We start from the raw sequence: 288,358 nt of genomic DNA, 5'->3' as shown, positions 1-288,358 counted from the left end.
AAGAGCGCGCACTATCTTGCTGGGACGAAGCATCATCCATTGAACAGTTTCTGGTAAGCAGGACTCAACAAGTGGCTCCAAAAATTCAGCAAACTCTTCCTTAGTTCTACCTTTGAGCTTTCGAGGGCCATGAGCTTGCTCTCAAGTAAATCATAAAGTTCAGCTAAATCTCATTTAATCCGACCAGCAGCATTTTTCGTTACTATGGAAAATGGATCCCGTACATAAATCTGAACCAAACCATCATTAAATCAAACCATCTTTAAAACTTTCGTTTTCAATCTTCTGAGCTATATCTGGGCGACTAATATCTGTAACCTAAATGCGATTTTATTCTAAATCTGCACCCTAAATACGACTGAGCTATTTCTGTACCCTAAACGCGACTTTCGTTTTGCTTTCAAAATTTTGGTATCCGTACTTAACGAAAAATAAAATCGCGGACTCTATGTTCTCGAGATTCAATATATTGCAACCCACTAGGTTACAAAGTGCACGTTACAGTTGAAATAATCGGAGCACGGATCATTCAATGTCGAGATCTTTTTCGATATTTCACACAAGTGGAAATGTTACATTACTCTAATTTATACATAGACATAAAAAGGGATTTCCCCGTTTTGTTCGCAGAAAAGAAAAAAATGATAATAATGAAAACTAATCGAGTCACAAGCCTCTCTCCTTCTGTCGAATCCTCCGAGCAGATCATCCGTAATTATGGCAAAGCACACGAGAGCTATCTGCCTAAAGGGAGGGATGCCTTCGTGGAGGACTTTCTAAGGGAAACTGGCTCGTATGCACGTTACACATGGGGAAAACCACGAAAACGCCCATGCAGCCAGCCCGTTCGCGGGATTTGAACCTTTAAATTTGCATCCGAGTTTTTATTTTAAATTAACTTTACGAAACACTCGTTGAAGTAGCACTCGTTCATAGTAATCTCATTCCTAAATATTTTATTTCTAAATCTTTGCTTCTGTCAAATTTTTCCTATTCACCACTGCATCGATATTGAAGGTAGCTTTTCTTATTTGTTTCCGCTCGACCACAATGTTTAGTGACTGAATTTCACTGACAGTTTTAGTTGAAATGGGAAGGAATAAAAATAATGCTTTAAAACTGCAATACGAGAGGAGGAAACTGGAAAGTGTAATAGTACTAGCTATTTCACTTTGTAAGAAAATTTTATCCCGGAATAAAACTACATCAATTTTCTACACAATTCCTGCTCGCTCTGCCACTTAGAATTTTGCATAAAAAATTCAGGTTTGCTGAATTATGCAATAAATAACTGCACCGGGATCCTGAATTTGGGAATAGTAAAGCATTCTTAAAGAAATTTAGTAGGAGTTTCATCTGTAAATTCAATGTCAGCGAAAATGTCAAAAATACGCTAGTAAACGGAAGTAGGCCGTTTGCAACACATCTCCCAAGGAATCTTTCACTGTTTATTCGGCTTCCCTCTTTCATGTAATTTTATTCAGACTTATGTTCATCCCATCATCTCTAATCTACACAGTTTAATTTTTCAGCGTCAATAAGCAAGGAAGAACAAGCACGGAGTCTAAATCGTGGGAGTGGAGAGTTCAAAATTAAGCAACTTTTATAGCAATTTATTGTCTGCCTTCTTCCTTTTCGCCATCGACACAACAGCTGGTTCACTGGGTTACGTGCTCATTAGCCTTCTTAATCCCCGTAAATGGAACAATAAAAAACTGGAGCTTGGTGCAATGTCCTCCGGGAAAGAAAGTTTCGCAATAAAACGTTCAAATTGCTGAATTTTTTACTTCATGAAGCCGGTCTGGTTTACCCATATTTTTGAGAAAAATTTCCTTAGATAAGAATTTCGGAAGTTTCTTATAAGTTCACACATGTAACACTAAAAGGAGAAATGTCGGCACTCACCTTTCCAAAAAGTTCGGATATATGTTACATAAAATTAGTAATCACGGAAAAACATTTTCTCCACACCAAGACATTACAAAACCACCGCTTTACATCTAAGAAGCAATGCAGTTTCATTCAAAAAAGTAAAACAATTAAACTTAGAAACTAAATGTATCCTGAGCAAGAAAGAGACAAACTTTTATACCGTATAGGCGGACGAGAAAACTGGTATGCAATAAGCGGGCAATACTTTCTATATATAGAGTACAAGATTTGTTTATTTAATATTAAAATACAATGCGTCTACGCTGTCTTCAGAAATTCCCTGTGTTGCCATCTACGGCTTTATATTCTTCGACTACAGATATTCACGGACACTTTACTTAAATTACCGTATTGGGTTTGGGGTGAGCATGGATATAATAACTATAAAAATATGCATTCTCAGAAATAAAAGCAATGCAATTGTAGAGCCATATACTAAGGCAAAAGTTTTGTTATTAACTGCAAAGGAAAATTAAATATTTATATTAAAATATCAAACGTGTGGATGTTGATGTAAACAGCGGCATAAAATCTTGTTTATAAAAACCTATAATATTGATAATTTCCTATAACGGAACACTACTAATATAGTAGTGTCGTTTCGATGACATCGATTTATTGCATCATCATCTAGTTTCTGATAAAGTTCAGTTGAAGTGGAAAAATTAGAACACCATGAAATGAAAAAGAACAATGCCTGGTTTCCTATTTGTGAATTTCGATATGAGAAATGAAAATTAAATGTTAATTTTATCGGAGTCAGAGAAATGTTTAGCATTTTCTTAAATTCTTGACACTTCATTCGATCTTATCAAATCTATTTCAAAAAATTTTAATGAAATAATATAAGTTCCCATACAAAAGTTTTAAAAAAGATCATTAAAGGAAAAATAATTAAAAACATGCATTTTCGACTGGTAAGCAATCTCTTTCTTTCATGATTCGGCTTATTATGAAAAATGAAAACAAATTTAAACTATTTAACAGTACCTTAATAAACGTAAAAATTTAAAATATCGACTTAGTAGCCTAAACGATAAAATGAATTTAACAAATATTAATTCTCCTTTTCTACAAACATTTATAAAATAGCATCTCTGAAGGCTACTAATTTTTCCAAGAGCACTCGATACGTATAATTCTAATGTTGATCTTTGCAAGGCCCCTCTCTAAATGCGCTGTGGCTCTAAAAATATTTATTAAGTATTACGAAACCCATATTAATTTGGATATCAGACTTGCAAGTCAAGAAATACTCTTGTGAAACTGAAAGAGCCCTTTCCTGAAGAAACACTTTCATACCAAAAATCTTTTCGTATATTTCCGAAATTACTTAACTTATTGGTAAAATGTTTGCGAGTCGTTTGACACAAGGGACTGTTTAAATGATTAAATGCATTCTAGCACTGTTTACGAATTCTGCTTGTACAGATTGGATATTATACATACAACAATAGCTAATAACAGTTAATAAAGGAAATTTACCATTTCAAATATAAAAGTCAAAACATTCTCAACCTCGCCTGTAGCCTAATCACCTCCTCCGTAATTACACGTAATTTGGTGTCATCTCTTTTTGCGATTGAATCATTCTCTTTTTGCGATTGAATTCTCTACAATAGCTTTTTTTTTGCTAATTTTGCAGTTGTTTCGCATATTGTACTTATTACCCCAAAATGGACGTTTATCTTGAACGGGATATCAGTCTCGAAACGACAGTTTGATTCGAAACATTTAAATGCGCTGTATCAGTTTTCAGATCATTCCCACCAAATATTATCGCACTGTATTTTATTTAAAGGAATTCAATAAGAAGAATCTGCGTGGATGTATGTAGGTTTTCCGCACTGTGAAGAAACAACTGTTCCGATAACCATCAGATTTAGAGTAGCGCTGCCCTTCACCCCAGCAAGGCCCCATGGAAAGCCGAATTTGGAATTATTACCTATTTCATATTTTGTAAAACAAATTTTTTATTAACAAACTCAGCGAGCAGTGGCAACACTGTACCGAATAAAACATTTTTATTTCCAGCACGCGAGACCGTTTATCGGATATTCTAAATTTATGCTGCTGTGAAATATATTGTAATTTTGTAGTTGAATCCAATTTTAGGTGGTTTAAGGGGCAAAAAGTATCATATTTAATAAATAAAGTAAACGCACAGAGTGTTAATATTAAGAAGGCAAAATAAGTTTTTAAAGCCATCTTAGTAAGAAAACTGAGCGTTGAGGTGATTAGCTGAAAAACGACTGAATAGAAAAAAAAAAAAAATATATATATATATATATATATGTATATATATATATATATATATATATATATATATATATGCCACCAGTTAAGACTGCATCGCGATTTTTAAACGCATGTTTTTTTATTTTTTTTTTTGCAATTTAAAAGTAAGGTATTTCTATTAAAAAAAATTAGCTAAATATTAAGCTAGCCCAAAGGCTGCAGAGAAATTATTAACGCGAAGTTCACTGAATCATATACGAGGAGGACAAGTACTATTGCCAAGAATATACAACAATAACGACAGACTGCTATCGTAGAATTCGAACTGGTAATGTGTCCTTCAGCAAGCCGTACACGTTCTAATCTAAAACCTCCCTTAATACTACCTTTTTCTACCTCATTTAAATACGCACGAACTAAGGTTTACATTTTGACAGGGAAGAGGTAAGAGAGAACTCACAGATGCGTAACCATAAAATACCTGGTAAATTAAAATGAATAAATATTTTACAACTTTCATCTATTTTACCGAATCCCATGTCGACAAAGTGACTATATCTAACAGATTATGTTCTATCGTTTACAGATTAGGTCAAAAGTTTTCTTTGATGTAGAAAAAATTAGCTCTTGATTTAATGATTGACTTCAGTTTTTTCTTCTTTCCGAGAATCTGACAATTTCCATTTTCAGACAGCCATTTGGGTTCAGAATTACATTGGATTGCCCATGCCACCAGATCTGTAATAAAAGTTTCCCGGAAAATTACGTTTGTTTCAACGATATTATATCTTGCCAATTTATATACATCCAGCTTCATTTATTTCACGCTCTGATATAACTTCCGAGAAGTGAGTATCTAACTGCTACTGTTGATTTAGGTCATATTTTGAGCTTGCTTTATTTCATGCTCTAAAGCCAATATACCAAAATATGAAAATGATGGAAGATTTTTCATCACCCAGTCCAATTAAACCAGTTATTACATTTTCTGTAAATGGTTACAAAGAAGTTATCTTTCGATTCTTGTCCTTCATTCGCTCGTTGCTTTCTACATTTCTTTAACTCATACAGATATTAATTTAAAGTGACCGCAACATATATTAAAAAATCGAGCGCATACGTCAATGAATATTTTGAACGATACTTTTATATATTAACGTGTAATCTTAAAATATGGGCAGACAATGACCAATGTTTAGAAGAAAAAAATAAATGTAAAAGCCAGCCGTATTTACACGTAAATCATGTAAGAACCTGCCAAAAAGTACTAGCGGTATTTTTTAACAATGATCACTGTCTTTTCCACGCCGTTGTGGAAGGTACGGCGGTTTCAGAGCCAAACATTAAAACAGTTTTCGAGTTTTAGTGAATATTTAGTTGTCATGCAATTACCAAAACCGTTAGGTTTGTTAGGTAAACATTTAAATTTTCTTTCTTTGCAGTCAAAGTGAAATGGGCCAAATGTTATGCATACAGTTTTATTCTCTTATTAAGTTGCTTTCCATTGACATTAGCGGAATGATTGCTGAGGATATGTTTTGGATGCCAAGTTCTTGCTATTGCAAATCGAGCCCTTCAAATACGCCATGGAAACATTTCATTGCAATGGACATCTAAGTGTAAACAAGCCAACCACTGTACTGTTTCGAAAACTCGTTTTACAATTTGTGTTTGCAGGCTCTCAGTAATGTATTGTTGCGTGCGTACGAGTTCGTTATGAAATGAATGCACAAGTCCGATGAAAAATGAACAAAAATTTATTATTATCACAACAAAAATGCTTACATTTTCTCAAATTATCATTCAGTATTACAATATCTCACAGTAGTTATCTTTTAACTACTCAAATGTCCAGTAGAACGTAATTCAAAACAGCTAAAGAACGCTAATCCGCGAATTCGCTACAATCAACAAGAGTAGTTTTCTAAACAACAACAAACTTAGCAACTACTGCGAACTGAGATGTTTGCCTCCTTTTATAAGATTTTAAAATCACGCGCTAGAATTTTCCAGTACTTTCTCGAAATCAAAAAGAGATATTTATTTATTTAATGCACGCGCTCTTGTATTTTCAATTTTCCTGCTTAGCTTTCTTTTAATATTCGTCACGCGCTGCACTGCGCGAGAAATAAAACCATTTAATTTATAATTGAACTAACATTAGCTTTTTAAATACCAAATTCGTAACACTGCCCCCTTCCCAAGGACTGCACGTCCCGGGCAGTACAATCCCTGAACAGGAAGCTAAACTTACAACTGTGGCATACATGCATTAATAAGCATTACATTACAATAATGAACAACATGAACAATAAATGCAATAAATAAAACAAATCAAATGCTATCAAATACAAATCAAATACTAAATGCAAATCAAATACTAAATACAAATCAAATCAAATATACATTTAAAAACAAAAAGGACCATGGTCTTATACTACTTACAATTATTTACATTACGTACTATGGCCATAGTAATGAGCTAACCTGTCGTAATGAACGACTTTAGAGTTCGAAGGTTTTTTAGGTTTAGAGTTCGAAGACTTACGAATCCGAACCACGATGTCATTCAGCCTATTTAGGACTGTGTACGGGCCATCCCAAGGTGACTGTAATTTCGGACAAAGTCCTTTCCGTCGAGTCGGATTCCACAACCACACCTTGTCTCCTTCGTGGAATTGATGTTCAATAGCTCTTGTGTCGTAGCGGGTCTTAATCTTCTCTGTCGCCAATTTGACTCTCTCTCGTGCAAAGTTGTGCATCACTTCAAACCGGGCCTGGAGATCTTGAATATATTCCTCAGACGATGAAGGAGAATCCGGAGGGCGTCCAAACAATAGATCACAAGGCAGACGAAGGTCACGACCGAAGACCATCTGTGATGGGGAATAGCCGGTAGTCTCGTGAACAGCACTGCGGTAAGCCAGTAAAAAGAGTGGTAATTTCTTGTCCCAGTCCTGCTGGCTTCTGGAAACCACTAATGAGAGGTTATTAAGGATGGTTCGATTGAACCTCTCTACCATGCCGTCCGACTGGGGATGTAATGGCGTCGTTTGGGTTTTGTCAATGCCGAGTAGTTTGCATAGTTCTTTGATTACTACCGAGGTAAAATTCCTTCCCTGATCGGAATGTAACTGAAGAGGCACCCCGAACCTGGAAATCCAGTGCTGTATCATCACCTCAGCTACTGTAACAGCCTCTTAATCAGGAATAGGATACGCTTCAGGCCACTTGGTGAAGTAATCAATGACAACGAGTATGTATTTGTTACCATCAGCAGTTCGTGGCAGAGGTCCCACGTCTTCCCATCATCCGACTCGAATTTCCGGTATAAGACGCCGTTTCGAATGTGAAGTGAATCCCAGAGTGCCCAGTATTGTTTTGTTGTAGGACTACAGATAGAAATGTCCTGCCATGTAGGTTTTCTGTTTGATGACTCTATTAAATCAAGTATGGGTTTAATGTCACGGTCTTCCAGCTGGTCTTTCCTGACTTCATCATCACTCCACGGGTCTCGATCAGCCGATGTTGATGTTGTAATTTGTCTTGCGACCGGAGTCAGCAGCTCGTATTTCGCTTCCACCCTGGAACAATATCGGCAGCTTTCTGGCAAAGGTCTTCTAGACAGGGCGTCGGCGTTCCCGTGTGATGATCCCTTTCGATGACGGATAGTGATGTCATATTCTTGCAGTCTCTGTATCCACCTGGCTATTTGACCCTCAAGATTCTTAAAATTTAAAAGCCAGGCTAATGATGCATGGTCCGTGCGGAGGAGGAATTTTCTGCCGTATAGATAATGATGGAAATGTTCTACAGCTTTGACTATGGCGAGCAACTCTTTCCTGGTGACACAGTAATTCCTCTCCGGTTTAGACCAGCACTTGCTCCAGTACGCTACTACACGTTCTTGGCCGTCTATTTCTTAGGACAAAACCGCACCGACACTGTCATTGCTCGCGTCCGTGTCGAGAATAAATGGTCTGTCGAGCTGAGGATACGTCAGGATTGGAGCAGATGTTAAAGCTTCCTTTAAGTTGTTAAATGCATCCTCGCATTCTTTTGTCCACAAGAACGTTTGCTTGCTCTCTGTCAGCTTGTGAAGGGGTCTTGCGATGGAAGAAAAGTCCTTCACGAATCTCCTATAGTAGGTGCAAAGCCCTAGGAAGCTTCTCAGCTGATGGACATTTTCGGGACGTGCCCTGGATTTAACCGCTGATATCTTTTCAGGATCCGTGCGTACACCTTCTGCAGAGATGACATGTCCCAGATAAGTCACTTCCTTTCGGAACAATTTGCATTTAGCGGGGCTCAGCTTCAGATTGGCTTTTTTCAGTTTCTGAAGCACCTTCCTAAAATTTTCTAAATGTTCTTCAAAACTCTTTCCGACGATGATGATGTCGTCCAGGTATATCAGGCAGGCTTCGTAGGAAAGGCCTTTCAAAACAGTCTCCATAAGACGTTCGAATGTTGCCGGCGCATTACACAGTCCAAACGGCATCGCCTTGAATTGCCAAAGCCCTTGTCCCGTAGTAAATGCCGTCTTTTCTCGGTCATCAGGGTGTATTTCTACCTGCCAATACCCACTCTTTAAATCAAGTGTTGAGAACCACTTGCTTCCAGAAAGAGTGTCCAAAATGTCGTCAATTCTAGGAAGAGGGTAACTGTCTTTCTTCGTAACCTCATTCAACCGGCGATAGTCAACGCAAAATCTTGTTGAGCCGTCTTTCTTTCTGACAAGAACGATGGGAGATGCCCATGGACTTGCTGAAGGCTCGATAACATCGCTTTCTTCCATATCCTTTAAAAGTGTTCGTACCTCTTCCTGTTTAGCAAACGGTAGGCGTCTTGGATGTTGCTTGATCGGGTGATGATCGCCTGTATCGATTCTATGTTGCGTCAAACTAGTTCGACCCACGTCAGAAGACGAGCGGGAGAAAACAACTTGAAGATCTTTAATGACGCGATCGGCAGCATTCTTCTCTTCATCGTTTAATTGCGCATTCTGCAATAACTCCGATGTAATGCTCTCTGAGGACACGGGTTCTGGGATGTTGCTCTTTCTTTCAACGCTGGTTACTGGAGTACATGCTGCAACCACGTCGCCTTTCTTAATAACTCTCGCCTTCTCAGTTACATTGGCAACTCTCACAGGAATAACCATTCTCGATAAGTCGACGAGTGTTGAGGCTACTAGTACTCCTTTCGGGGTATTAGAGTTATTGGGATATTCTATGATGCCGTAGCGAAAATCTCTGTTTTCGGCTATAGATCCAGGGAGTAAAATTTCTGTTCTTGCCGGTATTGTGATATTGTCTTGTGCTATGATTCTGTGGACAGATTTAACTTCTTCATTATTAATTCCAAATAACGTTATGTCCTCAGACGCAGAATGCAATTCATTATTTTTAAAGTCCAAGGAAAAATTATATTTCCTTAAAAAGTCTAATCCGGGTATGCAAGGATCTGTAACGTCTGCTACATATGCTATGTGATGGTAAGCGGCACTTCCAAACCTGATATTAACGTTCACTTTCCCCGCGATATCGATCTTCTCACCGGACACAGTCTGGAGGGTAACGCAGGGCGGCGTCCAGATAAGTTTGCTTCCCAATTGTTGAGCCAAATCTTTTCGGATGATGGTAACGTTGGCTCCTGTATCTATTGTCATATTGCAGGGAACTCCATTAATATGTCCTATTACAAAAAGTCCATTACTGTCGCCTCTCACTGCAGAAATCTGAAGCGCTTTAAACTGGGGCTTTTCATTATCTGGCAACCTCCGCCCCACGAGATGGCCACTAATTAGTTTCCCTGCTGCTTGCTAGGAGCGGTCTTAACATCCGTGCCCTGGGGTGTTCTGAAGTTTCGTCGTATGTGTCCTTCAGCACCGCAGTTCCAGCACTTAACGGTCGGTTTCTTATCACCAATATTCCGTCTCAAGGCGTTGAGTTGTCTAGTTAAATCGTCTAGACGAGCAGTGACTTGATTCTCTGGCTGCTGGACTTGAGCAGCTCTCACGGGGTGGCGGTCTCGACGAGTGGCTTGCTGGGCTGCCTCGAATTTCATGGCGTACACTAAAGCACTTTTCAAATCTTTAACATCCGCCATTCGTAGAGCCTTCTGTATTTCGGGATCCCGGATGCCATCGATAAAGTACTGCAGGGACAGGATTTCCCTCGTTTCTCTCGGGCACTCCGTAAAGGCGAGGTGGGACAGCTTTTCAACATCTGTGGCGAGTTCCTGGAGTGATTCGGTGGGCTTCTGTTGACGGGATTTTAATTGAAGCCTGCTGCAGTCTTTTAAACATTTCTCGCCAAAGCGCAGTTCCAATGCGCCGGATAAAGCTTCGAAGTCAAGTCTTTGGTTTTCTGGAAGCGTCTGCAGGATATCCGCTGCGTCTGCTCTCAGAGAAGCGGCGAGATGGCAGGCCTTAGTTTGGGAATCCCATCCATTCGCATCCTAAACGATAGAAAATTGTGTTTTATACACTTGCCAGGATGTATTCCCATCATATGTGGATATCTTCAGAGATGGACGAGCAGGCATCGGTAAGAATTTAAAACCCTCAGAATTGCTTCTTTCGTTCGCTATGCTCTTCTTTAAAGTGTCAACTTCTTTCGCAACGGCTGAAACCCTATCATCAATTTGTTGCTCGACGGCAGAAACTCGCTCTTCTATATGGTCTTTTACAGAAGGAACTCTTTCTTCTATTTCTTCTTTCACCGAAGAAACTCTTTCTTCAATTTGACCTTTTACGGAAGAAACCTTTTCTTCAATTTGCCCAACTTTATTTTCAACCACATCTATTCTGCCTTCCATAGCATCGAATTTGGTTTCCATTATGCAGGCAATTTCTCTTTTCATTTCGTATTGACTCTTTTCAATCTTTACTTGTACGGCTTTTATTTCGTCTTTAAAAGTTAATTGACCAGCTTGAATGGCCTTTATCTCTTCCTTAACGGATTCTTGTCCCGCTTCAATCCTTTCCTGATTAGATTTCATATCTTCTTTCAACGAGGTAAAGGCTGAGATCAACTGCCTTAATTGCTCTTCCATCGCTCTTGTTATTGGCATTCAAATCCCACTTCTGACACCAAAAATTGTTGCGTGCGTACGAGTTCGTTATGAAATGAATGCACAAGTCCGATGAAAAATGAACAAAAATTTATTATTATCACAACAAAAATGCTTACATTTTCTCAAATTATCATGCAGTATTACAATATCTCACAGTAGTTATCTTTTAACTACTCAAATGTCCAATAGAACGTAATTCAAAACAGCTAAAGAACGCTAATCCGCGAATTCGCTACAATCAACAAGAGCAGTTTTCTAAACAACAACAAACTAAGCAAGCAACTACTACGAACTGAGACGTTTTCCTCCTTTTATAAGATTTTAAAATCACGCGCTAGAATTTTCCAGTACTTTCTCGAAATCAAAAAGAGATATTTATTTATTTAATGCACGCCATCTTGTATTTTCAATTTTCCTGCTTAGCTTTCTTTTAATATTCGTCACGCCCTGCACTGCGCGAGAAATAAAACCATTTAATTTATAATTGAAGTAACATTAGCTTTTTAAATACCAAATTCGTAACAGTATCTTTGCTAACATTTCTACATAGAATTTATTCTATTTTGACATATTTATAGATTTTTGAACTAATAAATTGTCTTCGCCGCAAAAGTTCTCAGTTTAGTTACCAACTTTCTGTCTTTGTCTAGCAATTATTGCCTTAACGTCTTTATTTGGGAGCATATTTTATTTAGTTTTTTATTATTACCTCATATCTATTTTTCATTTCGTATACATGTAAATATGCTACTTCACAAAAATGTAAATATGTTAGTCAGTTTATAAAAAAAAATTATGCTTGAAAATTCGTTGCTATGTATTTTTATGCCGCGATGTTTCGATAAATTTTGGCTATAGTATTAGACGATCGCGTTTAGAATATACATGATTTGCTGAAAGAAAGAAATCAACTATAACTTAAGGCACATTTTTCTTTTTGTCACTTTTCTTTCCTGTATACCTTTTACTTTGAACATCGCTATAATCCCTACATATATCACACTCTACCTGGAACTCTATTACGGAACAGATAAGAGCAAAGAAACATTTATTTCCTCTCAACATTAGTGTAAAACTAAAGTACCAAAGTATAATACTTTGGTCAATTTACTGACTTGAGAAAATGTCAGCATAATCGACCTTGCCTATAACGATCTCACCTTAGTTGAGCAGTCTCGCGACATATTTATATAAATATTCAAAAAGGATGCTTCAATGTCATAAATGCTACCTTCGAACCATATATACCAAAATCATTCCAAAACTTTGACGAATAATTTCATATACTGATCATGATTTTAATATAATTACATCACTTTACCATCATGATTATAACGTAAATCCTACGATAATCGTAATCCTGCTTTATTTCGCCTACTCACCACAAAAAACTTGAAAATATTTTCCGCTTAGCGGTTTTCTGGCATGGAGATAGGAAAGCCGGTTTCCACAACCTTCGTATTCGTCCTCGAATCTTAGGATTCTAGCTTCGGTGCTCGACAAGTGTTTAGTCTGTCTGTGCCACACAGGCAATTCTGGTGTTTGGTTTGATTTAGTTGATTATAACGAAGCACACTTGCGCTATCTGCCTAGGATGAAGGATGCCTTCGTGGAGAACATTCTAAGGGAATCTGGCTAATATACACGTTACACATAGGAAAAACTCCGAAACCTCCCATGCAGTCAACCTATTCGCCTAGAATCGAAACCAGTTTGAAACTACCAGTGCTCAGCGATTTTACCCCTCCGCCACTGTTGGGCGACAACTGCTGTCGAGCCGAAATTCTTCTAGAGAGCGTGATCTTAGGTCTTGGGAATGTGGGAGAAAGTTGTAGAGTGCGTGGATAAAAATCAACGCGCGAAAATGTTGCAACTAGTCGTGCATCCTTGACACGGAGGAAGAAACAAACCTCCTTCGACAGTTTTTTAAACGATCTGCGGGTGAAAATGAGCAGAGCATGACGAAAAAAGCGAAGACCAGAGACAAAAATTAAGCGCTTCCGTAGGCACTTCACTTTTTCTTTTAATTATGTTTTTATAGAATATGTATTTGTTATTTATAAATAATTGTTTCTTCTTGTTTTTGAATAAGAAAATACATATTTCTTATTCGAAAACACTTAACAAAAACAACTGAGGTCGTGATTTGAGAGCTGGCACAGATTAATGGCATTTCGAATTATTTCAATGGGGAAAATTGCTTTGAGATACGAGCAAGGTTACGAAACGAATTAAACTCGTATGTCGAGGTACCACTGTACGTAATTATATAATAGTTAGCAAGCAGATAGTAATAAATAATTTTTAAAGTCTGATGCTATCAATATATAAATTATGTTGACTAGTATAATTAATTTAGAATTATGCGCCTACATATAATAAGATGATGTATGTTACTACAGATACGTATTAATATATACATATATAAGTCTGTGCATATATATGAAATCATAATTCGATTTAAACCAGTTAACAGTTAGAATTACTGAACAACCATGAAAGATTCCTCAAGAATGAAATATGGTGTAACAATGAACACTTAGTTTAGAAATTAGATTCTATTGTATATTGTTGTAAAAGCCATTGTAAGAGTGAAAATTCTTCATTCTGCCTTAATGCGATTTTTTGCGTTTAATGCGTTGTTTGGAGATTTTATGATCCCGAATTATATTGATGTGATATATTAATACTGCATTTGTAGACATACGTTTTCTGAGAAACGAGTCAAGGCGACTGATTTTTTGTAAAAATTTGGATTTATCCTTATTTTATTGACGTGCACCAGCACTGAATTGAGAATGGCTTGTGCTATGCTTCGATGGATGAAAAAGCGTTTGTAAGTAATGAATATTATGAAAGTTTCAGCATATTTAAATGAGTAGTATTAAAAGTATATATTTACTAATACCATATATTAATACTTTATGGTAAATTTTTCATTATAAATCTCATCATAGTTTCATTTCTCATTCTATTGCATTTCTATAGCGGAACCTAAATTTTTTGGTTTACATATTGTAGATTGCATCAGTTTTGCCGCGCAATTTATTCCTCGGTATGTTACTTGTAGTGTTATTAGAAATTCCATTATTTCTGTCTTTTTTCTGCAATTGGTAGAATCTGATTAGGAAATTTATGTTTTTCTTTCAAGATGTATATGAAATTGGTTATATCAAGTGTTAAATAAACGTTGTTATTCGGGCAATAGCGTTAGCTTTATCCAGATTGATAAATGCATTTTTTATTTCTTAAAATCTCAAGACATAAAGACACACTCGGATAGGACAGGACAGGACAGGAACAAGTACAGGGGGCACCACGCCATCGCCATTGACAAAAATGGTATAGCCCCCATGTACTAGCTCTCTGGACACAGGGGACCTGATTACAGTAAACATAGGACATAGCACTAACAACGTTTAGGACATAGCGCAACTTACTGTTACAACATACTTCAACACATAGGACATAGCATTATCATAATATTACAGATTATTTACAATGCAAGAAGTTATGTTCATACTGTAAGGATCTTAAGTTTTACTAACGTTTATTTTATTTTAAATCTTTACTATCACTTCTTATTTTCTACTTCCGGCCAGAATTATAAGCGTGAAGGAGTTTATGCAAAGTTGTCTGGCGAACGCCAAGTATTTAAGTGTGGCCTTTTTGCCAAGCAGAGGAGAGGAAGCCGTGAGTTCGAAGCAGGCCGCTTACCTTAGAAGTTACGCAGTTGCTACTTTGCCTTCCAGGCCAGAGGTTTTAATCCTCTTGATAAATTAAACGTATTGTAGTGTTCACAGTCTCTGTGCTACATACGCTTTCTGTTATTATAAGGCCAATCTTATTCTAAAGTTAAATTAGAGTTTAGTTTTATTTTGATATCTTTTAAGTTAGACCCCGAGTGGAGGGTCATTGTATTCCGAAGTACGGAAGTCATTGTATATAAAGAAAAAAATAAAGGGTTTTGTATACCCTTCGTCTGTATCCTGTCCACTTACTACAATTAGTGAACATAGCTTTAGTAAGCTCTCTGTTCTAGTCAGGTCATTGTATGTTTCCGAAGAAGGTAAGAAGAAACATTGAACCTGATAATACGACATAGCATTATCATACTATTACACACTCGGATAGTAGATTCACTCACTTTACGTTTTTTAAGGGTTATATATATATACATTTAGGGCGTGTTCAAAACAACCATTGACGGGTAGTCTTGGCGTAATTCGGATTCATACCAAGATTATCCATTTCTCAAGGCAATAATTTTTGTTATTTTTGCTAAACCGTTTACGAAAATATAATTTTCCGAATGCTGAACTCTTATGCATGAAAAGGCAGATTTTAAGATATTTGTTTTGCAATTTGATGCAAAATTCGTATTTTTAAAACACTGATGTATATGTTCTTATTTTAAAACTCTGCCAGTATATAACATTAAATACCATTCTTGTGTTATCACCATTTATACATGCCGCTTGCTGTACAGCCTGCTGAATACATTTTACTTTCTAGCTATCTACAATTACATCGTGTTGTTTCGGTATGAATAGGGGCGAAGTTTTCATTACTTAGATACATTTAAAGATAATTAATTAAATTTTTCTGATTTTGATATCTATAATAGATAGACAGGATTACTGATAAAAAATTTAAGAAAATAGTAAATGAAGAAGTAAATAGAAAAATTTCGTTCAGGTATTGTGAGATACCAATATAAACTTCATACATTTTACTAGGGGGCTGTTGCCAAAGCAAAATCTTTACTATATATGTCTACCAGTTCTATGTATACAGTGTGTTGCTCAAAGTAAACTTCCTGCATTGTGAAGAGTACTTAATGCGTTCTTGCGAAGCTTGTTTTCTCGTACAAGTTCTGCCTCTTCGAACCGAAATTGTTCGTAATCTGCAGCGTCTTGAGTTGTTTATGCAGGTTCTTGAGCTGTTCTGTTATTTCCTGTCGAATCTTACGGTGACGCGGAGAGTCTTGTATCCTTCGTTTACTTGCAACGTATCTTCATCGCGCAACTTATCTTCATCGCTTCTCTTCATCGCGCATATTCTGTTGACGTTCCACTTATCTAATGGGCCTCCGTTTCGCTTCGGCTTCCCTTTCCGAAGCACGCAGTGTTTCTTGGTTTTCTGAATGTCTTTTGTGTGTTCTTCTAGTTTCTGATACAGTTTGAGCACGCGAAGTTTCTTGAGTTGCTGCTTGTCTGCTGGAACTCCTATTCGTTTCTTCTTCACTTTCTTGAATGTGTAAGCTTTCTTGTCACTATGCTTGCCTGCTGAGTTTCTAGTTGTATCTTCATTCATTTTTGAAGCTCGCAAGTTTTCTTGTACTTGCCTGCTGAGTTTCCCAGTGTTTCTTACTTCATTTTTATGTAGCTCGCTGTAACATTTGTGCTGTCTTCTTGCGTTCAGGCATTTTAGTAAATTAAAAAAAAAATTATGTAACTGTAGTAAAGTAACATTGCATCTAAATTACGTTAAATACCTACAGAAGTTTAAACTTCTACTCAGAAAGGAACTATACAATAAAAGAAATTAAATTTTTATAAATAAAATTAGAATAGCATAAACTGCATAGAAACATTTCATTATGAAGAAAATGTATTCATTCTTTCCAAGCAACCAGCGATTCGTAAATAAATTTTTCTTGCCAACTCAGGAAACAAAGACCTTTGACACTTCAGGTAATACATTAGAGTTTATGATTTAAATTTATTTCAATATAACAAAATTTCAAAATCTCAATAAAGGAATTAACGTAGCGATAGCATATCGTGTCACGTATCCAAAGGTGAAACATAAAAGTTGCCAAAAGCAGCTATTCATTTAAAATACTGATATTAACGAAAGATTTTCGACATACAATGACGTGATATTCAGTTTCCTTTAAAAACATTAAGCTTCATTTAAACAAAAGGAAATTAAATTCAGACATTTTTCCTAGCTTTCAAGCTTTTATTGTATTTTAAAATCTTCTTTTTGTCACAGTTGCGCAAGTTTTTCTCGGCGTCATTAGGAGCCGTAGGTCGAAATCATTTAAGAATCATTCCTGTAAATAATGATCATATGATAAATTGCAATACATATTCGATTGTTTTATTGAGAATTTGAGTACAATTCTTTATACATCAGCTATTATGCCCCTTTATGTAACGACAAAGATTATTTTCAATGATTATCCGATGAGAATAATTCTTTACAATGATTATTCGATGACAATGATTATTTGCAACGAATATTAAAAGCTGATGACTATGATTACTTAAATAGAATATGCATGTCATTCGATGATAGCGATTATTTCCAAAGAATCTTCGATCATGTCACTATTGTATATCGCTATACCCCTGGGTTTGGGGCCGGTTGGGAATTGTACTACGGCCCTGTAATTAAGCGTTTTAAATGACGTCAAAAAGTCACTGATCCAGATATTTTACTAGTAACTGCTGTGTATTGTGATCGAAACCGTTATTTAAATCTTCTGAATAAAATTTGGGATAATTCATTTTACATCAGAGAATAAAGCAATTTGTAACACGAATTTCAACAAAACTACATGCATCGAATAACAAGAATTATATAAACGGAAGTATCAGTACAACAAATCGCTCTTTGCAGCTCCGCTTTAGTCCGACACTTGTTTTTCAGCTATCGTATCTACCCATTTGAAGATACCATGTGAAGAATACTTTTTTTAAGTGTGTAAATTAATTACATGTATGTTATGTATATATATGGAGATATTTTTTGAATTAGGAAAGCACCAACTTCTTTTAACGAAAACAACCGAGACATTATCTCCAGTCCAATTTAATTTTTCATCTAAATCATTTCTTAATTACAAAAGTTAATATTAATTTTCTTTGCAAAGGAGACTAGGTGTTGCTGGAAACAAATGAAATACCAAACATTATTAAATTTATTGAAGTCAACAGCAGAAAACTGTTAAACATTTAATAGATCACTTCAATGAAATGTAGTTGCATTTAAACGTATTAAATTGTTTTCAGCAGATGTAATAATCAGGAACATAGGAAGATCCGAAGAGATATTGTGCGTTTAAATACTTTTTTTGTTTTCGCTAATTTTTTTATACATTTCAGTTAACGTGTAAATCTGTGTTTTGAACGCATGGCCCGTTAAGTGAAGAAGTCTGTAGGAAGGCAATTTTTAATCCTGTGCGGAAATTGTCCAAATGAATGATCAGTCATCGACTCAGCATACGCAGCCATCAGGTTGAGATCCCAAACATTGATTAATTGCGCTCGACTGGAAATATCATCAGCATGGTCAACAGAAGCCACCGTTTAAAAAATTTTCTTGTTCTTAAATATATGCTTATTCACTTTTGTAATATGATTAGATACTTATAATCACAGTTCCTTCACTTTCAATAATATATTTCATAAATTGTTGAAGTGCAGACACACACTTCATATTGTAGAAACACGTTTCTCTGGAATTTTTGATGCAAATCCTGGTTATTTTTTCTAAGAAGGGAAAGTAAGGGAGAGTGCCATTTATAAAGCTTAAATTTTGCTAGATTTGCAGGTTTTTCGCGCTCGCATTTTACGTGCTTCTTAAGAATCTCTGGTAATAAAATGGGAACTTTCCATGACTTGTTGCCAATCTAATTGGAGAAAAAAATTTATTCTTTATAGGGATACTTGCGGGAGGTAACCGTCGAGCAATCTTCTTGTATCTGTCTCGTCCCATCCTGTTTGTTATTTTATTAAAACGTGTTTGGAAAATTTTTTCCTGATTGCATGGTTTGATTTGAGATGATAGATGTCAATCAGACCTTTTAATATGGCATCCTGAGCTGTTGGTGCCAGCAGCTTCATTTCCTATTATACCTGTATATTCTCATAATGGAATTTAGGTTAATAAGAGGAATATTCATTTCCATATTTATTGTTTTTAAAAGATTTTGAATAAGTAAAGATATTTTCTTCGTGGAACATTGAGCGTTTAAAAATCTTTGACAATCTGTAAAAATGCTCGCAAACTGTAACTTACTACTTTTGACAAAAAACGTATAAGTAATCATTTATTAAATTAATGAATTCAAACATATGAACATATATATTTAATAAAATAAAAATATTTCAGCGCAAATAATTATCGACGTATATTTGAAGAAGAAGAAGGAGAAGCAGGATTATACTTCAGCGATCAACTACTAGAAGAATTGGATCCCCAATGTTTAAGATTGCAATACGTGTCGGAAACGTAAGTCTTTTCGGAAAAAATAATAAAACAAAACATAATGTTTCAGGTCCAGTTTAATTATACCTTTAATAATTTTTTGACAAAAACGCTGGTCTGGAAAATAATACGTTTTCAGATTTATAATGCTTAATGTTTTTTTCATTCTTTCATTACAAAAATAGATTATAAATGTTTAAGATGGAAAATCCTATTGTGAAGAATTCAAATTTATTGTCATACCTTTTGATTATGAGGAAACGTTATTGCATTAACTAATGAAATATCTAAACAGAAAGCTAATATACAAAATACACGTGTTTAAACGGCCAGTTTGTAAAATTTGTGAATGAGAAGTTGTTATGAAGTTAGTTGTTGAATGTCAAATAGTTGATATAATTAGAGTAACAAAGACAAAAAGGACTTTATGTTTATAAATAATAATATATATGTATGTAAAACAAATTACGTAAACACTGAAATCCATCCTATACTCTATTCGGAACAAATCTAATATAAATTGTTCTCTTCATCTGTTTCTGTTAGACTATATATTTCTAGATTTACAGAGATTTAGAATATTATTTAGCTCGAGTTTTGAGAATGTACTCATCAAACATAATAAAAATTTCCAGATTCCAACTTTTCATTGTAATTATTTTTTTAATATATAATATTAAATAATTTTGAATTAATAGAAAATTAAAAAATAAAAATTAATTAATTAAAATATATTTATGTAGATATATATATCCCCATCACATGATTTACATAAAGATGATGACCTAGCTAAGTGGGAATTTAAATTTCCTGAATCAAATATTTCTCTTACTAAGCCACAATGTTGTCGAACTATGCACATTTTTTTCTATCTCTGTCACCGCTGACACGACGTCGTGCTACTTTCTTCCTATTCCAACAGTATGAGAAATATAAATATTCTAGAAATAGGTAGGTTTAGAATTTCAAATGAATTGGAGCCGCAAATATGAATTGAAATAAATCTGAATATTTTATCTTATTCATCTGCCAAATTTGCTCTGTATTATAGATCAATATGTGCGATCAGAATTCCTAACATTAATTCACACACACACACATATACATATATATCTATATATATACATTTATCGTATATATGTTATGGTGAAACGCCGAAATCTGGAGAATGTCGACTTTCACCGGTGAATGTCAACATTCACATAGTCGCTTGTTGTATGTCCGAAATATTTTCCAAATACTCTTATTTCTGACTTACACCGGTAAATGTCAACATTCACCATCTACTAATGGTGAATGTTGAACACATAAGAATATTATATTTTCTCCGTAATTCGGTCACGAAAAAACGCACTTAAATTAAGAACTTAAGAATATAAGAACTTAAAACACACTGTACATTCAAAATGCGAAAGGAAAATAATAGAAGTTTAAAACTTACAAAATTACGTGATTCAAATCTTATTTATTGCAAAAACTTAAACTCTTATGACACTTTCAATTGCACAAGAGGCCCTTGCTTTTACGACAGCATTTATTTGTGGAACACTTCCTTTTGCAATGACAGCGTGTACATATACTCCTCTCTTTTCAACCTACACCAGAACACATCCGTGAGTGTCGACATACACCGGTGAGGGTCCGAATGTACAAGAATGTAATGCAATATTCGATCTTTCACCGACGTATTTGGTGAATGTTGACATTCTCCGGTGAAAGTCGACATTCTCCAATTTCGGTCTTTCACGGTAACATATATATATATATATATATATATAAAGATTTTTTATATATATATATATATGATTTTCCTTTTACAATTGAAATTTTATTCTTCATGATGATTTAACTCTAGTCCCCGTTAAAACATTATTAACATTTTGCTTTCAAATTACTTCAAAACATCTTTCGAAATATAACTTACCAGTATGGATTCACTCTTTTAAAATAATTCTACTTTAATTAAACTTAGGAGATAATATAATCAATTAATCAATATTGTTTAGGAAATAAATTATTATTAACTAACTATGCAGCAATTGCGCAAGTAATAGTAACTTGTTTTCGCACTTAATGAATTTAAGATCATACAACATTTGATATGCTAAATAGCAGCTATTAGCGCTATTTATCTCTTGCCTAATGTACCCACTTTATATATTACCTCCATTCTTCTTTTTTAATATTTCAATTTTTAAAATTTATAAAGTTCTTATACAAAACCTTTACTGTATTGAAGGTTAGCAGCCTCCTTACTTTTATATCTTGCTAGTTTATCTCAAATTGAAATCATTAAATGTCATTCCACGAGATGAAAAACTTGAAAATTTAACGCCATGCCTGCTACAGATAAACCCAAAAAACAATTTTTATAAAAAACATTTAACTGTATTTACATGATTACATGCGGCACTTGACATATAAAATATATAGGACAGACTAAAAACAATCTTAACTTTCGAATCAATAACCATAGAGCTCAAATCAAAAAATTCAACGCACAAAAAATAGCATTAAAATAAGTACACCATCACAACTCAATACAGCAGAATTAGAGCACTTTAAACACCATGACTTCAACTCTATTCAACTTCAGATACTAGATATAATACCCAATCACAAAACACGAATTTTTTAGGAATCTCTCTATATACTAAAACAACGTTCACTTTATCCATATGGACTTAACACTTATATACATAGTCATAGAGATACTTCTAAGAAGTCTATTTTCAGCCAATTTAAGCACTACAGCAACAAAACGCAGAGAGAAATAAGAGGAAGCAAAATAAAAAATAATGCAAGATTTTTATCCACTTTGGATACATTTGCATTGAAAAAACAATTGAAATGTTTTTTTGACTCAGACAACTTTCCCAAGAAACTTTTCAACTGTTACACTCCTGTACTAATAAATTCCTTATCAAACTAAAAAAATTCATTCAAGAAAGCTACGATGATATACAAATCATTAAAGACATGATTCTCCATTTTAGTCTTTTCGGACTCTCTAATAGTCTCACTCAACGCAAAATTTATTTTAAAGTCAATTTTCTACATCCGCAGTTTGACAATATTCATTTCTCAAGAATAATCAGAGATTGTAAAGATTACTTCCCCGCAGTTTACACATTACCTATGGTTGCATTTAAATATCAAAGGACCTTAAGCAACTTGCTGACTAACCACCATGAAATAGATGAAACAGCAGAATGACATTGTAAGACACCAATTTACAGCAATTACGTGAATTCTCATCACCAGCACATAATTACTGGCAACCTGAATATCATATAAAACCATCAACTTAAAACACTAATGAGTTATGGTACAAAATTTAGACCAGTCAGAAACATGACTACAAATTTCTGTTACAAGACTTTCGAAAACACTATCAACAAAGTTATAGTTAAAGCAAGCTATCAACTGAATTTACCCATAGATACCTTCTAAAAATGGAAAGCTAAAATTCTTCAACGCATATCCACCGAAATCAGTCACTTCAAGTTTAAAAGTACACTGAATTGGTCACAAATTACATCAGATATTAAAACATTAAAACAGCTTTTTACTATTACAAAATAGATAAAGCAACTAATAACTTATTATATGAAAACAATTCTACGCAGAAATTATTCATAAAGAACTTCTCAACGCAACTACTTATCAATTAGCCAACCTTACAGAAACATCTATAATAAACAGGTTTAAAACTTTTCATAAGAAACTCAATATTACTTTCAATGCAAACTACAACAGATTTACTAATCTTTAGGCGATTCCCAATTTCCATAAAACACAATTAAAATTCAATTAAAATTCAGATTTATTGCTAATGGAACTAATAAATTACAAGAAAAATGTAGACTATTATTTTTTAATTCAACTTAATAAAATCTGTAAATTTATTTTCAATGATTGTAAGACTAATCATAACAATCCTGGATCATTCATAATAACACTCCTGTCATTAATACCATTCAAACCATTAACATCCAAAACATTAATTGCTATGACTTTGAAAACTTATATACCTCACTTCCTCTAGAAGAAATCTATACCAGTCTACTTGATCTAACTAAACTCTTCCCTGATATGCTCAATATCATGACTCTTGACAAATGGGAAACCTACCTAAAATGCACACTTTTTCATAACTACATCAAGTTTCAAAATCAAATTTTTAAACAAGTCAGAGGATTGCCAATGGGCTTACATTCCAGCACCTCGATCTGTAATATCTTTTTATTTGTCAAAGAATTTAACTTCCAAAAAAATCTACAACTACAAGATTTAAATTACTACAAACACACCTACAGATATATTGATGACCTTATTACAATTAATAATTTTGATAAAATTGAACACTCCGAGATTTATCCGAATTGTCTTACACTTAATAAAACTAATAATTCACAAAATAGCATAGACTTTCTAGATCTTCAAATCATTAACTACAAAAAAATTTTACTTTTTGACAAAACAAGAAACTTCAATTTCAATACTAAGAAATTAATAAATTGGAACTCCAACATATCCAAAAAAGTAATTAACAATAGTATAATTAATCAAATACAACGAATTAAAATTATATGCACAGATACAATAGATTTACAACGCGAAATTTTGCTCCTTATTAAAATTCTCAAAAATAATCTAATACCCATTCAATTTATCAACCATTGCCTTAAAAGAGCAGGCGTTAAATACTCACTCTAAATCATGTAACTGATAGGGATATGATAATTTGTTCCTAAACCTGAGAAGGCGGTATAAGTTGTATGACTATCAGTTGAAGGACTTGTATATAATGTAATTACTCAATTGTATATATTGTAAAAAGCTAATTGTCTTCAGACTCATGCTGTTATTATACTGTTACTAAAAAAATGGGCCTATTTCATGACTTTAGCTAAAAAAAATGGGCCTATTTCATGACTGTCTAATAGCTCTCTGACAGTGAAAATTATTTTTTCCTTTCTTAAATTCTTAATCATTGTGACACGACAATTAGCCAAAAATTAATAATTTCCATTCAATAGTATTTTCAAAAAAATCTTAACACACAGTCTCCCTCAAATAAGAACTCCACATAATACATCCTTCAAGAATTCCGAGTCCAACCCACTACCATAAATTACATTACCCAAGTCTTACCGACTGATATTATTCAAAGCCCCCACTGCCGCTAAGAATTTTCGGACACCCAACACTTATGAGTCAGACACGAAGAGAACACTTTGCCAACTCCCCAACTAGAAAGAATGTAAGTTACTTAATACCTTTTCTGGCCTTTATATCTTCATGTACATTCACTGTTTTTATTATATATTATTTTTTACATTTTTCTATATTACTTTATATTGTCTTTGATTTGTTTTTACAAACTTTGCATTATTTATCTTATTTTGTAATCTTCTATGTTTATTTCAACTTTACTTTGAATTCGATTTCATAATAACAATTTCCAATGTTTAATTTTTACAAATAATATAGAACTCAAATGCATAAACATGAAGGTGTCGGGGACGGTTACTCGGGTTATATCGGATTTCTCTACAGATTTTGCTTTTTACTTCAAATTGAATTGACAAAATTGCTTCATAAGAATAAGTTCTTTGACTATAAGCTTTGGATCATAATCCCTTCTATTCGCGAAGATATTTAGGATATTTGACTAGAATTGCCGGTTTGGCTTTAACTTATAACTCGAGTAAAGACGAAACACCTTCGTATTTACGTATTTTTATCAATTATTGTTCGTTGAACGGGAGTTGGTTTGTTCCCCTTGAAAAGTCAATTAATTTCCGATCAATGACAATGATTACATGTTTTTAATTTTCCTTTTACAATTGAAATTTTATTCTTCATGATGGTTTAATTCTAGTCCCCGTTAAAACATTTTTAACATTTTGCTTTCAAATTACTTCAAAACATCTTTCGAAATATAACTTACCAGTATGGATTCACTCTTTTAAAATAATTCTACTTTAATTAAACTTAGGAGATAATATAATCAATTAATCAATATTGTTTAGGAAATAAATTATTATTAACTATATATATATAATCGTTTATTGCAATGCATGGTCGGAAATGCTTTCCTGGCGCCATAGTGACGAGAGACTACACAAGAAAAATAGGGTACGAACAGTGTAAAGATATTTCTTTATTATTCTTAGCGCAGCGGAAACTATGAAATAAGAACAAAAACATTGGATCGTCATCAAAGAAAGTATTCGAAAGTTCCTTAGGAAAGTATCCTAAACATGGGTTTGGTAGGGGTAGTCCAGTGCATTGTTCAGCAAGATCACGAGACTTCACTTGCATTATCACTTCCGCTCGGGGTACGTCAACACATTAGTGCACGAAATCCCTGTTAGAAGTCCAACAGGAACTTGTGGCACATATCGTGGCAGCTGCTGGGAAAGTCCTCAGGATGCACAGTATTTTCCAGAACATCTTATGGTCGATGTGCGAGAGATGTGATACCTGCATCAGGGCGCAGGTCGTAATTTCGAACACCTTCTTTGAGGTCCATAAGTGTCTAATTTTGTTCCTATTTTTTAATTTCTCTTGTGCTAAGCATAATTGGTGTCCGTTCTTTCTTGTGTTTTGTGTTGTTTGTAGCGGCCAGGAAAGTTGTTTCGGCCCTGTTTTGCCATTTCATTTTTCCTCGATGTCGTCTCTCTCATATATGTGCATAATTACTTATGACTCAAGTGTCGCTACTATATGATGAAATTTACAAACACGGTGTTTACAATGCTACATATTCCCATCCGAAAATATCTTTTTTTTTCCTCTTGCCCTTCAAATAAGAAATGTGTGTCCTTCATTAAAAAAATCTCCTGGAACTTTAATTCTTCTTTTTTTAAAGACTATGGAGAAAATATTTCAGTATAGGCAGCTGTCAATATTCAAACATTACATTTTAAAAACCATTAAAGTGTAGCCGAAACGCTCCGAAAGGCTTAATTCGCATAAGGATTTAGGAAATACATTCTGAAAAACTTAGCAAATTTTCCTTCAATAAATTTAATGGAACAGGCAAAAGAAATTACAGGGAACAATAAATATAGGAGAAAACAGATATTTCTTTTCCTAATTTGTTTTACTGTGTTTGATTTCTTTCTTTCTTCCTGTATAAATGATTAAAACTTAAAGAATGTAACTGAAGAATGAGAATAAAATTTTCAATTGAATACAAATGGTGGCAAGACTCCTAGTGCTGCTCTGCTGGACCACGAAATAGACCAGCAAAATGTTCTGAATTTGGAATAACGAGAGAAAATTTGAAACCTGTGCAGCCAGCGATGCAAAGAGATTGTTCTGAGAGAAAGATGACTTAAATGATGAAACTCGGAGATAATTTAATGATGTGTAAGGTTACCTCTACTGGGATAATAATAAGAAAAGGTTAAAATACAAAATACGTAAGTAAATTATACAAAAATTGAAGAAATTTAAAATATCTGGCATGCGTAAGAAATAGTAATTGATTCAAAAAATAAATGAATCTAAAGCTCTCAAACTTATACTCGTTTAAATACAGGTTTTGCTGATTCAGAAAGTACGTTAGGTGTATATCTTCTAAAATGCTTTTTCCATCCTTTGTTTGTAGTTGTTTCATTTTTCATTTCAGTTTCATTTTTTCCTCCTATTTTGCAATTTTCGCCATTCTTTCCCTCTGTTTTTAAGACACCTGTTTATTATTACTATTATTATTATTACAACATATGTAAAAATTAAGTAAGGAAAAGTAAGGCAGTGAAACTTTGCAAATTATCACGCTCTACGTGAGATTCATGGTGGTAGCTTATTGCATACAAATCACGCCAAATTCTTTAACTTCTTTGCTTGGCTTTAGGTCCTTATAACAAAAACAACAAATTCGCCCTTTGTAGAAAAACATTCTGTCAAACAATAAACCTACGGGGAGATTTTTCTCTATGAAACTGAGCCCAAAGTGTTATATAGTATCTAAATATGGAAGTGTTGTACATGTTAAACGTGATCGTCGTTGCATTACTTTCACTTTTTTACTACTGAAATAAAGATATACTGATTATTTTGTAGATTGGAAAACCCTCCTTCTGATCATGAAAAGGAGCAAAAACTGGAAAACGAGAAAGAACTAGAAAAGAAGCGAGAACCGGAAAAGATGCAAGAACTGGAAAAGAAACAAGAACTGAATAAAAAGGTAGAACAGGAAAAGAAGGAGAAACTGGAAAAGAAGCAAGAACTGAAAAAGAAGAAAAAACTGGAATTGACACGAAAACTAGAAAAGAAGCAAGAACTGAAAAAGAAGAAAAAGCTGGAAAAGATACAAAAACTAGAAAAGAATCAAGAACCGGAGAAGATACAAGAACTGGAAAAGAAGCAAGAACTGAAAAAGAAGCAAGACCAGGAAGCGAAACAAAAACTGGAAAAGAAGCAAGAACTGAAAATGAAACAAGAGCAGAAAAAGAAGCAAAAACTGGAAAAGAAGGGAGAACTGAAAAACAAACAAAAACTGGAAAAGCAACAGAAACTAGAAAAGAAGCAAGAACTGAAAAAGAAGCAAACACTGGAATGGATTCAAAAATTAGAAAAGAAAGAAGAACTAAAAAACAAGAAAAAACTGGAGGAGATACAAAAACTAGAAAAGAAAGAAGAACTGAAAATGGAGAAACAACTGGAAGAGATACAAAAACAAGTAAACAAAGAAGAACTGAAAAGGCAGAAGAAACTGGAAAAAATGCAAAAACTAAAAAACAAAGAAGAACTCAAAAAGAAGAAGAAACTGGAAAAAATGCAAAAAATAAAAAACAAAGAACTGAAAATGAAGAAGAAACTGGAAAAAATGCAAAAAATGGAAAAGAAGCAAGAGCCGGAAAAGATGCCAGAACTGGAAAATATAGACGAGTCAGAAAAGACGCAATACCTGGAAGAGAAGCAAAAAACGGAAAAGAATCCAAATCTGAAAAACAAGCTGGAACCGAAAAAGAACTGTCAAACCCGAAAAGGAAACCGGATGAACACCGAAAAGAGCCAGAACTGGATAACGACTGTAGAACGATTGATTTAATGACCAAACGAAGCAAGATCCGGAAAAGAAAAATAGAACAAATAAATCATATACCACTGCAAATAATACCACTGCAAGCATTAAATATCAACGTCAAAAAAATAAACACCCTTCTTCAAGGAAGCCTTGCAATACACTGTCATAACCTAGAAGGTATAGGAAAAATAAGCTATAACCTCATTGCCAAAACAGTTGTAAAAGATATAGTTAACGTAAAATTTCCTGAAGCCAGAATACCAAAATGTACAATTCATAATATTCCAAAAACATTTCAACTCTCTGACGCCTTGATTCAAATTATAGCCCAAGAAACATAATCAAATATTTCCGAGCTAAGACCTTTATTTAAACTGAATGATCAAAATAATACTGATAAATGGATCATAAAATGTCACGGTCAAACTTTCCAAAATCTTATGAGTAAAAAACAAATATATATTGGATGGCGCACCAATAAAATAACCGAGTTTATCGGTGTACGCAGATGTCAAGTCTGTCAGGATTTCTCTCATAAGACAAACAAACCAAAATGCTCATTCTGCGGCGGAAAATATCATGTTTCTTGCTGTTATTCCCAAACTCCGTACTGCATAAACTGTTGGATTAACAATGAAAAGTATGAAACAAAATTTGACTGTAAACATCCAGCTTTAGCTATTTCCTGGTCCACATATCAAACAGAAGTTAGACGAGTAAAATCCAATACATATTATCAACAATAATGCAAGATCCTGCAGACTATCTATAGACCCTTTCCTTCAATAAAAAGAATAACAATGGCATCCGCTTTCTCAAAATAACTCTTCAAAGAGCAAAGACGCCACCGACCAACTATGTCAGTATCAAGTAGATTATCTGGCAGATTTTATTATAAAACAAGAACATTATTGCATCACTGGCAAATTAGTAAGAAGTCCAAATAACTGGGCAATTATTCAACGTCATGCTTCAACCGGTGTTTTAACTCCTCGTACAGCCATATTCATTCCAAACAATGAATGGAATTCTACAATAATTATTAATACTCGAGATATAATCACAATTTCAATCAATACTAATGCATCTAAGCTTCTTATTACTAGTATCTATATATCTCCGTCAAAAATCCAAATCAAACCTTATCCATACTAAATGAAATCTTACAACAATAATAATAGTCCGCATGTTTTAGTGGAGACTTTAACTCGCATAGTACTTAATGGGGATACTTACAAACCGATCACAGAGGAGAAATACTTGAAGAATTTTTAAATGCAAACAATCTCATTCTACATAATCATTTTACTGACCGACCTACCTTTGATAATACCTACAATAAAGATTGGACTGATCTTCTTATTTCTACAACACATCTTGATAATAAAATTAACAACAGATCAATACTAAATGAACACTGAATCTGATAACAAATATATCTCTTTTGATATAACTGAATATACGTCCTTTACTGCACTTACAAGATTTAAAATCAATAATAACAAAGAAAAGAAAGTTCAATCCAATTTCAAATGACTTTCTAAATTCTATTATTCTGTGCACAACTAAAACAGAACTTAATAATATTACCAAGGAGTTTATCAGAAAGTTTCAAGATACCTAAGAACGTACCTTCTTCAAAAGATTAAGAAAACTCAAATCATCGCAAACTGATGAAGAACGACTCAACCTACTTCAAAAATACAAAAAAACGAAAAGCCTCACATAAAAAGCAAATAATATCTGCAAAACGTTAAGCATGGTGCAACTATTGTTCAAACAACCAGGATACGTATGGCTCATTGTACGAAATTGAAACCAACAAAATCTTCCACCCAACGCAACTTACAGTCACTAATACGGGAAATAATGATAAAAATGTTACGAAGATGACTTTAGAAAACATCCTAGATGTTATTCTACCAAACGAAAGCATATATGATGATTCAACTGAACAAAGATTAATTCGTTTTAATCTACTTCCACGAAAATGATATCCCATTTACATCCATGGAACTCAATCGAATTATTAAAAAACTCAATAACAAAAATGCTCCTGGACCAGATAGAATCTGCATCCAAATTATACATAAAACTAATCGTAAGCTAATTCTAATCTGCAATAAATGTCTTCAACTTTGTATTTTTCAAGACTGCTTAAAAACAGGACAAATCACACTCTTCCTCAAAACGAAAAAAGTTCCTGATATTCCTAATTCCTTTCGGCCAATTAACCTTCTTCAAGCTCTTGGAGAAATTCTTGAACGTTGTATTATAGGAAGACTTGAATACCATTTTCACCATCATAAATTCATTAATGAAAATCAGTAGGGATTTAGGCAGCAAAAATCTACCATTCATGCAACCAGTGCAGTCCTAAACCAAATCAATGTTAATAAAATCAATAACCTACACTCCGCAATAATCAACTTAGATCTTAAATCAGCCTTTGATTCATTATGGCAGCCCTCAATTAAAGAAGCACTTAGAAATATTGAATGTCCTTATAATATCTATCAAATTATCAATAATTTCCTTGATAATCGGCATAGTCTCATTTTATATAATAATACTTTAATCAGAAGAAAACAAGTTCGTGGATGTTCACAAGGCGCATGTATGAGCGCAGAATTATGGAATATTACATTTAATAAAATTATAAAAAGTGCCTGGCTTCCTTTTGCTAAAATTACTGCTTTCGCCGATGATGTCGCATTTGTTATTAGTGGAAGGTCCCATTTAATCCTTCGAAGAAATTGTCAAGAAATAATAGCCATATTCCAGCAAGAATGCAAGAAAATTAAACTTGATATTTCATCCTCCAAATCTAGAATCATGACAAATAATAAACCTGGACAAAATCTTACTAAGCAACTTTCTCTTAAAATAAATGGCAAAAAAAATCAAGCATACTAAATCAATCAAATACCTAGGAAAGTATAATACATCAAAACAAAATTTTATCGAATATCTCAAAGAACTTAAAATTCGTACACATTCTATAAGTCAAAATCTTCGACATGTGCATGGCACAAACTGGGGTTTAAATCGCCATATCAGCAAATTACTATATCGTACAGTAATAACCAAAATTATTACATACGGCTCTGCCATCTGGCCATTCCCTATAACAACAAGAAAAGAAAAAATTCTTACCTCAACACAACGACAATTTACGCTTAATATTACCAGAGGCTTTGGAACTACCTCCAGTACTGCTCTTAATATCTTAGCTGGAACTATTCTACTCCATGTGGAATCCATTCAAGAAGCAATTTATTCTACAATATATCAACTTCGCCATAATATTACTTATAACAAAACCATATACATCACAGAGGATTACGAAATGCGCCCTGCTCCTTACAATAGACATCTCCTGCTGTATCACACCCAAAAATGAAAACATCAATAAAAACTAAAACTAAAAACAATTCAATTGAAGTATTTAATTATACAATCAAATATTAATACTGACCGTCAATCTGCCATCTATGCTATCTCTAACCCAGAAAATCAGTCTTTTATTGCTCATGACATCAATAACCTCTCTAAGAAACAGATAATTTAAAAATTCATATATCATGGATAAGAGGCCATAGCAGAAATGCCGGTAACGAAACATTCGACAAACTTGCAAAGAAGCTGTTCCTAATCAAGAAAGCAATTTCCTATATACGAAATTTCCCAAATCTTATCTTCGATTCTCCATAAAAGAACAAATTACCCAAATATGCCAAGAACAATGGAATAACGCATCTACAGGTCGACGAAATTACTAGTTCTACCCCTATTGCAATACTGACACCAAGAGTACAAAATCCTTTTTAACATGTAATATTACTGGCCATGGGCCATATCGTGTTTATTTTCGTCAAAGAAACTTAATAAACACTGACTTCTGTATATGCTGCTAGAAAGGAGACAGTGATCACTATCTTTTCTCATCTCCTCTCAAGAAAACGTATCCTGTTCGCGCACCCAGAAATATTGCTATATCATTCAAAAGAAAGATCAGCAAATTTCAACATGTTCATTCTAATATGAAACAAATTCACCAAAACTTAACACAATTGGATTAAATCCATGCAGAGTAACCCCATCTACAACAGACGAAATATAACAAAATATTTAATTTTCACCCTTGTAGAATTTTAAGATAATTATCGATCTTTGTCACAAATACTTATTTCTACTGATCGTAATAAAAAAAGCCTTGCAAAATCCATAATAAACAGAATGAAATATAAAAATTGAGTCGTGAGAGTAAACTAGAACTGAATAGGTGAGTCATGATACTGATTTGCTGTGTCGTGACAAAAATGAGCTATGAATATTGTATGAATCATGTAAAATATATGAACTTAAACGAGGAACTTTTTATGATCTCTCTAATCATGAACACTTTACTGACTTATGAACTCTGCCTAATGAATACTGAAAACTATTTGAGATTATGAATTCTAAAATACAATTTTATTCTCTTCTACATGTTATACTTATATTTTATTAATTTTATTATATGATTCATCATGTATTATCGTATATTTTAGCACTTTATTCAAAATTATAATTTTATTATAATGGCACATTATGTGTTATTGTATACTTGATGTATTATTCTACATATATTTTTCTTCTATTTTAAGAATTATTCCAAATTTGCCATATGATATCTCTACATATAATAAAAGAAAGAGTCTGTCTGTGTGTTCTGTGTGTTTCTTTCCTTTGCACTGCGCGTAAGCTAATAGACACACGGCTACAAAATTTGCTACATAGGTGTATCTAGACAAGGGCCAGTGCACCTCGAAGCGATTGTTTCGAAATTCTAATTCGAATTTTTTTTTAATTTTATGTTTTGTGACGAAATCGCGTCGTTTTGAGACATAATGGCCTATAGGAAAGCGAGATTTTACTCTACACACTCCATTTTCAAATCGTCATGAAACGTAAGCACTTAGATATTTTACGATTTTAAAATATATTTCTTGTTTCAATAAATCGATTAAATACGATTTTATTTAACAAATGGAGCTTAACACATTTTCAAAGGGATATTTTCTAAAAAAGTTTATTTTTAAAAATGTACAGTTTATTTTTCTTTGATTTTTGGACACGTTAAACTTTCATCCTTGCGACTGCTTTTACAAAAGTAATTTTGGAAAACTGATAATATTTTGTACTTTTAAAAAAATTTTTAAATGAAGTTTCCGAGTACACTTCGCACATCTCACATCTTTAAAAATGTGATTTTGGAAACAATTTTCCTGTCTTATTGTTGTTGATAGATTTTTGATGAAATCGCATCATTTTGAATAGTTTCATTCTTTTAGGGCGCACCAGCGGCCGAGCGGTAAAGTCGCTGAACACTGGTAGTTCGGTCTGAGGTTCGAATCCCGCGAACGGGCTGGCTGCATGGGTGTTTTTGTGGTTTTCCCCACGTGTATACGACCAAGTTTCCCTTAGAAAGTCCTCCACGAAGGCATCCCTCCTCTTAGGCAGATAGCTCTAGTGTGCTTTTCCATAATTAAAATACACACCAATACACCATTGTTTTAGAAATATGGGTTTGGCAACAAGTTTTCATCGTATTTCTTATGTCACTGTTTTTAAGAGATTGGCATATTTCATTGTCATTTATATATATGTAATAATAATATTCCATAATCAAGAATACACTTGAAATTCTATCTGTATGTCTTTTCATTTTTAATGGCGACGTGCTCTTATTTGAAAGTACGCGGAATTAAATCCACAGCCCCGTAGTCAAGTTGTTTTTCCCGCCTTTTCTACACGTACAGTTATAGAATGTTCTCGAAATATTTAAAGCGAACTGGATTGGCTGACGTCATTTTTGGAAGCTCCGCCTTTCCAGAGGCTATAAAAAGACTCGCAAAAGGAATATCGGGGCTTTTTGTTAAATGTTACGATGCAGTAAACTTCATACAAAAAGTTATTAATAATTCTTTTTTATTTACTCCGCATATCTGATTTTTGTAACTGCTATTTCGCCTGAATAATAATAAATGGATCCTGTTTTTTAAACTTATCATCTGATAATTTAAGCTAAGACTACATTTATGATTCTTCAAAAAAAAATAATAATTTCTTAAAATATGTTCTTACTTGGCTGTTGAGTACACTATTTAATCTTGCTCGTTTTTGTGCTGCTAAAAAAAAACACAGCATAAATGATTGAAATTCTTCACATATATAATACATTTTTATTAATTTTTTTTGATAAAGTTGTTCTGTAGAGTAAAATTCTGCGCGGAATTTTATGTTTTTTGAGTTGTTTTCATGTTATTTTTTGCTTATTTCACTTTTTGTAAGATACTGAAAAGTTTTGCATATTTTTTTTTTCTTAAACGGAAAGTTCGTTAATTTTTTATTAGGTTAATAATTATTTGCATTAAGAGATATAGCTTATTTCATTGTAATTTTGTAACCTAACCTAACATTTGAAGGAAATCAGCGTGAAACCAATTTTGAAAAATACATAAACAAATAAGTAAGTAAAATTTTAAAAAAATTCTGAAAGTTTTCAGATTTTATATGACATTCAAAACTGCGTCTTTTAACGTTTTGTGTGTTCACACTCAGGCCACATAATATTCAATTCAACAGCAATATCGCAAAATGTTTAAAAACAGAACATCTGTAGACAGTCTCGCGCGCAGGAGATAAAAACACTTTTTTTCTGTACGGTGTTGCCACTACTGGCTTTAAAATCGTTGAGTTTGTTAATCAAAAATTCCTTAAAATTTTCCAAAATATGGAAAAAATTCGAAATTCAAAATTCGTGGGTCCAGGTGCTCATGTTCGGGTGGAGGATTACGTTATTAAAAATTGGATGACCGTAGGTACCGTACTTTCTTCACAGTGCTAGAAACATGCATACATTCATGCAGCTTCTTCATTATTTAATTTCTTTAAATATAATACAGGTCGGTAATATTTGGTGGCAACAATTTAAAGAGTGATTCGCCGTTTATAGTGAAACGCCATAAAATGCCGTTTTGAGACTAATAGCCCTTCTGGCTCACCGCCCGCTCGGGTTAAAAAATTAGGTTATGTTAACTGAATACACACAGTATTGTAGGGGTATCACCTTCAGGGATGGGACGCCTTTGTGGAGGTCTTTCTCAGGAAACTAGATTATACTCATGTTACAGACAAGTGAAAAACCAAGAGAAGTACTCATGTAGCCCACTAGTTCGAAGAGGTTTGCAATTTTAGTCGAACTACCGGTATTGAGTGGTCACTCGTGGGGTTTTGGAAAAGCTAAGATTGATTTTTTAAAAAAATATATTTTTATTTATTTATTTAACCAAGATTAAACTAAATGTGTTCCACATTTTCAAAGCAACTGAATATGATTCTTACTTCGTTACTTGTTTACAGATCGTTACAGCTAGCTCAAGACAGGGATAAAAACTAAAGATAACTAAAGACAGCTTTAGTTTAGAAACTAAAGATAACTTCAGTAACTAATTAAAATAGAGATTTCTAAACTAAACTTTAGTTTAGAAAAATTAACCTTGATCGAAACTTAGTCTAGAGAAAATTGTTTGGCGCGTGTTGTCTTGCCTCTGTCGTCCCCCCCCCCCGCTTGAAACAAGATTTTTCGTTGTTTCACTTTTCATGCGAGCCAGTTGCCTTTCGGAAAAACGGAAGATATAATTCTTTAGTTTGTCCAGTATTAACAACTAAGCTATTTAAAAGAAATAGATGCAATTCTAAAGAATATTATCTATTTACTTTTTAATATGTTTAAGTAAAAATGCACTTAATTCATGATACATCTAATTATATAGAATTGCATTTTATATTTCCTTCAGTTTTTAAGTACACAAGAGATACAGAACATTCCTGTGTTACCCTAAATGTATTATGTACCTGTATTATCCTTTAAAATATTCCGTTATTCCACCTGGGACGTCTCTGCCCATAATCTCCACTTTCAAAGGGAAAAAAAGGCCCTTCTGGACGATCGGTAAAATCAACCCTTTCAGATTTTTCATTATTATTTTTTAAATTGGCGATGTTGGCGACATAAACAATTTCGAAAAAAATTAAATACTGAAGACCATTTTGACACTAAATCCAGGTAGTCGTAAATTCTAATAAAAACTAGCTGAAGTGGACTGAAGTTTAGCTTTCCTATTTTTTTTAGCCCAAAGGGCGTTGGCTCAGCAGGGCTATTAATTTCGTTTTGGCATTTTGCGTGGATTCACTATAAACAGCGAATCACTTTTTAAATTGTTGCCCCCAAATATTAGAGCCTGTATTATATTTAAAGAAATTAAATAATGCAGAATCTGCATGAATGCATGTATGGTTCTCGCATCGTGCGGGAAAAAAAAAGGGGGGGTTACTTAGAGACGTTAAACTCTGAATATCGTAGTTCTCTACCCGAATATGGATACCCGGAAACCCGAATTTAGAATTTCTTTTATTGTCTATTTCATATTTTGTAAAACTTGTCAAAACGAATTTTTGATTAGCAAACTCAACGATTTCAAATCAAGTAACGGTAACATTGTATTGAAAAAACACTTTTATCTCCAGCGCGCAAGACTATCTGTCGGAAATTCTAAAGATATGCTGTTTTTAAATATTTTTAGCCCAAATGCTCTCGAAATGTGTATGTGTAACGTAATGTAATATATACGAGTGTACTGCAACCCTCCTGGCCGATAATAATAGGCCTCATGGTTAACGCAGCACAACCAACACAAACGTGTATATGTACGTAATTCAAAAAAAAAAAAAAAAAAAAAAAAAAAAAAAGCCCCTTTGAGAGTAATATAACACGTGAAAGCCTTTCTATTTTATTTTATTTATTTATTTATTTTTTAAATTATGGCGGGCACTAACCGATTATAGGCGTTGCCCCCTACTAAGGTCAGAAAAGGAGGTCGTTTTATTATGGGGCCGGCGGCCACCGTTACGTCCTATGAAGGCACAGACAATTTACATACATGCCTTCTCCGGGATTCGAAATCAGGCTCTTCGGTTACGGTTACGTTCCCGTCTGGACGGCAGGTTTCCTAAATTAATGTTTTGTTAAATTACTGCAAAGTACACGAGGACTATCTGCCTGAGAGAAGGGATGCCTTCGTGGAGGAGTTCCTAAGTGAAATTGGCTCAAACTGGGGAAAACTAAGAAAACACCCATGCCAGCCCGTTAGCCAGGACTCGAACTACCAGTGTTCAGCGACTTTAGCGCTCGGCAGCTGGTGGACCTCCTACGTTAAAATTTAACTGCTATGAATAGGAATGGCATAACTGTTAAGCATTGATAGGGGATGTTTACAGGCTACATTTAAAATGGTTTATTTTACTCTGACAAAAAATGAATAAAGTTTTGGAACCTAAACAATGAGTAATAAAAAAGATGTAAAACCAATCCTTTTTATGCCAGTCATATTTTATGTCGATTTTACTTTCTTACTTATATCATTTTCTTCTTTCACATAATTTCAAAATTGAGCGTGAGTCATTGTAATGACAAATCAGAATTGCTTCAACTGCCTCCACTGCAAACTTGTTACTTTTATCCGATTCCTGAGGACCATTAATGAAAATATTCTCTGGAAATTTGCATCGTGGGCTAGAATGACAATTAGCTTAGCTTTCTTGGATATGATTTCCGATCAGTATGCTTTGTATCTGTAAGAAATTTAGCCATTTTCAAAGTAATCACACAGTTTTAAATAGTATTTTTTTTTTTTTTTTCCTAATTAATCTTAGTTACCTTATGGCAACCCTAGCTACTATACGAAAACGTTGGAAACGAAAAGGTAGATGTAAGGAAATTCATGAATCACGAAGTTAGTTCACTTCAACTGCAGTGTTTTAAAAGGCAGATGCAAAGCTCATAAACAGTATCTATTTTTCCGCTTTGGCGCGTATCGAAAGATGCAAAGTCAACAGAATTTTATTCGTATTTTCTGTTATTATATTCAGACATGTCCTTTAGTTACTCGCTGGGAATTTAACTTTGCTCTTGCTGTTGCCTTTCACCCTAAAGAACTCGGATATATCTCTAACGAAATGAAAGAACTTTGTTTCTTTCTTCTTTTTTCCGGTTGGCTAGGTACAGTGGCTCCCAAAAGTGTTCGAACACTTATGATTTTCATTGAAATAGGGCTCTATCCATTAATCAAAAGTAAACTTTTTCAATGAGATTTTAATAATAAGATCTATTATATAGCCTCATTTATCTGGAATAGTCATATATCTGGAATCATATATCTGGATAGCCTCATTTATCTGGAAATTGTTAAGATCAGATAAATCAAATATTGCCACAATAGATACTTCACGTGTATATACTACCCCAATTTACAATGAAAGAAACAAGCACAGAAACTCAATGTATCAGCTCAACATACAGAAAACTATCGATAAGAATTCCTGAGCATAAAGCCAGAATTATAATTAAAAAAGCAACTAAAACCACCACTAGGTGGTGTTGCAACAAAGACCTTCCTTTCAAGCTTCCCTACATATGAATGCAATTTTAAGTACAATAATCCTGCAGAAACCAAAGAACATGGCAAAACCATCCATTACAACTCTAGCTAAAAAAAAAAAGCAGAATGGTCAACATATTTAATTTGTGTTTACATATGGTTCTGGTACATCAACCTAGAGTACTAACATATAAAGGATACATATATAAAAGATATATATATATAATGATATATAGTTACATATATATAAATGAATGAAACACCTATATATGACATTCATTCGGTTCAACTTGATGCCCGGCTGGATTAGTGTCGCTGCTGCTGCCAGAGATGGCAGTTCAGTGTACTGAATTCTGCATGCACTGTGGAAAGAAAAAAGAACTTCCTTCCACACAGCATGAAGGTTTTGTGGTATATTGAATGCAGAATTCAGTACAGAGAGCAGCCCCATCTGGCAGCAACAGCTGCAATTTGACTACACTATAAGTTGAACTGAACTTGGATGACAGATAAGGGGGTACTTCATTCTATGTGGCTTCAATTCTGTACCAGAGTTCATCAATCATAGTGACAGATGAGTGGTCACATGCCAGTCTCTTGGTAACCCATAACTAGATGTTCTAGGTGGATGAGAGATATGGAGAACTTGCTGGCTAGAGCAACAATGGAATTGAATTCCTCTGTATTGACCACATATCCTCACTGTCCATCATGCATTATTTAGTCGAATGATTTCATTACTTAGGCCTCGATGATAGGGCACATTCATGAGCCTTAACAAGTCATAAATGTACCAGTGGCCATCCAGATTACCAGCTATGAGACCAAGATATAAACTGAATGTCTATCCACGGCACCCCACATTAGCATGCCACGAGCTTAGGCATTATGACAATAACAAATGCAAGTTGCCATCATTCGTGCTACTCCCTGCCTCCATGATTGAATACATCCAACATCATGCTGTATGCAGAACCGCGATGTGATCGAGAAGATGACTTGGTGCCATTCCTGTGTCCAGTGCTGTTGTTTCTTGCACTGGGTGTAACCTGTCTCCACGGCAATAACAGGGAAAGGCATAAAAAAGATGCTACACATGTCATCCTGCACAGGAACCAAGTTTGACTCAAATGTGCCATGGTTGTATAATCTTCAAGGTCAAGAGGACAACATATATAAATATATATCCTCTTGGATATTAGTGGCTCTGGTCATTGAGATCCCACATGGCACCCTGCAGGATCCTACTGGACCTATTAATTCCCCATTCACTTGACAGTAATGAGTTGAGTTTCCAACTTACATGAGTAGCAATGTTGTGGAAAATAAACTGCAGTCCCGAAAGGCCGTGATCCTGCCACAGTCAAACTGTGATAAGTGCTGGTAAAAGTTCCTCCTCACGTGAGGATAACAGACCTTAACACCAACAACCAAAGCTGAAATGTGATTTCCATGTTAAACTGTAGAGACAGGTATTTTTGGAGGCAGTCAAGATGAAAAATTAACAACGCCTTCACCAGGAATCGAACCGTTGACCTCTCAATTACACGCTGAGTGTGCACACCACTACACCATGAAGGCTCGCTAAGAAGGTGGGAGAAATACCTTATAAAACAACTGCTGTCCAATGTTTCCATTTACACACAAGACAGATGGTGTTGCTTATACCTGCTCTGTGTGCATGTTCTGGAATGCATATCCCCACATATATTATTTTTCAGGCAAAATTTGCTGTTTGTTACATGTTGCCTTCATGGTACAGGAATTTTAATAGCTGATCAATGTGTGTTGTGTGGGTGAAATATGTAAATAAAAATTCTAGCTTTAATTTGTTTACTTTGCTGTTTTGATCTAAAAATTGTAAATTCTTATAATAAATCTCTAAAATGCAATATTTTCAAATTAATACATGTCACATAACTGTTGCATTATGCTGGTGATGCAGATAGTTTTGCAAACTGAAACTCAAATGGCCACCAGTTATTAAAATTTTTAACTGCCAACAGGAAATTTGAGAGGAATAACTTTTTCACAACTCTCCTAAGCTTTCATTTTAAATGGGTTACATTCCAGCTCTTGCTTGCTGTTTAGCAATGATGTTGCCAAATTATCTCTCTTTCATCAACTGTATAATTATAATGATGTGCAATTCATTTTAAAACTGTGCTTCTCAAAAATAAAGAAAATTTTTCTTCACTAGCCCGTCTGCAACTTTATGTAATTATATATATACATTCCATTACCATCTATAACAACAATCATGATTAAAAACATCTGAGTCTCCTCCTCTAAATTATTACACATGTAGAAATAATTAAGAATATATATATTAATTAAGAATACATATATAGAATAATAGAATAAATATATAGAATAATAACAATTTAATATGGTGAAGTATTAAAACTGAATCAAAAAATTGAAAAAAAAAATTGCAATAAAAGTAAACTCATACAAAAAATTGAAAAAAAAATTATTTTGTATATTACGTATCTAATATCGAGTCACATCCGAGCCGCTTGCCATCTGTACCTTAAAGATTTCAGATAACAGGTTTTTATCATTATATTATTTTTCAAGTGTTTCAAGTTTCTTAAAAAATTTGAATGCTTCAAACTTAGTGTTATATTCTCATTTTCAATCACATTCATGTCCATAAATTAAGGATAATTCGGAGTCACGCGGAAATCGAACTCTAAAATAAATATATCACCTGTAAAATCACAACACACATCTTCAAGAACCGTATGCAAATTTCAGGTAGTAACTAGATGACACTGATGGTACGTCACAATGACGAGAGTGTAAGAGAGTGATATATAAGGAATACAGGCAAAGAAGTAAAATTTTTCGCAGGCACTTTATAAGCATTTCAGTGCAATAACCGAATAGTTATGACACAAAGGAAGCAAATGGATGATTTCTTACGTGGTAGAATTATCGGCCGTCTGGAATGTGGGCGTACCCAACTGGAAGTATCAGACAAACTTGGAATTGCCCAGAGTATCATCTCCAGGGTTTGGCAACATTCCAAGATGATGGTAATGTGAGAGTAGACGTTACAGCACAGGTTGCCCCAGAGTTACAACGCCGAATGAGGACCGGTATTTGGCAGTTACTGCCAAAAAAAACTGGCGGAGCACAGCCTCAGACCTGTCTCGTCAGCTCTCTTAAGCCACTGGTACGACAATTTCAAGGCAGACCATGTACAAACGCTTAGGGCAGATTGGTCTATATGCTCGTAGACCTGTCATATGCATTCCACTTACTGCAACTCACTGTCGCCTGCGGTTAATCCTGGAGTAGAGAGCATGCATTGTGGACACCGCAACAGTGGGCTTGTGTGATGTTTTCCGACAAGTCCAGGTTTAGCTTGCAGTCTGATTCTCGCCGGACTTTCATATGGAGAGCTCCAGGTACCCGTTACTACCAAGAAAACATCATTGAACAACACCGTTACGGTGGTGCAGGAGTGCTCATTTGGGGTGGAATTATTCTGGGTTCCAGAACTGACCTGCATGTTCAAATTGGAACCATGACAAGCCAAATCTATCAGGACATCATTCTGGAACAACATGTACATTTGTTTTGGGGCGCCATGGCCGCACAATTTGTGTTTATGGATGAAAACGCCCATCCTCACCGTGCAAACATCGTAAGCGAATGCCTTCAATCGGCGATATCACCCGTATGGACTGGCCAGCATTCTCACCGGACTTGAATCCGGTAGAGCACATGTGGGATACATCGACAAGTTGCAGCCTGTCAACCTCCTCCTACATGTCTACCGGAACTTCGGAGAGCATTGCTTTTTGAGTGGTGTAATATCCCCCAAGATCAGATCGATAATTTGATACTCAGCATACCTAGGCGTTGTACGGACTGTATTGCATTGTCTGGGAGACATACAATGTATTAATCATACCAACCATGTAATATTGATTTTTTGTAAATAGGTTTTTTTCTGTAATTTGCTCCAGGGAGGAAAAAAATCGAAATTTTCCTTCTTAACAATACATATTCTTTGATTCTAACTTCCATGGTACCGTATATTAGTATTAAACCGATTTTGTTTTATACGACAATAAGTATTTTGCTTAGTTCAACATGCACTGCACATGCGATTCTCGAGGTTACCTGAAATTTGCTTTGCCTTTCTAAAAGACAATCTAATTGGAGCTGTGAAAAATTGGCTCTATTCCAGCTGCCCGAACGACGCTCACCCAATACACAATTCGCCAATAAAAGTGATCGTTTCCAACGTCGGTGCAAAACTCGCTTTTTTGGGGGGGGATCGCCATATGAAATTCCCTGAACTTCTTGGTCAATTTTCAAATTCCCTGACTTTTTCCAGTTTTCCAGGTAGCGTGGCAACCCTGTTGCAAAAATGCTACATAAATGCAGCCAATCAAGTCATTCTGGGAGAAAGTATGGACCAAGTAAAAAGTCTCCTACAATGCTAGAGCACATACTGAGGGCAAATTTGCACTGTGAGGCATGCATACATGTAGCATGTGAGTTTTTATCTGCCCAAGTACGCAAGCTGTGTATGTTCATCACACCCTCTAGTGAGAAGGTAGCCTCATCAGTGACGAGATCACTTGCTGTGAAGTTTTGGTTTGCACAATTTTTTTGCAAAAATCACCACGCAAAATCTATGTGCTTGTTGTAGCCTTCCGGTTCCAATGTCCAGATGCATCGTAAATGGAAAGGATGCAGTCCTTTGTCATGTAAAATACGCCAGACGGGGATATGAGTGTCTCAGGCTACAACTCGTGTACTTGTTGAAGGATTATGCTCCAGATCTTGGAGAATGCTTTCTTTTGGAAAAAAACTGTCCGAGTTATTCGTTGGCGACCGGCATTTGGCTTTTGCATATCGAATGAACTGTTTCGCACAATCGTTGATGCAGAGTGGCAAGGCAACTTTCTATATCAGGATATTTCTCGTGATTCATTCACATTGCTTTTCATCGATTGCAGCTGGGCATGCATACATCAAGTGCACGTCAGCCATTTTGTGGTATGCGTAACTAGCCATACTACTGCCAACGCATCCACGGCTTCAATGGAGACAATCTCCGTTTCCTCAGCTGTTGCTTTTGTTAAATGTTTTCTTGAATCACCATGTATTTTATCTCTCTTAATTAATCAATCAATTTTGAAGCCCTTTGCATGACATTAATAGTAATTATTAATTAAACTTTATCCCATTTTTGGTGTATCTGTACGTTTACACACACAAACATATATATATGCATTTGAATGCTAGTATAATTTCATGACCCCCTTAGTAATAAATAAATGAAATGAATGAGTTTATTGCTTTTGAATAGCGTAGTTTGTTAATTAATTACAGAATAAATTTGAAAGAAAAAATTAAAGTCGTTTTGCGTGAATGACAATACACTGCCATAAAGAAGATTAAAACATTTTAATTCCAAGAGTGGCAACCCATTTCTTTTAAATCACAAAGTCTCTTCATTAAATTCAAAATATAAATATCTTAAGCATTGATAAGCAACAAAGATTTTAGATGTTGAGGTTTTAACTCTTTGGCTGCTCATCCTGCGATTTCCACGGGCAACTCAAATGTAGCAAAATCTGCTCATCCCCCGGGCATGTGTTTTTCTTCCTTTATTGAGGAGCGCATCCCGTTTTTTCCCATTGAAATAAATTATATACAGTATTAGACGTTTAGTTTACATATTGGCCAACAGATATTGTTAGTTCTCCACTAAATTGCGGCATTTGAAGGCACGTGGTATTACCGCTCAAACTTCACTTTTTGGTGTTTTTTTTTACAGAAATGGCTGCTAGAAAACATTCAGCAATTATCTTAATTATTTAATTAAATTATTGAATTATTAATTAGATTGATCATTAACTAGATTTATTGAATCTGGTGCAAAGACCGTGAAGTTAGACTTTGTCTTGAAACCTGTTTTGAACTCTATCATACTAAACTGCATTTCTACGGTAGTTTTTCCTCAGTGCTTTATATTTTCTTAAATTTTATACATTTTGCTTTTTTATATTATGCAATAAATATAAATTAACTGTAATTCGACTGAAATTTATTTAGAAAAATTTTTTGGGGGGTGATAACATCTGAAATTGTTTTTTCTGGCAACTTTAGTTTCTCATGATAAAAATTTATATTATATATATATATATAAGTATTTTATAAAAAGAAAAAGCTCATTTTTCAATTCTCCAATATATATAGAATCAAAATATAGGGAAAAAAAAGTTTTTTAAGCTATTTTGGTCTACAAATTGAGCAATCAGACAGTTAATCAAATGTTCCTTAAATTTGCACAAAATATGAAAGTTGTGCTTCAGCGTTCAGATGAAGACGGTGTTCAAAATTTGGTGGCTCTAAGTGCCACAATTATTTCACAATGCATTTAAATTTGAAAGACAAATACCTGCACTTTGCCAACTGGCAGCATACTTCTTTTATATCACCAGGTTTTCTGATATATTTGAAACATAGATATCTTATATGTTGCTGAGTGGCAACATAAACCTTTTAAATTACAGAGTTTTTAATCAAAAGTTCATTAAATTCACACAAAATAAATAAAAAAAATCAAAATTCAATCTGAGGTGCTCATGTGAGGGATTATGCAAATTAAAAAATTGGCAGCTCCTATGTTTCACCCTTATTCCCTTATGCAAGGAACATACACACATAAATATTATTTATAATTTAGTAATAAAGATATTAATTGTAAATAAAAAAAACATGCATTAAAAGCTGCAGTAAATCAGTGGTAATAATTTAAACTAAAATCAAAGCAAATTCAAATATCATACTCAGCAGAATAAGATTTACACTTGATAAGGCCCTAAGCTATTTGAGATTTGGGGACCTTTATACATCTGTTATAATATATTTTAATTCTATATACACTATATTTTAATTGGGGGGGGGCAAGAAAGTGGGGACCCTAAGCTATAGCTTGTGTAGTTTATACGTAAATCCAGCCCTGATACTCAGTTTGACAAAGTTGGAAAAGTGAAATGATATAAAAAATTTCAAACGATTACTGCACAAATGAAAAAACAAGTGAAATTATAAAAAGTAAAAAATAAAAAATAAAATAAATAAATCACATGATAATTTGACTTTTTTTAAATGCCAACATTTTGAGTTGATGAGGTGTTTTGTAAATTTTCCCTTGTGTCAATTTATGCAGAAACTGTTTGCACATTTTGCAACTTTATAATTTTCTACCAATTTACTTTTCTACTTTGCCAAACCAAATATTGTATTTAGTTTGATTCAGGTTTAGTTTTAAATTTACTCTATATATTTTAACTTAAATATTTTGACTTAAATTTTTAACTTTATATTTTGACTTTTTGGAAAAATGGTCTGGATTTTACCAACAATTCCAAGCTATTTACTGACTTTCTAAGCATGTGGAAGCCCTGCATCAAGACAGAAAAAGAGGTTATTTGATTCAGAATGCTACATTATCTCTTAAAATTGTAGATCCATGATGAGTTTGCTGCCACACATCGTAAAAAGTGTCAAAGTAAGCACCCACACTAGTAGCCGAATGGTTAAAAAAAAATGCTGAGAGTTTGACCGAGGTTCAAATCTATGCAAACGAGATGGCTGAATGGTCGGCTTTGGTGAGTTCCCCCCCCTCATGTAATGCAAAAGCAAGCCAACTTCCCTTAGTAAGTTTCTATAAAGGAATTCCTCCTCTTAGGCAAACAGTTCTTGCATACTTTCCCATATTCAAATAATCTAACCTAACCTTAAAGAGGAAAAGATTAGTCCAGCATTTCATACTTATTTATTTAGACTTTTCATATGTGATACGTACTTCTGACAATAATAACATGCATAGTTATTTCTATACAGCAGTTTTTGCTAACAAGCTCACTATTTTTGTGAATAACCTTTTGAAAATTTATACTTTAGATAACAACAATAAAAAATCAATATATTTACAGTAATTACAAACATGTAGCATAAAATTTAGAATAGTTGAAAGAAACATTAACCTGAGTTCTGAGTGTTCGAAGTAGTACTATGCGTTCATTTTCTTCTTGTTCACTTCTTTCTGTTGATAACTGAAGTCTTCCAATTAAATTAACTTTACCTCTCTTCTGAGGTTTTTTATTTTTCCTGTAAAATATTAAAAGTTTAGCTGTAACTTAGAATAAAACACATATGGAAATGAAAAAGAAACACACTAAGTGAAACACGAAACTAGTAATGCAACAACCTCGTGTTTGGCATAGATTTAGGTATAAGATCTCAAGCTATTTCAAGGGCAAACTGGTACAGGTCCCTCTTCATCAGGAGCAAAGAAATCTGCAAGACTGGAAAGCAGTGGGCTTTACGGTCATATTTATACTCCACAAAGAAGCAAATGAGAAGGTAGTGCCATCTTTGGCCAAAATATTAATGAAATTAAAAAATTAAATTAGTAGAATTTTAAAAGTTGTAGGAATGACTGGATTGGACTTTTAGGTTAAGATAAACTTTTGTGACTAACTTTGCGAAAAACTTCAAGTAAATCCAATTCACGAATTGAAGAAGCTTTTTAAATGATTTTTGCAGACGCAAAATCAAAATTATTATTACATTCCCAACAAAGATTAGTTATCAAAGATTTCTTAATTTTGCCTTTTCGGACATAAGATTGGTGTTCCTCGATACGAAACTTTAACACTCTTTTAAATTGGCTGATGCATCTCAAACCGCACTGACATGATATGCTATAAATTCAAAAAAAATTAAAGTTAGAAATGTAATCTTTAAGAGTTAAACCATGGATTTTTATTGATAGGCAAGAAAATGACTGGATAGTTGGATTAGACAAATTGAACTTCTGAAGAATCCATGCAATTTTAAAACTGACAAAAGGATAAAATGGAAACACAAGAAGGCTATTAATGTTATTTTCTAATAGCAGAATGTCTTCTCTGATGGCAATCAGAAAATCTTTTAAGGCTTTGACCACAGTAGAAAATCCTGGATCAATGGAAACTGATCTCCAATAATTGAGTTCATTAGCAAGCACAGGTTCTGAAGAGCAAACTTATGAATAATCATTAAAAGAAGCCATTTTTTGCTTACATAATATGTAATATAATACAAGCACAAAATACATAAGTAAAAGGAAGCTATTTTTTGCTTAGCCAGGTGACATGGTTTAGCACAGGGTAGTAAACAAACAAAAAAGTGTTTACCACAGGAGAGAGTGATTACCACGGGAGAAAATCCTGGATCAATTGAAACTGATCTCAAATAATTGAGTTCATTAGCAAGCAGAGGTTCTGAAGAACAAACTTCGAGAGCACAAAATACATAATACTAAGAAGAAGCCATTTTTTGCTTAGCCAGTGACATGGCTTAGCATGGGGTGGTAAACAAACAGAAAAATGTTTATGGTAAACAGTAATACTGAAATCAGATTCACTGTGAATTATAACAATATCAAGGAAGGTAGGGAATTCTCAGATTCGAATTCAAAAGTGAACTGGATAGTTGGATTAGACAAATTCATAACAGACATAATTTGGGATAAATCTTTATTACCATCAGAAAGTGTGATAGTGTCATCTACATAGCGAATCCAGAGACAAAAAGGTAGTTTCTGAAATAATCTGACTTCAGAATAGTGCATGTAAATATTAGCAAGTACAAGACTGAGGGGATTGCCCATAGCTAATTGCTGAATTTGGCGATAATAATCACTTTGGAAAAAAAGTTCGTTGAACTCTTGAGATTTTAGTAACAGAAATTAACTCTTGGTTTCAGTAACTGTGAAAGGAATTCTCAAAGCCTAGTTTCAAAGACAATTTAGTATTCCTTCAACTGGAATAGTAGTTAAGCAGTGACATTGAACCGTAATGGAACACAGAGGGGGAAAAATCTTTCAGTTTATGGAGTTTCAAGAAAATCTAATTTACCAATTGAAGAAGCTTTCTGAACAATTCACTCTGAAATATACACAAGTTTGCACATGTGCAAATTTACAATTACATGTGCTAAATTATACAAGTTTGTATCATTCCCAAATTTATACAAGTCAAATGTAGTCTTAAATCTTCTGTTCACAATACAAAAATTATGCATAAATTCAAACTGTCAGCTCTTCATTACATGATAAGAAACTCAGGTTTGGCTAAAATTGAATTTGGATTATATTACCTTCATTTAAAAACTGCCAATTCTACTTTTAATTTCCCTTCTTTTGATTGTAAATCTTGATCTAGAACTGATACCACTTGTCTAGGCCATAAAAGTGTCCTTGTTTCTAAATTCCAAAAGCTTTCACCCCTATCAGCTAGTCCCACCCACCTTTTTAACCTTCCCACTGCAAATCCTAATCCCATCATTAATATCTCTAATATTAATCTTTCAGAAGATAATATGAAAATATTAAAATATAACTTCAACTTTTAAAAAACATCTAAACCTTCAACTCCTCAAATCATCACTGCTATTGAAAAAACTTTTAAATTCTCTAAAACTTCAGAAACACAGAAGGACACAATCCAATACTCAATTACTCACAACATGGATTTTAATAACAGATCATTTGTTTCAAATCTTAAGCGAAAGAAAATGAAGGCCTTAAGTGAAATTCACTCTAATGCTAACATTATAATTTTTAAAGCTGATAAGAACTAACAGATTATTGTTATGGACAAAAACACATACAGAGTCTCAAAACTGATAAATGAAAGCCAAAATTCTTTCAAATTCTGATCTCACAAAAGTAAAAACAGTTGTTCAGTCTTCTCCTATCATCCCAATTCAATTTAAAAAAATCTTTTATTCCACCTATTGCTAACAGTGCTAGGTTCCATACTCTTCCCAAAGTCCATAAAATTGGAGTTCCGTCTTGACCTATTGTTTCCATTTAAGGAACAGCATCCTTTGGCTAAATATTTAGTTTCCAGATTTTCTCCATTACTTTCTAATAATATTCACACTGTAAAAAGTTCTTTTGAAGTCATTGAGATACTTAAAGATTTTTCTCTCCTGCATTCCATTGTAGTTTCCTTTGATGTGAAATCACTGTTTACTTATGTTTCAGTCAAAGGAGCACAAATTGTCTTGAAATCAGGCTTCAAGAATTCCATTTTACACACACTAAAATTGAAGAGTTAATTTCTCTTAGTAAAAATCTCTTTGAATACAAAACACTTTGTTTTCCAAAGTTAATATTATCACCAAATTGAGAGAGCCATGGGTAATCCTCTCAGCCCTGTACTTGTTGACATTTACGCGCACTATTTTGAAGTGAGATTATTTCAGAAATTTTCTTTTCATTTCTGGATTTGTACATAGACGACACTTTCACACTTTTTCATGGTAATAAAGAAGATTTATCCCAAATTTTATCTGTTATGAATTTGATTGATCCAGCTATCTAGTTCACTTTTTAATCTAACAACTCCCTTCCCTTCTTTGATATTCTTATAATTCGCAATGAATCTGATTTTGACACTACTGTTTACTAAACACTTTTATATTTGTTCACCCCCCTGCTAAACCCTGTCACTTAGCTAAGAAAAAATGGCTTCTTTTTACTATTATGTATTTCATGTTCATGAAGTTTGTTCTTCAGAAGCTCTGCTTGCTAATAAACTCAATTATTTGAGATCAGTTTGCATTGATCCAGGATTTCTGTTTGTTTACTGCCCTATGCTAAAACCATGTCACCTGGCTAAGCAAAAAATGGCTTCTTTTTACTATTATACATTTCATGCTTTCAAATTTTGTTCTGCAGAACCTTTGTCTGCTAATGAACTCAATTATTTGAGATCAGTTTCCATTGACCCAGGATTTTCTCTCGTGGTCAAAGCCTTTACAAAATTTTCTGCTTGCCATCAGAGAAGACATTCTGCTATTAGAAATAACATTAATAACACTGTGGAGTATAAATGTCCACTGTAAAATTATGCCCACTGCTTTCCAGTCCTGCAGATTTCTTTGCTCCTCACAAAGAGGGACCTGTATTTGTTTGCCCTCGAAATCAATTGAAATCTTGTATATAACTCTACTCCGGACTCAAGGTTGTTGTGTTACTAATTTCACATAACACATATATCAATAATTATTATTTTGAAAGTTAATTTGCTAATACAACACTGTAATGTTTATATTCAGGGAGGAGATAAATGAAAAATTGCCCTTTAAGTTCACCTTATAGATATAAAATAGCAATAGCATTATATCTATACAAAAATGGATATTATTAAAAAATACTTCTAAACTTCTTTAAAGTCATATTGTAAAAATATAGAGCTATGTTAGGTCTACAGATAAATATTATTAACAAAGCTGCTGCTTAATATAGCTATGTATCATTCATGAGCTGCAATATTAGTACAACTCAAAACATGAAGTATTGAGATAAGCATGCCTAAAGTTTTCCTTGGTTCTGAAATGCAAGAATCGTACACTTAATTGTCAGATTAAGAAATAAGCATTACTAAAAGATCATAAAATTTAAAAAAATTATCAAATTTTTTATGAAATAATGTTAGTAAAAAAATTTTTATCAAATTTTTTAATATTATATTGAATTGTTCTCGAAGTTCATGGCTCATACACAAAATTCGAAAACAATAAACTGAATTTTATTAATAATGTTACCATATTGTGACAGGTGTTACAAAATTACAAAATGGCATTCTTAATATTTTCCTTGGTTCTTGGTTGGGTTTTCCTTGGTTTTAGTTCTACATCAGTAAACAGGATATAAAAGAGTGAACGATTTTCCAACAGCAGCCTACATAAGTATCAAAATAGAATGCATTTTTATTGTTAAAATTTTAGATTGCTGCAAAATGCTAAAGAAGAACTTCCTATTGCACTGCTGGCTATAAAACAGTATAGACTGTCAAATTTCTCCATAGATAATCTCCATATATTCTTGCAAGTAGTTTATAATAAGTTTTTCCAATAATGCTTCCTGAAAGGACTGGAGATTTTTCCTACACCTGCTGTCTTTTCACCTTCAAAATCTATTTCTTTAAAAGAAATCTTCAAAACGAAGTAATCCTGTGATTGCTCTCTTACTTTTGATACAGAAATGTCGTTGAAGTATACAGTGCCATGATAAATATTTATGCAGTAAAATTTTGATATGTTTGATACCAAGGAATGCAACACATACACATTGCTGTCATTTATTATAACAGTATTGAGCTAAAATATGTGCCAGTGCTGCTGCAAAGATAATTTTACAATACTGAAAATGGTCACAACTCAAAGCTTGTTATTTTTCAAGTTGTGCCAGTATTGTAGACCATGATGGATAATCTTTATGGAACATAAAATAAGTAGTTTTCAATTTAATTTCATATACATAATAAGAAAGGAAGCTATCATTTTTAATCAGTTAAATATTTTTATGCACTAATCTAGAAAAGCAGACAAATAAATGCTTAATCATAATAAAACATCATTTACTCCAGGTTAGAAGACATATTAACATGAACAAATTTAAAGGAAATTCGCACATATTTTACTACACATGGAGAAAACAATGTAAAAGCTTACACATCCTGTTCCACTGGGAATTAAACCAGTAACAAAACTCCAATATACAGTGATTTTAATCAACCAGATTAAAATAATATGAGGGTTGGAACTTTAATAGTGGCAACTATTTATTTACAAGGAATACAAAAGTGATTCATGTCACCATGTTTTACAGTCCTTCAATATAGTCGCCAGCATTGTGTACAACCCGTTTCCAACGATGTGGAAGTCGCAGAATACCTGTAGCAGCACCTGTTTTGTTAATAGTTTGAATGGACCGGTTTACTGCCGCAAGAATCTCAGGAACAGTTTGGAAGCAAGTGCCACGAAGTGGTTCCTTCACCTTAGGAATTAAGCCATAGTCACATGGGCTTAGATCTGGGGAGTATGGTGGATGGTAAAGCACTTCCCAGCCCCATCGCTTGAACAAATCAGTCACAGCTTGCGCTGCATGCGGCCAAGCATTGTCACGCAAAATGAGAGGAGCGTTCTGCAGAAAGTGTCGCCATTTTTTTCTCAAAGCTGGTCGGAGATTGTGATCCAAAAATGAGCAGTAATACTGCGCAGTGACGGTCTGCTGTGGGGGAACGGTATGTGTTAGAATGACACCATCACAGTTGAACATGATAATCACCATAACTTTCACATTGCTGGGGTTCTGACGAAATTTCGAATGTCGTGGTGACCTGTGATGACACCATTCGTTTGATTGGCGTTTCAGTTCTGGCTGGTACGATCGCGCCCAAGTCTCATCCAGCGTAATGACATGCCGTAAAAAAGCATCTCCTTTGCGCTCATAGCGCTCCAGGTGGGTTCTGGCAGCATTGTATCGTAGCCATTTCTGCATTTCCGTCAAGTGATGTGGAACCCATCGTGAAGCAATTTTTCTTATGGACAGGCATTCCTTCAGAATGTGCAACACAGTCATATGCGCTAATCCTGTTTGTCCAGCCAGCTGATGAACCGTTTGGCGGCAATCACTGTCCACTAGTGCGTCAACAGCTTGCACGTCTGCATCGCTGACACTCGGACGACCTGGCCGCAGCATGTCTGCCACGTTTTGGCGTCCTTCATTGAATGCTTTCACCCATCTTGCTATGGTTCTGTAAGGCAATGCAGATTCCCCGCAAGCCTCTTGATGACACTGTCGTGCTGTATGACCTCTGGCACATTTAATTTTTATCCAACAACGTTGTTCTTTATGTCTGGTCTTATTTCACTTAATAGAGCAATAAATGGTGGCGACACAAAGTGTATAAATAAATCGATCAACTCTAAAAGAATTAATGAGGTATGCAGGTCGATCATATATAAACGAGCCTTTATTGGCTGAGAGTGGGGAAGGGTATTTGTGTGTGATTGGGCATTTGTAGTCGTTAGGTGGGGATACCTAGAGTAGGGAAACCACATCAGCCAGCTTGTCCAGTGCTTAAGTGCCCTTACAATGAGTGTGCCCATCTCTCTGGAGCAACACATAATTATAAAGTTTCTCTGTGAAAACATAATTATAAAGTTCTCTGTTCGTCTGTGAAAACATGAAACCAGCCAAAATTTACCGCAGACTGCTTGCCCAGTTCGAGGAAGCTACGCTTTCATGGTCAAAAGTGAAGGTTTGGTGCAACCAATTTAAGCAAGGCCGTGAACGTGTTGCGAATCAAGCACATCCCCGTCATCCTCGCACGAGTGTGACTAATGAAAACATTGCACGTGTTCGTGAGCTTAGCGAATGGGATCGACGTTTCCCATCGCTTCAAATTTCGGAAGAACTTGGTGTCAGCTATGAAAGTGCCCAATCAATCATCAGAAAGCATTTGGGCTTCAGAAAAATCTCAGCACATTGGGTTCCAAAGGTTGCTGAATGATGATCAAAAAGCCACAAGAGTTTGCATTTCTCAACTGCTTCGAACTCGTTTTGAAGAAGGGGAAGCTTTGCATAAAATTGCCACCAGTGATGAGACATGGGTGCATCATTACACCCCCGAATCAAAGCATGCAAGTACGAACCAAAACTCGATGTCTGCGGGGAAAATGTTGGCCATGGTTTTGGGGATTGAAGGGGTGTCCTACTGGTAGATTTCTTACACGGACGTCAGACCATCAACGCAACCTACTACTGCGGTCTCTTGGATCAAGTCAAGCTTCAATAAATGCAGAAAAGAAAAAGAGAAAGAAATGAGATTTAATCACCAAATCCATGCAGATTATGTCGCTGTCTTTTTAACACATAAATGACAGCCATTGCAGTGACAAGATCTAAACATAATGCATGAATTCAGTAGCATGCATTTGAATGCATGAAATTTCTACACAGGGGAAGATTCAACATAGCAATTGCTCCCACATCCACAATAGACCTACAAAGCAACAACTCTGCATCAATATATATCTCATTCTTCATTTTTCACAATCTAACAATAATGCCTAGCATATATTGATATTTATAAATATTCATCTAGAGACAATGATTTTTAACAAATGATGATTGTCTTTGATACTTTGCTTATTTTATGATTAATTGAAAATAACAGAGTTTGTCAAACCAATTCATAAAGTTCAATTAATTACTTTACAAAATATTCAAAACAATTATGATTTCTTTTGCTAACAAACATTAGTTCCTTACTTCTTCCTAATCCCTCCTCATAAATGCCTTTCATTTTCAGTGTACACGTGAGATTTCATAAACTCTCAGTGCAACAGATAAGTTGTCACAATTTGACAGTTACTATCACTGTGATACTGTGATATTATTACAATAATAATAGTCAGAACAATATCAGGAAACTCAGAAATGCAAACAAAAATATTCAAATACCACATACATCAATGATTTTCATTTTATAAACAAAATTCGTCATACTGAATTTAAGGAAATGTTTACAACAAGTTATATTTCATCTATCAAATTACCTTAGTCTGGATATTTGCAATAAATTTTGCTGACTTTGACTGGGTTACTGGTTAGAGTTACTGGGCTAGTGAAATAAACTTCTCTAATACTTAATTTTAAATGCCTAATATTCTCATTTTTCTCCTAAAAAACTAGTACAAATGTTTATTTACTTATTATAGAAATACCTTTAAGCGAAATGTTTACAGAAATAACTCTGTAAATTAATGAATATCATGTTATTATGATAGTCCTGTCTAATTTTATCTATGCAGATCCATCTTTATTCTTCAGTTATATTCATTTGCATTGACTCATTCATTATTACACATCAACAATCTGAAGAGTTAATATGAGAGCAAAATAAACTGGCCACCATTTTTAACTTACTCAAGTACTATCATTTTTAACAACATATTTTCAATGAATTATTTAATATTTTTGTACTTTGCAGGTATATGTATATTTCAGTATTTCAGCTTGTTCTTCAGTATAGTTTCATGTAATTCCTTAATATTATTCTTTAAATTTGGAATTTATTTTCAGAAGTACAACTACTTTTTTTCCCCCTTCTTTCTCTCAATGCAACTTTTATCATAGTCAGTGTGTTGAATTTTAAATCTTACTTCTCAGCAATATGCAAACAGATAATTTCTTATTCAGACTGTATTTTTCATCCTCAATGGCATTACTTGCCATATTAACAAGTATAAATTAACAGAGTTATATACAGAAGCTGGTTTCAGAAAATCACCCTGAACTCTTTTTTCTAAGCATTGAGATATCCTTTCTTTTTGCATTTCTCTTTTCAAAGTTAAAAATAAAATTTAGAAAAATCATATATTAATACTCATTACAAAGTTAAGGAATCAAATTAACAAATCAAATACTACACTCAAGTTTTAATACATTTCAGAATCAGCACTAATAGATATGAAAAAATGAAGGGTAAAGTATAGAAGTATGTCTCTTAATAACATTTTGCATTACAAATATCAAATCCAAGCTTGATATAACAATACTAATAATGTTTTAAGTGATTCTACCATACCTGCACATAGATTATAATTACACATTTACTAATTAATCTATAAATATCAATTTATACTCTGAATGAATCTTATTAATGAAAGTGATACACAATAACAAGAGAAGTTGTCCTCATTTCAAATTAAGAAAAAAAGCTTTAAGATTATTAAAATTTTATAGGAAAATTTTTTATATAATTTTATATTTTTTTATATAATTTTTATTTTTCTAACAGTTTTTTCTCACGTGCACTTTAATTAATGAAAATCTCATGTGGTTGTAGATTTTAATTGATGGAAATATATTTATGTTCAGTAGTGTTAACTAATAAACCTATATCCATCCATTTTCAAAACTTAAGAAAATGAGTAAATTAAAAAAAAGCAATAAAAACGAATAAAACCTACCCATAACGTTCTTCTTAATTCGGCGTCAGAAAGTTCTGTAGCCAATCGTAGATTTTCAAATGTTATTCTGTCATGCGGTCGTTGATTGCAAGCAAACAGAACTGCCATTTGGAATGCAGTTACATCTAAATCAAACTTTCCAAGAGCATTGTTAAAAGTGATCTATTTAAAATAAATAAAATAAAATAAGGAACAAAAGAAGTTCACTGATAATAATAGAAATACAGGAAAAACATTCTGATGATGTTTTTAATGATTTTTTAAAGACAAATTTTTGCTTTTAAAATTTTAATTCAAGATTTCAACAGCATTTTTCAAATGGAATATTATCTTGATGGGTGTCTTTTATGTTATAATGGGATCTATCTATTTTCCAAGTGGGAACATCTCATTTGAAATAAGTAACACTTTTCTGTAAAATTTCTAACAAATTAAAGATATAAAATCAGTTTTCCATAACAGAATCATAAGACTTTAAGGATTCAATATGTGAAACTTAACCAATAATGAGAATAAAATGAGTATGGGCAACACCTCCTAGAACTAACTCAAGGCCACGGCGCGCAGTTCGTGACGTCACTGCAGTAGGGATACTTTCGTCCTCGCCAACTTTAAGGGTGCCTTCTTAAATATCCATTTGAAAGGCTTATATAAAAATTGAAATTTTTATATTTAATTCTCATCGTTTATAAATCTGGAAAATACCTTGCTTTCATTAGAATGTGAAGAACCGAGATTTTTATTTTTAGAATGTTTTTGATACGAATAACTAGAAATTTTAATTCCATTAAAAGTTATTACTGATGTTACTAAATTTAAGCGCTGAGAAACTCTTGTTAACGAAAGAAACTTCACACTTAATGAATCGGAATTTTATTTTTACGCAATAATTAAACAGAAAGACAATTTAAGACATGAAGGCAGGATATAGATCCTAAAAAATTGAGATAAATTCTAACTGATTTAAATTATGAAGCTAATTTACCTGGAATCATGTAGCAACATAAAATCATTAGTTGAAAACAAATATAATTAATCAGAGATGTTTATTGGTCAAGGGTCATATTAATTATACTTACAACAATTTATGCCTTGACTAATAAACATCTTTGATAAGTATAAGTAATATATCTTATTTTTGACATATGTTGCCGAATAATAATAAATACTCATGTTTGAAACAAATAACGCTAAGCTTGCAATGATTTAAATAAGTTTTTATAATTATTTGAGACATTAGGTGCACAGAGAGAATTGCATATTATTTTGCATTTTAAATGGCAAATATCAAATCTCTGATAGAGGTCTGATATAGATCTAAATAGCTAACCTCTGATCTTTACAGGGAAATTTTATAACATGATTTAGCACTATTGTGTGGAAGGCAAATGTAACAAATCCTAAACTGGAATGTAGAACACAACAAATGAAAAACACAACTATCATTGCATTATTACTGCCGAATAAAATTACTAACATATAATGCCCTTAGGATGCACTAAATTATACATTACAATTCGAAACAATTTATATAGAAATACTTTAGATAACATGTATATGTTTATTTTCAATCAGTCAACTAAAAAGAGGAAGGATTGTTCCAATAAAGGAAAAGAAGAAAATCATCGAAATTGTCTTTACAGTCAATTCAAAATTATTCAAAACTGTCTGTAAACGGGAAACAATAAATATTGCTTTTTTTTTTTTTTTTTTTTATCACAGACTGCATTTCATCAAATAAAAATGTATGGCATAATATTTCATAAAGACTACATTTCTATCTTTAGAAAGAACTTAAATTGTAGTCTTTATGAAATATGATGCCATACATTTTTATTTCCATACGTATGTATATGCATGCGTATATATGTATGACAATATATTCGATTTCTTTGGGAAAAAAAAAATTGCTTCGACATACTGCTATACAAAATATACAATTTAAAATAATATATTTGGGGTGAAGAAAGAGAATTTTATGATTTTTAACATATATATATATATATATATATATATGAAGTAATTAAATTTAAAAATCAAAACACAATAAAAAAATTTCATGAACTTTAACATATACACATAGAAAAGTTGCATTGATATTGCACTATACAAGTAAATGAAGAGGGAATACATAATGAATACCTTTGACAAAAAATAAATGAAACTCAGAATTTCGTAAATTTTAATACGTGCAAATATATAGAAATGCATACATTCCCTGTAGCAGGTAAAAATTCATATTTTGGTTTGTTTATTCTACTAAATAATATAAGTTAATGTTTATTCACGACTAATAGAAAGAAAATCATACTTATCTATTAATTGTATAAAGTGAAACAGGTACTAGTTTTGAAGAATAATGTCTAATTAGATAGAAAATTCTTTTGTCAAATAAAGTGTTGCATAAATTTAATTATTTACTTACAAAAAATACGAAACACTTGCATGCAAAGATTGTTATAATCGGATTTAATTATCTAAACTAGAATTAAATACAAGATTTTGTAAAACTTCATATTTAATGATTTATGTTATATTAAGTGAATTTTAAGAATATCAGGCATGAACTCACAAAAATTTAAATAGCGTATTTTTTCGCATTAACATCAGAAACAAAATTGGTATTAGTTACAGATATATTATCAAGATTTTTGAAGGTCTTCGGATTTTAATAAATACGCTGTTCCTGTGACAAATGTATCGAGATATTTAAATGCAAGCATTTTGCAACATACAAAATGTATTTACCATTTTGAATTTTTATTAATCCTACATTTAATCTAATCCTACTTTTAAGTCACACATTTGTTTAATTTACTTAACTTGGTAAATGATGCTATTTACTACAAATTGACTAGCATGACGATAAAGAATGCAATCTGCTATAGATTGAACGATTAGCATGATGATAAACAGTACTATCTGCTATAAATTAAATTAATCATCATACTTATATAATCACTATTAGACTTACAATAAGATTAAATATGTTTACTTTCTATAAATGTATGTACTCGCTTTAGTTTATGATAATTATAACATACTTAACACAGAAGCACTTTTTAAAGCACAGATAAGTATAAACTTATTCATTAAAGGGAAAAAAAAAAAAAATGCAACTTACCTTCGAAAATATTTTTGGCTTGAAATTGCTTCTATGAATCGCCTTTATTCATTTATTTAAGAATTCTTTCTCTTTCGGAAAAAAGAAACCTGTACTTTTGGACCATTTGGATATTTCCCTTTACAGTTAGGTACACAGCATGTGTAAACCATATCAAAAATTTGAAAAACAAATAATAAAGTGGAATACTTATAATATAGAAATATCTGAAAAAAGAAAGAAAATGTCGACTGTTCTTATGGACGATTTCTGACCAAGTGACCGTCAAAACTCCAGAAATCCACCCACCACAGTCCTGGGTGGGGAGAGTTAAATGAAATACAATCCCTACTGACACTGACGTCACACCTCCTCTTGGGAAACGCGCCGTGGCCTTGAGTTAGTTCTAGGAGGTGTTGGTATGGGAGACTTCTCAGTAAAATTATCATTCACACATGACAGAAGATTGAATCTTCTCTCTGCCAAAGCAAGAACACTAGGAAGTTTAACTTTCTCCACAATGCTACTTATTACCATCAATATGACTTGAGTTCTGCCAATGCAATAATACAATTAAAAAGATATTTCTCCATAATGCTATTTATGACCATCACTGTGACTTTATAATCTTAAGTAAATCGTTAATTGTAATGTAAAGTAAATTGTTATATGTAGGTTTTTCTAAATTCACATTCTGTAAGTTACATTTATAAAATTATTCTGTTATGATACTTGCATTTGTGCTTATTCACTTACCAACAAGAATTAATTATCATTCTGAATATTAACAGTTATGGAAGATAGTCTGAACTCTCCAATATATTATAATATATTTATATGCTAAAATACCATTATTTGTTATTTTCATATTTTTAATAGTCGATAGACTTGACAAATTTTAAAAGTAACACATGTTATGACTAATATATTGTTCTAATTTATGCACAGTCTTGGTATAATAGCAATATTCTAAAGCAGGATTTATCAAAAACTATGGTATATTACATTATTTTTATAGCAAAATTTTTACACAAAAGATTTAAATGAATGGTCAAAATGAATACAAAGTGGCCCATATACTGGTACATAATATGTAACTTTCTCATATTTATGTTGGTACATAATGGTGTATATATATATATATATATATTATTCTTATTTATGTGGTACAAAACTAAATAAGTTTTAGAATCCCTGTTCCTAATCAGAGTAAATGTGAGAAAGTTGTATATATACAACTAGGAGAAAAAATAAAGTCTTACAGTGCCATTTGACATGTGATGATACCACTGAAGTTTACGACCACTGTGTTTTTGTCTATAAAATTCTTCTACTTCAGGAATAAAATCTTCAAATTCTAGAGGCAATGATACTTGTATCCGTTCACTTCCTCTAGCCCAAGCACCAGCATTAAGAATTTTCACATTGAAAGAACCTATAAAATGTATTATGAAGAAAAGAACAATAATACAAAAAATTATAAAAAAATATTTTTAAAAAATTATTAATAAAGAAAACAAGTGGAATAAATTGATATCAGGAACTAACTCATGAAAAAAGGCACAAAAATAAACTGCTGGATTTGAAAGTGACATAATGCATATAAAATAAAAACTCATATTTATTTTATAAATTAATTACATGGATGATATGATTAAACTTGCATGCTGTTTGGCATTTCAGAACACCTAAAGTTCAGTACTGTGAATAATCATTATGGGTAGCAATAACTGCTGCTATGTGACTTGGCATACAGTGGAGTTAAATCTGGGTATCAACTAAAGATATTGCATCCATGAAGCATTAACACTTTGCCAAAGTCCATCTGTTGTAGTTATTAGTGGTTATTTTTGCCCAAGCCTCTGGCCAATGACAGAGCAGATGTTTTAAATCCATAAAAATATCCTGAACATACTGCCTAAAAAAGATATGGAAAATGCTATCTGTTGAAACAATGTCACAAAATGTGTGAAGCATGCAATCACATATTACTTTGCTGGTAGCTGACTCCACAAGTGATCTCAACATTTAGGTCTATTGGAAGCTCTAACATCTCTTCAATGTAATATTGGCTAAAAAAAGTACTAGGTATGTATAACAGATGCAAATGGGACTTGTAGCACATCCCATACCATAATTACAGGTGCTCAGTTGATATGATAATGTAAAATGACTCCAACAATCAGTTCCAATACAAACATGACTATCATGCGGCTGTATGAAAAATCATGATTCATCAGAAAAGATGGATGCACACCATTCATGAATCCATGCACATTGTTCATTGAACTATTACAATCTATACCAGAGATTGGCAAACTTTCAAAAAAAAACAAGGGGCCAGATCACAAAAATTTTGGGCTGGGTAGGCTTCAAAAAAAAAGTTTAAAACATTTTTTAGGAAGTGATATTTTTATAGTTATGCACATTTTGCTAATATTTACACCACCCCCCTAAAAAAATTCATAAATAAATAAAATAATTTTGTTTATTAATAAATATATAATGGAATAAGTTAAAATTTTATACTAATGTGATGAATACAATTGTTTTTTTCAAGATAATACTTTATCATATTGAAGTTCGAAGTTAGTACTTCCAAGTTAGTACTGCCAACTGTTAATAATGATCTGAGCTGCGACTATACACACTTCATTTTTGAAAATTTCCTTTCACATTGGTAAGTAATCCCAAATACAGATATAAATTGACATTAATATGATTTTCTCTTTTTTTTTAATGGCGGGTACGAGCCATTTTTAGGGTTTTGCCTAAGTTAAGGCCAGAAGTGGTGGTCATTTTATTACGGAGGCATCTAATAGGCAGACACTGTTACCTTCTATGAGAAGACAGATAATTTCCATCCATGCCTTCTTCAGGATTTGAACTCGGGATCTTCAGTACTGAAGTCTGTTTCCCTATGATCATATTTATCATCTGAAAGGTATTTATATAACTGAGTTAGATCCATTTCTTCAACCATCATTTTTAGCATATCATCATTCTGCAGATCAATCACTTGCATTTGAAGGTCCTCAGTTGCACAAGCAAATGGATTTTAAAATATGGAGATGTCTTTGCGCTTGCAAAAGATCATTGTTGTAACTTATGTTCACAAAATGTACCTGAACATTGTTGTAACTTATGTTCACAAAATGTACCTGTCACAAATTTTGGGGGAATGGAGATTTCACACTTTTACAGTATGGAAAACAATTAAACTCATTTAACGTGATTTTTCAGCAATAAGACAGACAGAATTCATTTCACATGTGAGCATAGCAGTTATGCTCATAGGTGAAATGGTGTATTGTGTTGTATTTAATTATGGTAAAGCACACTAGGGCTAATATAAGCACACTAGGGCTGCCTAAGGAGAGGGATACCTTCATGGAGGACTTTCTAAGGGTAGATTGGCTCGTATATACATTATATATGGAGAAAACCACAAAAACACCCATGCAGCCAGCCCGTTCGCGGGATTCGAACCTTGGACCGAACTACCAGTGTTCAGCGACTTTACCGCTCGGCCGCTGTTGGGCCATACGTGAAATGAATAACAAATTTAACTTAAATTAGAAAAAATAACAAACAGTTAAATTAATAAATTTAACTTTAAATTACAAGCCTTTCCTTGTAATTTGAAGTTAAATTTGTTAAACTATCCCACGATATCTGTAAGAAATCATAATTTCTATAGTTATTCAATGTTCTATAATAGTGGTTGGACACTTTTTCTCATTTCGAAAAATTTCAATTATTTCAAAAGTCTCAAAAAAAAATTTTCCATTGCTAACACATCAAACTACTGTATGGTAGAGCAAATCATAACCTTTCACTTTGTTAGCTTTAATAAAAAAATCATGAAACTGATGATGAAAGTGAATAAAATAGCTTACACAACTAGTTCAATGAGACATGACAGATTGAAGTGTTTCTCGCAAACAGTACGCAAATAAATAATACAAGGATTTTACCCAGATATGTTTAACATTTAGCTTCTTCACAATTATCCAACTAATACTTTCCCATCCTACATCAATTGTGATACATTTTAACTCATTTCACTACAAACTGTGTTAGTGTTTTCTCAACTTCCCTGAAGATATCTTTCCCAGTAATTGTTCCATGCAGATCATTCACAGAAGCTAATTCTTAGGTCACCTCAATATTGATTCCTTGAATAAACAGCAGCAATCTGGTTGTGTCACTAAAGTCTTTCAATACATCAACAGCCAACAAAAATGAAAATTTTTGCTTTGTCTTTTAATTGACTATTAATGCAGTTAATAATGTGCTCAACTCTTTTAACAGTTCTCGTCGAATGGCTGGCAGATCAAAACAAATGCATTTCCTCTGGGCACATTTCTTCAGCTATCACAAACAAACATGATTTAATAAATTCATCATCAAAACATATTTTTTTTCCTTTTTCTTATCTTTTTTATCTCTTTTTATCCCACAGGGCATTAGCCTTTTGGCCTTTTACGTTGAAGTCAGTTTACTTTTCAAATTGCTACCACAAAATATTAGAGCCCTGTATTATATTTAAAGAAATTAAATAATGAAAAATTTGCATAAATGTATATATGTTTCTTGCACTATGATAAAACAACGATACCTAGAGCCATCAAATTTTGAATAACAGAAGTTTCCACCTGAATATGGGCATCTGGAAGCCCGAATTTGGAATTTGTTTTATTATCTATTTCATACTTTGTAAAACTTTAACGAACTTTGTATTAACAAACTCAATGATTTCGAAGCAAGCAATGGCAACACTGTATGGGGGAAAAAATTTTATCTCCAGGGCATGAGACTGTGTATCAGAAATTCCAAAGATATACTCATTTCAAAATTATTTTGCAATACTGCCATTAAACTGAATTGAACTTGAACCATTAAACTGAATTTAATGGTTCAAGTTCTTCACGAACATGATATTTAGCAAATACAGGTAACACAGAAAACGTTAAAAAAAAAGCTTCTTTGGGCGTAAAGTAAAATCTGAAGGCCTTCCGATTTTTTTTTTCTTTTTTGGCAGCTTATAAATGAGTTGTTCGTAAGTTACTTACTGCTTCATTATAAATTTTTAATTTTGCAAATAAATCATATTGTAATGAAGCACTCTATTTTAAACATTCCAGTTTTAACAATCATTCATTTTCTGTGAACTTTAAATATTGTTTTGAGTGCTTAGTTTGGTAAGGATATATATTTCACAGAAGGAACTACGCTTTTCACAGAGCTATTATATTATGCAATAAACACAATACTTTATCATTTAATTTCATAGCCAAATATTCATTCTGCTTTAATACCACAACTATCAAATTTCACTTTCCACCTTTTACCTCCACTTTTCCAAGGTCTTGAGAGTGAAATGAGAGTAGTTGGTAATAAGTAAAATAAAATGAAAATAATAAAACAACACAGAGTGCTGATAATCACTAAACACCAAAAGACATGACAAACAATACAACATGTACTACTAAAGAAAAATTGAGAAAACTGGCAACATTTGTTCTATGGCAACGGCAGATTATAAATGCAAAGATGTGATCCCAATAGTTATTTTTTAGAACTTCTCAACCCAATTACTGGCAGCTGCATTAAAATTTTTTTATTTAAATACAATATTAAGCTATGGGCTGTATTAAAGCAGGCTGCAGGTCAGATTTGGCTCACAGGCCAACCCCTGGTCTCTACTATAAACCAGCGGTTCTCAACCTTTTGATGAGTGCGTACCATCTAAACAAAAATTGAAAACCTTTAGTACCACCACTACAAAATACTACTACACCACCACTCTTGCATAAATTTACAAGTGTTAGAGAAAAAAAACTCAACTAGGATGTTGGGGTTTTAATTTTTGAATTTAATAGTTAAAAATACTTAGCTTCTTTGCATACCCCCTATTTTTCTCTTGCATACCACCAGTGGTACGTGTACCACTGGTTGAGAACCCCTGCTATAAACCATTAAAGAAAACAGAACGATAGCCACTTTGCAAACAGTAGGTAATGCTACAAGCAATGTGGCATCATATGTATGGGAACTGACTGCTGTGTCATGCCCCAATCCCAAGGGTTTCTGATATTGCTGTACCATTCACAAGCAGTAAATGAATAAGACATTTCTTTTCTTTAGCTCTTTTAACCAGCCATATAAAAAAAATCAATGTTTCTTTAATGAAAAATTATAGAAAGATTAATTCAAAAAGTCTGACCAAATTTTCAGTCTTACTGTTTAATAAAATTATTTCTTGAACAGTATCTTCATACATAAAACAGAATTAAATGATAAGCCAGTTTTTAATGTATAGGAATGTTAAAATTACAGAAGCTACCATGATGAAAATTTTATATATTTCTGGATATACATATTTTAGATGTGCAAATAAAAAACGTATCATGTGTGTGTGCACATTCTGTCTGTCTACCACAAGAATATCTCTTAATAGGACGTCTATAGCTGTCTGTTGCTAAAGAAATAAGCTCTAACCCATTTTGGTAGTGATGTCTCAAGTAAATGCATTTAAGTTTGACAACTCAATGTCATTAATGATAAATTGGTGATACAAACTTTTTTATGTTTATTTTAAGCATAATACTCATTATGTCTGTAATTGTTTTCTCCTCCCTCCCTGAGCCAAAATTCACCAGAAACAAATTAACAATAAAATTTTACCTATTTGAAATATACGAGGCCTATTACTATAATGACCATTCTTAATAGCTGATTGTTCAAAATGGATACTGGTATAATTATATATAACATTCCCATTAATACAATACACATTATTATTTTATATAACCATATAAAAAGTAGACGAATTACAGACATATTCCTAAGGAGTACACATAAAATGTTAAGAAGCATGGATATAAAGCACCTTATCACCTTAAAAAAGTGACAAAAATTTGTAACTTACCAACCCAAGAACCACTATTTCAATGAAGATCTTTAAAGTGCTGATTAACATCTTTGTTAATGTTTACATCTTGAAACATCCTTGCTAATTTGTTTACATAATCAGCAGGCATACCAACATCCTTTGGTGTGAGGGGATAAATAAATAAATAAATAAAGGTTAATAATAAGCAGAATTTTATATATTATAAAACTCATATCAAGATAAAAATTTAAAACTTTACTTACTCTTAACCATTCAACCATAATTTTGTCTTTCTCACTGTCAGCTGAAGACTCGAGAATGAGACGTCTTGTGAGATGAGATTTGTAATACCTCATGAAAATATCCTTATTTTGAACATACTTCAAAACTAAAAGCTGAAGAAATAAATCGGAGAGATGAACATGTGTACATATGAATTTTAATTTTAACAACAGTATCATTTCAATCGGCTTTAAGCATCTTTCTGCTTCAAATATTAGTTCAGAGTAATCAATATTTAAAAACCAGGAAACCATTTCTACAAATCTGATAATATTAAGTTCTGATAATATCTTTAATTAATAAATTAGCCTGCAGGGGCCAATTTACAAACATATAAGAATAAAAAAAATGAGCTCATCGAGCCAGGTAACAGAGTGCGTATATATATACATATATATAGAGAGAGAGACTTTTGATGCAGCAGATTGCAATCAAAAAGGGAGGTGCACAACTAAATGTTATAGCAGTGCCATATAGAGAATTTAAGACTACTTGTTTTTGAATTTTGCAAGATACATACGTACAGACATCATGAAAAAAATCTCTCCTAAATCCATTTTGGGGGAAAGAGTCTCTTTATTCTGTGCGTGCGTACACAAAAAATCATTTAAATAGATTGAAGAGAGGTCAAAATGGATATTTTCATTAAAACATGATATCCTAAATTTTTTACAATTACAATACTTCGCACTTACTTAAAGGTTTCGTGTGTTATCTTTCTAACTTTTATAGTACTATGCTAGGTCGGTTCATAGAAATTTTCAGTAGTGATTTTATTTAAAACTTAATTTTTGTTCTTTTTATGTAGTAATTTATTTTAATCTTGGAGATGTTTTTTTCACACAAAACTTACCCAAAATATAAAATACTTATGAGAGAAAGTTTGCCTCAGAGAAAAGTGTAAATAAAATACACTGATAAATTGTGACAATGGGGAGATAAAACTACTGAAAAGTAAAGTACATAAAGAAATCTGTAATATTCTGGGACAAAAATATATTTTTGAAAATGTTTAAAAACAGCTTTAAGAAATTTATATTAGGTGAAACTGCATAAATGTCTAAAAAACAAGACTTTTCATAAGATCATAGCACATAAATCCAATCACAAAAATCTCACTCCCTCATTTAAAAACATGTATGCTGTTCCTCATAAATGCTGTTCATTATAAATGCTGTTCATTACAGTGGTATGATGAATTAACTGGATCGTAGCTTTGTGAAAGAGCCAATATGGCCTACTGGCTAAAATGTTTGGAGACACCAGTTTTAGATCATATGACAGAAGAATCAAAATGTATCTAATACATACAATTTTGGATCTACTTTTTTTTTATATATATGTTTTCAACCAACATAAAAGTTTAAATTGTTTTAAAAATTCTTATCTCTATAAAAATGAATGCATATTTTTGATAACAGTAAAATTATCCAAAATATGTGTAATACAATTGATTCTTGAATATTTAGTTTTTCTATAAAACAGATCAAAAAAAATTTCATATTTTTTAAACAATGAAATGAAAACTTCATCAGGATGGCAAAATGGACAATATTTACAATTTTGGATCTACTTTTTTCCCATGTTTTCAACCAACATAAAAGTTTTAATTTTTTTTAAAATTCTTATCTTTATAAAAGTTAATGCATATTTTTTATAACAGTAAAATTATCCAAACTATGTGTAATATAATTGATTCTTGAATATTTACTTTTTCTATAAAACAGATCACACAAAAAATTTTTATTTTTTAAAAAATTAAATGAAAACTTCGTCAGAATGGCAAAATGGACAATATTATGTTTTTGAGTACCCCCCCCCCAAAAAAAAACATGCCAGTTTTAGTTCTAATTATTTAATTAGGAATGACTGATGACATAATTCAATAACTGATACTTTTAACAGATATTAATCATATTATATGGTAATATTAATTGGTGGTAACTTAAATATTCATTACTGAATAATAAAGAGGGTGTTTACACATTTTCAAAATAATTTAAATAAAGAATTGAAGAAAAACAAATGTTTTGCAGTAAAAATTTGAGGCCACAAATTATTCATTGAAACGAGAAAAATGGTTTGATTTTTTTTTTTTTTTTTTTTTAAATTTTTCTTTCAAAACGTTGCTTGCAAACAAATTGTGGACCGAGGAATATGTTTTTGCGCTTTCCGAAGAGTAATATTCCTATTCCGTAATTCAGAAACACGGTGAAATGAATCACATTACAATTTCTAAGTGGAAAATAAGCAATATTATTCTTCAGAAAAGGAAAAACCATCAATGGACCTTCTACATGGAAAGAAGGTTCCAAATGAATACCAAAAAAAAGGTACATACTGTTTCTAATGCCTCTCAAGTTTATTCTTATTCTGTAATTATGAAGCTTAGAGCAATGTATGCTATTATATTTTCTAAGAGCAAAATAAGCAACATTATTCATTGGACATGAAAAAAACCGTCAATTATTACTTCTGCATTGAAAAAACTTCAAGCAAATATTCAAAAAAGGTACATACTCCTGTTTCTATAGTTAAATCATTAGTAACCAGAGAAAATCCGACGATGCAGAAATCAATTGTAAAATCTTTAAATACATCCGTACCAACAATAAATAAAACAACAAACCAAGACTTACAACTTTAAAAAATCTAAAAAGCATAATGTTCACCAGCTTTCGCCAAGGCATGTGGCTCAAGACACAACAGCTTGCAGAACCCTGTATGAAAACTATTTAGCAGGACATAAATGAAAATACATTGCGACCTTTGCTGAAGCATGGTTTTACCTAAATGATGGCAACAACTAAAAAAAATGTTTTATTTGATACTGAAAAGGAAGAGAAAAAGAAACCATAAACTTAGTTCCGTCAATGCATAATTAAGTTTCTGTAATGGCTTTATGATTGCCGCAGGATTCTTTTACAGTAGGAAAATAAAAATAAGAAGAGCAGAAAAAAATTTCAACATTAATTCACTATCAAGAGAAAGTTTTATGACCGATATTGACAATAGAAATTCCATTTCTTTATGCCAGTGACTTTCAAAGCGTAAGAATTTATCAAGACAAAGCAAGAAGAATTTATCAAGACAAAGTCATACTTTGAAAAGTACCACAGAATTTCTTGAAAAAATGAAGACCGATCATATATACATATAGTACAAAGTCCGTAATCCGGACGTCCATTATCCGGAATGATCTATAATCCAGACCTCAAAATCCAAAAACTTTTTTTGTATGCTTTATGCATGCTCGTTATTGCTCGTTTGCGCATGCACGTTGGGAGGATGTGTCTCCAGACACATTAAAAAATGCTTGGCATAATTTATGGCCAGCTACCATATTTCATGGTGACCATATTTCATGGTCATTCATAGCCGCGAATTTGAAGGTATTCGGACATCGCAAAGTAAAGGTGAAATTTTCCAGTTATTGGATTTTGTAAAGAAATGTGGAGAAGCGATAATAAATGAAGATGATATAACAGAAGTTTTTCATTGGGACGACAATGCCCCAATTATCAATCAATTAATGGACAGCGAAATCTGTAGTATGGTTCTAGATCCAGAAAATACCACTTCTGATAGTGAAGAAAGTGACAGAGAGGTTATTGAAAACAAAAAAATTTCGATTGATAAGTTAGTCGGTATTCGCAACACAACAATTACAGGACTTGAGCAGTGGAACTTTGTAACTGAACAAGAAATTATGTCTGTTTATAGAATTAAAAAGAAAGTATTGGCACAAAAAACAAACCAACTTAAACAACTTACATTGAAAGAAATGTTTAACACAGTAAACAAATAAATATTACGCTTTTTTTTGTAAATTTTGATACCCTTTAGATCATAATTGCTCTTTATTTCATAAATTACAGTTTCATATTTTTAATTGTGTAATTTCTGTATGCAATCTTACCAGATTTAAATTGATGATCTTATGATCCGGAAAAACCCCTAATCCGGATGAAGTCCTGATGAGTCCGGATTATGGACTTCATACTGTATATACCTTTTTAACGTATTCGAACAAAGTTCCCTGACCTATGGACTACTGTGTATCTAGTGTCTCAAAATGAGCTCTTTGTAAGTGCTACCCACCACAATTGATGAACCCTGGAAGAAGTGGAACAGGAATGGAGATCAATACTGCCAAAATTTTATGGAGAGTCTTTCTATCATGGAAATCAGAAGAGCCCTTCCATCATAGAAATCATGACCCAGACTTACAGTCCAGTAAAAAGGCTATCAGATCGAACATTTAAAAAAATACTCTTCACATTTTAAACATAAATTAAATGGCCCAAAAATTATTCTAAAAATGTGTAAACACCCTCTGTAATAAATAAACGCATTTTCATAAGATATTGAATAATTAAAGAAAAGAAGAGAATTCCAGTTTTTATGAAATCTTAAGTTTATTCCCTGTTGTTCTTTAAAGTGGTTAGCAGTGCAAATGCCATATTATAGGACCTGAATTCGATTCCTGGAGAAGATATGGATGTTTGTCAATTCCCCTTTACTGGGGTACAATATTGAATACCCATGGACAATACTTCTGAGGATGAAATAGCTAAATGAGTGATATGCTCAGCCATTCTCAACCAATGCTTAATAAGTATGTGTCCACCCAATGGGGGAAAAAATAAATCTCATGCATTAATTTGAAAATTAAGTATTAATTTAAAATAAAAAAATTATTTTCATCAAATTTTACATTAACTAACAAAAATTTGGTATAGTTATGTAATGCATACATATATATTACATAGAACTGTAACTTAAAACATTTAAATCTGTCAATTATATTTTATACCTAACTACTGATAGCAGAAAATATAAATACATACCACTCCTTTTAATTTTTTATCAACTTCATCTGATGTCAATTTTTTGGTGAGAGAGGTTTTCCTAAGCAGCACATCACAATAATTAGCTAAAAGCTCGGCACAGCGAAATTCTGGTTGAGTTCTGTTGCCAATCCTGTAGAGAAGAACATTTAATATTCGGAAATTATTAAATAGCATTTTCTAACAAAGTGAGCAGAGCTACTTCAAAATGTACATTTTTATGTGACATTAAAATTAACAATTTATGAATTTTATGTGAAAAACACATATGATCTTACACTTTTTGCTTTGTAGACCACTCTAAGCAGAAAACAGATGTATCGTTAACAACTTCCTTAAAAGCCTGTGAATGAAATATTCTTAAACAAATAAAACAAAATACTAATTATTATTATTATTATTATTATTATTTACTATACACCTATTAACTCTTTCGCATCGATAGAGACCCAAATCTGTTTCTCTCAAACATCTGAAATGCCTGTATATACAAATTTTTGTTGGAATGGATTTTCTTTTCCCATTCAAAGTAGAATGCTACAGCATTAGCAATAGCTTACTTTTTTAAGTGAAGCGATTACTCTCTTGTGTGGTTTCACCCAGCGTGCAGTTTTCCCTTGGGACACGACTGCAGTTGAAAGCATCAATAGTGAAACATTGACAATACATAAAGAAGAGCAAAGGCACAATTCAAATAACAGAGCTACTTAATAGCTTCAAAAGAATGGTTGGTATGTCATTTAACAACTCCCGAAACCAATGCGGCATGCACTAACATGATGAAGAAAAGCACCAGGTAGAAATGTATTCAGACATTTGAGCAACCTGCTTATATCTGAATGGTCAGACGTTTCGGGTGACTTCGATGTGAATGAGTTAAAGCTGATGGAATATTTGCTGAAATTACAGGAATACCACAAGAACATTTTTTTTTTTTTTTCTACTTTTACTTTTAAGAAATACATAAATATATTTTTCCCATTGAAATATTTCTGTTAAATTTGATTTTAACTAGAACATGCTATATGGTAAATATCTCAGTTATAACATAAATATGAGCAATACCTTATCTCTTGATGTTAAAAATCTAGGATCGTCATTAAATGCTTCCTTGACTAGCTTGCTAAACCTTGCAAATAATTTTAATAATTGTTCTACATATTTTTCAAAGTCCTGTAAAAATAAACACACCAGAAATATAATAGTAAATAAATAAACAGAAATTTAAAACAGATGCTATATAATAACAAATGAACTTTATTTTATGGTTCAGTTTCAAACACCAAAATACTTTTAAAAATTTATATCCTCCACAAATAAGATCTATAATTCTGATTTTTTTTTTCCACGCATAAACACAATGCTAGTTGCTTGAGAAAATAAATAACCTTTTAAATTTTTTAAAGTGACTTGGCATAATTCATAGTCTCAAATCATAAGAAACTATTGTATCGTGTGTAAATTTCTCTCGATTTTCAAACTGAAGTGTATTTTCTTGTAATTATTTTGTTACCACTGATAAAAAATGACCTTGATTCAAGCAGATGTTTAAACACAGTCTCTTCCACTCACGCTGTATAATTCTAGAGTCTGTTTTGGCATAAATTTTGTTCAGTACAGTGCTAAGAATTGAGAACTTAAAAATTCATTTTTGTCATATTATGTTCTTTTAGTTTAAAAAAAAAAAAAAAAAAAAGTTATTTTAATGGCTAGTCAAATTTGTGATGTATGTAGAAAAAATGCTGTTTTTAAACCCACAGTTTGAAGCTGCTTTGAAACACCTAAAAACCGAAATTTCAGCTTCGGGCATGGTGCATGCTCTGGACAACCATGCACAGTAAACAAGGACCTATAAAAGAAGCTATTGCTTAAGTTTACATGATACAATTCAGGAACTAATAGACAGACTAAATATTCCAAAAAGTATAGATCATTTGAAGAAGATCAGGCATGTAAATCCACTGCAACGTAGGAGTACCCCATACTTTATCACAGAAGAATACGCTTGCTCAAGTTAGCAGGTAATTCTTTGCTAAAAAGAAATAAAGAAGCTCCTTTTTTGAAATGACTCATTAATGTACATAAGTGTACAAGAAGTGTATAATATACTATAACTATAAGAAGAAAAAAGATCACAGGGTAAACCAAACAAACTTCCTTTAGCAACACTCACAGAGGGCACATCCCAAAAAAGTAATGCTTTGCATAAAAGAGTCTGCAAATGAATTGCATACTATGAACTATAGCCACTAAATCAGATAATAAATTTTGAAAATTTATTCCAAATGGCAGTTTATAGCAGCAATAGAAGCAAAGCATGAAGAACTGACCAACTGTCCAGGTGGGCCCCAGATTTCAGTGAATGTCAGACAAAGGCATGGAGTACAGCTGGAGGGCTTTATGACATTATCCTATATTTACTAGATTTTAATCCCTTCAGATCACTTCAAAATTCTATGGACAGCCATCTACGTTGACTGTAAAACAGAAGTCATTAACTTCTTTATGAATAAACCTAATGACGTTAAAAAAAATATTTTGCAGCTGCCAGATAAGTAACTAAAAGTCATAGAACAAATTTGTGCTTATGCGATGAATTTTCTTGTGTTTTGTAATCATCAAAATGTTGCAAAATTTTCCAGAAAACCTATACTTTTTACATTGGAGCTGTCTTTTGGAATCTTGTAAATTTTTTAACCATCAACAAGATAAATCATGTAATTCCTAAATTAAGCTTACTAAAATAACTGCCAAGAACGTACCAAATTTTACCACTCCAAAAGAAATTAAGGATATCATTAGAAAACTTTATAAGGAAAAAAACTGATGTGAACACCACAATGATTTCCTTGTATGGCTTATTAAATTATACACATTTTTTGCTGCATTTCACTTAAACTCATTTCCTCAAATTTCATTAGAAATATATTTTACATTCAATTAATTCAGTTCTGATTTCATGGCATAGCAAAAATATATTAAAACTCAAGAAATCTTCATTAAAATTGTAAAATGCAAGAAAACCTAAAGTACCAAATACAGTTTAAAAAAACAATTTTTGCAATAAAAATTAGAGTTTCTATGCCAAAACAAGCAGTTTGACCATTGGACAGAAATTTTCGGCATACAAAAATTGAAAGTTAAATACTGGCCTTCCTCCACAAAAAGAAACTTAAGTTGGTGCACCAACTGATTTAATTCACTATTCTACTAAGAGCTTCAGATGTAAACGAATTGCAGCCTCATTAGGCTTAACATCACTTAAATTTTAAATTGTTGATAATTCTACAACTATTGCATGCACACTGACTAAAGGGCATAAGCCAGAATATAACAACATTATTCAGTCACTTTTAAAGCAAAAAATGCAAAATTTCTCAACATATAAGAATAAAAAGCAGAGATCACTGAGCCAGGTAAGAGGGTCATATATATATATATATATATATATATATATATATTTAAAATAAAGTTAAAAGTAAATTGGAGTCAAAGCAAGGTAATCCTGGACAATATTAATAACTGCATCCTTTTAAAGGGGTTAAACATAAAATCAAAACATTTCAAAATAAAAAATTATCATAGTAGTATAAAACTTGAATTCTAAAAATGTAAAAAGGGAAAATATACACTCTTTTGAAGAAAAAAAAAAAAAAAAAATCGAAGCACCAAAAAAGACTTTTGCAATCATGATGAAATTTGGTATACAAAAACATCTTGATCGAACATGCAAATGATCAAAGTTTCAAGGCAAACAGGAATTGCGATCATAGCCCGCGTTTCTAGTGAGCAATTTGCAAAGTATAAAACCAGTAACAGAGGAGGAAAATTTATCTTTCTTTGTTGCTGCCCTTGTAATTCCTTCAAGAAGCAACTAAAAATGCCATTACGATGATTCGAAGATCTTACAGACAACTAAACAACTTAAAATGTGGTCCCATTGTAGGGTTGTATGAAGCTGGGTGGTCACAGCGAGCAACAGGCAGCCACCTGCAGCGTACACACACTGCTGTGCAAAGATGGTGGCAGCAATGCTTGCTACAAGGAAATTGCCGACGAAATGAAGGCTCTGGAAGGACAAGAATCACAAATGCAAGGCAAGATACCAGGTTCAAACTGCCCCAATGGTATCACTGTCGACCATTCAATGCACTACAGCCATGTCTATAACTTCCATGGTACCGCCCTCCATCTCATGGCCCTTGTCTGAGGCAGGGTTACGCTCACAGAGGCCTTTAAGACGTTTGCCTTTGACCCCACAACATCGGCAGAGTTGTCTGGAGAGTGGGAGTTTCTTATGAAAGCAGGTCATCTTTAGTCATCCTCCGTACATCTTTAACAGCTCAATGATATGTTGATACCATCCTGAGGCCGGTTGCATTACCCTTCATGGCCCGTTGTCCTGGGGCCATTTTCCAACAAGATAATGCCAGGCTACATACCACTCGCATATCTCTGGACTGTCTCTGCGTAGCTGATACTCTTCCTTGGCCAGCAAGGTCACCAGGCCTTTTACCAATCGAGCATGTCTGGGACATGATAGGCCGCCAGATTCGGGCACCACAAAATATTGCATATCTGGAGCGACAACTGGTGAATGCCTGGCAGAATGTGTCGCAGAATGACATTAGGAGCCTCTACCACTCATTGCCTCAACAAATTCAAGCATGCATTGCCGCCAGGGCGGTTCAAACAGTTGACTAGCTACTAATTTGAACACTCAATGCGTGATTGTGAGCCGTGAACAAGTATTATGACCTTGATTTTTTAATCCTTTTATTATCTGTGTATGAGCCATACACATATTCAATTTTATCAAAAACAACCACTTCCTTTATGGTGCTTCAATTTTTTTTTTTTTTTTTTTTTTGCAAAACAGTGTATACAAGAGCATAAAAATTAATCTCCCATTATTCAAACTTTAATTCAGAACTCATCAGGGGAAAATGAATAAAAGCTTCATAAAAGTTAATTAATATGCTTCGAAAATGCGTTTTGTTCTTCTGGTAAATTTGAGATCAAAAACCGACAAAAGAAGGAAATTTATAACACATACAAACTCATATTAAACCAAAAAAAGTGAATCTGAACATTACATAATGTAAAATGATTATTCAAAAAAAAAGGGGGGCTAAAATCATTATATGTATATCTGAAATTCAAATTGAAATATAAAGACAGATCACAATGTAAGTGTATTTTAAAACAAATAGTTATTTAAACAATATTCTAAAAATGAGTGTTCCCTGATTATGTTTAACTAAACTTTTAATTCCAAGAAAACGAATAACTCTTCATAAAGATTGCTTAAATAATAAAATCAAAGCACAGCCCATTTCGGCAAAAACTGAAAGTCTAATAAAAATAAAATTGAAAGAACCTATGAAATATAAAATTTAAAAAATGCAAACTTATTGAAATCATATCACATTCTTCAAACGAAAATTTACTTAATCCTTCAGATGACCAAACTGAGTTTCTTGTAGAATTCAGAGTGGCTCTGAAGAACCCAAAGATGGTAGTTCTTGGAAAAAGTATGCAATGAGGTTCAGTCTCTAACAGCAGAGCTAAGTATTTAAACGTGTGTTCAAATAAACCTCTCCTGTTAAACTCTGTTTGTGGGGAAGTCAAATGTGGGTGCGGTCGTGAAATTTACTACCACAGGGAAGGGTGACCACCAAAGTTCAAAGTGGCACCGTTAAGAAACTCTAAAAATGCTGTCTTCTGTAAAATCTTAAAATTGTGAAAGTAGTACTGGCTCAAAGTTGAGGAAAAGAAAAAATATATTTAAAAAGATAAAAGTCTTCATATAATTGGGGTACAAAATGTTTCTGAAACTAAAAAGCCCCATTTTAAGCAAGAAAATTTGCCAGTAAAATATTAATAATTGAAAAGGAAAAGAAACAAAATCTTTGTACATATTTACATTAAATTTCTTACCGTAGCCACCCAACTATTACCTCTGATTAGGATTTAAGTAATAAATATCAATTCAGAAGTCAAACAACAAAAATCAGCGTTATATTTTCAAAATTTTCACAGGACTAGTTTCGATGGTTCTGCCGAACCACCATCCTCAGCTGCAAAACCGCAAATGAACAAGATAGGAAATAATGATTAGATATGATAAGAAAGCCTGGACAAGAATAAGCAAGTGGCGCCATCTGTTGATGAAACCAGAACTAAAACATAATTTCTTTAAAGGCCAAAGGCAAAGATGGATTGGAATTAGGATCATTAACTAGAACAGAAAGGTTTTTTTTTAATGTGAAATGCTTCTAGAAAATCCATTTCTCGAATGGAAGATGTTTTTTGAATAATTTTGGCAGCAGAAAAATTGAAAGTGTGATTTTCGGACCAACAATGTTGAGCAACAGAAGACTTCTGTGTTTCCTTTTTTCTAACATATGACTCATGTTCCTTGACGCGAAATTTTAAGGCTCTCTTAGTTTGGCCAATGTAATACCACACTGGCAAGGAATCCTATAAATACCCCAGGAATTCATATACAGAATGGGGTCTTGGAGTATGGAACTCGGAATTTTATTGATGGGAGAATAAACAACCCAAAAGTTAAATTTCTGCAAAATATGTGCAACTTTATAGCTAATTGATGGAAAGAAGTGAATGACAACAGAATTTTTGTAATCTCCTAAAACAAGAGTGTGCCTTTTAGTGTGTTGAGATGAGAATTTTTTAACTGCTTGATTAATAATGTTAGGTGAAAAGCCCCTGTCAATAGCTATTGCTTTTAAATAATTTAGTTCTTTATCAAGGGATAGTTTGGAGGAGCAAGCTTGAAGAGCACGGAAAACATAGGAATAAAATGAAGCTAACTTTTGTTTAGTCGGATGACATGATTTAAAGTGTGGTAGAAGGGAAACCGAAGAAGGTTTACGGTAAACCGTAGTACTGAAATTGGATGTGTTATGTGTGACCAGAATGTCGAGAAACAGAAGAGAATTGCAAGTCTCAAATTCAAAAGTGAATTGAATAGCAAGATCAATAGAATTCATTGTTGAAAGAACTTTATTTAAATCATCTTTATTACCTTCAAACAGGGTAAAAGTATCGTCTACGTAATGGAACCATGCCGGGAAGTTTAATGTTTCAAACAATTTTGATTCCTAATAATGCATGTAGATATCAGCCAGGATGGGAGTGAGGGGGCTTTCCATGGCTAATCCCTCAGTTTGCTCGTAATATTTATTTTGGAAAACAAAATGTGTTTGTTTCAAACAGAGTTGAGTGAGAGAAATTAGCTCATCAATTTCGATGCAAGACAAATGAAATTCACGAAATCTGGTTTCTAGACATCTTAATGCACCTTCCACTGGAACATTGGTGAATAATGATTTTACATCAAAAGAAACCATGAGTAAATTTCTAGGAGAAATGTTTTAACCTTTTTTACAAACTCTATTGAATTTTTTATTGTGTAAATGTTATTGTCTAATAGAGTTGAAAATCTAGAAACTAAATATTTAGCTAATGGATATGAGGCAGTACCTGAGTTTGATACAATAGGGCAGAAAGGAATACCACTTTTATGAATTTTGGGAAGAGCATATAATCTGGCAAAATTCGCAACAGATGAGATAAGCGAATGTTTTAAGTTGCTTGAAATGATTCGTTAAAATTTGATTGCAGTTTTCATTTTTTGACAGGTCCGAAGGTGAAGGATCTTTAGGGATCGGATTATATGGTCCTTCGTTTAAGAGTTTAGTGACACCATCAATGTAAGTGTTCTTATCCATGACAGCTATCTGGCCACCTTTGCATGCCTCTGAAATGATAATATACGGGTTAGAATGAATTTCGCGCATTGTAGCTCTTTCTCTCACAGTTAGATTTGGTTTCAAAGGTTTATTATTGAATTTCACATTATGAGCGATAAGATGCCTAATCATTTCTTTCTGTGAATCTGAAACTTTACTGAACTTGAAAGTTTTTTCGATAGGAGCCAAAATCTTTGGAATCGAGAGTTTACAGGTTTGTGAGAAGTTAAAATTATATTTTAGACTTCTCTCTTGTTCTTCTGAAAGACTAACATTAGAAATATTAACTATTGGCTTGATGTTTACAATGGGAAGATTTTTTTGAACTACTGGAAGACTGTAAAAAAAGTTTTCCGAATATAACTGCAAGGGTGTTTTTATGACGGTTAACTGCATTCTCCGTTCTAGACCAAGACTTTTGTTCAAGGGCAGTGAATTTTGGATATGAATTAGGGAGTTCCAGATGAAGCTTATAGAGTTCATGTTCAATTTTGGACAATTGTTGACGTGTATCCCTTATGATGGACCGAAGTAAGGCAAGCTTGAAATTTAACAGAATTCTTGAAATGCGACTGGAAGGTTTTTGATTAGATTTGATTTGAATAAAATTGGAGATCAATTTTTTACATTTACATTTAAGTAAAAAGTCAAGATGATTCAGGAATTTTTGCTGCTTCAGGTGTAATTTAGTGAAACGATTAATGGATGAAGGCATGATAAACAATGCAGAAAATCAAACTAAATAATAATAAAGCACATACAAAACAGCAGAAAAAACTTTCACTGAAACGAATAGAAAACAAAACGCTTGTAACCAAAATGCATGAAATCAGACAAGCAAAGCACAATATCCAAATATGCGAAACATAAACAGAACTAGAAAATTGCAAAAAAGTACTTACCGAAACCCATTCAATCACAAAATGGCGGCCACACCATGTGCAAAAAAAAAGGAAGCAAAAAATAAGCCGTTTTGGGCTCGGAAACACATACAAACGCAACACGACAAAAACCACGTGGAAAAAAGAAAGCACAAAATAAGCCTGTTTGGGACTTCTATAATTAAGACACAATAACACGCCGAACAAATACTAATTCAGAAGTCAAACAACAAAAATCAGCATTATATTTTCAAAATTTTCACAGGACTAGCTGCAAAACCGCAAATGAACAAGATATGAAATAATGATTAGATAAGAAAGCCTGGACAAGAATTTTTCTGTTCTAGTTAACGATTCTAATTCCAATCCATCTTTGCCTTCAGCGTTTAAAGAAATTATGTTTTAGTTCTGGTTTCATCAACAGATGGCACCACTTGCTTATTCTTGTTTAGGCTTTCTTATCTTATCTAATCATTATTTCCTATCTTGTTCATTTGAGGTTTTGCAGCTGAGGATGGTGGTTCGGTAAAACTATCGAAACTAGTCCTGTGAAAATTTTCAAAATATAACACTGATATTTGTTGTTTGGCTTCTGAATTAGTATTTGTTCAGCGTGTTATTGTGTCTTAATTAATAAATATCATATCACTATAAATGAAAAATTTTTTTAAAAGTAGTTAATAGCAGCTTTCTTCAGGGTTATAGAAATTTTGAATAGAGGTGTTTTATTCTCAAAGAGAATTTTGACTAAATAATTTATTTCTTCTTGTAAGTATTCGACTTTGTTACAAATACTTTTTATTCTAAGGAGCTGAGTATGTATGGTATTTAGAATTACTCTTCTGGAGATACTGGAGTGTCAATAGATTAGTTTAACAGTAGGAAAATCAAAATTTCTTCTTGTCATAAATTTTGATATCTTTAAAGTTGATAATTTGCTAATCAAGTTAATTAATATCTCCTTGTTGAAAGTTAGTTTTATTGAGTTTCAAACATGAAGGATAAATGTGATCGAATTCTATTTTATTGAAGTTATTGATTGCAATAATATCATCCATGTATTTGTATATGCTTTAGTAATATGAACTTTGTACTTGAGATAACTGTTGTTGAAAATGAAATTCCTTGGTGAAAAGGTACACATTATAGATCACTGAACTAGATCTTATTCCCATTAGGATACTGTTGATTTGCTTAAAAAAAGCATTATTAAAAGCAATGTAATTATTAAAAAGAATACTTTCTAAATACAGCTGCCATTCTTCCTTGGAAATAACCGTAATAATTTGTGGAAATAAATCTGGTAGAGTTAAAAGACTGTCAAATACTTCTTGCAACGGAACAGCCATGTATAAATTCTCAAAATCATTAACGGAAAATAATTTTAATTTTAATAGTGAGAAGCATTTCTAGTATCTGTGTGTTATTACTTATTATCCAAGTGAAATTGTGATCTTGCATCTGTGTGTCTTAATTAAAGTAGAGAACTGTTAAGTATTTTAGCAAAACGGTTTTCTATTTCTTTCATGTAATTTCTGGTCTTGTTAGCTATAAATTGAAATCTGGCATTTTGTGAAATTTGAGCAATGCATAAAGGTTGGAGAATCTATTGTAAAATATACTGGTGGTTATTTTAAGTCTTCAATGAATTGCAGTGAAACGTCTTTGCAGAATATTCGCCATAGTTACTGCGGCATGGAGTTCTTCTATAATCAGATTATGGTAGAAAACCTTTTAAATAATACTAAAGTTGTTACTGGCTTTGCCAATTTTCGTAATGGTAAAAAAATTCTTCAATATTTTAACTTTCTTGTCTAAATCTCATTTATTATGTGTTCTTTGGTATGCTTTTTGAAGTCATGGAGCATTGCTTCTTTCTATTCTAGATAAGTTGTAGTAGGTAAGTTAGTTTTGTAGCTGGAGAAGACTATGGAACTTTCTAGATTTTTTCCAAATTATTGGATGCTGAATTTTTTGCTTACTTTAAAAGTGGGTTGAAATTTGGTGCCAAGATTCATTAAATGCTTTAAAGTTCTGTCTTTAATAATTTCATAATTGTCTTTAATAATTTTTATATATAATTGGTGCAGCTGATTGCAACAAAAAAAGGAGTTGCACAATTAGATGTTATAGCACTCCCATGTACAAAATTTCTCTGTTCTACAGCTAATTGTTTTTGAGGTAAGCGAGACACATACATATGTATGTACAGATGTCATGGAAAAAAAATTCCTTCTGAATCCATTTTGGAAAGAAATTCCTTTATTCAGGCCATATATGCACAGATATCATTGAGGAGGAGGGAAAAAAAACCATTCAAATGGATTCGAGAGAGGTAAAATGGATATTTTCATTGAAATATATCCGGAAATGTTTCTATTACAAAGCTTCCTTTACTTTGTACAAAGAAGTAAAAAATGTTAAGAAATGATCCAATTACCAAAAAATTTATAAAATATGCATCTAAAACTATCACATGACTGTGCAGTACAATAAATACCTAAAACATATATTTTTTAAATGTTCGGGAACTTGCAAACATTTGCATACTACAGAAAGAAGGGAAAGAAATCATGCCAACTTAATAGCTGGAAATCATTTAAACTTCTACCAAAAACACATTTAGAAAGAATTAAATAATGTCTTTCCTTATAAAATAATATATTTGGTTTCAAAAGACATCTTTTTTACCAGAAGACACTTTCTATAAAAATGACATATCAATCTGGTATTATTATTCTTTTTAAAAACAATTTTAACTTCTCGCCTATTTCTAATTAACTTAAAAAATTCTTATTACAAAGAAAATGTTTTAAAAACACTTAAGCATTAATTAAAATACTTCTAGCATGTTTAATTAGATATATATTACCAAAAAAAATCTATCAAATATAATACAGTCAAAGTAAAGAATTAATGGTACTTCCTTATTATAGTGGCCCCCAAGACTAAGAATCGCCAATCAACAAGATATCTCACCAGCTAGTGAGACACAAAGATATAAATAAATCACACAATATACAATAACAATAATACTCAAATCTTGTTGCCTAAGAATAGTTTTAACAATCATTATGGCAAGGCCATTTTTCTGAAACTGCTTTTAATTGATTCCTCAAAAACATAATTTTTGCCTCCACAGAAATTCTGAAAGATATGATTTGAGGTGATGTTGAGCCATGGCCTGTTGTTTACCACCACGCCACTTGGCTAAACACCCCATTCTATCCACATCTAGAATGTGGAATCGGTAGGGAAAATGACGAATTCTGATTCCTGAAATTTTAAACACTCCGATTCCCTCATATATATATATATATATATATATATATATATATATATATGTGCATGTGTAATGTTTTCAGTTATTCCCACACATCGTGGGTGAATGGTGAGGCTATTCCATTTCGCGTTTTGGCAGATGGTTGACGAAGCTGGGATGATTGCAACACGGAGAAAAATGACGACTCAGGACTTTTCACTTTTAACAGCACATCTTTATTTTATTTTAAAGCAGATGATTTTTTCCAGATGAAGTTACTCAAATACTTATTCAGTAATTGAATTATTAGATACGACTGACTTATAACGTTCTAACAAAGAAAGAAGAGCATAGCGGAGGCATTAGCCGAATGAAGGCGAGAAGGCATCTGTGTAGGAGAACTTATGACGCAGCATTTATATGAAAGGTTATGTAACAGAGTAGCTTCTAGAAAAATGTAGAAAGACTTATGACGCAGCATTTATATGAGGAGGTTATGCAATAGGCGCGAATGTTCTAGAAGGTACTGGTGTAGGGGAAGATCCTGAATTGCAGAAAATTAATTAAAGGTTGCTGGTTCGCAAAGAGCAAAGCCATCATATTTCTTTTTATATTTTACATCTCCCCCCCCCCCCCGTCAAAAGGAGAGGCCTTGGTGAGAAAAGCATTAGTACAGGAGTAAAGCAAAAGTATGAGAAAAGACATGAAAACATCCAGGACATAGCGTACAAGCTTTAACTATGGCCTATCATAGTTTATGACTTTCTCATATAAAATTTGGACTTTATAGCATATGAAATTTTGAAAATTAAAACTATGAGTTATAAATACATATACAATATATGACTAATTTTAAAACTATAACATAATAAATATGGAATACTGATAAATAAATAAGTTATTAATTACAAAAGTTCTCAATTTTGTTAAAATGTCCATTTTGTTTTTTGAAAGTCCTTTTCATAAAAAGAGTTCGAATAGAATGAAAATATCTGGTAAAACCTCTCAATGCCAGATAGTCCACAAATATGATGCATTTTTTTCGCTGAGTATGTTTTCATAATAGTAAGCTTTGATTAGAAAATATTTTACATTTTTTAAATTTTTATATTTTAAAATGCCTTTGTTGAAAAAAAAATTAAATAATATGAAAATTGGCATCTTAATTTGTAATATAATAGAAATATTTTCATCAACAAAAATTTGAAAGAATTTTATTTGAACATTTAGTTTGTGAAAAAATTTGAACTTTTACCATGTGGAACTTTCAAGAACTTTACAAAATTTCATTGGACATTCTTATCTCAGAACACTAAAAAATGTGAATTTGTTTTAAAAGAGTACAGCGTCTAAAATTATTATTGAATTCAAAATTTTATGACATTCAGTGAAATGTCAAAATTGATTCAAAATATCGGTCAAAGTTTTATGGCAATAATTTTTTGTTTAAAAAAAGTAAATATGTTTTATATTTTCACAATTATAACTACATTTTGCTGCTCTAATGCTTTTTCTTCCACTCTGCTCACACAACTTTTCTTTTGAAGGGGGGGATATGTAAGACATAACAAAATATGATAGCTGTTTCAAAAAAATAATTGACAACCTCAAAATTAACATTCTAAATTTGGTAATCTGCCCCTAAATTCATCTCTTCTCACAGGTTCCAGACTTTTCTATCTTATGTAACGTTTTAATGCAGATGCCTCTTGTCCAATCAAATTAATTCTAAACCAAAACTGTGAACTGAAACTTTCCCACTCCCAGCCTTCTTCCTATGAAAGTACTATAACTTTTCCCTTTTCCGCGTTAGCTCTCCTGCTGGTAAGACGCTTTTCATCCATGCTGCTGCCGCTTACTTGCTTAAGATGATGTCGTACTTCAAAATGGGAGTTATTCTATTCAAATATTATTAAGAAATATCTTGTCTGAAAAAGGATTATTTGATATGCATGGAAAAAATAAAGATTGTGATTTTTCAAGATATGTTGTGCTAAATTGCATCATCATGCTTTCCACTCTGCCACCTGGCAGGACATGGGAGTATCATGATCTGGCAGGACATGGGAGTATGTCATATCCATGAAGGCATTGTTGGGAGAATCACACAGTATATAGATGAATGTTGTCTTGCTGATATTGCCTTGAAGGACAACTAGAGGTGATTGTGTGTCCCAGCAAATCACTCCCCATATTGTAACACCTTGTGTAATAGCCATATGCTGCTTGACAACAAATCATGGATCAGACCACTGGTCTGGCCGCCTCCACACGTATGTGCATTGATCATCAACACCGAGACTGAATCGAGATTTATCGCTGAAGATCACATGCCTCCAGTCAGTCACACTCCAGCTTGCCCGAGTTCAGCCAAAAATCCAACTGACACTGTCTATAATGTGGGGTCAGCGATAGGCATCTTAATGGACATCGGCAGCATATACCAGCATTGGCCAGTCATCTCTGAATGGTTTTTCTTGATACCACTGGATGCCTGAAAGGTGGTAAATGGCATCGAATCGTTAGTAGTGACGTTGTTGGTGCGGAAGTGGCCACTCTTATGAGTGCACGATCCTCACATTCATTCGTGTACCTGGAATGCCCTGACTCTATCTATCCCTTCTGTTATTCATAGTCCTCAACACTGAGCAACTACCATATCGCTCTGCCCGAGATGGTGGCCAATATGCATGTTTGACCAACCTGCTTCTCTGAGGCCTACTATACGCCCCTTCTCAAAGTAAGACAACTATTTGTACTGCTGTCGGTTACATCTCAGAGGCATCTATAGTCACAATACCATCAATCCAAGTTTAGAGATTCGTTCAAATAGCCCTATGGCACAAGTAGTCATGCTTCAAAACTCTTCCAACTGTACACCTCATATGCCCACAGCACACTTACCCATGTCTCATTGCCGTTGAAATTTAAATCATTCGTATATCTCTTGACCACATTCCTGCCAAGTTTTATGGCTATGGCTCAATTTCTTCTGAGTGCATATATATATATATATATATATTTTTTTTTTTTTTTTTTTTTTTTTTTTTTTTTTTTGTGATTGACTGTATATCTCAACATTTTTGTTCTATAAAGTTAAAGATTAAACAATTCTACTTTGACAAATAAATAAAAGTTGACACAAAGTAATAAAAAATTAAGTAATTTATTTATTTACTGCTAAAAGTATATTTACAACAAACTTAAATTATTAGCCAGACCCATCTACTAGAAATTAAAATACTTATTCTATGCAGTGAGTTTATCGAAGTAGACTTACTTTCTATTTCATTATTCTTGACCATTGGTAGACATTCTGCTAAAATATTTTCATTAAATGCTGTCACAAGCACACTTACACATGATTCAGTCAACTATTAATAAAGAAAATATTATTAACTAAGAGCTCAGATAAAACTTAATTATATGCAGCTTATGCACAGCTAAAAATAATTGAAGAAACTATTTAGTTTGCATATCACAGTTATTGAAACAAAACAATCAAGATATTTTTTTATTTTTTCTATTTAAAAAATTCTCTATAGAAAGATACATATGCTAACTTGAAATTTCGGGTGAAAAGATATTTATTTATAAAAATCCAAGTACATTCCTAAATAAAAACTAATTGAACAGATCTCAGTTAACATTGATGACTGTTGATCATCATTAATTAAATATTAAATATGTCACTTATCTCTTTTAACTGTGATCTTGCTTTTAAAGAATTGTCAATAAAATATTTTTAAAGTATATACAGTACAAATTCTGAGATATGGACTTAAGCAATTCTGGATTTTGGAAAGTTTCTGGATTTCAGATCATCAGTTTATACAGTCAAAAGTCTTTAATCCGGACTCGTTGGGACTTCGGCGATTCCAGATTATACAGTTTTTCCGGATTATAGATCATCAGTTTAAATCTGGTAAGATGACGTGCAGAAATTCTAAAATTAAAAATTTGAAACCGTAATTTAAGAAATAAAGAACAATTATGATCTAAATGGTATCAAAATTTACCAAAAAAAAAAAAAAAGGTTAATATTTATTTGTTTACTTTATTAAACATTTCTTTCAATGCACGCATGCGTAAAGCATACATTACGCATAGTCGAAATTAGAAAATTGCAACCAGAAAACTATTTGATGTGTGTTCGTGATATTTATAATGAAGAGGAATTTTTTTAAATCATATCAAAGACAGAGTACATCGAGATGAAATACTACATTTAGTAATGAACTATAAGCCGAATAAAATAAAAACATCTGCCCCGAAGATAAGAATAGTGCTGACAGATCAACTTCCAGTTCATTGCGCACCGCGACGTTCTCCTCCCCCGCAGAGCAGTGTGAAATTGATAAGCAGATTTTGGAATGGTTAGAGAAACAAAGGATATGCATTTATCCATTTTTTGCAGCAATTCCACTTTTTGTTTGATGGACATCGAAACATGCTTTCACTTTGTAGATCCTTTGGCAGTATCCAGCATCGGAAGTTCTATTTGACATAATCGAAAGTTCAAGCTTACTTTTATAAAATTGCTCTAATAGTCTACAAAAAATAATAAGCTGAATCCAATTCGAAGATTAAGGAATAATGCAATCTGCAACATTAACTGAAATAGATAATTTTAGCTTAGCTTATACCATCCGTTATACATTAAACATGCATGCGTAAACATACTATGCGCATGCGTACACACATATGCACATGTATAAAGGTATTACGCGAATGCGTTAACGCATATGCGCATGTGTGAACGCATTATGCGTTGACGCATGCGCAGAAAGTTTTTAACTTTGAGGTCCGGATTATAGATCATTGCGGTTTATGGGCATCCCGATTAACGACTTTTGACTGTATCTAGTACGATGACATGTAGGCATAGTAATATTGCTGCTTTGCTCATTGTTTAGCTCAAACAGTAAAATGGCAACCCCCCAACCAACCAAGGGACAAAAGTCTGTTTGTGTCCAACATCAATACAACATCAATTATTGTCACTGGCCACGCGATGTGACTCCCTAGCTAGCAAATGTTAGATAGTAATGTGCAGAAATCTCAATTAATCACATTTATGGCACATGTGCTTTCTTTTCTTCAGCATTATAGTTTCCGTTCCTACACTTCATAAGGACTTTTTTTTAATTAATTTATTTTATTTACTTATATTTGTTAATTTATTTTGTGTTGATAGTCAGGAGATGCAATTATTAGATCATTCCCAATATCGAATTTTCGGATTTTGTACTGTACTTCAGTTTTAGTCTTTGTTTATGGAAATAACTAACTTAAAATATATATTTTATTAGAATTCATTAGAAAAAATTTGGCACTTTCTGATTATCCACATCTTTACAAAAATTTGCAAAATTATTTGTGGCTTTGAGAATGGACAAAAAATTTTTGTTTGGCATCTTTACAGATTTTAGGTACTGTATTGCTCACAAATAATAATAAAAAGGACACTTTCTAAGAAGCAAGGAATTTTACAAGGAAAAAAAAAAAAAAAAAAAAAAAACAATCTATACAGCCAAAATTTACATCTTTAACAGCCAGTACAAGTGAAACAGTTAAATATATAGCATATAAATCCATATGCAACTACCATTTGTATGCAAATGCATTAGTTGGCTGTTGGCTGCATGTATACTTGAAAATATGGCTAAAACATGGCAATTTTATGACATGCTGATATTGGAGAGGTCCAGATAATCAGAAAATACCAAAAATTTATCCGCCTGTGATTCTGTCATAGATTTATAGTAGTTTATAAGTTTTCCTCGCCTATTTTCTAAAACTGCAGAATATGATCTTTTTCGGAATCGAAGAAACAAATTTTTAAATAAGGTAGAAATATTTGGTAAAAATTTGGTAAGAGTCCTTACCAGCCCAGCATTGTATTCACGAACATATTTACGGTCCAATTTCGATGTGCTTCTTCGGAGAACAATTTTGTCGGATTTGGTTCGGTGAAGGAAGACCGTGGTCAAGAGCATGTCCCTTGCATAACTGAACACATATTCCTCTTGCGATGTTAAATTCATCATTGTTGTCGTGGTTCGATTCTCAGCAAAGGCCTTGCATATTTTTCATCGTGCATAAACAACCTCTTTTAACCAAGACGGGGCAGCCAGCTTGGCTAAACCCCCACCCGTCTCCCTGTGGAGGCTTGATCCCAACGTTCTTGAAGGAGACCACATGAGGAACGACGAGCAGCCAGTTATTTTCAGGGGACAACATTTGCATAATGCAGTTTCAAACCCTCCAAATGAATTCTGAAGAGAATTTTTCGTGCACCCCCAATTCGACTTTTGTTCTCCCCTTCTGAGATCTCTCCAATATTCTTTAGACTTAAATCCTGTGGAACATGCATGGAGTGAGTTGTAAAAAAGAATGTGGAAATATGACAACAATAATTATTAACAAGCAAAGCAGGAAGGGTGTACTGAACCCTGGTGTTGATTAGTTGTCGCTCCCGACCTGCGATGTTTTCGGTGGGCTTCTGCAGACGGGATTTTAGTTGAAGCCTGCTGTAGTCTTTGGTTTTTCGCTGAGTAACTGGATGAAAAAGAGATAAAAATCTTTGTAATTGTGCAGTGCCCTCGCCAGGATTCGAACACTGTTTCGTGGTGTCTGTACAAAGCCTGCGTAAGCATTTTTTTTCCCTCTCTCTCTCTCTCTTTCGCTCCCCAAGAGCAGTGTCAACACTCTACGAGGGGAATATCTGTACTTAACCCTTTCACCGTCCTCTCCTGTCAGCGAAGATTTCCCCTGAATTACGGAGAAGAAAATAGAATTCGAAAGTGTGCTTTCTTGCTTCACGAGTGTGGAAGGGGCATTTTTTGAACATTTTGTCTCTGTTCAATGAGAAGAGAGTACCAAAGGGGCTTTGTAATTCTGTCTCAGATTGCCAGTTTGATAGTCTTTGAGAGGAGCGTAAAGCATTCCTTCCCCCCTCCAGCGGAAGAATCTTTTCCCAGTGCATGGAAAAAGAAGCAAATGAGGTCTCTGAGAAAGTAGTTTTCCACTTAAAAAAAAAAAAAAAAAAAAAAAAAAAAAATCAGAAAAGTGTAAACTGAATTTTACAGAGAGAACTCCGGTGCGTTTCGCATGGGCATTCTTTCTATAAATCTATACGGGTTTTTCTTACGGGTACCAGTAATTTTGAGGCTAACTGAGAAATTTTAAGTGCAGGCACGGTGGACGTCAAGCAGCCGAAATACACACTTCTGCGCCATTGCTCTGCTACGTCACAGAAAAAGGACGTGGTGGCCATTTTACTTTACAGACACCCGACAGGCTTTGAGGCGAGGAAGATAAGAAAATCGGCGTACGCTAGATTTCGCGCGCTGTTTAAATGTACCCTACCCCACTTTTCGAATTTTTGACCCCGGCGCAAGCGACCGCAATGCGAGAAACATGCGAGATTCTTCTTCCATATGAATATAGAGAGAGAGAAATATGCGAACTTCTTTTTCCATTTTCTTCTCTCAGCCCCGACATAGGCCCCTCTACTCGTTTAAAGCTATGTTTTCGACACACATGATCATGTCTTCCAGTTAGACGAGAAAGTGGAAGGAAAAATCACTCCCAGGGTGAGAAAAGACTGGAACTATGCACAGCGCTTCTTCTTTCTAGGCTCTACTAAGTTGTTTCCAAGAGCGCTTCTTCTACTCATTTCCTCCCGCCTTCTTTAGCATGCCCAAATATGTATTTCCTTATCCCTTCCAGCATGCATTTTTTCCAGGAAAGGTTGCTGTAAGTGGTAATTCTTGTTTTATATTAACTTTATTTCTATTCCTCTCCCTTTGCGTATAGCCCTCGAGCATTTTTTCTTTGATCTGTAAAAGATACGAGACTTACGTGTTTCCTTTTTTTTATTGCAAAACGAACCTTACTTTAGACATACGATGAATTCTTTTGGAGGAAGAGTGCTTTTTCCATCCTTTGCAGCCAACCCAATTCTTCTTCTGGGGTTCTTTCTCCCGTCTGAATGTCACCTTTGCCCTCTGTGGAAGACTTTCTAAGGGAAACTGCATTTTATCTAAACTTTCTTAATACACTGAAGGAGGAGAAGAAAATTATTGGTCACTGTTCTTCGCAACGAATCCTTCTTTTTTATCTCCCAGGGAAGGTGCTCCATCAGTGCGCTAGGAAAGCGGGAGAAATACCTTATACTCCCCCTTTTGAACAAGCCCCCGCAAGCGTTCGGAAAAAAGAGGAGGAAAAAAACCAAAGAGTCAGAAAGGGTGCTGTAAAAGAAAGAATAAAAACGGCATGAAATTGTTGACCTCCCGCTGAAGAAAATAATATTGAACTGAGGCCATACACATAGTAGAGAAGACAGGAAGAAGTTGGTTTTTTGGACTTACTGTACAGCCTCATTAATCAAAACTTTTCTCTCTCTCTCGCACTCTCTTTCTCTCTCCTTTTTATTTCAAATATTTAAGTAAGTCTCAAATGTCATCTCTAAACTCGAAATGTTTTTCATTAGTAAGTATGCTGGAGTGAACTTAGTTACAAAAACAGGGCTCGTGTAAGACTGAGAGGTTAACGAGAGTGTTTGAGAGAGGAAGACGACGAGAAACAGAAGGGTGAAAGAACATGTCATGAAGATTACATGCTAATGCCTGTTTTAGCTGGGCTCGAACCCGACTACATCTTTTTCGGTGATGAATTCATTTTCGAGGTTTCCAATGCCAGCGTTTCGCCTTAGAAAGTCTTCCACGAAGGCATTTTGCCCCTAATAAATACTGCTACAAGACAAATATAAGACAGAGCAGACTTACAGTGAAAGCCCCCGCAAGCGGTCCGCTGCCCATCGGAGAAGGCGTTCTCGTCATGTAACATTGGGGTTCCGGGTAAACAGTCTAAACTTGAAAACAGAATCAAAATTTAAATTATATGATACTTGTATATTAACCCATTACTCTGCAATACCAAAAGCTTCAATCTATTGCATCTTTGAACAATGAAATATATTTTCAACATCAGCAGATTGACGGAACTGGTTTTCTGATTCCCATGGATACTGTTTAGCAATCACATTCCAAAATTTATTAGATTGTTATTCTCTGCGGCTTTTTTCTATCTCTGTGCGATTTCTGTTGAATAAGGCAAGTGACTTATCTCAATCCATTTCCCAGTTCTTATTCTAACACTTTGCTGGCTCTCGCTGAAATTTTATTTCCAGTATATGGCTTCTGTCATGAATAATTTCCTACACACAAATTTTTGGCAAAACAGCATACTGCTTAAATTAATAGATTATTTCTAATACATTTCTCAGCAAATCTAGTGAAGACAAGATGAAAAATGCAAAAAAAATTAAATAAGATGAATAAGCTCTGTCCCTTAAAACATTCCACAAGAAAAGATCCATTCCCCTCAAAAATGATGCAATGAAAATAAGTACTTGCTCTAATTGATCTAAAAGTTGAGACTGCAAATTAAAAAATTGGCAATCCTTCCTCTTCTCCCCCCCCAAAAAAAAAAAAAACTGAAGAGAGAAAGTAAAAGAAAAGAAAAGACAAAGGGAAAAAAAAAAAAAAAAAAAAAAGAAGTCATTTTTTTTAGAAGAATCTGCAGCAGCTTCATGGTTTGATGGCCATCTACGAGAACCAGAGTCAGAGATAGTATTTTTGCTGAGTTTCAGCTAATACATAAGCACCAATTTCCTTTCAATAAAATTCTTATGAAGGTGACAGTATACTGAAATTTTCTTTCTACTTTCATATTTGCATCGCAAATTGAACTAACAGAAGTTGTTAAATATTTTCCTACACATTGTTTTTCCTACACTTTATTTTCATTACATTTTAAGTTCCAGCATTTTTTGATAGACAATCATTATATTACAGTCAAAAGTCGTTAATTCGGACACCCATAAATCAGAATGAAATATAATCCGGACCTCAAAGCTACAAACTTTCTGCGCATGCGTCAAAGAGACGCATGCGCATAGGCATTTACGCGTTCGCGTTAAGATCTTTACGGCTGCGAATATGCGTGTGCGCATGCGCATAATACATTTACGCATGTGCATTTAATGTATAATGGACAGTATAAACTAAGCTAAAATTATCTAATTCGGTTAATGTTGCAGATTGCGTTGTTCCTTAATCTTCGAATTGGATCCGGCTTATTATTTTTTGCAGACTGTTACAGCAATTTTATAAAAGTAAGCTTGAACTTTCAATTATGTCAAATAGAATTTCCGATATATATTTACTAATATGTAAAGGATCTACAAAGCAAAAGTATGTTTCGAAATCCGAAATATGTTTATCAATTTCATGGCCGGAGGGGGGGACGCCGCTGCGCGCAATGAATTGGAAATTGATCTGTCAGCACTATCCTTATCTTCAGGGCAGATGTTTTTATTTTATTTGGCTTATAATTCCTTACTAAATGTAGTATTTCATCTCGGTGTACTCCGTCTTTGATATGATTTAAATCAAATTCCTCGTTATTATAAATATCATGAATACACATCAAGTAGTTTTCTGGTTGCAATTTTCTAATTTCAACTATGCGCGTGTTGAAAGAAATGTTTAATAAAGTAAACAAATAAATATTAAGCTTTTTCTTTTTGTAAATTTTGATACCCTTTAGATCATAATTGTTCTTTATTTCATAAATTACGGTTTCATATTTTTAATTTTGTAATTTCTGCATGCCATCTTACCAGATTTAAACTGATCCAGAAAAATCGATAATCCGGAATCACCGAAGTAATGACGAGTCCGGATTAATGACTTTTGACTGTATTTGTCTTAAACTCAGTTTCAAAATAAGCACTCGTGAATTTAAGCTGCAATGAAGAAACTACACTAAAATTTCTACAAAAATACAGTATTTTGGTGCAAAACCACTAAATTTTTGCTTTAAATCTGTTCTTAAAGCAATCACCACAAAATTTTTCACAGAACAAAAGAAATGAAAATTTGTTGTGTAAATAAGTTTCCCGATTTATTTTTTTTAGGAGATAAATACCTAATTAGAACATAAAAGATGTGTGTACATAACTTTTTGAAATTTTAGATCAGCATTATTCTCTGTCTGTCAAAAATCATCAAATTGTGCGAAGAAGGCTACAAAAAATACCGCTTTTCCGCTTAAGAAGAAGAAATTATAGAAAGAGGAATTTGAAAAATCTTTTAGAATCATTTTTTATAAAATCTTTTTAGAATTTCTTGTTTTCAGTTGAAAACCTTCTACAGAAAACTATGAAATATACAGGGTACACTTAAGCCCGATACCACCCGTTTAACTGCCGAACGGCTGCAGATATATTCATAAAATTGTGTCTAGGCTATGTGCTACTTGATGAGACAGCTTACACCTGGTGCCTACTTGATGAGCTAGCTTACAGAGCCACCTGGTGAACAATGGCAGAGTTAGCCTCTCTATCTTAAAAGCAATATGAAATGGGGAGAAAAAGTGAATTACAAAACTGTAGAGCATTGTCGATACGAATATACACCTTATGAATATGAATGCTAAAGACAGAACACTGAAAACGCACATTTGTTTCTTCGCTATTTCCAAAACTGTGACGTCACAAAACTTGAACAAAAGGAGAAAAGATTATTTTTCGGATGAAAAACATGGCCATATCGTGGCACAGCGATGTCGCATGTAATTCACAGTCGAGTGGAGTCTGGTTCAAAACCCATGGGGTGCATCCTTATACTGATTGTCTTTACAAACAGAGATGATAACATACAGATCACGCACAATCGTGTCGCAAAACACATCAATTCAATGCAACTTGAGCTTGGTATGTGAATTTGTGCATTGCAAATAGTGTACGAAACGCCACGCCGTTTCACCTGAGCTATAAAAGAGATATGTCCTCATGCTTGTATGTTGAAGTTCATTATCATGGAGCAATTTTCAAAAAATGATTATTGAGAATCTACTTACATGAATGTGAGCACAAGGAATGATCAGCAATGCAGTTGCATCGGCAATGTTTTCTTGCAGGCCTGCATTCTTCATAAAAAACTATCCTACAGGTTGTGAAACGTTTAAAGGAGATAGGCTGCATGACTAGCTGACTTCGAACTGGCAGACCAGCAAAGGTAGGGCGGGAAGTGCAACTGGAAGATGTCTTATCATACGGCCTCACATATCCAAACAGTAGCACAAGCGAGATAAGTGAAAACTGTGGTCTTTCAAAAAGTTACTTTGGGAAAATCCTAAATGAATCAGGTGCTCATCCATACTGACCAACACCTATTCAGGCATTACTGGGGAATGCCTAGAGATGTTTCACATAATGCAACTTCGTCATGAACCTGATAAATGTCCAGCCAAAATTCTTGGCAGGTTTAGTGTGGACGGATGAGGCATGCTTTTCGCGAAATGAAATATACAATAGGCAGAACACCCATTACTGGGCACTGGAAAAATCCATCATGTTCTGTCAACGTTTGACATCAAATACAGTTTTCAATTAATGTTTGGTGGGGACTTAGAACAGGCTAATTGGCTCAATATTTTACCATGATATGCTAATGGCCTCACAATAGTGAGAACTTCTGTAAGACATACCAGATTTTGCTGAGAACCTGCCGTTGCTTCAACTCCCGAATGGTTGGTTCACCCATGACGTTGAAAGTGAACCAGTACCTGATGGAGGAATCTGGAGAAAAAATAATCGGGTACAGGGGTTTCGAACAGTGCCCCCCCCCACGTTCACCTCAGACTCCAATGGAGTTTTTCCTGTGTGGATACCTCAAACAACAGGTGTGTGTGACCCTTCCACAAGCACTGCAACAACATATTACAGATGCTTGTGCAAAAGTGTCACCCGCTATGCTACAACATGCAACATGAAGTTCTAACAAGGTCCAGATGTGCATTTTAGGTGAAGTTTAAAACATCAAAAACAAAGATAGCTGGTGATAACTAGTTGTCTTTTTCTTTCTAAGATTGTTTCATGACGTCACAGTTTCGAAAACTGTGAATAAACAAATGCACATTTAAAACATTCTGTTCTTAATATTCATGTCCACGAGGTGTCTTTTTGTACTAAATCGATGATGCTCTAGAACTTTGTAATTCACTTTTTCTTCCTATCTCATACCGTTTTTGAGATAGATACGCTGTTTTCCACCAGGTGGTGCTGAAAATTATCTCACGTAATAGTGCATAGCCACTTTACTATACCTGGACACCACTGACTATAGCCGTAGCCGTTCAGAAGTTAAACGGGTGGTAGTGCACTTTAGTGGACACCCTGTATATTTTAATATTCCAAAATTCCAACTTTTATTTTTAAACCTGAAAATATTACTTTAAATGAATAACCTCAATAATTATCATTCTAAACATTTAAAGGTACTTCCTGATTACCCAAAACCCTACCGAAAATTCTCAAACTCATCGGTGACTAGATAGCAATAATGCATTAGTGAATTTGGAGAGAAATCTTTGTTTGGGTATCCTTATGTGGAGCACAAATGCTTCTCCACATTCTTGTTTTACATAGAAAAATTAATTTCTCAGAGGAAATTACACCAACTGATATTTGTGTTTGGAATACTACCAGTTTTCTTTATAGAATATCTTTGTTGTACATTCCACTGTCCAACAATACATAGAGCAAGTAATTATCGTAAATTAGATATAGGAATATTCAAACAAATTCTAACACTTTTCTATCAATTTTTCACTTCATATGTCTATAAAATTTGGTTACTTAAAAAGTACAACTTCAAAAAATATGAATTTTTGCATTCTCGGTTATTGGCCACACTACCATATTTCTGAAGAACTGCAATACTTTCTTTTTCATCAGCCCTAAAACATCTTATTTTCTTAATTTTTCAATGATGTAAGTACAATATTTAGCTTATGGAAACAGACGAAAATAATTACACAAACTTAGCTAATAAAAGCTGTTTAAATGTTATGTTTCAAAAGCACATTCAAAAAGCTGTGCCACTGAGGGATAAAAGATTTATACTAGCCCTTTATTCAAAATTATAATACCGTTGCATTTTTCTCTTCACGTATCTTTATATGGATTTGAGTGAATAAGATCACAGCACTTGATGAAAAATAGAAACACAATTTATTGGCCAGTATTATTCAAGACAGCTTCAAAATAATGCTTTTTACAGTCATCGAAGATCTACTACAAACATGCTGGAAGAATCAGCGACACAGCCTTCAGGTTATCTGGCTATAACAGTGGAGACAGCTTCACAGTAAAACACCAGAGTACAGCTCCTGATTCTGCTCGGTCGTTCTCGGTAGTCTACATACTCTCGAGACTCTCCACACTACAACTCGCGATGCACTCGACAATACACAAAAGCACACCTCCCGACTCCTTGGTTCAGTGATTGCCGGAGCTCAACACACTCAAAGATCAAATTTGGCGATGTTCTAACTCAGAATTCCCAAAGAGGCTCTCTCGATGCACTCGACAACCAACTCAGCACTAGATTTGGAGACACTCGCTCAATGAATTGACTAGAACTCTGTGCGAACTGACTCTCCACATACCAGCAGAGTTTATATAGCTTTTGGCTTGTGTTCGAGAACATTCTGGGCTAAACCAGTAAGAATTCGTTTCAGAAGGTTCTCCATCTGTCTATGGCATATAGTCAATTTTGTCGCCAAATGTGGAAATCCTGTCTTCCCTTGCCTTTTTTTGGCAACCCTAAGACTACTTTGCAGAGCAGCTATCTTACTGAGGCTGGGCATTTCGTACCAATACATTGTAAAAAGTTTGAATAATTTTACATTCAAAGAAATACTCACATTTTATTGCACTTTTAACATTTCAAAAAGAAATAAAAAGATATTCCTTTGCCATCTTCTTAAGATACACTTATTAGTTTATCCAACTAGCAGATTTTCCCATTGCAAAAGAACAGGAAATTTGCTGCTTTTTGCAAATTCATATCAAAATTGCACCATTTAAAAAGATAAAATGAAGTAAAGATATTAATATTAATATTAATATATATATATATACAATAATATATATTAAAATTAAGCCAGAAAACATTAAAGAAACTACTTACCGACTGTACAGAATGAGATTCAAGGTACTTAGCAGCCTGCTGCTCTTCCTCTGTCAACTTCTGCTCAGCATATTGCATATAGTTTTGAACACCATTTGCTTCTAAATACTGTGGAGCTTTAACCCTATAGAAAGCTTCTGTTGCATCAATGTACGCCTTTTCAAAATGATCTGAATACATCTGCAACTATGTACAAGAATAAGCACATGCTGTTAGTTCTAAATTGAAACTAAAATATTAAACATAAAATTTATTGATTTTATCTTCAAATACTAGATATAGTTATTTACATCTTCAGTACCTTCAAATAAGAAAAATCAAGGATAGGGAAATTTCACCTTCCTTAGCATGTGATTTCATGGTTGAATCCTGGCGACGGAATTGTTCTAATAAATACATAAATGCTCTACAAGTGGCACTTGTATTAAAATATAGTGAATGATAATTCATTACCACTTGGATTTTACATTTGAGTTTCCAACTTTTAAGTTGCCCTTTAGTGAGGGTAAAATGTAAAGGACTTTTCCCTTTCCTTACCATGTACCTTCATGGTTTAATGGGAAGCATGTCTGGCTGGAAGTAACTGGAAGGTTCAAAGTTTGAATTCCAGCAACAGCATTGCTCATTTTTCTTGTTTCTTGCTTAGATAAATATCTAATAGCTCTGCAAGATACCAATCAATTTCGAGGTGCAAGCAACAATAAAATAATTTAGGCTATAACTACAAGCAAGTGCGTGGTGGAACACCAGCATAAGTGGATGGAACAACAGAATATTACCACCAGGTTGTACAGGTATTTCCACTACATTAACTCTGTTTATGTAGATTTCTGCAGTTCTGCTCTAATTTTGAGGGAGGTCACCCTGGAAGATGGCCCGAGGGTCTGCCACCTCCTTTCCACAGCACTGACCACTCGAGAGAAGAGGCTATAACTACAATAGCAATTTTATCCTGGAGGAAGAAGACAAACTTTGTGGGGCAAGCAAAGAATAAGACGTGAAAGTTCACAAAATCCCTATATTAGCAGATTTACAGAAAATTTCATGATGGAAGATAATAATGTTTGGGGAAGGGAGAGAATCTGCTAGAATTGCAGCAGCAACGTTGTAACTAGTACATGACAAAATAAGCATTATTAGATTAAATTTACATTTATAAACCAATCAAATTCTATGAACACATTCAATAAGTTTATTTTTGATCAAGATTATGATCTGACTAGATTGTGTTTTTTAATATTATATCAGATATATGCAGTTTTTTTTTTCCCCACTTAAGTAGAACACTTTAAAAAAGAAAAGAAAAAGCATCATTTGGCATCAAAATTGTTTATTGGCACTGATAGCAACAGAAGGCAACTTTATGTAACTTCAGCTGGTTAATTCAAAGTTTAATCTTGGAGTTTGGATCTTGGAGTCAGATTAGTTTGCAGTACATTTTTTGGATATTTTAAAAGAAAATGGCATAAAAATATAATGACATATTTAAATATTATGTAGTAATTATAACAAAATTTAAAAAATCATATATAAAATCTAAAATTTATGGATTTATTTGCATTGACAGAAAAATTTGATAGTTGTGAAGCCTCAGAAAATTCCTTAATGCTTGGATTTTTGATTATTTTGCACTGCATTTTTGCAAAATTCTAATGGAAAATTACACATAAAAAAAAAAAGAAGAAGAAGAAGAAAAAGAAGGAAATATTTTGAAATTTGCCAAAAAAAACTGACAGTTTTAAAATTTTAAAAATTCCTTAAAATTCGTGAAAATTTGTGTCATGATTAAGTTAATACCCTCATTAAAACCACAGCAAACGCAACTTTTTTCTCAACACTACTGTATGTAAGATAGTATAAATTGTCTTTACTGATACATAATTTCTTATAATCATGTCTATTACAACTATTACTTAATCTTACTACATGTGAATTTGCAAACTGACATCATACAAACTTCTTTTCAATCATTTTTAATAGTAAATGTCTATTCTATGTTTGAAATAGCAAGAAGAAAATACAAATACATACTACTTTCATTTGTTCCATTTCTTTTGATGTCAGTCTTCTCCTTGTACGTGCTTTCCTAAGCACAATCTCACAGTAATTCGAAAAATATTCAGGATAATGAGACTGTGAACGTGTTTTGCTGCCAGCCCTATACACAAGAAAACATTAATACTCAAAATCAGATCTGTAAGAATTTTTCAAAAATTACTAAAATTGCTTTAAAAGTTGCACTTTGATAGTTTATGTTACAGAGTAAAATAACCAATTTAAGAAATTTACATGAAAACAGAAATAATCTTACCCATTTTGTTTTGCAGTTATTCCTAAACTGAAAATGGATGAATCATTGATAACTTGCTTAAAGGCCTGTGAAGGAAAAATTAAAAATATTAAACAAACAGGGGAGCATTATAATTCAAAATCTGCCTGTTAATATCAAAAAGTAATAAATCTTTCTACTACAGCAAATAGAATAATGGAATTCAATAAGTATCTAATGCAATAATAAAAACCACAATTAAATGCATCACACACTCCAGTAAATCAAGTCAGAAAGCTTAGAACTTTCTGACTAGGTTTATAAAGTGAGGCATACAAATTTTAAATTAAAAAGAAAAAGATTATGACACAATATTTATATAAACACATAAGAATAATAGTAAATTATCAAATTCAATTAAGTTTGCTCTAAAAAGATTGTTTTCTTCTTCCACTATAGAACAGAATTCTATTGTAACATGTGAAAGTTCTGAGTTTATATTCTTTTGCTATTTTATTCACTTTAGCTAATATCAAAAACCAATTTTGAATTTGATTTGAAAATCAAAGTTATTAACATTTCTAATAAAGTCAAACTCAAAATTTAAACACACAATTCCCCCCCCCTCTTTCAGAGTAAAGTTTTATAGATAATTCCACAGTTAAAGGTGAGTATCTTTTATCTAAGCATTAATTCCTTTCTGTCATGTAATTCAATTAACTTGATTGAATGAGTTTAGATTCTTACTTAAATTCAGTTGTCTTATTAAATTAGTTTTGTTTGCCACTGAATTTCATATGCATATATACACATGGCTTTAAATATTTGTTAAGCTAGAAGAATTTTGTTTTTAAATAAATAAATGATTTAAAAAAAAAAAAGCAAAGTCAATCTTTCAGTTTTATAAACTGTATATGTACTTGTTATATGCCTTAAAATGAAAAATAATTTTTGCAAACAAAGTTATATAATAATTTTAATCTTCAAAATATGGGGAAGGGGGAAAAATTTTTTTCCATGCTCTCAAAAAATTCAATTTTCTAGACATTGTTGCTTATTAATATCAGACAGATGAAAAATTACCTTAGCTATCAGTTATCAAGCTCAAGATGTTTGCCTAAAACATCATAATAGAAGTACCTAGATATGAGACAGATGGGAAATTTCTCATCTGCCACTTAAATTGAATGTACCTTGAGCATCTCATCACTACTTCAAAGAAAATAAAATTTAAGTGATTTTTATGAATTCTGTTGACTGTTTCTTAAGAACGAAGAATAGTTTCTTATCTTTCATTTTCCGTAGATTTTAGGTAAAGTTCTGTCCAGTTAAAGACTGCTATGAATCATAACTGTCAATGACAGCCATTGAGATTTAGAAATAGTTGCATGTACACTTTGCTATCTTTCCATAAAATTCTGACTTTTGGATTTCAGCAATTTTAATTCTGCTTGCAATAATTTATGTTAAATAAGTATTACTGCTACTAATCGGAATTTTTAACATGACAAATTTTTTTAATAATTTCAACTAATTTAAGCATAGCACCAGAAACTAATACAGTACAAAGTCTGAAATCCTGACGTCCATTATCCGGAATGATCTAAAATCCAGACCTCAAAAGCCACAAAAACTTTTTTGGGGGGGTATATTTTTTTTTACACATGTGCATTTGATTTTTCCTTCCATAATAAAACACGTGGAGATTTTCATTTAAAAATTTCGATTCTTAAATTCATTTAGGCACTAAATAAAATAACTTGTTATGGAAAAACAATCATGTAAGCATAAATTTGTGAGATTAATAATTTGGATCTGTAGCTGTCTGCTTGGCATACATCTCAAACCGAAACACTCACCTATTTTATATCCATGATGTCGACCTGGCAAGTCATTATTTATTATATTTTGCTTTCTTCACTGCATGTTTATCAATACATGACAGCTTCAGTAATAACTTATGCAATAATATTTAAACTTTTTTTTATATTAGTAATTGAATAACAAGAGTATGGCAACCTTTTACGCTTAGCAATGATTATAGATTTTTAAATGCTTTAATAAATGTTGACAAGGCAAATTCAACAAAAATTTCTTTTCATATTCTAAAAATAGATTTTGTTAATGAAACTCATAGGCCAAAAGATTACATTTAGTGCTATTTTAATTAAGAATAACTGATATGTTATTCACCATAAACCCAGAAGCGGCGGCAGAATTTAGGGAAGACGAAATTTTTAGAATTTGAGGAAGCACCGAGCAGGAAAATTAAGGGATGAGAAGTTTTTTATGATTTAGAATGGATGCAAAGTTAAAGTGCGGTGAAAATTTAGAACTTGGGAAGGCACTTTGTAGCAGAATTTAAGACCCGTAGAGACTGCATTATGTGATTTTAGCGGCGGCCCTAGATAAAGCATTAAGCTACGAACTTTAAAGACATTCAGGTACAGTAGACTCCCGATTATCCGCGCCTACCGCACATTTTTTTTTTTTTTAAAAAAACAAGCGTAAAGCAAACAAAATAAAAATTTTCACAAAACTGAGCGAAACGGTAAATTTGCTAACATCGTGCTTATTTATTGCAAAAATATCCCAGGCCTTCTCGGAACCTTACCCTCGGCCCCTATGATGAGTAAGTGATTACTCACGCTTGCAGTGCCCGCTCCACCGCCCTTTCTCGTCTTAATCTTACTGACACGTTCACTTCCTTTCACTCGCCATTGTTAGTTTAAGCCTAATAGTGTTTGTGAACCGGTCCGAGTTAAATTTCTTATCTTTTTATTGTATTCAGTGCTTGTGCTTTTTGGTTTTGTGTTTTTGTTACTCATTTAAAATGTCAGGAAAATGAAAGAAGGTTGTGTTGACGATAGCGCCAAAACTAGAATTAATTTCCAAAGTAGCAAACAGCGCTACAAGGTAGCATATGGAATTGGATTACAGAATCGCGGAAACAACAGTGCGTGACATTCTAAAGCAAAAAGACAAACTGGTGAACTTTGCATCAATGTCGGATAGTGCTTCCGCAAAGAAAACGCGAAAAAGTGTGAAAGGTTCTACCTTTGATGAGCTAGACACGGCATTGACAGAGTGGTTAGCTGAAGTACGAAAACAGGGTACTCCTGTAAATGGTCCTATCATTGCGGCGAAGGCAAAAACCTTTTTTGAGTTGTTAGGCCTGAAAGGAAATTTTGATGCATCTTTTGGCTAGTTGACTCGTTTTAAGCAGCGACATGGAATTCGAGAAATTGGACTTCATTGGGAGAAACTTAGTGGTGACCAACAAGCAGCCGACGATTTCCACCATGAATTTGAAGAATTTGTATTAAAAAAAAGAGCTATCTTTTGATCAAATTTAAAATGCCAACGAATCGGGACTTTTGTCGACAAATCGGGAATCGCACTTTAGCATTTGAAAATGAAAGTAAAGCGGCGGGTTATAAAAGCAGCAAAGCATAGGATCACTATCATGTCTTGCAGTAAGGCTACCGGTGGACATAAACTTAAGACTTGTTGTCATTGGAAAGTTTAAAAAAAAAAAAAAAAAAAAAAAAAAAAAAGAGATCTTTCAAAGGCACAAGGATAGAAAATTTACCCGTTGTTTACTTTAACCAAAAAAAGGAATGGATGGACCGAAACATTTTTCAAGAATGGTTCGAAAACATCTTTTTTCTTCAAGTGCAAAACATCTTAAATCGAAAAGCCTGCCTGAAAAAGCTGTGCTATTGATCGACAACACACCTTCTCAGTCAGCAACAAGCATGTTAAGTCTTCTGATGGACAAATTTTTGCAAAGTTTCTCCCCCCCCCAAACATTACTGAGCTAACCCAACCCATGGAACAAGTAGTCATTGCAACAATGAAGAGAACATACAGAACCAAGCTGCTAATGACCAAAATTGAAGAAGGTTATCTGAAAGAGTTTTGGAAACACTACACAATCTTCGACAGCATCTACGATATTGCATCTGCATACAACTCAGTGAAACCGTCAACCCTCATAACATTATGGAGAAAACTCATGCCTAATGTTGAAGCCAACAACAACCTAACCCCTTTGAGTTGTAAAGAAGAGAAGGAAGCTATAGAGACGCCCACAGCAACTTTTGCCGATATGGTGAAAACAGTTCCGAGTGGTGAGAACGTTGATGCTGAAAGCATTAACGAGTGGTTGGAGTGTGACGTCAACGAACCTGACTTTGAACGCTTGACAGATGACGAAATTGTGAAGAAAGCAAGGGGAGAGACCGAGAATGAAGGACAGTGAAGTGAAGACGAAGAAGATACTGTGCATATGCAGAAGACTCATGAAGTGGCTTTGCACAAGTCTACAGATTACTGAGCTATTTGGAAGAACAAGACGACACGGAGTTGGCCGAGAAACTTATGCTACGAAAAATGCAATCTCGGATCAAGAGAAAATGCTTCCAAAGCACAAAGCAAACACAAATGACTGATTGTTTCAAAAAGGTTAGTTTTACAGTTATGCTTTTGTAATTACATAATACATTACAGTATTAAAACAGAACATATGTATTAATTTTTCTGTGTATCCTTGACGCCTCTCGTAAGTATACAAAACACTTTTCTATTTTCATTAACAAAATGCATTTTAGGATAGTTTTGAGTGATATACTAAAATATTAAGCGTTAGTTAAACATTTCCCGCTGTTTATTTTACATTTTATTGTATATAAAACGATTTTTCAAAGTTGGAATGACTGTTTTTTCTTTTGCTATATCCGTTTTTAGCTTTTTTTCGGATTATCTGCGATTTTTGTTATCCGCGGCGGCCGCACCACCCAATTCCGCGGATAATCGGGAGGGTACTGTACAGCAAACCAAAGGTGAAATTTTCCAATTAACGGATTTTGTCAAGAAACGTGGAGAAGCGGTAAATGAAGATGATATAAAAGAACTTTTTCATTGCAACGACAATGCCCCAATTATCAATCAATTAATGGACAGCGAAATCTGTAGTATGGTTCAAGATCCAGAAAATACCGCTTCCGATAGTGAAGAAAGTGACAGAGCGGTTATTGAAAATGAAAAAATTTCGATTTATAAGTTAGTTGGTATTCTCCACACAGCAATTACAGGACTTGAACAGTGGAACTTTGTAACTGAACAAGAAATTATGTCTGTTTATAGAATTAAAAAGAAAGTATGAGCACAAAAAAATAAAGCAACTTAAACAACTTACATTGAAAGAAAGGTTTAATAAAAAAAAAACAAATAAATAGTAAGCTGCTTTTTTTTTAAAATTAATAAATTTTGATACTTTTTAGATCATAATTTCTCTTTATTTCATAAACTCAAATTTCATATTTTTAATTGTATAATTTCTACATGCCATCTTACTAAATTTTAACTGATGATCTAATATCCAGAAAAGTCCCAAATCCGGAACCGCTGAAGTCCTGACGAGTCCAGATTTCAGACTTTGTACTGTATAACTGCATTTAAATCAGGCAAGTGGACAAATGACTGTGGGAACTGCAACTGTAACTAAGATTATATAAAAGCGCCGTCTAGAATAGGGTGTGATCAGACGAAAAGTGAACAATCATGAGGATGGACGTGTACAAAATGTTTTACAACTATTCTTTTACTTTTATTTTCATTCTTATGTAAATAAATTCTAGTTTTAACTTCATGAATTGTAGTCATGTTTATCATCAAGTCTTCCCTACATAACAGATAATGTAACTGAGTGCAATTTTTTGGTCCATTTCTAATCTTCCGTGCCTTTTCAAACATAAACTTCACCACTATAGTCATAATTTTATCTCATTTTGTGCTTTTAGAGAGATCTGAGCTAAAACAAAAAAGACAAAGAAACAAAAAAATTTATATACCTAATCATAACTATATACCATATGGTAAATTTTTTAATTATAACATAATATGTGTAATACCTTATCTCTTGATGCTGTGAACCTAGAGTCATCATTAAATGCTTCTTTGACTAGTTTACTAAATCTTATAAATAATTCTATTGCCTGGGCAACATATTTTTCACAGTCCTAGAAAAGACAGTAAACATAAAAACAAATCAATAAATGATAAAATAAAAAGCATTTGTTATATTAAAAGAAAAAGATGAATTTTGTTTAATGACTCAATTTTATGTACTCGCAGATATAATAACACAATTGCAAAAATTTATATTCTCAAAAAACAAAGGAAACAATTTTCATATTGTTTCTTTCTTTAGAATAGCATATTTGTTTAGAAAACCTACAGAAACATTTGTTAGAAAACCAACAGAAAGAATTTTTTTGAGTATTCATAATTTCAATCCTTAGATTATTTAAAATTTCAATGCCTTAATATAATTTATTATTACTCAGGCATGTCTCTTGATACAGCTATTATCTACATATACTTTGTTAAATCATCATGCATCTTCTAATATAACATACCAGTAGTTCTAAGACACATTAGTGATTTTCAGTTCTAATAACAGAGAAAAAGGATATGATTCAAAGAAAATACAATGAATGAAATCAAATGTTTAAATATGTTTAGAAAACTGTTTTTTAATGAGAGTTTGATCTATTTGCAATTTTAAATTCCTATTTAAATTAATAATTTGAAAAATATGCAATTATAAGATCCATCAATTCTAATCTGTTTTTAGTAATGTTTATACAATCGTTAACAAAAGTTGAATCTTAGATTTAAAGAAAAAAAGTATAAATTATTACTGGGAAAAGCATACCTAACTGTTAAATTAAGTTTGCTGAATTAAAACTTTGCTTGAAATTGTTTCCAAAGTTATACATATGATACATTGATAATCTTGACTCGACTGGCTTACAGCTATTCACAGCCTCATATCAATGCTCAAAAGGGTGAATAACCACTTCTGGCACCTTTCTTATACAGTTAGCTGAACAACTGTTCCACCAAATGAGCATATCAACTTAGTATAGTGAGCAAGAGGAATTAAAGCCTCTAAATAAGATGAAAACTGAAAGTTGGAAAATATTGCTAAGCTGCGTGTAAAAAAAAAAAAAAAAAAAAAAAAAAAAAAAAAAAAAAAAATTGTTGATTTGTCAAGAAAACACATATACAGTAAAAGCTCAATTATCCAGCATTCAAATAATCAGAAAGTTTAATTAACGAGAATATTTTAAAATTTTAGTAAATTCATTGTTATTATTTACAAAAAATTAAATAAATGAGAGACTTTTACAGCCATCATGAAACACACAGGGACTATGACCCAGAATTTTTTTTAAAAATGTCTTCAAAATAGTGATATTTAGTCCAAATAATGGATAGATATGATATCACATTACAATCATAAGATCTTTGCCCTGTTTTTATGGAAATCCAATTAATTTTCAAAAAGCCTTTTTTTTTTCTTTTTGTAAAGAAGGATGTAAGTTAATAGTTGTTTATTTGTTTTTCTTTCACATTTTGAAGGAATGATTAAAATTTGGGACTTGCCCTAGATGAGCAAGCAGTGGGTTATAGAGGCAATGCTAAATTTTTTGCCACAGAGTACCTACCTAAATTTTAAAAATTCCACAGCCCTTAAATTCTATCGCCAGTGCTATTTCACTGTTTGTAATCATTTTGGTGCCAACCCTGGAGTAGCATTTATATTTATATTAAGTTATATGATCCTGCCAAAGTGTGTGTTAATGGGCACAATATGATATTTTATTTGAAAAAAAATGGTTAAACACTGGTGATACAACATGAAAAGTTTTGACAAGTAATTTAAGCTTTTTTAGATAGTATAGCCATAACTCGTATCCTGCGATTAACTAATTTAATAAAGAGTAACCAGTTCTTTCAAATTTTGGCCAGAATGATTAGCAGAAATTTGGCAGGATCTCCACCAACTTTCATGGTCTATGGCAGCGGTTCTCAACCTTTTGACTAACGTGTACCATCTAAACAAAAACTGAAAACCTTTAGTACCATCATTACAAAGTACTACTACATCACCACTCTTGAACAAAGCTCAGATCGCATAAATTTACAAGTGTTAGAGAAAAGACTCAGTCAAGATGTTGGGGTTTTAATTTTTGAATTCAATAGTTAAAAATACTTCGCTTCTTTACCACCAATTTTTCTCTTGTGTACCACCCAGAGATTTCACTGTCAGATAAGATGTATTACTTTTACATGGTTAAGGCCTATGACTATAGATCACCTTTTATGTCTGAAATGCATTTTTATTCTTTAAATATTCATGACGTTTAGATAGGCTTTTGATTCAAGCTGATAATAAGCAAGATGGCAGTTTTCATAATTTTATAACAGATATCTTCCCCACATTCATTTAGCTTTTCTACCATGTTTACTTTTATACCTTCAATTATCCCAAATTTTCCCTTACTATTCATTTCCTGAGTTTTCCAGATTGTCGAGTTTTTACTGTAATTATATTATTACTTATCACTTTGGGAAAAAATGCTGAATATACAATGTATTTTGGTTTTGAATAGAACACATTACGGAAAAATCATTTATACCATGCACAGAAAAGCAAAAAATACATATCCAAAGACAGACATACAGTACATGAAAATATAAATACATAAGCAATACTTTAATAAATCCAAGAAAAGCAAATATTATATAACCATTCATTGAGATGCAAACTAGATTTTTTTCCCTAGTAAGGCCACTGCCAGTTTTAGAATGCCTAAAGCAGGTTTGATCTTTCTTATTATTAACTGTGTTTTCAATCCAAGAGATATGACTGTTCACTGTTGGATTTCTAAACTGACAAATAAATAAATGTATGTATAGATTTAAAAATACAGTGATTTATATAAAAAAATATCTTCATAACAGCAGATATCTTCTCTGAGACTGCAATGGTGGTGACTCCAATACATGGTAAATAAGTCACAGCTAGTAGGGTTTTTTACTTATTAATGTGCTGGTCATTTCTGGAAAAATTTTTGTGAGTTTTGCAACCAGTATTACAGTTCCCACTCTGCTGCCATTTTGTAATTAAAATAAAATGAATTTACATTTCATGACATGTTGCAGGCAGTGGAATTGGAATACCTGGAAATATTTGCATCCATTTCTGCTTGTCTGACTGCTCTGTCTGCAGCTCTGTTTCTAACTATACAGTGGGAAGCTACTATAGTGGGGGATTGTAGATATATACAGTTTTTGCATTTTCTTGATAAGAGGATAGCTGCATTTCTTTTATAGGTGGCAGACTAGACATGTAATTAAAGTATATGCAAGTTTTTATGCATCTTGGTACTTATATGAGTCATTGCTACACATATAGTCACCAATTCTGTCTGAAATACAGTTTCTATTACTTTGTCTGCACATTCAAGTACTAGTTTCAAACTTATTTTGAAGAATACAGTATCTACTTTTCACTCATCTGTGTACAGTTTAAAAAACGTATTTTCCAAAATGCCATGGAAGTTGGTGAAAATTGTTAAATGTCATCAACTTAGTGACAAAAATTAGCACTAAGGCCAAGTAAAAGGAATTTTGCTGTATCTCCAGTTCTACAAGAGATATCCTTAATACTGCCACATCAATTGATTTAGAAGTTAAATTGCTACAAAATAATACATAAATTTAAAGACTAACACATAAAGCAGCCACAAATCCTAGATTAAAAAAAAAACATAATAAAAAAGCATAAAATTACCTTACAAAAGGCATAAAATAAATAAATACAAATAAGCAACAACACAAAAATATGTAAAACCAAATTATAAACACATAAATACAAATAGCTATATAAATTACAATGACATACACTATTGTAAATCTGTATACAAAGAAAGACAATGATTTACAATACTCTCATATTTTTTAACAACTCCAATACCTGTTAAATGTTTTTTAGTTCACAAAAAAAAATTTAAACAGAGATGACTGTGACTATAGCCATTGGGGATCACAGCTCTCAAACATACAAAAATTTATTAGTTTCAAATAGTTAATTTATACCAAATATATTTTCATTAGGTAGTTTGGTTCCTTATATTTGTGCAGAGTTAGGTAGGCCTGAAACTACTAAAAATTTGGAATATTTAAGGAATTATGTAAGTTAATATACAAGGTGAGACCAAAAAGTGACTCACCCCTCCTTTCAAAAATGAGAACAGCCGATGACCTGACACATGCACATTACGATATTTGGTACGCAACGTTGAAGTTCAGGGTCATTTGAAATTCAGAGTCAGTCAAGTTTCTTGTTTCCTGTTTGTTTGTGCAGTCACTTAAACCTGAAAAGTGTTAGTGCATTGCACAATTTACCAGAAAACAATAATGAAATTCTGTTTTAAAATGGGTAAAATTGCTACATGAACCTTGGAAATGCTTCGAAGTGTGTATAGTGAAGACACTTTATCTCACAAGATAGTATTTCAGTGGTTCAAACTTTTCCGTGAAGGCTGTGAAAGCATGGAGGATGACATCGCAGTGGAAGACCAATGATGAGCAGACTGACAGCAAATGTTGAAAGAGTTAGGAAGTTATTGCTGCAAGATCGCAGTTTGTCCATCCGAATAATGGCAAACAAACTGAATCTTCCTCATGAAATCTTCTGAACAATATTGATGCAGGATTTGGGTAAACAAAAACTTTGTGCGACGTTTGTCCCTCATTACTTAAGCGATGAACAAAAACAGCGGCGATTGGACTCCTGTGGCGACTTGATCAATGCAGAAGATAAAGATGACACATTTTTACAATCAATCGTCACAAGAGATGAAACGTGGTGTTTTGTGTATGATCCAAACATGAAACGCCAAAGCATGGAATGGTGCACTCCCTTATCGCCGAAATCAAGAAAGTTTCACTCCAAAAAATCAAAGGTTAAGACAATGTTGATTACCTTTTTCAAAGCACAGGGAATTATCAATAAAGAATACATACTGGAAGGTCAAACAGTTAAAGGTGAATTTTATTGAAATGTTATGAAGCACCTCCTGGCTCACATTCGTTGTGTTCGGCCCCATCTCCCTGCATCAAGCAAGTGGTTTCTGTTGCATGATAGTGCACGCCCTCATACTGCAATGTGTGTTAGATGGTTCCTCGTGCAGCAAAAGGTTACGGAGTTATTTCACCCTCCTTATTCCCCTGATCTTGTGCCAGCAGACTTTTTTCTCTTTCCATGACTGAAATTGGCACTAAAGGGACACCGATTTTCAAGCATCTCAGACATTCAAGCTGCTGTTACCAAGGAACTTAACACAGTCTCAAAGGACTAAACTATAAAGTTTCTAGATAGTTTCTAGAAACTATAAAGTTTCCAGAACTTGTATGAACATTGTCAGAAGTGTATTGTAGACAGCGGGAACTACATCCCGCCACCTACAATACACTTCTGACAAGGTATTTATATGCAAATATATAATATTTTACATGTAATGGTATTTATATGTAAATATATAATATTCTGGTATTTATATGCAAATATATAATACAGTTATTACTATGACATCAGTCACCTTACTTTTTGGTCTCACCTCGTGTAATTCCATAGCTCACTCAATAATAATAAACATTCTTACTTATACATATATATACACATACACATGTGTGTGTATATATAGTATATATATATATATCATGTACAAAAAGGATAGAGAATGGCCTTATCAACACAAAAAACTCAAGGCAGTGACCAGAACAAGTTTGAGAAACACTAACTTAGAGCATAAAATATGATAAATCAATCATGACTAATGCATGGATAAAAGCAATATAAATTTAACTGATTTTCAGCCTCCTTATCTATCTATTTTCCTACATACAAATTAATCTTTTTTTTTCTTTTGTTTTTTAAATTCTGATTTACATATATTATTTCTAGCTTAGATAAATGTAACTTGAAATCCTTTCCCAAAGAACTGATCCAAACAGCTTTCGATGCAAAATATTGGAGGTTTCCTCAGATGGCCAACAGAAGTAGGAAAATTGCCAGTGTTTGGTGTGGGATATAATAATTGGTCTTATTACATTATCCCTATTTCTTCCCCCAAAGAATTGACATGCAGGGATTTTCACACCAAATCCACAGTTTCTAGGAATTAGGGATGGGTTGTTTCTTTGTTTAGCACTAGATTAATGTAATTTGATAACTTCCTATTTCTTTAGCAATTCTGAAGGAAATTTCAAATACTGCCATTATTTTGACTGAAAAGCACTGTAAAAGGTATCATCATTAAAGACTCTGAAAAAAAATGTAAGTTAAGTAAAATATTTCATCCCATCAGTAAAAGATATAGAATACAATACTATAGCTAGAAACTAATATCTGAATTAACTAATTTCAAAAAGAATATTGGAACAGGAACTTCTCTCCCAAAATTTCCATAACTCTTTTCACTTAATTAATCATATAAATTATGAGTCAAATTCCATACGAATGAGCTTAACATCATCAAATATTAATACATAATGCAATTAATTACACAACATAAATACCTGAGTAATAATGGGTGCAGCAGCCTTCATTTCAGCTAAACCTTCACTAATAATATAATGCTCTAAATCTCTTAGCATAGGACTAATACCATCTGAAGCTTTGTCCATCAATTTGAACATCAACTGAAGCTCTGAAATGCAATTCCGTTTTAAATTAAAAACTACAGAATAAACAATGAAATTGGAAGAAAGAAAAACATCCACAAAATTTTCATTCTTTAAAACTAAAGAATTTAAAAAACTAAAGAATAATGTAAATTAAAGAGTAATATTAAAAACTAAAGATTAATGTATTATATTTTTACAAACAACAGCCCTTTTCTAAAAAATAATTTTCAACTCACTTGTCTGCTATCAAAATTACGATAACAGTTAACTAATAAGCTTTTACCTACATGCAGATAATAAAGTTTTAAAATTCATGTTAAGTAAGTCTTGTTAAACTTACTTAACATGAATTTTAAAACTAAATTTTAAACTAAGTAAGTTTAACAAGACTTACTTTCTGCCTCATGATTTTTTATCATTGCTGGACATTCTGCTAAAATAACTTCTTGAAATGTTGTAACAAGCAAATCTACAATGCATCTGGTAAACTAGCAATAAAGAAACATTTATTAATTCTGCATTTAAAATAAAACTGGATAACAGACAGATTAAATATGTATTAAAAGAACAAAATAAGCTACATAGGAAGACTAGTTAATGAATAAAACTCTTCAAATTCTGCTGCTATAGAAACAAATTCTATTATTATAAAAATAAAACTGCATGATATACTGATGTAGCAATCAGTTTTGTTTTTCAACATTAACTCCACTCACATCAAAGCTCATTCCATCAGTGCATAAAAGTCCCAATACTTACTGCATCAAAATTTTTTTGCATTATGTTGCAATCATATAAAGATTTCTTGCTCAGTGTCTGCATCATCCACAAAACATGCACTGCCAAAGTGAGCTTTGAGGAAACTAAAGTGAAACTCACTTGCAAACATCAGTCCATAATGTCAGAATATGATTTAACACTCACAATCAATCCTATCTTTAGAAATGTAAAAAAGAGGCTTCACAACCATAGCTAACCTAATATATATTTAGTACTTTGACATAAATCAATACCTTTTGGTAAACACCAATAATGATACATGTGTCCTTTCCATGTAAGTGTTATGCCAGCTCTAGAAATTTTTTTGTATTTCCTAAGTTGCCCTGATTAGCGTAGTGGACAGTGACACTGTCTGCTGTACTGATGGGCATAGGTTCTAATTTTGGAGAAGGCACTGATGTTTGTCAGCGTCTATGTGGCGTGGAGAGCACTCAAAATACTGGCAAGCTGAAAGTAATCTTCAGTAGTTTGGTGGCAAAAGAAGAGTGGAAGACCTTTTGAAACCTTTGGGATGTGCTCCATCAAAATGGGGGTAGAAACGTACAGTTACTGCATTGGGATAATAACTGTATGACCAATAGTGAATGTATTTGTATTCTTCTAAAGACTGTTACTTTAGTCACTTTAAGGAAATATTTCCCTTTTTAACTAGCCTTATAATCATGGTAACAACTACTGCAAAGACTGCCGAGTTCGCTAATTTTCTAAAATTCCCTAATCCTTTATATACAATGAAGACAACATAAATTAAAATCATGAATGAAGGAAGGTCCACTAAGATCTTGAAGTGCACATTTTAAAGAAACAGAGTTTAGAAACACATAAGTTTTCTCTTTCTTTTCCTTTCCTGCTTAATATGCTCTCTCTTCTTGAAGGCGAGGGTTTAATACAGGATAAAGATGGCTTCTTTTGTTTACCATTTAATGTCAACTTCAAATTAATTAAATACTAGCACTTATCTAGATAATTTTTACTGCATTTCATATCATGTATTTACTAGATTTATAGAGATACTAATCAAAAGCAATCCATTATTTTCTGGCCCGTTCTATTTTGCTAAAAATTTACGAGTCTTCCAATGTTCCTAAAATGAAACTGCACGTAACAATGGTTGAATAATAGAAATAGTGTTAACAAAATTGTCATCAAAGTATTGGAATAAGAACTGGGAACTGGTTTGAAAGATGTCATTTGCCTTATTTAAACGACTTCATATGGAGAGACAGATAACCTGTGGTGTTAGAGTGATACAATTTTGTAATCTAATTGTCAGATAATATGTGTAGGAAATTAAAAATAATTAATCAATTAATTAAAAACTGATTAATTTGCTTATATCAAAAAGACATTTCATTGCCCCAAAATGCCAACTGATTGTTGGCAATGTGGTGTATTGGCAATTATGAGCTAATACCCAGACACTATAAATTCCTGTAACACAGGGTCCCCAACCTCTCTGTCCCTAAGAGCACATTCTACAATATCTGTTGGATGGTGGGCACCATTTATTTTTTCAAGGTGAATTATAGTTGGAAAGAGTTAATATTACATGCACGTAAAAAAAAAGATTGGTTGCATTTTGTTTTGTGCTGGTATCAGGGTTGCCACTCAAACAGGAGAACGAAATTCCCTCCCTTTCTCAGGTTTTCCAGGAGTGTTTTTAAGAAAATTCCAGTCTATCCATGTAGTGTGCATTTGTTGTGCTAAAGGTAAATTAATTGTGGTGCCACTTGATAACACAAAAATTTGCTAACTGCATATGACTTATATACATATATATAAAGTATATTACCAAAACATTACTATTATGACTACAATAGGAGTTATTTTCCATTTTCCCCAATAACTTTCATTTACAAAAGAAATTAAATAAGTACAATGCATTCCATCTAAACCAAAACCAGAAATGAAATTCATTGATTTTTCAATGCAATGTATGAACTTTTAAACATAAGATTTTCTCCACCATTAATTGTAATAAAATTATGTCATGAATGATATTAAAAAGTATTATACATAAATTCTGGAATGGAAGTTATTGTTCACAAAATGGCAGTGCGGGGCCCATTTATATCTATCCTATTAAATAATATATAATTGGCAAACAATCACCTCAGTGATATTTCAACACTTGCTAAATTCTGAAAGGTTAAAAAAGCATTTTTTATGCAAAACTGTTAATATAAGCATACATAACATATGTTAAATGAAAAATATTTATTAGAATTAAAAATATGACATTTAATATATTTAAACAAAACACTAATAGAAAAAATACTAATGAAAAATAAGCACCAAATTAGATTTCTTGTTTTAACTTTGCAATTTGCAAGTCAATTGAAGAAACATCTCTGCTCAATTTTTGTTTTTTTGACTCCAAAATTTTAATATGTGCCTTGTTCCTTTTGTCTAATAGTATTTTTTATGTTTATTATCACACAGTTTTTTGTCTTCGAGTGCTCGGTGATATGCACCACGAGCAGATCTGGCATATCATAACATATAAGGAGTTACATTAATATTAATCACACCTCCATTTACTTTTATAGCATCATAAACAGTTTGCACTGCTGTTAAAGAATTTTCCTGCAGATTTTCCACCAACATATCATTATTAACTGAAAATCCACTTTCTACTGTGGAATTGCCATGTGATAAAATTAGAACTAGTTTTACAACACTCCAAAGTTCTTTAAAATCTGAGTTATTAATCAAATCCTTATAAAAGTGATCAAGTCACATTGAAGCATAATTAGTAAAAGCGTCTTTCCAAACACCCTTACTTCTGAATAATAATTCTTTAAACTGCATTTTTGATTTATCTGAAACTGTGGAATTTATCCATTCACTTTCATATATTATATGCAATAACCTCTCCATCCTTTTCTCACATAAAAATTCATTAGACGTAATGAGCTTAGGATCTAATGAAGAAATGTATTTAACTAAGCTATATTTCAATGGGCTTCTTTCAAATATTTTTTATACCAGCTTAACCAAAAATGTTCTGCACCGAGTTCTGAATTCTCTTTTGTTAAGATCAGATACTCCACTTTTAGCTAAACTCGCACCAGCAGCAATACCCACATCTATATCTGCAACATTACAATAAATGTTTTCATCCAGAATATCTATATTTATCAGTTTTTCAGGAGCTTTTGCCTCTCGCAGTATATCTCTTTTGACAAATTTGGAGAGAAGATGACTTAGCATACTATGGAAAGTTGTATATAGAAAGGGGCACAAAGGATCAGCTGTCTGAAATGACTTTAGAAATGGATGTAAATTAACTCCTGCAACCGAAATAAAAAATGAGATTTTTGCCAAAAGTAGCTTATCTTTAACAGCTTCTCTCAGTCTTTTGAATGACACAGTTTTTGGTAGTTCGGATGATTCTACATATTTTTTGACATGATGAAAAATATCAATAGCTCTCTCAGCAACAGGTATGTTTTCACACCATTTTACTTCACAAAACTTCAACGGAAAAGTTGTACAGTTAGTGATGGCAATATAGTCTGCTTGCCAAGCAAGACTGTCTTTACATACTCTATGCATATTTTTAAATAATGCACTTAAATTCCAGTCAGTACCTTTATGGCCAGCTCTAAAGGCACCATGAACAACATGCAAACCACAGGACCCAATATGTAATACATGGCAGGCATCATTATTTGCTAAATTTTCTTTCAAATCTCTGAGGAATTTAAGATTGACATTTGGTCCATCCAATGATACTTGCAGCAATTTCTTTTTATCTAGCTCTGAGGTTCCCTCAAAGAAACTTCTCAGAAGGTCATTGGCAGATACATGTCCCCAAAAAATTGATGTGAGGTATCTTCATTCCTCGCACTGTCCCAAAATCTAACAAAAAGATCCATTTTGCCTCTCTGGACAATTCTATTTAATGCTTCATTGAAGCAAATTACAAATTCAGTGTTCTAAGATCAGAAATGAGCATCTTTTTGAAGTATGGAGCTAAACCAAATGACACTAAATATGACATTTTTGTATGTCCCAGGGTCATAGCTTTAGCTTTATTGCTGTCATCAAACACTTTCTGGAACAGAACAGCAGCAGCATTAAATGCATTATAAGAAACATCTGAAGAAACAAATTTCATAGCCCACAGTAATTCCGCAGCAAAAACTTTGTCCTCAGGTGTGAACGCGTTTAAATTTGATGATTCAGCAACTAGTGCCGAAGACTGCTGTGTTTCAGAACTGCTTTTATCTATGGAGAAATAGTTTTTTAAGTTCATCTTCACAAAAATGATTTTCTTATGTTTTACACTGTTTATGTGGCTTGTAACTGCTTTCCTTCCCATGGTACTAAGCATGATATTTTGTTGGCAAAACGTGCATCTTGCCATGTTAGGAGCTAATTCGATAGGTTGCAACCATGGATTCCACTGAGGATTGAGACTAGAATCTGCCCAACCTGGATTAAAAAATGTCTTTTTTCAGATATTTTGCAGCTAAAAAAAGAAAGAAATCTATTTAATATTTTTAAATAAATTCAAGTATTTTATACTTATTTAGCAACACACATAAGTTAAAAATATGTGCACTAGATTTCGTAATGGTATGTTATCATACTGCCAGAATTAGTTTCACGAGTATGCCACAGAAAATTGCCTGAAATTTGAAAGTATTAACTAATAAGAAATAAATTTAGAAGGATGAAGCAACATTAAATGATATGAATAACATTTAAATAAATTAATTGAAGATTAAAAAGTGAATTACAATAATTAACGGTATTTTGCCAAATATAGTTATATTGAATGGTTAGTCAAGATAACTTGTTATTATTTTGTTTAATTTACTCCAAAATAACAAGGCATTTATAAAAAAAAAAAAAAAATGTTTAAAAGATTTTGTTTTGTATGAGCTTGGAGGAAGGGCACAGCAAAATTGGAAATTTCAAGCAAAAGCAGGATTGATTACTGATTTTTACAACATGAAGTGTATAAAAAAAGAGGGGACAAACATTTTAATATTTACTGTTTGTTTCTGAATTCGGCAACAAGTTTTATCGTCGTTTATTTCTCAAAAATAAATTTTAAATGCGAATTATTTAAAAATCGAAACAACGGAAAACCGAATTCAGAACACACACACACACACAAAACAAAACAAAACCAAAAAAAATGGGGGGAGAAGAATATTTTGCCAATTACAAAACAAAGTCAATTTTTTTAATGAAATTATAAAGTATCAGATTTTTTTGCGTCATTTCAAAGTCCAATAATCATAATACATGCCACCAACGATGTTGAAAAGCTAAACAGTTCAATTTGATTTGTTTAATACTGCACAAAATATGATTCAAAAAGCAACAATAAACTTCTTTTAACTTTAAAAATGCACTGCATGAATTCTTATCATTTTAAAAAGCAAATACGATAGAGTGTTACGTAAACATACATTAAAAAAAATTAATAAGATGTAAAAGATTACAAAATTTAACTTACCAGACTTTTTAACTGAAAACAGAAAAACGTGCTCTCTTAACCACGAGGCATAACTTCATCTCTTTCTTCCGTTCCACATGTGCATACGATTCTTTGTGCGAGCCTCTGAATTCAAGAGGTTACTGGAAACAAAGATACTAGAAACTTTCTTTGCCTTTCTGAAAGACAATCTGGTTAGCGCCGCAAAAATTGGCTCTATGCCAGCTGCCCGAATGACAAGCACGCAATACATAATTCCCCAAGAACGTGATCACTGTCAACATTGGTGCGAAAATCGGTTTTGGGGGGATTGCCGTTATGAAATTCCCTAATTTTTTTCAAATTTTGACTAAAATTGTTAAATTCCCTGATTTTTCCCTGACTTTTTTGGTCAATTTTCGATTTCCCTGACTTTTTTCGGTTTTCCAGATAGCGTGGCAACCTTGTTGTATCTGTGATGGACGCAATTTCTATTTCATTAAAAATGAGAAAACATTTTATTCAAAATTAAAACATTTTTATTGTGATCGTATAGTGACAGGCACACATTAAACAATTGGTAGGCACCATGGTGCCTACAGGCATAGGGTTGGGAACCCTGCTCTAACACTTCCTCTAGCTATTTTCACAGTCTTCAACTGCCCTCAAAGTTTGGTGGAATTACTGACTGAGTAGAATTTTTTAGAATTACTCACGCAATTCTTGTTATCTCACAGCAATTTGTGAATTACTTAACTTTTTGTTATATATACTAAACAGTTTGAATTAATTGAAAAATGTTTGATCAGATTGTGTGTGTGTGTTCTGTCTTATTTTGTTTTGGAAAAAGCAATGATTTTAAATTTTAATGCTTGTTAAGACAGCAAAATAAAAGTTCCATTTCATTTTTATTAATATTTTTTAGAATTAAGAGACATTTCATACTGTTGATACTCTAAAATTATTAGGAAATGGAAAACATTAGGAAATGGTTTTAATAAGTTAAAGAAACCTTGAATAACTTTTAAAATTTCACATAAAATAGCATTACGTTAATATTATTTAATTTTTTTAATATTTTTGCATACATTTTAGCAATCAAAATTAACATTTCAAAGCAGTTTGCAAACTACCTTTCCTGAATTACATGAATATAAAGAACAAAACAATGAACATTAAATACTGGGAAACTTTTTCAGTGTGATATTTCTTGCTGATGACATTCATAAAACTAGCCTTAGAGTTCTAATAGTGATATCAGTAAAAAATTTAAAGGAGCAATTTAGTTATATACACTCTCACAAAAAAAAAAAAAAAAAAAAAAAAAAAATATATGCTCAGAGAAGGAAATAAACTACTATCATGAAACTTAACAGGCATGTACTGTCTGAGGAGATAAACAAGTGATTACAAATTCAAAACAAAACTCATTTATTAATAAGTTATGGCATGAAAAAGGTTACAAATCAGTAAGTAGTATTGGCGTCGCAACAAACCAAGTACGTCACCTATGAACCTCTGCAGAAGATCATGCCATAATCTTTACAAATGTGCAGTTAATTCGCTAATATTACAGGATTCCATGCATGTCCTAAACATGCTCTGCTGGTGAGAGGTCTGGTGACCTGACAGGCCACAGGAGTATGTCATATTGTTGAAGACGTTGTTGGGAGAATCACACAATATGTAGATGAGCATTCTCTTGCTGATAAATGGCACCTGGACAACTTGATAGTATAACACAGTACAACCAGCATCAAAATATCCTCCACGTAACTGCAAGTGGTAACAATATTCTGAAGGATGACTAGAGGTGATGGTGTGTCCCAACAAATCACTTGTCACATTCTGTCATCATATGATGTTGCTCGACAACAAATGCAGGATCGGACCGCTGGCCTGGCCACCTCCACATGCATGTGCAATACATCAGCATTCAGACTGAATTAGGATTCATCACTGAAGAAGATCACACACTTCCAGTTCTTCACACTAAGACTTGCCCAAGTCTGGCAAAAATTCAGTTGATGTGGGGTCAGTGGTAGGCATCTCAATGGATGTCGGCAGCCGATACCAGCATCCTGAGCCAGATTTAGACTTAATAAGGCCCTAAGCTATTTGAGATATGAGGCCCTTTATAAGTCTGTTATAATATATTTTAATACTATATATATTATTCTTTAATTTGGGGGGCAAGAAAGTGGAGGCCCTAAGCTATAGCTTGTGTAGCTTATATGTAAATCCGGCCCTGCCAGCATCGGCTAGTCATCTCCGAATGGTTTTCCATTTCAGAGGCATCTCTAGTCACAATACCATCCATCCAAGTCAACAGACTTGTTTAAATAGCCCTACGGCACAAGCAATCATGCTGTTAAACTCTCCCGGCTGTGCATTTCAAATATGAACCTCGTGTCATTGGTGTTGAAATTTAAATCATTTGCACATCTCTTCCCAGACTACATTCCTGCTGAGTTTAGTGATTGTGGCTCATTGGGTGCATATATTTTTTTGTGACATAGTGTAAAATAAAATGCTGAGTTTGTGTCAAAAAAATCTGTGCCAAAAATTTGTGATATTCGTAAAAAAATAGATAGCTTTTCTCATAAATTAAAAAATTATAAATATGTCTTCAGAATGTTTTTAAAGCGAGGTAGATTTTTTTTTCCATAATCTTTATATTTGGAAAAATAAGCATATTTTCTTTGCATACACTTTTTCTTCTAAGATTTCAAATTTTAGGCACATGTATAAAATCCTTCAGCACTTAAATTTCTGTAATTTATTACATTTGTAAACATTTAAAGTCATATTGACTGAATTTGAAAATTCAGAACATTTTTGTTGTAAAATATATGAGCAATAATCTCTTGTACAGTGCAGCAAAATTTTATATTATAACTGCACTATTTAACATCATCTCATACATATAGAAAGGGACAGTGGCAAGCATTAGGAAGGACATGGGAATTAATGACAGCCCTTTCTTAAATTTGTCCTCTAATTTGAAAGCTTATTGCTCATTTTTTGCTTACTCATTCCAAAAAAAAACCATCTTGCATGTCATAATTATCATTAATCTTTCTCTCCTAGGAACTAGGGTCATCTTTTAAATTCATGTATGCATGCTGTAGATAACCTAAAATTTAAACATATCCTGGAATGTGATTTTGGGGATTTGATAGAAATGGTTTTAACACGAAACTTCATACTAAGTTCCTGTAGAAAGTAAAACATTTAATTAGAATTTGATATTTTGTTTTATAAGATAAAGTTTCGAGTCTTACAGTTAAATTTTTCATATTTCACTCTTATACATACAAAACACTAAAGTATACAATTTTCCATAATAAACAACAATTTTTCAAGGTACTTACAGAAAATTCCGTTGACCATAAAAGTTGGAGAGAATCCCACCAAGCATACTCATTGGCATGGACCAAAAATTTCTAATTGCACTGAAGACAGAAACAAATGTATCCTTTTCTCCACAAAGCTACACTAAATAAATTCATCCATATGATGAATCTCAGTGGTAGCACGTGGTTGCTTCCCCATTGAGTTTTTGTTATGCAGTTGAGCTGAAACCCAGATCATTCAATGTTTTTGGTATAAACTCTAGAATTCATTACAAAATTACATTGGTGGTTAACTTCGAGATGTTCAAATCTTGCAGTTGTTAACTCATCAGGTTATATAACCCTTCCACATTTCTGAATAAATCATAGATTCTTCTTCAATATTTTCTTTTACTGTTTGCAAAAGGGTAGTCACTTTCTCACTATGAACTCTTATGATATAATACTTGTTTTTCTCCCAGCAAATTCTTCCCAACATCCATTGCTCGGGTTTTCTACCTTCTTAAAAGGCTTTCATTAATTTTAAACTACATGGTTAGCATATCCAATTTTTTTCTTTGGTCTTGATAAATGGCTGTGTGCGCAAACTTCTCCTAGGTACTAATTTATAACTCTCTCGTAACTTGAATCTAATGGTTCTTTTCCCCATTCAATAGTCGCTAAATCTTGAAACCAGCTTAGATGAACCTGAATACAAAATTTAAATAGCAGAAATCTCACATCATGTACCTTTGCGAGTCTGAACATTGTGATGCCACTGCTTGTACGTTTTCAAGTGTATTAAAGTGCCGTATCATGCCCCTTACCACTTTTCATTAATTTCACATTTAATATTTTTTAAATACTTTGCTGCATCTGCTTTGTAGCGGGCAGGTTTCAAGTTTTAATAGTCCCCCTTAAACTAAGACCCCCCCCAAAAAAAGAGAAAAAGAAATGAGTAGGAAAAAAGAACTTACAAAATTTTTTAAATTTTAGTTTAAAGATCAAGATTACACAAAACCAAATGTTTTTGAAGAGTGGCTTTTCCATTACTGGCAAAAAAATTGCTTTTTTTTTTTTTTTAAGGGGGTGAAAAAAGTCCATGGAATTTTTCGTATGTACCTTTTTCAACTGCGATATAAATTACTAAACAGTTTATTAAAAAAGGGGTGCTGAGAATTCGTTACAAAAATACAACATGAATACATTATAAAAATTCCTTACTGGTAACGTAGAACAGAGTTCAAGGTACTTAGCAGCTCGCTGCTCTTCCTCCTTTAATTTTTGATTAGCATACCATATGTAGTTGACAACACCATATTCTTTTAAATACTGAGGAGCTTCTGCTTTATAGTAAGCTTCTGTTGCATCCAAGTATGCCCTTTCAAAATTATCTCGATAAATTTCATATTTATCTTCATTTAAGCACAAGGCAACTGTTGGAACAAACACAAAAAAAAAAAAAAAAAAAAAAAACATTAAATCCACCAACATCTCATACATGCACAGTCAAAGCTGACTTTACATGAAAATTTAAATACATGCATTACTGAAATCTTGGCAGTTATTTAAGAATTCAGTTTTAGATGTGTGGAAAGAACAGCTGAAAGAAAGGAACCTGGATTCGACTTTTAAGCTCTCCGCTAAGTCTAATACAGGAAAAATTCCAACTAAATATTATTTCTAGAAATTGTATTTAATATATCAATTTATTTCAATACATCTTTTCTCAAAATAATTGTTTATATACTATGATGACATATCTAACATAGCATGTTCATCGGTAAATTCTTAATGATAGCAGAGAATTACAGAATCAGTAAATTTCAGCAACAAAATGAATAAATGAAGTTTTCATAAAATCTCAATAAGGCATTTATAATTTTCCAATAACTGATATCAGAAAAAAATGTGTGGACTACTTCAAGGAAGTAAAAGAGAAACCAAATCAAGAGCTAACAAAGAAAAAATGATTAATCAGGTGCCTCATTATTATTTTTTAATTCACAAACATATTAGTGTGCAAAACTTAAGCAATGTTTATAATTTTGGCTGCAGTTCTACAAAAAATCAACTGGGAGACAAGAAATTCATACTACAAAGGCATAATGTAGTATTTAAAGAATACTACATTCTTTATTTATACATTTATACATTTAAAGAATACTAATTAATTTAAAGAATACTTATTTATACATTTAAAGAATACTACATTTAAAGAATGTAGAAAGTACAGCAGGGAAAAAAAAAAAAAAATTCATAGGCTGCATACCATATAGAATGAATAGAAACGGCGTTAAATGGCATTGGTACAAGGTAGCACAGCACAATTGTCTGATCAAGACAGACAACAGCAAACCAAACAGCCTTAGTGACGGATATGAGCAGTCCTAACTGCAATGGTTTCAATGACTCATCAATAATTCAGAGACTCATCAATAATTTCACAGCTGTATGTTGAAAAATGAATTTGTTACTAAATTTTGCATACCAGTGTACAATAGTGTCAGACATAATTATTTTTAATTAATAAAGAGCACTGCAAAAAATTTATCTCAAATAAAAAATGTCTATAATTTTGAACACTCTCAGAACCAAGAGAAGTGAATATTGTCAACTATGTCCCCTACCCTTATGTTTTGGTGAAATGTTTTTCCCTCAAATATAATAGTATTTTTCCCTCAAATATAATCCCTCAAATAGCAACAGAAATCACTTTAAAAGAAACAAAAACATTCAGATTTGGAACATGCTTTGTCTTCTTTAATTCTATATCATTTGAAATTTTTTGTGATCACGACAACTTTGGGCGAAACCATAATTTAATGCATATTTTTTAATGAATTTGTGAGATCTATAACACAAATAAAAAGTCATCATTTGTATGCTAAATGTTATTTTTGTAGACTCAAAATTTATAGTAGCTTTAGAAAAAACAGCCTATACACACACACACACACACACATATATATATATATAGTACAAAGTTCGAAATCTGGACTCTTTGGGACTTCGGAGATTCTGGATTTGGGATTTTTCCAGATATTAGAACAGCAGTTTAAATCTAATAAGACTGCATGTAGAAATTATAAAATTAAAAATATGAAATCATGATTTATGAAATAATGAACTATTTATGATCTAAAGGGTATCAAAATTTTAAAAAAAAAATTAAACTTAATATTTATTTGTTTATCTTATTAAACATTTCTTTCAATGTAAATTGTTTAAGTTGCTTTGTTTTTGTGCTAATACTTTCTCTTTAACTCTGTAGACAGGCATAATCTCTTGTTCAGTTACATTGTTGAAGTCCTGTAACTGCTGTTTCGAGAATTCCGACTAACTTGTCAATCGAAATTTTCTCGTTTTCAGTAACTTCTCTGTCACTTTCTTCACTATCACTATCACTTTCTTTCTTCACTTATATCTATCACTATTTCTTCACTATCACCATGGTATTTTCTGGATCTAGAACCATACTACAGATTTCGCCATTCGTTAATTGATTGATGATTGAGAAGCATTGTCATCACAATGAAAAACTTCTTTTATATCATCTTCATTTATTACTGCTTCTCTAAATTTCTTTACAAAAATCTGTTAATTGTAAAATTTCACCTTTGTTTTGCAATATCCAAAAACCTTTAGAATTAGTGGCTATCATCATCAAATTTAGCTATCCTTCACTATACATATTTGGCTATGCATCATGCGCTTGGCGACTAATGACAAGTTGTTCCGTTAAATTTTATCTCGCTTCTATTGCGCACTGTGACAATTAAGCCTGAATTGTATTAGTTTAGTTATTTATTATACTTATGTCTATTTCTTGCACATGCTTTTAAGGCTTATCAGAGTTCTGAATAAATAAATTCCCACATATATTTAAGTCTTATTGACAGCTGGCGCTAGATATCTTACCACCTGATGCAGCCTGTGGTTCCTAAATTCTGCGACTCGGCGTGGCCATACGAGCCCTGGCACTGGTTCTGGGTTTATATGAATAATAAATCAGTTATTCTTAATTCAAATAGCCCTAAGAAGAGGCTCAAACTCGGAATGATTTTTTTTTTTTTTTTTTTTTTTCCTGGAATTTTGGATTACAGTCCAAGATTTGTAGGTATGATACTTGAAAGTAGGGATGAGAGAAAAAGGTGATGCTACATCATTTCCGGCTTGTGCTTTGTGAGTACAGCTAGCATTTTGTTAGTATGAATATAATATTTATTAGTCTTATTTTCATTGATCGTCTGCTCTTTTTTAATTTTGATTACCTAATTTTAAAAATTCTGCGCTAAATTTAAATAAGATGTGGAAAGAAATATTACTTGTTCTTTATACAAAATGGAATTAAAACTAAATTGTTCTTTCACAAGTGGCTACAATACTCTTTTCATATAAAGACAGGTCTTTTAAAGCTCCATCAAAATATATCATACTGAAACACATTATTTAGTTTGTGTACCAGATTTAAAAAAAAAAAAAAAAAAAGTTAAATAACTATGTTTCGTTGCTATCATATTATCGGTGAATATTATAAATATCAAAAATTTACTGTTACAATTTTCTACAATACCTCAAGTAAATAAACACTTTACAGTTACTTATTGTAACTTCATGTAATACTCAGTTACTTTACCGAAATAAAGAGTTCTAGTAAATATTAGATTTTGTTGGAATAAACAAGAATATGTAATTTCCCCAAAACGTTATGCTTTAAGAAAATTTTAAATAAGCATACAATGCGTAAATTTTACATTTCAAAAGGTATTTCTCTTCAAAATATTTTTGTTTCATGAATTGATAAAAATTATTCCGTCCTTGAACAAAATGTTCAATAAAACACAGAGCATAAAAATACACAGTGAAACTCCATCCACGGTTTAGGAAAAAGCCAGCGAGTGTATCTCTAATGCCCACTAAAAGCCATTCCGCAATCTAAACTCTTTCCGTTGCAAGACATTCCGGAACCTTTCCTTTTTCTTCCTCTTACCCGAGTAAATTGAACTCATCCAGTTAACAAAAGCAGCCATTCTGGGATTGCCAGTCTAGTACAAAAGCAGCCATTCTGGGACTGGCGGTCTAGTATACCTCTAAATGTTATCATTGGGTTTATGAGTATTATCAACAAAATTTATTTATATGGAAAGAAATTTTTGGTAAATTTTTCCTTGTCAACAATTTTTAGTGCATTTAACTTAAATCTGTAATTATCGCCAAGCATAATGTGAGCATAAAAAGTTACCATACTCCTTTATTATTCAATTACTAACATAAAAAAAAATTGTTTAGGCATGGCTACATAATTCATTACTCAAGTTGTCATGTTTTGATAAACATGTGGTGAAAGGAAGGTATAATAAATACTGATTCGCCAGGTTGACGTCAGATCAGCGATGTATCTATGTGGAATGTTTAAGTTTGAGATGCGTGCCAAGCAGATATGCAGCAACGAAGCCAAATTACTGATCGTACAAATTTATGCTAAAATGATTGTTTCTTCAATAACAAGGTATTTTATTTAGTGCTGAAGTGAAATTAAGAATAAGGACTTTCCAGATGTTTTATTACACGCGAAAGGGGGAAAATCAAATGCGCATGTGTAAAGCCTACCAGAAAAACGTTGTTGTTGGTTTTGAGGTTTGGATTTTAGATCGTTCCAGATAATGAACGTCAGATTTCGGACTTTGTACGTTTACATATTTCTGTATTCCCCCCAGATTTTTTTCAGCATATGATTTAACAATTTCTTATTAACAGTAACAATATAAAATATATGCACAAACGGAAACTTATTTTGTGTAAATAATAAGAATATTATTCAAATTGATAAGTTATTTGAAATATATAATGCAATAGTATTATTGTGTATTTATGTGTGCTTTTCAGCGAAATATATTTATGACTCACGCCATATATCTTTAGAAACAGCATACATTGCATATTTTTACCTCTTGGTTTTCAAGCAGTAAACTTAATAGGTTAAATGGGATACAGAGTAACTATGGTATGTATATACTGCATCACAGAAAAACTATTTAATTCATAATATCCAATTCTGCTGACCTCTGTACTTCATTTGCTCTGAAAATAAGGATAATATTATCATAATAAAATCCCTAGCCAGAAAAAGAAAGGGGGAAAGAACATGTAGCTCATTTTTAGGTTTTTTATTTCAAATCCTGAACAGTTTACAAGCAAGAAATTCAGTAGCGTAAATTTTTTAATCTTTTTTTCACCTATATTTCTGAATAAAATAAAGTATATCACAAAAAAATCCATTTAAGCTTTGAAGTTCATTTTTAAATAATAATAATACCATATGATTCTCTAACTCCTATCACCAACTGTGAATCAATAACCTCTCCAGTTCTCTCAGCATGGACAAGTTTCATTGCACTATTTTGAAGCCTATGCTTAATGTTCGAAAAAATACTCTGATTCCATCTCTCCAGCAGTGCCTGTAAATACAAAAGCAACAAATGTTTTTAAATATACACTTACTTGTAAACTTACTTTGACAGATTTCAGAAAAAGCAAAAATTAAATATCAACAACCTTTCGAATTCCATTCCTCTTAAATGAAGGGAATTTGCCAGCTACTGCAGCTTCCAAATGTGAAAATGGCATAAGCAAATAACTGCACTGAGTAGAAAACTTTCTCCATTCTACTATATAGGCTTTCAGCAAAGCTTCATCTTGTTGAACAGAAAGAACATACTAAAAAAGATACCAATCAATTAACATATAAATGCAAACCAAGAGATAATATTTTTGAAAATGAGCCAGTATTTATGACATTTTCTAACAGAGATTTGATAATACTAAAAATACCACATATATCACTATTAAACTATTCTTCACGGTTCGTACACATTTCCTTATATGAAAATTAAGGACTTTTAAGGACCATCAAAGAAAAAATTAAGGACCTATCAGGAAACAAAAAAATGAATAGAATAAAGCAATTATCCATACAACCGACTTCATGCTTGTAATTTCACTTTAAAAAACTAACAGAAGTGTGTATTATGCACTATTATTAAATTCAACTTAATACTTACCATAAAACAATTTTGAAAATTAAACTAACTCCCTACAAGTTATGAAGTAGATAACATTAAATGAGGAACATAATTTCTTGAAAAACATGTATAAGTGTATTTTACACTAATAACAGTCACTATTTTAGAGATTTACATGATTATTATTTAACTTATTTGATATTTATTTAAACATAGTCAACTACTATTATAATCACAATGTAAGAATATTTTGCAGATTAAAATAACTGATTTGTAAACATACAATTTATTTCCTTGGTTTTTTGAAAGATACTAGAATAATAAACTGTACAATAAAAGATACAAAACATTTGTGCTTTTTTTAAATCTGAAATCTTCCTTTTCTTTAACTATTCTTCTAAGTTCATTTGCTTTGATAAACAAATCAATGTTCCTGATGGTCTCAGCTTTATCTGCTAAAGCATCTACTTCTTCATTAATGTCTTTAATGTCCCTTTGAGGAAAGTTTTTCTTCTGCTTCATATAATCAATTTCTTCTTCAATAATATTTCTTTTCCTCTTTGAATTTTCAGATTTAGTTAAAGATTTTTGTTCTTCTAAATACTGAACTTCTAAATAACGAACTCCACTTCTTGCAGAAGCTGCTGCTGATCTCATTTCTTTATTAATTTCGATATTAAGAACACCTCCAGAAAATTTTATGTAATCAAATACTGTGCGTTGAAAAATGTATGATGAGTCACTTAAATTTTCAAATTCAATTGCTTTATTTACAGAGAAGCCCCTTTCCACAGAGGCCTGTTCATGTGACAAGATAAGAATACTTGTCACAGTGAATACTTGAATAGTGAAAATATACATTTTTTACTATATATATATAATTTATTTCCTAAACAATATAGATTAATTGATTATATTATCTCCTAAGTTTAATTAAAGTAGAATTATTTTAAAAGAGTGAATCCATACTGGTAAGTTATATTTTGAAAGATGTATATATATATATATATATAAAGTCCGAGATCCGGACATCTAATATCTGGAATGATCTAAAATCTGGACCTCAAAGCCACCACCAACCAATTGCGCATTAGATTTTTTCCCTCATCATAAAAAAAATGCCAGAAATCCGATTCTTAATCTTAGTTTGGTGCTAAATAAAATATCTCATTATTGAAGAAATAATTATTTTAGCATAAATTTGTGTGATTAGTAACTTGACTCCATAGCTGCGTATCTGCTTGGCATAATCTCAAACCGAAACATTTGTTAATTTTACACCAACTAATATTTTATATCCTTGATGCCGAAATCGCGAATCATTATTTATTGTATTTTGCTTTCATCACCGCATGTTTATCAACGAATGACAACTTGAGTGATGAATCATGCAGCGATGCCAAATAACAGAGTATTATACGATTACAGATTTAAATTTAATGCGCTAAAATGTTGACAAGGGGAGATTTAGCAGAAATTTCTTTCCTTATGCTAAAAATAGATTTTGTTAATGATACTCATAGGACAAACGATTATATTTAGTGCTATTTGAATTAAGAATAACTGATTTGTTATTCACATAAAGCCAGAACCAGCTCCAGAGCTCGCATGGCCGCACCAGGCGGCAGAATTTAGCGAAGTTAAACAGAAGTTTTTCATTGCAATGACAATGCCCAATCATCAATCAATTAACGGAGGGCGGAATCTGTAGTATGGTTCTAAATCCAGAAAATACAGCTACCGATAGTGAAGAAAGTAACAGAGAGGTTACTGAACGAGAAAAAATTTTGATTGACAAGTTATTCGGAATTCTCGACACAGCAATTACAGGACTTGAACAATGGAACTTAATAACTGAACAAGAAATTATATGTCTATAGTATTAGTCTAAAGTATTAGCAGAGAAAACAAATCAAACAACTCACATTGAAAGAAATGTTTATTAAAGTAAACATATAAATATTAAGCTCTTTTCTTTGGTAAATTTTGATACCCTTTAAATCATAAATGCTTCATTATTTCATAAATCACGATTTCATATTTTCAATTTTATAATTTCTACGTGCCATCTTAGTAGATTTAAAATGATCTAATATCCGGAAAAATCTCAAATCTAGGATCGCCGAAGTCCCGACGAGTCCAGACCTCGGACTTTGTACACTGTATAAATATATATATATATATATATATATATATATAATACGGAATGTATATTTTCAGTTAAACTTCTACCCAATAACTTTAGTAATTCATGAAAGTTAATTTTGCGTCTAGTTAATTCAGGAAAATTAGTTTCAATTAGTTGTTTTCAGCTTTAAAAATATTTAAAAAATTTTAATTAGTTATTTTCAACTAATAATTGTATCGCCATTAGCAAAAATTATGCATTACTATCAAAAACATAGGTTTAAACCAAATACTTAATTGTCTATTGAAGCTTCAAAACGTATTTCCGAACTTCACTTTTTCTCAGCTAGCGTTACCGATTTTGCCCTTGGCGACCTAAAATCGAAATGGAGCCAACAGATTTCCCGCGAAATCGATAACAGACCCTCTGCAGAAATAAACTCATAATCCCGATATCCCATACATATAGTATGTGCAAAAGAGAATAAACTCCGTAGAAGGTGATAAAAAATTAATTTATGGCTTAATTGAAACAAACACAGAAATTAAGCTAAGCAAAACCGTGTAAAAACAAATTGAAATGATAAAACGAAACTTAATTTTAATGTGAATTTTCAGTGCTGACTCTCCCATTCTAGAAATTTCAATTTGTTTCAGACAAAGACCACATTTAAGGATTGCCATCCATCAATATCCAGTCTTTGTAGTCAGCTTGATGAAGCCACAGTTTATTGAAAATGCACTTTCCAGGCATCTCGTTCCTATTGGCGTCGGAAGGGTTGTGGCCTTCCAGGTTGGAATTGCTCTAGTTTTGGCAAATATTTTCAGAATCTCCCCCCTCCCTTTTTTTTTCTCGAGCACCTTCATCATCACTTTCGCCTCTTAAAGAACTTCCAGCTTCACGCTTTCGTCACAGTCTGCCTAAATTTATGGATAACACCTGTTTCGAAAGATTGCGTGAATAGCCAATCAGACACCGATACTTTCGTTCGGGTAGCTAATTGTTTTTTTTAATCGTTTGCAATGCAAATCCGCCAACAGATTAGTTAAGAGCTGTGTAATTTTAATTCCATATTCATGAGAAATCGTAATTCACACTTAGAATGGCAATCATTAGAAATAATAAGAAATGTCAAATGAGCAAAATTAAGGATCGTTTATTCCTTTTGGCCAAAATTAAGGACTTTTAAGGACCGTACGAACCCTGTTCTTTAACAAAATACCAACCTGCTAAATATATGTATGCATTTATGTATCATTACAGTATGCGGTGGCATAAAATTTATACAAAATAATTAGGGAAAGACTTTTTGATCAACATCTACAAAAACATAAATATCTACACTAATGAGTACAAGCATACTTAGAGGTAACAAAAAGTGGAATACGCAATATTTTTCTTCCATTCTAAGATACCATTATTTTATCACACCTCTCTTTAACTTCAGTATCACTATCAAGGGAGGAGGGGAAGATTTTTCATTTTAATAAAATAAAATAAATGAAATAACAAAATTCAAACACATCTAGCAAACATTTCTTTCTTAAATTATGTTTGATTTATTAATGACAATATATCTGTTTAAGATTAGGAAAAATCTATTACTCAAAGATGCTTTCCATTTTTAAAGACATCCATATGGGGGAAAAACATGCATCTTAAAATCAGAGAAATATGAAATTATGCCTAGCTTCTTTTCCCCAAGTACAAAATACTATCCCATGAGAACTTAAAAAGAACACAAGATTCTTTTGATCATTTCAACATGACATCATAAAGAATATCATCTCGGATGAATCACAGATAGATGTGTATTACACTCTAAGAGGAGAAAAAAAACTGAATATTCAGTTCTTTTCTTGGATTTGAAGCAAAACCTTTTGGCATATACAGTCAGCCTCTACTAATAAAAGAAATGATTAATTCTGCATGGTTAATAATTCATGGTAAATATGTAAATGACAAATGCAGTTCTGGTTCTTTTCAGCACTCAAATGCAGACAATTCCTCCTGCATTATTAAATGTGGTCAAAAGATTTATTAAGAAAGGTATATTATTCGCTGGATACTTTATTGCAATTACATTCCCCTTAATGCTAAGAATGTCCTTGAAAAGTATCACAATTTTTTATAAAGCATCAAAGCAATAGGTCTGAGTATTTAAAAAAAAATAACAACATTATATGTATATTAAATAAATGAATAAATATACAAAGCGAAAAACAGTTCAAGCCTAAATATAATTACATATATACATATATGTAAGAAAAATAATGAATATGTAAAAGATTAAATTATTTATGTTTTATTTATTTAAAGAAAAATAAATCCTGGTGCACCACAAAGTATTACACGAGACATGCAAATCGTAAGTAAAAAAGGCAAAATTGTAAGTAATAACATCAGTTTTCAATAATACAATGAAATCATACACAAAGAGGAAAAAAAACACACAAAAAAAAGTAAATACAAAAGTATAAAAATGTATAAAGAAATCTTTTACAATGTTTAAAATAAAAGTCAACAAAATCGTTGAAAGCTCAGTAGGCCAAAAAGATTAAATTAGCAACGTAAATTTCCCTTCTCTATTCTAAAAATAGTAACCCCTCTCTGTACTGCGTCATTTCGAGACTATTCTATGCCATATGATTCTTACGTAATTATGATGATGTAAATGGAACTAAAACTCAGCCAGCCAATAATAATTTTACAGCAATATTGACTGTCCAATCAGAATGCTTTGAAAACCAAAACTAGCTCAGTTTGACTTAGATTTCATCCTGAACATTACGCACTTGCTTTCTATGCTTTGGCCTGGCCACACTGCAGACTGTCTGCTTTTTCTTTCTTATTGCAAATTTATCTAAAATGTAAAATCTCTTGGAATAGGTACAATCAATGTGCCAACTTGATTTTCACCGCAACATGTTTGCTAAAATAAAAAATGAAGATTTAAACCTGCATTCGCCTCCAATTTCCTAGTCATTATGGATCAGCACTTCTACGCTATATTATGAGCACAAGGAAAAGCCGGAACACTGTCGAATTGTGCTTAGATCCATATTGAACAAGAATTTTGATTGCATAGTATCTAAAGAACTTGGCAGTCGTGGCAATTTTAATTCCATTTTCATTTGCAATTGATAATTTGTTGCCACAATCACTTGGCACTCTAGTCGTGCCTTTCCACAGAAGATTTACATTTTTGATATTGTTGAGATGGAAAGCAAGCCAGCGAAATTACATCTTAGCAGAGTAGAGAGCAAAGCTGAAGTGCATAGTTATGCAAGATGGAAGCACACGAAGAGAAAAGTTTTGGTTTGCAATTCGGTGATTGGCAAGAGGCATCTGCATTAAGGATTACGTAAGATCGCATGATTAATTTAAATGATGCAGTTTCGACTTAAGTGCTATTTTTAGGACAGATAGATGAAGTTTCCAAATGAAATAGAAAATAAAAGAGGTTATAGTGAATTAAATTTAGAAGTTTGCTTTCATATTTTTTTATCTTACATATATATATATTTATTATACCTTATATAGATATATATATGTAAGATATAATAAAATATGATGGCTACTACACTGAGAAATAATTGGCAGCCTCAGAATGACTATTCTAAATTTGGTGTTCATCCCCTAAGTTCATCTTTTCTCCCAAATTTGAGATCTCTCCAAGATCATATGACCGTTATATAAACGGCTTGCAAAGAGAACTAAAACCTAAAATTAACCAATTGTGCTTGGCTGTACATATATGTACCTGCCTAATATAAATGCTGCTTCGCGCGCAATTATGTCATTCATTTTCATAACTTCTCTTGCACTGCAAAACCTCTGTGCTGCTATGCATAATTGTCCTCCTTTGTTCCTGATCTAAGATGACATAGTATGGTGTCAACCTATGTACACTGCGCAAAAAAAAAAAAAAAAAAGGGGGGGGGACAGTTCTATATCTGCCTTTTCGGCTGAGCCGATTCACAAAATTCAAATTGTGTTCTTCATGTCTCAAAAGCGCGACTTAGGATATATATTACATTTATATATACAGTAGACTCCCGATTATTCGTAGGCGAATTATGCACAGAGCGGATTATCCGCGCATGACATAAAGTTTCCCCCCCCCCAAGCGTAAAGCAAAGAAAATAAAAATGTTCACAAAACTGAGTGAAATGTTAAATTTACTAAACATCGTGCTTATTTATGGCAAAAATATCCCAGGCCTTCTCGGAACCTTACCCTCGGCCCCTATGATGAGTAAGTGATTACTCACCCTTGCAGTGCTCGCTTCACCACCCTTTCTCATCTTAATCTTACTGACACATCCACTTCCTTTCACTCGGCATTGTTAGTTTAAGCCTAATAGTGTTTGCGAACCAGTCCGAGTTAAATTTCTTTTGATGCGTCTTTTGGCTAGTTGACTCGTTCTAAGTAGCGACATGGAATTCGAGAAATTGAACTTCATTGGGAGAAACTTAGTGGTGAATAACAAGCAGCCGACGATTTCCACCATGAATTTGAAGAATTTGTTTTAAAAGAACAGCTATCTTTTGAACATATTTACAATGCCGACAAATCGGGACTTTTGTGGAAATATCTTCCCACTCACACTTTAGCATCTGAAAGTGAAAGTAAAGCAGCGGGTCATAAAAGCAGCAAGGAAAGGATCACTATCATGTCTTAATGTAATGCTACCGGTGAACATAAACTTAGACTTTTTGTCATTGGAAAGTAAAAAAAAAAAAAAAAAAAAAAGAGAGAGATCTTTTAAAGCCACAAGGATAGAAAATTTGCCCATTGATTAATTTAACCCCCCCCCCGATATAATGTAAACAGTTCCGGGTGGTGAGAACATCGATGCTGAAAACATTAACGAGTGGTTGGAGTGTGACGTCAACGAACCTGACTTCGAACACTTGATAGATGATGAAATTGTGAAGACGGATTACTGAGCTATTTGGAAGAACAAGACGACACAGAGTTGGCCAAGAAACTTATGCTACGAAAAATGCAATCTCAGATCAAGAGAAAATGCTTCCAACAAAGCACTTTTCTGTTTTCATTAACAAAATGCATTTTAGGTTAGTTTTGAGTGATATACTAAAATATTAAGCATTAGTTAAACATTTCCTGCTGTTTATTTTCCGTTTTATTGTAAATAAAACAATTTTTCAAAGTTGGAATGACTGTTTTCTCTTTTGCTATACCCGGTTTTAGCTTTTTTCGGATTATGCGCGATTTTCGTTATCCGCGGCGGCCGCACCACCCTATTCTGCGGATAATCAGGAGTGAACTGTAGCTCTATTCTAACACAGTTATTTTGACACAAAATTGGACTTTTTCTGAAATAACATACCAATTTTTTTCCATATTTCGATTCTACGACTCAAATTATGCCTAAATATGAAATTTTGTTAAATTTGTTGGGAAATTTACAGAGAAATTCACAAATTTATGTTTGTGCTTTTTTTTTTTTTTTTTTTCAGTTTGCAGGAAGAATAGTTTACTTGACGAACTTCTTAATATATGGTAACCTATTTTCCTTTCCCTTGAGCGGAAGAAAGTCACAATCGTTCCTTTTTTCAAATAATGTTCTTTATATTATATATTTAATTATAACTGTTATTACTTCAAGTAATTTTTTCTTTTCGAATTTCATTTTAATTGTTTAAGTTGCATGGTTTCTTTCGAATAACTGTTTTAAAAATTTCTATTTACCCATTCGATTTGGGTAGTTTCAATAAAAGGTGCATCATTTATTTTCTTCAGATAATTTTCTTTGTAATTTTTTTTTTTTTTTTTTTTTTCCCCTTCTTTGCCATAGTTGTTGTTTTAGGTAATTTTTAAATTTTCAGACTTTTATTTTAATTGTTTGTGTTGCACTGTCTTTTCAGATAATTATTTTAAAATTTTCTATTTATTCATTCGAACTGAGCCTTTTAAATATATTTATTAATATAAATTTTTCAGGATTTTATTTTATTTATTTAAATTGCATTTCTTTTGAAAGAATAGACTACGATGCATCTGAAAATTGAATATATTAAAAGAGAAAATACAGTAAAGCACAGTTAACACGCCTTTCAATGTTCCGTTTAGAAAAGATATATAAATGAGAAGGAAGTATAATCGAGATTTTAACTTAGGGTGACTTGCATATATTGCTTTAAATAGCTTTAACATTGTGCACATTGCTTTACACAATTTTATCATCCTAAATTTAGTTTCTTAAAATGTTATTCATACCTTAGTCAAATATTTTATTTTTGAAATTGCAAGAATCAAATATATCATACGATAAAAAAGTTTTAAATAAAAAAAAATACTAATTTAATTTTTTCCCCCTTAATGGCTTGCTTTTTTTCTTCAGGCATTCTGCAAGTATATACAAAACCGTCCAACTTTTCGAAACACCTTGGTATTTCTGACGCCAAATTCTCCTTCAAATTTTTGCTTATTTTATTTTCTTCTTTCCTTCTACATTTATTTTTAGTGCTCACACAAGAAAATTAAGATTTTTCAATTGTTACACTTCCATAAATTTTGCATTCTTGTCAAATTTTTTAAAATATCAATTACATCAATTGCGTTTCCAGCTGAAGACACTTTTTCATTTTCTAGACATTTTAACTATAAATAAAGTTTAAAGCAAAGTCCAAAGTATAAATATTTTAATTAAAAGATTTTTTGCTAAATGACAAAGAAATAAAATACTCGAGCAGTGTTTATTCTGCACCACCGAGAGACTGATTATTATATTGGCTGCAAACAAACTAAATCATATTAAAGATCATGTTTTTTATACAATTAGTAGAATTATTTACTTAAAATATTCTTTCTAAGAGAATTAATGTAAAAATTTATATATATATTAAACTGGGACATGACCCAAACTGTCAACGTCCTGTTGCTTAAAAACATTGTGAAAATAAACATTAAACGAACTTTTTCAGTTTTAGACAATTCAATTTAAATGCACTTAAAGTAAAGTAGCAGACAATAACATGGTAAAGGTAAAAATTTACTAAAAACACAAATATTTTTTAAAAAAGGAAGAAATTAAAAAGAAAGTTAAAATTTTGAATAATATCCATAATTTTAAGAAAGTAGCTTTTCATATAGTATTAATAAATATTTATTACGAATCTTTGAGGGAAAAAATTTCATATAATTAGTTCTCCGTAAAACTTTATTTGAAATTTAAGGTTAAAAATAGCTGTGGCAATTCACTATAACAAAAAATCCATAAACCACATTTGGCGTTAGAAAATGTTGAATAAAAAAACTCTAATTTTTTGTAGATATGCTTAGCTTGGATAACTACACCTACTTTAAGATGGTGGTAAAATTTTATGGGTTATAATTCAAAATTTTTTTTCAAAAAATTTATAAAAATTATTTAAAAATACAAATTTTAAAAATAAATCATAAAAAATGGGTGAATTTTATTTGGAATGAACCTAAATTTCGAAACGAGAAAGGAAAAATCAAAAAAGTTTAATAAAAAAAGAGATATTAATAAATATATATCAAATGTAATTGACGTTAAGGAGCTAAAATTTTGAGAGCTAATTTTTTTAAAAACTACTCATACGATTTTTACAAAATTTTGCAGACTGGCATAATTTGAGCTGTAGAATTGAAATACGGAAAAAAATTGGTATGTTATTTCAAAAAAGTGTGATTTTGTGTCAAAATACCTATGTTAGAATAGTGCCATATATAAATCTAATACATATCCTAAGTCACGCTTTCAAGACATGAAAAACACAATATGAATTTTGTCAATTGGCACAGTGGAACAAGAGTTATAGAACTGTCCCACCCTTTTTTTGTGCAGTGCACATAAAAATTACTGTTGCTAACTATGATATAGAACTATCTTGTGTACACAAAAAACAATTGGATGTGCATTATCATGGAATAAAATTATGGTTTTTAAGTGGCCACATCCGCATTCGAGCATCACCTTTTTAACTAGGCAGTTAAGCCTCTCCAATGCAAATCTGTTGCAACCTTTCTTTCTTCAAATCAAAATATCACATATATACATACAAAAAATAAGAATTTTACATTCAAACTCACATACAATTTATATTTTAGCCTTCCTCTCGAAAAACAAAAAGAAAAATGAACTACAGTCAAAAGTCGTTAATTCGGACACCCATAATCCGGAATGATCTATAATCCGGACCTCAAAGCTACAAACTTTCTGTGCATGCGTCGCATTGACGCATGCGCGTAAGACCTTTACGGCTGCGAATATGCTTGTGCGCGTATGCAAAATATGTTTACGAGTGCGCGTTTAATGTACAATGGACAGTATAAGCTAAGCTAAAATTATCTATTTCAGTTAATGTTGCACATTGCGTTGTTCCTTAATCTTCAAATTGGATCCGGCTTATTATTTTTTGCAGACTATTAGAGCAATTTTATAAAAGTAAGCTTGAACTTTCGATTATGTGAAATAGAATTTCTAATATATATTTATTAATATGTAAAGGATCTACAAAGCGAAAGTATGTTTCGAAGTTCATTAAACAAAAAGTGGAATTGCTGCAAAAAATGGATAAAGGCATATCCTTTATTTATCTAAACTTTAACGTTTATTTATCTAAACTTTGTTTATCTTTAATGCCAGGGTGTGCAATGAATTGGAAGTTGATCTGTCAGCACTATCCTTATCTTCAGGGCAGATGTTTTTATTTTATTTGGCTTATAATTCCTTATTAAATGTAGTATTTCATCTCGATGTACTCCGCCTTTCATATGATTTAAATCAAATTCCTCGTTATTATAATTCGCTTCCGATAGCGAAGAAAGTGACAGAGGTTATTGAAAACGGAAAAATTTCGATTCATAAATTAGTCAGTAGACACAGCAATTACAGGACTTGAACAATGGAACTTTATAACTGAACAAGAAATTATGTCTGTTTATAGAATTAAAGAGAATGTATTATCACATAAAAAACGAAGCAACTTAAACAACTTACATTAAAAGAAATGTTTAATAAAGTAAACAAATAAATGTTAAGCTGCTTTTTTTTTTTTTTTTTTTTTTTTTTTTTTTTTATTATTTTTTATTTTGATACCCTTTAGATCATAATTGTTCTTTATTTCATAAATTACGGTTTCATATTTTTAATTTTATAATTTCTGCATGCCATCTTACCAGATTTAAACTGATGATCTATAATCCGGAAAAATCGATGATCCGGAATCGCCGAAGTCCCGACGAGTCCGGATTAACGACTTTTGACTATTAATAACACATAACCATAGACAGCAGCTTGAAGAGAAATTAGTAAATGAGAAAAATTTCATAATTAAGATATTCATAAAATAAAGAATAAAGAATTCAAATACATTACGAATCAAGACTGGAAACAAAAGAGAATATTCAGTAATAAAGCGAATATTATCAAAAAGAATTTGCAGCTGTTAAGGCAATTTCAACATTATGAAGTGATTTTAAATCTTGAGATTATACAGTTTTTCAAAAACCTATAATTCCTACATATGTAACTAAAATACAAATAGTTCACTGCAGAGCTTGGTTTTGCAGCCATAAGCCAAACAGAAAGCAATTTTTGTATTCTTTAATGAACATAAAATAAACTAAAACAAAAAGAAAGGTTTTATTTTGATAATATAAAAATTCAAATTTTTTTTTTAGTTAATGCATTTTCAAAAAGATGAAAATTAAATTCAAAAATCAATATCGTTTATTTAATAGGGAAAAATTTACTCACAAAAATAATCAGATACTTTAAGTAATAGTAAAAAATTTACATTGTTTTTGCTTCTTAGCCTTTCATGAGATCACCTTTACACTTGATCACTTCATTTAATCTTTGGTCGCCCAAACGGTATAGTGGTTAGGGAAGCCCACTACGGTACCGAAGGGCCCGGGTTCTCCGGGAAGTCCAACCTCTCTTTGGAGTAGGCTCTCGAAAGCATTGTTCCATGTAATATGAATAAGACAACAACAACATTTAATCTTTGTGGCATTGATTTTACGAGTTTTCTGTTATTTTTTGGAGTATTTTTATGCCACTCCTCTTGGATTACTGCTATGAAAATATGCTCAATTTTCAATTTTTGTTTCTAGTTCCTTCCAAATATGTTCAATAGGATTCCATTCTGGCGATTGGAATACTGCCTTAATTACTTTTGGACACTTATATAACAGCCAGAGTCTAATTGTGCACAGTATGCTTTGGATCATTGCCCTGGTAGAATTTGAAACTATTTTGAACAGTAAGTTTTTGTGCTGACGATGCCAAATTTCACTTCAAGATGTCAAGGTACTTATACTGATCCATAATACCATCCATAAACTCTATACTACCAACACTGGAATGTGGCATAGATTCTCCATACCATAACTCATACTCCTTCATGTTTAATACTTGCTACTAAGTTTTGCTTTCGAAACTCTTCTTTGAGTTTCCTACACACCAGCACTTGTCCAACTGAGCAAAAAATGTTAATTTGCTTTCATCAGCAAACAACACTTTTTTCCAGCAGTCAGGTGTCTTTTGTTTCATCAATTTTGTGAAAGCGAGTTGAAATTTTCGATTTTTTCTTTAACCAATATAAAATTTTCTTCTTGCTACTCGCTTCTACCTACAACTACCATGATACTGCTCCAATACCAATACTCTACAATACCAATGCTCCAATAATACTATCCTACAAATTGCATTACTCTTCTTACAGTTTATGGATTTACACATATTCCATATAATTCAAGAAGTTCCGCAACAAGTTTAGGAGCACTCAGTCTTGATTCCTTTTAATATTCCTTAGAATAAAATGCTTCATTCTATAAGAATAAGATAACTTAAATGGTCGTCCAGGTTTATATATATATATATATATATATATATATATAAGTAAATAGGCAATTTTTCTAATAAATTTCCCTTTCTTTTGATGGAAATCAATAACTAATCTGTGAGTTTCTAACAATGTTCCCTTTCACTGCAAGAATACATTAAAATAACCACTGCAAGAAAAACTAAAATAACAAACATTTTCTAAAAAGAAAATTTGAATTAAAATAGCAAATGATTTTTAGATTTTTGCCTAGTTTCTTTATTCTAATTCCATAAAATACTGTTTTTTATTTATTACAAACAATTTTAGTTAGAAATTATGAAAATGCCCGATTAATTTTGTGATATCTTTTTTCCCCATTTCAGCCTAAAATGCTATAAATCCTTTGAGAATATATAGTCAATAAAATGGAAAACACACAGAAGTTCTTGTCACTCAATAATACTCCCTAACTTTTGAAAATATCTGCACAACTCTTAAACATCCCAAACATAATTTCACAGATATAATTTCATTTGAAAATAAAATTTTACAGTTGTCTCTCAAACATAAGGACACTAAAATTAAATAAAATTTGATCAGGAAATTGCTAAAAACAAAATCTGCAGCTTGATGAAATATATGGCAGTAAAAATAGCAAAAGCAAAACATTTAATTTTTTTAATTTACTATTTAATTTTTTCAAATTAATTTAGTACAAAAACAGAGCTAAGAAAATATGAATTCAAAGGGAATATTTTTTAATATTTTATTTAAAAGCTTTTCTCCTATTACTTACAAAAATTTATAGTCACCGATAATTTTTGTGAGACACTGTATGAAAAAATTAACATGAAACACAGTTTAACAGTTTTAGTTTACTTCAGTTTTCTAAAACTGAATACATGAATACATCAAAACTGATAATATTGACATTCATAAATTAATGGGAAAGAAAAACATTATTTGATACATATACAGATAATCCTACTTTATATCACTTTTTTCACAAAAAAAGTCTTCCATACCACATTTTTCAATTTATGAAAGAAATCTAAAGAGATTTGGGGGTTTCATGAGAAAAAAGAAAAATGTAAAAATAACATTTGCTGCTTCTTTCAAAGCATCAGCTGGAGAAAAATATAGCTTCGACTGCAAAAAAATATGCAAGTATACAGAGTTTTGTCTACCATTTTGATGATCTATGATAGATTTAATCATTCTAATGCTGTCATACTTCCAAGTCTGTAATACGAGCTATCAAATACTGACTTTTAGCTTTGAGGCACATAGATAATTGAGCCACAGTCATGTTGACCTGGTGAATAAAAATGACAATTTTTTCTCTGTCCACCAATATTTCCTAATTATTACAACCTCTGCTATTTAAACTGTGCCTAAATTATTGCCAAACAAAGAGCAGCCCTAACCATTCTGAATTTTAGTCCACCTGCTATGAAAAGAGGTTTGAGTAGAACTGCTGCTTTGGCACAATCCATTAACTTGAGGGATAATAGATTTAAAGTTGTAAGTTTAAGCATTTATATGGAGAAATTCTTGGGATCAGTAAATGTTTTTGTGTCTACATTCAAAAGAATCATGGAAATATACTAGTTACAGACTGCATATGAGATGTAAATATGTTTGTTGCACACGTTCTTAATTTTTTCTTGATTAAGACTCATTGATAATTATCTGTGCACTGCTTAAATAAGGGGGATCAACAAGGAAGTACCCTTTTACCACAGTACCCTGTATTGCCTACCAGTTCCCCTTTTGACTAGTGATGAGTCGGTACTACCGAACCGGGTATTTTGTAACGGGTACTGAAAATCGGTACATCCAAGTACCTGTTACTTCAGTACCGAAATCGGTACTTTTCGGTATTCGTTACTTTTGTACCGAAACGGGTACTTTTTGGTATTCGTTACTTCTGTACCAAAACGGGTACTTTTCGGTATTCGTTACTTCTGTACCGAAACGGATACTTTTCGGTATTCGTTACTTCTGTACCGAAACGGGTGCTTTTCGGTATTCATTACTTCTGTACCGAAACGGGTGCTTTTCGGTATTCGTTACTTTGTAACGAAAATATGCATCTCTTCTCAGTATTTCGGTATTCGTTAATGGAGGATCGATGAGGGTTCAGCTCACTTCGGTTTTGGTACGAGGACAGTAGTATCTGGTTGTATTTGTGAAATGGTGATATGCGCTCCTCTTGTCCATGAATAGTCTGCTCCTCAGACACTTCCGTAGTTGATATGTTTTCTGATATTCAAAATCTTACTCCGTACAGATAAAATCAAACACGTGGTGACGTGGCAGAGTTCCTTCAGTGCACAAAATCGTTATCAGTACTCCAAATCGTTACTAGGGCACTTCGGTACTCCAAATCGTTACTAGGGTACTTTGGTACTCCAAATTGTTACTAGGGTACTCCAGTACAGCAAACCGTTACTAGGGTACTATGGTACAGCAAACCGTTACTCCGGTATTTCGTTACTTCGGTTCTCCAAATCGTTACTTGGGTATTCGGTACTTGAAAAAGTAATGGTTACTTGAGTAACGGGTACTTGTCTGTACCCGTTACTCTCGTACCGGGTACAAGAATGTACCGAAGTTGCCCATCACTACTTTTGACACAGCTTAATTCAAGGTTGTCATTGCTATTATCTCTAAACTCCTATATTTTTAGCTACCGTCCCAGTTCAGTTTACATGTTATTTCTGTTTATTTTGACTCTGCATACTATTCTTATTTTTAGCACTAATTTAAATTAACTTAGTTGATATTACTTAACAGTTCTTTTAAGGCCTCAAAAGTATACAAAATTTGGTCATACAATGATTGATAATTACCTTTACACTATACGCCTTTTTACATCAAGTATGATTGAACAAAATTGCTCTATTTTCATAAAACAGATAAAGGCTGTATATAATCCTTACCATATTAACTTTGCTTAATAGTTTTCTCAAAAAGCTAATTACAGATACCTTTATGCAATAAAAAAACTATACAAAATATTAAACATTAGTCAAAATTTTATACCAGAAAAAAAATATGAAGCTATTACTTACAGATTGAGCTTGTGGAGTAAAATCTAGGATATGCTCCTGCAAACTCTGATACAATTTTAATGCACTGTTATCTTTACCAAGGCAAACATTATGTACCAACCTATAGAATAAAAAATTTTTTAAAAATTAAAAAATTTTAAAAAAATCTACCTCAGTAATTATTATTTTAGCTCAAACCAATACAGTTTAATATTTCCAATCTGTACATCATTCCATTAAGTACACCTAAACATGCAAAATTCAAGTCATTTACTTTAATGTGTATTATATATAGATGATGCTTGTTATGACAACTATAAGTAGTATTTTATAAACTGGTGTAAAACATCCTTACCTGATGAAAATATAATCAATTCCTTTCATTACATCATAGCTGGTAATTTCAAAATATGAAAAAGCGGAGAATCTTGCAGAAAACCAGGAGTTGCCAAGAAGTGGTGTTCTTTTTTTTTTTTTTTTTTTTTTTTTTTCTGGGCAGCAATGTCATTTCAAAATAACTCCATATTAATTCAAAATTTTTTTGTAATATACTATTGTGATTGACTATTGAGCTATTTATAATGTGTTTCTGGTGTAAAATATATTAATATTTAATTAGATATTCTACATTTTATATTCTTTGGCTACTTCAGTTTTATATTTTTGTAATGTGAGAAGATCCTGAGCAAGGCAGAATTTTATTTAATGACGTACTTTTTCAGTAGGATGAAAATAAAATGAATAATTAATGTTCATACTACAGTCAAAAGTCGTTAATCCGGACTCGTCGGGACTTCGGCGATTCCGGATTATCGATTTTTCCAGATCATAGATCATCAGTTTAAATCTGGTAAGATGGCATGCAGAAATTACAAAATTAAAAATATGAAACCATAATTTATGAAATAAAGAACAATTATGATCTAAAGGGTATCAAAATTTACAAAAAGAAAAAGCTTAATATTTATTTGTTTACTTTATTAAACATTTCCTTCAATGTAAGTTGCTTCGTTTCATGTGATAATACTTTCTCTTTAATTCTATTAAACAGACATAATTTCTTGTTTAGTTACAAAGTTCCGCTGTTCAAGTCCTATAATTGCTGTGTTGAGAATACCGACTAATTTGTCAATCGAAATGCTTTCGTTTTCAATAACCTCTGGGTCACTTTCTTCACTATCGGAAGCGAATTATAATGACGAGGAACTTGATTTAAATCATATCAAAGACCGAGATGAAATACTACACTTAGTACGGAATTATAAACCAAATAAAATAAAAACATCTGCTCTGAAGATAAGGATAGTGCTGACAGATCAACTTCCAATCCCCAGCGTGAAATTGATAAACAGATTTCGGATTTCAAAACATACTTTCGCTTTGTAGATACAAATTACATATTAGTAAATATATATCGGAAATTCTATTTGACATAATCTTTCTAATCTATCATAATCTAATAATGACGTTTCTGCCCCCCCCCTCTGCCGCAGAGCAGTGTGAAATTGATAAACAGATTTCGGATTTCAAAACATACTTTCGCTTTGTAGTAAATATATATCGGAAATTCTATTTGACATAATCGAAAGTTCAAGCTTACTTTTATAAAATTGCTCTAACAGTCTGCAAAAAATAATAAGCCAGATACGATTCGAAGATTAAGGAACAACACAATCTGCAACATTAACTGAATTAGATAACTTTAGCTTAGCGTATAACTCCGTTACACATTAAACGCGCATGCGCACAAACATATTCGCAGTGCAAGGGTCTTATGCGCTCCCGTAAACGCCTGTGCGCATGCGTGAACGCGACGCATGCGCAGAAAGTTTGTAGCTTTGAGGTCCGGATTATGGGTGTCCGAATTAACGACTTTTGACTGTATTATGTAAACAAACTTACTATATGTGAATAAATTAAAATATCATTTTTTCATGTAAAATAAATTAAACATAAATATTAACTGATTAAATGTTGCTCGAATCACGATGAAAAGTTCTGTAAATACCTACAGCAAATTAAGACAAATCAAATAAAATTTAATAGGAAAAGTTATGCTGAAAATCATTAGAAGTGAAAGAATGGAATTAGCCCAATTTCAGTTTCCTTTACCTAATAAACTGCATTTATTGGCAGGAAATGTTTTACTTTGTAAAAGATAAAAATTTGAAATCAGGAGATATAATGAAAAATTAGGAATTTCCTTCTAAAATTGGAAGTTGGTAATTATGTAATACAGGGTATCCAGGAATTCTTTCCCTGCTTATAAATATTCATAACACATAAAATATGACATAAAGACACATACTTTTTTACCTTGAATTGCATGTAACATATTCAAGTTTTTGTGTACTTTTGTGTGTGTAGTAAGTTTTGTGTAAATTTATACATGTGATTCTTTCATTGCCCAAAGGATATCCAGGTGATATTTCAATTCCATCCTTGTGTTGGTCAACATTACATGAGAGATGGATGTTATGACTTCAGTAATTCTGCATTGTAATACTACAATACAGGCATGAAAGCGCATGTTGGCAAAAAAAGCTGAATAACGCGCGGACACAAAATTACACAAAAACTAATTGCGCACGCGCGACCTCAAAAAAAAAAACACATTTTAATATAAAAAGTATTAAACATATACATATAATTAAACTAAAATAATACTTGTACTTACTATTTTGCTATTAATTTTATCTTGTAAAAAAAAATTAATAAATCACCAAGAGATTGTAATGAATTAACCTTCTTTAAGATGCTATTTATGTAACTTAATTTAACAGTTGATACATGAATACTGTACACAGCATTACAACACACTAATATACATATTTATGTTATATATTACTGCCCATTTTCAGGCAATAACAAGTTTTAGAGATAATATATAACTGTTACTATAGCTCTCAATTATCTTCAATAAACAGTACTTTGTATAACACCAGAAAAAGTAGTCATATGAGATAATATAGTTACAAAATAACATATAGTTAAAGGAGGAATACAAAAAATAGCTATTTTGTCTCAGTCTCACTCGATCCTGATTAAAAATTTTTAGGGAAAAAGCTTTTTCTTTTTTGCTACTTTTGCAGCCAACTTTTTTAATTTCCGTTTGCGAGTTTGTCTCGATTTCTTTTCAGCAGCTTTCATACAATCCATTGATACTTTTTTATTTTCTTCTTTATTTTCTGCAATGTTTAATTGCTTTTTTTTTTTTTTTTTTTAGATTCTCGCTCCTCCTTTTTAATCTCTAGCTCTTCTTTGTACAGTTTATGAGCATTCCTTAAATTTTTACATGGAGTTTTGTGTACTGGAGAATGCATGTGGTTATCCTTATGTCCGACAGATGGCACCAGCACTGATGGCTGAAATTATTGAAGTCCGCTCTTGTTTTACGGTTGGTTGCTCTTCTTTGATTCGATATCCTGCGCATCTAGTTCCGCCTTTCCACATAAGCCCCACCTACTTCGTCTTGATGTGAAACAACGTATTTCGTGATCTCAGCTCAGGCAAACTCGAAAAGTTCGCAACAAGGAGTGCCCACGTTTGATCGCTAACCCAGCGTAATATTATACGATGGCATGATGTAAAGTTTTTTTACAAAGAAAAGAGGAAGAAAGAGAGCATGTCCTGTATTTACCTCCCCACACAACACCACGCCGGTCGCGATTTTTCAACGGTTCTGCATCGATCTCAGAAACAGCCTGGGTGATGTTCAAAAAAGCGGAATTACGCGAAAACACAGAAAACTTTGATACCTGTACAATATCATTCACTGGTGTCTAGTAAACCTGGTCCTTGACATAACCGCAAAGGAAGAAATTCAGTGGTGTTGTCTGGTGATCGTGAAGGCCAGTTTATGGAACTATCCTAATAGGCATGGATATCTAACCACCACTAAATTAACGCACTATCTTGTGGAAAATTAAGTCCAGAATATCCCAAATCTGTGGCACAATAAGTAATTGCAATATATTGCGATAGGTATTGACTGTGATCATCTTTTGACTGAAGACACAGGTTCCATGATTTAATTGTGCATAAAATCGCACCACACATTCAGCTTGTGGCTGTTTCTGATGGTCTCCAACATAGTGTGAAGAATCTCGCATCCCCAGATTCTAGCATTGTGTCACTTGACACCACCATTCAAATGAAATGTGGCCTCATCTGAGAAAAGGACACATTTCAGATAGTCAATATTTTTTTCAATCTCACACAGCTTGGCAACAGCAAAGTCATAATGAGCAAGGCAATCAATCCAACAAACAAAGTAACAGTAAGCATGTACACCAAAACTTGAATATGTTACATGCAATTCAATATAAAAAATATTTGTCAATGTGTTACATTTTGTGCTTTATGAATATTTGTAATCAGAAAAAGAATTTTGGGACATATTGTATAGTGATCACTCGGTACAGTTCAAAAGCATGACAATGTAATAATAATAAATTAAATAAATAATAAATGAATAATTTATGCTAACATAACTTATTAACACAAATTTTGTAAAGTTTGAAGGCAACCCACATAGGTTCCTATTTTTGAAGTAACAAATTCTTCAGAATTTTTCTGCGCCTTCAAGAAGATGAAACAATGTCATCTTTCTTGAAATTTATAGTTTAATATAAAATTTAAGCAAATTGAGATATCTTTACCAAGTTTTTATTTTTAATTCCAGTAAAATTTTATTTTTAATTTAACCACTTAATTCTTTAACTAATTATAAAGCATACAAAATCTGTAAGTAAAGCAATACGAGTATGTTTAAAACAGAATTCTAGATCTTGAAGAAGAATTAAATTTTGATTAATCTTTAGTTGTATCACACTGCTGATAATGGTTAAAAATATATAACATGTCATAGCTTTCAACCCTGAACATGAAAATTCAGGAGGTTTTTCAGACCCGAAATTGGGTGTTTCTGGAAGTTTTCCGCATTGTATGGTAGCACCTTTTCAAACGAACTTCAAACTGGCCTTGAAGACCCTTTATAATGGTTATTCAACTATTTATAATGATTCTGATGTAAAACATATTAATATTAGTTGGTAAGTTAAATTAAAATTTACTTTTTACTTGCCTTTTTAGTATTATTTATGTATTTTTTTATAAATAGCATCTAGTTTCTTTTTGATTTATTTGCATAATTTGTGCCAGGGAAGTTTTTTTTACGCAAGAGTTTCTAAATTACTTTGGTTTTCTACTCTTAATTGACTTTAGTTATCCTAGTCTTTACTTGCTAATTTCTCTAAATTCCACTTGTTTAAATTTCTTTTTAGTAATTCACAATTTTTGGTTTTGAATTTTTCTTTTACCCTTGCCTACATGAATGACGAAACATGAATTGAATAACTGAAGAGTTAGGTTTGGAGGCAACTTCGCCTTGATAAGTCTGTCTCCTGCCTGCTCAACAATTATTCACTTATGCATTTTTATAAATTTTTAGGATTAAAAAAAAATTATTGGAATTATATATTATACATTTATTATATATTCATAGATTTTGATACTTGCACTTGATTTACATATGCTCTCAGAATTTAATGATATTGTAGATTATTATAACATAGCAATAATTAATCATTTATTTGTAATTCAAGTTCATTTAAAATTTAATCAACTTTAAATTTGCTTTTTACGAATAGAGAATGTTTTTTAAAATTTAATATTTAATTAGATCTTCTAAACTTTAAATTAGATATTCTAAATTTTATGTCCTTTGGCTCTAATTTAATTTTGTAATTTTCTTACACTTTTATACTAAAAAAAATCTTGAGTAGAGAAGGAAGAGTTTAATTTAGTGCAGTACTTTCAAATGTGACAAATATTATATTAAATAATATACATACAGTTGTGTAGATAAACACAGTACTGTACTATTCACTGAAGTAAAACAAAATGAAATATAAATACTACCTAATTAAACATAGGCTGAATTTTCATAAAAGGTTCGATACTTACACTTACCTGGTGCAATTTAATGATTTTTTTTGTAAGTAAAAAGATAAGTTACTTGATGAGTGCAAGATTGTAGTTTTTGCACCTGTTTTTAAAAAGATTTCCAAACTATCAATATTTATTTTAAGTTGGCAAGCATTATCAACAAATGAGCATGTAAGCCTATTTTAGCAATTTAAAATGCAAATTTTAATTATTAAATGAGGATTATGTGATGCATTAAAAAACACATTACATTCATCTCCAGATCTTTCCGTAATTTTTTAGCATTCTTCTTCCAAGTACACAGTGCTCTGTTTTCACTTTAAAAAAATCAGAGAATTCCAGAGGCGGGAGGGCTGTGTGATCACCGAGGCAAGCGGCAGCACGATCGCTGCGCTCCGTAAAAAAGTGAAAATTTTTCCTTTCCTCTTGGTGATTATCAATTAAATTTCTTTGAAAAATTTTTTATTTTTCCTCTACAAAACCTATATCATTCCAATGAATTTCGGCTCCGATGTTGACGAGAATAAAACAGCGGACAATGTAAGGATATACTTCAAAAGACTGGAATTTTAAGATAAGTACTTTTCTTTCATCTAAACTAAATCAAATTTCTATAAATAAGTGCCTTTAAATCAATAAATCTTAATTTTTCATCAGTTTAAAGCATTAAAAAATACTTGAAATTGCCATTGCTTGTGGCTTCCTTTGTGTATCAACTCGAAACAGACGCCAGCATTATCAGTTCACCTCTGTCAACACTTACAAAGCCCTTAAGGAATCTCGAGAGAGGGAAAATTTGGGGATGAGAGGGATAATTTGGGCATCGCGCTATTTCCCTCTCGGATCTTCTGGATTCTCTTTTCTTTCTAGATCGCTTGAATATAGTTTCGCCTTTAAATAATATTATACCTCACCGATTTTTCTCATACTGTTCTTTGCTATCTGTTAAATGTCCATATGTAAGGGATGGTTTATTCTTCACCGCCTTAAATAAATTTTTAGAACTATGAGCTTATATAAATAACAGTGTGCCTCATTGTGTTATATTAACATTATTTAACTAGTAATAAATTATGATAGTAGAATAATTAATCTTGTAATAAATTATGATAGTTAAATTAATAAATACTGTTTAATTTGTGTTTTTAATACATATACTCAGTTATTTACACACATAAATATATATATATATATTTTTTATTTTATTTTTTTATTTATTTATTTTTTTTTGGGTGTATGCGGTTGTGGTCTTGTATTGTATATGGTTCTATGTTGTTAGTCTGCTGCTGCTTTTTGAAAAATGTATGAAAATGTTGAGAATGAAAGTAGCATAAGTTACTTTGGTTAAATTAATATATACTTTTGTTTGACGACCTTTGTTGATATCTCAGGATGCAAGCATACATATTACTTTATATTCCATGCTAAATACCTTGATACGAAGCATTTTAACACCGTCAATATTTGTTTTTTCCCCAGTAACACATCTATTCACCATTACCAAACACACTCACTACACAAACACACCTGTGAGACACTATTTATTGTAAATGAAGACAGTTTCTTCTCCTTTTAACTACACTCATGGACACAATCGTATTTTAGGATATTTTCTACTTCTTTTCGTTTTCTTTCTATAGGCCCTTTTTTTTTTTTTTTTTTTTTTCTTTTTCCCTCTATTATTTTTGGGCCATTTATTTAAAATTTTATTTTGTCCCATCTTTTCTTCCTGGCCTTTTGAACTCGTACAAGATGTACGAAGTTCCTTTTTACTCTCCTCAAATACGAAATTGCCCCTCTTTCTTTATACCTTTCCTCGCACCTATGCTTGATTTTTCGCCCATCGGTGCAGAAAGACTTAGCGGGTGCAAAACAAGACATCTGTCTACTTTGTCTGTCTGTCTGTCAGAATTCCAGAGGCTCGGCATTGCGCAAACCTCAGCAATACTGGCTACCTACCAAAATGTGTCTCCTCACTGTTCCCTTTAGAGGTTTTGTATCAAAATTCTGTATTTCTGCAGAAATTTTACTGCAGTTTCTTCCACTGCTGACAAATCCCACAAAAGCTATTGGATTTTGAAATACATTAAGAATACATACAAAAATGGAGACATTTCTTGACTGAAAGATTGTTATGAGCAGGGTTGCCTGAAGAATAGCTATGCACATGATTCCTAGAGTTTGCAACATTCGGAAAATTTGGTGACTTCTAAGAAAACAGTTGCAATAACACATACATACCAAAAGTTTTATACATACCATGTCTACAGAGATAAATCAGATAAAAAAAAATTATTATGAAAAAGCATGCTGAAATTCACTACAGGTGGCAGAATCAAATTTTCACACTTTTAAGTTTCATTAATTCAATGAAGTTCATTTATTCATGGGGGAAAAAACTTTTCTTAATAAAAGTTTAAAATTGGGAGATTTTGTGGTCTAGCAGGAGGCTTGGAGATGCAACAAAAAAAGTCTCCCGATAAAACTTAAAGAGTTGGCATATCTTACATGTATATATAGAAAGAAAGAATAGCATTAATAAAACACCCACAAAATGTTTAAATATAGTACAGCTGAAAAATGTGTCCAAAAATGGAAACATTAGCTAAAATGTACTGAGGTATTATATAATCATTAACTTTCCAAGTGAGTGAACCATACATATAAGTTCACAAATAGTAGTTACAAAAATTGGACAAGCTAATTTCAAACCCAAAATCAAATTATGTGTTGGAAGCTGCAATAATTCAGTGGCAATATTTATTAAATACAAAATATACACAAAGTAAAAGAAAATCATATTCCCACTCAAATAAGGAATTGGTAAAAAATTGATTTTTTTTTTTTTTTTTTCCCTTTTGCAACGGCAAACTACTGCTGTAAAAATAGCTTGTTGAAACTCTCACCGACAACCACGTGATTTGCGCATGCGCGCAGCAAAACCTAAAACAGAACTTTTTTTAACTGAACTTTGAAAACTCGTGATGGACGTTTGAGTGAAACATGTAATCCTACTCTTCTGCGTTATATATATATTTTAGTTTAGTGATGTGATTGTAAATCAAATATCTTATTATTATCTTAGAAGCCTCTCTCTTTCTGTGAGTAGTGCATCGATGAATGAAATAAACACTCCCGATACGCCTTTGGATTAGAAAGAAGATCGACTAAAAGGTAAGCCTTTTTACCTTTTATTTTCTAAGAAATTATTATGATTACACATTTTTTGGCATCCCGTACCGCGAATGAAAGCAAATTGTTGATACTTGTTGAATTATTGAATACTAAACAATGACAGAATTCATCGATACATTGAAAAGGAAACGCGGCCACATAAGGGCTGCCGTTACAAAATTAATTGGCTGAATCGAAACTGAATTATCAAAAACAGAAGTGAATGCAGAGGAACTAGAAATTTCCTTAGAACTCTTAAATGAAAAATCGATCGAGTTAAAGCAAATAGATGCCGATATAGAAAAATTAATAGACATAAAGGATCTAGACCAGGAATTAAACGGTGTTGACGAATATCGTGAAAGAATAACTACATTTAAATACAAAGCTAACAAAAAATTGAAAGAAATTAATATAGAACAACAAAAATTTAGTGTGTTAAGAAGCACTGAACAGTTAAGTATTATAGAAAACATTAAAAGCGAAAATCATAATGTGAAGCTTCCTAAACTTACGATTCCGAAGTTTTATGGCGAGAGCTGCGAATGGCTGACATTTTGGAACACTTTTTCATTAGCCATACACCAAAATAAAACGCTTGACGCTATAAGCAAATTTAATTATTTGAAATCCCTTTTGGGAGGTAATGTTTATAACACCATTGACGGTTTCGATTTAACCGAAGAAAATTACGAAACTTCAGTTAAACTCCTCACAGAAAGATTTGGAAATAAAGATGTACTACTAAACGCCCATATAGACAAATTACTGAAAATAAGACCTCTAAAGGATTCTAATGACATTCAAAATTTCCAATTACATACAAAAACAGAATTAAAAGTTATTCAATTACATACAAAAACATATTCGATGTCTTGAATCATTAAATATGACCTCAGAAACATATGGAGCACCTATTTTGCTTAAAACATTGCCTGCAGATTTGGTTTTGGAATATAATAAAACACTTCGAAAATAAAATTACGATTTGAATCACCTAGTGGAATTTCTTTCTCAGCAATTAATTGCAAGGGAAAAGCTTTGCAATCGAAAGAAGCACCGTCAATTTCTCCTCATACAACCCCCTCCCCCGACAAACAAAACGCGAAAGCAAGCTGTCAACTTGGCATGATAAACGGGTACCAGATGTATCGTCTGCCTCGCAGTTGCTGTCTACAAATGAGAATCAAAATTATAAACATTCAAACTGCATATTTTGCGATTCAGATCATGAAAGTTATGAATGTCGGAATGCGAGTCGTTTAACCTTAGATGAAAAAAAGCAAAAATTGCTGAATCACGGATTCTGTTTTAAATGTTTGAAACGGAACCATATTTCCCGCTTATGCAAAACCAAAGTTAAATGTTCCATATGCGGTAAAGCTCATTTGTCAATAATGTGCAACTCTCACGGAAATAATTCTACAGACATTATTGGGGATGAAAATAATAAAAAAGACTGTGTTCTGACAAATAAATCTTGCATGCAGTTAGTAAATTTGCAAACTTTAATATTAAAACTTCGTGGGGATGGGATCGAAAAATATGTGAGAATTTTAATAGATAGTGGTTCCCAGCGATCCTACATTTCGAAGTATGCAGTTAGTATAATGAATTATAAAACAAGTGGTAAAGAAGAATTAATCCATGGTTTGTTCGGAGGAATTGAAAAGAAAGAAACTCATAGTAAATATTTAATTAGATTGAGTAGTCTTAAAGGTGATTATCACTGTAATTTTCAGGTTTTGGATCAGGATAAAATATGTACTGACATTCCTCAAATTCGTAGAGATACATATCTTATTGAACTGCGAAAACATGGAATTTAACTGACATGCAGAATAAATCTTTGATTTGATGTATGAAAAATCACCTTTAAAAATTCATGTTCTTTTAGGTGCAGATGTGGCAGGAAAGCTTCTAACAGGGAAAGTTAGACAACTAAAATGTGGGTTATCATGCGTACACACTAGATTAGGATGGACAATGATGGGGAAAAATGAAAAGCGTGAGTTCTCTGACAGTACGAAAACTGTATTGTCACTTCATGTTAATGATGCTAAAATTTCGGATTTACGGTGTCTTGACTCGTAATGATGCTAATGATGCTAAAATGATGCTAAAACTCGTTAATGATGCTAAAATTTCGGATTTACGGTGACTTGACTCTGCTACAACCCACACAAGAAAGGAAATTAATGAAATCGCTAAAACATAATTTTGTCAGTCATTAAAGAGAGATAGTGAGGGTAGATATCAGGTCTCTCTTCCTTGGTTAGAAGGGCATGAGGTTTTACCTGACAACAGATTATTAGCAGAGAAAAGGTTAAAATCCTGCATCAAAAATCTTCAGTCAAAAAACTGTCTGAAAGAGTATGAAAATATTTTTAGCAAATGGGCTGAAAAAGGTATTATAGAATCTGTTGAAGATAAGAAAACCAAAAATTGTCATTAACTACCACATAGGGCTGTAATTAAGCAAAGTTCAACCACAAAGATTAGACCTGTGTTCGATGCCTCAGCGAAGGAAAGGAATGGTGTGTCCTTAAATGACTGTTTAGAAAAGGGCCCAAATTATTTGGAATTAATACCGAGTATTTTAAACAGATTTCGCCTAGGTAAATACGGGGTTATCTCAGATATATGTAAGGCCTTTTTGCAAATAGGTGTCTGTCTTCGAGATAGAGACTTTCTTAGATTTCTCTGGTGGGAAGAAGGAGATTCCGAAAAATTTAAAATATATCGACATAAGCGCGTTGTGTTTGGCGTTAATGGCAGTCCTTTTTTTCTCGCCGCCACACTGAATTATCATCTCGAGAATGTTCCTGAACATCAACAAGAGGTAGCTAAGAAATTAAGTGAATCAATGTACGTCGACAATTGTGTGGCCAGCATTGATACTATTGAAGGACTAAACACTTTCATTAATGTGTCGAAGGAAATTATGTCGACTGCTAAATTTGATTTAAGGGGATGGTGTTACAATGAACCTAGCAATGAAACTTTAAAAGGAAATCCTTGCAATAAAGACTCCGATAAAACCGTATCAGTTCTGGGGTTGAAATGGAATTTATCAAATGACACTTTGTCCTGTGACTTTAAAGATAGTTCTGTGAAACAGCCTGTCAACAAAAGGAATATATTGTCAATAGTACACAGGATTTTTGATTCGATTGGTTTTACAGCTCCTGCTACTCTGATTCCTAAGCTAATGCTTCAAGAATGCTGGAAACAGTAGATTTCATGGGATAACAATTTACCTAAAAGCATTTCTGACAAATTTGAAAGTTGGAAAAATAAATTGCACAATTTGGAAAAAATAGCTATACCCAGAAGAATTTTTGCTGACTCCGAAAGAATTTCCGATTTATCTTATTAATGATATTTATCTTATTCCGATTTATCTTATTATTATTATCTCTTATTAACGTGTTTCGTGACTCGAGTAAATATGCCACATGCATATTTATGCGAAGCTGTAATGAAAATTCCGTTACATGTCAGCTCATCTCAGCTTGATCCAGAGTGGCACCTATCAAGCCGATTTCCATACCACGACTAGAGCTCTTAGCTTGTACGATTGGTGCTAGACTAGCACATCGTGTTAAGGAAGATTTGAGACTAGAAAGCTTGCCTATTTATTATTGGAGTGATTCTATGGATGCATTATTTTGGATAAAAAAGAATGAAAACCGGGCCGTTTTCGTTCACAATAGAGTGAAAGAAATCCGTACTCTAAGTAATCCAAACGACTGGAATTATATTCCTGGAACACTAAATCCAGCTGACCTCCCTTCCCGAGGATGCAGTCCGGAAACCTTAGTCAAATAGAAATGGTGGGAGGGTCCCGATTGGTTGAGAAATGATTCAGAAAAATAGCCTACCTCTGAAATTGTACTGAATTTTGACATTATAAATGCTGAAAGAAAGAAGACAATAATTTCTGCAGTTAATTCGAATGCTATGACTGAAGTTAATTTTGATAAGATTTCTTCGTACAATACCATTCTAAAGATAATATCTTGGATCTTCCATTTTGTTAAAAATGTCAGACTAAGTCCTAATGATAGAACTTATGGAACAATTACAGCGGAAGAAATTAAAGGAGCCGAACTAACTCTTTTGAGATTAGTGCACAGCAAATCATTTTCTGGATTAGATGACAAAAGATTACGTATACTTCAACCAATGATTGATTCTAACAGAATCCTTAGGGTTAAAACCAGAATTCTGAGAAGAGATGATGCAGAAAATTTTCGAGTTTCTATTATTCTTCCTTCAGATCATCCTATTGTAGTAAAATTAATTAGAGCTAAACATGAAATGAACAATCATGCAGGAGTACAATTTTTAATATCTGCTTTATGAGAACAATATTGGATTTTGAAAACACGAAAGACTGTCAAGAAAGTCATAAGAAGCTGTGTTGTATGTCAGAGGTTCGATACTAATTCTTTGAAAACACCCATTGCTGCTCTCCCTGAAGACTGAGTAAGAGAAGCAGCAGTCTTTGAGATTGTAGGTGTTGACTTGACTGGATCGTTGATATTGAAGGGAAATCAAAAATCATGGATAGTGATTTTTACCTGTGCTGTTTTTCGCGCAGTACATTTGGAATTGATTTTCTCGCTATCAACTGAAAGTTTTCTGCAAGCACCGAGACGTTTCATTGCTAGACGTGGAAGACCCCACACCATCTATTCCGACAATGGAACGAATTTCAAAGGAAGTGATAGATTATTCAAAAGCTTAAATTGGGATAAAATCTTAGAATAAGCTAGTATCCACAGAATTACATGGAAATTTCTTCCGCCATCAGCTCCCTGGTAGGGAGGATGGTGTGAGCGATTAATAGGAGTCCTGAAAAGAATCCTTCGCAAAGTTTTAGGACGATCATCTCTGAATCATGAAGAAATTATAACAATTTTGTGTGACTGTGAAACAATAACGAATAATCGTCCATTGACATATGTCTCGGAAGATGTTGAAGATTTATCTCCGATCACACCTTCCATGTTTCTCCATGAGATTCAACACATTGGAGTTCCTGATCTGGATAATATAAATGCGAAATCTTTAAACAAAAGGCTTATTTATCAACAAAAACTTTTACAAGATCTAAGTAAAAGATTTCGAATCGAATATCTCGGACAGTTACAGCAAAATTATGAACATGTAAAAGCTTCACAACCTCTGAAAATAGGAGATCTTGTTTTAGTGTCCGATGATAATAAGAAGCGAACAGACTGGATATTGGCGAAAGTAACCGAGGATTTTCAAATCTCGGAATGGACATGTGCGTTTAGTTAAGGTCAAGACTAAGCTTGGAGAAGTTTTGCGACCAACCAAGTGTTTGTATCCTTTGGAGATAACATCATCAGATGAATAGTCTAGATTTAGAAATGTGGCAAGCAGCTCTTCTGGTGAACCAGAGACTTACTGCGATCCTGATATTCGTAATGACTTGCCTCAAGATCTTAATAGCGAAAAGATTCCATCGATGATTACAAGAACTGGTCGAATGGTAAAGCCTGTTCAAATGTTACAGTTTTAAATTTGATTTTTCAGCAAATTTAAAGCTGGGAGTATGTTGAAACTCTCACCGACAACCACGTGATTTGCGCATGTGTGCAGCAAAAACTAAAACATTAAACTAAAACTTTTTTAACTGAACTTTGAGAACTCGTGATGGACGTTTGAGTGAAACATGTAATCCTACTCTTCTGTGTTATATACTATATATTTTAGTTTAGTGATGTGATTGTAAATTAAATATCTTATTATCTTAGAAGCCTCTCTCTTTCTGTGAGTAGTGCATCGATGAATGAAATAAACACTCCCGGATATGCCTTTGGATTAGAAAGAAGATCGACTAAAAGGTAAGCCTTTTTACCTTTTATTTTCTAAGAAATTATTATGATTACACATAGCTAGTAAACAATACCAAACAAAACAAATGGTACTCAACATATTATCATAATCACTTTATCATTAAGTACCCCCCTAAAATGTGTTACACTCTGGCAACCATGCACATAATCACTCTTCAGACAACCATGCATATAACAATTCTTCAGCCAAACATCACCATTTTTGTACGAGTTCCTTTTGTTGTAATCAAAGTTCAAACATTTTTTATAGATGAACTGTGATACTTTTGCCTAAAATTTGATTTTAAAATATTTGCCACCAACAGAAAGACTAAAGTAACATTTCAACAAGATTATAGCATTTTATGCAAAATCACTAAAGGGAATAATGACATGATGTGTTTGGTAAATAGTCGGTGAGCAATGAAAAGGGTGTGATATTGTCTGATTTTTTTTTAAAGTGAAAACAGATTAATGTGTACATGAACAGAAGACCAGCATAAATTACATAAGGATTTGCAAAAAAATGTTGAGTATTAATTTTTTATGTAGCATATAACCCAGTGGTTGCCAAACTTTTACGAGTCACTAGATCTTTTCTCAATTAAAATTTTTTCACGATGCCCTCCCTACCCTAAGTAAATGTAAGGCTAATCATAAGTAAGAGATAAGAATAAATAAAACTCATGTATCTTAATTATTAAACATTTTTTGTTACTTTATTAACAATAAATTAATAATTAATGTGATGGATGAGACTACTAATCACAGCACACTTTCTCAAATCATGCAATTAAACTGGATATGGCCACTCTCATTTCCTTTTCCATATTGATTTTTGCTCTATATTTACTTTTATTATAGCAGCTGCCAAAAATCCAGCTTTGCATAATACGACATCAAAAATGGAATTAAAATCCACTGAGTCTTATCACTTAGAAAGGGATGTTCATTTTTTATCGAAATGAAAACTTCTACCAATTCCTTGCTGCCAAATTCTGCTTTCAAACTATTGTCGCAAAACAACTCGGTAAGATTCTTTCTTCTGCAGAAGTAAACTCAGATGAAACAACAGTGTTAAATAGATTTGAATCCACGCAAACCTCTCAAAATTTTCATTGAGGAAGCATTTCTCAAACTAGACAATTAGCTGTGATAAACATCCTTCAAACATAGTTCTTCAGAATGATCAAGTTCATTTGACATAAAAAATTGCTGCAATCTTATAAAACCACCTTTGCCTGCATTTTGATCCAATTTTCTTCTTCACAGTAAAGAGTTTTTTTATAAAAGCTGATGCTTTTTCTGTTGACTTCAAAAGGTGCATGTTTTTTCCCTGATGACAGAGAGTAGGGGAATTCACCTTTTCAAAAATTAGGCATAAGTATGTCAATTTTATTAAAAAATTGGGATCAATAAAACCGTCTGCATCTTTGTACCATTTCCTTTAAGGAGAATAAATATTTCTACCTGCGTTGAAAGGTATGTGATAAAACATTACCACGATAGAGCTATTTTGCATTGCTATAGTACAACAAAGATGAGTGTTTGGCTTCCATATCCTCACTTACTTTTTTTAAAAAAACATGCTTTCAGTGGAGAAGATTTTATAAAATACAGTCAAAAGTCGTTAATCCAGACACCCATAATCCGAAATGATCTTTAATCCGGACCTCAAAGCTACAAACTTTCTGCGCATGCTTCAACGTATAATGCATTCACGCATGCGCGTAATACTTTTACGCAAACGCATATGCGTGTGCGCATAATACGTTTACGCATGCGCGTTTAATGTATAACGGACGGTATAAGCTAAGCTAAAATTATCTATTTCAGTTAATGTTGCAGATTGCGTTGTTCCTTAATCTTCTAATTGGATCCGGCTTATTATTTTTTGCAGACTGTTAGAGCAATTTTATAAAGGTAAGCTTGAACTTTCGATTAAGTCAAATAGAATTTCTGATGGTGGAGCTGCCGTAGGATCTACAAAGCGAAAGTATGTTTCGATGCCCATCAAACATAAAGTGGAATTGCTGCAAAAAAATGTATAAAGGCACATCCTTTCATTTTCTAAGAATTCCGAAATCTGTTTATCAATTTCACGCTGCTCTGCGGAAAAAAAAAGGTTCCTGGTTCCTTTTTTACCAAATGAGCTGTAGAAAGCAATGAAAAGATCGTTCGATAACACGATCGAGAAGGCACAGCTTTACCGGCTACCCTTCGCAAGAATATTCTGTTATAGCAACTATAAAGGATCAAATAAAAACAAACAAAAAAAAAATCTATATATTTTTAGCTTCTCCTTTTATTGTTTAGTTAAGCTAAATGTCTCGCTTCAATCAATTAGGAAGGTTTTTACAATATTTTGCTGCATCTCTGTGAAGAGCCAGCAGCTCTCCAAGGCGCGGTAGTACACAATTTGGGAACCACTGATATAATTGCTATTTAAAATCAAAATTTATGTTTTAAATTGCTAAAGTATGTTTTCTTTTGATATGATGATAATGTCTGCCCACTAGCAATAAATGTCAATAGTTTGCAATTTTTTTTTAATTGCAAAAATTGCCAAATTGCACGATTGTGGTTGAATTAATTCGTAAGTACCAAACAATTTCACAACAAAAATTGCTGCAATACAAAAATGCAAAAAATAATAAAAGGCAAATGGACTTTACATCTACTGGTACTCCTTCATCAGGGGATTAGTGTAGCAAGAGAAGTACAAGAAAAAGCCTGTTTCTAAGCTGACAAATGTGCAAATACATGAAATTAATATTAAATTAGAAAAATAAAAATTAAAAATTTTAACTTAATAATATGTGCCTCCATCAATGCAGCTCCTACAGTTTGGGGTGGAAAAGGCACTTTATTCTAATTCGAACAAAGTGTATAAAACAAACAAACAAACAAAGAACAAAGTGTATAAATTCGAAAAAATATATAAAAACAAAGTGTAAACGAAAATTGAAAAATCAATACAAATTTACATTTTTTATCTTTCTTATATTTTAAATTATATATGTATGTGTGTGTGTGTATCAAAATATGCTTTTTATATTTCTAACATATCTTAAATAGTCTTACATCTTAAATTATATTTTTTTATCAATCTATCTATTTATATACACATACATACACTGACAGAAAAAAAATCCCAACACCAAGAAAAAAATTACTGTAAAGCACTGAAATTTCGGCAATACATTTACTTAAGTAACATATTTAATTGATTAAATTTTCAAAATCACAGGTTAGTTTGACCATGGCAAAGCACTCGAGGGTTATCTGCCTAAGGAGTAGGTATGCCATATACAGTGAAATGTCTTTAATCCAGATTCGTCGGGACTTCGGCGATTCCGGATTATAGATCATCAGTTTAAATCTGGTAAGATGGCATGCAGAAATTATAAAATTAAAAATATGAAACCGCAATTTATGAAATAAAGAGCAATTATGATCTAAAGGGTATCAAAATTTACAAAAAAAAAGTTTAATATGTATTTGTTTACTTTATTAAACATTTCTTTCAATGCGCACATGCATAAAGCATACATTACACATAGTCGACATTAGAAAATTGCAACCAGAAAACTATTAAATGTGTATTCGTGATATTTATAATGACGAGGAATTTCATTTAAATCATATCAAAGACGGAGTACATCGAGATGAAATACTACATTTAGTAAGGAATTATAAGCTGAATAAAATAAAAACATCTGCCCTGAAGATAAGGATAGTGCTGACAGATCAACTTCCAGTTCATTGCGCACCGCGTTGTCCCCCCCCCTCAGAGCCACGTGAAATTGATAAACAGATTTCGGAATGGTTAGAGAAACAAAGGATATGCCTTTATCCATTTTTTGCAGCAATTCCACTTTTTGTTTGATGGACATCAAAACACGCCTTCGCTTTGTAGATCCTTCGGCAGCTCCAGAATTGGAAATTCTTTTTGACATAATCGAAAGTTCAAGCTTACTTTTATAAAATTGCTCTAACAGGCTGCAAAAAATAATAAGCTGGATCCAATTCGAAGATTAAGGAACAATGCAATCTGCAACATTAACTGAATTAGATAATTTTAGCTTAGCTTATACCGTCCGTTATACATTAAACGCGCATGCGTAAATGTATTATGCGCATGCGTAAATGCATATGTGCATGCGCAGAAAGTTTGTAGCTTTGAGGTCCGGATTATAGATCATTTCGGATTATGGACATCCGGATTAAAGACTTTTGACTGTATATGTGTGTGTGTGTATTTATATTTTTTATCTTCCTAATACATGCAAATTTTCTTACATCTTAAATTATATTTTTTTAAATATCTATCTATTTATACATATACACTCACACTGACAGAAAAAAAAATCCCAACACCAAGAAAAAATTACTGTGGAGTACTGAAATTTCGGCAATACATTTATCTAGGTAACATTATTTAATTGATTAAATTTTAAAGATAACAGGTTAATGCACAAGCATGAGAAGAGTAATTTCAAATGTGAAATGTTGGTACATTTAAACTGGTGTAGCCACCAGAATTTTTAATGCAAGCATACAAATGTTCATGCATTGTGTTGTACAGGGGCTGGATGTCAGTTTCTGGGATGGAGATCCATGCCTGCTGCACTTGGTCAGTCACTACATGGACGGCTAATGTTGGTTGTGGATGACACTGGAGTTGTCGTCCAATAATATCCCATACACGCTCCACTGGAGAAAGATCTAGTGGTCTATCAGGTCAAGGCAACATGTTGACACTACTGACCATGCAGGGTTACAACAGTGGTACGAGGGCGAGCATTATCCTGCTGCAAAACACCTCTTTGTATGTTGTTCATGAAAGGCAGCAGAACAGGTTGACGTAAAAATTTGCAGTCAGAATACATGGGATAACTATGAGAGTGCTGCTGTTGTCATATAAAATTGCTCTCCAGGCCACAACTCCAAGTGTAGGTCCAGTGTGTCTAGGTCGCAGACAGGTTGGTTCCAGGCGCTAAACTGAACTCCTTTTAATCAATGCACAGCCATCACTGGCATCAGAAAACACAACAGATCTCCACTTAATCCTCTAAAGAACACAAGCTTGACACCACTGATGTCGCAAACAGCAGTGGTTTGGAGTCAATGACATGCACACTACAGGGCATCTAGCTCGAAGCTGTCTTTCAAGTAACCAATTAGTAACAGTTCGTTCTATCCAGCAGCTCGAATTTCGGCTGCTCGTAGTATGATGTGCTACAGCCATATGTCAAACACGGCAGTCTTCAATCTCAGTAGGGCCGTGCCAGCTGACTGGAACCCGGCCTTCTTGAGCCTAGTATCTTCCCTTGACAAACAATCATGCACAGTGAATACATTCCTCCCAAGATTTCTATAATATCAAAGAAAGAAAATCTACCTTCTTGTAGCTCTATTACACAACCTCATTGAAACTCACTGAGATGTTGTACTTCTTCATCTTATTAAAGGCATTCTTGACCAACATCAACTCACTACTTCAAATATCAATGATATTGTTGCGTGCGTACAGGTTCGTTACAAAATGAATGCACAAGTCCAATAAAAAATTAACAAAAAATTTATTATTATCACGAAATGCTTAAATTCTCTCAGATATTCTTTCAGTTTTACAATATCTCACAGTAGTTATCTTCTAACTACTCAAACGTTCAAAAGAACTTAATTCAAAACAGCTAAAGAAAGCTAATCCGCGAATTCGCTACAGTCAACAAGAGCAGTTTTCTAAACAACAACAAACTAAGTAACTACTACGAACTGAGAGGTTTTCCTCCTTTTATAAGATTTTAAAATCGTGCGTGAGAATTTTCTAGTACTTTCTCGAAATCAAAAAGAGATATTTATTAAATGTTACATGCACACGCTCTTGTATTTTCAATTTTCCGGCTTAGCTTTCTTTTAATAGTCGTCACGCGCTGCACTGCGCGGGAAATAAAACCATTTAATTTACCATTCAACTAACATAAGCTATTTAAATACCAAATCCGTAACACTGCCCCCTTCCCAAGGACTGCACGTCCCTGGCAGTTCAATCCCTGGACAGGAAGCCAACCTTACAACTGTGGCATAAATGCAATAATAAGCATTACATTACAATAATAAACAACATGAACAATAAATGCAATAAATAAAACAAATCAAATGCTGTCAAATACAAATCAAATACTAAATACACATTTAGAAACAAAAAGGACCATGGTCTTGCACTATTTACAATTATTTACATTACATACTATGGCCATAGTAATGACCTAACCTGTCGTAATGAACGACTTTAGGTTTAGAGCTCGATGACTTACGGATCCGAACCACGACGTCATTCGTTTTGTTTAGGACTGCGTAAGGACCATCCCAAGGTGACTGTAATTTCGGACAGAGTCCTTTCGGACAAGTCGGATTCCACAACCAAACCTTGTCTCCTTTGTTGAATGTATGTCCAGTAGCTCTCGTGTTGCATCTGGTCTTCACTTTCTCCGTCGCCAAGTTCACTCGCTTTCGTGCGGAACGGTGCATCACTTCATAACGGGCCTGGACATCTTGGATGTGCTGCTCAGGCGATGAAGGTGTATCCGTATGGCGATCAAACAGGTGGTCTTAAGGCAGACGAAGGTCTCGACTGAAGAGCATCTGGGATAGAGAATAGCTGGTAGTCTTGCGTTTTTTTTTCGACCCTAGTATGATTTCAGCAGCTTCCTGAGCTGGGTCTTTCGGACAAGGCATCGACATTTCCAGGCGAGGATCCCTGTTGAGGATGGATAGTCATGTCATCAGATGCTGAAAGCAGTTTGTTGTTTTTCAAGTCTAAGGAAAAATTGTATTTCCTTAAAAAGTCCAATCCGAGCATTTAAGAATCAGTGATCTCTGCTACATATGCCGTGTGATGGTAAGCGGCACTTCCAAACATGATGTTAATGTTTACTTTTCCGTCGATGTCGATCTTGTCACCGGACACGGTCTGGAGGGTAACGCAGGGCGGTGTCCAGATAAGTTTGCTTCCCAGTTGTTGAGCCAAATCTTTTTGGATGACGGTAACGTTGGCTCCTGTATCTATCGCCATATTGCAGGGAACTCCATTAATATTCCCATTGATGGACAGTCCGTTACTGTTGCCACACACTGTAGAAATCTCAAGCGCTTTAAAACAGGGTTTTTCATTATCTGGCAACATAAGTTCCTCGATATGGCTATTAATTTTTTTTCTGCATCGTTGCTGGGAAATAGTCTTAATTTCCGTGCTCTGGGGTGTTCTGCAGTTCCTTCGCACGTGGCCTTCTGCTCCGCAGTTCCAGCAGTTTGGTTTCTTGTCACTCCTTTTGCGTCCCATGGCATTTAATTGTCTGTTTAAATCATATGCCTTATTTTCCGTGCTCTGGGGTTTTTTGCAGTTCCTTCGTAGGTGGCCTCAACACCTCAGTTCCAGCACTTTAGGGTCGGTTTCTTTTCACCAACATTTCTTCTCAAGGCATTCACTGGTCTTGTCAACTCATCCGCTTTATTATCCGTGCCCTGGGGTGTTCTGCAATGCCGTCATAGGTGACTTTTAGAACCACATCTCCAACACCTTCGAGCGACTTTGTTCTCACTGCTACTCTGTATCAAAGCGTCGACTTGTCTGGATAAATCATCTAAATGAGCCATCAGTTGATCCACTGGCTCGTGGACTCACATAGCTCTGACTGGGTAGTGGTCTCTATGAGTTGCTTGCTGGGCTGCCTCGAATTTCATGGCGTACAACAGAGCCCTTTTTATATCCTTCACATCCGCAATTCATATAGCTTTCTGTATTTCAGGATCCTGGATGCTGTCGATGAAGTATTCCAGAGGCAGGATTTCCCTTGTTTCTGTCGGGCACTCCGAAAAGGCGAGGTGGGACAGCTTTTCAACATCTGTGGCGAGCTCCTGAAGTGTTTCCGTGGTTTTCTGTTGGTGGGATTTTAATTGAAGCCTACTGTAGTCTTTTAAACAGTTTTCCCCAAAGCTCAGCTCCAAGACGCAGGACAGAGCTTCAAAATGTAACCTTTTGTTTTCGGGAAGAGTCTAATGGATATCCGTTGCGTCGGCTCTTAAAGAAGTGGCGAGATGACAGGCCTTAGCTTGGGAATCCCATCCATTTGCATCTGCCACGATCGAAAATTGTGTCTTATACACCTGCCAGGAGGTCTTCCATCATATGTCGACAGCTTCAGAGAGGGACGAGCAGACATGGGTAGAAATTTTAAACCATCCGAAGTGCTCCCTGCCATCGCTACGAATTTCTTTAAAGTGTCAACTTCTTTGGCGACGACAGCAGAAATTCTGTCTTTGATTTGTTGTTCAATATGTCCTTGGACGGCAGAAACTCTTTCTTCAATTTTGTTGGAAGGCCGAAACTCTTCCTTCGACTCGTTGCTCCACAGCCGACACTCTATCTTCTATTTCATCTTTGTCCGCCCGACCACGACTTCTAGCCACGGTCAGCGAACATGTTTCATTCATCCACGCCTTCACAAGTCCACATATGTGTTTGTTCGACACGACGGAGTTAGAAAACCACTTCAAACTCCTTATGATGGACCATTTAATGTGCTAGAAAGACGAGATAAAACGTTTGATCTCGAAATAAAAGGGACTAAGCAAACGATCTCCATAGATAGACTGACACCCGCTTTTGTAACCATGGACTCTTTTCAAGTTGCTTCCAAGAGTGTGAAAAAAACTTCGGACATTTGTATCACCCGTTCTGGACGATTAATCCGACCCCCGCATCGGTATGTCACATTTCGTTGACACTGCGGAGGGAGTATGCAGCGGCAGCGCCAAACAGGCGATACGGACTTAAAAACTGTACAGAAAAGCGCCAATTGGCGAAACAGTAAACCCGTTTGGCAAACATACAGGCTGACGGGGAGAGAAGAATTTTCCCCGGCAGTCAAGGGGAACTACTTCAACAAATGTGTGCGTCTCTGTTTCGCCGAGATATGTGAACTTGTGTACTCGCATCTGTACTGTGCTCTGAATTTCTTAAGCCGTTATAATGTACCCGGCAACTGTTACTTTTCCTTATTAAATTTGATTATTAATTGTAACATGTCTATCTTATGAAGATTTCGGCTTTCCTAGTTAATGTTAGGGATATTTTCGTATGCACGTGTTACTCACACGTACATCAAAACCAACTCCCGTTCAATGAACAATAATTGATAAAAATACGTAAATACGAAAGTGTTTCGTCTTTACTCGAGTTATAAGTTAAAGCCAAACCGGCTCGTTCAGCTCTGTATTTGTGTTCTTATCTATTAGTAAATTTTGCATTTTAGCCTTTTAAAGGGGTATAATTATGTTGTTCTTATGTTGCGGTTACGTATTTTACAACTTTATTGCATGGGATAGCTATCGATTTATGAGCAATGTAAAAGTGATGGTAGGCGCAACGAGGCCACCATTTATTTGCATTTGAAAGAGCTAGTAGAGTTAGTGATTTAAGTCATTTGGTGCGCTAACTTCCATGTCCGTTTGCATAGGGAGACTAAGCATTAACTTTCAATACTGTATACCAAAATTTTGGTCAGTTTGCCTGTTGGCTGATTTGCTTGTTTGGATGCAGAAACTCTAATTTTAATTGTAAAAATTGTTTTTAACTGTAATAAACGTTTTATATTTTTATATATTTTACAGTTATTAATGCAGGTGTTTTAATAGTCCTTACAAAGAAGTCATGTGGTGGCCACATCATATATTTTATCGGGTGCATGTACCTAATTTAAATATACGTTCATGTCACGTAAGTGGTGAGCGAAAGTGTTTATGATTTTATGTATAAATAAAAATCGAAAGATTTGAGTAGGAGGAAAAGCGATGTGAGACCTTTAGATCGAATATAATATTCTGAAACCAATGCACTGATTTTAGAGAAAAGACAAAAGAATAGTTTAATTAAACTCCCACTTTCCTTAACTCTGTGATTGTGACCCAATAAGTAGTGAAGATAAAAGATTTCCATTCTAAGTGTCATGAATTTTTTCAGGCATGTGTATAAGTTTTAGAAGGATGTTCAGCCAACAGCATTAAGCCAAAGAATCTCTAAGGAGAAGAATGAAAGCTTCCATAGACGCAATGTAAACCTGTTTCGCCTCTGCGCCGCTGTACCGAAGAGCCACGGCTATGCAGTGAAACACCAGCGCAGGGTGAAATTTAAACAGCGCACTTCGAGGAGATAGTAAATTTTTTACTTTGAAATAACTCAAAATGTTTTATTTTCATACATTTCTGGAGTTTTCTGAGCAAAAGGATGTTAGTTGGAATTTTGGGGCGAATTATAGAAATCCTGTCCAATTTTTACTTTCAATTTAAACAGCGAGCCGTACGAAGACAAAATTTAAATGAAATAAATTTCTTAATTCTTTTCTTCTGTAAACTTAAAAAGGGGGGAAAACACATGCCATACAAAACGTAATAAATTTTTATGGATCCATAGTTAAAATTTTACAGTGAAATTTTAAAAGCAAAATTTGCAATAACTAACTGAAACAGAAAAACATAATTAAAGACAATTAAAGGCACCCCTAAATAAATTGAAAACACTGAAATACATTATAATTATCCGACAACAACTTTAAAAACAAATTACCATGAAAACGTTTAGACAATTATTTGGAATGACCATTGTGAAAACCAAGAGCAAAGTTTTCACCCAATAGCCAAAACCATTTCACTTACAGCATTACATTTAAAAAGTCTTTAAAAGAATTTCACATAGCTAAAACCAAGTACCTCTGACTACAACAACAAAGAACGTTTTCGAACAACGTGGTAAAAGATTGCTAACATGGCCGACGGCATGCCGCATTCTTTGATGCTGCTTTGTTGCCTCCTGATGTTATTTCGCACATGCGCAGTGAGGTACGGAGGGTGGATAGCTTTGGAATGGTTTGCCCCTTTAAAGTAAGCTTCAAGGATATACATAATGTGTCTCTTCGGTCTGACGGAGCCACATTTACCCCGGTGAACCTTTACTTCTTCTAGTTAGAGATTCTTTGATTAAGCAGACGCATAATTTAGCTCTATTGGTTCACCGAAGATGAAATATAAGTCACTTTCTCGTTTCCGCTCTCTAGTCATAATCTGTTGGATGAGAAAGTGACCATTGCACGAGCTACCTTAATTCCATTCCCTGAATCCCTTAGTAAGGTAAGCGCTCTGAAAACCCTACGTTGTCTCAACTTATTATATCTTGTTATTGAGGAATGTAGAGAACTGAAACGATATGTTCTATTCACTCGGTTTTCAATGTTCACAATGTCTGTTATGATGGTCGTATGAAATGTCGTCGCCTGATATGGTTTCAGAATGACGTCTGATAGTATGGTTTCTTATGGAAGCATATTGTTGAGCTTAAAACTCTGTTCGAGGTATACTGGCTTTTGTGTACATGTACCTATGTACCAAATTCGTAGCCCTGAGTCTATTAGCTAACACGCAGCATGAACGAAAGAAATACACACAGAAACTTCCTTTATATTATGAGTAGAGTTATATATCAGAACATCTTTCATTGCTACATATTCAAAGAATCCTTTTAATAACATTTGTAACAATCAAGTTACTAATAATTGTTTTAGGCTTTTGTTGAATTACAACAAAGTTAATGAATACTTTTTTAACAATGCTAATAAACCATAATCATTAGAGATATCAAATCTAGTGGTGCTAAAATTTTACGTGTGGATCACATTTGCTTAAATTTGTTATTTTTACTGCTGAAAACGAATTCGGGCCATTTTTAGAAATGGGCTTCTTTTTGTTGACAGTATTATGTTACGTTTTTATACCAACACCGTTTATCGACAGCCTATTGGGCATACTTATTTGTTTTGCGATTGCCTTCATTTTGTTTCCTCGAAGAGAAGAGAAACCTCGAAAAAGTAACGATGAAAATACCATTAACCTTAATGAACACAACTATAGTGCCGGAACGAAGGTACATAATTTAGATTTCTTTGATTCGTGTGCTGATATTCATGAACATAATGACGATTCCTTTGATGTGGATATAGACAATGACACCCATCTTCTCCAAATTCCTAACGAAGCTTTTGATAATAATCTTCTAAATTTGCATATCGATAGTGACACTGACCACATCGAACGTTTTGCCAAAGATTTCAATAATAATCCCACTGAAGTTTACCATATAAGTGATGGAAATCAATTGAATTACTTCCATGAAGAAGCAGAAAGGAATTTTGATTACCCAAAACCTGATAACTCAGGTAATCAAACAGGCATGAATAGCAGAATAACCATCTTCAACCAGGAAAACCCCACTTTGAATGCCTCTATTAAATCATTGGATGCTGAATGCATTGTATCGCATACCGATCTTGGAGCACAAGGGGACATCAATTTCGGCAATCTCATCAACACAAATAATGAACCAGAAATAAATAGCAAAATGGATCAAGTAGACAGATTAGAAGTGAAACCAATTCAAGAATTTCAAGAACGCCTTATTGATATCGTCGTTGATACCGTCGCTGTTATCTACGTTGATGACGAGAATACTCAACATCCTTCATCACAGCGCAGCAAGCGTTTCACAATTTCAAAATTAAGAAAAGCTTTACTGAAATATTTTCGCTTTAAAAAAATCAAAAATAAACATAACAGTTTAAAGCATCATATCAAAATCTAAGTTTACATAATTTCAATTTATGTTCGTGATACATTTGTTCGAAATGACACCAATCTAATTGACTGACTAAAAATTGTACATTGACTGACGAGAGACTGACTAACTGACGATCACACTAATTGACCAGTGACTGAAGTGACTGAATAAATATAGGACATTGACTAAATAAGAGACGATCTCATTGATTGTATAAATTTGGACATTGACTGACCAGGGACTGGTCATGTGATGATCTCCTTGACTGACTGAAAAACTGAGCTCATAAGCAGAACCTATATTTATTTAATAAAAAAGATACTAATTGGGGAGCCAAGGAAGTGGCTTAATTATGACTAAACTGTGCATTTTGCCAAAATTAAGGCTTTTAATTAAAGCTTAAGAATTATTTTTATTATATTTTTGCAATTACTGCATTTTTTACTATGTTTATATCATATTCTTTTTAAATGCTATTTTATTTTTACTTATTTGTTTATTAATATTTACTTTTATGTTTTTTGTGTTTTCTTATTGTTACTTTTTAAATTTTATATTTCTTTCTAATTAATATTTTATTTTGCTTAGCATTAATTTTATTATTATTAATATTATTACTATTATTATCTTAATTTTGTATTTGATTTACTTATTTCTAAATTTTTGATTATATTTTTTATTACAATTTCATTTATTATTACCATTTCAAAAAAATTTCGAACTAGTTATAAAGTTTAGACTTTTATTAAAAATTAAATGTAAAATTAACACTTTTGGCTCTCCAATAAAATTTTAATCATTCGTCTTGTCATCTCATTTGTATTAAAGACTTTTGTTTATTATTATTCATTTATGATTTATTATAATATTCAAAGCTTTATTCTTGAAAAACTGCATGAATCATAAAATATTGGCATTTGAGGCAAAACTTTGAGACTTAAGACTCCGCCCTAAGGGTTTCCATTTCCTCGTAATCCATAAGTATATCCAGATCCCAGAGAATGATTTTAAATAAAGAACAATTTAGTTAACAAATTCTTGTAATTTGAATTCGAATTTCATGTAACTCAGAAAATTTTCTTTAGGTAAGCGACCTCTTTAAAAGGAGATTTATTGTTATATGTTTACAATTTGTATATTTTCCCTTTCGCATTTTTATTTTTCGAGTTTGTTCAATTATAAATTCTTATTTCAATTTGGATAATTTTTAATATTGTTTTAAAACTCTTATACAAGTTTGCGAAAGAAGCGCTTTTCCGGTATGAAAAATGCTAGCTAAATTTCGTTAATCGGCCCTGTAGAATGGAAGATACAAAACTGTCACCTTCTAATTCCTTGTACAAATTAAAGTAAGAACTGTAATTGCAAAAACTTTAGTGTACCAGGTTTCAAGAAAACTCTGTGGTTGTGACTCAATTTAACCCACTATAAATCAATTGAAATGATTTTTTTGGCATAGTTTTTGGACAGAGTATATAAGGAGCTCTTTTTTCCAATAACGGATTGTAAAATGAATTCAATAAAGAGATTTTTCGGTATTTGCAAGTATTTTCGTTTCAAGAGATATGTATTTCGATTAACTCGAGAATGAGTAGACGTAGAATATTTTAGTATATGGGAGTGCTATAACATATAGTCGTACTCCTCGCTTTTTCATGGCAATCGGTCACTTTAACTTGTATAAATATATATATATATATACATATATATATATATATATATATATATATATATATATATATACATAATTTATTTCCTAAACAATATTGATTAATTGATTATATTATCTCCTAAGTTTAATTAAAGTAGAATTATTTTAAAAGTGTGAATCCATACTGGTAAATTATATTTTGAAAGATGTTTTGAAGTAATTTGAAAGTAAAATGTTAATAATGTTTTAATGGGGACTGGAGTTAAACCATCATGAAGAATAAAATTTCAATTGTAAAAGGAAAAATTAAAACATGTAATCATTGTCATTGATCGGAAATTAGTTGACTTTTCAAGGGGAACAAACCAACTCCCGTTCAATGAACAATAATTGATAAAAATACGTAAATACGAAAGTGTTTCTTCTTTACTCGAGTTATAAGTTAAAGCCAAACCGGCAATTCTAGTCAGGCCAAATATTTCCGCGAATAGAAGGAATTATGAACCAATGCTGATACTCAAAGGACTTATTCTTATGAAGCATTTTAGTCAATTCAATTTGGAGTAAAAATCAATTACTGTAGAGAAATTCTATTTAATTCCAGTAAACGTCCCCGACACTTTCATGTTTATGCATTTGAGTACTATATTATTTGTAGAAATTAAACATTGGAAATTATCATTATGAAATCGAATTCAAAGTAATGTTGAAATAAACGTAGAAGATTACAAATTAAGATAAATAATGCAAACTTTGTAAAAACAAATCAAAGACAATATAAAAATAATATAAAAATAATATAGAAAATAATATAAATAAGATCAGTGAATGTACATGAAGATATACGGCCACAAATGGTATTAAGTAACTTACATTCTTTCTAGTGGGGTAGTTTGCAATGTGTTCTCTTCGTGTCTGACTCAGAAGTGTAGGGTGTCCGAAAATTCTTAGCGGCAGTAGGGGCTTTGAATAATATCAGTCGGTAAGACTTGGGTGAAGTAATTTATGGTAGTGGGTGGGACTTGGAATTCTTGAGGGATGTATTTTGTCGAGTTCTTATCTGAGAGAGACTGTCTGTTAAGATTTTTTTGAAATTACTAGTGAATGGAAATTAATTAATTTCTGGCTAATTGTCGTGTCACAATGATTAAGAATTTAAGAAAGGAAAAAGGAATTTTCACTGTCCAAGAGCTGATAGACAGACTAAAGGCATGAAATAGGCCCATTTTTTTAGTAACAGTATAGTAACAGTATATGTCTGAAGACAATTAGCTTTTGACAATATATGCAATTGAGTAATTACACTATATACAAATCTTCCAACTGACAGTCATCCAAGTTATACCGCCTTCTCAGGTTTAGGGACAAATTATCATATCCCTATCAGTTAACTGATTTAGAGTGAGTATTTAACGCCTCCTCTTTTAAGGCAATGGTTGATAAATTGAATGGGAATTAGATTATTTTTGAGAATTTTGATAAGGATCAAAATTTCGCGTTGTAAATCTATTGTATCTGTGCATATAGTTTAATTCGTTGTATTTGATTAATTATAGTATTGTTAATTACTTTTTTGGATATGTTAGAGTTCCAATTTATTAATTTGTTAGTATTGAAATTGAAGTTTCCTGTTTTGTCAAAAAGTAAATATTTTTGTAGTTAATGATTTAAAGATCTAGAAAGTCTATGCTATTTTGTGAATTATTAGTTTTATTAAATGTAAGACAATTCGGATAAATCTCGGAGTGTTCAATTTTACCAAAATTATTAATTGTAATAAGGTCATCAATATATCTGTAGGTGTGTTTGTAGTAATTTAACTCTTGTGGTTGTAGATTTTTTTGGAAGTTAAATTCTTTGACAAATAAAAAGATATTACAGATCGAGGTGCTGGAATGTAAGCCCATTGGCAATCCTCTGACTTGTTTAAAAAGTTGATTTTGAAACTTGATGTAGTTATGAAAAAGTGTGCATTTTAGGTAGGTTTTCCATTTGTCAAGAGTCATGATATTGAGTATATTAGGGAAAAGTTTAGGTAGATCAAGTAGACTGGTACAGATTTCTTCTAGAGGAAGTGAGGTATATAAGTTTTCAAAATCATAGCAGTTAATGTTTTGGATGTTAATGGTTTGAATGGTATTAATGACATGAGTGTTATTATGAATGATCCAGCAATAGTTATGATTAGTGTTACAATCAGTGAAAATAAATTTACAGATTTTATTAAGTTGAATTGAAAAATAATATTCTACATTTTTCTTTTAATTATTAGTTCCATTAGCTATAAATCTAAATTTTAATGGTGTTTTATGGAATTTGGGAATCGCATAAAGATTAGTAAATCTGTTGTAGTTTGCATTGAAAGTAATATTGAGTTTCTTATGAAAGGTTTTAATCCTGTTTATTATAGATGTTTCTGTAAGGTTGGCTAATTGATAAGTAGTTGCGTTGAGAAGTTCTTTATGAATAATTTCAGCGTAGAATTGTTTTCATATAATGCTAAAGTTATTGTTGATTTATCTATTTTTGTAATAGTAAAAAGCTGTTTTAATTGATTAATATCTGATGTAAGTTGCGACCAATTCAGTGTACTTTTAAATTTGAGGTGACTGATTTCGGTGGATATGCGTTGAAAAATTTTAGCTTTCCATTTTAAGAAGGTATCTATGGGTAAATTCAGTTGATAGCTTGCTTTAACTATAAATTCGTTGATGTTGTTTTCGAGAGTCTTGTAACAGTAATTTGTAGTCATGTTTCTGACTGGTCTAAATTTTGTACCATAAATCATTAGTGTTTTTAGTTGATGGTTTTGTATGATATTCAAGTTGCCAGTAATTATGTGCTGGTGTTGAGAATCTACGTAATTGCTGTAAATTGGTGTCTTACAATGTCATTCTGCAGTTTCATCTATTTCATGGTGGTTAGTGAGCAAGTTGCTTAAGGTCCTTTGATATTTAAATGCAATCATTGGTATTGTGTTAACTGCGGGGAAGTAATCTTTACAATCTCTGATGATTCTTGAGAAATGAATATTGTCAAACTGCGGATGTAGAAAATTGACTTTAAAATAAATTTTGCATTGAGTGAGACTATTAGAGAGTCTGAAAAGACTAAAATCAAGAATCATGTCTTTGATGATTTGTATGTCGTCGTAGCTTTCTTGAATGATTTTTTTTAGTTTGATAAGGAATTTATTAGTACAGGAGTGTAACCAGTTGAGAAGTTTCTTGGGAAAGTAGTGTGAGTCAAAAAAACATTTCAATTGTTTTTTCAATGCAAGTGTATCCAAAGTGGATAAAAATCTTGCATTATTTTTTATTTTGCTTCCTCTTTTTCCTCTCTGCGTTTTGTTGCTGTAGATCTTAAATTGGATGAAAATAGACTTCTTAGAAGTATCTCTATGACTATGTATATAAGTGTTAAGTCAATATGGATAAAGTGAACGTTGTTTTAGTATATAGAGAGATTCCTGAAAAATTCGTGTTTTGTGATTGGGTATTATATGTAGTATCTGAAGTTGAATAGAGTTGAAGTCATGGTGTTTAAAGTTTTCTAATTCTGCTGTATTCAGTTGTGATGGCGTACTTATTTTAATGCTTTTTTTTTTTTTTTTTTTTTTTTGTGCGTTGAATTTTTTGATTTGAGCTCTATGGTTATTGATCCGAAAGTTAAGATTGTTTTTAGTCTGTCCTATATATTTAATATGTAAAGTACCGCATGTAATCATGTAAATACAGTTAAATGTTTTTCATAGAAATTGTTTTTTTGGGTTTACCTGTAGCAGGCATGGCGTTAAATTTTCAAGTTTGTCATCTAGTGGAATGACATTTAATGATTTTAATATGAGTTAAACTAGCAAGATATAAAAGTAAGCAGGCTGCTAACCTTCAATACAGTAAATTTTTTGTATAAGAAGTTTAAAACGTAAAAAAGAATGGAGATAATATATAAAGTGGGTACATTAGGTAAGAGATAAATAGCGCTAATAGCTGCTATTTAGCATATCAAATGTTGTATGATCTTAAATCCATTTAGTGTGAATACAAGTTATTACTACTTGCGCAATTGTTGCAAAGTTAGTTAATAATAATTTATTTCCTAAACAGTATTGATTAATTGATTATATTATCTCCTAAGTTTAATTAAAGTAGAATTATTTTAAAAGTGTGAATCCATACTGGTAAGTTATATTTTGAAAGATGTTTTGAAGTAAGTTGAAAGTAAAATGTTAATAATTTTTTAACGGGGGCTGGAGTTAAATCATCATGAAGAATAAAATTTCAATTGTAAAAGGAAAAATTAAAACATGTAATCATAAAAACTGTACAGAAAAGCACCAATTGGCGAAACAGTAAACCCGTTTGGCAAACCTACAGGCTGACGGGGAGAGAAGAATTTTCCGCGGCAGTCAAGGGGAACTACTTCAACAAATGTGTGCGTCTCTGTTTCGCCGAGATATGTGAACTTGTGTACTCGCATCTGTACTGTGCTCTGAATTTCTTAAGCCGTTATAATGTACCCGGCAACTGTTACTTTTCCTTATTAAATTTGATTATTAATTGTAACATGTCTATCTTAACTAAGATTTCGGCTTTCCTAGTTAATGTTAGGGATATTTTCGTATGCACGTGTTACTCACACGTACATCATTGGTGACCCTGTCCCTCGCTCCTTCTGTTTCGATCCCTAATGACTATCTGTCTCAATCTTTGTTAAAAAACTAAAAATATGCCTTATTTTGATGCCAATGCTCTTCCTTATGACTGATAAAGGCTCCACCCTATTCATTTCCTCCTCATTTTATCGTACGGATTACACGTGGTTTATCACACTTAAGGAGGATTTACAGGTATGTGGTCAAATTTTTTTAATTATCTGTGATTGGTCTTAATTATGTTTTTGTGATATGTTTTGCTCTAAAATTATAGTTTTAATTTAATTATTGATTGTTTAAAATTGATCTTTGAGTAATATTTGTGCTCACACTTTTATTGAGATATTGAATGTCTTCGTTATTTTATTCTAAATTGATACTGTTTTGATAAGGTATAGTGCAAAACATTAAGTTTACGATTTACGATATATTTATAATTGGCAACCATGCCAGGATCGGAAGGCCAAACCAACGAGGAATCGAATATGGCGGTTCAGGAGCCACAAATCTCACACGTGGCAGTTAAAATTCCCCCTTTATGGAAAAATAATGTTAAACTTTGGTTTATTCAAGTTGAAAGTAACTTTGCTTTAGCGAAGATTAGTAGCGATAGTACAAAATACAACCACGTGGTTTCTTCGATAGACCCTGAAACTCTTTCCGCAGTATCAGATATTTTATTTAATCCCCCAGCGACGGCTAAATATGATGCCCTTAAAGCTAGGTTAATAGGAGAATTCTCAGATTCGGAAAGCGAGCAAATACGCAGACTTATTTCTGAATTGCATTTAGGGGACGACAAACCATCTCACTTATTGAGAAAAATGAGAGAATTAGGTGGAAACTGTATAACTGACGAATTTTTAAAATCATTATGGCTGCAAAGGTTACCTTCCGAGGTGCATGCCATTTTATCAATAAGTTTGGAATCCTTAGACAATTTAGCAAAAATGGCTGATAAGATAGCTGAAGTGCGCACGCCAACGAACAACAGCGTGTTCGCGGTCCAGGCAGCTTCGGCCAGTTCCCCCAGAAACCCTAACGATTCTGGTGCCCCCCTCGAGGAGCTTAAGGCCTTAAGGAGTGAAATCTCTGCCCTAAGTAAACAAGTCGAGCGACTCTCCCGCGGAAACACGAGGAATAATTTCCCCCGGGATCAACATAACAAAGCACGTAGTTTTTCGCGTGGGCATTCCCGAGAGCGTGTGAACAATTATTGTTATTTTCATTCGCGATTCGGTAGTAATGCACGAAAATGTCGAGCACCTTGTTCCTTTTCTCAGAACACTACGGCCCAGGAAAACTAGTAGTAGCGGCTATCGATCGAAATTCATCGGCAGTCGCGCATTCATGTCGTTTACATGTTTACGATAACAGATTAAATTTAAACTTTTTGATTGATTCGGGCTCGGATGTTTCATATGTGACACCGACTTCTAAGTTTAGGAAAATGCATCCTGATTCGCTTCAATTATTTGCCGCGAATAATTCCAGAATTTCTACGTATGGAACAAAATTGTTAACTGTGAGTTTAGGACTTAGACGAAACTTTTCTTGGAAGTTTTTAATCACCGATGTACCAGTGCCTATAATAGGAGCCGACTTTTTAAGGCATTTTGATCTTTTAATCGATTTAAAACGAGGTAGGCTTATCGATAATACTACGAAATTAACTCGTATTGGTTCTCTTTCCGATTCTAAAAATTATTTTTCGGTAAAGTTAATATCTGGTGATTCACCATATCACAGAATCTTGAAAGACTTTCCTAAAGTACTGAAGTTAAAATCCGATTCGTGTAGAGTAAAACATAGTACGGTTCATTACATCGAAACATACGGTCCTCCTGTGCACAGTAAACCGCGTAGGTTAAGCCCTAAGTTATACGAAGCAGTAAAAAAAGAATTTCAATTTATGATAGATCAAGGTATTTGTAGACCATCAAAATCAGCATGGTCATCACCTCTTCATGTAGTTTCTAAAAGTTCGGGCGACATACGGCCAGTAGGAGACTACCGAAAACTAAACGCGTGCACCGAACCCGACAGATACCCTATCCCGCATTTACAAGACTTTAATAATACGCTTAGCGGAAAGACAATTTTTTCAAAAATTGATATCGTTCGGGCATATCATCATATACCAGTCCATCCAGATCATATACCGAAAACTGCAGTTTGCACCCCATTTGGTCTTTCGAATTTCCGTTTTTAAATTTCGGACTGTGCGGAGCAGCTCAAACCTTTCAAAGGTTTATGAACGAAATTCTTGGAGATCTAAAATTCGCCTACGTCTACTTAGATGATATTTTGATATTTAGTCATACGGAAGATGAGCATAAATCTCACCTACGTACTGTTTTTGAAAGATTAACTTCATATGGATTGACAATTAACGCTTCGAAATGTGTTTTCGGCGTTCCGGAAATATCTTTTTAGGCCATATAATCAATAAAGATGGTACCAAGCCTCTGACGAACAAAGTGGAACCGATACTTAACTACCCACTTCCTAAAACGGTAAAAGATTTGCAGAGATTTTTAGGATTTTTAAATTTTTACCGTCGATTTTTACCCAACGTAGCCCAGAATCAAATACATTTAACTTCGTATTTAAAAGGGGCTAAGAAAAATGATAAGACAATCCTGAATTTGTCTGAGGAAGCGCGGAGTGAATTTCAAAAGTGCAAACAGCTAATCGGTAATGCTGTTCTTTTGGCACACCCGAAGAAAGATGCCCAGTTGGTTTCACAGGTTGATGCGTCAGACTTCGCGATCGGTGGAACGCTATCACAAATAGTTGATAGAAATTTACAGCCTCTCGCATTTTTCTCACGAAAGCTTTCGCAGGCGGAAAGGAACTATAGTGCGTATGATCGAGAGCTATTGGCAGCTTATGCTGCTATTAGGCATTTTAAGCATATGTTGGAAGCACGGAACTTTTCTTTAATCACCGATCACAAACCGCTCACGTATGCATTCCGACAGCGTTTGGATAAGTGTTCACCTCGTCCGGCTAGGCAGTTAGACTTTATCTCACAATTCACCACTGAAATTCGCCATATAAAAGGTTCGGAGAATATCGCTGCCGACGTACTTTCGCGTATAGAAGCAATAAGCATGCCTAACCCTATCGACTATGAGGAAATCGCTAAAATGCAAGAAATCGACACAGAATTACAAACATTGCTTAAAGAGTCAAAAGTTCTACATCTCAAAAAAGTTACCTTACCGAATTGTAGCTTTTCGATATATTGCGATGTGTCAACAGGTAACGCCCGTCCTTACATTCCTCCGGCATTCCGTGAGAAAGTTTTTGCCACCTTGCACAATTTGTCTCACCCCGGCATTCGCGCATCAAAAAAGTTAGTATGTTCACGGTTTGTTTGGTCTTCCATCCGCAAAGATTGCGCGAAATGGGCACGGCAGTGCATTCCGTGCCAGAAAGCAAAATTAAGCAGACATACTAGAACCCCGTTAATGAAGTTTCCAGACCAATCACAGAGGTTTGATCACGTCCACCTTGACCTTGTTGGTCCCCTACCTCCTTCTCAAAATAATTATTACTGTCTAACTATGATATATAGATTTACTAGATGGCCCGAAACAGTACCCATACCAGACATAACAGCACGCACAGTAGCACAGGCTTTCTATGACCACTGGATTACTCGATTTGGTTGTCCGACTGTTATTACTACCGACCAAGGGCGACAGTTTGAAAGCGGCTTATTTCGAGCCCTTTCCCAATTATTGGGAATCAAGAGGATCAGGATGTCTCCGTACCACCCACAGGCAAACGGACTGATCCAGGAATTCCACCGTCCTTTGAAAGCTGCCTTAAAAGCGCACGATACCAGTGACTGGGTGGCTGCCCTTCCAACGCTGCTGATGGGTTTCCGCGCCGCTCTCAAAGAGGACATAGGAGCAACCACTTCTGAACTGGTGTATGGAAAGACTATCCGTCTCCCAGGAGAATTTTTCAATCCGACACCTCCGGATGCGTTCCCCAAACAGTTTGTGGAGGATTTAAAATCTCACTTTGCCAGTGTCCGCCCCACCACGACTTCTAGCCACGGTCAGCGAACATGTTTCATTCATCCACGCCTTCACAAGTCCACATATGTGTTTGTTCGACACGACGGAGTTAGAAAACCACTTCAAACTCCTTATGATGGACCATTTAATGTGCTAGAAAGACGAGATAAAACGTTTGATCTCGAAATAAAAGGGACTAAGCAAACGATCTCCATAGATAGACTGACACCCGCTTTTGTAACCATGGACTCTTTTCAAGTTGCTTCCAAGAGTGTGAAAAAAACTTCGGACATTTGTATCACCCGTTCTGGACGATTAATCCGACCCCCGCATCGGTATGTCACATTTCGTTGACACTGCGGAGGGAGTATGCAGCGGCAGCGCCAAACAGGCGATACGGACTTAAAAACTGTACAGAAAAGCGCCAATTGGTGAAACAGTAAACCCGTTTGGCAAACATACAGGCTGACGGGGAGAGAAGAATTTTCCCCGGCAGTCAAGGGGAACTACTTCAACAAATGTGTGCGTCTCTGTTTCGCCGAGATATGTGAACTTGTGTACTCGCATCTGTACTGTGCTCTGAATTTCTTAAGCCGTTATAATGTACCCGGCAACTGTTACTTTTCCTTATTAAATTTGATTATTAATTGTAACATGTCTATCTTAACTAAGATTTCGGCTTTCCTAGTTAATGTTAGGGATATTTTCGTATGCACGTGTTACTCACACGTACATCAAAACCAACTCCCGTTCAATGAACAATAATTGATAAAAATACGTAAATACGAAAGTGTTTCGTCTTTACTCGAGTTATAAGTTAAAGCCAAACCGGCTCGTTCAGCTCTGTATTTGTGTTCTTATCTATTAGTAAATTTTGCATTTTTGCCTTTTAAAGGGGTATAATTATGTTGTTCTTATGTTGCGGTTACGTATTTTACAATTTTATTGCATGGGATAGCTATCGATTTATAAGCAATGTAAAAGTGATGGTAGGCGCAACGAGGCCACCATTTATTTGCATTTGAAAGAGCTAGTAGAGTTAGTGATTTAAGTCATTTGGTGCGCTAACTTCCATGTCCGTTTGCATAGGGAGACTAAGCATTAACCTTCAATACTGTATACCAAAATTTTGGTCAGTTTGCCTGTTGGCTGATTTGCTTGTTTGGATGCAGAAACTCTAATTTTAATTGTAAAAATTGTTTTTAACTGTAATAAACGTTTTATATTTTTATATATTTTACAGTTATTAATGCAGGTGTTTTAATAGTCCTTACAAAGAAGTCATGTGGTGGCCACATCATATATTTTATTGGGTGCATGTACCTAATTTAAATATACGTTCATGTTATGTAAGTGGTGAGCGAAAGTGTTTATGATTTTATGTATAAATAAAAATCGAAAGATTTGAGTAGGAGGAAAAGCGATGTGAGACCTTTAGATCGAATATAATATTCTGAAACCAATGCACTGATTTTAGAGAAAAGACAAAAGAATAGTTTAATTAAACTCCCACTTTCCTTAACTCTGTGATTGTGACCCAATAAGTAGTGAAGATAAAAGATTTCCATTCTAAGTGTCATGAATTTTTTCAGGCATGTGTATAAGTTTTAGAAGGATGTTCAGCCAACAGCATTAAGCCAAAGAATCTCTAAGGAGAAGAATGAAAGCTTCCATAGACGCAATGTAAACCTGTTTCGCCTCTGCGCCGCTGTACCGAAGAGCCACGGCTATGCAGTGAAACACCAGCGCAGGGTGAAATTTAAACAGCGCACTTCGAGGAGATAGTAAATTTTTTACTTTGAAATAACTCAAAATGTTTTATTTTCATACATTTCTGGAGTTTTCTGAGCAAAAGGATGTTAGTTGGAATTTTGGGGCGAATTATAGAATTCCTGTCCAATTTTTACTTTCAATTTAAACAGCGAGCCGTACGAAGACAAAATTTAAATGAAATAAATTTCTTAATTCTTTTCTTCTGTAAACTTAAAAAGGGGGGAAAACACATGCCATACAAAACGTAATAAATTTTTATGGATCCATAGTTAAAACTTTACAGTGAAATTTTAAAAGCAAAATTTGCAATAACTAACTGAAACAGAAAAACACATTTAAAGACAATTAAAGGCACCCCTAAATAAATTGAAAACACTGAAATACATTATAATTATCCGACAACAACTTTAAAAACAAATTACCATGAAAACGTTTAGACAATTATTTGGAATGACCATTGTGAAAACCAAGAGCAAAGTTTTCACCCAATAGCCAAAACCATTTCACTTACAGCATTACATTTAAAAAGTCTTTAAAAGAATTTCACATAGCTGAAACCAAGTACCTCTGACTACAACAACAAAGAACGTTTTCGAACAACGTGGTAAAAGATTGCTAACATGGCCGACGGCATGCCGCATTCTTTGATGCTGCTTTGTTGCCTCCTGATGTTATTTCGCACATGCGCAGTGAGGTACGGAGGGTGGATAGCTTTGGAATGGTTTGCCCCTTTAAAGTAAGCTTCAAGGATATACATAATGTGTCTCTTCGGTCTGACGGAGCCACATTTACCCCGGTGAACCTTTACTTCTTCTAGTTAGAGATTCTTTGATTAAGCAGACGCATAATTTAGCTCTATTGGTTCACCGAAGATGAAATATAAGTCACTTTCTCGTTTCCGCTCTCTAGTCATAATCTGTTGGATGAGAAAGTGACCATTGCACGAGCTACCTTAATTCCATTCCCTGAATCCCTTAGTAAGGTAAGCGCTCTGAAAACCCTACGTTGTCTCAACTTATTATATCTTGTTATTGAGGAATGTAGAGAACTGAAACGATATGTTCTATTCACTCGGTTTTCAATGTTCACAATGTCTGTTATGATGGTCGTATGAAATGTCGTCGCCTGATATGGTTTCAGAATGACGTCTGATAGTATGGTTTCTTATGGAAGCATATTGTTGAGCTTAAAACTCTGTTCGAGGTATACTGGCTTTTGTGTACATGTACCTATGTACCAAATTCGTAGCCCTGAGTCTATTAGCTAACACGCAGCATGAACGAAAGAAATACACACAGAAACTTCCTTTATATTATGAGTAGAGTTATATATCAGAACATCTTTCATTGCTACATATTCAAAGAATCCTTTTAATAACATTTGTAACAATCAAGTTACTAATAATTGTTTTAGGCTTTTGTTGAATTACAACAAAGTTAATGAATACTTTTTTAACAATGCTAATAAACCATAATCATTAGAGATATCAAATCTAGTGGTGCTAAAATTTTACGTGTGGATCACATTTGCTTAAATTTGTTATTTTTACTGCTGAAAACGAATTCGGGCCATTTTTAGAAATGGGCTTCTTTTTGTTGACAGTATTATGTTACGTTTTTATACCAACACCGTTTATCGACAGCCTATTGGGCATACTTATTTGTTTTGCGATTGCCTTCATTTTGTTTCCTCGAAGAGAAGAGAAACCTCGAAAAAGTAACGATGAAAATACCATTAACCTTAATGAACACAACTATAGTGCCGGAACGAAGGTACATAATTTAGATTTCTTTGATTCGTGTGCTGATATTCATGAACATAATGACGATTCCTTTGATGTGGATATAGACAATGACACCCATCTTCTCCAAATTCCTAACGAAGCTTTTGATAATAATCTTCTAAATTTGCATATCGATAGTGACACTGACCACATCGAACGTTTTGCCAAAGATTTCAATAATAATCCCACTGAAGTTTACCATATAAGTGATGGAAATCAATTGAATTACTTCCATGAAGAAGCAGAAAGGAATTTTGATTACCCAAAACCTGATAACTCAGGTAATCAAACAGGCATGAATAGCAGAATAACCATCTTCAACCAGGAAAACCCCACTTTGAATGCCTCTATTAAATCATTGGATGCTGAATGCATTGTATCGCATACCGATCTTGGAGCACAAGGGGACATCAATTTCGGCAATCTCATCAACACAAATAATGAACCAGAAATAAATAGCAAAATGGATCAAGTAGACAGATTAGAAGTGAAACCAATTCAAGAATTTCAAGAACGCCTTATTGATATCGTCGTTGATACCGTCGCTGTTATCTACGTTGATGACGAGAATACTCAACATCCTTCATCACAGCGCAGCAAGCGTTTCACAATTTCAAAATTAAGAAAAGCTTTACTGAAATATTTTCGCTTTAAAAAAATCAAAAATAAACATAACAGTTTAAAGCATCATATCAAAATCTAAGTTTACATAATTTCAATTTATGTTCGTGATACATTTGTTCGAAATGACACCAATCTAATTGACTGACTAAAAATTGTACATTGACTGACGAGAGACTGACTAACTGACGATCACACTAATTGACCAGTGACTGAAGTGACTGAATAAATATAGGACATTGACTAAATAAGAGACGATCTCATTGATTGTATAAATTTGGACATTGACTGACCAGGGACTGGTCATGTGATGATCTCCTTGACTGACTGAAAAACTGAGCTCATAAGCAGAACCTATATTTATTTAATAAAAAAGATACTAATTGGGGAGCCAAGGAAGTGGCTTAATTATGACTAAACTGTGCATTTTGCCAAAATTAAGGCTTTTAATTAAAGCTTAAGAATTATTTTTATTATATTTTTGCAATTACTGCATTTTTTACTATGTTTATATCATATTCTTTTTAAATGCTATTTTATTTTTACTTATTTGTTTATTAATATTTACTTTTATGTTTTTTGTGTTTTCTTATTGTTACTTTTTAAATTTTATATTTCTTTCTCCTTAATATTTTATTTTGCTTAGCATTAATTTTATTATTATTAATATTATTACTATTATTATCTTAATTTTGTATTTGATTTACTTATTTCTAAATTTTTGATTATATTTTTTATTACAATTTCATTTATTATTACCATTTCAAAAAAATTTCGAACTAGTTATAAAGTTTAGACTTTTATTAAAAATTAAATGTAAAATTAACACTTTTGGCTCTCCAATAAAATTTTAATCATTCGTCTTGTCATCTCATTTGTATTAAAGACTTTTGTTTATTATTATTCATTTATGATTTATTATAATATTCAAAGCTTTATTCTTGAAAAACTGCATGAATCATAAAATATTGGCATTTGAGGCAAAACTTTGAGACTTAAGACTCCGCCCTAAGGGTTTCCATTTCCTCGTAATCCATAAGTATATCCAGATCCCAGCGAATGATTTTAAATAAAGAACAATTTAGTTAACAAATTCTTGTAATTTGAATTCGAATTTCATGTAACTCAGAAAATTTTCTTTAGGTAAGCGACCTCTTTAAAAGGAGATTTATTGTTATATGTTTACAATTTGTATATTTTCCCTTTCGCATTTTTATTTTTCGAGTTTGTTCAATTATAAATTCTTATTTCAATTTGGATAATTTTTAATATTGTTTTAAAACTCTTATACAAGTTTGCGAAAGAAGCGCTTTTCCAGTATGAAAAATGCAAGCTAAATTTCGTTAATCGGCCCTGTAGAATGGAAGATACAAAACTGTCACCTTCTAATTCCTTCTACAAATTAAAGTAAGAACTGTAATTGCAAAAAATTTAGGGCACCAGGTTTCAAGAAAACTCTGTAATTGTCACCCAATTTAAACCACAATAAATCAATTGAAATGATTTCTTTTTTTGGCATAGTATCTTGACAGAATAAATATGGAGCTTTTTTTTTCCAATAACGGATTGTAAAATGAATTCAGCAAAGATATTTTTCGGTATTTGTAAGTTTTTTCGTTTCAAGATGTGCGTATCTCGAATAACTCGAGAATGAGTAGTCGTAGAATGTTTTAGTATATGGGAGTGCTATAACATATAGTTGTACTCCTCGCTTTTTCGTGGCAATCGGTCACTTTAACATGTATAAATATATATATATATATATATTTATATAATTTATTTCCTAAACCGTATTGATTAATTGATTATATTATCTCCTAAGTTTAATTAAAGTAGAATTATTTTAAAAGTGTGCATCCATACTGGTAAGTTATATTTTGAAAGATGTTTTGAAGTAATTTGAAAGCAAAATGTTAATAATGTTTTAACGGGGACTGGAGTTAAATCATCACGAAGAATAATATTACAATTGTAAAAGTAAAAATTAAAACATGTAATTATTGTCATTGATCGGAAATTAGTTGACTTTTCAAGGGGAACAAACCAACTCCCGTTCAATGATCAATAATTGATAGAAATACGTAAATATGAAAGTGTTTCGTCTTTACTCGAGTTATAAATTAAAGCCAAACCGGCAAGTTGTTACTCAAAAAACTGATTCTCATGAAGCATTTTAGTCAATTCAATTTGGAGTAAAAATCAATTACTGTAGAGAAATCTTGTAAAACTCGAGTAATCGTCCCCGACACTATCATCTTTATGTATTTTGTACTATATTATTTGTAGAAATTAAACATTGGAAATTGTCATTATGAAATCGAAATCAAAGTAAAGTTGAAATAAACATAGAAGATTATAAAAAAGATAAATAATGCAAACTTTACAAAAACAAATCAAAGAGAACATAAAAATAATATAAAAATAAAATAGATTTTGCGTCGTTTCTATTTATTTCGAGTCTGTTCCCGTTCGCAAACGTGACATTCTTATTTCATATTTAATCTATCTATTATTCATGAACAAACTAAACTGTTTAAGAGAAATATTATTTTCCTCCCTTTTTAATCCGACTTATTTAAAAAAATAAGCATATTTCGTTCATGATATATATAATAAAAAACATTCAGTACTTTTATAGAATTACTTTCCACACCTTGTCATTTTTTAAATATAGAGAAGATACATAACGTCCCCATGTTATCCATGGACATCTCGATCGATAATTCCTACTGTTAAAAAATATTAACTTTAAAATAGTCCATCTGGGCAATCATTAAAATCTGAACTTTTTTTTTATTTTTTTTTTTACTTACTCTATTCAAACGCGCTTATTCCTACAGATAAACACATTTTTAGCCCAAAGGGCGTTAGCCAAGAAGGGTTGTTAGTTTCGTTTTTATATTTTGCGTTTATTCACTATAAACGGCGAATCACTTTTTATATTGTTCCCACCAAATATTAGAGCCCTGTATTATATTTAAAGAAATTAAATAGTGAAGAATCTGCATAAATGTATGCTTGTTTCTCGCATTGTGATAAAACAACGGTACGTAGTGCCATCCAATTTTGAATAACGCACGTCTCCATCCGAATATAGGCAACTGGAAGCCCAAATTGGGAATCTGGAATTTGCTTTATTATCTGTTTCATATTTTGTAAAACATTTATGAGTTTTTTGATTAAGAAACTCAACGATTTCAAAGCGAGAATTGGCAACAACAACAAAACAAAACAAAAAAAAAAAAAAAAAAAACACTCCAGCACACGAGACTGTGTTTTGGAAATTCTAAAAATATGCTGATTTTAAAATTATTTTGGATATTGCTGTTGAACTGAATTTTATGGTTTAAGTGCGAAGAACACGATATTTAATAAATAAAGGCAACACACAAAATGTTAAAAAAACGCCCCTTAAATTACTTAAAAGTTGCATCTGCATGTGTGGAAGAGTGAATCATGAGAAAAGAAGTGAAATATTTGTTTATATTTGGTGAAAAATCGTCCACTGCAGCAACTATGCTTTAAATGAGAAGAGTGAAAACGCGAAAAATTATCACTATGATTGTATCGTTGACAGTTGTACCGCTGGGTAGGCCCAGGTTTAGATTTGTATTTAATAATGCGGACCCATAGTCCTCGAAAAAATCATAAGACTATGGGTCCGCATTATTAAATACAAATCTAAACCTGGGCCTACCCAGTGTTATAACTGTCAACGATACAATCATACACAGCGAGCGTGTCATAATACACCTCGCTGTGTTCAGGCGCGGCAGGAATCATATGGTACTATAGTGTCTGTTCTTTGTAAGATGTGCTGAAAATCACAGATCCCATCTCTGCTCTTTTAAGGGCACCCAAAATTATAATGCAAAGTGTATCCTATGCCTGGGACCGCACCTAGCATCCTCTATCTCTTGCCCACGCAGACCAGGAAATCTAAATAGTAACGATAACCACAATGAAGAAATAAAAAAATATTAAATATTCTGAAATGGAAAATATTCAAAGCAATGCTACCTCAGAAAACTCTCAAAAAAGTTATGACAGGTCACGTGATACTGCTAACCAATCTGAAAACACTAACTCATATGCAACTGAAGTTTAAAATAAAATAAATCCCATCAAAAATTCCAATTCTAATGCCAAAAAGGAACAATCCCGAGAAAAAATATAAATAACAGGCATGAACGTACAGGGGAAAACCTAGACAAATTCATAGCTTTCATGGCTTCAATATATGATCTTTATGATGACTTCTGTAATGCTAAATTTGTCACTGACAAAATGACTGTAGGATTTGAAGCACTCAGGATCTACAAAAATATCAATAATGACTAATACAAACAATTTCCAAAATTATTCAAATTTTATTAGACTAAACTACACCAAGATAATTTTCTACAATTGTGATGGTTTACTAAGGCAGCATTTACAAAATACTAAATTTTTGTTTGAAAACAACCTAGATATGATGTTACTCAATGAAACATCTCAACCCCAATAAAAAATTCAAAGTTGCAAATTATGGAGTCTATAGAAATGATAAAATGCACAAAAGTGGAGGAGGTACAGCTATCATTGTAAAAAATTCTGTCAAACATACTGAATATCTTCTGCCAAATTTTTCTACAATAGAAGCTTGTGCCTGCCTAATCTAAAGCAATAATTATACTCCATATCTAATTGTTTCAGTGCACAAACCACCTCAAAAAATTATCAATACTGCCGAAATTGACTATATCTCCAACTTGGGATACCCTATCATCATTGCAGGTGATCTAAATTGCAAACACCCAGCATGGCACTCCAGACTTACTAACAGTAATGGAGTTAGATTGTATAATTATATGCAAAACTCTCCTATCAATATTCTAGCTACCACAGAGCCAACACACATTTCGGCTAATAATAACCACATCTCTTATGTTATAGACATACTTATTACCTGCAATATCCCTCAAATTCCAGACCTTATCAATATCACAGACCTGGACTCTGATCATAATCCCATTATGTTCATTTTGAATAATATTAAGCATTATATGCCCCCACAGCCTACTCAAGTAAACTCGACTGACTTTAAATATACTAGTTTAATATCTTATACAACAATATCTCTGCTGCAGCTAAAATGACTACTCCAGACTTAATAGAAGAAGCAACTACTAAATTTAACAATAAAATTCTGGATGCCATCAATAAAGCAACTAGAAATTCATCCAAAAAAGACTACTCCCTTCCTATCAATATTGTAGAAGAAATTAGAAACAAGAACAGATTAAGGAAGATCTGGCAGAGAACTAGAGACCAGAGAGATCATAATAATTATAAAAGATGTGACTACGCAGTCAAAAAATTATGCTTTGAATTTAAAAAAGACAGCTGGAACGACTCTGTAGAAAACTTATCTCATACAGATCATTCTATCTTTGAATTTAAAAAAGACAGCTGGAACGACTCTGTAGAAAACTTATCTCATACAGATCATTCTATTTGAAAATTAGCCAGAAAACTAAGAAATACCAACCAGAAAATTGGACCTATTGAGAACAACAACACAGTTATTTATCATCCTGTAGATATTGCCAATGAATTTGCAGATGTCTATGAAGAACAATTCAAAAATAACTTTTCGCATCCGGAAGACAACAACATTAAAGAACAAGTTCATAACTTTATTAATTCCAATAGGAGCACAGCTAATCCTCCTAACACTCCCTCTGAAGTATTCTATCTGATTAAGCATTTAAATCCTAAAAAAGCCAGCGGTTATGACAAAATTTCAAATACTGCCATACAGAATCTTCCTAAAAAAGCTATGATCTTTCTTGTCAACTTATTCAATGACAGCCTGAGGAATAATTACATCCCTAATGTCTGGAAAATTGCTACTATTATTGTCATTAAAAAACCTAGAAAGGACAAAAAATTAACCACAAGTTACACCATTTTCTCTTTTACCTACTATTTCCAAATTATTTGAAAAAATCATTCAAAAAAGATTGCAACAATATGCTCAAGATAATAGCATAATTTCTCCTTATCAGTTTGGCTTCAGGAAAAATTACTCCACCACTCACCAAGTCTCCCGCATCGTTGAAAAGATCGGTGAAGCCTTTAATAAAAAGGAAACAGTAGCTGCTCTTTTCCTCGATGTGGAAAAAGCATTTGACAAAGTTTGGCATACTGGCCTTATATTCAAACTTATTACCTACAATTTCCCTCCTGCTCTAATCATCATTATCTTCAATTATCTGCAAAACAGATACTTCCAAGTTAGAATCAACTCTGACTACTCAAACAAAAGAAAAATTAATGCTGGCGTCCCTCAGGGAGCAAATTTGGCTCCTTATCTCTACATTATTTATATAAATGATTTCCCAAATTATCCAGGTACTGAGTTAGCTCAGTATGCTGATAGTACTGCTATCTTTTCTACATCCATCAACCTTACCTATGCTCAACACAAATTGCAAAATGCTGTTAATAATATCCAAGATTGACTCCAAAAATGGAAGATTAAAATTAATTCACAGGAAAGTACTAATATCATCTTCAAACGCACTAATAGAAGACCTGTATGCGATCATCTGTACATTAATAATCAACCGGTCAATACAGATAACTCAGTCAAATATCTTGGCATTAACCTAGATTCCAAACTTAATTTTAAAATTCATCCACAAGCTACCAAAGCCAAAACTATGCAAGCTTTTTATGAGTGTATATTCAATAATCAATAGACACTCGAAACTGAGCATAAATACAAAAAAAATTATCTATTTACAACTCATAAGTCCTGTAATGCTTTACGGTTCGCCAGTGGGCAGCAGCAGCACGCACGAACAGAAAGCCTCTGCAAACATTGCAAAATAAAATCATAAGAACCATGCTGGGTGCTCCGTGGTTCGTAAGAAATGAAGTCCTACATAGACATATGAAAATTAACACAACTAACGAAGAAATACTAAAGACCGTCTATAAATTCTACAATAAAATCGAAAATCATCCCTCAAATCTCGTCAAAAACATGGGCAATTACGATTACATTATAGAACAGCCGTACAAAAGACCAAGGACAATTCATCACAATGTTCGTTGGTAACATATGTATATACTCATCATCGTATTTTATTATTTTATTATTCAGTATTTACTCAAGATTTTTGCTATACTTCAATTCTTTTGAACCTTGAATGAACTTTTATTGAAGGAATTACCTTATTTATCTGCAACTGTATTGGCCGATTAGCAGCTACACCTCTATACTCAAGTTATATTTTTCTTTAATCATCATGCATCAGCATCATCATACTGATATTTTTCTAAGTTTACTGATAATGTTAGAATACAATTCTATTCATCAGATTTGTAAATAGTCTATTATTTATTTTAATATAAAGCAAAATATGTCATCTTGAGCATCTCTCGACTCTGCCAATCAACATCACGGAAATAGCACACGTGACCAGCACCTCTGACTTACGTTAGTAAATTGAAATTACATCCCTGGCATAGATGTCACTCTTGTAATCAACATCTCGAATTAACACTGTGATTCAGGAATCTATTTTACTACTTACATGCATCCTTATGAGACAAGCACCAATACATTTCTAAGGCCTTTAATGGATAATATAACAGGTCAAGTAATGTACTTTTATTAGTACAAAACTTGAAGTATAACGTTATGACCTGACCTGACCTGAAAGGTCAGATCCCACTCCAACATTCAGAATAATCAATTCGGCTTTCGTCAAGGACATTCAACAACTAATTCTCAATTTTAGCAGAAAAAAATTGCAGAAGCTTTTAATAATAAATCTTGTTTCGTTGCCTGCTTCCTGGACATCGCATTTGACAAAATTTGGCCTAATTTGACAAAATTTGGCCTCTACAAAATCATCTAAATTAAAAGCGACATTAATAAAGCATGTAGAATCATTAGGATTTTTTGGAAGCCAGAGAGATGAAAAATTAACAACCGCCTTCGCCGGGAATCGAACCACGGACCTCTGGAATACCGGCCCAACGTGCAGAACCACTACACCCGAAGAATGCTAGGAAAGTGGGAGAAATACATTATATACTCCCCTTTTTGAAAGGGTGACTAGGGTTTTAGGGGACCTAGTCGCCAAATCCTGGGTGTGGAGAATCTTCATCCACAACCCTTTTAATTTGGGTGTCAATTGTAGAGTCATTAGGTTAATTAGAAGCAGAAAAGATGAAAAATATGCAACCGCCTTCACTTGGAATCGAACCACGGACCTCTGGAATACCGGCCCAGCGTACTACCATTACACCACGAAGGCACGCTAGGGAAGTGGGAGAAATACCTTATAAGCATTTCTGAATAAATTAATGTCCCAATATTCCGCTTTTCGTTCCCATCATTGTAATAAATTGTATTTTTATTTTTCCAAAGAGGCGATTTGCCCAGAAGGACTATTAATTTCGTTTCAGCATTCTACGTTGGCTCACTATAAATGTCGGTTCACTTTTTAAATTGTTGCCGCCGAATATTAGAGCCCCGTTGTGTTATATTTAATGAAGAGTCTGCATGAATGTTATGTACAGTGGATGGACAAAAATATGGAAACACCTTGTGAAATGCACGTTTGAAAAGATAGATTGATTTTAATAAAATATGTAGGTGGCGCTGGCATTTTTTACTACTGACGCCACCTATACAACTTCGTAAATGTGGTAAACAGTTCAGTTGTTGTCGGAGTACAGTTATGTGAGGTTGTCATTGCATTATGTCAGAGTTAAGAGACTTCGAACGTGGGCAAAGTGTTGGAGCACGTATGGTAGGTGCTTCCGTAAGCAAGGTAGCCGAGGTGTTTAGTGTTTCAAGAGGTACTGTATCAAAGATTTATTCCGCATATTTGAAAAGCAGAAAAACATCATCTGCTAAATCACAGCGCGGACGAAAGTGTGTCCTGAGTGATCGTGACAGACGATCATTAAGGGCAATTGTGACGAAAAATAAGAAGACCACAGCTGCAAAAGTTACTGCTGAAATGAATGTTGTGTTATTAAACCCTGTGAGTACCAAAACAATTAGAAGGGAGCTTCATAAACAGGGAATTGCTGGCCGTGCTGCAATTGAGAAGCCACTCATCAGTGATGCTAATGCCCGTAACAGGAAAAGGTGGTGTTTAAGTCATAAAGCCTGGACTACAGAGCAGTGGAAGCGAGTAATATGGTCTGACGAGTCTTCTTTCACATTGTTTCCCACTTCTGGCCGAGTTTACGTCTGAAGAACGCCATCTCAAGCCTATAATACAGACTGCTTGTTGCCAAGAGTGAAACATGGCAGGGGTTCTGTTATGGTTTGGGCAGCCATATCGTGGTTCTCTGCTAGCCCCATGATAACTGTGTCAGAGCACATGACTGCCAAGACTTATGTGAACATTTTGGCCGATCAAGTTCATCCCATGGTACAAACTTTGTTCCCCGATGGTGATGGTGTCTTCCAAGATGACAAAGCCCCTGTTCACACAGCTCACATTGTCCAGGACTGGTTTTCTGAGCACGAGGATGAGTTGTCCCATCTCCCCTGGCCACCACAGTCACCAGACCTGAATATTATCGAACCTTTGTGGTCTACATTGGAACGGAAAGTGCGTTCTCGTTATCCACCGCCAACATCGTTATCTGAACTTGCCACCGTTTTGCAGGAAGAATGGTATAATATTCCCTTGGCAAACATACAGGAACTGTATTTATCCATTCCGAGAAGACTGCAAGCTGTTTTGGATGCCAACGGGTTTCCTACCTCATATTAAGCAAAGAAACATGTTTTTTTAAAGGTGTTTCCATATTTTTGTCCAACCCCTGTATGTTTCTCGCATTGTGATAAAACAACAATACCTAGAGTCATCAAACTTTGAATACTGAACATTTCCACCCAAATATGGGCATTTGGAAGCCGAAATTTAGAATTTGTTTAATTCTCGATTTTATATTTTGTAAAACTTTAACAAATTTTTTATTAACAAACTCCACGATTTCAAAGCGAACAACGGCAAGACTGTAAGGAAAAATCATTTTTATCTCCAGAGCGCGAGACTGTGTATTGGAAATTCTAAAGCTATGCCCCGTTTAACATTATTTTGCAATATTGCTGACGAACTGAATTTTATGGTTTAAATGCGAAGAACATGATATTTAATAAGTAAAGGTAACATACAAAATGTTAAAAAAGCGCCCCTTTGGGCGTAATGTAAAATCTGAATGCTTTCAAAATTTTTTTTATTTATATTTATTTGATTTTTTCCCTCACAATTATTATTTGAAAATAATGCTACTACTTAGTAATTTTCTTTCAAATAATAAACAAAAGCAAAAGATCAGATTTTCACTTTGAAGGTAGGCAGTTAAAAATACGACACAAATTTTGCAATCGACTTTTTTTACAACTTGCTAGAAAGAAACCTTCCTTATGGGTGATACTCGTAGGATAAAATAACACTCACTGTAAAAGTTAAATGATACTACCAGATAAAATGAATTTTAAACCATCAATTTACACTGTATTAAGACACACACTTCTTTAATAGCATATATAAGTAAAAGATATTTTTTTGCCCTTATAACACAGAAAAGAGACTTTTCTTCGCGATTTTTTAACCTTTTTCCAATTTGATTCTTTATAGTGAAAGCATATAAACCGTATCCCAAATGATCTAGTTTTCGAAATATTTCTGTTAATTCCCAACAAAAAGTGAATGGTTAATTAAGTGTAATCGCCTTGAATGAGAAGAAATTAATACATTCCAATCAAACATTTTTTTAATGCAGTATTTTATCTGGTCTTTAAAAAATTCTGTATTAAAATGCTGCACAATTAGCTTTCTCTCACACAGAATTTCCCTTTGTTCGCTCTAAGCTTGATCTTTCGACCTGCGAAGAGAGGCCCACTAGCGGCCGAGCGGTAAAAGTTGCTGAACACTGGCAGTTCGGGCGAGGTTCGAATCCTCTAGCTGCATGCACGTTCTCGTGGTTTTCCGCACGTGTAATGTGTATACGAGCCAGTTTCCCTTAGAAAGACCTCCACAAAGGCATCCCTTTCCTTAGGCAGATAGCTCTAGTGTGCTTTACCGTAATCTCAATACATCAATCAAAATCAACACCCTGCGGGAAGAAAGACTTCTGTCTGTCTTAGGTTGAAGCATAAACAGAAAACTTGCTGCTTAATATGTTGTGCGACTTTTAAAAAGTTCATACATGGACGATTAAATAATTATAATTTCTGTCTAATCACTTATTTAAGTAAATTACTAATCGAACGTAATCAACTTTTAGCTAACAGTTTATAATTTAATATTTCAAAGACCTTAGCGGGGACAAAGAGCTCTTTACGTTCAAACATAAAGAAAAGGTTTGCTTGTTACGACATGAACCTTTAAAAAGTCTAAACGTAATTTAGTTATTAATTCTACAAACTGGAAAGGAACTAGATCGAAAGAAAACGCAGCCGATTTTTGTTTTATTCAGGGAGAATTGTTTATTTTTATTGCTTACAAATCTTGAGATATATCATATAAAGTCAAATAATTTCTTACATGGCTTTACCGCTTCTATCATGTTTAGCAACATTCAGTCATATAATCTTGAAAAGTCTTCAATTCTGCCAGTTCCTTAATACAATTCATTTCAAATTGTATTTAGCTCACCAGAGGCAAAGCGGAAAAATAGGTGAAAACAGGTAGTTCGAACAGGGTTCATATCCTAGCTGCATCGCAGTTTCGTCGTTTTCTTCACATTTTTGGCTTGGTTTATTTGATTACGGCATAGCACATTACCTCAGTAAGGGCAGTGATACTTTCCTGGAGAAATGTCTAAGGAAAACTGACTCATACCCACGTTATGTATGGGGGAAAAGACGATAACGCCGATGCAGCCAGCCCGTTCGCCCAAAATTGAGTCCAGGTCAAACTACCAGCGTTCAGCGACTTTACTGCTGTACTGCTATGACCCGTTTTTCTCAACTATAAAGTGGCCGGGAGCCAGGAAAGGGGTATTGTCGTGACTTGCGATGTGGCGAATTTTGGTACTTAGTTATTACTTTTGTAACAGACAGCGCCACCACTTTTTCAAGTCATTTCATCACACAGTTGCCATTCGCCAATGTAACAGCCAATTAAAAAATATTCAGAACTACCTTTCAAATTTGCATAATAAGATTTATTCTTATTAAATATTAATATATATATATATATATATATATATATATATTTTGTCTGTTTTGCAAAATATTTATTTCTTGTGCTGTGTTTTATATTACGGATAAGAAAATTTTCAGTGTACGAAAATACAAGTGTGAATTTTTTTTATTAAATTAGCTGGTTTAAGTATTTCACTGAATTATTTGGTATTAATATAACTGAAAGTGAGCTCCTAAATGTGATGGATATAGATAATATCAAGAACTTTACGCATATAGTGAATGAAACACACCCAATTTTGTACTGCTATATTTACTTGTCAAAATCTATTTCAAACGATTTGTTGTAAGCACAGCATTAAAAAGTCTGATATGTAGACCACGACTTCCCTTGCGCGGAATATTAAATTATACGCACATTTTTTTTCTGCATTTCATTGAAACTTATTTCCTCTCTCATTAGAGATAGTTTTCTCTTTCAATTAATTCAATTCTCACTTTGCGACAAGACAAAAATACATAAAACCTCAAAATAGCTTTATTAAAAATTGCAAAATATAGAGACTTGAAACACCAAATACAATTAAAACAATTAAAAAAAAAACAATTTTTACAATTAAAATTATTGTTTCTACGCAAAAACAAGTAGTTATGCCAGCGACAAGAAGGCAGATTTTTCGGTGCACAAAACTTTTACTTTGGGTCCCACTTGGCAAAAAGACACTGAAAGTGCAGAAACTGAATTCACTATTTCGCTAAGTTTCAAATGCAAACAAATATGGCAGCTATAGTAAAAAAAAATTAGGCTTAGCCGCACTTAAAAAACTTTTAAATAGCTAATAATTCTACAACTATTGCATGCAGATTAACTAAAGGCATAAGAACTTTAACTGGGAGATAAGAACAACATAAGTCAATCATTTTTAAAGCAAAACATGCACAATTTACCAATATATAAAAATTATTTTAAAAAAAAACTGAGCTCACGCAGCTGAGTTACAAAGTGGGTATATTTGCTTATTTATACACTTTTGGTGCAGCCGAATCCAACCAAAAAGGTAGGTGCACAACTACATGTTATATCATATACAAAATTTCAACGTTTTGAGTCTACTCGTTTTTGATTTATGCGAGCTACATACTTACATACGTACATCTAGACATCACAAAAAAATCTGTCCTGAATCCATTTTAAATCCTTTTTGCAAACCGTTTTGGGAAAAAGAGTCCTTTATTCTGTTCTTACCTACAGATGTCATGCAAAAACATCGTTCATTGTATCTGATAGCAGTTAATATATGGGTATTTTCATTGAAATATGATACCCGAAAATTTTCATGGCTGCGACACTTCTTACAAAAGTACAACTTACTTCGTTTGATTTACTTACAACTTACTTCGTTCACTGTCTGTCTCATTATTTACAACTTACTTCGTACAAGGAAGTAAAAAAGTGAGTTCTCAAATATCAGTAAATAATTAATTTTATTCCTTTTGTTCTTTCATATTATAATAGTTTATCATTTATCAGTACAAAAACTGAGGTAATTAAAAAATTAACTTTTTAGATATTTTTAGTATTTTTTCATTAACGTTATAAGGTATTTTCTCCCTCCTTTCTGCATGCCTTCGTGGTGTAACCGTAGCACACTCGGCGCGTATTCGAGAGGTGCAGGTTCAAGTTCCGGCGACTCCTTTGCACATTTTTCACAGCTCCTTTAAAATAACCTAATGACTCTACAGTGGCGCTCGAACTAAAATGTTGTGAACGATGATTCTTCACAACCAGGATTTAACGATCGGGTTTCCTAATTTCCATTTGCCCTTTAAAAGGGATAATGTATTTTCTCTCTCCTTCCAGTATGCCTTTGTGGTGTGACGGTTAGCACACTAGGCGCGTATTCGAGAGGTTCAGGTTCGAGTCCTGGCAAAAGGCATTGCTCATTTTCAAAAATACCTCTCGGCGTATTATAAAAAAATAACCTAATAGATTCTAAAACGTAATTAATGAAAATCATTTCAACCCAAAATAGGATTTGCGTTAGTGAATTTTAGTTAAGAATAGTGGCTCCCCACTATTCTGAATATTATTGGAATAATTTAAAGATTAAATCCGATAGTATTTTAAGATGGTTTTGCAATCAGAAAACAAACTCATATTGATTCATCCTTATTTTCTTTACAAATGCCGAATATCTGTTTGCAAGTCTAATCTGTTTTCAAATCAAATGCCGAATATCTGTTTTCTATTTGAACTTGATCAAATAGTGTGTTAGTGTTTAATTCAAAAGATAATATTATGCATTGATTAACATTTCCTCTAACTTCTTTTTAACTAAGGTTGCCTATGAGCAACCCCTTTAATTCTGACTCGCAGCTTTTATTTTTAGGTCAGGATATGAATGTAATGTTAAGGCCAGGATATGAACGTCGGAAGGTTAAGGATATGAACCTTTAAACAATAGGATTTCTTTTGAAGCACAGCGGCATGACAATGATCAATAATCTTAGCATCACTAAGAATAATTTTCTGGGTTCTCATACTGAAATTTTCCCAGAGTATTAAAAGTTGTAAATGAAAACGTAAGCATATTATAAAGGAAAATGTAGCCGAAAAATGCTGTGACTGCTATTTAACTCTAAAGAGGGGTTATCAAAGAGAAAATGAGAATTAATATTGATTAAAATTGCATTTTAGGTAATTATTACTGATTATAATAGACTGCAATGTTTGAATATGAATTCTTTGAATATTTTTTTAAAAAATTATGATTGCGAAAATAGAAAAATAGTTTCTTGGATTGATTCCTTTCTCACAGAAGCCAGATGAATTCTGTTTTACTTAATGAAAACTAAAATTTATTTGCATATTAATCTGTCCTCTATGAGCACTTTATTTCAGTGATCTCTATTAATCTGCCATTTGTTTTTCTTAATTTAAATGCTTCAAGAATAATTAGAAAAAGACCTAATTCTCTTCTTGCCTTTAAATTCTTCATTTGTAAAACTGCATTTTCAGCTATAATCATGTGAAATAATTCTCTAAATATAATTCAGTGCAGAAAAAATAAGATATATAAACAGCTTGCAAATGGGATCACCACTTAGATTCTGTTTTAGAAATATGATGAAGCTTACGAAAAATCTAGGAAGCGAAGTAATTCCGTACAATATTTTATAATTTTTTATCAATGATCAACCTGTAAATATAATTTATCGACATGCAAATATAATTTAATAATTTAATGTGTACGTATATGTTACCGTGAAACACCGAAATTGGAGGATATCGACTTTCACCGGAGAATGACAACATTTACCACATACATCGGTGAAAGATCGAATATTGCATTACATTCTTGTACATTCGGACCCTCACCGGTGTTATGTCGACAATCACAGATATGCTCTGGTGTAGGTCGAAAAGAGAGTTCATAAGAAGTCATAATAGTTTAAGTTGTTGCAATAAATAAGATTTGAGTCACATAATTTAGTAAGCTTTTTATTACTATTATTTTATTTTCTCATTTAGAACGCACTGTATAATTAAGTAAGTTTTTAACTTCTATTATTTTCCTTTCTCATTTTCAATGTACTATGTGTTTTAAGTTCTTATTTTAAGTCTCAAGTGCTTTTTTTCGTGACTGAATTACGGAGAAGAAATATATTCTTATATGTTCAACATTCACCGGTGAAAGTCGACATTCTCCAGATTTCGGTATTTCACCATAACATATGTTCTACATGTAAATATTATAATATATATATGCATGTATATGTGAGGAGAAGGTTCATTAGCGTCTGAGTGGTAAAGCCGCTAAACAGTGATAGTTCGGTCCGGAGTTCGCATTCCAGTGAACGGAATGGCTGTATGGGCGTTTACGCTCCCCGGGCAAAGCGATTAGAAATACGATTTGTATGCGATTGAAATGCGATATTAATGTGCAAAACTGATATAATTTTGAATATTTGTTTCACCTGTTCATTCGTGCTTTCCCAGTGCTCGGGTACCTTGGCAAGGTCGGGGGGCTCCCTCTCCAAGGAGGGTCGAAAGCCTGAGCAAAAGTGCCTACTACTTACTGACTTGGTGTGAACCCCAGGGTACCAGGTCGGTCTACAGACCCAGTGCATCTTATTTAGTTAAGCGTTGAATAACTCTACCTACATCAAAATGAGTTCTAAAGACATTCTCAAAGAAGGACAGGCATATATTGCCACCTTAGAGACAATATTGACAAATAAAGCTTCTGGCATAAACAAGGCAGTAGCCGCTGATATTCGACATCAATTTCAATTGATGTTCAACCTTCTAACTGAACAGTGTGTCGAGATGGCACACATGGAAGGACAAATTCATCAAACGCCAAACATTAAAGACTCTTATGCGGACGTACTTAAACGTCCAGCTCGTGACCGATCCAAAACATGGAGAAAACCAGATAAACAACATGTCACTATTTTATACCCCACAAATGAAGGGGATAAACCAGACAACATCAGAAAGAAGCTCTTAAAAACTATTGATCCCACAAAGCTCCACATTGGAGTGAAAAGACTTAAAAATGAGGCAAAAGGTGGTCTCTTAATAGAGACCAATAAAGCGGAAGACATAGAGACGCTAGAAAATGAAATAAATACTGTACCAGAACTTAAAAAGGACCTACAAATTGTTCGTCCTACACGTAGGCTTCCTAAAATTATAATATATGATATTCCAAGGGACTTGACTAAGGAAGAACTTAAGGAAGCCATTTTAGCCCAAAACGAAGGCATCGATGGTGATGGCCTACAGGTTAAATTTCCTATCAAGCATAAGAACGGAAATCATTGGGTTTGTGAAACCTCACCGGAGGTTTTCAAACACTTACTAAGTTACGCAAACTGTGCGTTAATTGGGAACGTTTCAATTTAAGAGAATACATCAGACCAACGCAGTGTTTTAAATGCTGCCAATACCGACATATTTCTAAACAATGCCAAACAGAAGAGGCATGTGGACATTGTGGAGAAGTGGGACATTCCCACAAAAATTGTGACAATAACTACCAAAGATGTATTCATTGTGCAGAAAGAAATGCGAATAGTGATAAGCACCTTGACGAGCAGCACTCAAGTTTCTCAAAAGACTGTCCTAGCAGACAGCTAGAAATTGAAGATCTTCGAAGAAAAATCAATTATGGCTAGAGAACTTATTCAAAATATAAAAGCGTTGCAAATTAATTTAGCGAGATCACATGTCGCAACAGCACAACTAAAGACTTGTATCTTTGAATACGACTTGATTTTTATTCAAGAACCATACTGTATCAATGACAAGCCGTCTGGCTTTCCGACTCAAACATTTTTTCTCCAAATGACCACCCCAAAACAGCCACAGTGGTGGTTAACCCACGACTTACGGTTCTGAATACTTACGCTTCTTCTACTTTAAATGTTATTACATTAAAGATTGAACATAGGACAATAACCATTTTTAACTGTTATACTCAACCTATAACGGACTTAACAGATTTAACTACTCTGTTAAACTTAGCTGAACGTTACTTTGACGATCAACATGATCTTCTTCTCCTTGGCGACTTAAACGCGAAAAGTGTGCTCTGGGGCTCCCCCTTCAAGGATCCCAGAAAACGCACACTTAGAGAATTCTTAACAATGCATAGACTGGCTGTTGAAAACGATCCGGATGGTCCCCCTACCTACAACTGCACAAGGGGAAAGAGCTGGATTGATATTACAGCTTCCAGATCAATCTCTTCCACGTCTTTCATTCATAATTGGAAAGTTATGGACTGTATCACTTTAAGTGATCATTGTTATATCTCTTTTGAAATTACGTATCAACATTCTAGCTCAACTCAAAGAGTCAAATATAAACTTACACAAATGGATTGGCTCTTACTGAAGGCAAAAATTGGTCACTTTTTTGGTTCAATGGAATCTTACTTGCCTAAAGATACAGTTGATCTTAATCAACTTATAATTAAGTGGACTCAGAAAATACAGGAATACTGTGACTTGGCAACCCACGCCAAGGGAAAATATGTTAAAACTCAACACAAAGGTGTCCCTTGGTGGACCCCGGAACTCTCAATATTACGAAAAAGAATCCTCGCTTTGAGAAAGCGTTATCACAAATGTATTCATGATGACGAACTAAGGGCACACTATAAGCAAGTCTATGAAAAAGACCTTGCTCTCTATAAAAGAAAGCTTATGCAAGCCAAAAGAACAACCTGGAAAAGATATCTGGAGCGTCTAAGTCCTAGTTCACCCTTCGGGGTACACTATGACATTGCTAAGGGGACTATGCAATCCCCTCTACAATTAAAAGCGTTACTCAAACCAGATAAAACCAAGACTTCCACAACAGAAGAAACTATACGTTTCCTAATGGATTACCACTTTCCTAAAGATATAATCAGCGAAGACACGGAGTTTCATACGACAATTCGTAACAACTTAAGGAATCCATATAATTCAATAAATGATGTTCCGTTTACGATTCCAGAAGTGGAAAATGCTATCAAATCCCTCAATCCAGGCAAAGCACCTGGAATGGACAATATATCTAAAGAAATTATAGCTGAAGTTTTCTATGCTAACCCACAATTACAAGTAGCGTTACTTAATGAACTCTTCCGTCGAGGAATATTTCCTAACTGCTGGAAGACAGCGAAATTAGTATTATTCTCAAAAGAAGGAAAAAATGGTGAGCTTCCTGATGCTTACCGCCCTATTTGCTTGCTTAACGCATGGAGTAAAGTCTATGATAAATTAATCACTAACAGATTGACTTATTTCTTAGTATCGAATTCCAAATTAAGTGAACAACAATATGGCTTCACGGCGGGAAAATGCTCAGCAGATGCCATCAAGGACAACATAGTCTCACAAATAGAAGCAAACCGACGTAATAATAATTACACCAACGTTATCTCTTTGGATATCAAGAGTGCATTCAACAATATTTGGTGGCCGTTCCTACTACAGGAACTCCGCAATCTGGGATGTCCTCTAAATATTTATAAAGTTATTGAAAGTTTATTGGATAATAGACATATAATCTATGAAATAAATAATGTTCAATACTCCATAAAACAAGAAAAAGGATGTGTACAAGGATCCAACTCTGGACCACTATTCTGGAATATAGTAATGAATATAGCTTTAAAACTCGAATTTGAAGATGGAATCCACATCCAAGCTTATGCGGACGACGTTTCACTCCTAGTAACAGGATCTATGCATATGCAAATTCAAACCAAGGCAAAGTTGGCGCTTCAAAAACTATCAGAATGGGCACTCAAGTGCAAACTTCAATTCTCTCCCGAAAAGTCAAAGTCTATGTTTATAGCAATCAAAAAGCGTGGTGCAGCCTATTCAGCACCGACAATAAAGATGAACGATCATACCATTAAGCAACAAAAATCCATTCAATATCTTGGAATAGTCATAGATGAATGCCTTACCTGGCTACCTCATCTAGATTATATTAAATCTAAAGTTTGTAAAATAATGAACAATCTTCTTAGATTACTTGGGATGCCCAAACCAGTTCTGAAAGAACTTTATAAACGTGCAATAGAGCGTACCATAGTATACACATGTCCTGCCTGGTGGTACCCACCTACGGTAAAAATGCGAAACAAAACAAACTCTATACAACGCATAGCACTTCTTGCAATGACCAAAAGCTATAAGACTGCCCCTACTGCAGCTCTTCAAGTGATTGCTGGAATTATGCCGCTTGATCTTAAATTGGACATGGAAAGCATCATCCAACGTACCAAACGAGGATGGACTGACTTTAAATATGAGGACTTAGAACTTTCACGGGATCAGATTGAATTCCCAGTACCTAAATGGCATTCTCATCCAGCTCATATTCAAGTCTTCGGATGGGACAACAAGCCTCCAATCAATAAAGGTTTAGAAATTTATACGGACGGTTCAAAAAGTGAAGACGGCACTGGAGCTGGCTTCTGTTCCTTCATGAATGGAGTTTGTCACGATCAATTTATGTTTAAACTGGATAAGACTAGTACAGTATATCAAGCTGAAACTTTAGCATTAAAGTCGGCATTACTATGGTTAAAATCACACCCCAGTCCTGCGCATATATATTCGGATAGCCAGGCTGTTTTAAAGTCTATCCATAAATACAATATCTATAATCAGAACATTATCGCCATAAAGAAATTACTGGCTTTTACAAAAGCAAAGCTTCATTGGATAAGAGGACACCAAGGCACTGCCGGCAATGAAAAAGCCGACGAGCTAGCCAAACAAGGGATTTACTTGAACACGTACCTAGACTGCAAGATCCCTATGAGTAATAGCATCAGGACGACAAACGTTCACACTTCTACCGAATGTTTCGGAGAAACGGCATTTCAGTGATTTTTTTTAAATCAAGTTATCACTAATCACGGAGCCTTTCCGATTTATATTAACAGATTCAAACTAAAGGAATCTACATGCAAGTGTCAATGTGGTAGTGAATCCGCAGATGCACTTCATATGATTATAGACTGTTCCAGTGTATCAACAAAACGTAGAGAAATTTTCAAACAAAATATAACTTTAGAAACTCTAAAACAACTAATTAAGAACGACAAGGGACGATCTTTGTTATCAAGTTTTATGGAATACATATACCATAATGAATCAGATCTGTACTTATAAATTGATTGTATTATATAATATTATTGTACTTATATTGGAATACTCATATCACAATGAATTAGATCTGTACTTGTAAATTCAATCGTATCATGTAATATCTTTGTACTTTTATTTGCCATGTTATTAATCATTTAATTATTGTAATACTTAATATTGATTCTTTACTTTGTTCTTCCTATCATTCTATGTTGCATTGTATAACTCAATTTATGTTCAAAAAATAATTTGTTTTGTAAATATAAAAACATGCTATGTAATGTATTTTTTCAATAAAGACGTTGGCGAGGCCAACACATCTCCTAGTCAGAAGACCTCAAAATTCTAACTAGGTCTTTCAAAAATTCTAATTGGCATTATTTGATCTTTGAGCTCTTGCTCCAAAATTGAAAATTTCCTTAGCCTATTGGCTCTGGTGATACTTCTGCTTAAGAAGTGCGGACCAGACAATCCATTTTCATGTTGTATGGGCGTTTACGTGGTTTTCCCCATGTATAACGCATATACGATCCAGTTTTGCTTAGAAAGTCCTCTACAGAGGCATCCTTACCCTTAGGCAGATAGCCGTCGAGTGCTTTGCTATATTTAAATAAACCACAACAAACCATATAAGTAATTTAAAAATCGCTTTATTTTATATATGCTTATAAAATGTATATATATATGTGTGTGTATGCGTAATTAAAAATTTTCTAATTGCTTCAGAACCTAACATTTATATTGATATTATATACATATACATACATTAATGAACATTGTATATTTAAGATTTTTTTCTTTCATATTTTATACCTGGTAGAGACATTAGGTATTTTTTTCCGGAATCAGGCAAAATGAAAATTAACAGAGCCTTCGCCGGGAATCGAACCACGGACCTCTGACAATACCGGCTCAGCGTGCAGAACCACTACACCATGAAGGGATGCTAGGAAGGCACGAGAAATACCTTACATACTCCCCTTTTGAAAGGGCGACTGAGGTTTTTAGGGGACCCAATCGCCAAATCCTGGGCGCAGAGAATCCTCATGAAACACCCTTTTAGTTCGGGCGCCACTTTAGAGACATTAGGTATTTTTTTCTGGAAGCAGGCAAGATGAAAAATTAACAACGCCTTTGCTGGGAATCGAACCACGGACCTCTGACAATACCGGCTCAGCATGCAGAACCACTATACCACGAAGGGATGCTAGGAAGGCGGGAGAAATACCTTATAACCTTGTTCTTTATTTTGTTGCATTTATTTATGCCTATATACATACATATAAAAAAAAACATAATAATAGGCTAAAAATTAAAAGCAAAATTTTTAAACCCGTCCTGCACTATAGATATGTGTGTATTGGACGGCAGAATTTAGGGAAGTTGAAATTTTTGGAATTTGGGAAAGCACCGAGTGTCAAAATTAAGGGATGAGAAGTATTTATGATTTAGGGAAAGCACTGGGATCCAAAGTTTAGGCATGGTTAAAATTTAGAACTTACAAAAGCGCTTTGCAGCAGAATTTAGGACCTGTAGAGGCGATACCAGGCGGTTTCAAGCGCCAGCCCTAGATAAAGCCTTAAGTATATATGTGGGAGTTTATTTATTCAGGACTCATATTAGTTTGAAGCATGTGCAAGAAATAAACGTAGGTATAGTAAAAAACTAAACTATTACAATTCAGGCTTAATTCAGAACGCTATAGGAGCAAGACAAAATTTAGCGAAACCATTTGGGTTTCGTTGCCAATCTTGTGATACATAGCCAATAACGTATAACACACGCTATTAAGTTAGGCTAAAATTATCATTACTGATTCTAAGGCATTTTAAATTAATGTAGCAGACTGCGCTGCTCCCTGACCTTCTAATTTGACCCAGTTTATTAATTTTCGCAGACTGTTATTATTACAGAAATTTTATAAAAACTAAGCTTGAACTTTCGATTATGTCGAAAAGAGTTTCCAATTCTGGAGTTACAAAAGGGATCTACAAAGCGAAACCATGTTTAGAAGTCCATTAAACAAAATGTGGAATTGCTGCAAAAAATGCATACAGGCATATTCGTCTTAAAATTATGTGAGGAGTATGGCATTGGAAAGTCCACTGTATATGACACAAGAAAAAAGAAAAAGGAACTTTTTGAATTTTTTGTGGGAGCATCTTAAACAACTTGCATTGAACGAAATGTTTAATAAAGTAAACAAATATTAAGCTTTCTTTTGTAAATTTTGATACCCTTTAGATCATAATTGTTCTTTATTTCATAAATTACAATTTCATAATTTTAATTGTATAATTTCTGCATGCCATCTTACCAGATTTAAATTGATGATCTATTATTAGGGGGACCAAAAAGTAATGTCGTTTCTACGCATGTCGACAACAACGATAGACAACAACATGCTAAGGGCAGAAGTGGACGCAAATCAATGTCAAACAATCGAGGAACTGTCAAACACTCTTAACCAACCTTGGTCGACCAAAAACATTTAAAGCAGAATGGAAAAATAAGCAAAGCAGGTGTTTGAGTCCCCCATAATCTGTCCGAAGAGAACAAGGCCAACCTATCCATCACACGCAATGTATTGCTTCAACGGCACCATACAGAACCATTTTTTGATCGCTTGATTAGTGGAGACAGAAAAATAAGTCCTATATGATAATCCAAAACTCAAAAGGCAGTTTTAATAGGGGTTACAAAGGGTTTACATCCCGAAAAGGCACTTCTGGGTATTTGGTGGAGTATTCGTGGAATTGTTCATTTTGAATTGCTGAAATCTGGAAAAACTGTTAATGTAGACCTTTATTCTGAACAATTGGATCTAGTGAACCAATCTTTAATTGGAAAATATCCGGCGATTGTCAACGGAAAAGGCGTCATTCTGCAACACGACTGTGCAAGACAAACACTGGAAAAACATAATGAATTGGGGTGGGAGGTACTGCCTCACCCACCATATTCGCCCGATATCGCACCCTCGGATTTCCATTTATTCCAATCCCTACAACATTTTCTTAGTAACAAAAAATTTCAAAATTTTGATGATGTCCAAAATGCCATCTTGAGATATTTTACTCAAAAACCAATTGATTTTTATTGATCTGGGATTGAAATCTGCATACTAGATGGCAAAAGGTTGCTGATAACGAGGGTGATTATATTATTGCTTAAAAATAAAAACTTGTTACAAATTTATTTGTTTGAATTTAATGTAAGAAAGCAACATTACTTTACAGCCCCCCACAGGATTTGGAAATATCCCAAATCCGGAATCGGCTAGTGCGGATTTCGAACTTTGTACTGTATTTATTAATACTATATGAAGAGATACTTTTTTAAATTATAAAAAATATTGCTTAAATTTTTAATGCATTTTATTCTCACTTTTTTGAAGTGTTTGTAAGAGTAAATTTTTAATTTTGCAATGTTATTGTCTGTTATTTTACTTCAATATTTATAATTAAATTTTATATACAACAAAATTTATTTTGTAGATTTCAAAATTGTGCATCATATACATATTTAATACTTCTAAATATGTCAAACAATACATAAAAAGTATTATAAATTAAACATGCTTATCTTCTACTACAGAAATGTTTAACAGCAACAAAATTTAATTATAAGATTTTTCTTTTCTTTCATGTTTGCAGCAAATGCAAGAAATAAAAATAATTCTGAAGATGTTTTTTATGTTGAAAGGTATCTAGTGGCATTAACTGCATAAGATACTTTTAAGCAAGTTGTAGCTTATATTTAAAAGAGTCGCTGATATTATCATCCAAGCCTCATATTTTCAAACTACAGTAAATTTTTTTATAAACATGAGGTTTAGAATAATCACTTTCCTAAAAATCAAATAATGACACAAACATCAAGTTCTTAGGAGCCTGAATTAATCAGAATCACAGAAATTCAGTGGTTATGTAGAAATTATCCACAGCAGGACAACTCAGAAAGTTCTGGGGACAAGTAAAACATGCACCAAAAATTTTGGAATCATTTGCCATGATCTTTATTAAATAAATTTAAGATGATTTCTGAAAATAAAAATTCAACTTTTTTTAAAATTAAATACTGGAAAGCACTTTCCTGTTTTCTCACATGTGCTTAAAATTCTAATTTAGAATGCAGTTGTCAAGAACTGAATTTATTGCCTATGAAAAAATATTTCATTTTCAGATTAGATATAAAAGAATTTTTTTACCTCAGTAGTACATAGAGACTTCAAACTGCAAAATGTCCTGCAAAAAAGAAATAAAAATGCATTTCAATAGTCAGTACATAACAGAATATGCTATACAATATTTACATATAAGTTGCTTCAAAGGACTAAACTGGGAAGTAAATTTCTTCTGAAATTTAAGATGAATATGAAGAAGGTATACAATAAATAATTATGAAACTAAATTGAAGACCTTTAACTAAGAATTTAAACATGCTGCTAATTAATGTATACAGAATCATAGCCTTTAGTGCAGTAATAAGGAATAGCAAATGTAATAAACAGTAACTCTTTAATCAACACTAAGAAAACTGCTGAAACTGAACATAAAACACTAAGTTAATAATTTCAGAAACAGTTACAAAAAAATAATTGTTTAAAATCTTTACATATAACAACATAACACTGTTGGGCATAATAACAATTCAGCCTTTTAGGGCATAGTACATGCAGCAGAAAAGGTTTGAGATGGCACACAATTTGCTCTCAGTTCAGTTTTATATCCCTTTGGCCAGTGAAGGCAAACTCATTAGTCAACAGAGTCAATTATCAACAGTTCAGCACTGTATTTATTAATACTTGTATTCTCTTTTCAAGTATCTTCTTCCATTCATTCTCTGCATATGTCCAAACCATCTTATACCTTTCTCAACACTACATCTTTTTTCGCTCCACAACACTCCCTAAAATTAACTCAATATTTCAGTTTTTAAGTCTTAGTTAAACTATATATATATGTCGAATAAAACTTGATATTATACTTAATAACGATACTATTTTATTGATAAAAGAGAATTGCAATATATTGAAAAACTTGAATCGCAATAATGACTAACAAAACACTAATGTAAACAATGGCCTTGCATCTTCTTGAAAAGTTTGCATTTTGTATGTTGTTTTTCATTTTAAGCCTTATTACAAGTTTTCATGAATAAGATGACTTCTCTATTTACTCTTGACAAAAAGTTCATGCTTGAAAATTATTGATCGTATGAATATGTAGACTCGAATAAGAAAAACATCAAACGTTAGTTTTTTAAGCTGATTACATGAGTCGGGAATAATATTATTCCACATGTTTTCCTTCTCCAGATTACTTGTGCTGTGAACTAAGCACACATTTATTTTTCTCCAATGTTTCTACATCAACACTTAAAATGTTCAAATTTCAAGTTTCATAATTTTTTTTTTTTTTTTTAATTCAGCAATTGATTTCAGAGTTGCCAATGTGAATATTAAACAGAGAAATGCAATTCCGTTGCACTAGTATTAAGAGGTTTTTTAACAAAGGCTAATGTTGCTTTGCTGATTCAGAATTCCTGAAACCTGCTGAGAAAAACTTCTGTCATAAAACTGTTGTTTTGAAATGGCAAATGTCAATATTAGATCTATTTTCTTGAGAATGTTTCAACAGGCTTGGAAAGTGAACCAAAGTTTCTGTTTCAAAAATCTTGAGCAGAAAGAGATAATTTGCTTTCAAATGAAATAACTTCTTCCAACATCAGAAAAATTGTGTTTCCTCTTCCCTATAGGAGGTTCGAATCCCGCGAACGGGCTGGCTGCATGGGCGTTTTCGTGGTTTTCCCCATGTGTAACGTGTTAAAAACGAGCCAGTTTCCCTTAGAAAGTCCTCCACGAAGGCATCCCTCCTCTTAGGCAGATAGCCCTCGAGGCTTTGCCATAATCACACACACACACACACACCTCTTCCCTATAGTTTTTTGATTAAGCTGATTTAGATGAGATGTAACGTCTACCATAAAATAAAATTTTTGGATCTACTGATCATTCATTAGTTCTGGATTATAAACACTCATTTCAAGGAGTAATGCTTTAACTTCTGTTAATAAGGATGCAAAACATTTCAAAACATTTCCTCTTGATAACCAACGCACTTTATTATTCAGCAGAAGATCTGAGTACTCGCTCTCCATTTCAACTAAAAATTCTTTAAACTGGCGATGATTAAAAGCTGTAGTAATAATGAGGTTAACAATAATATAATTATGAATTCCATAACTTTGCAAATTTCTTCTGGAAATGTCGAGCACAAAGCGCTTCTTGATGAATGATACAATGGTAAGTAAGATCTTGTCACTGATTTTTCCTTTCAAAATAATAACAAAAACGTTTCTTACCCCGGTCATTCTTTTCACCCTGTTTGTTGCAACTGAGACAAGTTTATCGAGATTTGGTGATCTACCAGGAGACCAGAAGAAAAAGCAGAGTTGGCAGCTGTGGTTTATAAATATAAAAAACTATTTTTATTCGAATCCTGGTATATACCAACATTTTCTGTACTTTTTTTGGTTTAATTTATAAAGTAAGTTCAAAAGCAATCTAAATAAATATATATATGCATTTTTCAAGTACTGAAAAGGAAGGGCATGATGGGAATGATCTTCTAGCAATGGTGAAAGGGGTGGAATAGGGCAAAATAGGTTGAGAACCACAATGTTAGATCTTTTAAGTATTAGTTAAAAAAAAAATAAGTTTGAAGCTTTACACGGCATTTAATTATTATTAAATGAAATTTGTTTACATCTAATTAGAATTTCGGAACACTTCCGCAAAGAACCCGGCAAATGTAAACATCGCCAACTTTGGCGATAATAGTTCAAACCTGGTAATCCGGCAGATTCAACCTATGCTTGTAAGAAGGTTGCAACCATTCCTCTAACGTTCATTTTGTTGAATTATCACCGTCATTGTTCGCATTTGCCAATTTAAATTATTCTTCACTTATTTATTATTATTTTTTTTTGTATTTTCACGTTATTATTTATGAACTTTTAACAAATAGATAGAAATATTTTCATATAATAAAGGAAGTTTTCGGTGACAGATGCTAGTTTGTGGAAGAAAATATGGCGGGAGAGGGGTTAATGATAATTGGTAACATGGCTGTTAACGTAGCGTTAAGCACACAGAATCATGAGGTTTCCAACCGATAAAATATTTTGACTTCATCACCTGCCAAAATATGCATTTTAAATAATTAATTAAGTAATGTTTTTATTATTGGTATGGTCATCTAAAATTATGAGAAAAACAATATTTATGGCTTAAAACTTTAACCAGATAATATATTGTTAATGCTTTTCCAACAATAACATTTGAGAAGATTTCAGGTGTGACACACAAAGAGATGATTAAACTGAAATAAAAAGTATTATTGATTCTCTAAAATGACAGAATAGTTTTATGGATACTCAAAGTCATCAAAATTAGCAAACCACTACTTGTGTAATGAATCCAAGTGCAAATGACTCTTCAAAAGTTTTATTAACAATGCTACTGAATAGAATTTCAATACTGAAAATTATTGGCACTGTCAAATATACTATGAAAGACAGGCAGTTGTTTCAACATAAAATGCTTTAAACTGTTTACAAGTAAATTGATAAAAATAACATTGAAAAACTGTTTATGTAAAATGGATGTATTAAAAGTCATGCATTCATTAATTTATTACAGGCACATGGCTCTTATTGAACTAAGACTGTCACTGAATGATTGTTTGGAATCGACATTTCTTGCTGTCTGAAACCTACTTCACCTATGATGTAAATATGCAGTTGTGGTTCTCACTGACATAAAGTTTAGCCACTCCTGATCGATTATATATGTCTACTGTATTTATACCTATTATACTAATTATCAGATACAATTTTGAGAATATCAACAAGCAAAACACTTAAAAATTTAAAAAAGACACTTGTAGTAGAAATATTAATATTCTATATGAATTATGGAAAGTACATGTAATGAATAATACCATGACCAAACACTTAAAAAAAAGAATAGATTAAGTATTTCCTACCTCGATACTTGAGAAAGCAATCCTGTTACACAACACATAGTTAACTTTTGATTACATGATATTACATATTACATATTTAGTCCTACGAGTGGTTAAGAAGGCTGAATAGTGGTAGTTCAATCTCGGCTCAAATCCTGAAAAACGAGCTGGTTGTGCAGGTTATTTTTTTCGTATGTGTTTTGTGAATTTTGTGACATTTTCGTGGTTTTCCATGAGCCTATTTACCCTAGAAAATATTCACAAAAGCATGCCTTTTTCAGCTAGCTCTCACATGCTTTGTATATTGAATTAAGTACACACAAACCCTTCTTAATTTTAAAATGATAAAGTTATTAAGTTCACATTACATGCAACGAAGCTTTTTACAAGCCAGGATACTTTCTTTAACAATTACAGTGCTAATTAGTGCTGTACTTCTCAGTTATATGTGAAATAACATCTCAGTGTCACTGCTTGTGACACATTTGTTTCACTTAAGTCTTCTTATGCAGTCATAAGCATGAAATAAACAAAACAATAACATTTGAGAAGATTTCAGGTGTGACACACAAAGAGATGATTAAACTGAAATAAAAAGTATTATTGATTCTCTAAAATGACAGAATAGTTTTATGGATACTCAAAAACTCATGGTTATGCATGAAAAACCTAATCCATACATCCTTGGTGACTGATATTAACATAGCTTTTATGCTGCATTTGTGAACTACGCGGTTAAATTGAGTGAAATTGTGACTAAATTTCAGAAGACTTATAAAATTATGGTGTGAAAATTTAAATGTGAAATTAAAATCAAGGATACATTGGACAGAACAATCAAAAAAGAAATGTTGTCCATAAATATATTAATAATAATTAATGATAAAATGGACATTTAAAATATTCATATAATAAATATATACAATTAGTGTAATTAAAATAAATATATGCATTTAAAAATGATCTAACTTGGACCATATTTGCAATTTTTGTAATGTTATTAAATATGGACTTTAAATAAAATTTTTAGCAGCATACATCATTTGGGTTTGTTTAAATTATGGAAAAGCATGGGAGAGATATCTGCCTAAAAGAAAAGATGCCTTCAAGGAGGTCTTTCTGAAGGACACTGGTTTGAATCCACGTTACATATTGGGAATACCATGAAAACAATCATACAACTTGCCCATTAGCTTGGCTAACTAAACTACCAGAGTTCAGTCACTTTACTGTTTAGCTGCTGATGAGCTGTATATCAGTTGCAAAGCAGTGCACAAAAAATGATATATTCCTTGGTTCTCGTTATGAGTTACACAGGGTTCATAGCCACATTTTAGTTAAAAAAATAAGCACTTTTCAAGCACATTTTAAGAAAAAAAATAAGCACCTGTCTAATGACATTATACACAACTGCATAACCTTAATTAGACTTGTAATTTAAAATATGAGAAATGCAGTATTTATTAAGAGAGAATAAGCATTACCTCAACCATGGAAAATAATTACTTTTTTTTTTCCCTTTAAATTTTAAATAACAGTTCAATTTACAGAACTAGTTTACAATGAGAGAAAAAAAAAAAAAAAAAAAACTATGCAGAACTAAACTATATTACAAGATTTAATGATGAAATTTCAGTTCAAAATAGAGAAAATAAATAATAATAAGGCATATTTATTGTATTTGCTTGGAACCTAATAATAAATACAATTTATTTTTCCACTCATATTAATATTTAAATAATTTAAATCTAAATTCTGAATATTTTCTAAATTTTCATTGTATATCAGTTTTCTCTTAACAGATATTGCAAGCAAAGTAATTTAAGTAAAAAAGAGGAACATTTCTGAAATCAGAAGACAGAAATTTGCTTCATGCAGTCATCCTTTAACAGTAAAAGCTTAACTAAGCCGCATACTTGGAAACTGGCGAATATTCGGACAGTTGAGCGTAACTTGAAAAAGAGGAGCGGAGGGAGGGGGGGTTGACTGTAGCCACTTTTTAGATTTTTCCGCTAAATAAATGCTTTTGACATTTTGATATGTGAATCATATAAAAATAAACCAATGGAACTGAAAAATATTCTGCTTAGCAAGCACAGTAAAACTCTTTTAAGTGTTCATAAACAAATCTCAAACAGAACATCAAAATTAATTAATTAATTATCTCTGCGAAATATCGCAAACGTTATTGCACAATACGTGTGCCATAATTCTTCCCTACGTGATATTACGCAATCGGAATCAACAGCTGCTGAAATTGGGAGAATAAAGAACTAAATATGAGTAACTGGGGTGTTTTTCATTCTAATTTTCAACAGACGGCGTTAAATTTCCGCAATAGAATCATTCTTCGCTTGGGTTGGTAGACCACAGAACTTTTAGTCCTATTCAATCCAGATTGGAAAGTGACAAAAAAAAAAAAAAAAAGTCCGTTGCTTGTTTTGCAGCGAACTTGTAACAGTTTCAATATTTGAGATTTTGCGGAGAAAGGGGAGAACCTCCCAATCTTCGCACTATATAATGTATTGGCCAAAAAAAATTAAATTATTTTGACTATTCGATTACTTTCCCTTTATTTAAGCCATTCCGAGTATTATTCCTAAAACGCTGTGTTAAAATACAACCATTTTTGGAAGTTTACTATACTTCAGCAGTTACTGCAACTGTTATTATAAACATTCATACATATACTCATAATATAAGCATAATGATCATAATAAACACAAATATGAACTGAGCGGAACGAGAATGCAAATTATTAAGATCTGGATAGAAATTTAAACGTGTATAGTATTTGGGTGAGAGGAAAAGAATGCCGAATGTACCGAAATTTTCTACTGCTTTCGCAATTCTTTGACCAATATAACGACGGGCACCTGTCTGTACTCTTTGTGCGCACCAAAGGTTATGTTAATGCAGAGAAAGGGGGAAAAGCTATTTCCGGGAGTATGATTCACCACCTGACATTCAATATTAAGAAAAGTTGTTTATTTAGTTTCGGCTTTGGTAGGGGGAAAATAGCGCGTTCATTAAAAAAAAAGCACTAAAAGCAAAAAATAAGCACTAAAAACAAAAAAATAAGGGCTTTAAAGAAAAAGTAAGCACCTATAAGGGCCTTTATATTTTATTTTCAAATATAAGGACTTATAAGCACTTATAAGGACCGCTATGAACCCTGGTTACATGCAAAAAAGCAAGTCTTAATAAAAATCGATATGCCAAATGTAAAGTTAATATGTTGGTTTTTTCGTGCAATACATGAACATATACATAAAATTTAAAAAAATAAGTCAGAGCAGAATATAATTTATTACTAAAAAAACTTTTATGTAATCAGTTGCAATTAAGTTTCTATTTAAATGAGAATATCTATTCATTTCATTTATGCGATCATAATGGATTTTCAATCGTAGTTTTGGAAGTACTTTAAAATTATGCAATGAAGATATTAATCGTAAATTCACAATTTCTTTAGAAACTGCACTGTTAAAAACATAAATATTTTGGAATTTTATAATACTGAAAGATATTCAAAGACAAATCTCAATTTTCCCAAGAAATTGCCAAGAAAAAGGGTCATTATTACAAAGCTCAATATTACATGATTTTTCTACTTCCATTAAGCTTTACATATTGTTTTCTGTGCTAACTTGAATTAAATACAAATTTATTTTCGTGCATCGTGTTTAACCAGTTAATTTTGAATTTTCACTTTCGTATGCTTAATATATTGTTTTCTCTGCTAACGTGAATTTATGTTACTTATTCTTTAATTACTTTGATTATATTCTTTAAATATCATGTTTACGCGGCTTACTTCCATGTGTTTTAATATCTCATAACCAACGCCCATCAACCATAGGTGAACTTGGCGAGTAAAACAGCAACGGCGCCAACGGGTTCTCTGTGGATGAAAATTCAGAATTTCTAAATCAATCAAACACATTCATGAAAACAAGCAATTTCAAAAGTCATTATAATAACAGTAGTCAAGAAAGCATAAAGTTACCAGCAAGAAATCTCTAACAAAGTTAAAGATCATCCATATAATCCAATTGCTATATTAATCAAAATAAATAAGAAATTCAGTACAAAGTCTGAAATCCAGACGTCCATTATCCGAAATGATCTAAAATCCGGACCTCAAAACCACCAACAACATTTTTCTCCTAAGTTTTACGCATGCACATTTGATTCCATCCCCCTCCGAGCATAATAAAACATCTGGAGTGTGCCAATTCTTAATTTCACTTTGACACTAAATGAAATACATTGTTATTGAAGAAACAAAACTTTTAGCATAAATATGTACGATCAGGATCAGTAACTTGGTTTCATTCCTGCGTATCCGCTTTATGGTACACATCTCAAACTGAAACATTCCACATAGATACATCATTGATCTGACGCCAACCTTGGGAATCATTATTTATTATACTTTCCTTTCATCACCGCATGTTTATCAAAACATGACAACTTCAGTAATGACTCATGTAGCGATGCCTAAACAATTTTTGGTACTTTTCCGTTTTGCCGGCGCAAGCGATAAAGTCGCCAATAATGGTACAATCGATGCCAAAAGGAATATTCTCGCTGGTAACCTTTTACGCCTCATTTTCAAAACAAGTCGCAGCTTTTTCTTATCAGATTGATTGGTTTTTTCAATACTGGCATATAATTACATAGAATTTTTATCAGATAGTTCAGTTTTATGTCTAAGGCCATTTTCAGTAGTTAAGTCAATTAGGATGCAATCACAGCTCTTACCCGAAGCCGAAAATATAGAAAAGGTAAAGTCAAGGGTTAAATTCATCAATTTTAATAAGGATACATTAGCGAAGTAAAGCACTGCAGTTTTACATAATTTCTAAGTAAGCTATTCGTACGAATTGAAATATTTCTTGCATTTAAACTTGTGTTCCAAATTAAGATTTAACTTGAAATTAATGTAGATAATTACTGAGAGCATTAGATTTTTGTAGAGTAGTTTACGTGAGATGAGATAGCTTGGGGTCACGTGATATAAACCGGCGAATTAGGATTTTGAACCATGAAAGCATAGTAAATTCTTAAATTAATGTCTTTTTACAAATTTATTGTCTTTATTTATCGGCTTTTTATAAAGTTTTAAGTGATATTAAAATGTTTATGCCTTCAAAAAATGAATTCTTAGAACTAAGATTTTTTTAATATTTTTTATGTGTATACTGTCTGTTGTCGCCAATAAAGTCTGCTTGGCGAGATTTGCGCCGGCGAAACGGAAAAGTACCCAATTTTTCTTGTTAGTAATTGAATAATAAAGGTGTATGGTAACCTTATATGTTGACATTACGCTTGGCGATGATTACAGATTTAAGTTAAATGTGCTAAAAAAATGTTTACGAGGAAACATTTACCAAACATTTCTTTCCATGTGATAAAAATAGATTTTGTTGATGATACTCATAGACTCAAAGATTAAATTTATGGCTATTTGAATTAAGAATAATTGATTTGTTATTCACATAAACCCAGAACCAGCACCAGGGCTCGTATGGCTGCAGAGACTCGGAGAATTTAGGACCCACAGAGACTGCATCAGGCGGTAAGATATCTAGCGCCGGCCTTCAATAAGGCTGAAATATATGTGGGAATTTATTTATTCAGAACTCTAATAAGCCTTAAGCACGTGAAAGAAATAGACATAAGTATGATAAATAACAAAACTAATATAATTCAGGCATAATTGTCTCAGTGCGTGATAGAAGCAAGATAAAATTTAACAGAACAACTTGTCGTTAGTCGCCAAGCTCATGATGCATAGCCAAATATGTACAGTGAAGGATAGCTAAATTTGATGATGATAGCCACTAATTTTAAAGGTTTTCGGATATAGCAAAACAAAGGCGAAATTTTCCAATTAACGGATTTTGTAAAGAAATGTGGACAAGCTGTAATAAATGAGGATGATATAAAAGAAGTTTTCATTGTGATGACAATCCTTCTCAATCATCAATCAATTAATGAATGGCGAAATCTGTAGTATAGTTCTAGATCCAGAAAATACGCTACTGATAGTGAAGAAAGTGACAGAGAAGTTACTGACAACGAGAAAATTTTGATTGACAAATTAATCGGAATTCTCGAAACAGCAGTTACAGGACTTCAACAATGTAACTAAGCAAAGGATTATGCCTGTCTACAGAATTAAAGAGAATGTATTAGCGCAACAAACGGAGCAACTTAAACAACTTGCATTGAGAGAAATGTTTAATAAGGCAAACAAATCAATACTAAGCTTCTTTTTTTTTTTTTTTTTTTTTTTTTTTTTTTTGTAAATTTTGATACCCTTTAGGTCATAAATACTTCATTATTTCACGAACTTTATCCATGTACACGTCGATCTATTTTCACTTAAAAAAAAAAAATCCCCGAATTTCACAAAAATAGCATTGTGCACTCTTTTAACTTTATCCATGTACACGTCGACCTATTTTCACTTAAAAAAAATCCCAGAATTGCACAAACTTGCATTGCACACTCCCTTTACTTTGTCCATGTACACATTGATATATTTACACTTAAAAAGTCAAAGGAGCACCAAATTCTACAATATAGGGGAAAAAAATGCAAAATCTCAATAAAATACATTTTAAACCAAAAAATAAAATAACATAGAAAAGAAAAAACATGTTATATATTTAAGCACTACCAAAAGCAAATATTCACTTACCATGATTTTCGAGTTCGCTTCGTACACCCCGAGCCACGTAAAAATCAAAATATCAACCATACTCAAATGACTTTTTTCAAACCAGGTACTCTTTCTGATCGAACACTTCACATAGTGACCATCTGAACTTTTCTTCCTACAAACCCATTCAAATCCATCTAAACGATTTTTACGTTCGACTAGACGCATATCCTTCCTACATACAAAACACTTATAATGGCTACTAAGTAAACCTACATTTACACACCAGTCAATTAAAGCTCTTTTCCCCTTTTGCTCCAAATTGTACAGAAACTTCAAATTAATCTTACTACATTCGGCCATTCTACTGTCTAAAGAATCAAACCAACACACACCACAAAAACGCTTACAAAACATCCCATGATTCAAAATTTCCCAGAATCATGCACCTTATTATGTCACAATAGGGTTTCCATAACATTCAACTACTCAGGCTACCATAAATGAAACAACAACTTGGTGATAAATCAAACAACAACTTCACCATAATACAAGGGGTACCTTAAAGTCTACTCTACCCCAATTTTTTTACTTGCTATTTTCAAGTTGGCAATTTTGAGAAACGTGCGGAGCAGTGGGTGATTCTGCACTCTCCCAGTTTGTCGCAAGGGCTCTTATAGGATTTTACCCAAATTTTAATTAACATAATCTAATATTTTAAAGTTGCAATTGCATAACATTATGGGAAGAAACGTATTCATGGAAAGGTTGTTTCACATTACGGAAAGCTTCTATCAATCTACAACTTTTATTTATTTTTAATTAAAACAAATTTTAAGACTATTTAAAAGGAAGAAAGAAATAAAATAGAATGGAAATATCCCCATTATAAATAATCAATAAAGATCCTGAATTATTAAAAAAAAGTGTGGAAATTTTTCTCTTCCTAAATATTTAACATTACTGGATAAATAGTAGCATTTAGGCTGATTAGCATATTTCAGCTAAATATCCACTGTATCCTTAATTCTTACTCATCTATTACAATATAAATATACCTAAGTTTGAAAAATAATATTAGGTACTTTTCCGTTTTGCCGGCACAAACGATAAAGTCGCCAATAATGGTACAACTGATGCCAAACGGAATATCTTCGCTGGCAAACTTTTACCCTTCATTTTCAAAACAAGTCGCAGCCATTTCTTATCAGATTGATTGTTTCTTTCAATACTGACATACAATTACATAGAATTTTTACAAGATAGTTAAATTTTTTGCCCTAAGACCATTCGCGGTAATTAATTACGATGCAATCACACCACTCACCTGAACGCAAAGATATAGAAAAGGAAAATCAAGGGTTAAATTCATCAAATCTAATGAGAATGCACTAGCGAAGTAAAGCACTGCGGTTTTACATAATTTCTGAGTAAGCTATTCGTACGAATTAAAATAATTCTTGCATTTGAACTTGTATTCCATAAGATTTAACTTGAAATTAATGTAGATAATTACTGAGAGAATTATATTTTTGTAGCGTAGTTTACATGAGATAAGATCACTTGGGGTCACGTGATATGAACCGGCGAATCAGGATGAAAGCAAAGTAAATTCTTAAATTAATGTCTTTTTACAAATTTATTGTCTTTATTTATTGGTTTTTTACAAAATTTTAAACCATACTAAAATGCTTATGCCTTCAAAATAAAAAATTCTTAAAACTAACATTGGTTAAATTTTTTATGTGTATACTGTATGTTGCTGCCAATAAAGTCTGCTTGGCGAGATTTGCGCCGGCGAAATGGAAAAGTACCCAATATTATAATTAAATTGTCTTGGACTAAATATCTCACAAGATTAGTAAAGTTCTGCTTCAAGTAAGAGAAAAGCAGTTATGTAATTAATTGATAATACTGTATTATATTCTACAAGACATCTTTGTGTGTTTTCCAAGAGGTTTCACCTTTCAAATTCTGCCCTGCTTCAGAAAATATGTTATAGTGTCAAAAGCTGTTAAATACATGATTTTAGAAATTTTCAGAAAGATCATTTCAAAAATTTGGTTAATCTTTGGAACATGGTAACAGGTAGTTTGGTGACATTTTGGTAAGGTGATAAAGGTTACTAGCTAGGATTTTAGCAATAATCTGAGAAGTACACAGTTCGAATCACAGATTATTTTGTCTCAGAGAAATGAGAGATCATGAGACATGTCATGTGACATTTTCCGGAAAATTCCAAACAGGATTTTAGCTAATAAGCACTTAGAAACAATTTCGCTGCTAAAGTGCAGAATCGCCCACTTATTTGTTTGGTGCTTTTTACAAGAGTAAGAAGAATTGGATTTTTGTAATTTTTTTTTTTTTTTTAATTTTTATTTTTTAAGTGAAAATAGGTCAATGTGTACATGGATAAAGTCATTTTTGTGTGCGCAATACCAAAGTCTGCACAATGCCATTTTTGTGCAATTCTGGGATTTTTTTTAAGTTATAATAGGTTGATGTGTACATAGATATCGTGTATATGCAATTCTTAAAAATGCAGCAAGCAGTGGGCGATTCTACACTTCCTCCCAATTTCGCACCTAATCTTCGTCATGATTAAGCACTTTTGTTCCATAAAAGTTCTAGCATAAGCGTAATTCGGCTAGCAGATTGTTGGAAAAAATTTTGAGTAAAAAAAAAAAATAAAATAAAACATGGCTTTACTTCGTGAAAACAAAATGGCATCCAAAAAAAAAAAAAACTAGCAGGTTGCTGTAGCAGGGATGGTCGCCAAAGTTTCGCCAAGTTACCATAATCCGAAGATTCACCAAAAATTTTACTAAAAAATTCCCTTTTTCTACTTGCAAACTAATAACAAATTTAAGAGTTTCTAGTTTATTTACAGTGTGAGCTCCATCTAAGGTATTTTGTGCATTATGGCATTTTGTCCCATTTTTAACGAGCATTTTAAGCTAAACATACAGTTCTGAAGAATAATGGTCAACTTAATATAACATGTGACATGACGAAAATATAGTCAGCCTATTTTTGAACTTATACTTAACATCTGGATTTATTGTAAAATGAAGACTAAGAAAACGCATAATTCAAGGAAACTAACATTTTATACTTTTAATTTCGCACATTTAAATATTTTGGCACTTTTTTAGGAAACTACACATATTCGATTACATTTGGATATCAAACATTTTACTTTAATTGTATATTGAATTCCTACATACAAACAGATCACGAATATAAATATTTTCGCTCTAGCGTAGAACTGAGTGCCCCTTCGCTTCACGACAACTTTTTTAAATTTTGGCGATGAAACCTTACTTCTGGTTACCATGATAGTTTTAACTCTGTTTTAGCTTCCTGATTTTATTTAAATGAAAATAGATTGATGTGTACATGGGCAAATTTAAGGCAGTGCGCAATGCCTAGTTTGTGCAATTCTAGGATTTTTTTTTAAGTGAAAACAGATCAATGTGTTCATGGACACAGAGTCTGTACAATTCTTTGACTTCTTATTTTTGTTTTGTGTAGCGACCATCAAGAAATTGTACCTTCCTGGTGCCGATCTTGGCATCAAAAAAAGAATCGCCAAAAAACAAGGGGCACCCAATTGTAAACTTTTACCAATATTTTGTGTATTTGAAAAAATATATATATAAGTGAATACATACACAGCAAGCCTTTTGAAGCGTTCTTCTTCATCACCCGCATCAATATCCATTGAAGTCTCGGAACTTTTAAAAAGAAAAGCACACGGTAAATAACACATTTGTTCATTGGCGCAAACACAACCAGCGAATCAGCTTTACGTTTCAACGTTGCCAAATCGCGCAATTTTCGACAAAACTATGCTGCCAAAATTCACGTGCTTGCGTTTTTGGGAAATTTTCCCTGCTCTTTTTTCTTAAACGCACATATGTTAAAATAACGTTTCTATTAAAATTAATTTATAATAAAAAGATCTTGCCCCCCAGATGGTATAGTGTTTAGGAGCTACTCTAATTTTTCATTATTTAATTTCTTCAAATATAATGCAAGACTCTAACATTTGGTGGCAACAGTTTGAAAAGTAAAACGAACATTTATAATAGTGATTCAACGGGGAGATCAGAGATCATTATTCGTTAAGTAGTGTTCGACCCGAGGGCCTTTACCACTACATGTTTATCAATCCCCTGAGGACCTGTAAAAGTTCGTTAAATTCCATAAACTGGAAAAGTCGTATGCATTTGTAATAAAAGTGCAAAGTCTTCAGTTGCGAAGAAGTTGATCAGGGGTGACGCTGTAGCCTTGGCTACTAATGTTTAAAATTAATTTATGACTAGTAACAGCATGAATTATAAACAAATAGCTAAGTTATTGCATTTTATTTTCCAGCTATCGAAATGCGACGCTACGAGCAACGTTTTGAAACCAAAACCTAGCAATCATGAATCAGAACTAGAACTAATTGCCATTCAGCATAAAGAAATTTAAATATAAATATGAATATTAACAAAATATTAAAGTTAATTTTATAAAATAATTAAACACATGAACAAATATATGAAATAAAAAATAATTATTTCTCATGCAATAACTGGGCCACTACACTACTCCCCCACCAGTAACTAAGTTACGTTACGAAGATGGAGAAATAGGTAGTAACTAGTATTGCAGTGTTAACCACTATCAAAATAATTTAGTCAGTCCTTGAATCTAACAGGTAAACGTATAGTTCTGCCTGTGCGAGAAGGTTTTTGATTCACATCCGAATTTGAGTCCGGTCTCTGCAAATTACTGTAGTCAGGTTGTATCAACTGAGAATTTTCCTCAGCTAAAATATATGCTGGTTTCAGGCGATCCAGGGATACATTAACATGTTTTCCTTTTGTGCTAATAGTAAAATATTTGTCCTTGCGATCAATAACAGGAAATGGTCCTTCATAAGGAGGTTCCAAAGGTTTTTTTTATCCGATCTATTCGCTGAAACACATGAGAACAAGTTTTTAAGTCTTTATGGACAAATATCTGTTCAGATGAATTTTTACGAATTAGTCTCGGTCCAACAACTTCCATCTGTTTCTGGAGTTTATTAGCAAAAGTCTCCGATGCTGTCTGGATACTTGGTTCGCTGAAAAACTCGCCAGGAAGTCTGAGACTCTGGCCATAAACTACTTGCGCAATAGAATGATTGGTATCTTCTTGAATAGTGCTGTTGAATAGTTTACAAACCCAAAAGTACTGTTGGTAACGTGTCCGTCCAAGATATGTTGTTGTGGGCTTTTAATGCTGTTTTCAATGTTCGATGAAGGCGCTCAACATTGCCATTACACGAGGGGTGGTAGGCAGTAGTGTGTTGTAAATTGATGCCACAGATTTTGGACAAAGCTCGTAATGTATCACTTTTAAATTGGGATCCACGATCACTAATGAGTTTACTTGGCGTTCCGAAACGCGCAATCCAGTTGCTATAAAAGGTTCTTGCGACGTTCTCAGCAGAAATATTTTCTAAAGGAATTGCTTCCATCCAATTCGAAAATCTATCTATGCAAGTAAGACAATAAATATTCCCTTTAGATGGTGGAAGTGGTCCTATGAGATCGATATGGATGACAGAAAATCTTCCTGGTGATACTTCAAAATCACCTAATTTTGTTTTGGTGTGCCGATTGATTTTAGCTTTTTGGCAATGAATGCAGGTTCTTGTCCACAACTGTACATCTTTTTTTATGTTAGGCCAAATGAATTTTGATGTCATTAATTTCATAGTCGATTTTATTCCTGGATGTGATAAACCATGAATTCTTTGAAAGACGTGTTTTCTGAAAGCCTGAGGAATATACGGCCGAACATGTTTAGTTGATGTATCACACCACAAATATTTCCCCGATGGTAGAGAACATTGCTTGAAATTCAAGGAAGTAGTGGTTTGCAAACTCTTCAGTTCTTCATCTTGAGTTTGTTCATCAGCTATTTTATCATAATCTATCGATGAAATTTCATTAACTCTAGATAACGTATCCGCCACAATATTATTCTCACCTTTTAAATATTTGATATCAGTCGAAACCTGGGAGATGTATTGAAGTTGGCGAGCATGTCTAGGTGTTGCTTTGTCAAGTTTTTGACGAAAGGCGAATATTAAGGGCTTGTGATCTGTATAAATTGTAAATACTCTTCCTTCTAGATAATGCTTAAAGTGTCTAACTGAAAGATATATGCTTAATAGTTCTCTATCATAGGTGCTATATTTTTGCTGAGTATCACTTAATTTTTTTTTTCATATTGTTGCAACACTGAGCCAATCGCCGTATCTGAAGCATCTGTAAATAACGCCAGAGGTAATTCAGAATTGGGAAAAGACAACAGTGCCGTGTTCACCAGGTCATTCTTGCACGTTTCAAACTGTTTTTCAGCTTCTTCAGTCCATTCGATTTTACGTTTGTCCCTCTTTTTAGCTCCCTTGAGATACGCATGTAACAATGCTTGATTCTTCGCTGCATCCTTTATATAACGACGATAAAAGTTAAGTATTCCAAGAAAGGTTCTAAGTTCATGAATTGTTTCTGGTCGTTTGTAGTTAGTAATAGCTTGAACTCTTTCTGGCAAAGGACGGGAACCCTTAGGTGTAATTAGGTAGCCTAGAAACTCGATTTGGGGAACAGCAAAGACAGATTTTGAAACATTAATTCTTAACCCAAATGTATGTAATCTTTCGAAAACTAATTTAAGGTGATTTTCGTGTTCTTCATGGGTACTGGATGCAATGAGTATATCGTCTAAATAGGGAAAAACGAATTCTAATCCTCTAAAGACTTCGTGAATAAATCTTTGGAACGTTGCAGGAGCATTTTTTAAACCGAAACTCATTACATTAAATTCGTATAAACCGAAAGGAGTGATGATAGCCGTTTTACATTTGTCTTCTTCTGCAATGGGAATTTGAAAATAAGCTTTGAATAAATCAATTTTAGAAAAAATATTTGTACCTCTTAAAATATGATGAAAATCTTCAATGCGAGGAATTGGGTATCGATCAGGTATCGTCTGCGCATTCAATCGTCGGTAGTCTCCGCAAGGACGATATGAACCATCCTTTTTCGTAACAAGGTGCAAGGGGCTTGACCACTGGGAGTTTGATGGACGAATTATTCCATTGTCAAGCATAAATTTAAATTCCTCTTTAGCTATAGCTAAGCGTTTTGGATCGAGCTGTCGTGCCTTTGAATAAACGGGTTGACCAACAGTCGAAATAAAATGTGTAACACCATGTTTAATTTGTGTAGGAAAAAGGTTAGGTTTAGAAATTTTGGGATATTTCGACAGTAAATCGAAAATTTTTATGGATTTATTTAATGTGGTTACTGAGTAATCACTGGAAATAGCAGCGACATCACACTGGACACAAAGCTGTGTTACGCCATCAATTAATTTTTTCTTATTTATATCGACAAGCAATTTATATTTGTGAAGAAAGTCAGCTCCTAAAATACCTTTTGTGACATCAGCAATTATGAATGGAAACTGAAAATCACGACGTAATCCCAAATCAAGAGTTAGCGTTTTTATGCCATAAGTGGAAATATCTGTGCCATTAGCTGCATACAGTTTATATTCAGTTTTACATTTATTCTGTGAAGTAGCAGGAATTATGCTTACGTCAGCTCCGCTATCAATAAGAAAGTGCAAATTTGATCTTCGGTCACGAACGAATAAACGAAATTTGCGACAATCCTTCATATTTTCTGCAGCAGCGTTTGCCGCTGAACCTACTGCAGATTCGAGTTTTCCTGGTTTTTGAAATCGTTTTTTACCCAAGCACACGGAGGCTTGCATTTCTCTAGAATGAATTTTGCTCCAAAACGAAAGTGATAAAAACAAAATTTGCCAGTAGGGTCATATCGTTTACGAGGTTGGCTTCGAGATCGTGAACGTGAATTACGTAAATCCGAGTCCCTTCGTCTTGAGCGAATGGTTACTTGATCAATTTTTTGTTCAAGAAAGGTAATTCTTTGCAACAAATCATTTGCGGGAACAGAAGGAGCATTAGTACTAAATACTTCTGGTTTCCGATTCATATCACTAATTTTATCTGCCATAGACGCTAACTTGGTTACATCTTCATCACTAACTAATAATATATTTTTATGGAGTCAGGTAGCTTCTCCAGCCATAATGTTTTGATTAGATTTTCAGACACATCTGTAGTAGCAACTGATCTCAACTTCTGCAAACGTTGGCTTGGTTTCATGTCTCCAAGTTCGATACCAGTAATCAAACGTTTAATCCGTACATTTTCACTTTCTTTGAATAAATGTAATAACCTAATTTTAGCATCCGAATATTTTGTGGCACTATCGTTCGTTACAATGTCCCAAATATTTTCGACGAACTTAGGTTCAAGCTGTGAAACTAAATAATTAAATTTCGTTTCTTCTGAAACGATATTTCTAAGTTTGAACTGAGCTTCAACTTGAAAAAACCATATTTCCGGTTTATCAATCCAAAAAGGAGGTATTTTCACACTCACCTTATGAAGCTCCGGTGACTGTATCGTATCTTTCATAGCAGTTTCAGAAGAGTCATTTGTTGACATTTCGAAAATTAATCAGGGTCACCACGATGTAGCCTCGGCTACTAATGTTTAAAATTAATTTATGACTAGTAACAGCATGAATTATAAACAAATAGCTAAGTTATTGCATTTTATTTTCCAGCTATCGAAATGCGACGCTACGAGCAACGTTTTGAAACCAAAACCTAGCAATCATGAATCAGAACTAGAACTAGTTGCCATTCAGCATAAAGAAATTTAAATATAAATATGAATATTAACAAAATATTAAAGTTAATTTTATAAAATAATTAAACACATGAACAAATATATGAAATAAAAAATAATTATTTCTCATGCAATAACTGGGTCACTACAACGCCATATATCGGCCACAGATGAAGTTTTCGTTGGATAAGCTATAATAGCAACTAATAATTTTGGCATATCTTTTACACATTATCGTAGATTTGACACAGTATCGTACAGTAAAAATGGAAAATAATATATACAAGTCCCAGAACTTTTTTTTCTTTCGTCTGAGGCGAAAGTACTATATCTTAATACTCATAGGGAAGGAGACGCGTATTTCCAAACCCTACCCCACTTTTCAAATTTTTGACGTCACGGAAATATCGACTAGTTTGGCAAGACGCCTACCCCACTTTTGACTACTACGGTGCGCTTTCGAAAGAATTGTGCTCCTGAATAGTGTGTTTAGGTGCTAATTGTGAGATTTTCGCAATTTAAATTATTATGAGTGGAAATTTACGCAAAATCTTTAGTGAATGGTTATTGTTTAACGCCGTAGTGTATTTGAGGAAAGAGGAGAATAATTCACTGCTGATGTATACATTAACAGTATGAAAAGTCTGGAAGGTGATAAATGCAATCGGCAATAAATGTGCTGCATTTCATCGCAAAATTCAGCGACGCCAGTAAAATAAACGAAAGTGTTTGAAAAACTTATCCACATCTGAAGCCACTATACAAAAATTATATGTGTGCCAATACAGCAATTTAAATAAAAAAAAAAAATTGCAGAAAACTTCAGATCAAGGAATAAGAATTGCAGTGCCTCTATGTGCTTAAAAACTACGAAGCATTCTGCAGACTTTCGTGCCAAAATCAAGTTTGACAAATAGATTAATACATTTTATTGTTTCTTTTAGTGTATATATTTCAAAATTATTAAAATAACTTGAACAGCTGTTCAAGTTGCTTAAAACAGCAATAAAGTTCATTTATAAAGATACACAAGGAACTTCATAATTCATTGCTTTGATGAACAACTGAAATTTACTAAATTACCTAACTTTATAACATTAAATATCTTTGTAACTGTGTTATTATGCTCTGTTTTATAAAAGCTTCTTAACTAGTTCTAAAAGCTAACTACTAACTAAAAGCTTAGTTACTTACTATTCATTTGTTATACATTAAAATATTTTCTGATTTATTTACTAAATGTATTAAGAATTTCCATACATGCTTGTGCAGTGTGAATGCATGTTTGTGTAATGAACTTTGATTTTCATGAACGAAAAAGAAATACAATCTCCGAATAAGTGTTTTCCAGTTCCTGTGTTTAGCTGTAAAAGTAAATTCACTTCAAGTATGTGTCTGTGTAATTTTGACGATGTAAATGCTGAAATGTATGTATAGTAAAAACTCGACAAAAAAAATATCCGGAAAGCTCTTGAAATTTTGGATAGCCGAGCATATAAAAAATGAAATATTGTAATAAGTGAATGTAAGAATAAACTTAGTCTAAAATCATAAAAACAGTTCATCTTATTTGTATCAACTTGACTATCAAAAGCCAATATTTAATATTATGCACGATTTTGAAAAAAATGTATGCTGCTGATCTTTGGAATATGATAACGGGTGATTTTTACAATGGTTGTTATGTGGATTAAGACTGCAAGTTGAGACTTTAAATATGATCAATAGTAATCTGAAAATTTGAAGTAGTAATTTCATATCCAACAATCTCTGCCAAATAACTTCTATGTTTTAAGTAATTAAAAAATATATTTTAACCACTTATTATTAATTTTATAAAGTATATTCTATAATTTAAATTTTATTTACTTTCATCTATTTTTAATGTTTGCCATTATAAATTTCATACTATGTACTTTTTTAAGATTTCATAGTTGCTAATTAAACTTCCTTTACAATTTATTTAGTTATTCTATACTTACAGTTATATTTTATGTAAGAAAGGGATTTATGTGCAAGAGATATACAGTGAAAGTCATTTAACACAAAACTGAGGGGACTGAAATATTTTTTCGTGTTAAAGAATATTGAAAAGAAAAAAAAAAGCATATATTCAACAAAATTAAGCTTAGCTAAATTAAGCTAATCCGATCCCTAAAGATCCTTCACCTTCGGACTTATCCAAAATAAAAACTGCGATCAAATCTTCGCAAATCATTTCAAGCAACTTAAAACATTCGCTTATCCCATCTGTTGCGAATTGTGCCAGATTATATGTTCTTCCCAAAATTCATAAAAGTGGTATTCCTTTCCGCCCTATTGTATCAAATTTAGGTACTGCCTCGTATCCATTAGCTAAATATTTAGTTTCTAGATTTTCCACTCTATTAGACAATAACATTTACACCATAAAAAATTCAATAGAGTTTGTAAAAAAGGTTAAAAACATTTCTCCTCGTAATTTACTCATGGTTTCTTTTGATGTAAAATCATTATTCACCAATGTCCCAGTGGAGGGTGCATTAAGATGTCTAGAAACCAGACTTCGCGAATTTCATTTCTCTTGCATCGAAATTGATGAGCTAATTTCTCTCACTCAACTCTGTTTGAAACAAACACATTTTGTTTTCCAAAATAAATATTACAAGCAAACTGAGGGATTAGCCATGGGAAGCCCCCTCAGTCCCATCCTGGCTGATATCTACATGCATTATTATGAATCAAAATTGTTTGAAACTTTAAACTTCCCGGCATGGTTCCGCTACGTAGACGATACTTTTACCCTGTTTGAAGGTAATAAAGATGATTTAAATAGAGTTCTTTCAACAATGAATTCTATTGATCCTGCTATTCAGTTCACTTTTGAACTTGAGACTTGCAATTCTCTTCCGTTTCTCGACATTCTGGTCACACGCAACACATCCAACTTCAGTACTACAGTTTACCGTAAACCTTCATCGGTTTGCCTTCCACCACACTTTAAATCATGTCATCCGACTAAACAAAAGTTAGCTTCATTTTATTCCTATGTTTTCCGTGCTCTTCAAGTTTGCTCCTCCAAACTAGCCCTTGATGAAGAACTAAATTATTTAAAAGCAATAGCTATTGACAGGGGCTTTTCACCTAACATTATTAATCAAGCAGTTAAAAAATTCTCATCTCAACACACTAAAAGCCACACTCTTATTTTAGGAGATTATAAAAATTCTGTTGTTATTCCCTTCTTTCCATCAATTAGCAATAAAGTTGCACATATTTTGCAGAAATTTAACTTTCGGGTTGTTTACTCTCCCATCAATAAAATTCCAACTTCTAAACTCAAGGACCCCATTCCGGATATGAATTCCTGGGGTATTTACTGCATAGCAGCTTTCCCTTGACCAAGAGTTCGCATTGCATACGTAAATCTTCTGTTTAGCTCTGATATATTTTTTCGGACACCCATCATATTAGAGTTTCTGAAAGTTCTTTTACATGAACACTTTGAGCATAGTAACTCAAATTTTGAGCTTAAACCATGATGAAATAGTTCACTTAAATGAACATTACAAATTTTACAACATAAATTATTTTCAATACATTGAAATAGGATATCCAAATCAAATAGTCTATAACCACTAAAATTAGGCTCTAAAGTTATCTTTATCTCTTGGTGGCAAAACAGTGTCACTATTTAATTTTTTAAACGAAGAACTGACACCACACTTCTTATTCATTGTATCATTATGCTGATTTCCCTGGAACTTTCTTTTCTTTGGTCGATGAATATAAGATCTTTTATTTTTTACATCTTCCTCACAATTTTCCATAATTATCAGGTGATAAAAATACTAAACAAAAACTGCAATGTTATAATAAAAACACCTTCAAAAAAGTCAAAAGAAATTTAGAAATCGCAAAAGAGCTTGTAAACAATCACGTTTCACGCTAATCCAAAGCTGGAGTAAGATTTCAACACATGCCTATGTTAGATTCCTACGTTAGAATAGTGCTATGTATAAATCTAATATATTCCTAAGTCGCGCTTTCGAGACATGAAAAACGCAGTTTGAGTTTTGTCAATCGGCCCAGTAGAACGGGAGATATAGCACAGTCCTCCTTTTTTTTTTTTTTTTTTTAGCTTGATAACACGTCAGCACTGTTTTTCCACCATCTCAAAATAAATTATGAAGATTTGTGCTTATGCAACTAGTTGAATTTCAACAGAAATACACGTTCATATGAAAACGTTGAAGCTCTTTTAAAGGGCCGGTTTTATACCTTTATGCAAATGTAATTCTACCGCATATAGCAGTACTTCCCTGTTCGCTGAATTACTTTCACACTGAGTCTTCCGATGAGAATTTTCCTAATTAAATACCAAAGGATGAATGATTATAAATTTCAAAGCACCTACTATCTTAACGATCGTTTCACTCAAAATCAAATATTCGAAAAGTGAGCAGAAAGGCAAAATAGACAATAGCTAAACATGCGAACATTGAATGTGAATAGCACTTTATTGTTGGTCTGCTGCCTTTTAATAGCTAAGATAGTACTTGCCAGAAACCGAAGATTATCCAACTGTGGGCATTGTGGTAAGAAGTCCTTTAATGAGTTCTCCAGCCGAGTAAACGTAAATGCGATTAACCTCTCGAAGCCGGCTGGTACAGCAGTTGTACAAGGAGAATGACTTTCTCAGACGCCGGCATCGGTACAACTGTCGTACCATCCATGCCCTCCCCATTTTAGAGAATCGCCTATCTGTAGATCTTTGGGTGGTCCATTGTCGCTGCTCAGAGTAGCCGCTGGCTACGCATTATTTCCCTCTTCTTATCAGTTTAGCTACATTTTGGCAAAAACCGCAGGTTTCGTCTCGCGCCAATATACTTGAAAATTAAATAGAGGCCATCTCTTTCTCAATCTGTCTCATAATTTTAATGCTATTTTTTTTAGTACTGACTTTTGCTATGATTAAAACGTCAGCGATTTTGCACGCTCTTTAAGCTTACCATATTTAATGTTCTTTAATCATAACAAATAAGAATAGATTAATATTTTAGATTTAATGCCCTTCTAGAAAATAGGTAAAACCGTTTTTATCGTTTACTCGTTTACTTCCTTTTCATACTTATGAATAATAAGATTTTATTTTGACATTGTTTTGTGGAGTGCATAAAACCCTTAAGAACTGTCAACTCTTTCAAAGTGCTTCTATTATGCAGGCAATTTTGTCTGATTTATCAGGAGATAAATAAGAGACAATTGTATGCATAATAGTTTTTCTGATTTTCATTCATTCAGTGATTGCTTTCAATGATTTTCATTGATTGTAAATTAAATAAAATCAATTTATCTTTACACCCTCTTTTAGGATGAGATCTGCCAAAAAATATTTAAATATCAGTAAAGCTCACGTTACTTCTAAACTGAATCAAAACATCAGTTAAATGTTATAAAATTTTGGCCAGTTTTATTTGCTGAAATTCTTATACTCTTCAAAAGATAGAGAGAATTCAGACAAGTTGATAAAAAAATATCTTAAAAAAGTTGTTATTTTGTCTGTAATAAGGTGTATGTCAACTTACTACTAAATGTATGAAAATTAGGATTGGATTACGGAAAAGCACGCGAACGCTATCTGCTTAAGGGAATGGATGCTTTCGTGTAAACCTTTTTAAGAGAAAATTGCTCGCATTTACATTCCTGGTGGAAAACTCCACATGTAATCAACCCGTTCTTCGGTATTGATTGGATTAATTTGTTCGCTTACTGAATTACATCAAAGCACCCAACGATTACCTGTATAAGGGGAGTTATGTCTTCGCGGAGGACTTTCTAAGAGAAGCTGGCTTGCATTTACGTTACACAAAAACCATGACTCCAACTATTTATCCGGGATTCAAATCCAAGCGAGCTATAAGTGTTCAGCCACCTTTACCGCTTTACTGAAGAGCAGGTAAAAATATTGATAAAGGAAAAGTATTGAATTAACCGGTTTAATTTACTAACCTATATTTCTCAATCGACAGTACATAAATTACGCATATGAGGGGGATTATTTGTGAATAAATAAACTGTATTGCACTTTTATCCACTATGTCATATTACAATGGAATTATTGCATTTCAAAGTTATTTCTCATGAATTAATTTTGCTCTTCATGATTTTTGATATTTTCAAAGAGAAAATTCCACACTTTAAATAAAAATATACACGAGAAGATACTTTATGCACAATTTGGCGTAAACGGTTTTCTTAATTTTGCTTTGAAAATATTGCAGGGTAATCGTTTTCATTACTGGAAGAAATATAAAAAACAAATTTACTACATGGTATCAACACCCAATATTTCCTTATTCTTTTGAAAACGTGAAAGATTACTCTTTCTAAAATAAATTGGAAAATATATTATGTGCAAATAGAATATTCGTTGAAAATGAAATAGACTTCAACTTTTGGATATAACGATAGTTTTAGACGAAATTTCTACCTATGGAAAGAAATTGACGTATAATTAATTCTTCATGAACATTTAAAACTGTTCTCAAAATTCTTTTGATGATTGCATGTATAAGTCACGAATTTTTTTCTCGGCTAACATAAACAAAAGCCAATTTTACAAAGAAAAATTCTCGTTAAAGATATACCTTCTTTGCCTGATAGTCCAATGTAATATTTGTTAAAATTAATTATTAAACGCAACCAATGTATCTCGGATTTTGATTTTTATATTATAATAACAAAATTATCGAAAAAAGCAGATTTAAATCTCTGTTATTGTTATGTAAAGCTTTATTATTGCTGTAAGTTCATCTCAAAATCTATTTGTATTGAATCTCATTCTAATCATCTAATGGTAATAAATATTATTATTATTATTTCATTAAATTAGTCATTACCATTATTTTATTAATGAAAATATGTTATTAAAAATCGCATTCCGGCCTGCAGACTTACAGATCTAGTCTGTATTTACTATATTTTGTTAAATTTTGTTCTCGCTTGCTAATTTCTAATACGAAAATACGCGAATATAAATGAAGAGTGAAAACAAAGTTAAAAAATTCACAAATTATTTACGAGATTGATTAGAAATAGTGAATGAAATATAAACATTGCATACATTTTGTTCTAAATAAAGTGTGCACTGGATATGCATCCAGTACTGCACATTTATTTATGCACTATTTATTTAGAATTTTGCTTTCACTTAAATATGAAAGCAAAATAATCATCGAAAAAATTGCAAATCTAGCAACTCCTCTACTATGGGACGTAGGCGTCCGACAAACATGTAAATTTTACTTCATCCATGGAGGGGAACTGACGACTTTTCTCATTAGGAAAATGTCAAAGAGGGGGCAAAACTGTTTCGGATTGCGCTGGTCTGAAAGCTATAATATGAGAATTTCGGCCCGGTTTTAGAAGGTTAAGAGGGTAATGCTTGAGAACCTATTGTAATAATTTTGTGGAAACATTTATTTGGAAGAACGTTTATAAAAGTATAAAGAAACATTACAATGAGAGAGAAAATATAAATTATTATCAGGTTTTAGTCAAATTATCTGTATATGAAACGTCGAAATGGTAATATGAGGAGTATTTTATTCATTTGTGTAAGCATTTTATTTACTTGCATACCAACGAGTTCTGACGAAAAGTCTGCATAGATTTATTACCTAATTATTGGCACTTTTTGCAGACGCAAATGAGATCTAATCAGAAAATAATCAAGAATCTGAATCAGTCAATCATCAACACGCACATTCTAAATCAGATTTCTGAATTACTTTCTTGAAGCGTTTACGGTCCAAATAAAACTGAAGAAACATTTTAAACACAAAACAAAGCAGCAGAAGTGTGATAAGTATATATTACTATAAAGCCAACACTCTGTCAGTTAAAGACAAAGTAGTTTGATTAAATAAACAAGGTGAACAGAGACACAGTTGTAGCCGTTTGTAATTTTAAAGTACATAAAGCGCAGGAGTATATGAGAAAACTAGTGAGTAGCACATTGGTTACAATTTTTATTATAAACATGCTGAAACTGTGAATATAATTTCAAGCATCGGTGGCATCATCGAATGGAGACATGCTTCAGTGTCAGATGTATTTCATTAAAAGATATGAAATATTTTTAAACGTTTAAGAACACAGTTTCTGAAGTACTTGACAGCTCACCCTGTATAAGCTTCATTCCTTTGTTTAAAAGTCGGTAAAGCGTTATCACAGATTTTCTTAAAAATTATCGGTGATCAATACTGGTATTGATCAATCATAACGACAATAACATACATTGTTATGGAAAGAGAGAAAGTACTTGTGAGGCTTTCTGAAAGACCGAGTCTCAGTTTTAATATTTGAATATTAATCTCTACAAGTCTGAATTAACTGACACTACTGAAATAGTTACGAAAAATTGATTCCCACTGTTAAAAAATTGATCTGCATTTTTTTTTCGTAAATTTTATTTTTTTAAACAACATGTCTGTAATCAATGTGCGCAACCGCTTTGATGCTGGAAAAACACTAAAATTTGAATCATCGTTGTACAAGCTAAAAAAAAAAAAAAAAAAAAAAAAAAAAAAAAAAAAAATATTTAATTGTGAGAATAAAATATTCTAACGACTATAATGATAAATCATGAATAAAATCAAATCTGTAGCTGCAAGCCTTTTTTTAGCGTTATGGTGGTTAGGGAAACCTGAGTGCGATACCGTAGGGCTCAGGTTCGAATCCCGGAGAAGGCATGGATGTAAAATTGTCTGTCCCTTCATAGGAGGCAATGATGTCCCGCCTACTAGGCGCCTCCATGATAAAGAGACTACCGATCTGGCCTTAGGGCAGGACGATGCCGACATAGGCAAGTGCCAACCATAAGAAAAAAAAAATTGATTGTAATCTTATTCAAAAATTCCTAAGTATAAGACGCAAATTTTTAGACACCTTTCTCATGTTCGTTTTTAATGGTAATCAAACTAATATGAAAGTGGACTGAAAAGTCATTTTTAAATGAACCCCATAATCTTATACGTCTCTGTACATTTGCATTAATCCATAATGGGCCAGGTATTATTTTGTCGAAGGACAAGAGTCTAAATGGAACGATTATTTCGCTTGCTTGCGAGTGAATTCTAGGAGGTCCGACGAAGACATCGCGGACGAAAACGTAGCGGAGAAAACAACGTAAGAGGGAAACTTCGTTGTAGAAAACATGTGGGAGAAAAGAAGGCAGGAAAACATATCGTAAGTCTAAAACATCATCGAAGAAAACAATCGTGGTACAAAACATCGACGAAGAACAGAAAGAGGTTCCAAAACTTCGCAGTTTAAAAATATCGTCGTGGAAAATATATTCCTATAAAAGAGAGTAAATAAAATAATCGCATGACGATTATTCTGCAGATATATCTTTTCTACATTTAAAAGGTGCTGGTGCGTATTCGAGTAATGAATTATAGGTGCGAGTAAGAATGAGGAATATTTTTACCTCTATATTTCATATATTTCCTTTCATTAATAATTTTTTGCTAAAAATCCAAGAAGGAACTCTTGCATTGAAAAGTTGAAAGGAAGTAGAAAATTAATGATACGTATGGGAGTACTACGCAGTATTTAATTTTTATTTTAAGAGAATTTTAAATTTATTTACTTAACTATTAAACGTTATTATTTAATTAAGTCATTTCATAAAGTTGTATTGGCAGTTCTTCATGAACAATATATTTTTAAAAAATTAAAAAAGGGAAAAGGAGCATTTATTTTAGATTAAATGTATTTAAAAGTTTTATGCATGTCTGAAATTTCTAATATTATGTTCTTTGAATAAAATTAAGACTTCTTTTGTTCTTTTTCCTTCAGCTTCTTCAAAGTAATCCTTTTATATAAGTATCCTTTGCATGTTGCGATTCGTTAGTTGTGATGACACAAGTCAGGATGAACTACGTAATATTTCAGTACCGTATTTATATTTATTGGATTATTGGAAGAGCACGTTAGGGCTCTTTTCCTAAGGGGAGGGAAGCGTTTGGGGAGGACTTTCTCAGGAAAAGTTTCGTACGCACATTACACATTAGAAAAACCACAAAATTCTCAAGCAGCGTGTTTTTGTGCTGGGTCTAGCTACCAGCGTTCAACGACTTTACCTCTGGACCCCTAAAGCCAGATAGAGTTATTAACGGAATAGATTATTAACGGAAATGCATTCATTTTCACACTATTTTTTTGAGAAAGATCAAATTTAAATTTAGATCTAGAAAATGTAAACGCAGAATTTTACAAAAAGAAAATATAGGTACAATAAATCCTCTTGTCGATTACCATCCTAAGATGACCGATGTTTCTGAGAAAATAAGTAAATATAGGTTTTTCACAATGTCTCTCTAAGATGACCGCATCAACGGAAGACTAAAGAGATATGGAATCGTCAACGATCGCTTTGAAACGAATATTTTATATTTAACTTTACATTTATATATTTTTATAAATGATTCTAAAATATGGTTAAGCTTTTGTGTCTCAGTGTGCCACTACATGGAACACCCAAATTGAATCGCTTCGAAAGCCTCTAAATTCAACCGTAAATAGATAAAAATGCTTTTATAATATACTTTGAACTTTTCTTTTTAAACCGTAGATAGCAGCATATCACAAGGAGACACATAACGTTAATTTATTATGTGTTATTAAAATCCATTTTTTCAAGTAATTTTCTCTATTTTTTTAATGATATAAAAATTTTATTTGGAGAAAAATAGGCATAATTTTGCTGGCTGTACTCCAAATTATTTTTTTAATCTTTCATACAAAAATCATACGCAGAATCATTGAATAAAACCAGGTGTTCCATTAGCGGGAACACTGCGCCTTTAGCAATCTCATGCTGTTACTAATCAGAACATGTGTACTCTCAGGAGAGAACATCCGTTGTTTTCGTTTTCTGTTGATTTTTTTTGGGGAGGGAATGAATTCAAACAAAGCAGCATTGAGGGGCGAGGTGGTTTTTGTGTTATGAAAGCATTAATATTGGCATCTCGAAATTTTTGGGGGTAGTTTTTAGGCGGGAATTTCATTAGTAGCTTGACTCATCTTTACTTAGACCTACGCGAAATTTTTGCTGCCTTTTTAGTCTCATTCCCGTTTATTTTCAATAATTGTGTAGATATTTTTCGTGTATCTATATATTATAAGCTTATTTTTCTTTTTTGTTAATATTAATCGTAGTTAATTATTTTAATCTTAGTTGGTTTGTGCTTCCATCAAAAAGGTGTGACTTGCTTTGAACAATTTCACGAAGATAAGAAATAGGAAAATTTATAAACATTTTCGTATATAGGACTTGTGTATGTAGATATGTATCTCATTTATCCGTATATATTCAAGAATATTGTGTATATCCAGGAAACCATGTATACAGCCATAATACAGAGTTTTTTCATTCTTATGCAAACGCTTCTACTCATTTTCGTGCTTCACTGCAATGCTCGCTTAGTCGCACTTTTCAAAGCTCTGGCGGCGCAGTGTTCCACCTCATGGAACACCCACTGAATTAAAACGGTAAGTGCAATTTTTACAAAATTTTACCTGTATACTTATTTAGGACTAAATAGACTGAATACAACGTTTCTTGCTGAAATTCCGACTTTAACGTACAGTGCGCCGCAAAGGATTAAATATTTTAGTTCTATGTTACGCAAATTGTATTTCTCTCTTTGTACCGGGGAGAGGCGCAGACACAAATTTGTTAGGATCGTAAAGCTCGGGTTTAGAGCTTTTAATTTGCTGTGAGTTTCAACTAAGCAGAGGTTCTCCCGAGTTTACTTGGTGAGCCGCTACTGAAGTCAGAGGTGTCAAAGTGTTCTTCGCCGTTCCTCAGCCAACTTAATGTTTGAAAGCCAATAAAGTAGTTTCGGTCAACATTATGACTCTGAGGTTTCTTGGGTTCTAAACTGAGGGAACATCAAGTGAATTTACAGTCCACTACTTTTGAACGACGGGACATACAGTTTTCACACACAATTTATTCGAAAATGTTTTAGTTATTGCTTGAACTTTTAGAACGAAGTTCTCAGCGAACCACTTTTTTTTACGACCACTTCTTAAAAGTATAGCTGTGGAATTCTGGTACTAATTCTCATCTATTTAAGATTTCCCATTTAGGTAATATTTTATTACTGCATTTTACAATATAAAGGAAGTATTATAATTACGAAAATTTTCAAGTATCACATTTCAGTGGAAATATCCATTTTGTCCATATCTGAATCCATTTGGATGATTTTTGTGCGACATCTCATACGGACAGAATAAAGACTTCTTCCTTTTCATAGTATATTTTATAATGCATTTAAAAGGGATTTTTTCGTGTTCTCTGTATGTATGTAGATATAATATATGTGTGTATGTATCTCGCATAACTCAAAAACGATTAGCCGAAGAATATTGAAATTTTCTAAAGAGTAGGCTTGCTTCTCTCTTTATATTGCAGGTTAGCTGTACCAACCGTATATGTATATGCTCACGTATATGTACACCAACATCCTTTATCCGGCTTAAAAGTCCCTACACGACCTTTATTTTTGCGATCGTTGCTTGTAGTAATATACTTCCAGTTATGGAAATGTTTTTAAATCACGAAAATATTCATGTTTTGGCGATGTCAAATTTTTAAAAAAATTCTTTTTTGACAAATAAGTAAATCCAAATTTTAATACAGTCTCGCGGTTCGTATACTTACATTTGGGAAAGTTTCATACTTGTTATCTATATAGTATATAAAGAAGAAAGTTTGTGTGTTTGTCCTCTCATAACTCGGTCACTACTATAGCTATCACCACCAAACATTCTACAATTAGGTCGACGTCACGTTTCTCAAAAAAAAAAAAAAAAAAAAAAAAAAAAAAAGTAGCTAAAATCAGAGCTATAAATAAAAACTCGGAAAAACGATAATTTTCTTTCTCATTTTTCGAGTGGCAACAGTCTCGCAAGCTGGAGACGAAAATCTGCTTTATTTCGAAAGTTGTTACCATTGCTCTCTTTCAAATCCTAGAGTTTGTTAAAATACGAAAATAGATAAAAGATGAAATAAAAATTGCTTTCCCAAACATTAAATACGTTATTCCCGATTCCGAAAATTCGAGGGAAGCCATTTCGACTATTCTCATCTTAACCACTTTCATGAGCGAAAATACTAATTAAAAATTCTGAAAGTTCTAATTTTCGCACTCATTTTTCCTAGTGGTAACAGTCTCGGGCGTTGAAGATAGAATTGTTTTATTTCGAAAAGTGTTGCTACTGCTCGCTTGCAAATCTTACATTTTGTTAATAAAAAAAATTGTCAATTTTACATAACCTATATATATAAAGAAGAATGTCTGTTTGTGTGTTTGTTTGTTTGTTTGCGTTATTGATTTCTCATCAATTATGATAAATATTTTGCGACATTGAATCGACTAAAGTTGAATATAGGTGAAATATTGGATGGAACTTGAGCTGTTATGGCCATTTGATTAGAAAGACGAAAATCACTAAAAGCTGAGTGACATTGCTTCTGATACAATGAGAGAGAATTATATTTTTCTATCGAAATTTTTTATGTGGGGTTGCATATCGCACCAGACTGAAAAATGTATAACTATGAATCGTATTTTTTACATCGTTAGAGAAGGATTACAACGGTATCGTTCTCTCTGTTGTTAGATACATTGCTTTCAATCTAACTTAATTGACATCGGGTACTTCCGCTAATAAAGAAATAAAATTAGAAAAAATTCATAAACGCACGACCAAAATTAAGCAGTATACATTATTTCAAAATCAGCAACTTTCTTTTAGGAATCGGGTATTCAAGTTTGAAAGAGCAATTCGAAGAAATAAATTTAAATGATCAGCAGCAAAAAGTGTGTATAATTTAATAGGCCTTATAAGGAAATTCACATAACTTATAAGGAACAATACATAAGGCCTTACAAGGCCTTATTTGTTGTTCGCCTGAGATTTTTGATTTTAGTAAGCACATAATTTTTCGATTCTTTTCATTTGAAAAAATATGCGTCTGTTTCTCGTACTTTTCTAATATACAGTGAATTATTTCATAAGAGCATTACGCGGAAGTTTCTAATTATTCGTTTATATATAGTATATAGACATTGTCAAAAATTCGTTTCCTCCAGATGTAAACCACCTGTTTCTCGACCTGGCCCAAACAGCTTTTTACATATTGTTAACTGCAAACAATCATTCGATTTACTGCATAGTTAAATGGAATGTACTCTGAGAGCTGAAAAATGTCAACTAAGCAATTTGCAATTTGATTCATTACTAGTAAATCTAAAATCAGTTTCGTTATTTTAACAAGAAAGGGCATTTTTATGCATAGTGCTGGAAATAGATTAAAGATTTAATAAAAATTAAATTTTAGGTTCGAGTTCCATTTGACGAATATCAAAATGTTTACCTTGAAATATTAATAAAAGTATTTTGAAAATAGGAATGTAATTTTTAATTAATTTAAATCTATTTACTCTAAAGCAAAATGCCGTTACATTAAATATCAGAGGCACAAGTAGAAGATATAGAACTGGATATAGATGGCTAGAAGTAAGAAACAAACAGAAAAGAAAGAGAGAGATCAGAATAAAATTATTCATGTTAAATTCAAATGGAAAGAATTTGAAAATGCTATATTTCAATAGCTAAGATTTAGTTAACTCTAACAGGGAGAAGTACCTCATATGGGCATAGTCTACATCATAAGTGAAGTGGTGAAAGCATACGGTATCGTGTTTTTACTATTTGATCACTTTCGAAGATCTGAATGATGAGTTTATATATGTCAAATACTCTATTAATTACTTATCTCTATCTATCTGTAATTATACACGTACTGTCCAGCAATGAATGCTCGATGTATAGGTCACAGCCACTATCCCACCAAAAGAGAAAACTTTCATTTATGAAACTTCCTAGTACGTCTGCCAGGGAAACGAAAACAGGCTTTACATCTAACATTATCCTGCACATTTTTATGAAACATTAACATTTTGATTCGACCCTTTTGTTTTATTTTGTTTTGAGTTTAAGCAAACGTTTCGAAAATCATTCCTACTTGTAAATACCTGTTTGTTTCTTGTATGTTTGGGGCACCATTGGTCATGTGGTTAGGATTGCAGAATACTGAGAGTTTTATGGAACTGATCATCCCAATTGTAATTTCCATTATTTATATACAAAAACAATATAGGAGCATGAAAAACACCAATATGGATAGTTCAATAAGACGAAACTTCAGCTCGTAAGTGCTGATAAAAAACAATGTACAATAACTAAATGTTACTGTAGGATGTTTATTATAGCTTAAATAAACAATATTCTGTTTTTGCTCAAACACAGCGTTAAAAATACCAAGTGGTTGACACGAAGCCACATAAATTTCATTTGACTAATTATTAATATATTATTATATCATAATATTAGTTAGCAGTGGTAAATCTAGGTATTAAAAAACCGTAAACACGAATTTTTGAAAATTTTAATATTTCTCTTTTCGCCACGTTTGAATTATCCATTTGAAATTAGTCATCAAGAAGGTGGCAAGGGGCCTTCATTTTCAAGGAATGATTTCTACCGGCCGTAATTTTACAATAATATTATAAGATTAGACATAATAAATCTGACAGCATGAATGCATTATATGAAAAAAGCACGGAATTTGCAATGTTTTGCTGTAGAATGTTATACTAATTCTCGATTATCCGTGTGTGGAATACCCATCTTGCAATTTGGAACTAGGTACCGTTGAAGCAATTTTAAGCGACCAGCGAATATATATTTCATTTAGTCAATTTGTCGAAATTTTAATCTTTTTAATTGCAGTTTTACATTATTTTGATTACCTTTAAAAACGAACGTGAGTAACTCATCTGAAAATGTATAAGCTGTGAGAGAAATCATATTGAATGATCTGAGCATACAGAGGAGACTAGTTATATGCCTTTGGCTTTACAATCCTTGTTAGAATATTTCATTTTCAGAGTTGTGTTTTTGCGTTTATTGCAGCTTGTAGGATGATGAGTGAAACTGCTTGGAACTCCGTGCATTAAATAAGTGCAAACATTGGTTACAGACCTTGTTAATTAAAAAAAATTAAACTTTACAAAAAATAATGTTACAGAATACATATATTTCTTTTACATTCCGAATCAATTTTTCGTACCTAGTTGAGTCACATAAATTATGACAAACTTTGAGAAATTAATTTAAAAGAATTAAATATGAAAAAAAAGAAATAACAAAACAATTATAATTTGGCTGTGCGAGAAATCTCACAAATACTACGTTTATGTTTCTGAACAAATGCATACTTTCCCTCCATTTCTATCTATCAATTTTATCAATTATCTCTCACACCCTTTTTTATGAAAATCTGTGATAACACTTTACAAACATTTAAACAAATAAATGAAACTTATACAGATTGGACTGTCAAATACCTCGAAAAATTAGTTGTTAAATTTCAAAAAATATCAGATTTCATTACGAGATATATCTGACATCGAAACAGGTCTCAATTCGATAATGTCATGGATTTTTAGAATTATGATTACAGTTTGAAATTATCCTTATTATATGAAAAATATTAAATAAATTTGTTATATATCAGTTTCCTTGCACACTCTTGTGCTATATGTACTTTAACGTACAAAGAACGTTATAGAATAATACGTTATAGAACGTTATAGAATAGTGTTATCAATGGTTATTTAAACCAAACTGCTGTGCGTTTTTAAGGCCGAGCGGTAGCTTTCTAATTAACACGCTGAGTTCGGCGCCGAATTTGCTGTCCTTTCCGTTCAGCCGGCAGCGAGCTAAGCCTTAAAGCTAAGCCGTGTTTTTGTTTAGAATGTTTCAATACATTTCATTAATGCTAAATTTGATCACATTTCATTGAGACTATATTTATTTTTTAACTTATACTGTCGGTTCCGTGGAACGACGCCAGGCAAATAAAAATTCCAGTGCCGGTTCCCAGGGACCGACGCCGGCCACACGGAAAGTTCACTGTCAATCCCCAGAGACCGGCGCCGCGCTCAACGTGTTAAGAAAGTTTCGGGCCGGTAAGTAAATATGTATTTAATTCAAATATATGAATTGATATGTAATCTATATATATGATTGATTGTATTTGAGTTCCATTTCGAATACTCAAAACTTAAACACAAAGAACTAGAGGCAGCAGATACATAAATCAGTTTATTGAACGCAATTTAACAGAATCGTTACAGGTGATGAGATGTGGGTAGCTCACTTCACCACAGAAAACAGCAACTCACAATTGATTGGCGTCACAGGGATCCACGCGCCGGACGATCCTCAGTCTATGCACGGAAATTGAAGTCCACGGTATTCTGGGATAGTAAAGGCATTCTGCTCATTGACGTATTGGCGAGTGGTGCTCCGGTGAAAGCTGATCTTTATTGCGCTTTACTAGAGAACATCTGAAGAGCCATTCAGAACAAATGGTTTGGGATGCTCAGTGCTGGTGTTGTGGTGTCCTACGACAACATCGGACGCATACGGGGAATTCCACAAAATATATGTTGCAGACGTTTCGCTGGGAGATGTCTGACCATCCATTCTATGGCTTCGATCTTGCTGTTAAGTACTTCCACGTGTTATTGCACCTGAAGACGTTCTTGTCTGGGCGCACTTTCCTACAGGTGAAATGTTGCAGACAAATGTGACGGGCTGCCTTTCTTCCCAGGCGACAGACTTCTATGACACTCTAATGGAAATAGGTAACCGACGCTATGACAATTGGTATAGTTCCGATGTTTCTTATGCTGAGAAGTAGCAGAAATATAGCTGTATCTTTTGCAATAGGTTTTTCCAGGTAATAAGACTTTGTTTTTTATGGTTTACGGCAAAGTAATTTTTCGGACGACCCTCTTATTGTTTAAATAATCATTATCAAATGAATATACCTTCATCTAAATCAATATCTAACTCATTGAAATCATCATATATATAAATTTCCTTCTAAATCCAATCAACTTCATCTGCTAATCTAAGACATCTAACTAAGCATAACTACCCAAAACACATCTTCATGTTAAACCATCATATATATATATATTATCATCATCATCGTCATTGAAAATGTCGCCAAATTAAGATAAATCATTATAGCTCAAATCAACTAAATAAAAAGCAGTATCATTTGATCATCGTCTTTATCACCTCAAACTTCTAAATCACCATCAAAATTGTTATCTGAATAACCAAGAAAGAAATTATAAAATTATCACCAGATAATTCAAAACCATCATTTAAATAATCATCATCATCGAAATCATACCTTCAGTTTAAACCGTCGTATATGTCATCATCACCATTATCATCGTCGAGATAGATAAATCATAATCTTCCAGATCATCTAAATAGAAAGCAATATCAACCAAATCATCATCTTCTTCATCCTCATTTAATCATCGTCTTTATTGTCTAACTCCTCTAAAGTATTATATAAATCACTCTCACATCATGTATAAAATCGTCATCAGTCAAAACTATGTCACCATCAAATTCATCTAAATATTTATTATCACTTAATACACATCGTCATTTTAACCATCATGTATATCGCGTCACCATGATCATCGTCAGAATAAGATAAACCATCATCACCCAAATCACAGCAGTCATTCTAAACCATCCTATGTATCATCTTCATCATCATCATTGAAGTCGTCGTCAGAATAAAAAAACTTCACCTAGATACAAAGCCCGATCACCTAAAGTTTTATTATCATCCTACTCAATTATTCATACTCTTCATCACTAAACCATATACTCACGACCACCTAAATAAAAAATCAGCAGCAGTTAATCTAAATTGTCGTCCTCAAAATTCCAGTTAAATTATTCAAATCATCGTCGTTTAAATCATGACTTTTTAGTGTTTCGCTAGTGTGCCGTCAAATAGAGCCAGTTTCATTCAGGTACAGACAGAAGGATATCACCGGAAGTTCACTATCGTTGGTTCAGGTGTAGTAACCAACCGCCCTCAGGAGATGCCAGAGGCTTGGGTACGTAGCCGAAACCTATGCCATCTTAGATAACGTGACACTCGGAAGTGACGTAAGAGTTTGAATAACGTAATGTTTCAAAAAGTTTGGTTTTTGTGACAACGAAAATATTTTTTAAAGTTTCATTTCTTCCGGAAACGACGAATTGTTTTCTTTTTTTTTTAGGCAACAGCCTCTTGAACCCCTTGAAATCTTGTTTGTAATGACATTAAAAATTTCCCTTTTATCATTAAATCTGTATTTGTTTTTAATTGAGCATCTCATTATTTACTGTTTGTTCATTTTGCATAATTTTAATATAATAATAATAAGCCAAATGCAAAATGTTAATCGTTAAAGAGAAATGCGACCAGAGATATAAAATTAAAAATTAAAAGACAAAGAATTAAATTTATATATCAAGTTTTACCAGAATAGAAAAAAAAGAGAAAGGACTTTAAAGAATAGAATAGTTGAAGGGGTGATGAAAGCCAAAACATTTCATAAAATGAGGATTTCTGATATTTGCATTTTCAAATTCTCTACAATTTTAGCTTTCTTAAAACACCGTTCTTTAATCTCTATGGAAATTAGGACTGTACAAAATCTAGCTTTAATTTGTCATTGAATACTTTGATAATTGAGAATTTTTACATAAAATCGCGTTTTCCCCCGAACGTGATTTTTTATACTCGATGTAGTACCTGTTCTCAAGAACTACTGCTCACAGGTATCTGAAATTTTTATACCTTATTTACTACGCTTCCAAATATTTGCCGAAAAGAGCTTTTGATTATAATCAGTGCTAAATTTTACTATGCGTAACAAAATATACTGTAAAATACTCTAAAATTTAAAATGATAAAAAAGCTCTTTTCAGTATATTCAGCTAGGTATTGTGATGTTACTTCCCTTAGCGAAAGACGTTTCCAGAACATTTTATCCGCGAGGGGCGAAAGACGGTTAAAGGAAGGGACGTAGTTACGCCGGAAAACAGAGTGGAGGCAAGCTGGTGGGAAGAATACGAGACTTGTGACTTTTGCGGTTAGACCGGCAGTCATGCCGTGTGCAAAGAGATAACTTAAGCTAAATGTATAGTAGTGGTATTTGTTTTATTGTGTATTGTTTAATAAATTAGTGGATAAAATTTCAAAGCTGATGGAGATTATTTTCCTATTATGGCGAGTGCATGAGAAATGACCGAACCCGCCTCGGACTTGAAACGGCGCGAGGTGCAAATCGGCGCAGTCGATAGGATAAGATTGTGAAAAAGGAAATCACTAAATAGTGAAAATAATAAATAAATATGGTTGTAAAAAGTTACTGAAAGTTATAAAATGAAATTCGGTGATAGTTCACGAATGGATCTACGATGAGAGAAGATTTTTATGACGAAAGAAAATGGCGCGTTTAGGGCCATGTGTGCGAATAAATTCATCCGATTTGTGAAAGCGTGATGTGCTAAAAAGTTAACAGCCAGTGAGTGGTAAAATGGGATCATCAGTGTTCATCATCCTAGTGAAATCATGAAAAGTTAAATCAGGGATAATGTGAATTACCGTGTTGTAATCATGTCAAGTTACGTGCCACTGCAGTGTGCTCATGATTAAAGTTATCAGCGTCAAGTTGTGCTCTTCGTTCGATATTTTCACTATCGGGATCAAAGGTAAGTCCTTCTTAATTTATATATTAACCATATTAACTTAGAAAATTATAATTGTTTTTATGTCTGTTAATAACATGATTCGAATGTCAGGCGTTAAAGCCAGTAGACACCGAGAAAGTATATTTTATATGGAAATGAGAAATTAAGGTTCTTATTTTTATCAAGATATAGGAGATTCTTAGAGCAAGGGAAACGATTATTGAAACATTTGAAAATAATGAAAGGAGTTATGTTTGACCCACCATCGAAAGCTGAGAAATGGCTGTTCTTTTTACATCATGATGAAGTGATTCTTAATCTCTATAAAATATCTGAAGAAGGGAAAATTATTTTGCAGAGTTTAAAAACAAAAGTTAAAAGTTTGATCGCGACTCTCGATGAAATGGATTGATATAACAAAATTGTGATTAAAGACACCGTATTAAAAGAATTCGAGATTCCTCGGAAAAACCGATCGAGGCAGGCTGGTGGCGTGAATACGAGACTTGGTACTTTAGCGATTGGACCGGCAGCCATGCCGTGTGGAAAGAGATTACTTAAAACATGTTTTGCGCGCCTTATATTATGTATATAGTTGAGATTACTTAAAACATGTTTTGCACGCCTTATATTATGTATATAATTAAATGTATACTATACTAGTGATATTTGTTTTATTGTATATTGTGTACCGTTATGTGTAATAAATTAGAGGATAAAATTTCAAAGATAGAGATTATTTTCCTACTATGGCGAGCGCATAGACGAACCTGCCTCGTGCTTGTAAGAGCGCGAGGTGATAGATGTACTTTAATTACGTAAAAACCTTCAAGCCTGTAAGAACAGCAGATTTTCAGAAAAGGTAATCCAAAAATTGCCAATTCAACATTGTTGCTATAGGGTTTCCAACACCCCTTAATGAAAAGGAGTAAAATATTTTTTGAAAAAATGGCATTTATGGAAATACAAAAAAGAAATATGTTTAGCTTATAAGAGTATATAATATTTCTGTAAAATAAATAAAGTGAGAATTTAAAAGCAATTTTTTAAAATAAAAAACCAAAAGGAAATATTTATAGTTTTTAAAATCAGTATTACTTTTGTAAAATGAAAGAACTTAAAATCTTTTTAAAGTAAAAATAGCGAAAAGAAAAATTTAAATTAAAGTTTCACGTTATTAAACTAAATATTGAAGAAAGAAACATTTTTGACACGAGAAAGGGAAAATAAAAGAATTTAAAAGTCAAAATTGCATTTACACAAGTTGCAACTTTGATAGAGATTCGCGTTCCTTTAAGCCTCGGGCGTCTTCCTATGACGGTCGGTTACTATTAAGCTTGTTATTGTAAACTGGCTATTCAAATTACAGTCGGTATGCGCAAAGGGGGCCTGAATCTTCATCCTGAAAAATAAACAAAATTATTGTTACACATCACATAAAAATATCAGTTAAAATGATATTTCAATTCTGAGTCACAAGCATGAGAATATTTGAGAAGGTTACATGGCATACGCAAATAACCAAAATGAAAGGTACTCGAAACGCATGTCTGTGCACTGTCTGCAAAAGTTCAGACCGGATCTTGGTCGTTTGTGGTAGGCATTGACTTGCAAGTACAAATGTGTTTTGAAAAACGTAAATGTTTGCGCTTTGGTACTTTTAAATTTAAAGTCATTTGTTTTGTAAAAATTACGAAGCCTAGCTCTTCATATGTTTCTCCGACACTCATAATTTTATGAGGAAAAAGTTTGCACTCGTTATGAAATAATTTTGAACATAAGTATCTCCGTCTGATTTCGATTGACATCAGTCAATTGTTTTGTGATTTATTTCTTATAACCAAAAGGAAAGTTTCCGAAATGAAGTCTAGGTATTGGAGGAAAGAATAATTAGTAAAATGTAGAAAACTGATACTTTTATTTTCAGCTTTTTTGAAATGAACTCATTATGCAGCGTGCCAAAAAAATTAAAAAGACTTCTCTCAAAATTTAATCTTCAATGTTCTATTTTGGAAATGAAAATACCAATTAACAATAGACAGAACTCGTCCTTGACTTTGTAAATTATTCTAGAAATCCTTGACTTCCTATAGCTGGTAAAAACCTGAAATCTCTTACTAAATTTGGCATGGAATATGCCAGTAAATTTCAAACGTAAAAATGTGCGCCATTTGTTTTTACATAAAATTTCTCATATAAATAATTCTTGGATTAGACTTTTTTTGAAAAGTATCTTGACCCAAAACGTTTAAACTGTTTTCTTAAAACTTTCGTTTGCTATTGAAAATTTTATAAATATAACTAGACTGAGTTTTGAATAAATGAAATTACAACCCATAAGCACCTTGTTGGAACATTTTGTATAAGAAAACGTAATCGCATATAAATCAAGTTCTTATATCGCTTAATTACAATGCATCAGGTCTTTAGTAAATAAAGAAAGCAATAAAATACACATGGTGGTTTGGCAATACCAAAAACATCATATCTCGCAACAGCTCTTCTTGATTATTTCATACCTTAGGAAACACGAGCAAATATGTCAATTGCGGAAACATTGCAGTTTGGCAAGCGATAAGGTGGTGCGCAGGAGAAATGATTATCGGGGAAAATATTTCTTCAAGGTAGGAGGTGATTTGTATTCATTCTGGATGTGGAAGAGAATGTTATTCTAGGACTTCGAGAAATAAGGAACATCATTTGGATAAGAGTGCACTTTCGACCAAAGTGAATTTGCGGAATTAGGAGTCATGTTTCTTCTTTCTGTAGTCATTTGAAGCCGTGGTTCTGATGTCAACATCAAAGACTTAACGATATCACATTTGCTTTTAGTGAAGTGTAGTTCATCCAGTGCTTTCTTCACCAGTAGTTATGGCTTTCGCCGAACGAAACAAACACTATGCAAGTTTCAAATGTTAAGTCATTCAGTTTGCGAAAGAAAATGGAAATCATGCAGGATGGTTTTCGTGAATGCTTCGTACACGAGTGGAAGAGGCATGAAATTTTACAATGATTATTGCGCCAAAGAATAAATGTGTATTGCATAAAGAAGTAATGAAATAGCTTACCGTCGGCGAAAGTGTTGGAAACTGCATTGTAGAAAATCCCCATCATCACTAGAATGGATTAATTGTAACAAGAAACAGCGTACGTTTCTTTGCCTTAAAAATAGAAAAAACGAGTGCAAATGGAAGTGAAAACTCTAAAGCAAACTGAGGTTGTGTATTCGATTTACTTCACGGAATAATTCAGTTCTCCGAGAAAAAGAGATAAAATTTTTTCAAAGGCTTCGAAAATATAGAGATAAAACTTTGATGAGTTTTTAAAAATATGTTAAACTTTATTTACTATCACGTGTTGCAAATATCGATGTCATTCCTGAAGTTTTGATATAGTAGGAGATAAAGAAACAATGATATGAAAGAAAAATAACGGTTAACATAAAATCAATAGGCCAACGAGAAATCTCACCTCACCGTACTGATCTCCTGCTTAGCCGACCGTACGAAATTAAAAGCTCATCGATATCTTGAAAAGAAAGACTTTGCTGAAGTGCAGTTTCCCGAAAGTGTTTTCATCCGTATTCACGAGAAATGATCGGCGGAGAAAAATGTTGTGAAACTGTGGATAAGAAATATTTGGCAAAAGCTTCCTTTTGCCTCAGATAATCAAGAAAGTCTAATACTTTGGGACATGTTCATCCTCCATCTAACGGATAGCACAAATATGTTGTTGAAAGAGTGTTATACAGATATGACAGTTTATCCAAGCGGATTATTGCCATTAGTTCATATATTAGACATATATGTCAATAAATCATCGATAGAATATTTTAAACGTTAGTGGAATACTCGAACAAAAGTGAAGGTGAAAAAACTAATTACAAATGGAGACCAAATACGTCATGTCAGTGCATAAATAGTGTGTCAGTAGATAATAAAATCACGGAATAAAATTAAACCCGTTTAATTTATGTGGTATATCTGACGGTCTAGATGCAACGAAAGATGATTATTTATGTGTGGATCAGAGTAAAAGTTACGGCAAAACTGAAACAGAATTCGATGATGTGCTTGAAGTTATAGATTGAGACGTATATGAGGAACTTGGATCTGTCTATGCAAGTATGGATCAGAGGTGAAGGTGAAAATGAAACAGAATCCGATAACGAAAATTTTTAAGTACATAAACTATGTTATTTCTCTTAAATAAAAAGCATTTAATTACACGCAGAAATCTAATTTTATCTAATTCTAATCACTTTTTCCATATTTCTAAACATAACATTTTTATAGCTGGCGTACAGCGCGTACCCATAAATTTCAATCTTGCATTTTCTTTTAAAAGTGCGCCTTATACGCCTGAATATACTATAGCAAACATAGCTGAAACTTAAGTGATAGAGATATTTACATGCTTGCTGAAGCATTATATTCTGTTTTTTTTTCCCTTCTATTAGTGTATAAATGTTTTCAAAATTTCGATGTTACGTTTTTCAATCTTTGTGTTTAGAAAAGGGATAAAGAATTCAAACTTTTATCTCCGAAAACAAAATTCTAAATCAGATTTCTAATGAAGAAGTGAAATTCTCTATAGCTTTACTTTCCGGACTAATTAAAATTAAGAAAAAGAAGAGAGAAAAAAAATAACTGATTTGGGTAAGCAGAATATTTAGCCATTCAATATCTATTGATGGGAATGTATATAACTCTAATGAATAGTACAGAAATAAGATAAATTTACGTTTCAGTTTGTAGGCCTTACATTTCAAAATGGTTTTAATACAGCTTAAAGAGCATAGCCAAAGATTATGCTCTCAGCCGCTTTTTCAGTAATAACGTCAGAGAATAATTCTTACAGTTACAATGTTTTCAAATAATCCATTCCTTCAAAAGTAATCTATTGTACTAAGATAATGTGTTTTCGAGGGCAGAAAATGAAACAGAACGGCGAGATCCATCAGAGTATGATCCTGTAATGCTTTAACAAATCTTTCGCAGTCTTAAGTAATAGAGAAATGTGGTAGAGCATCATCTTACACTATATTCTTGTATTCATATTATTTGTATTATGTGACTATGTGTCTCTATTCGATGTGTGGGAAAAAAACGTCTCCAACAGGTTTATATATACGATACCATTCAGATAAACGCAAAGGAAACCAACATTTCCATCTAATAATATTCATTTTATTTTAATTATACCATTTTCTAGTTAGATAACCAATTTGTGAGCAAGAATTTGCATCGTAACAGTGAATCATATTGCTGCCAAATTCCAAATATAAAAAACTAAAGCTCACGAATCACAAACCGAGAGTTTCTGTGAGATTTATGAGGTGCGAAGGAATTTCTATTTTGAAAGAAATCGAAATTGATATAAATTCGCTTTATAACATATTATTCAGTTTATTTATCTAATTATATTATGATTCTGATGTAATGTATACACACATTTTAAAAATTATTTCTTTCGCTCATTTCAATTTGTAATCTTGAATTTTTACACTGAAAAAATCCTGAGTAGAGACGGAAACTGTGGTATGTCAAACTGAATTTAAACAAGGTGAAAGCAAATGAAAAGCTAATGTACATACTACAATAGCTTTTAATTTGTTTAGAATTACAATCTTAGTAATGCAAATCATGCTGATTAACACATAATTAAAAGTGGATAAACATTCCTTTTTGAACGTTTCTTTGAACCTTGATATAAAGTTCTATGAATATCTGCAGTTGGATAAGACAGCTCAGGGTCAAACAAATTTTAAAATGAAATTTGTATAAATTAATTTCATGAGTTCAATTATGAAAGATATGCCGTGCAATATTTATTTGCACAATTTAAAGCCAGTAGCACAACATAAATTTATTGTTGAAAAATATTGTCATGTGTAAAGCTATGTGTTAAAAAAGTCAATAAACTGTGACTTTCCAGGTAAAACCGGAAGACCTCGCAGCCATGAAAGGCACTGAAAACATAGATCTGAACTACGAAAGAGTGTACTTAGTTGCTACTAAAATAATACTGGTATCTTAAAGTTAGCATGACTAATTACTAGCTTATAATATATCAGTAGTTACACTTACCGAGCAAAATATTATCAAATGCCGTCCATATACTAAGAACACCATAAAGTTCTTGATAATAAAAATGTTGTTGATAATAAATTTTGGTAAAATGAAGCAGGTATATGATTTATTTGTTCTATTTTTCTTTTCCGGGTCTTGCTTCGTTTGGTTATTAAATCAATCGTTCTACAGTCGGTATCCAGTTCTGGCTCTTTTCGCAGTTCAACCGGTTTCCTTTTCGGGTTTGACAGTTCTTTTCCGGTTCCAGCTTGTCTTTCAGATTTGGAATCTTTTCCGTTTTTTGCTTCTTTTCCAGGTATTGCGTCTTTTCAGACTCCTCTATATTTTCCATTTCTGGCATCTTTTCCGGCTCTTGCTTCTTTTCCAGTTTTTGCATTTTTTCCAGTTCCTTCTTCATTTTCAGGTCTCTCTTTTTTGGTTTTTGCAATTTTTCCCTCAACTTTTGCCTTTCCAGTTCACTTTTGTGTGCTTGTTTTAGCATCTCTTCAATATGTTTCTCCATTTTCAGTTCTTCTTTCTTTTCTAGTTTTTGTATTCCTTCCCGTATTTTCTTCTTTTTCAGTTCTTCTTTCTTTTCTAGTTTTTGAATCCATTCCAGTAATTGCTTCTTTTCCAGTTCTTTCTTCTTTTCTAGTTTCTGTTGCTTTTCCAGTTTTTGTTTGTTTTTCAGTTCTTCCTTCTTTTCCAGTTTTTGCTTCTTTTTCTGCTCTTGTTTCATTTTCATTTCTTGCTTCTTTTCCAATTTTTGCTTCTTTTTCAGTTCTTGCTTCTGTTCTAATTCTTGTATCTTTTCCTGTTCCTGCTTCTTTTCTAGTTTTTGTATCTCTTCCAGCTTTTGTTTCTTTTTCAGTTCTTGCTTCTTTTCTAGTTTTTGTGTCATTTCCAGTTTTCTCTTGTTTTCGAGTTCTTGCTTCTTTTCCAGTTTCTCCTTCTTTTCCTGTTCTTCCTTTTTATTCAGTTTTTGATTCTTTTCCAGTTTTTGCATCTTTTCCGGTTCTCGCTTCTTTTCCAGTTCCTTCTCGTTTTCCAGTTCTTTCTCGTTTTCCAGTTTTTGCTCCTTTTCATGATCACAAGGAGGATTTTCCAATCTACAAAAAAATCGGTATATCTTTATTTCATTAGTAAAATAGTGAAAGTAATGCAATGACGATCACGTTTAACATGTACAACACTTCCATATTTAGATACTATATAACACTTTTGGCTCAGTTTCATAGGGAAAAAACTCCCCGTAGATTATTGCCTGGCAGAATTGTTTTCTGCAAAGGGTGAATTTGTTGTTTTCGTTGTTCTGACCTAAAGCCAAGCAGATAAGTTAAAGTATTTTGCGTTATTTGTATGCAATAAGCGGCCTCCATGAATCTCACGTAGAGCGTAATAATTTGCAAAGTTTCAGTGCCTTACTTTTCCTTACTTAATTTTTACATAAGTTGCAATAATAATAACAGAAATAATAAACAGGTGGCTTAAAAACAGAGGGAAACAATGACGAAAATTGCAAAATAGGAGGAAAAAAGGAAACTGAAATGAAAAGGGAAACAACTACAAACAAAGGATGGGAAAAGCATTTTAGAAGATATACACGTAACGTTCTTTCTGAATCAGCCAAACCTGTATTTTAACGAGTCTCTTTGCATCGCTGGCTGCACAGATTTCAAATTTTCTCTCGTTATTCAAAATTCGGATCATATTGCTGGTCTTTTTCGTAGTCCATCAGAGCCGCACTAGGATTTTTGCCACCATTTGTTTCAATTGAAACTTTTATTCTCATTCTTCAGTTGCATTCTTAAAGTTTATTTATTTATACAGGAAGAAAGAAAGAAATCAATCAAATCAAAGTAAATTAGGAAAAGATATACCTGTTTTCTCCTATATTTATTGTTCCCTGTAATTTCTTTTGCCTGTTGCATTAAATTTATTGAAGGAAAATTTACAAAATCATTCAAAATGTATTTCCTAAATCCTTATGCGAATTTAGCCCTTCTGATCATTTCGGCCACACTTTAATGGCTTTTACAATTTGATGTTTGAATATTGACAGCTGCCTATACTGAAATATGCTCTCCATTGTCCTCGAAAAAAGAAAAATTAAAGTTCCAGGTAATTTTGCAATGAAGGACACATATATCTTATTTGAAGGGCAAGAGGAAAAGAAAAAGATATTTTCGGATGGGAATATGTAGCATTTTAAACACCGTGTTCGTAAATGTCATCATATAGTAGCAACACTTGAGTCATATGTAATTATACACATATATGAGAGAGACGACGATGACGAAAAATTAAATGGCAAAACATGGCCGAAAACACTTTCCTGGCCGGTGCAAACAACACAAAACACAAGAAAGATCGGACACCAGTTACGCTTAGCACAAGAGAAATTAAAAAGTAGGAACAAAATTAGACACTTATGGACCTCAAAAAAGGTGTTCGAAATTACGACCTGCACCCTGTTACGGGTATCCCATCTCTCGTACATCCAACATGAGATGCTCTGGAAAATACCGTGCATCCCCAGGACTTTACCAGCACCTGCCACAATATGTGCCACAAGTTCCTGTTGGACTTCTAACTGGGGTTTCGTGCACTTATGTGTTGAAGTACCCCGAGACGAACTGATAATGCAAGTTAGTTCTCGTGATCTTGCTGAACAATGCACTGGACTATCTCTACCAAACCCATGTTTAGGATACGTTCCGAAGGAACTTTCGAATACTTTCTTTGATGGCGATCCCCTGCTTTTGTTCTTATTTCTTGGTTTCCGCTGCGCTAAGGAAAATAAAAAAATATCTTTACAATGTTCGTACCATATTTTTCTTGTGTTGTCTCTCGTCACTATGGGCCAGGAAAGCGTTTCCGACAATGCATTGCAATAAACGATTATATATATATATATATAAACAATATATATACACGATATATATATATATATATAATCTTATAAACATATGTTACCGTGAAAGACCGAAATTGGAGAATATCGACATTCACCGGAGAATGTCAACATTCACCAAATACGTCGGTGAAAGATCAAATATTGCATTACATTCTTCTACATTCGGACCCTCACCGGTGTACTTCGATAATCACAGATATGCTCTGGTGTAGATTGAAAAGAGCGGAGTATATGTACACTTTGTTATTGCAAAAGGAAGTGTTCCACAAATAAATGCAGTTGTAAAAGCAAGGGCCTCTTGTGCAATTTAAAGTGTTATATATATTATATATATATATATATATATATATATATATGTATATAATCGTATAAAAATATGTTACCTCGAAAGACCGAAATTAAAGAATGTCGACTTTCACCGGAGAATGTTAACATTCACCAAATACGTCGGTGAAAGATCGAATATTGCATTACATTCTTCTACATTCGGACCCTCACCGGTGTATGTCGACAATCACAGATATGCTCTGGTGTAGATTGAAAAGAGAGGAGTATATGTACACACTGTTATTGCAAAAGGAAGTGTTCCGCAAATAAATGCAGTTGTAAAAGCAAGGGCCTCTTGTGCAATTGAAAGTGTCATAACAGTTTAAGTTGTTGCAATAAATAAGATTTGAATCACGTAATTTAGTAAACATAGCTTGAGTAAGCTCCCTGTTCCGAGTCAGGATAGTTCATGTTTCCAAAGCAAGTAAAGAGGAATACAAGTCCTGATAGTGGCGCCCGACGAAGAAGAATAACCATGGCCGAGTTTCAAGAAGAACCTGTGGTGCCTGCAGAAGCGACTCAGAATCCAGAAATGCCAGCTGCCGCCCTGGAAGCATTTGGGTACATCGTACAGACCATGCGCGCATCGATGAAACCAGAAGCAACATTTAATGGAAACTCACCGGTAACCAGTTTTTTGGAAAAATTGGATGACCACTTCATGCTGTATCCAGTCCATGAGTTCCATAAAGTCACCTTAGCTACCAGCGCTTTGAGGGGCCAAGCGCTTAATTGGTTCAAATGTATAGGCAGAAGCCTCTTGGGTCAAGCGGGAAGTCCCACCTATACTTACGAAAATTTTAAGACTGCCTTAGTAAAACCCTTCCCTGTCGTAAGAGATCGTGCAAGTTTAGAAACGGAACTCTTCAGCATATACCAGCAACGAATCGAAAATCTTTCCACCTTTATTTTAAGAAAAATTCACGTCTTTAAACTCTTGTATGGAAACCGTCCGGATCCTGAGATAATTCAAGTGATTTTGCCGAGTTTAGTTCCCCAAGTACAAGACTTTTTTTAATTAAGGAATCCGACTACACTGGAAAAGTTATTTGAGCTAACAATCCAGTTTGAAAACAGAAGAACGGCGGACATCGAATGAAGACGCCAGTTTGAGCAACGAAGCCAATTTGGTGCGCCAAGACCACAGCAAAGGCAAGAACACGGCTACGGAAGCAAATCGAATCAGAGGGCAAGGAAACCTGAGCATCCAAAAACAACCGGCGAACGTCGACAGTTCAATAGTAAGCCAGAAAAAAAGTCTGAAGGCCAGCGGAAAAACAAGGAAGGCATGGAAAGGAAGAAAGAAAATTAAACTAAAACGGATTTCTGCTGACGGGAGGGTGCGGAAATCCGAAGGCCAAGAAAAGCCCTCTTTCTTCAAGTTAAATACAGTTATTGTGAAAAATTTGACTCTTCCAAAGATTGAAGTTAGAGTTTTATAAAAGATTTTGCAGCTATTGTTGAACCATTGTTAAAATTAAAAAGGAAAAAGGCAATTTTCTCGTCCACGGCCGAAGCCAATAGTGCTTTCGAGAAATTAAAGCAAGCATTAACGCAAGCCCCTGTTTTGAAATTTCCTGAAAACGATGAGAATTTAGAAATTTCAGTGGATGCTTCGGATTATGCGCTAGGAGCGGTACTTTCGCAAAATCAGCAGCCCGTGGCATTTTTTAGTAGAACTTTAAATCAAACACAAAAAAATTATTCCGCGACTGAGAGAGAGGCACTTGCAGTTCTGTTAGCAGTGCAAAAGTTCCGAGTCTATTTTCGAAAGGTCCAATAACAGTGTATTCTGATCATGCGGCGGGAACTAGATTGTACTCAGGGAAAAACTTATCCACAAGGTTAATAAAATGGGCACTAAAGTTACAAGAGTATAATCTGGTAATTAAGCACACGCCCCGGAAAGGAAAATATCGTAGCAGATGCCCTATCCAGAATAAAAATAGATGAAGAAGTTAATACTGTAAAGGTGGCAATGCTCACAGCATGTAAGTTACATTCCCGAGAAACTGTGATAACCGAACTGAGTAAGGATCCTGAATTTAAAAATATTTATGATTATTTAAAGGATCCTGAAAATTTTAGCCACCAATATATTGTGGCGATAAGAAATAGGGCGGCCCATTACGAACTAATAGATGGTCTATTATTTTATACAAAAACTACGAATTCCAACAACGAATTTCGACCTGTTATCCCAGCTAGTCTTAGATTAAACGTACTGCAGGAGTTACACGACTCCGCTTTAGCTTCTCATGCTGGTATTAGAAAAACCTTCCAACGCGTACGCGAAGCAGTTTATTTTCCTGAGCTGCAAAAGTTAACAAGGGCGTATGTCCAGTCCTGCCCAACATGTCAAGCAGTTAATTATATTAATTTCCGCCCGGCCGGGTTTCTAAATAGTATTAAATCGGAATTTCCAAATGAAATAATTGGCATCGATTTATTGGGCCCTTTCCCAAAAAGTCAGTTAAATAAAAGTGGCTATCACCTTGTTATGGTTGATTATTTTAGTAAGTGGATCGAAATTGTTTCCTTAAAACGAGCCTCCTCGAAATTAGTTACTGATTCTATTTTAAATAAATATATTTTAAAATACGGGGCGCTCCTAAAAGTAATATCGGATAATGGTCCTCAATTTGTAAGTAATATATTTGAAGACATGTGCCAAAAACTGGGCATACGTCATTTAAAAATGGTCCCGTATCGGCCGCAATCAAATATTGCGGAACGGGTCAATAGAAATATAATGAAAATTGTCCGTAGTTATGTTAAAAATTTTCATAAAAGCTGGGTTAACTATGTCAATGAATTAGGTTTCTCCCTTAGGACCGCAAAACATGATACGACGGGCAAAACTCCTGCTGAGTTATTTTTAGGCAGAAAGATTATAACGCCGTTAGATAAATTATTTTATGTTCAACAAAGAGCCCCAGAATTTAAAATGGGCAATATAGAAAAATAAATTAAAAAAAGCAAAAAAGAACACTGAAGTAGCACAGAGAAAACAGAAGCTTTATTATGATATGAAACGACGGGGAGTAACTTATAAAGTAGGACATGAAGTGTTAAAAATTAAGCATTCACTTTCTTCAGCACCAGAAGATAAAACTGCTAAATTTTATCCACGATTTGAAGGACCATATGTCATAGAAAAAGTAACTCATGCTTAGTGGTGTTAAAAGCCAGGAATGGTGAAACCTGCACCGCAAACGTAGACCAGATAAAACCATTTTATAATCGTAATAAAATGCCAATATTTCAAGATCTTTTGCAGGATCCGGCACGGCAGGCACAAGCTCCAGAGGTGGAACAACGACAATCCCAAGGGCAAGCCATTAGTAGACAGGAGCAATTGAAAAGAAAGTTCCCCCGTTGGAAAACTGAAGGTAACAAGAAAAAGAAGTCGTTCCAGCGACCAGAGAAGAGAGAGCACGACCACCCCCAGAATGAAGAAGGGAGAAGTACGACTAATGCAAAGAAAGCCAGGAGAAATGACAGCAACTATAACACGGCTCCAAAACAGAAGATCTACCCATCGGATAGGAGTCTACGCAGCAAATGTCGACGAATTGATGAAGGAAGACCAGCTGCAGATGCAAAGACGCAAGAAAAATTTGAACAGCCAGCAACGAGATCCAGGCAACAACGAGAGACAGTTGTCCCGGTTCCGCCAAGACCAGCTGCCATCAAACGGCCGTGACCACAGGCAGATGCTAAAGGAAGGGACCGAAGGGCGAACCCGCACAAGAAGGAAGATCAACCAGACCGTAGTCTTCGCTACCTTCCAGGACTGGGCAGAAAAAAGGATGTCTGAATATCACAAAGATAAGTAAAACTTTATGTTACTTTGAAACCGTAAGTTAATTTTTCAATCTTACTGCAAGTGGCAGAATTCAAGAATTTTTACCTCATGTGAGGCCTACCTTTATCGCCAAAAAGGCGAGAAAGGAGTTGTTACCTATTTTGGTATTGTTTTTCAGTTACTCGCGAGTAAAACTAAAATTAATGTATAATAGGAATGTGTAAATACTTGAATATTGAAAAAGCATTGATAATCTTTGAGAAAGGTACCTTAAGAAAATTGTAAAAATTATTGTATAAAATTTTATTTAAAAGATTCTGGCAAGAAAGAAGTTTTAATCTGAAAGACTTTTGAAATGTAGAATTTCAATGCAGAAGAATTGGCACTTGCTTGGAAAAGAATAGAAGTTAACAATGTACTACTAATGTATGTTTTAAAATGCGTAAAATTAACGGCATGTTAATATGTCCTTATATACAATCTGAACTGTTATCTTAAAAGTTAAGAAATATTGTGATATGTTAAAAGTAAAAATATTAGAGTAATGCCAAAAATTTTAACTTATTCGTGTGACTGTAAAAAGAGCAAATTATTGTGAATATGTGATAAAGGTTGAATGAATGTAGTTAGGCTCTCTGACGCTACACTTCAGAGTTAGCCACTTTTCAGAATTGTAGCTCAGGGTTTAGAGATGAATATAAGGTGTGTTCTGAGGTTTTGTTATGTTGAATTTTAAGACGTTAGTGCTTTGATTGCAGGCGGTAGTGTTGAACACTTGTACATAGACACGCTCGTGTTTGGTGTTTTTCTTTACAACACAAGTCAGAGAGCACGGGGAGATAATTAAATAACGTCATGAATGAAATAAGAATTTTAAAGGAGAAATATAAATATTCATGTTACTTGCCATTTGATTGTGTAACATTTCATTAAACTAGTTTTCCTTCCATAAGGAACCAGATTTCAACTAAGAAACTCCTGTTTATAGATGCAGTACAGATGAAAATACTTGTCCATAGAGATGATAATGTAAAAACGACTTTTTAATATCTAGTTTCTAGAGAGAAATGTTTGTAAAAGATTGGCCTCGCGTTAGATTCTAGAGCTAAAAGTTTTCAACAAGGTCGTTTTAGACCTCAGTTTCAAACTAATTAACTCTGGCGGATAGTATGTAAGGATCCTAAGTTTTACTAACGTTTTTGATGTCATTTAAAACGCTTAATTACAGGGCCGTAGTATAATACACAACCCCCCCCAAACCCAGAAGTATAGCGATATACAATAGTGACGTGATCGAAGATTCTTTGGAAATAATCGTTGTCATCGAATGACATGCATATTCTATTTAAGTAATCGTAGTCATCGGCTTTAATATTCTTTGCAAATGATCTTTGTCATCAAATAATCATTGTAAAGAATCATTCTCATCGGATAATCATTGAAAATAATCCTTGTCGTTACATAAAGGGGCATAGTAGCTGATGTATAAAGAATTGTACTCAAATTCTAATCAAAAGAATCGCATATGTATGCAATTTATCATATGATCATTATTTACAGCAATGATTCTTATATGTTTTCGACCTACGGCTCCTAATGACGCCGCGGAAAACTTGCGCAACAGTGACAAAAAGAATATTTAAAAGTACAATAAAAGCTTGAAAGCTAGGGAAAATGTGTGAATTTATTTTCCTTTTATTTAAATGAAGCTTAATGTTTTTAAAGGAAATTGAATATTGTAAACAGGAGTCAGCAGTTTAAATATATGTGGGATTTTGACTCTTTGTTTTTTTTTTTTTTTTCTTCGTAACATCATATCCTCCGGAACGGGGGGGGGGAGATTTGAGTTTAGAAGGAGGTACCCTCGGATTTCAAAAATTCTTGGTAAAACTTTTCGACTATTGTTATCTTCCTACGACTATCACTCGAGATGTTATATAAAATTTCGGAAAGCGCTGGAGATCAAATTGCTTTATTTAGAAAAATGATGGCTCTTCTCACTCTCAAATCGTATTGTTTAAGAGAAATTTTTAAGTTAAAAAAATATGAAATAAATAGTATTGCCAAACTCGAAACTTATTGTTATTATTTACGGTTATATTCTGAGTTGAAGAAAGCACGTGATTCCATATAACGTCACTGTATGTCGAAAAATATTTCGTTAATTTCAGTATTTTAAATGAATAGCTGCTTTTGGCAACTTTTATGTTTAACCTTTAGATACGTGACACGATATGCTATCGCTACGTTAATTCTTTTATTGAGATTTTGCAAATTTGTTATATTAAAATAAATTTAAATCATAACTTCAAATGTATTACCCCAAGTGTCAAAGTTCTTTGTTTCCTGACTTGGCAAGAAAAATTTATTTACGAATAGCTGGTTGCTTGGAAAGAATGAATACATTTTCTTCATAATGAAATGTTTCTATGCATTTTATGCTATTCTAATTTTATTTATAAAAATTTAATTTCTTTTATTGTATAGTTCCTTTCTGAGTAGAAGTTTAAACTTCTGTAGGTATTTAACATATTTTAGATGAATGTTACTTTACTACAGTTACATAATTTTTTTTTCAATTTACTAAAATGTCTGAACGCAAGAAGACAGCACAAATGTTACAGCGAGCTACATAAAAAATGAAGTAAAAAGCACTAGGAGACTCAGCAGGCAAGTAGAAGAAAACTTGCATGCTTCAAAAATGAATGAAGATACAACTAGAAACTCAGCAGGCAAGCATAGTGACAAGAAAGGTTACGCATTCAAGAAACTGAAGAAGAAACGAATAGGAGTTCCAGCAGACAAGCAACAACTCAAGAAACTTCGCTGGCTCAAACTGTATCAGAAACTAGTAGCAGACGCAAAAGACCTTCAGAAAACCAAGAATCACTGCGTGCTCCGGAAAGGTAAGCAGAAGCGAAACGGAGGCCCATTAGGAAAGCGGAACGTCAAAAGAATATGCGCGATGACGGGAAGAAGTCGCAAGTAAACGAAGGATGCAAGACTGTCCGCGTCATCGTCAGATTCGACAGGAAATACCAGAACAGCTCAAGAAGCTGCATAAACAACTCAAGACGCTTCAGATTACGGACAATTTCGGTTCGAAGAGGCAGAGCTCATACGAGGAAACAAGCTTCGCATGAACACATCACGACATACACGTAGTACTCTTCACAATGCAGGAAGTTTACTTTGAGCAACACACTGTATACGTAGAGCTCGTAGACATATATAGTAAAGATTTTGCTTTGTCAACAGCCCCCTAGTAAAATGTATGAAGTTTATATTGACATCTCACAATACCTGAAAGAAATTTTTCTATTTACTTCTTCATTTACTATTTTCTTAAATTTCTTATCAGTAATCCTGTCTATATATTATAGATATCAAAATCAGAAAAAAATTAATTAATTATCTTTAAATGTATCTAAGTAATGAATACTTCGCCCCTGTTCGTACCGAAACAACACGATGTAATTGTAGATACCTAGAAAGTAAAATGTATTCAGCAGGCTGTACAGCAAGCGACACCTGTAAATGGTGATAACACAAGAATGTTATATAATGTTATATACTGGCAGAATTTTAAAAAAAGAACATATACATCACTGTTTTAAAAATACGAATTTTGCATCAGGTTGCAAAACAAATATCTTAAAATCTGCCTTTCCATGCATAAGAGTTCAGGATTCGGAAAATTATATTTTCGTAAACGGTTTAGCAAAAATAACAAAAATTATTGCCTTGAGAAATGGATAATCTTCGTATGAATACGAATTACGCCAAGACTACTCGTCAATGGTTGTTTTGAACACGCCCTTAATGTATATATATAACCCTTAAAAAACGTAAAGTGAGTGAATCTACTATTCGAGTGTGTCTTTATATCTTGAGTATTTAAGAAATAAGAATTGCATTTATCTATCTCGATAAAGCTAACGCTATTGCCCGAATAACAACGTTTATTTAACACTTGATATAACCAACTTCATATATATCTTGAAATAAAACATAAATTTCCTAATCAGATACTACCAATTGCAGAAAAAATACAAAAATAATGGAATTTCTAATAACACTACAAGTAACATACCGAGGAATAAATTGCGCTGCAAAACTGATGCAATCTACAATATGTAAACCACAAAATGTATGTACCGCTATAGAAATGCAATAGAATGAGAAATGAAACTGTGATGAGATTTATAATGAAAATTTACCATAAACTATTAGTATATGATATAAGTAAATATATACTTTTAATACTATTCATTTAAATATGTTCAAACGTTCATAATATTCATTACTTACAAACGCTTCTTCATCCATCGAAGCATAGCACAAGCCATTCTCAATTCTGTGCTGGTGCACGTCAATAAAATAAGGATAAATCCAAATTTTTACAAAAAATCAATCGCCTTGACTCGTTTCTCAGAAAACGTATGTCTACAAATGCAGTATTAATATATCACATCAATATAATTCGGGATCATAAAATCACCAAACAACGCATTAAACGCAAAAACTCGCATTAAGGCAGAATGAAGAATTTTCACTCTTACAATGACTTTTACAACAATATATAATAGAATCGAATTTCTAAACTAAGTGTTCATTGTTTCACCATATTTCATTCTTGGGGAACCTTTCAAGGTTGTTCAGTAATTCTAACTGTTAACTGGTATAAAAAGAATTATGATTTCATATATATGCACAGACTTATATATGTATTATATTAACACGTATCTGTAGTAACATACATCATCTTATATTATATGTATTCGCATAATTCTAAATTAATTATACTAGTCAACATAATTTGTATATTGATAGCAGCACAGTTTTAAAATTATTTATTACTATCTGCTTGCTAACGATTATATAATTAAGTACAGTGGTTCCTCGACAAACGAGTTTAATATGTTTCGTAACCTTGCTCGTATCTCAAAGCAATTTTCCGCATTGAAAGTAATCGAAATGCCATTAATCCGTTCCAGCTCCCAAAACACGACCTCAGCTGTTTTTTTAAGTGTTTTTGAATAAGAAAAATGTAGTTTCTTATTCAAAAACAAGAAGAAACCTTTATTTATAAATAACAAATACATATTCTATAAAAACATAATTAAAAGAAAAAGTGCCTACGGAAGCGCTTAATTTTTGTCACTGGTCTTCGCTCTTTTTGTCATGATCTGCTCATTTTCGCCCGCAGATCGTGACAACAAATACATATTCTATAAAAACATAATTAAAAGAAAAAGTGCCTACGGAAGCGCTTAATTTTTGTCACTGGTCTTCGCTCTTTTTGTCATGATCTGCTCATTTTCACCCGCAGATCGTTTAAAAAAACTGTCCAAGGAGGTTTGTTTCTTCCTACCTGTCAAGGTATTGCGTAATCGAGTTAGGCAAGTTTCGTTGAACAACTCCGATTTAGGACTAGTTGCAACTTTTTCGCGGTGATTTTTATCCACGAACTCTACAACTTTATCCCACATTCTCAAGATCTGTTTTATATCTCTTGCAGGGATAACCTCCTCCATCTCTGGCTCCTCTTCAAAACTAATTTTTCGTTGAACCACCGTATGCTGCTGCAAATGCAGATCGTGTAACTCCTCGGTTGTCAGCTCCTGAGACTGTTCCTCTACGAGTTCGTTCACATCTCTCTCCTCCACCTCCAGACTCATGGATTTTCCCAGAGAAACAAGCTCCTCTACCACTGACACTTTGGGTTCCAATCCTTCGAATTCTCTTTCAGCTACAGCCTCAGGCCACAGCTTCTTCCATGCAGACGTTGTAACACCCAGCCAGGCCTGAACAATAATTCTTAGGCACATCACGATGTTAAAGTGGTTTTTCCAGAACTCTCGAATGGTAAGGTTTGTGTTCTCTGTCACCTCAAAGCAGCGGCGAAAAATGTCCTTGGTGTACAAATTCTTAAAATTAGAAATCTCCTGCTGATCCATGGGCTGCAGGATAGGAGTGGTGTTGGGTGGTAGGTAGGGAAATTTTATATACTTGAACTCTTCGAGTAAATCATCTTCGAGATTTGATGGGTGAGTAGGGGCATTGTCGAGGCCAACACCAGAACAGAACACCAGAATTATCCACTCCACAAAGAAGTTCATTCTGTCCCACGCCTTCGGATTTGCCCTCCACATATCTTCTTAAAATTATAACTGGCAGGTTTTCTTTTAAATTATTATATGACTTAAAGCCTCTGGGGTTTTCCGAATGGTATACTAACGGAGGCTTGATTTTACAGTCGCCATTCGCATTGACGCAAATTGCTAGATTTAATCTATCCTTAATGGGTTTGTGACCTGGCATCTTCTCCTCTGCCGTTATGTAAGTTCTATTCGGCATCCTTTTCCAGAAATGCCCTGTCTCGTCACAGTTGAGGACTTGCTGGGGGGATGTATCCTTTGGCTACTATCTGTTCGGAAAACATTTTGATGTAAACATCAGCTGCCTTTACATCCGGATTTGCTGCCTCACCATGCCTGACGACGGAGTGAAGGTCGGTCCTTTCCCTAAAGTTGTCAAACCAGCCCCGACTGGCTTTAAACGGGTCTTCCGATTCCACGTTTGTAGAAGTGTGTGGGATCTTCTTTAGAAAATAACCGTAAATCGCTCGTAAATAACTCGTAATAGTGCCTTCTCACAAAAGATGCTTTGTGTTAAGGTTCCTCCTTGAAGCTGCTTCTCTCTCACTCACACCATCAGTAGTTTCTCCATGTCTTGACGGAGAGAGGTCGGAGCTTAAAAATTATTGTAACGCCCTTAGTTGGCGTTATACTTTAGAACTCCTTTTTTTAATGTGACAATCATTATAAGCCATGTAGATTTTTCCTTGTGGCTTCATTTGTTTTCTCTTCCAAAATTTCGAACGTCCAACAGTTTTGTCAGTTTCGGGCTTTTGGTATGGAGAGTGAGAAAATGAGATAAGACCAGAATGAACTTCAGTTCTGAACTCTGCAGTTCAGCATAGAGTAAGGAGTATTGACAGATTTATGTTCGCTCTTTACGTGCGCTTTTCATCGTATTTTCTTCATCATTCTCAGCACTTTAAAGTGATAACTACTAGCAGTGTTCCTTTATATTTCGTATATTTTTGGAATTATATTTTTTACTCGTACTTTTCGAAAAACTGCAGAATTGTTTAGTGTTTTTTCGGGACAAATAAATTCTAACAAACTACCAGCTCTTCCGCATGCTTTACGAACCTTTATGCCAGGAACAATTTTGGGTGTTAGAAGTAGGACAGAATGCTAGTGACAAGAACAATTGAGGAGCATCTGAGGCAGCTTGTGACAGTCTTTGCTGCGTTCCAGGAAGATATAAAAGGAGAGGTTGATTCCTTTACAGAAGAGATAAATGCGTCCAACAAAAGAGGGAAAGGGGAAATAATACCAATTCAAGGAAAGATGGAATCTATCCAAAATTGATACTTAAGCCTGTCAAGAAAAAATAAAAGACAACAGTAGAAGATTTTCGAGGATTTTGAAAGCAGAAATAACATGGTCGAAAGGAGAGTTAGAGAAACTGGAGAACTTGTTTCTGCTGTCAAACAGCAAATCAAAGAAAGAGTTAATGCTGTCAAACTACAAATCAAAGGAAGAGTTTCTGATGTCGAACAACAAATCGATGACAAAGTCTCTGCTGTTGTCGCCAAAGAATCTGACAGCTTTAACACATTCATAATGACAACTGGAGACGATTGTGATACCTTTAAATAGGTACCTATGTTTTCCGACCCATTTTGTCATGCTTTCCACGTGTGATGGAAAAAACATGTGACATATGTACAAGGCTCAGTTCTGTATAGCTCCAAATGGAAATGGGTAGGATTCCGAAGACAAACCTGTAATTTCGCAGCTTCTCTGAGAATAGAAGAAGACGATATCGGTCCCACTCTTCTAGAAACCCAGAGGCTAGATTTTGATGCTGTACCCGGTACGCGAAAGCTCTACTAAGAAGTGTTTAAAAGACTACAGAAGGCTGCAGTTAATATCTCGACAGCAGAAGCTCAACAAAATAATCCAGAAGCTCGCCATTGTTATGGAAATGCTCTCCCATCTCTCCTTTTTTGACTGCTCAACAGAAATACGTGAAGTACAATCCATGAAATACTTCCTCGGTGGCATACGGGAACCTGAGGTATAGAAACAATTGCGAATAGTGGATCTCAAGGATTTAAAAAATGCCTAGAGTGTACGCCATGAAAAACGTGGCAGTCCTTTCAGAAACTTGCACACACCATTGCCCAATCGGAACTACTCCAACCCAGAAGCTAGTGGACAAGTGACAGCTCGTCCAGGCAGTCTACCCACTTAAGTAAGTGTCTTAAGGCGGAACAGACGTCAGACGAAAGCGACCTTAGTATGCTAGAACTGCAGTGGTGATGAACACTTACGAAAGAACTGCAGAACACATTAGGACACAGAAGATAATGCTGCTAATCAGCAAGAAGTCACGAAAACAAATCGTGGATGTTGAGCGGAATTTGCCAGAGATTGCCAGATATTGAGAAGTCCCACATAAAATCCTTTCAGATTTCGGTTATGGTTGGTGGCAATATTGGACTTCTCAATCATGAGGCATAAAAATAGAGTTCCCTTAGTATAACAATCGATACATGAGTAATTTACCATCATCCAAAACCTCAAGTCGAGATGATAGAACCAGCATGAACAGAACTTTTCCTTCCAGGATTATAGCTGAAAACAGAAATTTCCGGTAAGGCATTATGAAATATGCTAAGAACGTTAAGAGCACGAAATGAGTACTAATAATATGTTCTTTCGTTGAATTATCAAGGCCGTCATTCCTGTGACGGTTGAAACGTAAGTACCAAAGCTAAAGTCATTGGGGAATGAGAAGTGGTTGCATCACGTTCTCCATTGAACTACGTTAAGGGGTCTCGTACACCTTAAAACCCTCAAAATCTCTGAATATGATCCTGTTGTAAGAATTGGGATAGCATATTTATTTTTAAAGCTATTACTTCCAGTTTTTTACAGCTGACTACATAGCGCAGCTGAATTAGTAAGCAAATAGTTTGTGTTGCCACAAATGTTTTTATAATTTAATCTTCTTTGTGAGGTAATTTTTTATATGTTCACGTAATACTCCCACTTTGCGTGCACAATTTAAAACATTCTGTTATATATTTTAACTTCATAGTTAATATACAGCTTGTATAGCATCTAAAGACTACTGTGAACCAAAAATCTTAAGAAATTTATACAATGCATTTTAATAAAAAATTTTTAATATTTCCATGCGTAAAATTTTTGACTATTAAAATATTCAATATATTTTTTGGTTCAGTTAGATGATAATACTCATATAAAGAAGTCCATTAAATTTAAAGTGTGTACCAAGAACCGTTTTTAAAACATCATGCGCGCAACAGTGAAAATTTATGTTTTGAGATAATCAAGTTTTAATGTAAATATTTTTTTTAAATACTTCTCTTGTTATAAAATATATAAAATGCTTATGTTCTGAGAGATATTGTAATATTATAGAATTTCCAATAGTTGGTATAAGCATAATTAATGTAAAATAAGCTGCCATCATCAAAGTATAACATATCAACTAAAAATGATTTGAAACTTCTACGCTATCAATAATACAACTAAATTTTTCTTACAAACTGGAACTTACTTATAGGCAAATGTTTCAGGTAAAGTTCTCTGTAATGTATTATTGTATATCAAACATATAAATCATTTAATAGTTCTTCCACAGAGTAACTTTAGCATACTCTAAATGCTATGTATACAACTGGGAAAAAATGCATTTTAAGAAAATCGAGTTTTGATGCAAATATTTCAGTATACAACTTTCTAATAATAAAGTGCATAGTATATTTATTTTCAAAATGATATATTTAAAATGTATAAATCCTAATAAATTGCATAAGCTTTTGTCAATATGAAACACATTAAAATTACCATACTATATAAAATACCATGACAGAATGATAGCCGTGTATTAAAATACGTGTAGCATATTTGAACAAATAATTTATTTTTACATAACCACATCAGTTAAGTACTTTCAAGCATTTAAGCATATGATATGTATCATATTATGCAACATTATTTAAACATAGGTGGGAAAAAAACCTTTAAGACTTATTTGAAATTGTATGCTAAACTGCTACATTCATCGAAGTATAACATATCGACTAAGAATGATAAAACTAAAACTTCCTTACAAATAAGAATTTACTTATAGACAAATGTCTTAGCTCAAGTTCTCTGTAATATATTACTGTATATCAAACATATAAAACATTTAATAGTTCTTCCACAATGTAACTTTAGCATGCTTTAAATGCTATGTATACAACTGCGAAAAACCGTATTTTAAGAAATTTGAGTTTTAATGCCAATACTTCAGTATATAACTTTCTAATAATAAAGTGCATAGTATATTTATTTTCAAAATACATTTAAAAAGTATAAATCCTAATAAATTGCAGAAGCTTTTGTTAGTATGAAACACGTTAAATTTACCTTGCTATATACATTACCATGACAGAATGATAGCCGTACATTAAAATACATGTGGCATATTTCCACAAAAATTTATTTTTACATAACCACTTTAGTTAAATAAACTCAAGCATTTAAGCATATGATATGTATTATATTGTATAATATACATATTATTTAACATGTGTGAAAAAATCTTTTACGACTTACTTCAAATTGTATGCTAAACTGCTAAAATTTTATTTACAAATTAAAACGCACCAGCACAATAAACATCCCCATCATTTTTATGGAGGCCTGCACTTCTGACATTTTTTGCTGCCTTTCAAGTTTACGCTGTTGTTTTGTTTCTGACAAGCCTTTCTTTTCTGCGTTATCTATTCTCTTGTTATCGATTTGTAAAAATCCTTCAATAGAAAACTTACTTCTAAAAAGCTGTAGCTCATTCATTACAGAATGTCTACCAACAGACCTTTCGTTAAAAGCAATCACTGCTTCATTTCCAGCAATTTGAACTATCCTACTACCAGCACGACATGTCTTTGTACAAAATTTCGAAATTCAGGAATTAAATGATTCATTATTATTTTGTGTTTTGCCGCCAAGGCAACGTCTCAATAACGAAGGTTGTGACAAATCTATAAAAACTGGCTTTATTGCCTCCATTACAGCGACTGGTTCAGAATTTATATGCTTATAATCAGCTTTATTTTGCTTAGCTTTATTGTATTTGCACCATGTGGTTTCATTTGTAGGACAAACGTCATGAATCGGCTTTTCATCACTCGATATTTTCTGGTAGTAAATTGCCCAAATGGCTTTTCTGATATCACTAACAGACTCATTATATTCTCTAATCGCATTACCATAATACGAAGTTATTTCATTTATTAACTTATCTGTTAGTCTCCCTTTCCCAGACAGATTTTACCGTCATTTAATTTTACTTTTTTTCTTTCAAGTTTTAATTTGCGTAGCCATATTCCCATTCGTTTTTGAATATGTCCAACACACTCAAATTTTTCTATATTTAATGAACCATATGGTTTGGCGTCAGTTATACCTGCAAATGGTTTTGCATCACCTATGTAAGGATCTTAAGTTTTACTAACGTTTATTTTATTTTAAATCTTTACTATCACTTCTTATTTTCTACTTCCGGCCAGAATTAAAAGCGTTAAATTATTTATGCAAAATTTGTGTAGCGAACGCCGTTACTTAAGATGTGGCTTTTTGCCAAGCGAGAGAGAGGAAGGAGTTAGTCGAAGCAGGCCGCTTACCTTAGAAGTTTTACTCAGTTGCTGGTTGCCTTCCAGGCCAGAGGTTTAATCCTCGTGATAATTTTTAAACGTATATGTAGTGTTAACAGTTCTCTGTACTACATACGGCTTCCTGTTAATATAAGGCCAATCTTCCACGTTTATTATTCCAAAGTTAAGTTAGAGTTTAGTTAAATATTTTTATATTCTTACGTTTAGACCACAAGTAGTGGGTCTTTGTATTCCGAAGTACGGAAATTATTGTAAAGAGAGAAAAATAAAGTGTTTTGTATACCTTTCTTGTGTATCCTGTCTACTTCCCACAGTTATTGAACATAGCTTTAGTAAGCTCTCTGTTCCGAGTCAGGTCCTTGCATATACCCGAAGAAAGTAAGACGGAACATTGAACCTGAGAGTGGCGCCCAACGAAGAAGAATAACCATGGCCGAGTTTCAAGAAGAACCTGTGCTGCCTGCAGAAGCGGCTCAGAATCCAGAAATGCCAGCTGCCGCCCTGGAAAGATTTGGTTACATCGTCCAGACCATGTGCGCTTCGATGAAACCAGAAGCAACATTTAATGGAAACTCACCGGTAACCAGTTTTTTGGAAAAATTGGATGACCACTTCATGCTCTACCCCGTGCACGAATTTCAAAAAGTTACCTTAGCTACCAGCGCTTTGAGGGGCCAAGCGCTTAATTGGTTCAAATGTATAGGCAGAAGTCTCTTGGGTCAAGCAGGAAGTCCCACCTATACTTACGAGAATTTCAAGACTGCCCTAGTAAAAGCCTTCCCTGTCGTAAGGGATCGTGCGAAACTAGAAACGGAACTTTTCAGCATATATCAGCAAAGAATCGAAAATCTCTCAAGCTGTATTTTAAGAAAAATTCACGTCTTCAAAATCTTGTTAGGAAACCGTCCGGATCCTGAGATAATTCAAGTGATTTTGCCGAGGTTACTGCCCCAAGTGCAAGACTTTATTCAATTAAGAAATCCGACTACACTGGAAAAGTTATTTTATGCTAGCAATCCAGTTTGAAAGTAGAAGAACGGCGGACATTGAAAGAAGACGCCATTATCAACAGCGAAACCAATTTGGTGCGCCAAGACTACAGCAAACTGAAGCACACGGCTACGGAAGCAAAGCGAATCAGTGGGCAAGGAAACCCGAGCATTCAAAAACAGCCGGCGAACGTCCACAGTTCAATAGCAATCCAGGAAAAAAGTCTCAAGGCCAGTGGAAAAAGAAGAAAAGCACGGAAATGAAAAATAATTTAAACTAAAACGAATTTCTGCTGACGGGAGGGTGCGGAAATCCGAAGGCCACGAAAACCCCTCTTCCTTCAAGTTAAATACAGTAATGGTGAAAAATTTGACTCTTCCGAAGATTGAAGTGTTGGTGAATAATATCCCAGCCACCGCACTCCTGGATACAGGCGCGCAGTGTTCCTGTGTGGCAGAAGATTTTTTTAGGAAGTATTTTCGTAAATATCGTATATATAATTCGGATAATACGACAGTGTTAGCTGCGCAAGGAGAAAGATGTAAGTGTATAGGTAAATTACCGCTGTATGTCCGTATCAAGGACGAACAAGTAAAGGTTATGTTTTTCATAGTAAAGAATCTGCAAGCACATATTATCTTAGGAATAGATTTTCTTTCAGAGGCACAAGCAACGCTAGATTTTTAAGAAGCGTCCCTTAAGCTGACAATGAAACCAGTTCGTGAAGAAAAGGCTGAACCGCCGATATTAAACCTTGACCACCTGCCTAATGAAGAGCAACGAAGAATCCGACAAGTGGTAAGTGAATTTGCTTCGTTATTTAGTGATATTCCAGGATTTACTCAGGTTACTAACCATAGTATTGACACCGGAGATTCAATGCCAGTTCGCCACAAAGCATACCGGTATGATAAGAATAAGGAAAAAATTATAGAATGGCATATCACCGATAAGCTACGTAAAAAGATCATAACGCCCATCTCAAGTAGTTATGCTAGCCCGGTGGTTTTATGTAAGAAAAATAATGACTATCCATTGACACATCCAAAAATGTGGAGATTCGCAATTGACTACCGTAAATTAAACTCCATAACTAAATATCCGGTATATCCGTTACCTATTATTGAAGAAATTCTAAGGAACATAACATCCACCAAATATATGACGACTTTAGACTTAACGACTGGTTATTTTCAAATAGGGGTTAGGCCTGAGGACGTGCCTAAGACTGCTTTTATAACCACGTCTGGCACTTATGCATTTCTGCGTATGCCATTTGGCCTTTCAGGGGCACCGGCAACATTTCAGCGATATATGGACATTGTGTTAAGGCCTGTTCATGGAAAGTCCACATTTATCTATTTAGAGGATATCATTATTACTAGTGATAATCTCGACCAACATGTACAGGATTTAAGACAGGTGTTTTCTTTATTAAATGAAGCCGGTCTAAAAGTTAATGTCGAAAAGTGCAAATTTGCAGCCCCTCAATTAAAATATTTAGGTTACAAAATATCTCAGAAAGGAATAGAGACAGACGAATCAAAAATAATCGCTGTACAAAAGTATCCGACTCCAAACACGGCGAAGAAGCTCTCTTCTTTTCTAGGACTTTGTTCATATTATAGGTCCTTTATAAAAGATTTTGCAGCTATTGCTGAACCATTGTTAAAATTAAAAAGGAAAAAGGCGAGATTCTAGTGGACGGCCGAAGCCAATAGTTCTTTCGAAAAATTAAAACAAGCATTAACGCAAGCCCCTCTGTTGAAATTTCCTGAAAAGGATGAGAATTTAGAAATTTCAGCGGATGCTTCGGATTATGCGGTAGGAGCGCTACTTTCGCAAAATCAGCAGCCCGTGGCATTTTTTAGCCGAACTTTAAATCAAACACAAAGAAATTATTCCGCGACCGAGAGAGAGGCACTTGCAGTTCTGTTAGTAGTGCAAAAGTTCCGAGTCTATTTTGGGAAGGCGCCAATAACAGTGTACACTGATCATGCGGCGGTAACTAGATTGTACTCAGGGAAAAACTTATCCCCAAGGTTAATAAGATGGGCACTCAAGCTACAAGAATATAATCTGGTAATCAAGCATACCCCCGGAAAGGAAAATATCGTAGCAGATGCCCTATCCAGAATTAAAATAGATGAAGAAGGTAATACTGTAAAGGTGGCAATGCTCACAACATGTACAATAAATTCCCGAGAAACTGTAATAACCGAACTGGGTAAGGATCCTGAGTTTGGAAGCATTTATGAGTATTTAAAGGATCCTGAAAATTTTAGCCACCAAGATATTGTGGCGATAAGAAATAGGGCGGCCCATTACGAACTAATAGATGGTCTATTAATTTATACAAAAACTACGAATTCCAACAACGAATTTCGACCTGTTATCCCAGCTAGTCTTAGATTAAATATCCTGTAGGAGCTCCATGACAGCCCTTTAGCTTCTCATGCTGGTATTCGAAAACCTATCCAACGCGTACGCGAGGCAGTCTATTTTCCTGAACTGCAAAAGTTAACAAGGGCGTATGTCCAGTCCTGCCCAACATGTCAAGCAGTTAATTATATTAATTTCCGCCCGGCCGGGTTTCTAAATAGTATTAAATCCGAATTTCCAAATGAAATAATTGGCATCGATTTATTGGGCCCTTTCACAAAAAGTCAGTTAAATAAAAGTCGCTATCTCCTTGTTATGGTTGATCATTTTAGTAAGTGGACCGAAATTGTTCCCTTAAAACGAGCCTCCGCGAAATTAGTTACTGATTCTATTTTAAATAAATATATTTTAAAATACGGAGCGCCTTTAAAAGTTATATAATGGTCCTCAATTTGTAAGTAATGTATTTGAAGACATGTGCCCAAAACTGGTCATATGTCATTTAAAAATGGTCCCGTATCGGCCGCAATCAAATATAGCGGAACGGCTGAATAGAAATATAGTGAAAATTATCCGTAGTTATGTTAACAATTTTCATAAAAGCTGGGATAACTATGTCAATGAATTTGCTTTCGCCCTTAGGACCGCAAAACATGATACAACGGGCAAAACTCCTGCTGAGTTATTTTTAGGCAGAAAGATTATAACGCCGTTAGATAAATTATTTTATGTGCAACAAAGAGCCCCAGAATTTAAAATGGGTGATATAGAAAAACTAATTAAAGAAGCAAAAAAGAATACTGAAGTAGCACAGAGAAAACAAAAGCTGCATTATGACTTGAAACGACGGGGAGTAACTTATAAAGTAGGGGATGAAGTGTTAAAAATTAAGCATTCACTATCTTCAGCACCAGAAGATAAAACTGCCAAATTTTTTCCACGATTTGAAGGACCATATGTCATAGAAAATATAACTCACGCTGTAGTAGTGTTAAAAGCCAGGAATTGTGAAACCTGCTCCGCAAACATTGATCAAATCAAACCCTACTATGATCGTAATAAAATGCAAATAATTACAGATCTTTTGCAGGATCCGGCACGACAGACACGGCGGGCACAAGCTCCAGAGGTGGAACAACGACAAGTACAAGGGCAAGCCATTAAGAGGCAGGAGCAAGTGAAAAGAAAGTTTCCCCGCGGGAAAATTAAAGGTTACAAGAAAAAGAAACCGTTCCACCGTCCAGAAAAGAGAGCTCACGAACACCCCCAGAATGAAGAAGGGAGAAGGACGACGTATGCAAAGAGAGCCAGGAGAAATGACGGCAACTATAATCCGGCTCTAAAACGGAAGATCTACTCATCCGACAGGACTCTCCGCAGCAAATGTCGCCGAACTGCGGAAGGGCCACCAGCGGCGGAGGAAAAGTTACAAGGAAAATTTGAACGGCCAGCAACGAGGTCCAAGCAGGAACGCGAAAGGATTCTCCCGGTTCCGCCAAGACCAGCTGCCATCAAACGGCCAAGACCACAGGCAGCGGCGAAAAGGAAGGTATTCAAGGGTGACCGAACTGGAGAAAAAAGAAAGCTTCTAGAGGAAGGCCCTGAAGGGCGAGCCCGCACAAGAAGGAGGATAAATCAAACGAGAATCTGCGCTACCTTCCAGGACTGGGCTCAGAAAAGAATGTCCGAATGTAACAAAGATAAGTAAAATTTTATGTTACTTTGCAAACGTAAGTTAATCTTTCATTCTTACTGCAAGTGGCAGATTTCAAGAAGTTTTACGTCATGCGAGGTCTACCTTTATCGCCAAAAAGGCGAGAAATGAGTTGTTACCGATTTTGGTATTATGTTTTTCAATTACTCGCGCGTAAAACAAAAGTTGATGTATAATAGGAATATGTAAAGACTTAAATATTGTAAAAGTTATTGTATAAATTTTATTTAAAACATCCTGGCAAGAAAGAAGTTTTAGTCTGAAAGACTTTTTGAAATGTAGTATTTCAATGTAGAAGAATTAGCACTTGATTTGAAAAGAATAGAAGTTAACAATGTACTACTAATGTATGTTTTCAAATGCGTAAAATTAACGGCATGTTAATATGTTCTTATATACAATGTGAACTGTTATTTTAAATGTTAAGAAATACCGTGATATGGTAAAAGTGAAAGTAATGTTAAAATGTTTTTTTATTCGTGTGACTGTAAAAAGACCAAATCATGGTGAATATGTGTTAAAGGTTGAATGAATGTAGTTAGGCTCTCTGATGCTACACTTCAGAGTTAGCCACTTTCAGAATAGTACCTCAGGGTTTAGAGTTGAAGTTAGGGTGTGTTATGAGGGCTTGGTATGTTGAATTTTTAACACGTTAGTGTTTTGATTGTAGGAGGAAGTGTTGAACACGTATACATAAACACATTCGTGTTTGGTGTTCTTTTACAACACATGTCAGAGAGCACGGGGAGAGATAATTAAAATAATCATGAATGAAATAAGAATGTTAAGAGAAATATAAATATGCATGTTACTTGCCATTTCATTGTGTAACATTTCATTAAACTAGTTTTCCTTCCAGATCTCTGGAAGGAAACAGATTTGAATAAAAGCTCCTGTTTAGATGCAGTACAGATGAAAAATTGCGTGTCCTTGGAGCTGCTATTGTAAAAACAAATTTCTTTTTTTTTTTTTTTTTTAATTTCTAGTTTCTAGTGAGAAATGTTTGTAAAAGATTAGCCTCGCGTTAGATTCTAGAGCTAAATGTTTTCAACAAGGTCGTTTTAGACCTCAGTTTAAAACTAATTAACTCTGGCGGGAAGTATGTAAGGATCTTAAGTTTTACTAACGTTTATTTTATTTTAAATCTTTACTATCACTTCTTATTTTCTACTTCCGGCCAGAATTAAAAGCGTTAACTTATTTATGCAAAATTTGTCTGGTGAACGCCAAGTACTTAAGTTGTGGCTTTTTGCCAAGCGAGATAGAGGATGGAGTTTGTTGAAGCAGGCCGCTTACCTTAGAAGTTTTACTCAGTTGCTGGTTGCCTTCCAGGCCAGAGGTTTAATCCTCGTGATAATTTTTAAACGTATTGTAGTGTTAACAGTTCTCTGTACTACATACGGCTTCCTGTTAATATAAGGCCAATCTTCCACGTTTATTATTCCAAAGTTAAGTTAGAGTTTAGTTAAATATTTTTATATTCTTACGTTTAGACCACAAGTAGTGGGTCTTTGCATTCCGAAGTACGGAAATTATTGTAAAGAGAGGAAAACAAAGGGTTTTGTATACCCTTCTTGTGTATCCTGTCTACTTCCCACAGTTATTGAACATAGCTTTAGTAAGCTCTCTGTTCCGAGTCAGGTCCTTGCATGTTCCCGAAAAAAGTAAGACAGAACATTGAACCTGATACCGTCACCAATATAAGAAGTATATTTTACACCTCTTTTTTCCATGGAACATGAAAAATTGTTTATCTTTCCATTCATTTCCATTTTTCCTGAAGAACCAGCATTATTCTCCAAACAGGCCTTGTGTTCACTTACGCCATTTCCTAGAAATGACTCCAACCTTTGCAATATAAGACAGTATTTCTGTATCGATTACTGTGTTGCTTTCTGACCCTATTATGGAACAGACTCCAACCAAAGACGTATGTCCTCGAGTCTTCCATGTACCGTCTCCACTTACAGTCACATTTAACGACGAATTTGAAAGAACGATGTGCAATCACAGGAGGGAGATCCATAACGCAGCAGAATTTCTCCATAGCAGCTTTCCCTTGACCAAGAGTTCGCATTGCATACGTAAATCTTCTGTTTAGCTCTGATATATTTTTTCGGACACCTATCATATTAGAGTTTCTGAAAGTTCTTTTACATGAACACTTTGAGCATAGTAACTCAAATTTTGAGCTTAAACCATGATGAAATAGTTCACTTAAATGAACATTACAAATTTTACAACATAAATTATTTTCAATAAATTGAAATAGGATATCCAAATGAAATAGTCTATAACCACTAAAATTAGGCTCTAAAGTTATCTTTATCTCTTGGTGGCAAATCAGTGTCACTATTTAATTTTTTAAACGAAGAACTGACACCACACTTCTTATTCATTGTATCATTATGCTGATTTCCCTGGAACTTTTTTTCTTTGGTCGATGAATATAAGATCTTTTATATTTTACATCTTCCTCACAATTTTCCATAATTATCAGGTGATAAAAATACTAAACAAAAACTGCAATGTTATAATAAAAACACCTTCAAAAAAGTCAAAAGAAATTTAGAAATCGCAAAAGAGCTTGTAAACAATCACGTTTCACGCTAATCCAAAGCTGGAGTAAGATTTCAACACATGCCTATGTTAGATGCCTATGTTAGAATAGTGCTATGTATAAATGTAATATATTCCTAAGTCGCGCTTTCGAGACATGAAAAACGCAGTTTGAATTTTGTCAATCGGGCCAGTAGAACGGGAGATATAGCACAGTCCTCCCTTTTTTTTTTAGCTTGATAACACATCAGCACTGTTTTTCCACCATCTCAAAATAAATTATGAAGATTTGTGCTTATGCAACTAGTTGAATTTCAACAGAAATACACGTTCATATGAAAACGTTGAAGCTCTTTTAACCCTCTGAGCGTTATGACCGGGTTTAGGCGGTCAAGACGGCCTACCTCGAAAGCGTTACGGACGCTTCTAGGCGGTCACTGGAAAAGTGTTCGAAAGCGTTACTGACGGTTCTAGGCGGTCAGTGATGAAGACCTCGAAAGCGTTATGACCGCTTTAAAGCGGCCGTGCAGATGTCTCCTGCCCTCCTTATTTCTGAAACCCTGGAGATCTCTAAATGACAGTTCTCAGTAGGAGGCAAAGAGGGTTGTCTTTTTCGTTTTAGACCGCTATGTTTAATCGCCAAGAAAACGCTATAACATGTAATGGTTTATAAACAACAAACAAACGTGGGCATTCTTCGCGAAATGAAAAAGTATCATGTAAGCATGTTTTTTCAATAGTCTCTTTAAACAGATAACATTTTCATAAAATATCCTTTAGTTTTTAAATTGATTGTTCAGAAATATGCGAAATGCTCGTGAATTCAATTAAAAAATAGCATTAGGAAATATTTAAACAAATTTACTTATGGATATATAGATACATAATTAAAACCGACAAGTTATAAGTTTTAATTATTCGAGCGAACGAATAGCGCATTTAATTACTGCATTTAATTTAATACTGCATTTAATATGAGTTATATATAATTACATGTAAAGAATAACATAATTAAGCAATAATTCAAATAAAAATTAGCCATCAACAGTAATTTATAATAAGCGTATTTTGAACGGGTTTATGAAGCATAATCTAATTTTATAGTAAAAATAATAATGGCGAATTATTTATTCATTTTGGAACAATATTCGTCGCTTATACTGGTTTGATGAAGTTCTGTTCAAATTCATTTCAAATATTCCAAATCTTTATATGTACATTGATTTCAATGCGATTTTTATTAGAAAAAAATTCAATTAGTTTAATTTTCTTACATAATTGTAATTACATTGTTCAACGCAAAATAACTACAAGCAGAAAGGCAAAGGTGTGTTAAAATTTCTGTATTTTGCTATATAAATTATTAAAATAACCAACCTACAGCCTAACAACTGAATGTCCGAAATATAACCCGCAACTTTTCTAAAAGTAACAAATTTCTGTTAAAAAAAACCGCAGTTAATAAATAAAACGAAATACTATTAAGAAAAGAAGCACGAAAATTTACTTTTTAGTCCAAAGAGATTTCAGTCCCGAAGGACTATTGCTTTCGTTTTGGCATTTTGCGTCGGACTCATAAACGTCGGTTCACTTTTCAAACTGTTGCCACAAAATGTTAGAGTCCTGCATTATATTTGAAGAAATTAAATAGTGAAAAATCTGCATAAATGATTGTCTATTTCTCGCATTGTGATAAAACAATGGTACATAGAGCCATCGAATTTTGAATGACGAAATCCTACTGCGAATATGGGCATCTGAAATCCCAAATTTGGAATTTGTTTTATTATAGATTTTATATTTTGTAAAACTTTAACGAATTTTTGATTTACAAACTCAATGCTTTAAAAGCGAGAAATGGCAACGTTATATAGAAAAAAAAAATACTTTTATCTCCAGCTCGCGAGACTGTGTATATCGGAAATTCTAAAGATATGCTTAATTTAACATTATTTTGCGATATTGCTCTTGAACTGAATTTTATGGTTTAAGTGCAAAGAACACGATATTTAATAAATAAAGGTAACACTCAAAACGTTAAAAAAACGCCCCTTTGGACATAATTTAAAATCTGAAAAATTTCAGATTTTTTTTTTTTTTATTTATGTTTGCTTACTTTATTTTTAGTTGAAAGGGGCAATTTGCCCTGAAGAACTTTTAATTTCGCTTTGGCATTTTTCATTGGAAACTATAAACGGCGGATCACTTTTCCAATTGTTGCCACTAAATTTTATCGCTCTGTATTATACTTAAAGAAATTAAATAATGAAGAATCTGCATGA

General features: G+C 33.3%; 3 protein-coding genes and 1 long non-coding RNA gene across 16 annotated transcripts; 1 reads left to right on the top strand and 3 right to left on the bottom strand.

Moving 5' to 3' along the window:
* Positions 1-72,100: 72,100 nt before the first annotated feature.
* LOC146994835 (cullin-5-like) lies at positions 72,101-227,936 on the bottom strand. 13 transcript variants are annotated; one of them, XM_085826233.1, is made up of 16 exons: positions 227,749-227,914; positions 221,219-221,305; positions 213,582-213,618; positions 146,375-146,474; positions 129,877-130,038; positions 129,638-129,779; positions 124,543-124,754; positions 114,164-114,257; positions 113,662-113,792; positions 107,139-107,246; positions 101,266-101,330; positions 100,986-101,112; positions 98,955-99,140; positions 87,188-87,281; positions 73,052-73,159; positions 72,287-72,329 (listed from the first exon to the last, which is right to left on the bottom strand). In XM_085826233.1, the coding sequence occupies exons 5-15, from the start codon at positions 129,946-129,948 to the stop codon at positions 73,152-73,154; spliced, it is 1,239 nt and encodes a 412-aa protein (XP_085682359.1). In that variant the 5' UTR covers positions 129,949-130,038; positions 146,375-146,474; positions 213,582-213,618; positions 221,219-221,305; positions 227,749-227,914; the 3' UTR covers positions 72,287-72,329; positions 73,052-73,151. The 13 variants fall into 13 exon arrangements, with proteins under 13 accessions (XP_085682352.1, XP_085682359.1, XP_085682363.1 ...); XM_085826237.1 differs by lacking the exon at positions 146,375-146,474; XM_085826232.1 differs by lacking the exon at positions 221,219-221,305.
* On the bottom strand, positions 118,388-120,160 carry LOC146994837 (uncharacterized). The gene is made up of 2 exons (XM_085826239.1): positions 120,026-120,160; positions 118,388-119,026 (listed from the first exon to the last, which is right to left on the bottom strand). Exon 2 carries the CDS (start codon positions 118,919-118,921, stop codon positions 118,475-118,477), a length of 447 nt encoding a protein of 148 aa, XP_085682365.1. The 5' UTR covers positions 118,922-119,026; positions 120,026-120,160; the 3' UTR covers positions 118,388-118,474.
* Positions 154,733-218,438, top strand: LOC146994836 (uncharacterized). Its single transcript, XR_015043784.1, has 3 exons — positions 154,733-155,476; positions 161,266-161,355; positions 217,077-218,438. It is a non-coding gene; the product is annotated as an uncharacterized LOC146994836 (long non-coding RNA).
* A 22,122-nt stretch (positions 227,937-250,058) lies between the features above and the next one.
* On the bottom strand, positions 250,059-287,655 carry LOC146994834 (uncharacterized). Its single transcript, XM_085826222.1, has 3 exons — positions 287,584-287,655; positions 259,625-260,715; positions 250,059-254,937 (listed from the first exon to the last, which is right to left on the bottom strand). The coding sequence occupies exon 2, from the start codon at positions 260,610-260,612 to the stop codon at positions 259,779-259,781; it is 834 nt and encodes a 277-aa protein (XP_085682348.1). The 5' UTR covers positions 260,613-260,715; positions 287,584-287,655; the 3' UTR covers positions 250,059-254,937; positions 259,625-259,778.
* Positions 287,656-288,358: the final 703 nt, after the last annotated feature.

Source organism: Stegodyphus dumicola, chromosome 11 (assembly GCF_044657685.1).
Source record: "Stegodyphus dumicola isolate Sdum_Otavi_A_Nest chromosome 11, ASM4465768v1".
Classification (NCBI taxonomy): domain Eukaryota; kingdom Metazoa; phylum Arthropoda; class Arachnida; order Araneae; family Eresidae; genus Stegodyphus; species Stegodyphus dumicola.
Note: the sequence above shows the minus strand (reverse complement) of the source record. Positions and strands in the feature narration are given on the sequence as shown.

Excerpts from the sequence above, each read along its gene's own strand:
- LOC146994834 (XM_085826222.1), bottom strand. The coding sequence starts at position 260,612 with ATGCAAAAACTGGAAAAGAATCAAAAACTGAATAAAAAGGAAGAACAG.
- LOC146994835 (XM_085826226.1), bottom strand. The coding sequence starts at position 227,846 with ATGTGTTATTTACCGTGTGCTTTTCTTTTTAAAAGTTCCGAGACTTCA. Across the intron at positions 146,475-227,748 it reads CGCTTCAAAAGGCTTGCTGT|GTTGGTACATAATGTTTGCC; the intron begins GTATGTATTCAC and ends TTTATTCTATAG. Across the intron at positions 130,039-146,374 it reads TTACTCCACAAGCTCAATCT|TATGTTCTTTCTGTTCAACA; the intron begins GTAAGTAATAGC and ends TATCTTTTTTAG.
- LOC146994837 (XM_085826239.1), bottom strand. The coding sequence starts at position 118,921 with ATGGCAAGATGCACGTTTTGCCAACAAAATATCATGCTTAGTACCATG.